The sequence below is a fragment of the Cricetulus griseus genome, chromosome 3 (assembly GCF_003668045.3).
Source record: "Cricetulus griseus strain 17A/GY chromosome 3, alternate assembly CriGri-PICRH-1.0, whole genome shotgun sequence".
NCBI lineage: Eukaryota > Metazoa > Chordata > Mammalia > Rodentia > Cricetidae > Cricetulus > Cricetulus griseus.
This window is the reverse complement of record NC_048596.1, coordinates 155,404,473-155,692,830: the sequence shown is the minus strand read 5'-3', so window position 1 is coordinate 155,692,830 and position 288,358 is coordinate 155,404,473. Positions and strand designations below refer to the sequence as shown.

Below are 288,358 nucleotides of genomic sequence, written 5' to 3'. Positions count from 1 at the left end.
CCACTCTATGAGATCACCAGAAACACATGGCTGACCTAACATCATAACTATATCATATAAATATTATTCTTAACTTTCCAAGATTTTGCGATTCAATATGTAGAGGAAAGAGAGAAAGAATAAAATTCTTGGATTAAAAAAAGTTAGATGCATGTGAACCCTGGACTCAGTGGACTGAAAGTTGGGCTGAAAGTTCACAGTACATCCTGGAATAGAATACACATGGCATGAAATGTCTATGATTCAGTCCAAGATTCATCCACTCATCCAACACATACTAATTGTCTACCATTATTCCCCAAGTGCTGCCTTAGACATAGAACATACACAATGAAGACAAAAGCTACGTCTTGGGCTGGCAGGATGGCCAAGAATAGAAGCACTTCAAGCCTAACAACCTGAGTTCTACCCCTAGAACCACAACAACAGAGGATAACAACTCCCGAAAATTGTCCTCTGACTACTACACACATGATGGCATACAGGCCACTGGACTCACATACACACAATCATAATAATTAATAATAATAAATAGTATAATACTACATATGTCAATAATAATAAAATCAGTGATTAAAATTTTTAATTTTATTGAAATCCTCTTTTTCATAAAGGTTGCATAGAGATAGATTACAAAGTAGCCACAACAAATAAGTCATATGCTTTATACAGAGGTGGTAAAGACTATGAAGAAATCATAAATTGAGGAAGGAAATAAGGAGTGACAGGATTGGAAACATGATGCTGATTCTCATAAAAATCCAACTTCACTGCAGCAAGCAGCCCATAATAATGAACTGTGGCTCATCCATCCAGGAGTGAGGCTGTCTGTCCCATCATCTCATATAAAACATAGAGTTGGTGGCCATACTACCTTGAACACACCTGTTCTTGTCGTGTACAGTATGGAAATTAGTCTTTCTCCACATAAAGATTCTTTTGATTTTTTTTCTCATTAAATGAAAATATACCAAAATCTTGTGACTGTCACTTACTGTATCAAGACCCTTAATATGGGGGGGGGGGGTGGAGGAGGAAAGTGAAAACCTGAATAAATACCCCTGGCCTTCCCTTAAAGCTGGTGCAATTATTGAAGTGATTCTTTAAAGGACTTGTTAAAATGCCAAAAGAGTGCCACAGAAAACACGTCAAATAAAGATTTAAGTTTTCTTTATGAAAAAAAGTGTTTAACAAGGGTTTATGGGGTCTTATAAAAACACCTTAACACCTTACAGACCGATGGGAGAAAGGGCTCTATTTAAGTATCATACTCCACACCAGACCACCCAATGCTGATGTCTAGAAGCCTCAAACAGACCCATCCTTGGAAGCCTATGGGGAGGCCCTTAATTTTACAGTCATTTTAATTGTATTTGGGTTATTACCTCATGCCCCAGAAAACACCTACACTATTTAATAAAAATGAGTGGAGAACACTGTTCTAGTTAAAGTATGTATTAACCAAAATCATAAACTAAGTATGTTTCACCATAAATTAACTGGGTGTTTAGTGTTTTGCCTTCAAGTTATATTTATTTTCTTATAACATGGTATGTTTCAGTATGTACCAAATCAATGTTCATTGACTTAAAATTTAGGCTATCTCTAACTCATACTCCACACACCTGCCCTGTGTTATAAGGTAATAAGTACAGCTGGTTAATTCTACATATACTTTGAATAATAACTACAAAAGATTACAAAACTTAAATAATCCCAGTGGTTTTGCAATCTTTTGCAGTGTGGCTGCACTACAATTACTTACATTAATGGTTCAGATACACAATGTTGGCATCTTCTATCATAAACAAAAGGAAAAAAATGAAAATTCCCCTTTTCTCTGTATTAGCCTAGAGTCTAGAGAACAGATTCTAAATTCTTGACTTTAGAGCTCTGATTTAAAAAAAAAAAAAAAAGTCCCACTAGAACACCAAGCTACACACCTATAACATATATGCAGAGGGCCTAGGTTAGACCCATGCAGGCGCCCTGATTGTCGGTTCAGTCTCTGTGAGCCCTGTGAGCCCAGGCTAGTTGATTCTATGAGTTTTCTTGTGATATCCTTGTCCCTTCTGGCTCCTACAATTCTTCCCACCTGCTTTCTTCCTCAGGATTCCCCAAGCTCCACTTTATAGTTGACCATGGATCTCTGCATTTGTTTCTATCAGTTCTAAATGGAGCCTCTCTGATGATGAGTATACCAGAAGAGTATAGCAGAATATTATTAGAAATCATTTCATTTACTTTTTTTTTTTCTGATCATGTTTGGTTCTATTCTATGTCTCTGGGCTATATGGGCTGTTTCCTGGTTCTCTATGCTGTGTCCAGGGGTGGGCTCCCTCTTGTGGCATGAATCTCAAGATGGTCCAGTCATTGGTTGGCCACTCCCACAATTTCCATGCCACCTTTACCCCAGTACATCTTCTTAGCAGGACAAATTGTAGGTCAAATGTTTTGTGGCTGGGTTGATGGAAGCCTTGCCTGGTTATAGGAGATGACTAGTTCAGACTCTGTATCCCCCATTGCTAGAAGTAATAGCTAGGGTTACCCTAATAGCTTCCTAGGAATTTCCATTGCACTAGGTTTCTACATTTCACCCTAATTGTCGCCATTTCCAGTTGTCTCTCCCAGTACTCACTCCCTCCATCCTCCCCCCCACCTGATCCTTCCTGTTCCTGTCCCCACCCAACAGAGGGAGTAGGGGGCATTTCTGACTCTTTTGCCTGCTTTTGAGACCCTTTTCCTCCTACTGTTTCCTTGTCCAGTCTCAGTATAAAGACTTACTTCATCTTGATGGTTGACATCCCTGGGATGCCTGCCCTTTTCTGGAGTGAAACAGAAGAGGAGCAGAAGGGGGAGACTTTCCAGTCCAGTTTCCCTAGAGGGAAGGGAAACTCGTTGGGATGTAATATATGAATAATTAATGAAAATATTTAAATAAATTCATAAGCAATCATTATTAATAAATAAAATAATAAACACATTAATAAAAAGATAAAAGGGTGAATGATAAAGGATATTGGTGGGGATAAAGGAACACTAAAAGGGATAGGAAGGAGATATGAGAGGGTATTAAGGAGAGAGCAAATAGAATATATTATATACATGTTGTCTTCATTAGGTTTTCTATTGCCATCATGCTCATGTCAACTCCAATAAAGGAAAACATTTAATTGGAGCTGGCTTACACTTTCAGAGGTGTAGTCAATTATTATCATGGTGGGAAATATGGAGGTATGCAGGCAGACATGGTGCTGGGGAAGGAGCTGAGAGTCCTACATCTTGATCCAAAGGCAGCAGGAAGTAAACTAAGTCCCACACTGGGTGTGGTTTGAGCATAAATGAGACCTCAAAGCCCACCCCCACAGTGACACACTTCCTCCAACAAAGCCACACCTACTCTGACAAAGCCACACCTTCTAATATTGCCACTCCCTATGACCAACCATCCAAACACATGTGTCTATGGGGGCCATCCATACCCATGCAAACCACCACACTTGTATGAAATTGTCAAAGAACAAAACTAACCAACTAAAAAATTGTAAGTACCCCCCAAAAAGGATAGGCAAATGGAACTTAGAATCACTAATCATGACTTCGACCACTGTTTGCATAGGTTTCCTAGCACAGCTCTTTCAATTATCAAGTTTGTAGCTGCTCCTATTTCTTTGTCTTTCCAGAACGTATTAGCCTGGCACCTGACCACTCTCCTCCCCCAATCAGGTTACACTGAAGGAGTTCTCCCTCCAGTTCCTCCTGTTCTCCCAGTTCCTCCCAGAACTGTTGATGTCTTCTCAGCCTTCAGTTGCTGAAAATTCTATGCAACTTCTGTCTTGAGGGCCACTTGCTCCTCCTTGAAATACTGTACTCTGTGCCAACACCCCCCTGGTGCCCTTGCCACACTGTTACAGAGCCTTCTTAGTCTTCCACACTGGATCCTTTTTCCTTGAGTCTCTCATAATGGTTGAAGGCCCATGTCATTCCTGAATAATGTCTTCACTGTCTAGATAATTTCATCAATCTTTATCCATCAAAGATATGAGCACAATCAAACTGATGTCATTATGTTCCTCCCCCCACCCCAAGGGAAAAAAAAAACACCTCTTCCTCCAGGGTTCCCCACCCCATTCCGTACTGTCATCCACCAAGGGCTGGTGCTGCAGACCCAGATGTCACCAGTGATGCTTCCTTTCCTTTGTTCCCCCCATGGAGTTGACAACTTGTGACTAGCAAGCCAGCAATGTATTGAGAGAGTGGGGGTGAGAGAGGGAGAGGAAGGGAAAGAGGGAAGGAAGGAAAGAAGGAAAAGAAAAACATATAGGGAAAAATAAATTTCATGAGAGAACTAGACCAGCTGGAAAGAATGCCATTGTGCCCATCACAGTAAACCCCTAATACTAACAGGACAGGAATAACAGATTCACTAATAACCCAAACTGCTGGCAAAACCATGAGAAACAGCAAGCTCCTTCAATAATAATATAAACACAAGTAGCCTCACCTCACCAACTGAAAAATGTAGACTAAATGACAGGAGCTTAAAAGTAAGATCGAGCTCTCTGCTGTCTCTGAGAAACTTGCCTTAATACATTCACAGTTCCATTCACTGGGAGTCAAAGAATGAAAACCCATCCATCAAACAAATGGAAGCCACAAATGATCTATGATAGCTATTCTCACAACTAAGTAGACTTCAAATGGAAACTAGTCACACAATACAGAAGACCACTGCACATTTAAAATAGTACACTATCATTTAATAGATACAACAGTTGGAATACATACATAATATATATTTCACATGCACATACATATGTATGTATCAAATGATGGGGTTCCCAAGCCTAAATGGCATGAAAAGTCAGGTAGGTCCTGATCCAACATAGTGGAGGACACCCAGACCTCACCTTTTATATGCCTTCCAAACTAGGAGTCAGCAAAGAAACTTCAGATATTATATTAAATATACATATGCAGAATATTCCATCCAACAGATAACAAATGTATAATCTTCTCAGTGTCCTATGAAATATTCAGTAACATTATAGGTCATAAAGCAAGTCTTAATTGGTTAAAAATTAAAATTAAAATAATTTGTTTGAACCTTGGCAGACTATAGTGGACTAAAACTTGAAATCACCAGCAAAAGAAAACACAAAAACCACATGGATACTCAGATACCAAAAATATACTTTTGAATGAATAGGGAGGAAACTTTAAAATTCATAGGATCAAATAAAAATGATAGCCCAATGTACCAGACACTTTTGTATACATCTAATAAAGACATAACAGAAAAATACATAGCAATAAAAGGTTACATTAAAAACTTTGAAAAAGTCAGGCATGTTGGCACATGCCTTTAATCCCAGCACTCACGGGCAGAGACAGACAGATCTCTATGAGTTAGAAGCCAGCCTTGTTCTAAGTAGCAAGTGCCAGGCCAGATAAGGCTGTATAGTGAGACCTTGCTTCAAAAAAGCCAACAAAACCTCAGAGAGAGACAGGTGAGCTAGTTCACTGAGTAAAAGTGTACATTACAAGTCGGTTGTTGGTGGCGCACGCCTTTAATCCCAGCACTCAGAAGGCAGAGGCAGGCGGAGCTCTGTGAGTTTGAAGCCTACAGATCGAGCTCCAAAGCAATACAGAGAAACTCTGTCTCGAAAAATCAAAAAAAAAAAAAGAAAGAAAGAAAGAAAGAAAGAAAGAAAGAAAGAAAGAAAGAAAGAAAGAATACATACCACCAAGCCTAACAACATGAGTGTGAACTCTGAGACCCATGTGCACACTGACACACACACACACACACACACACACACACACACACACACACACACACACACACACACACACACACACACACACACACACACACGCACACACACACACAAACAAAAACACACACACACACACACACACACAAGGGGGGCAGTAAGTAAGTAAATAAGTAAAATGCAATAAAAGAGAAAACCAAAGAATTGCCTGTTTGCACCTTCAGATTTCAGGTTTTCAAAACCATAACTCAGAGAGAACTTAAACATCCAATCTAATGAAGCACCTCAAGTTTCTAGAGAAGTAAAAAGCCAAACCCCAATGCAGCAGAAAGCTAATAATAAAGATTTCTGCGGAACGGGGCCTGTATACATCTAAGCCATATGAAGTCCCACTGCTGAGAGAGGAAGTGGACACAAGCCCTCATCCCAACTCAGAAGCCCTCGCCAATTGACAACCAGTCACAAAGGAAAAATCAGATTTCTTCAACACAGTCTCATTGGTCTACAAACCACACCTAAGGTCAGGCCCCATGCCCAGAAGTAGACAGCCAACAAGCAGTGAACTCACAGTATTTTTGCAGGCTGTTGTCTTAAAAAGCTTTGGGCATTTTTTTTAACCTTACAGATTTTTGCTTATATATTACAGTTTTCCAATTTTTTATTTTTATGGGTTTTCTGTGTGTGAGAATTGTGTATCTCAGCATCTATATGTATTTCTTGTGTCTTTTCTTTAACTCTCTTTTTCTGTTTGTTTTTATCTTATTTTATTTTAGATGCCTGTTTGTATTCTAATGTTTGTATTCTAAGCAGAAAGAAAGGGTGTGGATTTGGGTGGGTGGGGAGGATCTTGGAGGAGTTGGGGGAGGGAAAACTGTAATCATAATATATTGTATGAAAAAATCTATGTTCAATTATAAAAAGGATTATTGCAGAGAATAACAGGGTAGGGACTAAAAGAATATTTGCAATCAAGCAAATATTTTGTTCTTTGAAGTGACAAACGGGTTGGATACACCCTTACCAAAGCTAATTAAAATAAAAAGAGGGAAGAATCAATTTAATAAAACTAGGGATGAAAAGGGAGTTGTTACAACAGATACCAACGAAGTTCCCAAAGTTCATGAGAGAACACTTTTAACACATAATCTAAAAATTCGGAGAACTTAAAAGAAATAGGTTAACTCCTAAACATGTATGCACTACTGAAACTAAAGCAAGAAGATATGAACAACTTAGACCACAGCAAGCAATGAGACTGAAACAGTAAATACAAATCTCCCAACAAAGGAGAATCCAGCCCAGAAGGGGCTCACAGCTAAAATCTAAGTCTTTAGGGAAGGCCTAACATCAATACTTCTTAAATTGTTCTGCAAAATAAAAAGGTAAGGAATGCTATTAACTGCATATACAAAGCCCCTAGTATCTTAATAGTAAAACCAAATAAAGATACTGCAAAGAAACATATGGACCAGTTTCCCCGTATATTAAATATATGCAAAAATTCTCAACAAAAACAGTAAACAAAGAAAAGACACAGGAATTGTTCTTTGTCTTCATAATAGAGACTAATAGAAAAATGAACAAAATAAAACAATTGAATTGTATATCAATTAATATAAAATATAGGAATAGTAAATAAACAAGTAATAGGTTATGTACAGTGCAAAGCCAATATTGTGATGGAATTCAGATTAAAGGTGATACCTTTAAACCCAGCACTTGGGAAGAAAAGGCAGGCAGGTAAGTATCTGTGGGTTAAAGGCCACCCTGTTCTACATAGCAAGTATTTTTTGTTTGTTTGTTTGAGACAGAGTTTCTCTGTATAACAGCCCTGGCTGTCCTGGAGCTTTCTTTGTAGACCAGGCTGGCCTTGGACTCACGAGATCTGCCTGCCTCTGCCTCCCAAGGGCTGGGATTAAAAACATGCACCACCATGCCCAGCAATAAAAAATTATTTTTAAGTAAAAAATACATCAAAGAATAAACTAAGATAAATCTGATGGCACATTCCTTTAAATCCAAGCACTCTAGAGTCAGAGGCCAAGGGGTCTCTATATATTTGTGGGCTACATAGGGAGTTCCAGGCCAGCCAGGACTACATAGTGAAACCCTGTCCCAAAAACAATTAAACAAAAAGAATGTGATAACACAGTAAGCTAACGGTTGCACTCATATACAATTCTTTATGTCAACACAATGGTATTCACCTCTACAGCCCTGGCTACCTATGTTGTAGAGTGTGAGGGAAATTTAAAAAGCTTTTAGGACAGCTGACAATGGACAGCTTTGAGTTACTGGAGTATGTTAGAGTAACAACAAGCCTCTATATACAATAGAATGCTTTGAAATACTATAGAATATTCCTAAGGTAGGCGATGGGATGATACAAATGGACTCTAAGGGGCATCTGCCTGGCCCTGATGTCAAGAAGCCTGAGAGGATGGACCAAGATAGGAGAACCAGCCACCGATGGCTAAATGGGAGGGCACTGGGGTTTACACTCTGATAGGTGACTGGGAGAGGAAAGACATGCTAAAGAAACTTACATTTTAAGGTTTAGGACTTGGTAGCTGTGTTTGAAAAATAAAAATGAAGCCACAGATGCCTAGCTATCTTCAAAGACAGTAGCATCTTGATAGAAATAAGGAAGTTGGGAGGGACAGATGACGAGCCCAATTTTGGCCATGTTGAACTTTAAGTAATGATGGAACAGTTGGAGATAGGAAGATGGAACTCAGAATTAGAGATCCAAGCTGGAAGTACATTTGTGTCACCAGCAAAATGTCAACTGCTGAAGTCATTAGCATGCCTGAACTCTTAGGTAGAGAAATAGCAAAAGGAAAAATCACAGCAACAGGGCTGCAGGGGGAAGACTAAAAACATGCATATGTGTGTCTACGCCAGTTATTAGCAGAAGATACACCAACTTCGGCCTAACAACTATAACAGGCAACTTCAGGGATGGCACCTCCTCATGAAGATGTGCAGTCTCTGGGGACTATGCATGTCTACGTGTGGTGCCACGATGCCCATGTCTTCTATTTGACCCTGTAGCTATTAGTTAAGAGGATGTAAGTCTGACACAAGCAAACCCAGTGACAGTCCCTGCCTCTTTCTTCCATATTTAATACTCACAATAAAAAGACATTGCACCTTGGTATCCCACCAACAGTTGTGCCCTACAGAAAAGTCAACATTTCAAAGTCTTAATGTACTTGGGATCAGTTTTTATTTCTACAAACAAAAGACACATACCACAAATATTGAAGCTGTTAGTGCTTTCCAAACTTTGATACAAATATTAATCACAGGAAGATTTTGTTAAATGTTGTGCTAGATAGTTTTATGTCAACTTGACACAGGCTGAAGTCATCAGAGAGGAGGAAGATTGAGAAAAGGCCTCAATAAGGTCAGGCTACAGACGAGCCTGGAGAGCATTTTCTCAATTAGAGATTGATGGGGGAGGGGCCCAGCCATTGTGGGTGGGGCCATCCCTGGACTGGCGGTCCTTGGGCTCTGTTAAGAAAGCAGGCTGAGCAAGCCATGGAAAGCAAGTCATTAAGCAGCACCCCTCCATGGCCTCAGGATCAGCTCCTGCCTCCAGGCTCCTGCCCTGTGTGAGTTCCTGCCCTGACTTCCTTCTGTGAACTACTATGCAGAAGTGTAAGCCAAATAAGCCTTTTCCTCCTCAGCTTGCTTTGGTCATGGTGTCTCCTCGAAGCAATAGAAACCCTGACTAAGATGAATGTAGATTCCAATTCATTGAGTACTGGCTGGAGACAGTCTCTGTCCCTTTATCAGCTCTCAACTGACACCACCCGGGGTGGCCAGAGGACAGAGACACATTACCTCCATCCCAGCAGAGCAGTGTGGTTTTGTGGTTGTAGCTACAGAAGAGTCTGAAGCAAGCAAGGCAATTGAACTCACAAGCTCAAGCCAGCCTGGCAGCACTGCAGGACTCTAGCTTAGAAGCAAAACAACTGTAGTGAGGTAAGACTGTGGACCAGAAGTTCCTGTGTAACTTCATGAACAAGAGGGATTGGGGTAAACAAAACAGACTAAGGGAAGAGTCCTAAGACCCAAGAAAGAGGTGACAGTAAGCTAAAAGGCATGGAGAGACAGGGAGGTGATGCAGATGAAATAAGCAGTCTGTAATTCCAAGCTCAGCTTTTCAGAGGGCATGAGGAGAGAAGCAGAACAGCCAGGTACCCCCGGAGACAACAGGCAGCAGGCAGTCCCAAGCAGTGTGGCCTCCTGGAAGGTGGTTTCCTTCGGGCAGGGTCTATTAGTTCAGAGACGAGCAGAGAACAGGCAAGTTCATTTGGGGCATCCCATTCTAGAGCAGAATTCAGTATTCTCTTTGCTTCTCCACTCTTGACTCACTCAGGTGACACCTTGCAGCTTAGACACTGGCTGTACCTTGGTGTATAGTCTAGGGAACCTCTAGAGCAGGAGAACTTGCTGGGTCTACAGGCTTTGGTATCAGCATGCAAAAATGGGACCCTTCTAAAGTGAATGCAGCCTTCAACTGACAACTAAACCTTTACCAGCCCAACCCTCAGCTTGTGCATAGCACCAACTGCCACAGTCAGGACCCACAGCCACTTGTGACTCCAGGTCCAGGGAATGCAACATTTTTGTGTGGCTTCCTTCAGCAATGCAAGCACATGCCGCGCGGACATACATGCAGTCAAAAACACCCAAACATATAGAATAAAAATAAATAAATCTTTTATGTTTTCTCTTCAAATTTGATGTGTTTGTGTTTCTCCTGTGTGTTTGTGTACCATGTGCATGAAGTGTCTGCATAGGCCAGAAGAGGGTGTCAGGTCCCCTGAGACGGGAGTTATACACGGTGAACCACGTGTGGGTGCTGAAAACTGAACCTACTTTTTCTACAAGAAAACAAATGGTTTTAACCACAGAGCCATCTCTACACTCACCAGTTTTTCTTTTACTATATTCTGATGCCATTTTCACTGTATTTCATCTTTTAAAATTATATTGTAATGTTTTTGTTCCTCTTCTTATATCATCTACTTTTATGTACATATTTATTCTTTATTTCATGACTGGATGTTTTATTCTTCACATTCCTTTCCTCTTTTCCTCTTTTCTCCCCACTCTTTTATATTATTAACTTTATCTTTAGTAATTATAAAATTTTAGCTCCATGGTTTATTCTCCATTACATTTCTTTTCTGAGTGTTGTTGTAGCAGTGTGTAATTGGACTTTTTATATTGTTATGCCTGGTTGCTGTTGGAGTGATTTGTCTTGTGATCTCTTGAGGGCTCAGGAGAAGGCTGCTCTTCCCACAAAAGAGATCCTGAGATAAAACCCATCAGCACAAGTTCACAAGTCACATAAAAAAACTCCAAAGCACAGCAGCACGATTCCTGGTAAAACTCAAACGTATTCATAAATGGATTTAAAGACACAGAAATAGGTGAAACAGCAAAGGCTTCAAAGTCAAAGTTTAGACGAGGCTAAAGTTTAAAACTTGAAAGATAATCCAAATAGAAGAATGAAGCAAAGAAGTCAATTGAAAACTTCTACAAGAAATTCAACAACTTGAATGAGAAACTCAGCAAAGAGTAACTTCCAAAAGCAACCAGCCAAACAAGCAGAGATATTGGAAATGATGAGCTTTGTATTCAGATAATAATAATAAGTGTTGGTGAAAATAATTTGAAGTAAAAAAAATTAAAATGTAAGCAAAACAAAACACACACACCCAATGAACATGTAGTATGGAAGGGCAGATAAACCCTGTACATGGGGAATAATTCAAAGTAGTGCTGTATGGTGGGAAGCCTTAGGAACTGGTTAGCCATTATTTCTTACTTCGTATTTTCATCCATTAAGTATGCATAGTAATAGGTCTCATGGTGATATATTCGTCTCTGCGTTTACTGTAGTTTGACAGCATTCCCACCATATTCCCTTTTCTTTCCCACTCCTCGCTTCCACTCACTCTCCTCTTCTTTGACTTTTGTCGTAGTTTGATTTTGGTCACAGTGATAAAATACTGACCAAGTTTGTTTATTTGTTTGTTTTTTCTTTCGTACCAAGGTTTAGGTGGTTGGACATATCAAGACAAAGTTGAATATCTCCTTCCCACCCACCAGCTGTCAGAAATTAGTGCACAATAAACATAAGCTTTGAACTTTCTATGAGAAGCACACGGCCACAGAAGTAGATGCCGAAGCTCTGATATAGTGGAAGGATTGTGTGCTCTGACAAACAGGGCTTTTACACAAAGCAAGGTTATTCCCACAGCAGAGTGCACCTCTTGTTGAGTAAGGGCCCCTCTTGTTACACACAAAAGGGAACTGGAGAGAGGAAGTGCAAGTCTCTTCAGAGATGCACGTGGGTGTTCATCTGAGTGTTTTAAACTTGACCATTATAAACAAAAGAGAAAAGGATATTCCTGGACTAACAGATATTACTGTGCTTTAGTGGTAGGTCCCAAAAGAGCTAGAAAAATGTGCAAACTTTTCAATATCTCTAAAGAAGAAGATGCCCACAAATATATCAGAAAGTCACTAAACAAAGAAGCCCAGGAACAAAACACCCAAGATTTAGCATCTTGTTATTTCGTGTGTCCTGAAACACAAATGACAAAATATTGCTCTGAATAATCAGTGCAGTAAAAAAAAATAAGGAAAGGTTGCAGAATATACTAAACTTTTGGAGGCAGTCAAAGAAAGACACCAGGAACATATAGCCAAGAGACACTGGTTGCCCTTGCTGAGAGTTTCTACTTCTGAATCACATAGAAAATAAGTCTTTTAGAGTAACAAATAAATGATTAAACTGGGGGGAGAGAAGGAATGAATAAGAGAAAGAGAGACAGAGAGACAGAGAGAACAAAAGTAACTTGAAAGGAGAAATGGTTCATTTTGCTTACAAGTGTACATTATAGTCCATCATCACAGGAAGTCACAGCAGGAATTTGAGACAGGAACCTGAGGCAGGAACTAAAGCAGAGACCATGGAGGACTGCTGCTTACTGACTCGCACCCCCCCCACACACACACACACTCATGTCCAGACTGCTTTCTTAAAGGAACTAAAGCCACCTGCCCAGAGGTGCCACCACCCACAGTGTGCTGGGCCCTACTCCCTCAATTATCAGTCAGGACCATTCCCCACCAACTAATAGAGGTGTTCTTCACCTAAGCCTCCCTCTTCCAAAGTGTGTCAAACTGACAGCCAAGATTAACCTCCAACAGATGAGGGTTGTTAAAAAATAACCTACAGTAAAGGGTACAGCTTCTGCAAGGATACAAAACTGTTTTCATACACAAGATATGAGAACACTAAGGAAATGTCCTAACTGGTTCAAAGAAAAAGTGCAAACTGTTCAGATTCATAATGAGTAAAAAAAAAAAAAAAAAAAAAAAAAAGAGATGAACTTCACACAGGGACAAAACCAAGTTTCTCACATGGGAAAGAAGAAAAGTGAAAATCACCACTAGGCCAGGCACCTGCATGAAGCTGCCAATTATCTCCAGTTTACAAACATTTAATTGCTCAAAATGATGTGCAAAGCTAAAATCTGATCACCTGCAAACATATACACTCCATGTTTCAGTTTTCCACTGGCACACAGATTTTTCCTGGAGTTTCCCCAATCCTTGGTAAGAACCCATCAGCTGCGCATTAGCCATGACTATTCCAGCCACACTTCAACAAGTAAATTGCTATGATTCCATAGCTGAGTGCTACTACCTGAGATGCCAGTATCCCACATTGCTCATTAAAAAGCAGCCACATTTTTATATTAGCAATCTATGTGCAGCAGAGCTGATTTAATATTTTTAGAATTCCTAGGCACCTGGCATTCTTTACCCCTGGGTGGAAACAGGACACAGGTTTTACTATAAACCAAAACCAGATTATTTTACCCCAAAGAAATATGGATTTTGCTCAAAGAGCCAGGTGAGTATTGAACTGAGAGTCCTGGGTTCCGTACCCTGAAGTGGGAACACACTCTCAGGCTTGGGAAGTCCTGAAACCTGGTGTTTCTTTGGGAGAGCACCTCCTGCTGAGCCCCGTTTCTACGCCCTCAAATGTCCCCAGTGGTCCCATGTACTTTTCTCACGTGCCCAGGCAACAGATGCAAAGCCCTATGCTTGAATGAAGCCTTCCACGCATAGGCAGAAAGCAGCCACTCTTGCCTGTCCTAGGTGGCCTCACCCTGACCGTCCTCAGGCACCACGGTGGTGTTCCTATGTCAGCAGGCTGGAGGAGGCTTTGTTCCCGGATCTGAATTTGTTCTGAGCACGTATCTATTCTCTCTGCTGTCTCCAAAAGCACCACTCCACACTGGCTACCCAGGCCACTCCCCTTCTTAGAAATGTTTCTGTTATTTCTTTCCTGACAGCTTTATTCAGAATCTAAAGAATCATGTGATCCTGAGCAAGCAGGCTGGGAGGGGGATTAGGGTCCTCCTGAACCAGGAGGAAGGGGAGATCCAAGGCACTCTAAACACTACCTAAATGGTTAGCTTGACCCATAAAAAGTGTGCATGGCATTAGGCCTTGGTGGATGTATGAATACTTTTTAAGTAGAATTATTCCCCAGTGGGCCAAATGGAGACCTTAGATGCAAAATGTACATTCAAACAGCTGAATGAGCTGGCTTGTCGCATGGGGTTACTTGGTACTGTTCATTTAAATACTGAAGAATGTCTGTCAATGGCTCTACCATAGCTTGGTTGATGGTAAACTGTTGTGACAGTAAGCAGCCGCCAGGTCCAGCAGCCCTGAAAGGAAAACGCTGGCCTATCTTAACGCAAGCATGCCGACAGCACAGAGAAGGGCACACACTCTACTATTTGCCAAGCCTCAAAGCACTTCTTCCAGGGTTTTGAATAGCAGTATCAAGTTATATCTACATTCTTTATGATGTCAGATTGGAGCACTCCTTTTCTTTTTTTTAATTTTTTAAATTTAAATTAGAAACAAGATTATTTTATATGTCAATCCCAGTTTTCCTCTCCCTCCCCTCCTCCCCTGCCCCCCACTAACACCCTACCTACCCAATACCATTTCTGCTCCTCAGAGAGAATGAGGCCTTCCATGGGGGAGTCTTCAGAGCCTGTCACATCCTTTGGGATAGGGCCTAGGCCCTCCCCCGTGTGTCTAGGCTGAGGGAGTATCCCTCTATGTGAAATGGGATCCCAAAGTCCATTCCTATGCTAGGGATAAGTACTGATCTACTACAAGAGGCCCCATATATTTCCGAGGCCTCCTCACTGACACCCACATTTATGGGGTCTGGATCAGTTCCATGCTGGTTTCCCAGTGATCAGTCTGGAGGCCAAGAGCTTCTTCTTGTTCAGGTCAGCTTTTTCAATGGGTTTCACCAGCGTGGTCTTGACCCCTTTGCTCATCACTCCTCCTTCTCTGCAACTGGATTCCAGTTCAGTTCAGTTTTTAGCTGTTGGTATCTGCTTCTGCTTCCATCAGCTGCTGGATGAAGGCTCTAGGATGGCATATAAGTTAGTCATTAATCTCGTTATCGGGGAGGGCATTTAAGGTAGCCTCTCCACTGTTGCTTAGATGGTTAGTTCGGAGCACTCCTTTTATTACGTTTGGAATTAGAATATTGTCCTTCCCATGAGAGACTTATAATAAATAACAGGATTAGAGAGCTAGATTTATAGATTAATTCAAAAAACATTTACCAAGTATCCCATTGACATCGTGGAGATATAAAAATGCATGCCATGGTCTGCCATCAACTCTTCAGCAGTGACTGAAGAGTGAGTGCATATTACAACCTCTCACAGTGCTAGCATGGGGCTGGTGTTGTAGTTCTGATGTTGAAAGCTCCTGGATTTTTACTGATTTGACTAGAAATGAAATTTTGATGCTAGTATAATGACACACAGCTATATGAGAGCACTACTAACTGATCTGACCAGCAAATCAAGCTGGAGAGATAGCTTCAAAGTTAAGAGCACATCCTTTTCTGGCAGATGACCTGAGTTTAGTTCCCAGCACCCTCTTGGGCAGCTCACAACAGCCTGCACCTTCTCCTCCAGAAGACCTGATGCCTGTGGCTTCTTTCAGCAACTGCACTCAGGTGCACATGCACACACACTCGTGTGCACACAGAAATATACCAGCACAAATACACACATTTAATAATAAAATTATTTTTTCAAAAAGAAAGTCATTTTTGCTATTCGTATGTTTTGATTGAAAATAGTAATCCCTGCTTTTATAAATTATCCACATTTCATCACTTCTTTGTTCTTAATGGTTTAAATGAAGAAAATGATGGTTATATTATGTCTGCTCATTCTTCATCTGGAAATTATAGCTTTTTTGCTTGTTTGTTTGGCTGGTTTTGTTTTGTTTTTTTGAGACAGGGTTTCTCTGTGTATCCCTGGCTATCCTGGAACTCACTCTGTAGACCAGGCTGAGTTCAAACACACAGAGATCCGCCTGTCTCTGCCTATGGAGTGCTGAGATTAAAGGTGTGTGCTACCACCCGGCATGGATATATCTTTAATGTTATCCAATAAAAGAAATTTCCTATAGAGAGATTCACTTTAAAACACAATCTGTGAGCCGGGTGTTGGTGGCGCACGCCTTTAATCCCAGCACTCGGGAGGCAGAGGCAGGCGGATCTCTGTGAGTTCGAGGCCCGCCTGGTCTCCAGAGCAAGTGCCAGGATAGGCTCCAAAGCTGCACAGAGAAACCCTGTCTCGAAAAAAACAAAACAAAAAACCAAACCAAAACAAAAAACCCACAAACTGTGATATACAAAGCTCATGCTTAAAACCATGCAATCAGTTTTTTTTATTATACGTTTTAAGTAAATTTGCACTGTTCATATTCAATTTCCATATTCACATTTACCACTTGTGATACACAGACCACAGGTTGGACATCTATGCAAGTGAAAATGAAGAGGATGCTACATCCCCTCTATCTGAAGTCACGTGCAATCAGAATGGCATGGCCATAGACTAGGTCCCATTGTAGTATGAGATCTAAACCCTCATAACACAAAGTGGACTGTGTGACTCTAGACCTCAAGCAAACAGCTTGTGCTGTTGATGTGACTGGAATCTAAGGTTTGTTTACTAATCTACTCTGCCATAAGACTAGGAGACAGAGAAATAGATTGATCATAGTTGCCTCTAAAACTAGACAACAATGGATTCTCAGATCACTTTACCCTGTCACAGCAGTGCCACAATTTATAGAAATAACAAAGAAAAGGGAAACACAGAACAAAAGTCAGGAAACCCCATGCAGTTGTCTGAACTGGTAGGTAAATCCTTCTTCCCATGCCAGGGTACCCGGGAGTGGTGTCTTCTTGACCCCCAGGATGGAATCTCCTGAAAACTTACCCTAAGGCCCCCATTACACTGGAGGTTAGGACCAATGTGGTCATCTTAGAGAAGCCTTCCAGAAACTGCTCCTTACGCAGTTTTGTTCATTATCAGTCCTTCCATTCAGCTCCCGGTCTTTCGATAAACTCAATTATAGCCACCATTTGATATTCCCAAAGACAAGTAAGTTATAAGTGTTGGTTTGTACTGATTATCATTTTGTCAGGATTCACTATCACAGTGCCAAAGAGAGAATGTCTTCATGGGGCTAAGTAAGGTGGGAAAAGTCCATCTATCAAAGTTCATGTAAATGCAAACTTCCTTGAAAGAAGACAGCCTAGCCTGAGAATACAGCTAAAGGGATTGAACACAACTGCCCAGAAAACAATTTCTCCAGGGTCAGCACACAGAAACTGATACAGCTATTGTCCAAGGGGGGCAGGCTACATTTTTGAATCAGCAGCTCAACTTGGCAAACATCATTCATGTGGCACTGGTTTTGCAGGCATGAAAGATGCAAGATGGAAGCTGTCATAGAGTCTTGCCCCAAAGCTTCTAAGGGCAGCTTAAAACAGACTGTTTGTGGTAGGGTCGGTGCAGAACAAAAAGTGAAAGAACACCCTGGTCCTGAGACCAGAGCCAAGGAAACAAACCCTGACCCTAACCAACTCAGGAATTGAAATCCAACCAATCCCTGAGCACAAAAACCAACCAATCCCTGGACACAAAATACAACCAATCTCTGAGCTTGTTCCAAGCTCAGGATTTGAGATCCTACCAATCCCCACCCTGAAAATCTCCACCCTGTAAAGCTCTGCCCCTAAGAAACCCTATATAAGCCCTGTTACCTGTTCTGTTTGGGACTGCCTTTTCCCACCCTGACAGAGGCAGCCACTCTCCTGGATTCTTCCTTTTCAATAAATCTTGAGTGAGGTTTGTTGTGACAACTTTCTTTTGCCAGAGCAAAATGGAAAGAATTGTAACAACTTTCACCAGAGGAGAGCAGAGCAGAGATGAAACTGCTTTCTCTGGAGCAAAGTAGGACTGCTATACTTCCACCTGGAAATGTTCCCTTGCTGGAGCAGAGTTGTTACATAGAGAGGGAGCTGAACAGAGCAGAGCTGTAACATTTCTCTGGACCAGAGCAGAGCATGGAGCAGAGCTATAACAACCTTATTGGGGAAACCCTCCCCTGCTGGAGCAGAGTTGCCACACTTGCATTAGGGAAACCTTTCCTGAAGCAAAGACTATAACACTTAGCTGGGGAAACCATCCCTCATGGGAACAGAGCTGAGCTGTAACACTTCTGTTCAGATACCCTTCCAAGTTGTAGGTATTCCTTGGCTTCTGACTGAAATTATACCTTTCTATCAGAGATGTAACACTTACCTGAAGACAGACTGTTTGTGGTAGGGCCAGAGTCCCTGCAAAGAGACTCCAAGAGCCCACCATGTGATACTGTGAGAATAAAAGTTTAAATTGTATTAGAGACCCCAGTATGCTGGAGATGCCAGAACCATGAGGCATCTGCAGAGTAAAACTGCAGGCATGGAATGACCTGGCCCAAGAAAAAAGATATGTGTTGTGCAACAAAGCTGCCAAGGCAGAGCTACCCAAGACCTTCGGAACCCAGATGGTTCTACAACAAATTCCAGAAGCAGGACATGAAGCTGCAGGATTTGTTTTTTAGTTTTTATTTTTCTCTTCTGGTCAGATCATCCTTGCTGTGCTCTGCCTTACTACTTGCTACCCTTTTGGAATAAGAATATTTAGTATGTGCCGTTACATGTTAAAAGTAGGCAGTTTGTCTTATGATGTTAAAGGGATTACAGCTAACCTTTTTTAAACAGTTAAATCCTAGAAGAGCCTTGAGAATTTTAAATAATGTTAGAATAATTAAGGATTGTTGGGACTTTTGATGTTTAACTGAATGCATTTTGCATTATGAGATGGCCATGAGATTTTTAGAACAAAGGATAGTAAATTATGGCTTAAACATGACATGTTTTTGGGTGTCAAGTCGGTAAGCGGTGGGCTTGTAATGGTTTCTATTGTCATTCTGACAGGTTTCAGAATCACCCAGAAAATGAGCCTCTAAGCACATCCTTAAGGAATTAACTGGATTAGCTTAGTCTCTGGACCTGCCTGTGAGGGATTGTCTTGATTAATTTAAATAAAGCTGGAAAATTCACCCAGCACCGTTCCTGTGGGCTGGGGTCCTAAACAAGACAAAAAGAAGAAAGCCAGCATGCACAAGCGCTCATTGCACTTGTCTTCCTGACTGTGGATGTAATGTGACAGCTGCTGCAACACCCGCCATCATGACTTCCCACCACAACAGACTGTGTCCTCAAACTGTGAGCCAAACCATGAACCTTAAGTTGTTTTTGTCATGGTATATTATCACAGCCACAGGCGAAGTGACAAGTGGCATCAGAGATAAGCCGTCCAAATGCTGTTCCTCAAAACCTGCATACTGTATTTTACTTCTCAAAAGTCTTTCTTGAACAAGATGAAATATAAAATATCAATGTGAGAAATGCAGATTTTAAAAAAGTATAATGTCTTCTTTATAAGAAGCATCTCAAACTAGTCACTAACACTCAGCATTATGAATCCGTGTGGTGGCCTGTTAACCCCAGCAGCTGAAGGGCAGAGGTTTAGGGATCTGAGATTTCAAGGCCAGCCTGTTCTACTTAGTGAGCTCCAGGCCAGCAAAGGCTACATAGTGAAACCTTGTCTCAAAACAAACAGAATAAATAAATAAAATTCAGCATTATATTTACCTCATTTTACTACAGTCTCTGACATCGGCCAGTTTGTTTCTTTGTACCTAAGTTTTGTCATCCAAAGCACTGTATCCTTCACTAGAAGGTGATGAAAACCAAGTCATTATTGGATATTTATGAGAATAATTGTTCATGAAGTCCTTTACTGTCCATGATAAAGTCAACACAAACAGCGGTTACTTCACTTTTTTTTTTTTTTTTTTGGTTTTTTGAGGCAGGGTTCAACACTGGGATCAACAGGATCACTTTAAATTCAGTACAATTTCCGTAGCTGTTCCCTTAAACCCTCCATCCCATAAGCACTAGCTCTTGGCTGACAAACAAGCTCTCAGGTAACTAATTTATTGTCAGCTAACGTAAAAGATTAACGTAAAATGGTTTGGGAGCTGAATTTCTATTGTTCTGTCTGTTTTGTGGAAGAGGAGAGGTAATTGTAATTTTGAAGGACTCTAGATTAAGCCAAAATTTCAAGTATCCTTCTAGGTAATTTTGTTTTAAACCACCCACCACCACCACCACCATACATACACACACACACACACACACACACACACACACACACACACACACACACACACAAAAGATCCTCTATGGTATAAAAAAAACTGAAGGTAGTTGTTTTAGCCTAACTTTTTTAGGGTGCTATTTAAAGAATGAAAGCAGAAATGGCTGATAACTACGAGAAAGTTATAAACAAAAGAAGATAAAAAATAACCTAGAAAAGAATGGATTTTTATGAGATAATATTTTTCACCTATCTTTGCAAGTATAAATATTTTGTCAGCCTCTGGTAGGCTCACTAGGAGAGATCAGTACAGTTGAGGTATCTGAAGATGGCCAGGACCAAGGAGGGTAGGGAACATCCTTTTCGGCCATGCAGCAGGTGCCACTGTGGCCACAGCCATCTATGCAGGGAAAAACAGTATCTTTCTCCAGTGAGATAACTGACATCCACAGATGCCCTAGGGATGAAGATGCCAATATAATATGCCACCCCTCAAAGTAACTTCTGTTGTAAGGCAAGATGGTAGCAAATCTGATACCACCCAAACCCAATACACCCTTGAAACCTGAGCCACAGATATCTCTGCTTGCTTGGATTTGAGACTCTGCCTCTTTGGCCATATCCTGTATATTTGACAGCTCTTTAGAGCTGTCATTGCTCTACAGTCTACTTCTACTATGGGCCTTGAAGATCTTATTGCTCTGTGCATGTTTTCTTGCACTGTAGACTTCCCACTCCACAACTATTCTATAAACATCCAACTCTCTAACATCTGAGCCATTTTCACAGCAAATAAGCTCATTTTCTAGACTCTGAGAATTGAAGAAGCTCCATTCATACCTGCACTCTATATGCTGATTCTAATTGCTCCACATGCAGCCATGTCTTGAACTACATAACCAATCAGGAGCAGAGTTGCCTATGGTCCAAGTACAGGGTTACTACCTTGGACCCTGGAGTCTTGTTGCCACCACATAGATTCAAATTTCTGACTCTGTCTCTACAGCCACTCCACAGACACCTTATACCATCACCCTAAGTGTGCCCACAAAGCCAGACCCAGCACCAATATGAATTCTCTCAACTAGAACTTCCTCAGTGGGAGAATCAGGTCAGAAAAAAAAAACAGCAATCTTTCCTACACCAAACACCAACAGGCTTTACCACTGAGATAGTCAGTACCACCCCAAACACTAAGGATGCTTGATTCCTTGGTCAACACTAAGGTCAGCTACCAGAGATGCATAAAACTATAATGCTTCTCCATCACAGAAGCCAGAACTACCATGGCTCACCCAAATCAGTAGCGTGGCACTTAGCTGTATGAGAAGGTGTTTTCCCTCCAAACCCAGTTCACAAATTCTGGGAGATGAATAAGAAATTATAGTACCAGCTCTCAAATCATGACACGGAGACTTATTATTAGTTATTAGTTCTTGGCCTTATCATATGTTGTCTCAATGGCCCTCATAACTTAAATTAACCTGTTTTCCTTCATCTATGTTTTGCCTTGGGGCTTTTTACCTTTCTTTTATTCTGTATGTCCTGCTCCATGTCTGGCTAGCTGGTGGCTGCCTGGCTGGCTGGCCCCAGGCCTCTCTCTCTCTCTCTCTCTCTCTCTCACACACACACACACACACACACACACACTCCTCTCTTTCTCTCATCTTGACCCTAAATTCCTCCTCTTATTTATTCTCTCTGTCTGTCAGCCCCACCTATCTCTCTCCTGCCTAGCTATTGGCCATTCAGCTTTTTATTAGACCAATTAGATGCCTTAGGCAGGCAAAGCAACACATCTTTACATCATTAAACAAAAGTAGCATAAACAAATATAACACATCTTTGCCTAGATAAAGTAATATTCCACAACAAGAAATATGAAAGAGCAAGGAAATAACAGTAGCAAGGAACACAGTTTTCTAGCACATAAAAAGGGGGATTATGAACTGACATGAGAATTCAAAAGTGTTTCAAAGAAGCACAGCAGACTACAAGAGAACAGAGAGGTAGTCCAGTGAAATCAGGAAAACAATACAGAAACAATATGAAAAGTTTAACAAATAGATTTGAGTAATAAAAAAAAGCCAATCCAAAACCTGGAAGGGAAGAGTACAATGAATAAACTGAAAAAATGTGATAGAGAATGCTAGTAGAAAAAAAAAAAAAAAGATCCAACTGCAGAAAAAAAAATACATGGACTCAAAGAAATGCTATTTGAAAATAAAGTCAGGAGGAAAAAGATAGAAGCATAAAAAGGAATGAAGGAAAACCTTGGAGTAGCAGAATGACATCATTCATATCATAGAAATTTAGAGAAGGCAAAGAGGGAAAGAGAGATGGCTCGTGGGTAAAATGCTGGCTGGGCAAGCATGAGCATATGAGTTGGATCCCAAGCACACACATAAAAATCTGGGCATGGCACTGTGTACCTGTGATTCCAGACCCTAGGAGGAAGAGACAGGAGGATCTGGTTACTTGGGGTGGGGGGGTGGTTCTGGCCAGACAGTCTAGTCAATTGGTGAACACTCCCAGAAATAAGCAATGGAGCAAGACATTTCACATCTCTGGCTTCTACATGTACATTTACAGACATGTGTACAAATGCACACACATGCATACAACACAGAGAGAATACTTCCTAAATCTATATAAAGACAGACCCATGTACAGAAAGCTCAAAGTTCTCCGGTATCAAGACTATGCAGACATATTGTAACCAACCTGCCAAAAATCAAAGGCAATGATAGAATCTTGACAGCAACATGAGGGAAGGCATATTTATATACAAGAAAACTTCCACCATGCTATCAGCAGATTTCTCAACAGACAATTTTCAGACTAGGAGAGAATGGGACGATATGTTCAAAGCATTACAAGGAAAAGCAACTGCAAATCAAGAATATTTTGCCCAGCAAAATTATTCTTCAAAACTGAAATAAATTGAAACTTTACCAGGCTACTACAAGCTGAGAGTTAATCACCACCAGAACTGACTTATAAGAAATAGTGAAGGAAACTCTTTGAGCTAAAACGAAAGGAAGTCAACTAACTGAAAATACATGAACACATGATATATAACACTAAAATAAGCACACAGATTGAGACTACACCATCACTTCAATGCCAGAGAACACATCACATCTGTGAAGAGTCACACTTTAGAAATGGTAGAGACTAAAAGACAAAACTATTAAAGGTAACTACAGCTGCGTTAATTTGTTAAAGGATGCACAATGTAAGAAAGTTGTAAACTGTAAGCTAAAAACAAAACATAAAATAACACAGTACAAGCATAGTAATGAAAAGCAAGAAAACAAAAATCAATGTGACTAAAAATTGGGCCTGAGCTCATGAGGCCCCAGCCCTGCACTAAGAACTACAGACAACTAAACAGGCTGAGAGCAGAACTGTCTTCCCCCAGAAGGAGCACACCAACTGGTTATCCAAAACTAAATGGTTAGCCCTGAAAACATACACATACATGGAACATTATACAAACTGAACAGGTTGCACTTATATCTATTTAGAAATATAGATATACATAAATGTGTATTACAACAGTTAGTGAAAAAAAGAGACCATAAATTGGAAGGAGATGAAGGAAGGGTACATGGGAGGATTTGGAGTAAGGGGTAAAGGGAAAGGGGTAAATGATGTAATTATCTTATAATCTCAAAAAGTAGGATAACAATTAAAAATTGGACCTGAATCAGCATTTCCAAAAATAAGATATACAAATATTATCAAGTATATAATCAATTCCATCCATCGCCAATCATAGGGAAATGAAAATTAAAGTCACAGTGAGGTATCACCTCACACTTGTTTATAACTATCTAAAATAAAAGGTATCATGACACTTCCAACATTTTTCTTTCTGCTTAGCATTAATTTAGCCATTTGGGGTCTCTTGCACTTCTATGTAAATTTTAGGATTTTTTTTTCTGTTTCTGTAAAGTGTCAGGAATGTTGGTGAGGAGAGCCCTGGATCTGTTCCCTGCTTTGGTAAAATGGGGATTTTCACAGTTAGCTCTGCTGATCTGTGAGCATGGAGGATCCATCCATCTTCCAGTCTCTTGCATCCCTCCCTTCAGTGTCTTAAAGTCTCCATTGCAGAGGGCTTTCACTTTCTGTACACTCTCTCAGGTTAATGCCTCCTGAAGCTGTTATGAATCGGATTTCCCCCAATTTTGTTTTCAGCAAGTTTGCTGTTTGTGTACAGAAAAGCCACTGAGTTTGTGTGTTAGTTTTGTAGACTGCTCCTTTCCAAACATGTTTTTGAGCCCCAAGATTTTGCTAGCACAGTCTTTGGAATCTTTCAAGTATCAGGTCATGTCATCTGAGAATAGGAATATGTTGATTTTATTTTTTTCTTACTTCCTTCTAGTTCTTGCTCTTACGCCTCTAGCTTAATTTTTGAGCATTAGATTGAACAAGGGCACCCTTGCCTCATTCCCAATTTTAAAGTAAATGCTTTTCTTACCCCCATTTAGTATAGAATGTTGTCTATAGGCTTGCCATATATAGCGTTTATAATTTTAAGGTGTGTCCCTTCTGGTCTCAGTTGCTTTAGGGCTTTTATCATCTTTTATACTACTCTCTGAAGAACCAAAGATGGCCTTTTTTACATTCCGACTTAGAAACACATTGAAACCCTCTGGCAGGAGATCAACGAAGCCTGACCCCAGTGTTCTGTGGGCCTCAACACTCTGGCCTTTCCTACCATGAATTGATAGAAGGTAGAGAAAGAAGCAGCCCTAGGCATACCTGAGCTGCAGCCATGTGCATGGCTGCCACAATTGGGGTCATTGGAGAGACACAGAGGTCAACGAAAGGGAATGCCCCATGTGGAGAACTAACTGCAGGCCCCTATGCCCCTCTCTGGTCGGGCTGTGAGGCAAGATTTTGTCAATGTGGGACCCTCAACTCATGCTTTCACCTCTTGTAGATATGTTTGTTCAGAGAAGTCTGCAAAACGCTGCTCAGATCCCATTGCCTCATGGAACTCACACGTTTCACGGTGCCTGTCTGTTCAGCACCATGCGTCTGGGGGGTGAAGGAATCTGTGGAACTTGACCAAAGATCTTTTCTGCAACTGTTGAGATGATCAGGTGATTTCTGTCCTTGTATATGTTGTGTTGTATTACATTTATTGACTTCATTACATTTATTGGCTGTATTACATTTATCTACTTTTGCATGTTATGGTGGTTTGAAAGAAAATGGCCACCATAGGGAGTGGCACTATTGGGAAGTGCGGCTTTGTTGGAATAGGTATGGCCTTGTTGGAGGAAGTGTGTTGCTATGGAGGTGGACTTTGAGGTCTCCTATGCTCAAGCTATACCCAGCACTCAGTTCACTTCCTGTTGCCTACAGATCAAGATGAAGAACTCTCAGTTCCTTCTCCAGCACTATGCCTGCCTGTGTGTCACCATGTTCCCCACCATGATAATAACAGACTAAACCTCTGAAACTGTAAGTTGTAAGGGGCCGTGGACCCAAAACTATGTGGCTTAAAGCCCACCTTTGTAAGCCTTTTAATGACCTTTAAGTTTGCAGCTTAAAGCCAGCTCTGTGAGCCTCCTGTAACCTGTAATTAGATGGTTTGGCCACACGGAACTGCTAATTGCTTCTGTTCTGAGAAAGGGCCTGGGGCTTTCCTGTTCGCTGTTCTGGGGAAGATCACAAGATATTCCGGCTGATAAGAAGAATGCTCCAGCTCCTTCCTGTTATTCCCCGCCTGCCTAATTTCCTTGTTGCAGGGCTATATAAACCCAGTCTGGACCCCAATAAATCAAGGCCTTGACAATGCACAGATGGACTCTGGTCCCCTCTTTTGTGCCGCTTGGCCTCCTTCCTTCTCCCGCCCATGACTCTTTCAGGCAGTCCCCCTCCGGAACCCTGAATGACTGACCCGAGGGATGGGACAGTAAGTCACCCAAATTAAATGTTTTTCCTTATAGAAGTTGCTGTGGTTCCACAGAGGTCCATGTGAACCACGTGTTGAACCATGTATTAAAGTAGGAGGGAAGGGCTGTGCTGAGGTGGCCCTGCCCCTCACTGGCCTGGGGAGAGCCATCACTCTCACTGAAGAGCTGAACCTCCCACACACTGGCTCCACCCCTCATAGGAGAGCCAGACCCTCCACTTGAGAAAGCTGGCCCCACCTCTCACCACAGGTGTGGGAGAGCTGGCTTTGTGTGAAAGGGATGGTCCCAGCAGCTCAAAATGACCAACTCAGCCACCACTCAGACACTCTCCAATATCTACCCCATCTATGGCCTGCTAGAGCTCATGAAGGGATTGGTCCTACTGAACCATTGCTGCAGGATCTCCATGACTCTGGCAACAGCAGGATATCTGAGAGGAGATTCATTGAAGACCCAATATTGAGGGTGTACCAGAAGCCAGAGGCCTTGAATATGACCAACACACTACACTGTGAACATCTGTAAGAAAAGCTGTTTGAACAAAAGAATGTACCACGTGATACACAGCAGCTGCCAGGGCCACTAAGACAAATGAAGAGAGGATGGAGAGCTGGGAGAGATGGAGGAACAAAATGGTTATTTTTTACTTGTTTGTTTGCTTCTTTTTGTTTTGGGTTTTTATTTGTTTTAATATTCTTATTTTTAGTTATTTATTTTATTTTTATTACTATTTTTTAAGTTTTCCTTTTGGAGCAGGATGCTACAAGGGTGAAGGGTGGACACAGTGGGATTGGGAAGTGGGTGGGATTGGGGTGCATGATGTGAAATTCCTAAAGGATCAATAAAAATTACGTTTAAAATTTTTAAAAAGTTGTGGTCATGGTGACTCTTCATGGCAATTGAAACCCTAAGACAGAAGTTGAAACAGCCTCGAAACCCAGGAATAAAATCAAAATATTTCATAGTGTGGTATTAATGAGTTCATGGATTCCTTGTAAGAATTTTATCAAGAATTTGTACATCCATATTCATGGTAGTAGGGAGTGGCACTATTAGGTGTGAAAGACCCCAGAAGAGGTACTTTCGCAGGAGGAGACCCGAACCCAGGAATCAGCGAGACCACGGACTTGGATGCAAACCGCAAGAGGTTTTATTGGATACACGAGTACTCGGGGAGACTTAGCTTCTGTGGGGCCAAGCGCGCCGAGCCAAGGGAGAGAGGTCCTTATATAGAAAAAAAGCACAGTACAGAAGCGAAAAGCATAGTTACAGAGATTCTATTGGACAGTTTAATGAGGTACAGAGTTATTTCAAATCAGCATTTTCTCAAGGTCTAGTAATCAGGCGAAACGGCCTTGGTTCTATCTTGTCTTCCTCCGCATCCAGATGGCTGACCTTGGGACGGAGCGTTCCCCATCAGGCGGGGACGCGGGGGTGGGGGGGCGCCCTCTCGCCGCCTCGCGGGCTCCTTGCTTGGCCCCAGCCCCGGGGTGCGGTGCCAGGCGGGCGGGCCGGGGTGAAGGCTTGGGAGGGAGCCGGTGGCCGAGCGTGTGAGTGCACGCGCATACGGGAGTGTCACCGAGAGAGAAAAAGCTAAGGGGCGGGGTCTTTCAAGGGGTGCCCCCCAACATCTGCAATTGCAGCTGCAGCAGGGACAGCGGGATGAGGGGAAGCAGGGCGGCGGGAGCGCCCCGTTTCCTCCTCGGCCAACTCTCCTCCCGCCCCCACCCAATCCCCATCCCCCATCCTCCCCAGCCCATCCCGCCTGCTCCAGAGAGAACACCCAGCACTGGCACAGGCGGGGAAGACAAAGAGGCAGCGGGCAGGGGACTTGCAGAAGCATGCCGAGCGGGTCTTTCAGGTGTAGCTTTGTTGGAGCAGGTATGGCCTTGTTGAAGGAAGTGTGTCACTGTAGAGTGGGCTTTGAGGTCTCATATATATCCAAGCCACACCCAAAGCCTCAGTTCACTTCCTGTTGCCTGTGATCAAAATGTAGAACTGTTAGTACCAGCGCCATGTCTGCCTGTATGCCACCATGTCCCACCATGATGACAACAGACTGGACTGAACCTCTGAACTGTAAGCCACCCCGTTAAATATTTTTCTTTACAAGAGTTGCCATGGCCTTGGTGACTCTTTCCAGCAACAGAAACCCTAACTAAGATAATGTTCATCAAGGATATCATCTATAGTTTTCTTTCTTTTCTTTTCTTCTGTTGTATCCTTTTCCAGTTTGGGTATCCAGATAATGACTTGTTTGTAAGACTTAAAACTATAAAACTGCTAAAAGAAAACAAGCAAAATATTTCAAGATACAGGTGTAGGTAATGACTTTCTAAAAGGACTCCATGTGAGCTAGAAAAATGGCTCAGGATTTAAAAGAAAGTGGAAGCATTTTATCCCAGCACCCAGTTTATCCCCATAAAAAAAGAATGACTACATGGTCCAATCATATTAACTCTGGATAAGCATGCTGGCATAATTAAATCTGAACTATCCTCCTCCATCTTATGCTGGACACTCAATCCCCAGCTTGTGATGCTGTTTTATTTTAGTTTATTTATTTTTCAAGACAGGGTCTCACTATGTACCCCTGGTTGTCCTAAAACACACTTTGTGGGACAGGCTGGCCTTGAATTCACAGAGATCCTTGAAGGGCGTTATGGTGACAGAATTAGGCCAGGCACAGGAAGAAAAACATCTGCCTTATCGCACTTACTTGTAGAATTTAAAACAGCTTTCCCAGTGTAATGCTTAAAGGATGCATGGTTTGCGGAAGGGGAGAAATGTTAGCCAAAGAATACAAAGCTTTGATCAACCACAAGTATAATCTCTAGAGTTCTATTGTCTGTGTAAGGACATTTAATTCTTAAAAATCAGAAAAAGTAGATTTTGAGTGTTATCATCACAAAAAAAATCATGGCTACATGAAGACAAATATGCTAATTAGACACCATCATTTCAAAATATATATATAAACTGGGCTGTGGTGGTGCGAGCCTTTAATCCCAGCACTTGGGAGACAGAGGTAGGAGGATCTCTGTGAGTTTGAGGCCAGCCTGATCTACAAAGCAAGTTCCAGGACAGCCTCCAAAGCTACAGAGAAATCCTGTCTCAAAAAACCTATACATACACACACACACACACACACACACATGTGTGTGTGTGTGTGTGTGTGTGTGTGTGTGTAATATATAATTACACTATAAACAACTATAAAGTTAAAAGATTACAAATTATAAAAAATAAAATATGTTTATTAGTAAATTTAATTTGCTAAAGCTAAAAATATTAAAACTTATTCAGATTAATTATTGGGTGTGGTATATAAATGTAATTAACATTATTTCAGTGCAAACAACAGAAACTTTCTAGGGTTATGTTTACAAACATTAAATGTCCTAAGTGTTGCCAGATGGAAATACAATATAGAATCAAAATCAACTCATTCTGGCTTGTCCCATGATCAAGGAACCATAGAGAGACAGGTCTAGTCTGTAACTGCCATGAAAGTCAGGCAAAGGAGAAGCAGTATTCACAAGTTTCAGTTTTATACCAGGAGTCTAACCTGAGCCACAAAGACAGGCTAGTGTTAGCAAAGTCATACAACTGAATAGCTCCATCAAGCAGCTCACTCTTGCTGTGGTGCAGGGTTAAACCAGCCATTTCTAAATGCCACCTAGTGTGGTGGTCTTGTTTTTAATTATTATTTTCAAGGATAGATGCAAATGAAACAGTTTGATCACAGACACACTGCTAAAAGATCTGCTCACACCCAGTCCAAACCAGCCTCAGCCAGCTTATTCAAGGTTCTTTCTCCTCTGGTTTCTGAGACCAAATTTTTACTTCAAACACCTAATGGGCTATTAAAGATCAGCGAAGAGCAAAAGAAGTGTTTCATAGCTGGCATTTTATTGTTGTTAGAAAATTTCCCAGGTTACTTTTCACTACTATACTTTAAGCCCATTTTGGAAGAGCAGTTGGTGCTGGAATTTTTTTTTATTTAGCTTTTCTCAAGACTACCTGCCAATCATTAAAAATGTGTCCCCAACTGGGCCCACAGTTAATTAACTGTTCTTTGCAAAATCCACCTGTTAAGGTTCAGTATAAAACACCTTTTATTTCCCATTCTGCTTGTGACCTAAGTTATTTGGTGTCTCTGCTACGGCTAATCATGACCTAAGTCTCACTGGTGTGAGAGTTCACAACCTTTAAAAACTACCATTGCCTCTCTGAGGCAGCAGTGCTCTTGAGCCACAGAGTGTAAAGTGCATCGAAGTCCTGACAGGAAGTGATCTGAAGTCTGCATAGCCCAGAGAGTATCTACTAACGACATGGTATTTAATTAAGTTTTATAATTAAGAATCTGGTCCCAAGTCATCTTAAACACTCTCTGCAGAAAAATGCTAAGTGTTTTCTTGTTGTCAAGGACTTTCCTTCTTTCTTTCCTTCCTTCCTTCCTTCCTTCCCACTTTGATCTTCACTTCTCAAGACCCAACATATACACATGGAGAGAAAGTGAAATCAGTTTACTAAGCATCAATCGTCACAATTGATTATAGTTCTAATAATCCTATAACGTTTCCAAGAGGTCATAGCATATATGAAAATGCAAATAATTCATCTGACAATTGAACTTCTTTGTTACCATTTAGCTAAGGAATATGGTAAGACATGTGAACAGCACTAGGAGTTCCTAGATAATTTACCGCCTGTGCTGCCAGCCTCATCTTTACCACAGAGATGATATTTGTCCCTCTACCTCATGGGCCTGCTTTCAGTATCTAATAGGCAAGAGACATGAATACTCTCCAGAAAAGCACTTCACAAAGTACATGTCTAGAAAATGGAATTTATTTTCAAAGAAATTTGTATTAAATGTTTTCTGAATGACTTCTGCAAGATTTCTAGCTCATACCAGAAACAAAAGATAAGGGGGATCAGACAGCAGGATAAAAAAGAAACAAACAGACAAAAACAACAAAAACCCAAAACCAGAAAGCTCCAAAATGTGCTATCAGACAAAGCAAAAGGAAAAGTTCAGCATTTCTAAGGCAGTTTAGAAAAAAGAAACTCCCCATTTCCACAAGATTCAACTTAAATTTAATTACTGATTTTAAAACTATGAAGTAGATAAATATCCATGCAGCAGGGCTATTTATTGGCCACCCTGGGGCACTTGTCCCCACACTGGCATCTTCACAATGTTTGTGGACACCTGTGAAATTGTGGAGGAGGAAAAAGAAAACATCTATTCACACAAGTGCCTGTGGGACTTCAGACGCAGCTTTATTCCTAAGGGTGGGGTCACTGTAAGAAACAGGGGTACCTAGATGATGGAACACTGGATAGGTGATGATCAATCTAATTGATGCATTATCAATTCAGTTATGATTTATTGATTATATAATAGAGCACCCCTATATATTCAAGCACTTCTTTGGCCCCAATGCTTTGGCCTAATGCTTTGGAGAGTAGGTTAACGCACATTGACTTAATTTAAATAAAATTTCTATTGAGTTGTCAAGGTATAAAGTAGACATGCTTCTTGTCTGCTATGAAGTCATGGAGAAAAGTGAAATGGAACACTTTTCTCTCCCTTGCATCAATCATTGCTTCCTTCTGTCTTCTTGTGTCTCTGTCTCTATCTCTCCTCCATCCTTCTTCCTTACCTCTACCTGAAAAACAGTCAGATTCTCTACAACTAAGTAGAAAAGAATGTGGCCTGACTAACTTTTCATAGTTGTTTATTTTCATATCCCCATCTTACACCCCCTCCCCTAACAGTAGTGATGGAGAATGAAGGTTTTACTTGATTGGGTCAAAGGTGAGGATCCCAGGACAAAGTTGTTATTTTATTAGTCTTTGGTATGACAGAAAACATAAAAACACATACCTACCTTATCCACACATGCCATCAGCATTAGTAGGGATTCTTCTGTGTGGTTGCCTCAGGCCGCTGACTCCATATTCTGCCTTCAAACCACTCCTCTTTCTTGATGATCCAGCAGGATTCTTTTGCTTTTAATGTTCGTCTATTCTTTGTATTTTTGACATATCTCCTTTTTGTAAACAGGTTAAGCTAAACCTCATGTCTCAACATAGCTAATTAAATCTTTGATGCCCAAGTAATATTAAATTGTTATATGATGTTCAATACCACTAGTGAGATACAGACCCAGAGAGAGAGAGTGGAAGAATGAGAACAGATAAAAGATGAAAGTTGGACTGGGTGGCACTAAGTGTAACCCAGACACACGGGAAGCTGAAGCTCCTTCTGGAGAACATGTACAAGGTTAGACTGGTTTGCACAGAAAACGTTTCCAACAGTGGGATAGACGGACTCGCCAGAGAGAGTGAGGCAAGCGGGCAACAAGCAAAGCTCCCTTCTTGTCCTCTCATCTGGGCTGCCGTCAGAGGATGCCGCCCATATTCAGCATGGGTCCTCCTGCTGCACACCATTTGATCAAGAAAATCTCTCCCAGGAGAAGGAAGCAGCCAACAACTATCAGCCAGTACTCACTGTGTGGGTCTCTAACATGTCTGACAGTGTACTCACTGGCTATGCTTGAGTTCATGTAAGTTTATAACGTTGTCAATAAGCACAGGAAAACACTCACCTATAGAAATAACAAAAGTCTAGTGCAGTAAAGTGATTACTGTGCAAGAATGAAAACATGGCTTCAGATTTCCAACATTCTAGTAAAAGGCAGGCAATGGCTGTGCACATCTTCAATCCCAATCATGGGGAAGGTCTCGGAAAGTAAGGTGGGAGTCCTCCAACATAGACCTCTGGCCTCCATGCGCACACATGCACACTCTCATGCACTTACACATGCAAACACATGGAGACACAAAGTAAAAGTCTTTTTATTTCACAAATACAAATGACACATGAGATATGCTTCGTGCACACATCCACATACACAAACCAAAAATATAGTGCTGTATAAATGGCTCAGCAGCTAAGAGTTCTGGCTGTTCTTGCAGCAGACCTAGGTTTGGTTTCTAACAATCACAGGGTGCTCACAGCCACCTGTTACTCCAGTTCTAGATGATCTGATGCCCTCTTCTGGACTCCTTGGGTATTCAGTGCAACTGGCTTATATACACACATGCAGGCAAACACACATAAACAAAAAATAGGCCAGGCATGGTAAGCAGAGTCCTTTAATCCCAGCACTTGGGAGGGAGAGGCAGGTGGGGCTGTTTTTTTGAGCCTTACGGTTGACATAGTGAGTTCTGAGCCAGTGATGATGAGACCTTGCCTCAAAAAAAAAAAAAAAAGAAAGAAAGAAAGAAAAAAAAAGAAAAAGAAGAAGGAAGGAAGGAAGGAAGGAAGGAAGGAAGGAAGGAAGGAAGGAAGGAAAAGGTGTCATTTCATTTGACAAATGACACATGAGAAATACTTGTGCTTTAAAGACATGGCACCACATGCTTGATGATGGTAATTTCTTTAACAACGATTTGGAAGATAAAGTATTTAGGGCATTTTTAAAACATAGAGTGTACAATGAACACATGGGCATACAATACAGCTTAGAAAGTAAAACATTATGAACATAACTGGAGCTTCTATAATGAGCTCATTTCCCCACTCCCTTACCCCGGCCCCCAGATAATCACTCCTCTGAATTTCACGTTATTTATTCACGTGGGGTGCATTCTTCAAGGTTATTTTCTCAAGTTAAAAGGGCCAGGCTTCTATCAATCTTTAGAGTTAATTATTCCCTTTGTGCCTCTGAGTAGAATTTATGATGTGGCAAGGTTTAATGGTATCAGAACTAAGTATACGGTTTTTATTAAATAAAAAGGGGAAAATACAATTTTAAGGGCATAGCAACTATAAAAATCTAATGTTCTTTTAAAAAGTTAAGAGAAGATATTTAAAAAACATGTTATGAAAAGCTTTTATAGATGTAGGAAGAATTCAAGATTTGGTTTTCAACAACATGAAAAGTCCATTAAAACTCTCTAGGTAATCAGCTTGAAATGCTATGGGGAAATTGCACAAATGTTAAAAATGCATACCTGAGGTCCTATAAAAAAATTGTTCAGATGCCAAGACTAATGAAGAAACAGAATCTGGGGTAGTAAGTGAGGCTGCCCCTGGGTTGGCTTTGTGGTGGGCACTGATAGCAGTTACAAAATGCCTGGTTTCAAAGGGAATACACGGGCTAGAAAAGAAGCTATATCCTGCGAGGTGGCAAATCAAATCGAAGACCTAAGCATAAAACTAAAAGGGTGAGTTCTAAATTAGGGACAAACTGCTCAGCAGTGTAAGAAAATAACAGACAGTAGAGACACTCTGCTTGGGTTCTGGAAGAAATTGCTTGAGAATTCAGAGTATGGGCCTTACAGCGTACTAAACTATGTCTACATCACTGTGGTCTAAGAAGACACACTAAAGAAATGTAAAAGAACTCAAGGAGCTCGATAGAGTGTACACAGAAGTAAATTCAGTACTTCTCTGGAAGAACACTTTTTAATTCTACTTCTATATTTATGTATGAATGGATATATGTGTGTTGACATGCATGCATGCATGTGAAGGTCAGAGAACAACACTGAGGAGTTGATTCTCTCCTTCCACCTTTACATGGGTTCTAGGTACTAACTTCAGGTCTTCAAGCTTTTGTCATTATTGTAAAGGCTGAGCCCTGGAAGCACATTCTCACCCCAAGCTGCTAGAAGACCTACAGGCAGCCTTGTTGAATGCATTAAATGGATGCAGCAGCCAAAACCAGCAGATTGAAACACATAGTAAAAATGTCTGATGAATACTACCAATAATTATGACAGAGAATTATCACACATTTAACTAATTAGTGTCAAATCCCCCAAAGATTTTAATAACTACTGCAAATTCTGTATCCCTTAACATACATAAAAATGAGCAAACAAGTGTTAGGAAAAGATAAATAACCTCACATTGGGGAAAGGTCAGGAATAGGAAACATTGGATTACTTGTAGCGGCTTACATCAGCACTGTGTAATAATATAAAGCTGTGAGTACAGCTCACAGCTATTACATGAAAATGCCTCTGCTGGAAATCATATAAAATAAGGATCATTCTTCAATAATGCCTATGAAAAAGTAATACAGTAGACTCTAGTGCCATAGGATCTAGAGCAGTGGTTCCAGTGAGTCACAACCCTTTTAGCAAATCGTAACAGTAGCAAACTTACACCTATGAAGTGGGAATGAAATGATTCTCTGGGGGGGGCCACCACAATGAGGAACTGTATTAAAGGGGCTCAGCATTAGGAAGGTTGAGAACCACTGCTCTAGAGGGAGCTCTCTACACATTAAAGATAATGTCAGAGTTTGAAAACTAGAGATTGTGAGAGGTGAAGAGAAATGATGTCATACCTTTACATTTCCCTGTACTTGCTGATCCCTTGATCTATCCCCAGGCTCATCTATGGGTATGTATACTGTGTAACACCCTCAGCATGTTACTCTTTTGGTCATCTTTTTATTTGCTTTGTTGAAACAAGGTTCTGCTATGTAGCTGAAATTGGCCTTGAACCCATCCTGCCTCAGCTCATCAGGCTGCCCGGCTTGTTTGTTGTTTATCTTCACCCTAAACTTCTTTGTGCCCAGTCACAAGTATACAGCCATTGAGTCCTTCTCTCCTTACAGGACCATTCCTTGCTACTTCCCACGGCATGTTCCGGTCTACCCCATGGTCACATCATCTGAGGGTTTCAATTAGTCATCAAGGCTTTCCCTTCCAGCGTGCTGTGTATCAGTTTCTGTGTTGTAGGTGCTACCTCATTAAAACACTTCCAGAAGCTGTCTCTATTGCCTCTATTATGCTTTACTCTAGGTACCTCCTGATGGTGTGACAAGATAATACATGGATCATCTACCTTTTCAACATTTTTTCACTGGTTTCTCAAAACTTAATTGACACAGATCAAATTTTGCCCAATGTTAAAAGTCAACAGAATTGGCTCCACCTCATTTCTCTCCTACATGCTTAACTGGCTGACAATGATCTGGGAAGTGCTATCTCCCAAATGAGCCAATTTTTATCCCTCCCCCCACCAAGTCAGATTGAGTAAGAACCAAAGTCAACTGCATTTTGTTTAGAGAAAGGAAGAAATATAAAGGCACAAAAGAATGAGGGAAAAAAAACCTTACATTCAAACACTAGTCAAAAAATAAGATAGCTTTGTTAATTTAGATAATGTTGAATTTGTGGCAGAAAACTCTACTAAATACAATTAAGTACACTTCAAGAAAAGTCATTTCATACATAAAGACCCTATAATTTCTAGTGAGATCCACCAGAAAGACATAGAAAGTCCAAATATATGTGTCTATTACAATAGCCTCACATATATGAGATATGACATAATTATGAGGAAAACCGGACAAGTTCACAATTGTGTGCAAGATTTTCTTATTAACTGATAGAACAATCAGGCAAAAAAAATCAATAGAACATAAAATGCTAGATAACATTAATAAACCTGGCTTAATTAACATATGTTGAATATTGTCCAAACCTACAAGGTAGGCATACAATAAATTGGTTGAGAATATCTCCAAAATAGGGCTGAGGAGATGGCACAGTGGGTAAGAGCCTAGGCAGCTGGGTATGACCTGGTCTTGTGACCCTAACTCTATGGGGAACAGAGACAGCAGGCTGTCTGGAATTTGGTGGCCACCAGCAGTCTAGCTGGAGATTCAGTAGTAGACTGTGTCTCAAAAAACAACGTGGAGATGATGGATGGAGCAGGATGACTAATGTCCCTCCCTGGCCTTGAAATTCATGTACCTACATCCACACAAGCACACACATATGTAAATAGATTTTAAGTTGTGTAAATAATAAGTGGAAGATTTACATATGGGGAGGGGATATGGATCAATGGGCAATTGCTCTGCAATTATGGGTCAACAGGTGATTGCTCTACAAGCGTGAGGCTCTGAGTTCAATTTCCTAACATCCTTATAAAAAGCCAGACATGGCTATACATACCTGTAACCCCAGTACTGGAGAAGAGAGACAGGCAGATCTAGGAGCTTGGTGAATAACTAGAATAGCCAAAACTGTGAACTTCTGGGCCATGGAGATACGCTGTCAAGGCAAAAGGGTGGAGAGGGATACAGGAGGACACCTGATGTCTTCCTGGCTTTCTCATGTACACACACAAGTACACATTCACATGCATGTGCAACACACACAAACACACAGAATATTTACATAAAACACTTATACTTACATTAAAATACTTATACTTACTAGATATACAAAGGCATACATAATTAGTTAATATTACTTAAAACCCAAAGCTGTACTACACTAGAGCTTTGTTCTTGTTTCAGTCAACATTCTATGTAAAGGGATGCTGGGGAAAAAAATCACACTTTTTCAAGTCCTTCATTCTTCTTCTGAATCCAAAAGGAGACATAATTGGACCCGAAGGAATCAAGTCGTGTTTCTACTCAAGATGATTCTGTTGTATCATCCAACATGATGTCGTCTAAAAACAAATATTTTTGTGATAACCTCTTGAGAGTCTTATTTGGAGTTGTGTGTATTTTCTGATCATCTTGCTGTTGACTGAATATTTTGTAACTATTCCACTTATTATCCAAACTTTTGGAATGAAGAAGAGACCTGGAACCATGGATAAGAATTGGGAGGGCATTTCCGTGATTCCACAACCATCGCCCTCTGGGGAACATCCTTTGGAAGAGCATAGACTCCATCCACTTCTTTATCCCTGGCAGGCTTCAGATGTTCTATCCTCGGTCCAGTCATAGATATTGTATACACAGCAAATATTAACTACATACTTTGATTTACATGATGTTGTTGCCTCAAAAACAAAGTTTTTGTTCCAGAGTCTCTTTCAGAGCTAAAGATGGTAATGTGCTTGGACTATAAAGCTTTATAAACACAGAGATATGAAAACCTAAATTGATATATATGCACATAGACATGACTTGCACAAGGGTCTGGCTATAAAATCATAGCCTCTATTCTCCTTACTATCTTCATGTGTAGCAAGATAAATAAAAAGACCCAGAGACTGACATTGGGGTTCAAGCTCCAAGCTGAAGATCAGAAAAGCAAAGTAGCTTTGCTCACTCTACTTCAGAATGAAAGGTGATCATGGCTCCACCAAACCTCAGACTGTAACCTTTCTTCAGTGTGGCTGGAGAATCCTAAAACTGTATGTCTTCCTATCCTCAATGTGGCTGGAGAGTGAATCCCTGATACTACTGAAAACCCTGCTACATTTTTTTATACCCCTCTAGTGCTGGGATTAAAGGCATGTTATCCCAGGTGTTGAGATCATCTTTGGGTGAGTTGTTTCTCTTTAGGACTGGATCAATCTTGTGTAGACTTGGGTGGCCTTGGACTCACAGAGACCTATCTCTTAATCTTGAGTGCTAGGATTAAAGATGTGTACCACCACCTCCTAGTTTCTGGCTGCTGGGATTAAAGGTGTGTATCACCACTGCCTGATCTCTATAGCTTGAGGCTGACTTTGCTTTCTGAATCATCAGGCAAGCTTTAATAAATCATAAATAATATATCACCACATTCATGTCTACTATTCATGTTAACACCCTGATATACCACAGACCAAATATAATCTTCTAGGCTATGTGTGTTTAGTTTTCTACCCCTAAAACAGACTCCTATTTTAACTCTTTGCTTCTATTTAACTCTTTTACATTGTTGTAGAACTATAAAGTTCAAGAAATTTCCTTCCTACACCTGATGATTCCCAACTGAAAGAAAGCTCAATCTCTTTACCCAAGCCACTCTTTAACTCTCGGTTCCACCATTGAGAAGGAAATCATCTGATTTGCACATGAACAAAGAATACTGGCTCAGCTCTTCCAATCTAAGGGAATCAGCTATGCCAGGAGTCTGAGATTCATTATCAGAATCTTAGGTTGGCTAAGGCTCATAGACATGTGTATCCACATGTTATGTCAGGAAGGTAGGTGATATGTTGGCTTTCACTTCCATCTACATTTTGTTTCATTTTTCAGCTTGCCTCAAACCTCATATTTGAGGACTTGGTATGCTCTAGCTCTGTGGTAGAGCACTTGCCTAGCATGGTACAAGAAACACACTCTGTACAGAAAAGGGCCTCCACAGGAGCTGGGAAGATGGCTCAGTTGGAGGAGGAGGAGAAGGAAGATAAGGAGAAGAAGAAATAACAACAGGCATTACCAAGCCTGGGGAAGTGAAGACAGGAAAATTCCTGGGCTTAATGGACAGGCAGTCTAGCCAATCAATGAACTCCAGATTCAATGAGCATCTTGCCTCAAAAACTAAAGTGGAAAGTAATTAAGGAAAATACATGACATCAATCTATGGTCTCCACATATGTGTACACATTTGCACAGACAGGACACACACACACATACACATACACACACACACACACATACACATACACATACACACACACACAGTGCCTCTTGAAATACAACTAAATACATAAATTCCTATATCTTACCTATATGTCTGACTGACTCATGGGCAGTCATGGTGTCTTTCCCTATTAAAATACCATGATACTCATCATCTGTTTCATTATCACCTTATGCTACTTGTAAATGCTGCTGTGTGTTCTGAGCCAATGCCACCTGCTCCACTCTAAATCACCCCTCAAGATGAACTACGCTTTCTACTTGTGTGTACTCTGTGTAGGACTGAAGGCATCCAGTGATAATATTTGAAAAATACCACTCATTCTCTCCCTAGAAGTTGTATGTAACACAACTGATCAGAATTCTATGCATCCTATCCAACTGGAAGGAGTAACTGAGTTTGTGTAATAATTAAAAATTAACACTTTCTATTATATACCCTTTTAGTAAATGTGTGTGTATTGCTTTCTAGATGTGAAAAACTTCATAAACCAACCTATCTCTTTGCATTCGCACAACTTCTAAAATTAATGCTATCTTTATTTTATTACAGCTATCTAGAGTAGGGATGTCTGTTGGAAAATGGTTATTTAGAAAAAAGCAGGTGCCATTACTGGTGTCGCTACTGATGGTAAAAATAAAGAAAAACACACTCTATGTGGTCTGAAAGGACAGCACCAAGAAGAGACCAGTTTGGAACAAGGTGATCCTTAGGAAATTCCAAGAAGCTTAGAAGGAACAAAAACAAGAGTAAGTGACTGCCATTAACTGCAGGATTAAGAACAGAGTGCAACTTAAAGATGGATCCATCAGAGCTGGTTTAGAACTAAAGCTGAATAAAGAATGTGCTGGAGCTGGCCCTATTTCTGGAAACGAGTACGTGTCTTACAGAATTTACCAAGTGGGCTGGGATGTGGATGTAGCTCGCTTGAGGAAGCAATGGCCTAGTACACAGATAATCCCTAGTTAGATCTCAGGCAGCCCTGAGGTATAGTGGGGCAGACAAAACTCCATGCACCCAGGATGATCAGAATGTGCAAACAGGAGGATCAGGAGTTCAAAGTCATCCTAGCCTACATAGTGAGTTCAAGTTCAGCCTGGGCTACATGAGACCTTGTCTCAAAAACAATCCAAACAAAAATGAAAACAGGAAAGGAAAGAGAGAAAAAACTTGTAAGGTGTTCAGCATCTGGGACCAGCAAGATACCGAAATCTGCAAGTGCTCAAGTTTTACATAAAGTAGTGGAGTATTGCCACAAAACATATGTGTATGCTTTTTCCTTTTTTTAAAGTTCTTTTTCAAAATTATTATTTTTTACATTCCAATCCCAGTTCCCCCTCCCTGCTTTCTTCCTGATCCTCCCACCTCCCCCACATCCCACCTCCCATCTGCTCCTCAGAGAGGGTAAGACCTCCCCAGGAAATCTACTAAGTCTGTCCCATTATCTCCTTGAGGCAGGAACAAGGCACCTCTCTACCCCCACACCTCTGTGTCTAGGCTGAGCAAGGTATCTCTCCATAGAGAATGGGCTCCACTAACTAAGTCAGTTTGTGCATTAGAGTTAGATCTTGGACCCACTGCCAGTGGCCTCATATTTTGTCCCAGTCACACCATTGTCACAGATATGAAGGGAGTCTAGTTCAGTCTTATGCAGGTTCCCCAGTTGTCAGACCTGAGTCAGCGATCTCTCACTAGCTTGTGTCAGCTGATTCTGTGGGTTTCCCGATCATGGTCTTGACTCCTTTGTTCATATTATCAATCCTCCCTCACTTAGATTGTACTCCAGGAGCTTGGCCCAATGGTTAGTTGTGGATTTCTGCATCTGCTTCCATCAGTTTCTGGAGGACGGTTCTAGCTTCTCTGTAGTTGTAGATTGTAGCCTGGTATCTTTTGCTTTATGTCTGGTATTGATTTATGAGTGCATACTATATTTGTCTTTCTGGGTCTGGGTTACCTCATTCAGGATGGTTTTTTTCTAGTTCTGTCCATTTGCCTGCAAATTTTAGGGTGCCATTGTTTCTTCCCACTGAGTAGTACTCCATTGTGTAAATATATCACATTTTCTTTATCCATTCTTTGGTTGTTTCCAAGATCTGGCTGTCACAAATAATGTTGCTATGAACATAGTTGAGCAAATGTCCTTGTAGTGTTCCTCCTTTGCATATATGCCCAACAGTGGTATTGCAGGGTCTTGAGGTAGGTTGATCCCTAATTTTCTGAGAAATCGCCATACTCATTTCCACAGAGGCTGTACAAGTTTGCACTCCCACCAGCAATGGAGGAGTGTTCCCCTTTCTCCACATCCTCTCCAGCATAAGCTGTAATTGGTGTTTTTGATCTTAGCCATTCTGATGGGTATAAGATGGTATCTCAGAGTTGCTTTGATTTTCATTTCCCTGATGACTAAAGATGCTGAGAATTTTCTTACGTGTCTTTCCACCATCAGGGATTGCTCTGTTAGGCATTCTCTGTTTAGAAATGTACCCCATTTTTAATTGGATGATTTGGTGTTTTGGTGACTAGATTCTTGAGTTCTTTGTATATTTTGGAGATCAACCCTCTGTTGGATGTGGGGTTGATGAAGATCTTTTCCCATCCTGTAGGCTTCTGTTTTGTCGTATTGACCATGTTCTTTGCCTTACAGAAGCTTCTCAGTTTCAAGAGGTCTTATTTATTAATTGTTGATGTCGTGTCTGTGCTACTGGTATTATGTTTAGGAAGTGATCTCCTGTGCCAATGAGTTCAAAGCTACTTCCCTCTTTCTCTTCTATGAGGTTCAGTGTGGATGGATTTATATTGAGGTCTTTGATCCATTTGGACTTGAGTTTTGTGCATGGCAATAGATATGAATCTATTTGCATTCTTCTACATGTCCACAGCCAGTTTATACCAGCACCATTTGTTGAATATGCATTCTTTTTTCCAATTTAAAATTTTTACCTTCTTTGAAAATTAGGTGTTCATAGGTATGTGGGTTGATATCACGGTCTATGATTGAATTCCATTGGTCTACCTGTCTGTTTTTGTGCCAATACCAAGCTGTTTTCATTACTATAGCTCTATAATAGAGTATGAAGTCAGGATGGATGACGATACCCCCAGATGATCCTTTATTGTAAAGGGCTGTTATGGCTATCCTGTTTTTTTGTTGTTGTTTTTTTTTTTTTTTCATATGAAGTTGAGTATTGTTCTTGCAAGGTCTGGGAAGAATTGTGCTGGGATTTTTGATGGGGATTGCATTGGCTCTGTAGATTGATTTTGGCAAGACTGTCATTTTTACTATGTTGATCCTACCTATTCAAGAGCATGGGAGATCTTTCCATTTTCTGATATCTACTTTAATTTAATTTCTTCTTGTCATACAGGTCTTTCACTTGTTTGGTTAGAGTTACCCTGAGATGTTTTATGTGATTTGTAGCTATTGTAAAGGGTGATTTTCTCTGATTTCTTTCTCAGCCCTTTTATCATCATCAGTATATAGGAGGGTTTTTTTTTTTTTTTTTTTGTTCATCTTGTATCCTGCTACATTATTGAAGGTGTTTTACAGTTATAGGAGTTCCCTAGTAGAATTTTTTAGGTCACTTATGTAAACTATCTTATCATATCATTAGCAAACAGCGACAATTCTCTTGATCTTTTGTTGTCTTATCGCTCTAGCTAGAACTTCAAGTACAATATTGAAAAGGTATGGAGAGAGTGGGCAACCTTGTCTTGGTCCTGATTTCAGTGGGATCACTTTGAGTTTCTCTCCATTTAGTTTGATGTTGTCTGTTGGCTTATTGTATATTGTCTTTATGTTTAGGTATGTTACTTGTATCCCTATTCTCTCCAAGACCTTTATCATGAAGGCATTTTCAACATCTAATGAGATGGTCATGCGGGTTTCTTTTTTCTTTGTTTGTTTATATGGTGGATTACATTGACTGATTTTCATATGTTGAACCATCCCTGCATCTCTGGGATGAATCATACTTAGTCATGGTAGATAATTTTTCTAATGTGTTCTTGGATTCGGTTTGCCAGTATGTTATTGAGTATTTTTGCATCTATGTTCATGAGGGAAATTGGTCGGTGATTCTCTTTCTTAGTTGTGTCTTTGTGTGGTTTGAGTATCAGGGTAACTGTTGCCTTGTAAAAGTTTGGCAATGTTCCTTCTGTTTTTTTTTTTTTTTTTTTTTTTTTTTGGTTTTTCGAGACAGGGTTTCTCTGTGGCTTTGGAGGCTGTCCTGGAACTAGCTCTGGTAGCCCGACCGTCTGTTTCTATTGTATGGAATATTTTTGAGGAGTACTGGTATTAGTTCTTCTTTAATCATCTGGTAGAATTCTGTGCTGAAACCATCTGGGCCTGGGCTCTTAACACCCAATGAAACTTCTAGCCCAAAGTTCCAAAGTCCTTCCACAATCCTCCCCAAATCATAGTTAGGTCTGACACAGCAATGCCCCACTATGCTGGTACCAATGTGTATACTTTAAATAACCTCTGACTTACACTTGCAATGCCTAACACAGTGTAAATGCTATGAAAATAGCTATATCATATGCAGGCAATAATGGCAAGAGAAAAGATTAGCTACCAGTATACGGCTTCAACAACAAAGACTATGAAAACAGCTAGCAGGATGGGAACTAGTTGGACAGAGAGTGGGTTCAGCAGGCATGGGGGAGAGTATAGTGAGACAAATATGATCGCAACACATTATATACATGTATGAAGTTGTTGTAAAAGTTAACAATAAATACTAAAACATTTTAGACCTGCAACCCTCTTCTTTCTTGCATGTTTTTTTTTTTTTTCTTCCCCTGAGACAGGGTTTCTCTGTGTAATCCTGGCTGTCCTGGAACACCCTCTGTAGAGGTGAATGGCTTTAAACTCAGAGATCACCTGCTTCTGCCTCCGAGTGCTGGATTAAAGGTGTGTGTACCCCACGCCCAGCTTGCAAACACTTTTTTTTACAAATGACATTTTCTTTTCTCTTATTATGTGTATTCATTTGTGTTTGTGCATGCAGAAATCAGAAGCCAACTTGTGGGAGTCAGTTCTCTCCTTCTACTGTGTGGTTCCTGAGGACTGAAAGCAAATGCTCTCTGAACCATCTCACGAAACTTCAAATGCAGTATATTATCTATTGTCTGCAGTTGGTTGGGTGTGCTGATGTGGGAGCAAAGAAAATACAGGTCAGCTGCATAGGAGATGACAGAACCCAGACACATTCAGCAGAATTGATGAGGGGAGGGAAACAGCCCTTTCTCCTCCACAGATCCCTAAGACCCGACAACATGAAGACAAAGTACAAACAGCAGCAGCACCTACCCTTCACTGGACATTAAGCATCTGTTATGCCTTGTGCAAAGTGTTTGCTTGTGCTCTCACCTAATTCCCTGAGGTGTGCTGCTGTGGAAGCCAATCTGCAGATGAAGATGCCAGGGCTGGAAAGCATGTGTGTGAAGGACATTTTTGTTTTTCATTTAAAACCTCTTCATTATCAATGCTACATTTAAATGTCTTGCTTTACTAGGCATCTTCAGAAAATTTTAAAAAACATTTTTAATTAAAATGTAATTACATTGTTTCCCCTTCCCTTTCCTCCCTCCAACCCCTCCCATGTGTCCCCTTTGCCCCCTCAAATTCATGACACTTTTAAGATTATATATATATATATATATATATATATATATATATATATATATACCTATTCAGTCTATCTAAGGTAGCTTGAGTGTATATGATTTCAGAGGTGACCATTTGGTACTCAGTAACCAATCTGGGGGCTCATACATGGAGAAGCATGTGGTTCTTTGTCTACAGTTGAGGACCCATGAGATTTCTCCCTTACGTGTTAGCATATCTATTGGTATCATCCTTGTTCGTTGTCTTATTTAGACAGCCAAGTTGATGAGAATCTATGGGTGTGGCTTCTCTGACATTTCAAGGAGATAAAAACCTCACAGCAAGCTTCCTGTCCTCTCTCTGGCCACGCCCCTTCCCTGTGTCTCAGAGGCAACTGTTTTGTAGATGAATCGGTGGGGACTCAATCACAGTTACTGGTTCTTTACAGTTTGATTGGTTGTAGTTTTCTGTAATGTTCTCTCTCTGTTACAAGGAGACGTTTCTTTGATGAGGAATTAGACCTATACTCACTTGTGGGTACAAGCATAAATATTTAATGTAGTTGGGAATTATGCTGCCTTTGTAAAGTGATGGTAGCAGGTTCTCCTCCAAGATTAATGACCTCACTAAGCTCTGGAGAGTTAGCTTTATTTCCAGCACCAGGCATGGTTTCTCTCTTGTTGAGAGGACCTTAAGTCCAATTAGAGAGCTGTTGGTTACTGCCAAGACATGTGTGCTGCTTTTGCACCATTAGAGTATCATGCCATGCTGATTATTATTTTAGTTCTCTGACATCATAGCTAGGTAAGACTATTGGTTGCTTCCCTCATTCAGAAGCTTGCATGGTGCATGAAAGCCAGTCCCCAGGGAGGACTTCAGGTCAGAACCATTTTGAATCCTCCAGATCCAGTCCTCCATTCTGTGAGCTTCCTCTTCTTTCAACTCTTTCTTTAGCTATACAGAAGCTTTTTGGTTTACAAGGTACCATTTGTCAATTGTCCTAAATTCCTGGAAAAACAGAGTCCTATTCAGAAAGCTCTTTTATACACCTATATCATATAGAGCCCTGCTTATTTCTTCTTGCAGCAGTTTCAGATTAAATATTTAGGTCTTTGATCCATTTGGAGTTAGTTTTTGTCATAGAAACAGGTCTAATTCTTCTGAATACGGATACTCCAGTTTTTCAGCAACATTTGTTGGAGATGTATTTTCTCCAGTGCATGTTCCAGGCATCTTCGTCAAACACTAAATGGCTGAAGTTATAAACATGAAGCACTCATGCTTAGGCCTTTGATTTCATCCCATTGGTCTACATGTCTGTTCTGTGCCAGTATATTGTTTTTATTACTATGGCTCTGTATTATAGACTGAGGTTAAGAGCACTGAGTGCCCTTCCAGAGGACCAAGGTTCAATTCCCAGCACCCACATGGCAGCTCACAACTGTTTATAACTCCTGTTCCAAAGAATCCAACATCCTTACAGAGACATACATGCAGGTAAAATACAAATAATAAATATTTTTTAAGAAACAAGTGTATTTATATGCTTAGATAAAAGAAAGTCTGAGAATAATGAAAAGTTCATTATATAAGAGGCAAAGAAGAAAAACACATGGCTTTAAAAAGACACAAGAGGAAAATTTTACAGTTAATATGGAATTAGTATAGCTATTTCTAGATGGTTATATGAATCACTGCCTGATAACTTCATCTTATCATAAACTAAAGCCAATGGTCGATCCTTTTGCAATTGATTGGGAGAATGTGAGAGGGCTGAGTGAAAGGCTATAGTAAAAGGTGGAAGAAGAATCTGATGACACAGGATTACTAAAGACAGGATCAAAATTACACCTGGTTACCTGCCTAACTGCTGAAAATTTCAATATAAGAAATTATAAATGTTAATGTTATAATGAGTTGCCATAGGATGGATGTCATAGGAAAGTATGAAAGAAAACTTTTTTTTTTTTTTTTTGAGATGGTTCTCAGTGTGTATCCCTGGATGGTCTGGAGCTCCCTGTGTTGATCAAGCTAGTCTCAAACTTGCCTGCCTCTACTTCTGAAGTGCTGGGACTACAGAAGTGCACCATCATGCTAGTAAACTTAACTTTTTAATGAACAGTAAAATCTCTTTCCATTATGTGTGTTTACTAATACCTGAATGGCTTGTCAACTGTTTACCAAAGCTACCCTCTCATTTCATCTTTATACCCATGTAACATGTGATTCCTTATGTGTTCCCTTTTGGGGTGGAAGGGGATTGAGACAAGAGTTTCTCTGTGTAGACTAGGCTGGCCTCGAACTCACAGAGATCTGCCTGCCTCTGCCTCCTGAGTGCTGGGATTAAAGGTGTGCAGCACCACTGCCCAGCATTTAACATGTGATTCTTAAAATGTTAGCAGCTGAGAAAAACAGCTGGCTGAACTCTATTTCAGCCTTCTGGATCTCTCACTTCTTGGTAAGTGATCAGTACTTTGATACTGCTGTAGAAATAACAGGAAATGATCTGTTAAAAATCTGGATCTCCTACTACGGATGAGTGCCAGGATAAGAAAAAGAACTAGTCTTGGGATAAAGTCTACAAAACAGTCTGCAGAATTAGTTCAAAGACCACAGGGAGAGAACAGCAATTTGCTCTCAGCATTGGCAAAGTGAATGCACAGTAGAGCATTTTATGGTAACTGTGACCCACCCCAGTGGAAAGCTGAGGCTATAATCATGGTCATTTTTACTAAGATGGTAAATGCTACAGCTTGAATTTGAATCATGTTAAATAGTTTTTTTGTAAATAAAAGTTTCTTCAGAAAGTTTCACAAGTTTGAATACTTAAAAAAGAGTAGGTTGATTCTACTCAGCAGAGAAGGAAAATAGTAATGAAGTTGCCATGGACTAAATGAGGGAGAATCAAGTAAAATTGAAAACTAAACTGCTGAACAGCAGGGACATGAACTTTTTCATTTTCAATGTTAAACCTGTGATAGATTGTAAATACTTTTGTAATATAGTTTTCTAACTAATGAAACTTTTGATTCTTCCTGTAAATAGAGTACATAACTATCATGCACAACCAATAAACTCATCATTGAGGTTCTTGCCAAAGTGTTGCCTTGCCTATAGTCTGCTCATTTTTACTGCTGAGTTATTTCACCATACAGGTACACTGCAGTTTCTTTACACACCCTCCTACTGATCAGATGTAGGCTGTGCCGAGGCTTTGAAGTACAAATTAAGTATCCCTAATCCCAATGTCCAAAATCTGAAACCATCTGGAACTTTTGTGAGTCCTGAATGACACCAGTAAACTACTCCACACCTGACACATGTGACTGGCACATTACAAACACTGCATAAAAATATTGCACAAGGTGTACACAAATGTTACATTGGAAAAGCTGGGCTCCTATTCCTTAAATGTCTCATGTGTATGTGAGTTATCACATTTATATCAAATACCATTTAATATCAAAATTGTCCCCTAAAGTCCAAACTTCTAAACCACTTCCAGTCCTGCATTACAAAGAATACAGGAGCCTGCATTAGAAATGAAACTTTGACGAGTAGGCCCACCAACATCTTCACGACACACACTTTTCCTCCCATGGGAAAATATTAGTACATGGGAACAGAATGGCTGGTCACAGCTTTACTTGGTGAATGACAATGAAATCTAGCTCATTTTAAATTGCATTTCTTTCTTCCGGTTGAATTTTAAGGGCTTTAAAAAATATATTCTATGGGTGGTGGTGGTGCACGCCTTTAATCCCAGCACTTGGGAGGCAGAGGTAGGAGGATCTCTGTGAGTTCAAGGCCAGCCTGGTCTCCAGAGTGAGTTCCTGAACATGCTCCGAAGCAATACAGAGAAACCCTGTCTGGAAAAACCAATTTATATTCTAGATATAACTCTTTGTGACATATAATGTATACTTCTATGCACATAACTCTGTACATGCCAGGCAAATGTTCTACCACTGAGGTACATCTCCAGCTTGAACAGAAAATGTTTTGTTTCTGCTGATGAGGATGTCCTTCTGTATATCTGTTTCTCTTACTGGTTGATGAATAAAACACTATTTGGCCAATAGAGGCAGGAAGATAGGCACAGAGAGGTGCCTTGAAGAGGACACCATGTAGAGCCCGGGAAGACAGGACATGCCAGGAGTTCTTTGGTAAGATAAGGTCATAGATTAGTGGTTATGGATTAATAACAAGATAGAGCTAGCCAATTAGAAGCCCTAGCCACCAGCCAACAATTTAAGATTTAATATAGCTTCCATGTGTTTATTTAGGGCTGAAGTAGCAGCAGGACCCGGCAGGACAACAAAAACCTCTGCAACATTCTGCTGTTGGTTTTAGACAATGTCTGTTTAGCACAAGTGGGCCTGAAATTCCTAACTCTTACCTCAGCTTCCCAAGCAATAGGATCACAAATGTGCATTTTAAAATTGTTGAAAATATTTTTAAAAGTATTCTTTTATAGTCTCTTCCCCCCTCCTTTGATCAGTGTCTCTCATTATTTCCCTTTATCTCATTCCCCATCCCACCAAACGCTTCTTCTCAAGTCCCTTTCCTTTCGTATCACGTTAAGTGACCCACTGCACTTAATTAGGGTGGCCTGCATGAGGGTTTTGCAACCTCCCTTGGTCTATAGCTGCTCTGGTAGTGATGGGGCCTTCTGTGCCCCTCCCTAGTTTGTGATGGAATGTTGATGGGCGAAGTCTTGTACAGGCAGTCTTATGCTGCTTTGAGTTCGTGAGAGTGTCAGCCATGTCACAGAACTATCCCATCTTTCAGCACTTACCTTCTTCTGCTCCTCCTCCTTGCCATTCCCTGAACCTCGGAGGAGCAAAGGGTGAGACAGACACCCTTTTTAGCACATTGCACTTACCAATCACTTCCTGGAAGAACTGATGAGCTATGGATCTCTGCAATGCCTCTGCCCACTGCTAACAGACCCTTCTCTCAACAAGGCTGAGAGCAGGAAACTGCTTTGACAATTAGGCTACAGCAATATAACACATCATCTAGCTGTAATAAAAACTATTGTTATGTCTAGAGAATCCATCATTTCTAGAATCCTCAGCTATCAAATTCCCCATGCCTATTAAGCTGGCCAGTCTGATAGTGTATGACAATAGGTAAACAGAATTGGCAGAATGTTTGCTTAGCAAAGTTGGGCATGGTGTCACATGTTTGTGATCCCAGTAGTTGAGAGGTAGAGGCAGAAGGGTCACTTCAAGGACATGGCAAATTTGGGGTCAGCCTGGGCTTATGAGAGTTGTTTTTTTTTTTTTTTTTTTTTTTTTTTTTTTTTTTTTTTTTTTTTTAGGACAATAGAATAAAGGAGGAAATCACAGGCTTTCTTGACATTCTTTTTAGTTCCTCTTGATTTAGGAATGCCTTAGCAAACTACCAGTGGGATAATGTACATAATTAATCCTTCTAAGCAAACTTTTAAAAAGCAATCAGTAAGCAGGGACATTATTACTACTGTAGCCTTTTGTAGCTCTTAAATGCTTCTTGCCCTAGCATTAACCCCTGCCGTTTACATGACGGTTAACATCCTTGCCTACTGTCTACTTCCATTCTCATTTCTTAGATTCTCTTCTCTCCTTCCATCCTCCATGTATTTCCTTAATTCCCCTGTACTCTCCCTAGCATCCTACACCTGTATCTCTACTACATTGGGCTACAGATTTCACCTACCCTATACCAGATCCCTAGCATGCTTTCTACTTCCAAGAGAATAACACAAACAAACAAAAAGCTCTTTTTGGAACTCAAAGAAAGTGAAACCATATCAGTAGTAACCTGGTGGACAGTATAAAGCAAACAGAATAAAGCAAAGCAAACACACTATTACTTTTAAACATTCTTGATTTAGACTTACATATACCCAACAATACCCGAACAACCTTTCTAAAGCCAGTGAATCTAGAGGAAGTCCTGGGACTAATGACTCCATCCCAATCAGATACAGGGCACAACATGTTATGAACCAATCAACATTCATTGTTTAAGCCATGTTCTACAAAAATATAAATAAATAAAATAAAAAATAGGCTCTTCCTTTTTAAATTCTCATAGGAAATATTACCTGTGAAAACGTTACAATGTTAGACACAAAATGAAATTCTTCACATAAGTGATACATGGAGTGAGATAAACTGCAAATTAAATGGCAATTTCTCACATGATATTGTCAGAGTACAGACAACCCTGGAGTTATAAATATTTCATGGAAGAGAGAAGGTAAGACAATTACATCCTCTAAATCAGACTGGCTTCTCCTGCTGCTAAAGCTCCCGGTCTCTTTAACACAGGGTCTCACTGTACAGGCCAAGCTAGACTGGAACTCACAATCCTTCTGCCCCAGCCTCTAGAATGCTACATTATGGGCATGGGCCAGAACACCTAAACAGACGAGTTCATAACAAACATCTAGTACCAGTTTATTTTGATACTATGTTTAAAAAGGATCACACATTTAAAAAATTAAATTTCATCTACAAAAAATTAATCTTATGTTATTAAAAAATTATTACAGGTATACTAAAAAAACAGAGTATTGTTCCCAAATGCCCAACAACCATTATATGAAATAATAACCACGCTAGTAAAAAAATTATGTACATCTTGAAATTTTCAGTTTAACTAGTTTTCTTTTAATATAAAGAAAAATTTAAAGATTGACTTCAAATTTATTTTTAGCAATATAAAATATATGAGCTTTATTGTATAAAGAAAAAAGGCATCACCCAAAAGTTACTTATCTAAATTAAAATGTTTTAAATATATACAAAACTGTAAAACGACATGCTTTTCCACTAAAGATAATTGACATAATACTCAATGTCAGGATAAAATAAATGTCTATTTCACTTCTCTCCCATTTTCAAGTCACCGTATTGAACGATACATCATAAAATCGATGGTTGTGCATCTGGGGAATTTTCCAATGGAGCTCTCTTCAACTGGTGTATATATTTTAATTTGTCTCATGTGGGTGTCTCTTCCATTTTGGTGATTGGCTAGAACAGCAATCTGTATCATGAATGTGCGAGTTGGCTTCTTATGATTGTCAGTTAAAGGAACATGAATCCAGCCACTTGGTTCCACCAATTCAAGTTGCTGACAAGAAAAAAAAGAAAATCCAGTTATGTTTTTGCTCTATAAATAAGTTTATAATGAATGTGTTCTAAAATTATACTTAAAATTCTGCTCACTGAGAGAATAAGAATACAATACTAACCACTTGGATTGTCCTACTAATTTATGGCTTCTTAAACCTGTAAGCCTCTATATGACCCTGAGCATATGGGAAGGTCAGCTGCCTAATAGGAAACCTACTACTACTGTTGTTTTGCTAAACAGACATGTTATCAAGCTGTCATTTAAATACTATGTTTATATCCATAGGTCAGTGCTGCTCTCAGCCCTGGTCAGAGAAGTTTGTTATTGCAATTGGTGATGGTTAATTCAGAGACTCACAACTCGTCAAATTGCTGAAAATAAATGGCAATGAAGTGATCATCCAAAAGTGGGACTTCTATCTCATCCCCTCCAAGGTGCAAATGACATTTCAGAAGAGAGGCAAAAGGGATGCTAAAAGCTGGAGATAGAGAGGTATGCTGTGCAGTTCTGTGACCATGACCCAGCTATTGTACTCATGAACTCAAAGCAGCCATGGTTACCTACACAAGTCCTGCACCAGACTCAGCCTGTGAACATTCCATCGTGAGTGGAGAAGAACTCATGAGGCCCCACCCCTCCTTGAGGAACTACTGGCAGTCAGTGTGTGGAGGGGAGGGGAAGTATCATTTTCCTTAGTGGTATAACACTAATAAATTGCCCTTATTCCAGTAAATAACCTCCCACCCATGCTCATATAAGCAATCATAATTAAACTCAGACATGAAAGTCAGAGGTAAATTATTAAAAATAATTCAAGGCAGACATGAGAGTAAGAGTTGAGAGGAAGAGTTGTAGCAGGAGGGAAGGGGGATTGATGATGGTACATGGAAATAACTAAAGTTCACTACACACGTAAGAAACTGGCAAAGAAGAAAAGTAAGCCTCAGGCTGGTTGACATATTATACATCTGCCCAAAGATTATACAGCTATATACTTGCTGAGCAGAGTGGTATGTATCTTTAATCCTAGTACTTGGGAGGCAGAGGCGGGCAGATCTGAGTTGGTGAGGCCAGCCTGGTCAATAGAGCAAGTTCAATATATTAAAATGCTTATAGAAACACTATATATAATTGTTTGAATACACACTAATGGTCAAAGAAATAAACAGTATATTCACATCATAGAATACTATACAGCAGCAAGGAGGAGCAATCTGTATTAATCTATACTAAGGACTATCACAGATAAAACAGAGAACTTAGACACAAGACTACACACAACATATTCTTTCACTGTAAGCAAACAAAGCAAAAACCAGTTTTTTGGTGACAAGCATACCAGGCTTCAGACTTTGGAAAGTGTGTAGAGGATTTCTTTAGGAACTTTATTTAACTGAGGGTTTTCTGTGAAAATTCAGTAAGCTTTTCACTTTAGTGTATAGCTTTTTGTTTGTATCAGTATAAAAAACAACAAGAATTGTTTCTTTCTTGAAAACGACCTAGACTTTTCTTTCTACATTGCCATGCTCCCTGACCACCATGTGACAGACATGTTCTGTGAGGTCCAGTAGGCTTTCAGAGGCTACCAAGTTTCCCATTGGCCATCTCTGTATCACAAGTCTTTGCTGAAAGGGCAGTGAGAAAGTTCTGGGCTTTTGATGCTTCACTGGGGAAAGTTGTCCAGGAAGAAGGGCAGAAAGGGAACGTCACACAGGTAATCAGCAATGTCCACATCTCAGTCTTGTCCGTGAATTTTTACCTACTCTTGCTATAGCTACTACTGTCCTCTTCCTCAGTACTGTTTGCAGCCAGCCAGTCACATGGTAGAAAGAAGTATGAACCTGGAAAGCCTCTCCTAAGCGTCTCACCACAGTACCCTGGCAGGGTTTTGCTTCAGTAACTGAACCACATCATGCACAACAGTGATAAAAGAAATTTATGCTAAGCTAGTGGCAGATTCTGAAACCTGCAAAGATCAAGAATGGGCAAGGAGACACTAACTATACATCATTGAAAATGAATAAGGACTGGGATTGGAGAGATGGCTCAGTGGTGAATAGCACTGGCTACTATTACAGGGAACCCAGGTTCAATCCCCAGCATCTACATGGCAGCTCCTAGCATTTGTTAACTCCAATTCTAGGGGACCTTACGCCCTCTTCTGGCCTACACAGCACTGCATGCAAGTGGTGCATAGGCATACACACACACAGGCAAAACCCCCAAACACATAAAATAAAAGCAAACAGCTTTTGGTGAATTACTTTTATGTTGTAAAAATAAGAATGACTACAGGGACTTTTGGTCTGTTCTATGAGACCTTTGACCCCTAACCCTAATTTCCTTTTAGGGTCATCATGGTAGCAACTACCAGGATGCCTGTTTAATGCATCTTCAGAAATCTAGTTCTCAAAGATAGTATAACTGTTCATCACAGGCACCTTCCAATGCCCATTCCTATGCTGTGAATACTAAGCTTGACGTTATAATTGTATCTACACTCTTCTGTAAATCTCTTTTGTCACTAGAAAATAAAAAGATAAAACAACACTCAAAGTGCTGTCACCTAATCTAACATTGGTAACAATGTGCTACATAAGGATCTTTAAGAAACCCATCTAGTGGGCGTTGGTGGCGCACGCCTTTAATCCCAGCACTCAGAAGGCAGAGGCAGGTGGATCTCTGTGAGTTCAACACCAGCGTGGAGAGAGGAGAAAAAGCCAAGGCAGAAGCATTGCATGCAGAAGCATTTTTAAATAAGGTGAACATCCTAGACCTCATAAAGAGAATATGTGCAAAGACTTGAAGGACATGTCAGTTCCAGCTTGGTCACACTCAAGAGCCCACCTCTAACATGAATACAAATTACACCAAACTGAACTCTCTACATATGAGAAAACAGCCAAGAATCAACCAGCATATAAACAAATAGCAAAATACAAAGTGAAATAAGAAAACGAGTTAAATAATCAAAAGAGGAATTCCTGTGAGAGGTACTGGGGGGAATGAAGACATTTCTAAACAAGCAACACATAAATATCTCTAGTGACACAACATATCCATGAAACAAGAATAGAATGCTGTTATCTTAAAAACCAAAGAGCAGAAAGAAAGCCTAGAAATTTCAAAACATACACTAAGATTAAATGCTCTTTAAGAAAGAGAAGTTAAATTAATTGCTTGGAAAACAAAGGGAAATAAGAAAATGGGAATCAATGCACAAAATATTGTCATTCTGACTTCTTGAGAACACAGAAAACAAAAAGTATCAAAGTGCATGAGCATGTCACAGACAGATGTCCCCAAATTGATTGGGATCCAACACAGTGACAAGGCACAGCACCACGAAAGCTCAAAGCATCAAGATTAAGAAATTATAAAAGCTTCTAGAGAGAAAGCAGGTCATATACAAAGAATCAGAAATCAAAAGTGGTGCTGTATTTCTCAACATTTACACTGAAAACTATGAGGTGATGGAGAATGTGTTTAAAATAATGAAAAAAATCATTTCCAAGCTAAAATTCCATATCCAGCCAAATCATCCCTCAAGGGTGAGATTAAATAGTTTTCAGTCATGCAGGGTTTCAATAATTTACCTCCCATGTGGAGGATGAATTCCACCCAGAAAGGAAGCAAAACAAGAAAGATGAGGACCTGGGACCCAGAAATAAAAGATCTGCAAAGAGAAGAGGCGACAGAAATCCCTAGGACAATATTGGAGGGAAACAGCTAAGAAGTTAACTACGCCCGCCTGAAAGGCAGACACAAAACTGGGATTTAAATACAAGAAAAGTGTAAGAAGGATCTATGAGAGAAAATGAGGAGAGCCTGTGGAGGCAGGAAGAGCTAGCTGCCAGGGAATAATGCAGGTCTGACCCCAGAGGAAAACAGGCTGCAGAGCAATCACAGTAAAAATGGGGCAAGAGAAAAGCCACCTCTAGTACCCCTGTTATGCTCAGTCACTGGCTAGGAGCCAAATATGAGACATGGCAATTGAGTCTAGATAGCAGTGCTGGAGCTATGGATCACTTACTCCCTGTGGTCAGAGCCGAGAGAATCATTCTTATGGCCACCTGTAGTAGCCTTGTAATGTGTTAATGTGGGTAATCCACAGTTCATTTTCAGGATTTCCCTCTCCACATCCTTTTCACTAAGTGGTATACAAGGGTCATTTTCATGCAAAAAGTAAGGAGTGAGCCAGATGTGATGGTCTGTGCCCACAGTCTCATCTACTAAGCACACTGGGTGTGACAACTACTAGACAGGTTTAGGAGTTCTAGGCCGGCTAGGGTCAAAAAGGAAGACTTCACTTTATAAAAGCAATCAAGGAGACAAATAACTGCTGTAAGGGGGCAGGAGTCCAGCACAGTGGTGGAACATGCTGGGGACCCTGTGGTCTGATCCCAGCATCTCCCAATGGGAGCAAGTGGAGAGTAGAAGTGAGGCTGTAGTGGAGGGGGTTCTTGAGATCTGCATGGGCTCTTGGCCACCAGTTTCCACTCTTTGCATTTGGGCAAGAAACTGCTCTTGCCTGGACTGTTTGTTGCTGTATAAACTGGACATGCAGGACCCACAAGAAAGTGACTGATGAACTTACAAAACAAGATGAACAGTTCTGAAGGGGTCCTGCTTCACTGAGAGGTCTGCCAGACACACTGTGGCCTATAGGCTGAAGATGGATGCCCCAGTGTTACAGAGGAACTTTGGGTGACTGTCCAGGTAGCGAGATGTCTGTGTCAGATGTAGCGTTTACATATTACCCTTCTGTGATCTTTGATGGAGTTGAAGACAGATAGTTATGATTATAGTTTTCTTTAGTTATTATAAAAGATAAGCTATATATAAGACTTTAGACTCACAACGAAAAGATAAATGATAGAATATTTTCTTTAAATCTTGCTAAATGTTAATGAACTAAATATTAAGACTATAGTTCTTACTTGATAATTGTTTTGTTATATATTTTACTATGTTAATGTTAAAACCCTTTTTATTTAGACAGAAAAGAGATGATGGAGGAGGTCCTTCTGTGTATGTTTGTCCTATTGGTTGATAAATAAAGCACTGTTGGCCAATAGGGAAGCAAGTTAGGCGGGACTAGGAGTCGAGGATTCTGGGAAATGTAGTAAAGATTGTCGTCGCCATATGATCCCGAGAAGTATGGATGCACGCCATCAGCTTCCTCTAAGTATTTATAAATATATAGATTAATAATTATGGTTGATACTTAAGACAGAGATAGCAGATAAGATATCATAGTCATTGGCCAGAAGCATTGTAATTAATATGAGACTCTATTTGTTATTTCAGACACCCATGTGGCAGTGGGGCTCAGGCAGCTTGGCAGAAAGATTTATCATTACAGTCTCTTACTGAATATAATGTCCCAGAAGTCAAAATCTGAAAGTATTTTCACTGCCAAACTTCTGAACATCACAAAAGAAATAAAGTAGCTAAACCATGTCTTTCTGGGGTAAGAATAAGGCAACACATCCAGAAGTCCAATAAAAATGAATTTAAAAGGCCATAATCCTACCCATTCTTTAAAGAAAGGTAGAACTCTGAAGGAGAGTGGGAGGAAGGGTAAGTCAACCATGTGAGCCTCACAAGGTGCAGTAAGTCTGCATTGAGACAGTCAGGTCAATAAGGGCAAGGACGTTGTCAGAACCAGGCAGAAGCAAAACCGGGTTCACAGTTCTAAATGCCTGAATATAAGCATCTCCAAGGAGTCTCAGGAACAACCAAAATGTTCCTCAACCACCATTTGCTTAGAACATTTCTGATTTCCATTGGCCCTATAATTCATATGACCAACGTCCTTTTTAACAATACAAAAGCATAAAATATCAAATCTATACCTTACCTTCAAAAGTGTTGCATTAAATTTAGGTTATCTGCTTAAGAATAAAGTAACAGTATACAAAATTAATATTAGAGCAAGATGCAACAAATTTTATTTTATATAAATTTTAAAATCATTGGACTAATCTACTACTTAAACTAGGCTTAAATATCATTTGACTTCATCTTGACATCAACTGTCATCATTTTGAGAAAAATGTTAGCTTGTTTCCTAAAACTGCAACCACTGCCAACTATGCAGAAAAAGCAAGACATTTTTGTTCCATTCACAAGCACCAACAAACAGCCCACTGGGGAAATGGCAGTGTGCCAGGTTGCCCTGTGAGCAATTAGGCTTCGTGGCAATCACGAAACTCAGGCCCCCGAGGCCCTTGGAAAACTAACATGTTAAGGACTTGTGCTTTTATTTCTCCCCAGAAGCCATATGTGAGATACATTTTGCTTAGATGGCAATCTTTTCCATCCTCTAGACTGAAAAAGAAAAGATTATGGCAACTAGTAAGTAATTAATTGAGTGTAACATATGAGAAATTAAAAGCACCACTGTCTACAGATCTACTAAAATGTAATAGCCTGTCCTTGAAGTAGAGTAATCTGGTTCTGATCATCTGAATTAATAATTAAGATACATACAACTAGCAGGAAATGCAAAAGGACATTTTTATTTTTCAAGAAACAAAGGCAGGTGAGCCTAAAACGATGTTTATCAGAAGTGAAATGTTAACTCAGATTTACTCTTTTATTAACTTCTACAGTGTACAGTTTCTAAGAGAAAAAACAAATGATACACCTTATGGGCAACTATGACTTACACTTTCCATCTCAGCAAACTGAACTCCCCTATGCCCTCGTAGTGTTCTAGGTCTGAGTGGAGGTCTGACTGCCCATCATCCATTGATCACATCTGCAAATTCACTGCCTGACTATGACACGAACCTCAGGAGTAGCATAGGTACAGATGAAGTGGATAAGCTCAAGAATAGAAATTACTCTGGGTACATAAATACAGTTCTTAACCTGCTTCTAGCATAGGAAGTAATTATGTAGAGCAGTGGGTCTCAACCTGTGGGTCACGACCCCTTTGGGAGTCAAAAATCAGATCTCCTACATATTAGATATTTATGATTCCTAACAGTAGCAAAATTACAGTTAGGAAGTAGCAACAAAATAATTTTATGGCTGTGGGTCACCACAACACGAGGAACTGTACTAAAGGGACATAGCATTTGGAAGGTTGAGAACCACTGATTTAGTCAGCCGAAAATATTGCAAGGAAAAAAAATACTTAAGAATCTGAATTTTAGATTAAAATAGAGGATATTTAAGATAGTATTATGTGCATCTAGTCAACAGAGATTTCACTTTATAATAAATCTTAAATGGTGAACATTAATATTCAATTACTTTCCATGTATATCTTCAGCAAAAGTTCATTTCTCACTCCCAATCTTTCTAATTCCATTTAAAGTTGTTTATTATTTATAGTATAAATATATAAAGGCCCTTATTTGATATTTTTTAATGTGCCCACGACAACAGTATAACATGCGTCTGTGACAACTTCCTTATAAAGGAAGCTCTCACAAACTGAAAATACAAGGACCAACAAGTGCTTTCACGACATCCAGAAAACACAAAGTCTTTATTCCAAGAGGAATTTGCAAGGGGGGAAAATGTGAACAGCAGACACTGATGCCCACACAAGCATCCTACAGACACCCCAGCAGGCAACTCTCCAGTTTTGGTGCCTTATGCTGTAGAGGTACTGGCACAAGGGTGAAGTTCAATACTATAATTGCTTATTTCTCTGTGTTTAACATAACAGGTAAAGACAAAATCAAGCACAAAAAAGCAATATGAAATGTTTTAATTCTTATTAAAGGATGTAATTTATAACATTACACAAATAAGGAAGAAGCACAGGGATGGGGGTGGGGAGGGTGGGTTGAAGCAATGTTCCAAAGGTTCAGTTTACAAGGACCTCACACAAAGTTTTTTTTTTTTTTCCTCTTGCCTCTGCAACTCTTACTAGAAACAGTATTATTTGTTAAAAATGCACTAGCTGCCAAGAGCTATGGTCCATCTAAAGCAAAACTCTTAAGATGGAAATAGAGTGCTAACACAAAAAAGGGCAGGATTCTGTATACAAATTTCTGTAAAATCTACTAAAATAGATGAAATTTTAATTTTTATATATTCTTTTGCCTAAAAATGTATAATAGATAAAACTCTAGACTATATACTACTATATTAAAACAATCAGAAGTAATGAAATTTCCAACTTTCTAATTAAACCTTTCTGTAAGTTATTGGGAATTCAGCACTAGCCTTGGTTCACATGATGGAACAATGGGAAAATTTTCCGAATGGTTGAACACTAACCCTGACAAGTGTAGAGAGCCAACTACAATACATTATATAGTAGCATAACCTACCACCCACGTTGCTGAGAGAACAGCTTTCAAACACATGCACTGAGCTGTAAAACCACAAAATCCCTTATTACACATTGTCTTCCTCACTCTAGGTGAAATATACCATCAATTCTTTCCATTATAAATCTTTTTCTATCACTACTTTGGAAACTCATTTATGCTATTTTCTGACAATGCAGAAGATGTCTTTTTTAAAGGAGAAAATATAATAGTTTTCATTCTCCTACAGTTTTACAAAGACTGATACTACAGGACAAAAATCTCATTATTTTAGGGATCCATATTATCTAAGATGAACTCAAAGATAAAACCCCGTTTCTTTGCTTAACATTCAAAAAAGAGCTCACTGCAATATTAATGTCAATAACTAATATGAACAAAAGAAGTACAGAGCAAACACATGCAGACAAAGCACACCCGTGCACGCACATGCACGCGCGCGCACACACACACACACACACACCTTTCAGAAATTCAAACACACTATTTCACTATTTTTTTGAGATTCAAGATGGTTAAAATAATTTTTAAATAAGCCTCCTGTAACATTTCTGCCTGGTTTATTCCTCTCCCAAATGTACCTCGTACCCTTTATATTTCCTTTTCCCAACTCCTGCCCACCATGACCCACGTCCATCGATAGCCCACTAATTGAATTACATACAGCATTCCAGGAATTATATGATGTTAATGTTTTTTTCCTAGGGTTTTCATTTACCATGTTGCTGGCAAAGAGAATTTTATTTGTAAGTATTTCTATTATGACAGGATCAATTAGTTATTCAAGTGGGCCTGTTCATAAGCTATAAACTCAGAAACGTAACAGTACTGGCCATCCAAGGAAATCTTATCTTAACATCTATAACTACATAATGTGCTCCAAGTCCACAATGCATTATTTGATAGAGGCACCACAAGAGAACCATACATGCAGTTTCCAATGTCCCCATCAAGATTCCTCTCCAAGTAAACAAAGTGCTGCTACTTCTCTGAAACTTTATATGAAAAAAAAGTGTCTGTCTACTTCAAATAGTAACAAAACCTCTAAGTTATCAGGCATTATTTATATTTTAAAGGCACATAAAAACATGTTTTTGAGTGTTTATTATGAGACCAAAAATATGAACAAGTACATCAAATGTGACTTCAAGTTTCACAGAGCTAGTAAGTAGAAAAATTCAGATTTGAAACTAATTCTACCTAGTTCACCTGAAGCTCACTGGGACTAAAATGTGTGAGATCATCCTTGATCTTCTACCACTGTCATCAAGTGAAAAGCTCTAACATCATACCAGAAAAGGGTTACACTCAACTATTACTGAGGATACCCTGAAGATTAATGATTACATAAGGGTGTTTTGAGACTCATATGGTTAAATCAATATCAAACTTGAATTAATGGTAAATAAATGTTACCACTTCTTACATTCCTTCCTTCTCAAGTACACCTGCTTGTACCCACATACCTGCTTACATGCACACATACACCAACCTTCCACACATGCTTGTACCCACATACCTGCTTACATGCACACATACACCAACTATTACACAGCAGTTACTAAGGCAAACAGTATACTATTAGTCATTCCAGACCACAGAACATGAAAGGCTGCACTGATGCCTCTGGTGTCAAAGTGTCAGTTTCTTTCCAAGAATGACTTTTTTCAGAGGTCACAACTGTTCTCTGGGTTTGCTTCTTTTTTATAGTTTTTGAACAACGGTAGAGGCATGCCCTGAACAGTTCTAAAACTCAATGTGATTTCTGCCAGCTTCCCCACCTTCAGAATGCTAAGATGACTTGCACCATTTGTTCACTGTTGAGCAGAAAAGTTTAGGAAAATAAATGTGTGATTAGGATAGACAGAGCTTTTCTGAAACTTTTAGCTTAGTTACATCTTGACAGTTAAGATGCACACAAATCACTTCTTTTTTAAAACTTTTCCATTTATATCCCCTACTCTATCAATTTATTGCTGTAAATTTTGTATTACCAACTAAAATTAGCACATTCTTCAAGAAAAGGAAGTGTTAAGTCTTCAGATGGTAAAACCCAAAGTTGTTCATACTACTAAGTCAGCTTTATTTTTTCCCATTTTTTAAAATCTAAATTAGAAACAAGATTGTTTTACATGTCAATGCCTATTCCCTCTCCCTCTACTCCTCCCCTGTGCCCCACTAACTCCATATCCCATCCCCTTTCTGCTCCTCAGGAAGGGTGAGGCCTTCCATGGGGGGGGGGATCTTCAAGTTCTGTCCTATCCTTTGGAGCAGGGCCTGGACCCTCTCCCGTGTGTCTAGGCTGAGAGAGTATCCCTCTGTGTGGAAGGGGCTCTCAAAGTCCATTTGTGTACTAGGGATAAATAATGATCCACTACCAGAGGCCCCATAGATTGCTCAGACCTGGAAACTGACATCCTCATTCAGGGGGTCTGGAACAGTCCTAAGTCCCAGATATAAGTCTGGGGTCCATTAGCAACCCCTTGTTCAGGTCAGCTGTTTCTGTGGGTCTCTCCAGGCTGCTCTTGACCCCTTTACTCATCACTCCTCCCTCTCTGCAACTGGATTTCAGGACTTCAGCTCAGTGTTTAGCTGTGGGTGTCTGCTTCTACTTCCACCAGCTCCTGGATGAAGGTTCTAGGATGGCATATATCAATCTCATTATCGGGGAAGGGTATTTAAGGTAGCCACTCTACTATTGCTTAGATTGTTAGCTGGTGTCATCCTTGTAGATCTCTGGACATTTCCCTAGTGCCAGATTTCTCTTTAAACCTATAATGGCTCCCTCTATTTATGGTATCTCTTATCTTGCTCTCCTCTATTCTTCCACAAACTCAACCTTTCTGTTCCCCCCTTGTCCTTCTCTCCCCTCCTCTTCTCCCCTTCTCATTCTCCTAGCTCCCTCTCCCCTCCCCTCACGCTCCCAATTTGCTCAGGAGATCTTGTCCCTTTCCCCTTCTCCAGGGGACCATGTATGTCTCTCTTTGGGTCCTCCTTGTTTCTCTGGCGGTGTGGATTATAGGCTGGTAATCCTTTACTCTATGTCTAAAATTCATATATGAGTGAGTACATACCATGTTTGTCTTTTTTGTGACTGGGCTACCTCACTCAGGATGGCTTCTTCTAGTTCCATTTGCCTGCGAATTTCAAGATTCCATTGTTTTTTGTTGTTGTTGTTGTTGTTGTTGTTGTTTTCTGCTGAGTAGTACCCCATTGTGTAAATGTACCACATTTTCTCTATCCATTCTTCGGTTGAGGGGCATCTAGGCTGCTTCCAGGTTCTGGATATTACAAATAATGTTTTTTTGTTTGTTTGATTGGTTTGGTTTGGTTTGGTTTTTCGAGACAGGGTTTTTTTGTGGCTTTCTGGAGGCTGTCCTGGAACTCCCTGCCTCTGCCTCCGCCATCATTGCCCAGTCAGCTTTATTTTTAAAATGACAATAAAAAAGAATCTCAAAACACAAAACACTTTGACAACAAAGTAAGAGTTACCCTACCAGAAATTCAATGTTCTGACATAAGGACTTAACCAGGGTTCTATTAGATTTTGTATTATTAAGTAGATAACACAAAATAGATTTAAATTGCTTAATTGATCCTTTACACATAACAGTAATTCATTGACAGTGTGGTTTCAGTGGATTAAATCTGTACTACCCAAAACCAATAGAAACTGTAAGAAGCAGATGAGCTTTTGGGGTGAACACCAAATGCCAATAATAGCAATATTTTTTAAAAGTCAACAACTCACACTTCAAGGTTTTACCCAGCACCAGGGAACCCAACTTACTTCCCTCGATCAGACCTTAATACAAGTAAGACATTTTTATTCAGCTCTGTGCAGCCTCAAGCAGCGAAGTGAGAGCAAGGCTAGAGCAGCGGCCAACTCAAAGCCAGAGGGAGAAGCTGTAGAGGACATAAGCTTATGACTGAGATCTGTTGTCACTTAGAGGAGAGGACATATGCATCATGACTGAGACTGGGTGTCCACTATTGCTCAATTTATGATGGATCTCTACATATCACATCTAAACTTCACAGTCACTAAATAGTGTAGAACTGTGAATCTGTTTTTTTTTAAGTAAATACTGAACATTTAAACGGATAGAGATATTCTTCTATATTACAAAATAAAGCAATGATACTTACTACCAAGATTCCAATTCTGATCTGACAGACTCCAAACCTCAAGCAGCATGTGGCAAACACAATATAAAAACCTGTTCCTTCTCTGGCTTAGTTCTCATCCTTCTGTCCTACTCTGAAAACAATACTTAAATCCCAGATTGCAGATGATGAAACAGACTGGATTTCCCTTCACAAGCCAAGGTTGAGAACTTGGGAGTTCAATGGCAAGTACACTGTGACCACACCACCCCAGGTTAAATGGAGTTCATTGAGTCATGTGAGTTCCATGCCCTGATAATCTGGACTTCAATTAGCAGAAAACTCTCAACTATGAATTCCAAATTTGTCTTCAAATTTCCAAATTTGTCTTAAGCAATTCCCTCCCAACACAAGGCAAAAGAGGCATTCCAAAAGCTAGGTACACCCCCCAAAGTCTCATTGATGAGCCTCAGCGAAACAGTAAAACTATTTTTTAAATAATTAATGAGACTAACATTTCCCACCAAGATTTTATCAACTAGCTGAGCACAATTTTTGTATGATCCTACCTTTGTACGATCTTAAACCCGAAGTAGTTCCTACCTAAATACTGAAGTCAAAGAGGGAAGGAGGGATTCTTCTCATTCCTCACTCTGTGCTAACCCTCTAAGATGCCTTCCTTATCCTGAAAGCCAGCTACTTAGTCATAAGGGAAGCTAGCAAATGCTGGTGAACGGGCACGCACGCGCACGCGAGTACACGCACATGAGCACACGCACGCACGAGCGCCCACACGTGCGCGTGCGCACGCGCACGCGCGCGCGCACACACACACACACACACACACACACACACTATTTATTCCCAGCATTTAACATAAAGTGAGTATAATTCCTGGTTCTGACACAGTACAGAGATTCTTCTACTTACAGAAGACTAGCTTCCTAAGGCCCATTATTAAACTCACTTAAACACATATGAAAATTTTTAGTATAGAAACAATGGGTGTATCATCTATTGGGGGCTAAGAAAGTTGGCATACTTTCCTCTCCCTCCTATTCCTTGTATGCCTTCATATTTTCTAAGTAAAACCTCTTTAACAATTCATAAAATAGGAAAGTAAAGCTTCAAGATTAAATTCTGAGGTTTGGTAAATATATACATCAAAATGTGTATAGTGCTCAGTGGACAATGAAAACAAATGTATTATGGTTTATAGAGCTAATTCATTTTCTCATAAATTTCAAGGAATATGTCAAAAGCCAGTCATGTGTATGATTATTATTAAAAGTAATGATACTATGTAAACAATACACAGGGACATTGCTCTATGTTACATAATTGCATATTCAATACCTTTCCCTCAATTTCAGAGGCATTTCCATAGTTTGATCACTTGGGTTAGTTAATTCAGTCCAAAGTGAAAAGCCCTAAGTTAAAGAATATGTTATTTTAACTAGATATTTTTAAAACTCAGGGTGAAGTATTACTACATGTGAATATTACTAAATGTGAAATCAAAAACATATAACAGAGATACTTGCACATACATCCCTGTCTATTGTTACTCTACTCACAATAACAAGAACACAGAACTATCCTATATGCCCATTAGTATGACTGGATTATAAAAATGTGCACACAATGGAATTTTATTCAGTCACAAAGAAAAGATATAGTTCTCAGAAAAATGAATGGATGAGGAAAATATATTGAGTGTGCTGGATAGTTTTATGTCAACTTGACATAAGCTACAATCATTTGAGAGGAGGCAGCTTCAGTAAAGAGAATGCCTCCATAAGATCAGGTTGTAGGCAAGTCTGTATGGCATTTTCTTAATCAGTGATCAATGGCAGAGAGCCCAGTGTATTTATTGTGAATGATACCCACCCCTGGGCTGGTGGTCCTAGGTTCCATAAGAAAGCAGGCTAAGCAAGCCATGTGGCGCAAGCCAGTAAGCAGCTCCCCTCCATGGTCTCTGCACCAGTTCCTGCCTCCAGGTTCCTGCCCTGCTTGAGTTCCAGTCCTGACTTCCTTTGATGATGTAACCCAAATAAACCCTTGCCTCCCTGACTTGTGTTTGGTCAATAGAAACCCTAACAAATCCGGACTCAGACAAGTACTGTCTGCCTTCTCTCATGTGTGGAACCTAGCTTTAAGTGGCTTATGGAACTTAACACTTTGTGTACTAATTAAAATTCAAAAGAAATAAATGTAAATATATGCATACATAAAACCAGAGAGTAGAAAGGTGGGTGCCAGAGGTTAGAGATAGAGGAGCTGGAAAGATGCTACTCAAAGAACACAAAATTTCAGTCAGATAGGAGAAATCGGTTCAAGAAATCCTTTTATATCATGGTAACTATGGACACTAATATATTCTATACTTGACAATTACTAAGGCAGTAGTATTTTTCCTTTTACATGTATTTATTTATTATTTATTCATCTGTGAGTGGAGGGAGAGGAAAGTTTGTAGCAGTCAGCTCTCTCCTTCTAACCATATTGGTTTCAGGTACTGAACTCAGGTCAAGTTTGTCAGCAAGCATCCTTACCCAATGAGGCATTTCACTGGCCCAATAAAACAGTGGATTTTAAATGTTCTCAATACAGAAGAAAGAAGAAAAAGAAGAGGAAGAGGAGACGAACAAGAGGAGGAAGAAGAGGGCAAAGGAGAAAGAAAGAATAAAGAGGGAGGGAGAGAGGGAGAAAGGGAAGGATTAGAGCTGGCAAAGTACTTACTGTGCAAACACAAGGGACTGAGTTGGATCCCCCAGAATCCACATAAAAACCTGGACACATGGATACATGCTGGTTGTAGCCCTAGCACTGGGGAGGTAGAGACAGGTGCATCTTTATTTAGGGCCTGCTAGCCAGTATCCTAGCCTATTTGATAACCTGCAGGTCAGCAAAATACCCTGTCTCAAAAATGTGATCGATGGATGTAACCTGAGGAGGAACACTGAAAGTTGTCCTCTGGCCTTCACATGCATACACATACACAAAAGTGTATGTGAAGGAAAGCATATGCTAATATGTTTTATATAATTTATATAATTGTTCTGCAATGTATACACATACATTTTATGTATACACAATGTACACAAACATTTTGTAACCCATAAGTATTTTTATTAGGTTACATAAACAATACACTATCTGAACCATTTCCCTATGGAATTATTTAGTCAAGACCCAGACCTTCTTTTGTCACTGAGGGCTGCAGATATGGTAATGCTTCCAGGAAGCCTGTGAACCTGCGTCTGACCCCAGGGCTTACATAGAGTCAGACTGTAACATGAATAATAAAAACATAGAGATAGATATTGGGCTCAAGATGAGGGTCAGATAAGCAAAGCAGCCACTAGCTCTTACCGCTATCTCAGACTGAAAGAGTGATCCACCTAGCTCACAAAAATCCCTGTCTGGAAACTACATGTGTGTAGCTAACTAGTGGCTTAGTGTGTGTGTGCCTAACTAGTGGCTTAGCTCTGCATTCTGATTTTCAGGCAAGCTTTATTAGTCATAAACAAAATATCACTACCCAAAACTACTAAAATAATCATAAAATTACTTTTGGACTATATATGCATGTATGAAGAATAAGTGAATTTCATTTTAGTCCTTTTATTTTTAAAATTATTTAAAAATAATTTATTTTTAAATTTAGTCCCAAGATTTTAAATAAGGGCTACTCCATCTGTACTGGCATTTCCATGGATCCAGCCATAATACAGTTTTCCTACTATTATCCTACCTGTATGAACTAATACCACTCCTAAGCTGCCACTAAAACATTTCTCCTCAGACCCTATTCATAGTCCCAATGTATCCCTGGTGGCCATCAGTCACAACTCCTTCCACATCCCTGCAGATGCATTTTTCCTCCTTGAACGGATCTCACCTCAGATACATCCTAATTTCACCAGGATGTCACCAGCCAGATCTAACTAACACTATCACCATTTCCTAATCTAAAACTTTAACTCCAAAGACCAACCGTTAGCACTATCGACCTCTGCCTCCTACATATTTTCATGAAAGAACTTTTCTAAGTTGTACTTCCCTTTAAGAATGTAAACTTGGGAGCCAGGAAATACCAAAGTGCTGCATGAGTATACACACCTTGAGTCTTCCTTGTCACCACCAATGCCTACCCAGTCTCAGGCCTACTGAGGCGCCTCCAGCTGTCATTACACCATGCTGCCATGCTCCCTGCTCCTACAGAATACCTCCACCTTATTCTGTACCTGTGCGGACTGTATCTCACCCTTAACTCACTGAACCATCCCTCTTTTATCTTTTAGACAATAGTTTAACTCATTTCTCCTAATATTCTATGTTCTCCCACAGTCTTTTAAGTGTTTTAAATTTTAAATATTTAATTTTAACTGATACATAAAACATAAAAAAATAACATACGTGTCACACTAATGTTTAAATCAGGTGGAACATTTTTATTCCCTCAAGCATTTACCTTTCCTTTGAAGTGAAAAGACAAAATTCTTTCTCTAGGTTTTCTAAGATGCAGTCCTGACCTCTACAGTCATCATATTGCGTCCAGAGTTCTTTACACTTATCTAACCCTAACTTATTACCATCATCAAAACATCCTACCCCACTCTCATCACTATACTCCCTGACCTGGTAAGCACCAGTCTCCCCTCAAGTTCTATGAGATAAACTATTTTAGGACTCCATGTATGCATGAGAACATATAGTACTGTCTTCATAAACCTGGCTTATTTCACTTAGCACTAACATCTCCAGTTCCACCATTTCATTGCTTTTTATGGCACAGCAGTATTCCACAGACATTTTCTTTATGCATCAGTTAACGACCACTCAGGCCATTTCACATTGCTGAATCACATGGCACTACAGCTTGAATCTAAATGTCTCCCACAGGCTCATGTCTTGCACCCTTATTCCACAGCTACTAGAGATACTCTGGGAGATAGTGAAACCCTGAAGAGGTAGAGCCTAGCTGACAAAGCAGGCCACTAGGAGCCAAGCCAGCTTTGAAGGTTACAGCCTAGCTCAGCTCTACACTCACTCTTCTTCCTGACCTGTACAAGGTTTATAATCTGTCCTTTGCACATACTTCTGTTGCCATGATGACTCAAGCACATAAGGCCAAGCAAATATGAACTGAAACTTCTAAAACAGCGATCCAAACCAATCTTTCTTCCCTTTGTTAGATATTATGGTCACAGTGAAGCAAGTGTGATTACTACACTATGGCAGGAGCTTCCAACCCATCCCCTTTAATCATCACTCTAATCTACACCCCAGAAGTATACAAGCACCCAATCTCCTTTTGTCTTTCTGATAGTTATAGTGAGCTGATATTGGTATCTATTTTTGTTTTTTTTCTTGGAGCCAGGGTTGCTATATAGCCCAAGGTGGCCTTGAACTCACTTATGTGACTAGTTTCAAACTCATGATTCTCCCACCTCAACTTCCCCAGTGCTGGTACAGCAGGTATTCATTTTATAGCCCCTTGGGCTCGGGGGAGGTGGGGGTGGGGGGTGGTTTGGTTTGCAGGGATTTTCTGGCCATAAATTCCACACTAAACTTTCACCAGATTACAGACTGTTCCTCCTTTTTATAGGTTGCTTTTACATTCTGATGTTTTTTTTCTCTATTGTTCTGCAGCAGCATTTTAGTTTGAGATAATCCCATTTGTATTGTTCTTTGTTTCCTGGGCTTTGAGAATATTAACCCCCACCACCACCACCAAACAAACAAAAAGCAAGCCCTTTTCAGTGTCCAACCTAAGGAATTTCCTTATGTTTCACAGTTTTGAGTCTCACGTGTAAACTTTGAGGTGATTTTATATATGCTTAGAGACTGGAATTTAGTTCTAATCTTCTGCACACAGAAACCTAATTTTCCCAGGACCATTTATTAGAAAAGCATCTTTCTTCACTATGTATTCCTTTCACCTTTAACAAAGTTAGCTATAGACATATGAATTTTATATATCTTATAAGCTTATAAGATATATATATATATATATATATATATATATATATATATCTTAGTTTCCTGGTCTATGCCTTTTTTATGCCAATATTATGGTTATGTCTGTTTTTATACAAATATTACGGTGTTTCTTTAAAGGCAGTATTATTATTATTATTATTATTATTATTATTATTATTATTATTATTATTATTATTATTTGGCTTTTGGAGACATGTTTTCTCTGTGTAACAGCCCTGGCTGCCATGGAACTCACTCTGCAGACCAGACTGGCCTCAGACTCACAGAGATCCACCTGCCTCTGCCTCCCAAATGCTAGGATTAAAAGTGTGAGCCACCACCACCATCCAGGAAGAATGTATTAATTTTTAAAAATCTTTTTAAGACAGGTCCTTAATCCCTGTAGTCCAGGGCTATACTCAAACTTGCTAGGTAGCTAAGGTTTATTGTTTATATATGCTACAAAGACTTTACAGCAAGCTTTATATCAAACTATTTACAATAAGGCTCACAGAGAGTAAATGTGGGTAAACCTGAAGTCAGTGGACACTGCCTTGCATCTTCTTACTTCAGCACACACACACTAATACAACTCCAAGTATAACAGTGGATATTATCTGAACAAAGAGACCAACTTATTAACCACTCTAAGTACCATTTGTGGATTCACACAGCAATGCCACTAATTTAAAACAAGTAGAGGGGCTGGAGAGATGGCTCAGAGGTTAAGACCACTGGCTGCTCTTCCAGAGGTCCTGAGTTCGATTCCCAGCAACAAAATGATGGCTCATAGCCATCTATAGTGGGATCTGATACCCTCTTCTGGCATGTAGGCATAACACTATACATAATAAGTAAATCTTTAAAAAAAAGTTAAAACAAGTACAAATACAAAGGCTGTCATACATGGAAGAAAGAGAAGATACCATCACAGCTCTTTAGGCATTAAAGACTACTTCAAGCCACCTCTTAAAATAGGGGGAAAATCACTTGGTAACAGCTTTAATATTGAAGATTAAAAGCAAGGCTTAAAATTCACTTAAATGCTCAATCTTACAGTCCAGAAACTTTAGAAATAAAATGGTAACAATGAACCAAAGGGCAACTTTCAAATATGCTGAAAAACCCTAGTTAATCTTAAATTAGCAAGTTGCTAATTTAAGAGTCTAAGGATTCTCCTCTTTTGGTTTTTGGCTTTTTTCAAGACACGATTTCTCTGTGTGGCCCTGGCTGTCTGAGAAATCTCTCTGTAGACCAAGCTGGCCTCAAACTCAAAGATCCGTCAGTCTCTGCCTCCAGGATTAAAGGTGTGTGCCACCACCACCCGGCTGCAAGCTGTTTCCTAACAAAGTTTAGAAACAACTTTGAGTGTCTTCAAGATATGTATAGGAAATTACTGCAGTTTGTATTTACAAAACAAAAACTTCCACAACAGTTTTAAAAAGAGAGAGAATTAGCAAATTGTAAAGTTTTGTTGGATTTCTCTAAAATGCTTAGTTACATCAAGTCTACAGTAGTTCGTTATTTAGACAACAATTTCTTTACCTATTATTTTCCTTTCACAGAGCAAAACAATATTAAGTGAAAACTTAATGTTAAAATGCAGATTTTTTCTCCTCCTGTCTCCCTCTTCTCTTTTGTTACTTCTGTGTCTCTTTACGTCTTTTTTCTTTCCTTCCCCCTCCCTCCCATTTCTAATAAAAACTTCTCATTAAAAAAAAAAAAAAAAAAAAAAGATTTACCAGGAGGTGGTGCAAGCCTTTAGTCCCAGCACTTAGGAAGTAGAGGCAGGCAGATCTCTGTGAGTTCGAGGGCAGTCTGGTCTACAGAAAGAGTTTCAGGACAGCCAGGGCTACACAGAGAAAACCCTGCCTTGAAAAACAGAAACATCATAAACAAAAGATTTTAAAATTCAGCCACAGTGCCTTTATTTGAAAGCCCTACCTGCATAGCACTAATCCTGAAGAAAGGTAACACAGATGAGATGGCCAAGCCAAAGAAGAAGTTAAGACAAAGACTTTGAAATGATAAATCTTCACTTCTGTCTACAGAATCTCTTCTGCATATGCAATTTTTGCTTAAAAAATCTCATCAATAGCTTACAAATTTCTCTTAAACACCAAGTTGCAAAATTTAGAAATAGAATGTGTGACATATAAATAAAATCAATTTTGGCAAAGAAAAAGAAACAATTTTGCCCAAGCCAGTTCTATCAACAGAAAGTCCATTTTCAAACCCTCCTCAGTTACGTAAGATAACATACACTGTAGAATACTGGAGATGCTCTGTACAAAGTCTTCGGTAGAGACACAACTATCTAGCCATGTTCCATAAATGAAACGAAGGGAAAGATGATAGAACAAAGAAACATTTTAAGATACATAAGGTAGTCATTCCTTTTTCTCATCTCCAATTCTTAAGTTACTACCTCAAATCAGTAAGATTATAGAAGATAAGAATTTAAAATGTGTTAAGTAAGCAGATCCACAATTTCTAGAAAAAAAAAACAAAAGAACCCTACATAAACATAAACCCTTCAATATATACATTAGCCTCTAAACTGGTCCTTATCCTTATGAAAGGATAGCTCCAAATCCCATAAAAGTTCCGTGTTTTAATCACTTGTTTTTAGCACCTAAATTCAATGAAGTGTCCCTCTAAATGTTAAATATATATATATATATAATATATATATATATATATATAATCTACTTCATCTCTCCTTAAGACACAAAATACTAATTGACACATACTTCTTGAGCATATAAAAGAAAAAATGTAAATATGGTAAATTACCTAAAACGATGTATACCTAAAAATATCATTAGCTATTATAAAGGCATTAATTAAAAGAGCATCCAAAACTTATGGTTATTTAGTGAGAGCTATGCAAAACATTAGTATATTCTCATTAAGTTATTCAGGAAAATAGTTTAGATTGTCACCAGGAACTACTTAGGATTACTGGTCTCATGAAGCTGTATCATCACCATACAGAAATATACAAGAGAAAACTAAGAAACTACCTATAAGACTCCCTTTTCTGAACAGGTAATGCCTTAGCATTTAAACAAGGGAAACTAAGACTAGACACTAAAGTACACCTCAAGGTCCAAATATCTCCTATTAATCTTTCAAAACCATTATTTTGTACTGTCAAGCTTACAAGAGTATACAATACATCCTTATAAATACAGAGGATGTGCCCTTCCCAAAGTGCATCAAGGAGGTTTTTTTTTATGTAAATATATTCTAGAAAAAACTACAACGAAGGCTAGTTAAAGCACTTCACTAATGACTAGCAAAAAAGCCTAGAAAGTAAAAGCCAACAGTGACATCTAGTGGGCATTTCAAATACCATCCACTAGACCAGATGATTTCTAGTGAATTCACACAGGACAACTTTTACCTCTAACCCCAAATGAGGAGTATGTCCCCATAAAAAGCTTCTCAATACAAGCAGTCCATTTTGATAAATATGAACTATGTAACAAATCATACAATTACATGCCTAAGTCTTTGCAGCACAAAGTGTACTGGATATATGACTAAAAGATCAAATAGGACTGTGACTTTAAAAATCAAGATATTAAACACCAATGACAGTTCATGCTGGAGAGGATGCGGAGAAAGAGGAACACTCCTCCATGCTGGTTGGAGTGACAACTTGTACAGCCACTTTGGAAATCAGTATGGCGATTCCTCAGGAAAATGGGAATCAGTCTACCACAAGATCCAGCAATTCCACTCCTAGGCATACACCCAAAAGAAGCACATTCATATAACAAGGACATCTGTTCAACCATGTTCATAGCAGCACTATTTGTAATATTGCCAGAAACTGGAAGCAGCCTAGATGCCCCTCAACCGAAGAATGGATAGAGAAAATGTGGTATATTTACACAATGGGGTACTACTCAGTGGAAAAAAAAACACAATGGAATCTTGAAATTTGCAGAAAAATGGATGGAACTAGAAGAAACCATTCTGAGGGAGGTAACCCAATCACAAAAAGACAAACATGGTATGTACTCACTCATCTGTGGATTTTAGACATAGAGTAAAGGATTACCAGCCTAAAATCCACATTTTGAGAGAAGCTAGTAAACAAGGAGGACCCTAAGAGAGACATACATGGTCCCCTGGAGAAGGGGAAAGGGTCAAGATCCCCTGAGCAAATTGAGAGCATGGGAAGAGGGGGCAGGGAGCTATGAGAATGAGAAGGGGAGAAGAGGAAAGATGTGGAGGACATGAAGGAGCAGAAAAGTTGAGTCAGGGGAAGAATAGAAGAAAGCAGCCGGGCATTGGTGGCGCATGCCTTTAATCCCAGCACTCGGGAGGCAGAGACAGGTGGATCTCTGTGAGTTCAAGACCAGTCTGGTCTATAAGAGCTAGTTCCAGGACAGCCTCCAAAGCCACAGAGAAACCCTGTCTCAAAAAAATAAAAAACAAACAAACAAAACAAAAACAAAAACAAAAATGAATAGAAGAAAGGATATGTGATGGGTAGGGTTTTAGTTGTGGGGGGTGGTAGGGGAGCACAGGAGGGAGAAGGGAACTGGGATTGTCATGTAAAACAATCTTGTTTCTAATTCAAATAAAAAATAACTAAAAAAATAAAAATCAAGATGTTTTGAATTAAGAAGCATTAGAGCAAAGCCAACCATTAGTGGCATAAGGCCTTTAATCCGAGCACCTGGGAGGCAGAGGTAGGCAGATCTGTGAGTTCAAGGCCACACTAGTCTATAGAGTAAACTTCAGGACAGCCAGGGCTACACAGAGAAACCCTGCCTTAGAAAAACAAAGAAGAAGAAAAAAGGAGGAAGAGGAAGAGGAGAAGGAAGAAAGAAAGAAACCAATGGATTTATTTGTGAATTTACTCAAAAACAGTAAGTTTTCAAACTAAAAACTATATTATTTACAATAATTTTTCAAAAACTAAAACTATTTTTCAAGGAAACCCCTTTAAAAGTAAAATAAGCCAAGTGTGCTGGCAAATACCTATAATCTCACCATGATGTGGGAGGGTGTTAGCTCAAGGCTAGCCTCAGGATCATGGGAAGTCCCTGTCTTAAAAGAAGAAAGTAACAGTATGCATGTACCAGGTAGGTGTCTCAAGCAAGATGGTAAAATGCAACTTTGCAATACCTGTCTATTAGACCAACTATCTATACCTGTACACAAAAAATAACTTTGCAAAAGCTAATAAGGAAGCCAGGTGAAATAAAAGAACCTGGGCATGAGACTGGAAGCATATGAAGCAGGACAGGAAGAACAGTTTTGTATCATTTGTGTCACTCTTCCCACATTCCCAAGCAGCACGTTAGGAGGAGATGTCCTCTGCCTGGACTTTGCCTCAGACAGACTCCAATGTAGAGCCCAATCCAGAAAAGGCCAGCAAGGGGCAAGACACCACAGCTCCTGCCTATTCCCATAGCATGGATACTCATCAAGCATACATTGTACAGGGACAGATCCTAGGCTTCAGATCTGCCTGGCATACTGTGGTCTGATCTGGGCCTACTCCATCACCACTCTTAGGTATAATGCAGGGGTAAAATAGCCCTGGCATCTCTGAGCTATACACAGTCCCAACAACAAGTTGGATCCCAAGGACCAAGGCTTCAGTCATGCCCCAGCATATACCATTCTTCCCCACGTCCTATTCATTAGGCTAGCACCTGCTGATCCTGCTGTCAAGCAAAGCTATGTGGGCTGGCATCCACAAAGTCACAAGCCTTCCCTCATGCCAAGCTGAAGGAATAGGTAGACTAGAATAGGTAGACTCAATGTTGGTCTGGCAGCCACAAGTTCATGTTACAAGACCACATCTACGGGCTATTTTGGTTTGTGCTTTTTTTCAGACTAGCACTTAAAACCAGAGGCCACAAACAAAACCCTGCAGATTCAGCCTGCAAGCTTGTACCTACAAATAATCCCGTAAACTCAGGCTTTAGTGATCCTAGGGGGCCTTCTTGGACCCAGGATCCAAGTCTATCCCAAAAGACCCTGATTCCAGTCCAGCATCCAAAGACTAAGGTTCCATAATCATTTCTGTAAGTCCAGATTTTAGGTATGCCCCTCTGGACTTAGGAATCAGATGTAACTCAGCCCTAGGTCTATTCCAATAGGCAGCAAGTCCTTCCCAACATAGAGTAAGTTCCAATAGGCTCAGGGATCAGATCTATCCTAACACATAATTGGTTCCAAGGGGCCCAGGCATCAGGTCCTTTCTAGCACATGATAAGCCCTTATATATTCAGGAGTAAGACTAACACAAAGTTATGTCAGCCCCTGTAGACACAGACTTCCAGCTGTCCTTCATAGAAACAAGCTTCACTTCTGTTAAGACATCAGACTTACATGCTAGACTACCAGAGGACTCCAACGGCAAACAACCCATGGATCATATCAGTTGTCCTTCCCGGAACCTCCAGATGGGCTGGCTGGTTATGGGCTTTCTCATACAGTCCTCAAAGACTGGAATAATTTCCTTCTTCTTCAAGTACACAGACAGTTAAGACCAGTGCCATAAGAATCAAGAACAATCCAGGAAATACTACCCAACCAAAGGAACAAAATAAAGCACCACTGACTGGCACTGAGGAAATGCAGTGCCCTAAAACTGCCTGAGATTCAAACTATCTGCTTTAAAAAAAAAACTCAAGAAGATTTAAAAAAAAAAAATAAGTAATTTTAAAAAATAGTACAATAAAAAACAAAATTAGAAATGTAAGAAGTGGAAGGTTTCCTAATCAAACACATTCTAGAGCTGAAAAATACAATAAATAAAAATTTTAATGCACAAGAACAAAAATAATCTAAAGAATACATGAAATTACACAACAAAAGGAAACCATGCAAAGTGTGATGAAAGCTTGCCAAATTTATGACATTAAAAAAAAAAAAAAAAAAACAGATTATATGAGCTCCAGTCGGAAGACAAACTGAGCTCATTTAAAGAACTAACAGGCTGGAGAGATGGCTCAGCAGCTGAAAGCACTTGCTGTTCTTCCAGAGGACCAGAGTTTGGATCCAGCAACTCACAATCCCCTGTACCTCCAATTCCAGGGACCTGACACCATTTTCTAGCCTCTAAAAGCTCCCCCATATATGTGTGCACACACTAACACAGACATTCACACAGACACATATAATTTGCATTAAAAGCACATAAATTAAAATGTTAATATATAAGAGCAAAAATCCTTTCCAAATCTGGGAAGAGACAAAAATCCAGGAACACAAAGGTCAAATATCTCTTACCAGATTCAATCCAAACAAGGTGACACCAACCCCTCACTGGGATGGATTTTTCAGTGATACAGCTTCTTCGAATCACACATCTTCTGGAAGGAAACCCCCGCACTCACTGATTAACTAAGCTGGACTTTGATGGAATGGTTTCTATCCTACTGTGCTGGCTAGTTTTATGTCAACTTGACACAAGCTATACTCATCTGAGAGGAGGGAAACTCAACTGAGAAAATACCTCCACAATTATAGTTGGGCTATAGGTGAGCCTGTAGGACATTTTCTTAATTAGTAATTGATAGGGAAGAGTACAGACCATGGTAGGTGGTACCATCCCTGAACCACCTGGGTTCTAAAGAAGCAGGCTGATCTGTGAAAATCAGTATGGTAATTTCTAAGTAAATTAGGGATCAACCTACCTCAAGATCCTGCAATACCACTGTAGGGCATATACCCAAAGGAGGCACATTCACACCACAAGGACATTTGCTCAACTATGTTCATAGCAACATTTGTAATAGCCAGAACTTGGAAACCTAGATGCCCCGCAACTGAAAAATGGATAAAGAAATGTGGTATATTTACACAATGGAGTACTACTCAGTGGGAAGAAACAATGACATCCTAAAATTTGCAGGCAAATGAACAGAACTAGAAAAAACCATCCTGAGTGAGGTAAGACCCAGAAAGACAAATATAGTATGTACTCATTCAGAAGTGGATACCAGACATAAAGCAAAAGATACCCAGCCTACAATCCATAACCCCAGAGAAGCTAGAACCCTCTTCCAGAAACAGATGGAAGCAGATGCAGAAATCCACAACTAACTAATGGGCCAAGCTCCTGGAGTATAATTGAAGTGAGGGAGGAGTGATAATTTGAACAAAGAAGTCAAGACCATGATGGGGAAACCCACAGAAACAACTGACCCAAGCTAGTGAGAGATCGATGACTCAGGTCTGACAACTGGCGAACCTGCATAAGACTGAACCAGACTCCCTTAATATAGTTGACAATGGTGTGACTGGAACAATATATGAGGCCACTGGCAGTGGGTCCAAGATCTAACTCTAATGCACAAACTGACTTAGTGGAGCCCATACTATATGGAGAGATACCTTGCTCAGCTTAGACACAGGGGTGTGGGGGTGGAGAGGTGCCTTGGTGCTGCCTTAATGAGATGGGACAGACTTAGTAAACTTCGTAGGGGAGGAATGGGAGGAGGAGGAGAAGAAGGGGAACTGCCATAGGAATGTAAAATATAGATAGACAGACAGACAGACAGACAGACAGACAGACAGATAGAATTTTAAGGATGAAGCAGTCTAAGCAAGTCATGGGAGCATGCCAGTGAGCAGCACCGTCCACTGCCTCTGCATCAGCTCCCGCCTCAGGTCCTGCCCTGTGTGAGTGCCGCCCCACTGCTTTTGGAGATGAACCATTACATAGAAGTGTGAACAGAATGAGCCCTTCACTCCCCAAGTTGCTTTGGCCATGGTGTTTTGTCACAGCGATAGTAACCCTGACTAAGCCACCTACCTAGCATGAACCAACATTTGTTTCTCTTGTTTTCCCTGAGAAAATATAGCAGTTCTATATAAAAAAGGCACACATTTGTTGGCACCAAAATAAAACATGAAGCCGTAAAATTATGTAATTAAAGGTAAGTTGTTATTAGTTTACAATATATAGGCATTATAAGTATATAGAACTTGTCATAATCACAAAGCTGTATGCAAAAGATAAGGATTAGCTCAACACAGACAACTGGGAAAGTTATCTAAGCACAAAACAAGAAAAGAAAGACGTGAAAGAACCTAATATGATCAGAAGGCAATGAACAAATGGCAGCAGGAAATTCTGGCCTATCAATCATCACTGTGAATACAAAGGACTAAATCCTTCAATCAGATACTGATTGGCTGATGAGTAGTCAAGGCTCAACTGAGTACATGCTGCCAACAAGACACTTACCTCATATTTAGGGACATATACAGACTCAGAGTGAAGGGACAGAAAAACACATTTCATGAAAGTAGAAACCAAGAGAAAAATGTTCCACATTTTAAAGGTGTTGAGGCTACATAGATGTATACATTTGTTAAGCCACCAAATAATCTACTTAAGTATAAAATGGTATATAATGTTTCCCTTAAAATAAGTATTAAGTAAATAATGAAAATTCTTACCAATATATCATGCTCACATATTTGAAACAGAGATGTTACAGTAAACAATGAATCTACCTCTAGCTGGAGAAGTGCCCTTATCTCCTCCCTTGACTAGTTCAGTGGGAGCAGGCTGAGGACCTGGCTAGGGAACCCCTGTGCCCGGAAGGTGAGTTCACCAGTAGATAATGTATGTCTCCTTCCCTGGTGCACCCCTAGGAGAAGATGAGGGTTGTCTGTATCTGCTTGCCTTTCCTAACTTTTACCTTTTCTTCTTCTCTGTCTTTTTCTTTCTGATACTGGCTAGAGCCTAAGCATGTTTTTCTGGTACTCTGAGCCCCCTTACTCTTTCTCTGAAGCTCCCCTTCCGGCCATACAACCCTGCTGCACTGGGGCTGACAACTGAGACTGACCTCTATGTCAGCTTACTGAAAGCAGCACGGCTTTTTCCCCCTCTGGGCAACCATTAAATCTGCAGTTTGCCTGCCCTTGGATTTTTTTTTTTTAAACTATAATGAAATGTCCATGTGCTTCCATGACTCCATTCTTAATTTTTTCTTTTCCCAAGTATCATGGTAGCACCAGCCCAACTTGCCAAACTTTCAGGTAACACTTGTTTCCTGCCTTTTAATCTTTAGTGAGAAGAGAAAGTGAGCATGCTCCTGTACCCTAGATGGCATCAGGAACCTGTAACTTACGTTGATTACCTAAAAAATAATTTTAATAAAGCAAATATAGTGAAACATTAAAGCATTCCAAAGGTGAAGGGATAACTATACAATTCTTTTAGCCTGAAAATTCCATAATAAAGCATTAGAAAAAAAGATGGCAGTTCAAGAGAATATAAATATTATACACATAGTTTTCAATATAATTTTCTTGTTTTAGGACTATCATCTATAGAATGAATTAAAGAAACACACAGTAAAACAAAAAACTGAAAGACATACCCGGATTTCTTGAAGGTTGTGAAAATTATTTCCTACTCTGACTGAGATTTTGCTTGGAGTGTAGCTTTCATCAGATTTATAGTCCGCATAAATACACAATGTCTTCACTGTTGTTTTTCTTCTAAAAATAGTAAAAGGAAAAGCATGTCCTTTATCACATCAAAAGAAAACAGTCAAAGAAAAGCATGCTCTCTTCTAAGGTCCAATCAACAATTGCTTTTTGTTTCCCTCCAACTTGCAGGTGAAAACATGTAAAAATGTAAGTACAGATACGGCATTTTACATATTCAAGCATACTTCATGGAGAACATGGTTAAGAACTAATGTATGTATGCCAGGCGTTGGTGGCACACGCCTTTAATCCCAGAACTCAGGAGGCAGAGGCAGGCGGATCTCTGTGAGTTCGAGGCCAGCCTGGTTTACAGAGCGAGTGCCAGGATAGGCTCCAAAGCTACACATAGAAACCCTGTCTTGAAAAACCAAAAAAAAAAAAAAAAAAAAAAAAAAAGAGAGAGAGAGAGAGAATGTATGTAAAGAAGCAATTAAGCCAAATTACATGCTTTAACATACAAACAAGCATTAATGATGCCCATATGCCCATCTCTTTTACTTAGACATTACAAGAGGAAAATGTGCTAGCACCTGGATTTCTTTACTAATTATTTAATTCCTTATATCAATACTTAAAAATTCCTAGCTAAGTGAAAAATCAGGCTCAACAAATAAAACACTTTAAACAATAAAAAGCATACCCTGCCACTTAATGCACAAAATAAAATTCTATTTCATTTCAAAATACATATACATACCCCTTGGGCAAAAGCAAAACATGCATTATACAAAATTAACCTCAGGGAATGAAAAAGACTGAAAACATGAAAAAAATATTCAATTTCTAAAAATCAAAGGAAGAAATTTAAACATGGAGATATTTGTGTTAGGACAGACACCAGGCTGACCCTGCTCCCTGGCAACGGGCGGGGCACGCACAGGGATGTGCTATGCCATCACCACTCGTCAAGCATTATGGACCTGCATGAGGACTCTGGGCATGCGTGGAACCTCAGTGCACATGCACGGTCTTCCTTTTAAAAGTTCCAACTGCCCCGCCCCTCTCTCTCTCTCCCTTCCTTCACTTCACTTCTACTCTCTCTTACTCTCTCTCTCTCTGCTGGCCTATAATAAACTACAGTTAATGCTGTATTATTCTCATATATCTCTTATATCTCTTATTCTCATGTCTCATCTTGTGCCTTTTTCTAACTTAAGCAAAAGAATAACAATTTGTTTACCATCATATTAGAAAATATCAGAATGAATGGTGCTACCCAATTTCACTAGAAAAAGAATACTGAGCCAATAAATAAATTTGTGGGTTACTAATTGAATTTCTAAGTGAACTGAAAATTCATTGCCTTCTGATCATTTTAGATTTGTGTATTTAACTTGGGATGCTGATAAAGGTCAAAAAACAAGAAAGGGGCCACTGCTGTGTGGAAGGTAGGATACCTTAGGTGAGGACGATGTGATGAGTAAGAATGGCCCTCACAGGCTCCTATTTTTGAATGCTTAGTCATCAGGAAGTGGTACTACTTAAGGATTAGGATGCATGGCCTTGTTAGAGTAGGTGTGGCCTTGGTGTTAGAGGAAGTGAGTTACTGGGGGAGGGCTTTGAGGTTTCAAAAGCCCAAGTCAGACCCAAAGTCCTACTGCCTGCAAAACCAGATATAGAACTCTTTGCTGCTTCTCTAGCACCACATCTGCTTGCATGCCACAATGCTTCCCACTATGATGAGGATGAACTAAATCTCTGAAACTATAAGTAACGGCCAATTAAACGCTTTCCTTATAAGAGTTGTTTTCGCCATGGTATCTCTTCACAGCAGTATAACACTGACTAAGGCAGGGGGATAATACAACATATGTGATATGAAACAAAGAAGGCAGGAGGAATATTAGGGGTAGAAAGGTTTAAGTAGGGATGGGGGTGAAGAGGGTAGGAGGAGGGCTAACCAAAACAAAGAATTATGAAGAAGCCATATGAAAACCTACAATCATAAACAAATTTTAAAAATATAATGAAAAACTACAGGAGTTTAAAGGGAGGTAACCCAAACAGGTAACCAATGCTCCCAGAAGCCATAATTCCCAGTGTCTGGAGTGGATACTGCCACAGCAGTTGTTAGTTGAGAAGGCCACAGAGCCCCTGAGAACAATACAAGCCACAGCCATGGTTCTTGGTGGCCCACCCTGTTGTTGAAAGCATGACACATTTTGGTTGGCAGAGAAATCAAGCTGGAACTGGGCCATAAACTTCCTCCCTGGTAGCTAGATCTCACAGAGCTAGAAGGAGCTCTGAAGGATGCTGAGAGAGAAGTCCTTAAACAGTTCACTGAATACATTTGACTTACAATGTTTTCAATTTTTTTGTTTGTTTGTTTGTTTTTTCCAGACAGGGTTTCTCTGTGGCTTTGGAGGCTGTCCTGGAACTAGCTCTTGTAGACCAGGCTGGTCTCAAACTCACAGAAATCCACCTGCCTCTGCCTGAGATTAAAGGCGTGTTGGGATTAAAGGCATGCGCCACCAACGCCCGACTCAATGTTTTCAATTGTTAATGAGCTTATTTGAACATAATCTCAACAAAAATTGAAAGCATCTATATTTTAAAATAATCATGCAGGTATAGTGCTGCAATAGGGGAAATGACAGATTATAAAACAGTATTACAAAAAGATCATATTTGGGAATGATTGTTTAAGCACATTAACCTATATTCATGCAAAGAAAAGGGCATAGATAAAACTGCAAAATTTACAAATCTGACTATTTTAAGTGGGCAAAAACTATAGAAGATCTTAATTGTCTTCCTTATAATTTCTGTTTTTAATAATTTTTCAAGATGAATATATATCATTTGGCCATCAGAGGAGAAAAATAGGTAGTTTTTTTTTTTTTTTTTTTTAACACTGACTCTCCAAAAACATTTTGAAGTCTACTAAAAAGGACTTTACAAGTTAAGCCTAAACTAGTACTGCTTAGTAATACTGAATATATACTGGATATAGCTTGCTTAATAGCCATCGACTGATATCAGTTTACAGTGATGAGTAGATATTTGTATTTACATTTGAGCTAAACCATTCTTTTCTTGAGGTTTATGCTATATACATAGTCATATTGCATTTGCAGAAGAAACAGCTTTGCAGCAAAGTACAAGGCACAGCAAAATCTTTTTTAAACTACTAAATTTTGCCTCATACTGATTCAAAAATTATAATACTGCATAAAAACCATATTGTTTCTCAAATAATAATACACATGGGAAGATAAAATATACAGGCTGAATCAAAATGGAATGCTGGAATTACTCAAATCATCACTCTAACTATGGCCACTGTACAGTGTGAACACCTAATGCATGCCAAGCACCTTGTTAAACTCCTAGGAAACACTGATATAAGGGAAACAGAGAAATGCTTCCCTGTTTCTGATTGACATAAATGCCATTCCTGACTTCCCTCTGTCCTCCAACCTAGTTAACACTTTCTCCTAAGAAATAGCTTCATGTAAGAAGCAAGCATTTCCTTTGTTCCTTCATTCCATAAATATAAAACCAAGCATGTCTGGTCTAGCTAAAAATGGATAAATAAGTCTTTAATACTAGTCTCTAATTCTAGGGTTTGACGCTACCAAATACACTTGACTGAAGATTCAATGCAGTTAGTATGTTTTTATTAGCTTCTTAGTTCTAACAAATGATACTTTGTCCTGCACCTTCTGACTCCTGAACAATTTCTCATCTGGTTAAGAATCCAAGACATGCCAGGCAGTTTAATCCCAGGACTCCAGGTTAGGGTTAGGGTTATAGTTAGGGTGGGAGGCAGAGGCAAGCAGATCTCTGTGAGTTCCAGACAAGCCTGGTCTATAAAGTGAGTTCCAGGACAGCCAAGGCTATGCAGAGAAACAAACAACAACAAAAACCAAAAAACCTGGCAGTCTCACCACAGGAATGAGGAGAGTCAGGCCAGCAGATGAAATCTGCATGGGACACTTTCAGCAAGCAGGGAAGAGATAAAGTTCACAAGGCCATAGGAAAAAAAAATAAATAAATAACTGCCGGAAGAACAATGGCTAGAGAACAGCAAGCCAAGGTATTTTACCTGAAATAACTACTCCACCTGGGAAATGAGAATCAAAGCCATGTGACATCACTTCACATGATTTAACAATCATTATTTTAAAAAACAAATGTTAGTATTACAATACAATTAAATTTGGATGTTCAATATTGAACTTTCATTTAGGCTATTATATTTGTATTTCTAGACCAGCAATTTATCTCAGATTATAGAATAGGAAGTTAAAGGCACAGGCTCTGAAATCAGAGGACTTATGTTCAAATTGAAATTCTACCACTTATTATTTGATTCTGGTTTTATCTAATAAATTGTAAATATTAAGTGAAATAAATGGTGTATCACTTATTTTTCTCATCTTGTGACTAAGTACCTAACAAGAAGCAAAGGAAGAAGTATTCTGACTCATGTTTTAAAGGCATAATCCATCGTGGAAGGGAATGAATAGCAGTAGGAACAGCTCATGGCAATGGCAACAGGAGCAGGAGGCTGTTAGCTGACATCTGTGTAGAACTGGAAACAAAGACTAGGAAATGCTGGCACTCCTTTAGTTTTCTCCTTTTTCTCTTTTATTCAGTTTAGGTCCCTAGGCTATGGGATCATGCTAACAACATTCAAGATGAATCAATGCACTCATAGTCACACCCAAAACTGTATCTCCTAAGGAACTGTCTTACTTAGGGTTACTATTCCTGTGATGAAACACTATGAGCAAAGCAACCTGAAGAGGAAAGTGTTTATTTCACTCACAGTTCCATGTAACAGGTCACCCACATCAGGGTGTAAGCTCTCAGCCTCATGATGCCATGATGATCATAGACTAACTCTATGAAACTTTAATCAAGGCTGCAATTAAATGCTTTCTTCTGTAAGTGTTGCCTTGGCCATGGCGTCTTCATGACAACAGAACAGTGACTCAGACAACTGCCAAAGTCTATACCTCTGTCCACAGCTTTAACTAGGCTCATATTCCTTTTCCTCTTGAAGTAAGCAATAAACAGGACACAGCTTGAATGTTATGATGTGGTAACATTTCCTTCACCAAACAATCTTCATTGTTACCTTGATTAGGTTTAGAATTACTGTGGTGGCTAGTTTTATGTTGACTTCACACAGGCTAGAGTTATCTAAGAGGAGGGGAACCTCAATTGAGAAAATGCCTCCATAAGATCTGGCTGGAGGACATTTTTTTAAGTAGTGCTTGATGGGAGAGGGCCCAGCCCATTGTGGGTGGAGCCATCCCTGCACTGGTGGTTCCTGGGTTCTTTAAGAAAGCAGACTTCGAAAGCAGACTGAGCAAGTGACAGGCAGACGGATGGAGACATGCAGGCACGCACACATTTTTATGTTACAGGGGCTTACAGTCTTGCTTGAACTTGGAATTTTGAACAGTGGATAACTGTGACACTATGGAGATTTTGAAGACAGACTGAATGCATTTTGCATAATGAGATAGCCATGAGCCTAAGGACCCAGTAGTCAAATGGGAAATGTCCTTTACAGGTTTCCTGTCCCTAACTAATGCAATTATTGAAAGGTGGGGCCTAAAAGGACACAGTCAAAAAGACAAAACAACAGCCCACAGAATGGAAAAAGATATTCACCAACCTGACAGAAGGTCAATTTCCAAAATATATAAAGAACTCAAGAAGCTAGTCTCCAAAACACCAACTAATCCAATTAAAAAGTGGGGAATAGAACTAAATAAACAATTCTCAATAGAGGAATCTAAAATGGCTGAAAGACACATAAGAAAGTGTTCAACATCCTTAGCCACACTGGGGTGGGTCTAGGCCCTGCTCCAAATGATTATGACAGATTTTGAAGATCCCCATGGAAGGCCTCGCCCTCTTTGGGGAGCAGAAAGGGGTTGGGATAGAGGTCGGTGGGGGGGCAGGGGAGGAGGGGAGGGGGCGGGAACTGAGATTGACATGTAAAAGAAGCTTGTTTCTAATTTAATTTTTTTAAAAAAAGAAAGGTAGGACCTAGCTAAAGGAAGTCAGTTACTTAAGTTGGGGTTGGAGGATTGATTAGCCTTGAGATTTACAATGTGACCTCATTTCCTGGCCTGTCTCAGCCTCCTTGTCTACTGAATGAGACCCATCAGCCTCACTTTTCTGCCACCACAGCACAAGCCACTTCCACCACTGTGCTGCGTCCACATAATGGACTCCACACTGTGCCCTCAAACTATCAGACAAAATCTTACTGTAAGTTGCTTCTTATCAGCCATTTGGTTTCACTGATAAGGAAAGTAAATAATACAAACAGGTAATCATTTGGTAAAGAGGCCGGCTGTTTGTATTGAGACAAGGTTTCTCTTTGTACTCACTCTGTAGACCAGGCTGGCCTCAAAAGCAGAGACCCACCTGCTTGTGTCTACTTGGTGCTGCCATGCCCTGCAGTTGCTACAGTGCTAACTGCTATTGCTGGCACATGTATATTACAACTGAGAATAGTGCTCAACTACTGCTTTTGTGCGACACAGTTTAACTGGAGGCACACTAAATTCAGCCATGTATGCATTGGTATTTGCCTGTTTGGTGTTGTAATGGCAGAACTATGTAGCTACAAAGGAGACCAGAGCGACCACAAGATTCAAATATTTATTAACTACTCAAAAGAAGTTTGCTGATTTGTACCCCACAAAAGAAGGAAGCACCTAGAAATGAAACATTTTAGAATGGTAGAGGATGTAATGTAGCAAGATAACAAGGCTGACAAGTTTTCATAACCAACAAATCCAGAACACTAGGCAAACATACAGGTGTTTTCCTATCTCAAAAATAGTAATTATTTTAAAACTAAGCTTACAAATTCTATAATAAGTGCCCCCCCAAGGTTAAGTACAAATACAAAAAGTTATCTAAATATCATACCCAAGGAACTTACAAAACATCATATATTAAGGCATTATGCTGGGTTATAAAATATATTTTTCTGACTCTAGTTCCTAAAGTCAAATGATATTACTTCAGAACCACTTACATAAAGTTTCACCAGAAATGTTAAAGAGGACTAATGGATGACTCAATAGATAAAGTGTCTGCCTCACAAACATGAGGACCTGAGGTCAGAACCCTACAACACACTCTAGCCTTGAGGAGGAGGCAGGAGGAAGGGCAGAGAGAGGTAGATCCCTGAAGCTCAGTGGCCAGTCAACTTAGCCAAAGTGATCACCTTCAGGTTCACTGGGAGACCCTGTTTAAAAAGAATAAAGATGCAGAGCAACTGAGGTAAGACACCAACATCAACTCTGGGTCTATACATGCATATTCAACAGTGTCCATGTGCACCCCTACATACACCCACATCACAACACACACCCACATCACAACACACACACATCACAACACACCCACACATCACAACACACACCCACACATCACAACACACCCACACATCACAACACACACCCACATCACAACACACACACACATCACAACACACCCACATCACAACACACACCCACATCACAACACACACCCACACATCACAACACACCCACACATCACAACACACACCCACACATCACAACACACACACATCACAACACACACACACACATCACAACACACACACACACATCACAACACACACACACATCACAACACACACCCACATCACAACACACACACACACATCACAACACACACCCACACATCACAACACACACCCACATCACAACACACACCCACATCACAACACACACCCACATCACAACACACACCCACATCACAACACACACCCACATCACAACACACACCCACATCACAACACACACCCACATCACAACACACACCCACATCACAACACACACATATCTCAACACACACACACACACATAGGGAAAAAAGAACTACATAAAGGGTACAGCAAAATACACTGACACAGCTTGCAATTTGGATGGCAAAAATAGGTCTTAATGACTAGAGAATATTTCATTTTAATTTCTATATTTCCTTAAATTTTATGTAAATAAAATATTTTCTTGTCCACTTATAACCTACAGAATATGAAAAAGTAAAAATGTATTACCTGAATTGGATGTTCACTAAATGAGGCTGAGAGCCATCAGACTGCCAGTAAGTTTCTAGATTGTCATCTCGTAATTGATCCACTCCAAAACCTAAACAGTGAATATGGCAATAAATTTCCATGAAAAAGCTATATATTTAAAACATAAAATTATCATACTTATTTGTCCAGAAATTTAATAAAGAAGACAGTTAAAATATAAAACCAAAACACTTCCACTCTTTCATCCAGTAAGCTGGGTGGCTTACTGGTAGACTATTGTTTATCATGTGTAAGGCCCTGGGTTCAATCCCCTTGACATACAGGACAAATGTTTTGAGTGGGTGGTTTTTAAAAGGCATCTTTGGGGATATATAAAGACCCTATTTGCTTAAATCCAAACTCTTACCCCTTTTATAAACTGATCATAAGAACAGTCCTTCCTGTCCTTTAAAATAAGCAGGTTCAAGCACACTCAGTATGTCATCCTTGCTTTTTGCTACTTTTTAGGTTCCCTAATAAGGATAACTAAATCTCAATACTTAAGAGAACCCTTGTTAAATGACCTATTGAGTTAAAGGCTTTTTCTACCTATTCTACTTTGGCTACATTATCCCTCCTGTTTTACAATTTTATTTGTTATCTTAGTTCAAAGAATTTCATAAAGTGTATTTAGTCTTAAGCAATATAAATATTAAACAAAATATTTTGGGGGGGGGTGTGGAGGTAGAGTTTGAGACAAGCTTTCTCTGTAGCTTTGGAGCCTGTCCTGGAACTTGCTCTGTAGACCAAGTGGGCCTCAAAGTTTAGTGTAGTTGTGAGCTCCCCTCCAAGCAGCTCACAACTACTGTAATTCTAGGGCTGGAGTGATGGCTCAGCCATTAAAGGCTAGTCTCACAAGCAAAAATACAAATTTTAACTCGAGACTAATTTGAAATTTGCTTCTAAGACATTGCCTATGAAAGTATAATGGGAAAAATAACTATAAGCATAATCTTTTGAGAACTGATTGTTCTGGATCTTTACCTCTAGGACACTGAGTATGATCACCAGCTTTCACTCCCATAATATTCTTGTAAGCAGAATGTCTTACATAAATTCACATGCCAATGATACCTCTTTTCTAAGGCTTCTCACATCGTTATATCTGGGTTGTCTTAGTCAAGAAAAAAATTTAAAACAATGACAAATCTGTTTTAACAGCTTTGACAGGTATTATATACTCAGGTAAGAATAGTATTCAGAGAGAAAAAGACTTTAATGTCACAACAGGCTTCAGTGGTTCTTTTTTTAAGGTTTTACTGTGCCGGCAGACACTAGAAGAGGGGACTGGTCCCATGAAGTGGAAGTTAGAAGTGGTTGTAAGCTGCACAATGTAAAAGATGGGAACTGAACTCAGATCCTCTGGAAAAGCAACAAGTGGTCAACAGCTGACCTACCTCCAGCTGCAATGGCGCTACAGAACAGCCCCTACACCTGCAACATCATTCTAGAGTTGCAATATCATCGATGCTAAGAGCCTGCCTCACTGAGAGCATGTTTGATGAATCTTTTAGGTAATTCTGATGCATGCTAAGATGTCACAGCCCCTCGGGGTGGTCAGAGTTATGTAACAAGGGTTTAAGAAGGAGGGAGTTGCGCATGTGGCTCTCTTTTGCCTGGCTGAGCTGACTAGGAAGCATTTCTGGGTCCGTCCTGCTGGTCACTGGCTCCCTTTCGTGAGTACTTTTCCCCAATAAACTACTGTTTATCAACCTATCTCTGACTCCACTTTGTAAACATCTATACCCCTCTTTGGCCTCTGCATTATCTCCTGCCTCCAAATTTCTGCCCTGTTTGAGTTCCTGTCCTGACTTCCTTAAGATACCAGAAAATGTGAAGATCTCCCATGCTCTTGGATAGGTTTATGGAATCGTTCCTAACAACGCAAAACTCTGTTGTATCCCAAAGTCCAGATACATTGAAATACAGGAAACAAGGTCTATGGAATCATACATAAGTATGCATTAACTGTGATTTAGTTGCAAATCCGGAAACAACGATATACACAAAACTAGGTTTATGGAATCGAACCTAACAACTCAAAATTGAGTTGTTAAAATTGAGTTGATACAACGAAATACAGGAAACTAGGTGTATGGAATCATGCATAAATATGCACTAACAGTGTTTTAGTTCCAAAGTCCGGATACAACGAATTACACAAAACTAGGTTTATGGAATCGTTCATAACAACGCACTATCTCTGTTGTAGTTCAAAGTCCAGATACAACGAAAAACACAAAACTAGGTTTATGGAATCATTCCTAACAACCCAAAACTCTGTTGTATTCCAAAGTCCGGATACAACGAAATACAGGAACCTAGGTTTATGGAATCATACATAAGTATGCACTAACTGTGTTTTAGTTGCAAAGTCTGGATACAACGAAATACACAAAACTAGGTTTATGGAATCGTTCATAGCTACCCACTAACTCTGTTGTAGTTAAAGTCCAGATACAACGACATACACAAAACTAGTTTTGTGGAATCATTCCTGACAACCCAAAACTCTGCTCTATTCCAAAGTCCGGATACAACGAAATACAGGAAACTAGGTTCATGGAATCATACATAAGTAGACCAATGGAATCGAATTGAAGACCCTAATATAAACCCACACACCTATGAACACCTGATTTTTCACAAAGAACCTAAAACTATACAATGGAAAAAAGAAAGCATCTTCAACAAATGGTGCTAGCATAACTGGATGTGGACATGTAGAAGATTGCAGATCGATCCATATCTATCGCCATGCACAAAACTTAAGTCTAAATGGATCAAAGACCTCAACATAAATCCAGCCACTCTGAATCTCTTAGAAGAGAAAGCAGGAGGTACCCTTGAAGGAATTGGTACATGAGATCATGAACATAACTCCACTAGCACGGACACTGAGATGGCCAATAAATGAGACTTCCCGAAACTGAGAAGCTTCTGTAAGGCAAAGAACATAGTCAACAAGACAAAATGGCAGCCCACAGAATGGGAAAAGATATTCACCAACCCCACATCTAGCAGAGGGCTGATCCAAAATATAAAAAGAACTCAAGAAGCTAGTCACCAAAACACAAAGCAATTCAATTAAAAAGTGAGGTTCAGAACTAAATAGACAATTCTCAATGGAGGACTCTAAAATGGCTGAAAGACACTTTAAAAAGTGTTCAACATCCTTAGCCATCAGGGAAATGCAAATCAAATCAACTCTGAGATATCATCTTACACCGGCCAGAATGGCTTAAATGACAAACAACAATGACAGTCTGTGCAGGAGAGGATGTGGAGAAAGGCAAACATCTCTCCATTGCTGGTAGGAGTGCAAACTTGTGCAGCCACTTTGAAAATCAGTATGGCAGTTTCCCAGAAAAATGGGAATCAATCTACCTCATGATCCAGCAATTCTATTCTTGGGCATATACCCAAAGAATGCACATTCATATAATAAGGACATATGTTCAACTATGTTCATAGCAGTGTTGTTTTTAATAGCCAGAACCCGGAAGCAACCTAGATGCCCTTCAACTAGTCCGGATAGAACGAAATACACAAAACTAGGTTTATGGAATCGTTCATAACGATGCACTAACTCTCTTGTAGTTCAAAGTCCCGAAACAACGAAAAATAGGAAACTAGGTTTATGGAATCATACATAAGTATGCACTAATTGTGTTTTAGTTGCAAAGTCCGGATACAAGGAAATACACAAAACTAGGTTTATGGAATCGTTCCTAACAACCCAAAACTCTGTTGAATTCCAAAATACGGATACAACAAAATACTGGAAACTAGTTTTATGGAATCATACATAAGTATGCACTAACTCTGTTTTAGTTCCAAACTCCAGAAACAAAGAAATACACAAAACTAGGTTTATGGAATCGTTCCTAATAACTCAAAACTATGTTGTATACCAAAGTTAGGATACAACGAAATACAGTAAACTAGGTTTATGGAATCATACATAAGTATGCACTAAATGTGTTTTAGTTCCAAAGTCCAGATACAACGAAATACAGGAAACTAGGTTTATGGAATAATACAAAAGTATGCACTAACTGTGTTTTAGTTCCAAAGTCTGGATACAACGAAATACACAAAACTACGTTTATGGAATCAATCATAACGATGCACTAACTCTCTTGTAGTTCAAAGTCCGGATACAATGAAACACACAAAACTAGGTTTATGGAATCGTTCCTAACAAACAAAACTCTGTTGTATTCCAAAGTCCAGATACAAAGAAATACAGGAAACTAGGTTTATGGAATCATACATACGTATGCACTAACTGTGTTTTAGTTCCCAAGTGCGGATACAACGAAATACACAAAACTAGGTTTATGGAATCGTTCCTAACAACCCAAAACTCTGTTGTATTCCACAGTCCGGATACAAAAAATACAGGAAACTTGTTTATGGAATCATACATAAGTATACACTAACTGTGTTTCAGTTGCAAAGTCAGGATACAACGAAATACAGAAAACTAGGTTTATGGAATCCTTCCTAACAACAAAAAACTCTGTTGTATTCCACAGTCCGGATACAAAAAATACAGGAAACTTGATTATGGAATCATACATAAGTTTGCACTAACTGTGTTTTAGTTGCAAAGTTCGAATACAACGAAATACACAAAACTAGGTTTATAGAATGGTTGCTAACAACCCAAAACTCTGTTGTATTCCAAATTCGGTATACAATGAAATATATGAAACTAGGTATGGAATCATACATAAGTATGCACTAACTGTGTTTTAGTTCCAAAGTCCGGATACAACGAAATACACAAAACTAGGTTTATGGAATAATTCCTAACAACCCAAAACTCTGTTGTATTCCACAGTCCGGATACAAAAAATACAGGAAACTAGGTTTATGGAATCATACATAAGTATACACTAACTGTGTTTCAATTGCAAAGTCAGGATACAATGAAATACAGAAAACTATGTTTATGGAATCGTTGCTAACAACCCAAAACTCTGTTGTATTCCAAAGTCCGGAAAAAACGAAATACAGGAAACTAGGTTTATGGAATCATACATAAGTATGCATTAACTGTGTTTTAGTTCCAAGTCCGGATAAAACGAAATACACAAAACTAGGTTTATGGAATCGTTCCTAACAACCAAAAACTCTGTTGTAATCCAAAGTCCGGATACAATGAAATAAAGGAAACTAGGTTTATGGAATCATACATAAGAATGCACTAAGTCTGTTTAGTTGCAAAGTCCAGATACAACGAAATACACAAAACTAGGTTTATGGAATCATTTCTAACAACCCAAAACTCTGTTGTATTCCAAAGTCTGGATATACCGAAAAACAGGAAACTAGGTTTATGGAATCATTCATATGTATGCACTAACTGTGTTTTAGTTCCAAAGTCCTGATGCAAGTCCGGACTTTGGAATACAACAGAGTTTTGGGTTGTTAGGAACGATTCAATAAACCTAGTTTTGTGTATTTCATTGTATCCGGACTATGATTTACAAGAGAGTTAGTGCATCGTTATGAATGATTCCATAAACCTAGTTTTGTGTATTTCGTTGCCAAAAGCAATCTACAGATTGAATGCAATCCCCATCAAAATACCATACAATTCTTAACAGACCTTGAAAGAACAATACTCAAGTTTATATGGAAAAACAAAATACCCAGGATAGCCAAAACAACTCTGTACAATAAAGGAACTTCTGGAGGCATCACCATCCCTGACTTCAAGCTGTAGCAATGAAAACAGCTTAGTATTGGCACAAAGACAGGTAGACCCAAATAAACACAGAGAGGCTTATATTAAGGTTGTTCTCCACAAACTGACAGCAAGGTCCCACTGCTGAAGACAACACCTACACAACTCACTGAAAATGGTGAACCAGTGCACACATAGAGCCTTCACCCCTACAATCCAGCATCTTTGGTACAGGAAAGTACTCTGAATGCTGTCAAAAGAAAAACATAAACATCAAGCCAGCCACAATCCCTTTATCTACAGGTGTACTCCCTGCCAGATATGCTATGACAAATATGGTACAAAGCTTGTGGGAGTACCCACTCAGTATCTAATTTGATTTAAGGCCCACTCTATGAGACAAAACCCATATATGACACTGCTTGGCTGTCCAGGAACCTGAGACTAGACAGCTCAGGGATCAAGGGTAAAACCAAATCTGGTCTAAAAAATAAAAAAATATATAGTGATAAAATGACTCCTCATGGAATTCTTCTGTACTCCTAGATTAATGCCTTGTTCAGCATTAATCATCAGAGAAGCTTCCCCCTTCAGCAGATGGGAGCAAACATAGAGACCGATAGCCAGACATGACTCAAAGAGTGAGAGAACTTGGAACACTCACCCTAAATGGGATGTCTCCATCAAATCCCTCCCCTCAGAGCTCAGAGAACAACATAGAAGAGATGGAAAGAATGGTAAGAACCAAAGGCAATGGAGGACACCAAGAAAACAAGGCCCTCTAAACCAACAGAAGCATGAACTCAGAGACTGGAGCAGCATGCACAGAGCATGCATAGGTCTGTGTCAGATCCTGTGTGTTCATAGTATGGCTTCCATTTAGTGTTTTTATGGGCGCACTTAAACATGTAGGTCTCTGATTCTTGTGCCTTCTCATGGGCTCATCTCCTTCCGTTGATTTGCCTTGTCCAACTTTGATGTGATAGTTTTTATATTATTATACTGTTTTTTTTTTTTTCAAATGAATGAAAACCTAGCCACTAGGGTTACTGTCTCTTCTACCTCCTGGGAGAGGGAAAAATCAGGTTTTTCCAGTAGAGTGACACTAGGTATATCAACCACTCCAGAACAGGCCTTGTATTTAGGAATAATTGACCAACACATAATGGGCTCCACAGTTTTTTGTAGGTGCTTTTATTTGGTTACAGTTTGAGGTGTGTGTGTGTGTGTGTGTGTGTGTGTGTGTGTGTGTGTGTGTGTGTTTCTTTTTTAGGTGTGGTTTTATTTTGTTTTCTTGACTTGGTAACGTTTTTGTTGTTGTGTTCTTTTTTTTTTCATTTTTTGTTCATTTTTAAAGAAAGAACTTAAAGTTGGGTGGGTAGGGAGGGGGAGAAGACCTAGTAGGACTTAAAGAAGGGGAAGAATATATTCACATTTAAAAATTGCTTTCGCTGGGCATTGGTGGCTCACGCCTTTTATCCTAGCACTTGGGAGGCAGAGGCAGACAGATCTCTGTGGGTTGGAGGTGATCCTGGTCTACAAAGCAAGTCCCAGGACAGGTTCCAAAGCTACAGAGAAACTCTGTCTTGGAAAAAAAATTGCTTTAACTAATAAAAAAAATATTAAAAAAAAAAGAGTAGAGTAAATGGGGTCCCAGCAGTGGGGAACAGCAGCTCAGCCTGTATTAAAGTTGCCATAAGGACTGGATGAGCTAACAAAGCTAGACTGGTTCTTGGCCCAAGGCAGGCTCACATCTGCCTACACTGCTACTATGACACTGCTGTTAGCAAGCAGACTTTATGACTGCAGCATTTTACAGTCTGAACGTCTATAACCTTAAAGTACATTTTGCTTTTCAGGTTCCTCTCCACTGTACTCAAAGTATTTTTCATATGTTAACTGTTTTTAGTAGCTTGGAAATCTCAAAACTTGCCATCTTAAGACTTTAGTTGCTGCTCTGAAAATAATTTTACACTAATATTTTTAAATTATTACAAAAAAAAAAGAAAATGCCTATCAAATTAAAGATTAGATAAATGGGAAAAGATACACATATATTTTATCCTGGAACATACTAGCAAAAGACATGGACTCCAAGAGTAAAGAGAAAAATATTAGATGCTTCCAGAAAGAACAGCAACATAAAATGTGAATTAAATAACAACTCAATAATAGCATAGATGGTATAGGATAAAGAGACGATCACACTGGGTAGCACAAGCCTTTAATCCCAGTACTCAGGAGGCAGAAGCAGTTGGATCTCTTGACAGTTAGAGGCCAGCCTGTTCTACAGAGCAAGTTCCAGGACAGCCTCCAAAGCTACACAGAGAAACCCTGTCTCCAAAAACAAAAAACCAAAAGAGCGACAGAGAGAGAAAATCACATGAGAAAGTTAAATCTAACAAATGTTAAAAATCTTACTAATATTAGTAATAAAATTGGACAAAAATATGCAATAAGCGAAAACCCAATTCTTCAGAATTACAATAAAGTATCTGCACAAAAAGAATATTAAAAGTAGTCCAACACATAAAGGTAGTCTAGTGCATAAGAAAATTATAAGGAGGTCAGGTGATGGTGGCACTTGCCTTTATTCCCACCACACAGATGGATCACTGAGTTCCAGGCTAGCCTGGTCTACAGAGCAAGTTCTAGGGCATCGAGGCCTACCCAAAGAAACCCTGTCTCAAAAACTCAAAAAGAAAAAAAAAAAAAAGACACATATGTATAAAAGAAAAAATTATAAGTAGCGATTATCACAGTATTAGTTTTGTTGCTTTACCTGGTTTGCATGATGACAGTGACCAAACTGCTTGGGACCCGATTTCCCTTACTGTCGCAGTCCTTTCTAACTGCTTGGGATCAGCACCAGGAGGAGTCTTGTTCGGCGTGGTCATTCTTAACTTATTCTGTGGAGAAGCAAGCAATACTCATTATTCCAAGACCTGACCATCTTTCTGAAAAATGTAAAACCAAAAGTTCAGTGCCCAGTGTTGTGGCACACACCTTTAACCCCAGTAAAGGGTTAAAGGGAGGCTAAGGTAGAGGCAGAAGCAGAAGGATGGAAGTTCAAGGCCAACCTGCTCTACACAGAGAACTCCAGGGCTACGTAGAGACCCTGTCTCAAAAAATAAAATAAAGTAAATTTCAATGGCAAAATAATCACCCGCATTCCCTTCATCTTTCATAACTTTTGTTAATCCAAGTAAACCTATGAAAACATTCCCCCCAAAAAAGTTCTTGGACAGTTAAGAGTATGTCGAACTGCTTCGGTAACCATTATAATTACTCTACATAGACCTATAGACCGTCTCCTTGACACGTCCCTTCAGATTCCAAGCTATCCCTATAGTCGCCACACAAACAATAATCATTTAAGTAATCACCGAGACATTATCAATTCCGTTAAATCCTGAACACCCTGACGTCGGGGGAGGAGGAGAGAAGGCCCATCTCGACACTTGGAACGGACTAAAACGAACAACCAAAGGGATAAACAAAAGGCTGGGAGAGGAACAGAGTCTGGGCATTAAAGACCGGCACTGCAGGAGGATCCCGCCTGACACCGCTAGTCTACCAGATCGGCCAAGGCTCCACCCCAGGACCACCCGGCCTGAGGAGACAGCAAAACTAACGCCCCGAAGAACGCGGAGGAGGAATCCTCTGCGCCCGCCAAGACGGTTCTCGAAGTCGAGTTAGAGCCGCGCTGTTACAAACCTGGTCTGCCCGCCACTATCCGGTTTCTCCGGGCCCGCCGCAGCTCCGCGCCACTCCCACCGCGGCTCCGCGACTCTAAGGCTCCCTCCGTTAGTTTGAGTCGCAGCGCAATGACGTCAGGAGCGTCCACGCGCCCTCCGAGGCTCCGGCTCCGAGCTCCATCGCGCACGCGCACTACTCTGTCATCCCTCGCGCGAGGCGGCGGCTGTGCACCGCCATCTTGGCCGGTGGCGGTAGAAACACGTTGTGTGGCCGGGACGCGAAAGCCGGCGCCGGTTCGGCTCCTGCACGCCTCGCCTCGCTGTAAGGGGACCGCGGTCTCCAGGTCCGTGAGTGTGTGGGAGGGGTTCGGCGCCCGGCGGCCCTGGGAAGACGGGGGCGCGCGCTGCGGGCGCCTGTGCGTAGGCCTCTAGCCGGGACCGTGGCGCGTGGCAGCCGGCTGGGACCGCACGGCTGCGGCTCCCGAGCGCTCCCCTCGCGTCTGCTCAGCCGTCCCGGCGGCCTCCGTCCCGGCCGCGAGCCCGCAGACCTCCGGACTCTGACAGCTGCCGCCGGCAGGGTCTCCCATGCTATCGCCGCAGGCACCCACCGTGGAGCTAACCAACCCTTGTGTGGAGGGAGACGAGCCCCTCAGCCTCCTCACTGTGGTAGCCATTGGGTTGTGGAAGCTCGTGGTTTTCCTCGTACCTTCTAACGATTATGGAGTGAGTCATGGCATCTTTCCGCCATGAAGTCCAGCGTTCCCAGCCCACTCCCAGGCTTTGCAGAGACGATGGGCAAATTCTCTACTTTTCTCACAGAGCGACGCGTACTCTCGGTTGGGACCGGAGTCGGCCCAAGTGAATTTCCGAGTTGAATGCCTGTCGGAGAGGCACTCCGTAGCGCTCTTTACTCTTCCCATTCGTGACTTAATCTGTTTTATCGTTTATTACACATCTTACGCTTCTTGACATCAGGGATGGTGCCTTTATTCAGAATTTCTGTAGATGGTCTTTTAAGGCGCAGTAAGTACATTGTAGGCATTTAGTATTGGTTACGAATGGATGATGGCCAAAGCTGAATTCCTACACCCCGTGAGCTACATTAAGTATCTTCTTCGTTTTTTGATGGTAAAATTGGTAACTAAGGAATAACTGTCAGAACAGATTGTATTGGTTTACCCTTTTCTTCCCAGAGACTATTAACTAGTGTAGTTAGCATAGAAACATCTGCTTTGTAGTCACTGGTCCAGTATGCTGAAGTAATCGTCCTGTTAATGTAGTTAATGTATTCAGTATAATGAGAAGCTGTGTGGTGTGTGTGTGTGTGTGTGTGTGTGTGTGTGTGTGTGTGTGTGTGTGTGTGTGTGTGTGTGTGTATAAACCAAAATGTGTTTAAGGTTTTATGTTTTTAAGTAGTTTAGCTCACCTTTACAAACAAAACAGATGGAAATTTGTTTCAGAAAATTTACTAGTTGCTGAAAGACACTCCATTAAAAACCAAAGCCATGTGCCTTTCTCAACTTACTACGCTTTATAAGGCTACTTTACAGTAAGCATAGGTCATACTATTTCATGTGAGCTTAGACTGTAGATGTTTCCCGTGTGTATGCCTCACTACATTTTTCACTCACCTGGAAGAATGACACTATAGTCTTTGCTTTAATAGTACCTGTTTTGAACAGTCTGCCTTCAAATCTGAAATAGCTTCAGATTAGTTTGTAATTCCCAAAAGTTTATTTGCTATAATCTTCCTCTTCAAGCTTTTCTGTGCCGAGTTCTTATTGAATAGAAAAATTTCTTTTCCCTAATTCTTGGAAATAATACGGAGGTTGAACAAATAGTGTTTGCCTCTGTAACTGTTATACAAAGGATCTATATTCATTTTTTTCTTAACTGTAAAATAATTTATCATTATATAAGTCAACTTTATTAACCATCTCTACTATGTTTCTGTTCCCATAAATATTATATATTATAGACATGTAATAATTTGAAAATTATGTAGTTTTAGTAGCTTAACAAATAAAGACCAACATGAGCAATTTCATAGTGAAAGAGTTGTTTAATCTCTGAAAAGGAAAAAGGTAACTTGTTTAAAAAACATTTTTTATTTGTATTGGAATATATGGTACCCAGTTTACTAGCACCTTTGCTAAAATAATAAACTTCTTAGAAAAATCACATGGTTTGGCATGGAGTTTTTAGTTAACTTTAAGGTAAAGTAAAAGCATTTAATTTCTTCTAACTTAGGAGACATGGATCAGTTTTTAAAGAAGTGATCTTGTTTGTCAGCATAACTCTGTAAGGTTTAATTTTTTCATTGATATATAGCTTAACTCAACTTTACCAAAACAAACTAGAGCATTTACCAGTTTGAAAGGAAGTGATCTGATAGTCTATAAATGATGAAAACATTTAGGTCAGACAGGAGGAAGAGAAAATAGTGTAGGGCAGCATTGAGGAGCATGGTTGCTTATGTCCCTCCAAGTCTAATCATATTAATAGCTATATTGGACAGGATCACAGAAAAGACCAGCAAAATATCCTTGCAATGGATAGCCCTGGCTTGTAGTTGTGTATTGAAGTACACTAGAGTATGAAGGCACCATTAGGATTTATTCCCCTTAGTCACATGGGGAAATTAATGTCAGTGTACCAAACCTATCAAAGATTTTTAAGTCTGCCTTGATCTAAATTCTGTGTACATGTTCTATATCATGACTTAGAAAAGTCTTGAAAGCATGGAATATATGCATGGTGAATTGCTGCTAACATAAAAACCTGACAGTAACATGATGGTCACAGGTCTATTTGTCCCTTTCCATCAGTAGTAGTCATTATAGTCAGTTGGAAAAGAAAATGAATTAATGATTGGTTTATAGGAACAAAGAAGAAACATCTTTAGATACTGTGTGTGTGTATGTTTTCATGTATAGTCCATTTGATAAGTTTATATTCATACAGTGGTATCAGTATTAATTATTGAGGCCTTGTGTAATTTGTCAAGTGTTAGCTTTCTTTTCATCTTTGCTGTTTTAATAATCTTACTCTTTTCCCATAGAGCTTTAGCTTTGGTTTATTTGACATATTTTTTTACTCAAGACATTGGATTGTATATATAAATTTTGGAAGATTTAAATTTTTGAAATCAACTATTATAAAAATTAAGAACGTATTTATTTTCCTCTGAGTGTGTATTAAGTATATTCCTAGGTGTGTGTGTGTGTGTTATTTTAAGTGGCACCTCTTTCCTAATCTAAATCCATTATGTAAAATTTTTTTGTCCACCTGAATAGATTATTTTGCTATTCCTAATCATTTTTTAAATTTTGCAAATAAACATAAGCTCCATATGATTATTTGGGTCCTCCTTTTATGCATATTAATTATTTCTCTTTCTCTTTACATGATTATATTTATAACTTTGTTCATTTTTCTTTAGTAGGAGAACCGGATATTCTTTATTACAATTATGGCAGACAAATTAACAAGAATTGCTATTGTCAACCACGACAAATGCAAACCTAAGAAGTGTCGACAGGAATGCAAAAAGAGCTGCCCTGTCGTTCGAATGGGTAAGCAGCTCTGTAGACCACCTAAGGTTAGAGAGTGGCTGTGGAGAATAAGCAAACGGGTGTGATAGCTTTGTAGAGGCTTCAGCTTTTTGTAAGCTTTTATTAGTTTGTAGCTAAATGGTCCTTTTAAAAGAACTTATAGAATGTCATTGTTAAGATATTCACTAAATATAAAGTCAAACCAAAAGTTAACTGCAGTCTTAACTATTCTACAAAATTCTATAATTGAGTCGAAGGGAAAGGATTGCTATTGATTGATTGATTGATTGATTGATTGATTGCTATTTATTGGTTTCAAGATGAAACCAATCAATAAATAGGTTTAAGCTTAATGACAGACATTTTGTCAGGTATTGTTAGATTTTCAGGACTAAGTAAATGTAGCGATTCAGAGGTGACAATTGTTGGTAGCCTTTTATTTTAGCATTGGCCACTTGCTACTGCCCTGTGGTAATGGCTTCTAGACTTTAGATAGTAACTGGTAATGTCTCCTGTGCCTCCCAGAAATTCAGTTGTTGATGTCTCCAGTGCTGTGCTTCATTTTACCTGTGTACTAGAAAACTTCATAGCTTTTTGGAGTTTCATTTACCTAGCTGAAATAGTTCTATCTATGGTGTGCCTTCCATTTCTAAGACATGCTTTCTTCTATGAGTTAAAGAGTCAGTATATTCAGGACTCTGGGGTTGCTTCCAAAACAAATTTAAGCCAGCATTTAAACACAATAATATTTCAAGGTTTACCTTGAATATATAAAAACAATATATAAAAACAATATATTGGCCATTTACTTACTACATAATTAACAAACCCAGTTGTTTAATTTAGAATGTGTTTTACCAAACACTTAATTTAAGAAATTATATTTGTCATTGAAACTTTTGTGTTGATTCCCAAAAGCAGCATTTTATGAATAACAATCTTAAAAGTGTTCTGATAAAGGAAACTATTTTTCTTTGCCAGGAAAATTATGTATAGAGGTTACACCCCAGAGCAAAATAGCATGGATTTCTGAAACTCTCTGTATTGGTTGTGGTATTTGTATTAAGGTAAGTGATAACATTTTATTGAGACAAAAAAAAAATCTGAAAATTCTAAGTACTTTATTTAAAAAAAAAAAAAAAAAAAGACAAAAGTAGGCAGGGTGGTGATGGCCCACACCTTTAGTCCCAGCACTTGGGAGGCAGAGACAGGCAGATCTCTTGAGTTCCAGGCCAACATGATGTACCAAGTGGGTTCCAGGACAGGCTCAAATGGTACACAGAGAAACCATGCCTCAAAAAAAAAAAAAAAAAAAAAAAAAAAGGTGAGAAAGTATAGGGCAGCTAAACTAAAAGTAAGTTTAAGAATGTTATTCTTATGACAGTATTTTTTGCTTTTTTAATTAATTAAGCAACACTTCTTTATTACTATTTTACATTATTTCATGTGTGTAGTGTGTGTTCTAACATGCTCGTGTTTGGGTGTCTGTGCCACAGTGTATGTGTGGAGGTTGGAGGACAATATGCAGATGTCAATTCTTCCGCCATATAGGTTCCAGGGATCAAACTCAGATTACCAGACTTGTCAGCAAGTCCCTTTACCTACTGAGCCATCTTGCTGGCCCCCAAACCAAACTGGCTTTATTTAAGAGTTCCAGTGATCTTTAATGGTGAGGCAGTAGGATGCTTTTACCCCCTCTTTCTCCTGGGGGCATCTAAGATGAAAACCGAGAGGACATGCTCGTATGATGGATCTTTAAGTGGGGGCAGGGACTCCATGGTAGCTTCTCTCTTCCTCTCTCGTTGATAGGATGGGTAGTTCAGGATTCTTTACTCTTTGGGAGTCATGTGAACTGTCAGGTCCATCATGCTGTTGCTGTAGCAAAATTCATAGTCATACCTGGAAATGAGCTTGACAAAGAAGTTGCTGAGACCAGTGTCAGCCCCACCCATCAAAGATGAAAGAGGCACTGCTGGTATTAAAGTCACAAGGGACAGCCTAGTCCTCATTAGAACTTCTGATGTCTGCTACACTCCTTCGTGCTGTCATCACATTTGTCAGTTTTCTCCAGGTGGCAGGTCAGATCTACCATGGACATGTTGGGAGTAGGAATATGGAAGGCCGCACCAGTGAGCTTCCTATTCAACTCTGAATGACTGCCCACAGTCTTAGTGGAGCTAGTAGATGCAGAGATGATGTTTGGGGCAGCCCCATGGCTGTCATCACAGTTTCCCAGAGGGGCCATCTACTGGCTGGCAGTGATAGCATGGACTGTGGCCCTGAGTCCCTCAGTGATACCAGAGTTGTCATGGGTGACCCTGGCCAGCGGCACTAAGCAGTTGGTAGTGACAAAGACATTATTGATGATCTTGAATGAGTTTTTCATCCTTATCATGGTTAATGCCCATCATGAACATGGGGGCCATCAGCAGAAGCAGCAGAGATGATAAATGGCCTTTTCAACTCCACCCTTCAAGTGAGCCCTGGCCTTCTCCATAATAATGAAGATATCATTGGACCCTCAGCACCAGATCACCCTGTTTATTTTTGGTATATCACACTCCTGGAAGTAGCCTTCCTATCAATGACAAGTTTCCCAGTTCCAGATTTGACTGTGCTATGAAAATGCCATGGTTGTAATCACACTGGAAGGTGGATACCATGTAGTTGAGCTCAGTGAAGGGATCATTTTATAGCAGCTGTATCCACTTTGTCCAGACACCCAATGTGACCAAATCTGTCTCTGGAACTAAGAGGAGCAGAGGGCCCAAAATTAGTATGTCAGTGAGATGTCCCAGAAGAAGAAGGTGCTTTTCGAGCAAGTCTGATGAAGTGGTTTCAAACTGAGGAACCTACTTAACTGTAGAGAGAACCAATTCCACAGATTTATCTTCTGATCTCCACATATGCACCATTGCATACACACACACTCAATAATTTTTTCAGCAAATAATTGTCAATATTTCTAACTAGATTATTTCTCTGTATTCAGCTTTGCATTACATGAAAGTTTGTAGCAAGGCTTTGCCAGAATAGTCTGGAAATAAAGTATAACTGACATACTTTCTCAAGTCTTATTTATTTTGTTTTGAGACTGGGCTTATTAGGTGGCCTGTAACTTGCTCAGGAGACCAGGCTAGACTTCAACTCACAGAGATCCTCCTGCCTCTGCCTCCTGAGTGCTGAGATTAAAGGAGTGCACCACCACACCTTGCCCAAGTTTATTTATAGTTACCATTCTCAAGTAGAAATGTAACAAAAAGAAAAACATCTTAAGTTTAATCTAAAAATGCTTTGCTGTATCTTATCATTTTAAGCATGTTAAATTTTGTTACATTGAATAATTGACTTTTGACTTTTGAGTGGTAAATTTCCAACTTTACCTTGTAAGAGGCATTTAGTAACCATTTTTGGGTATTTTTGTTTTTAGGTATTATAAAAAAGAACTTCACCAGAGTATGGATATTTCCCTTAGAATTGTTCATATAAGCCATAGGCATATTTTATATTGGTTTTTGAAACCTTATTTAAGTATGTGGATTCTGAAAATATTTTCCTTATTTTGAAAATGTTTTGAGATACTACTCCTGGAAAATATTTTCTGGTCATTTGTCATGTGTACCTACCCGTATGGTCAGCATTAGGGATCTGGTGTGAGCATTACAATGTCATCTATTGTGTTTTCTTTTGGGTGCTTCAAGAAAATAACATTCCAAATTTTTAGACATGCATCTGAATGCCTAAAATCACTAATTAATAAACTTAGTAATGGAGAAGGTCATATATTTATCCTGAGCACTAAGTAGTCCACATTATTTATGAACGATGTGGATTTCTTTTCCATGTCACAAAGCAAGTTTAAAATCACCTGCAGCCTGCTTGTTGGCATTTTTTATACATTGTTGAAAAGAGGAGGGTAGAAATGTAAAAATTTAGCAGTGTAGCCAGGGGGCAGAGATTATTAAGAAATAAAATAATTGTTTTGGTTTTTTCTTTAATTATGTTTTCTTAGTTTGAAATGAAAATTCATTGAATTCTCTGAGTCAGTTCCCTAAATTTATTGAGCATGTCTGCAGATGGGAGCTCTAAGCTGACCTTGTACTTCCTGGCTATGTCACTGTCATTGTCTATACTTTAGACATACATTTAGCCACATTGTGACTGTTGTTTTTTTCTTTAGTGTGCATTTGTATGGGTGGGTAGGAATGCCTGTGGAGGCCAGAAGTCAAAAGTCAGGTGTCTTTTCTCGATTGCATCCAGCATTAAGTTTATTTTAAGGTAGAGTCTCTGACGAACCGTGGGCCTCACTAGTCTATCTAGACTGACTGGTTGGCAAGCCCCAGGGATCTTCCTGTTCTTGCCTCCAGCTCTGAGATTTTAGGAATAGATACCTGGCTTTTTACATGAGTGCTGGGGATATGCCTTAACTGAGTATTAGGACCCACGTGAGACATCACCCCAGCCCACACTACCACTGCCCTTAGTGACTTTCTTACACTTGCTATTTTTGTTCTGTGGACATTTATCTCATAGTCTTGAGTAAATTAACAGAAAAGCATGAAGCTTTGATAACAATACATAGGCTATCTATTGGTAGGATAGAAGTAGTTCTCTCCCCCAAATGATAGAATTCAGATACCATAAAAGACTTTACCTAATATAGGAAAGACATAAAGAGGACAGGAATAATTCAAAGGAAAGAAAACATCTGTTATAGACAGTTTACAGAAAGCACTGAACAGTAGTGTCTAACATGAAGAATATTAAATTTGTTGATACAGCTTTAATCTCCAAGGAACTTCATTTTTATTTTTAAGTAAATGAGTTAAAAATTATTTTTCATTTGTAAAATTCATGCTTGGAACATTTCAATAAAAATATTCTTAGTCCATTTGAGTAATTATTTTATAAATTAACATATCATTCTTTGTTTTAACAGAAATGCCCCTTTGGCGCCTTATCAATTGTCAATTTGCCAAGCAACTTGGAGAAAGAAACAACACATCGATATTGTGCCAATGCCTTCAAGCTTCACAGGTATATTCCTCTTTACTTCAGTCAAGGGTAAAATTCCCTTAGAATATTCAGAGAAATGGAAGAAAGTTTGGTAATGAACATTTACCAAAGAGTAATAAACTATTATAAAATGCAAGGATATATTTGTATGTCAGCAGTTGCTGGTTGTGGTGGCACATGCCTTTAATCCCAGCAATGTGGAGGCAGAGACAGGTGGATCTCTGTGAGTTTGAAGAGATCCAAAAAAACTGAGCCTTAACTGTAAAGAAAAAATGTTATTTTAGCTGAAGAATAGGATAAATAAAATTTGGAATATACTTGATTAGTTTCTCTTGGCTAACTCCCCTCCATGATGCTCAGCATATATTTCTTAGCTTATTAATGGATATCTGTAATGTGCAATTGCTTTTAAAGTACATCATTCTGCTATTGTGTACCTTCTTCTGTCTAATACCATGGTTTTGGTGTTTTTGGTTGTTTTTGGTATTATAATAGGTTGCCTATCCCTCGTCCAGGTGAAGTTTTGGGATTAGTTGGAACTAATGGTATTGGAAAGTCAACTGCATTAAAAATTTTAGCAGGAAAGCAAAAGCCAAACCTTGGAAAGTATGATGTATGTATTAACACACAATAAAAATTTATATCTGGGTCTTTTATTTAATTGTTGAGAATGATGGGTATAATTTTTTTTCTGATGTTATTTTCAGGTTAATTTGTGGGGTTAATCTGTATTAACTTTAATTAATTGTATGGCCCAAGTTTGGTTTTGTTTAGTTTGATTTTTTTTGTTGTTCATTTTTTTATTTAAATTGGAAACAAGATTGTTTTATATGTCAATCCAGTTCCCTCTCCCTCTCCTCCTTCCCTGCCCCCACCTATCCTATACCCTTTATGCTCCCAGGGGGTATGAGGCCTTCCATGGGGGATCTTCAGAGTCTGTCATATCCTTTGGGATAGGGCTTAGGCCCTCCCCTGTGTGTCTAGGATGAGGGAGTATCCCTCTGTGTGGAATGGGCTCCCAAAGTCCATTCCTATGCTAGGGATAAGTACTGATCTACTACAAGAGGCTCCATAGATTTCCAAGCCTCCTCACTGATACCCACATTCATGGGGTCTGGAACAGTCCTATGCTGGTTTCCCAGCTATCAGTCTGGAGACCAAGAGCTCCCTCTTGTTCAGGTTAGCTGTTTTTGTGGGTTTCCCCAGCCTGGTCTTGACCCCTTTGCTCATCACTCCTCCCTCTCTGGATTCCAGTTCAGTGTTTAGCTGTGGGTGTCTAGTTTGCTTTTTATTTATTTATTTATTTATTTTAAGAAATGCTCTTACTATGCGGCCTTAGAGGACCTTGAAACTCAAATCCTCTTGACTCAGCCTCCCAATACTGGGACACACTACCATGTGTGAATTCCGTTCTTTGTTTTTGTTGTTATCGTTTGTTTGCAGTAAATAAGATCTGTTAGTGTTACTTACCTAGTTAACTAGAACTAGAAATTCCTAGTTCGCTTAAACTTTTGAATTAGTATGCCTTGATTTGAAACTAAGTCCATTTCCATTCCTGAGTTAGAAGTCTTCATTTGATACATGTTTAACTTATTTAACATCCATCCCCTTTGTATTTTTATCTTAAATTCTGATAACTATAATATATATTTCTAGGATCCACCTGATTGGCAAGAGATTTTGACTTATTTCCGTGGATCTGAATTACAAAATTACTTCACCAAGATTCTAGAAGATGACCTGAAAGCCATAATCAAACCTCAATATGTAGATCAAATTCCCAAGGCTGCAAAGGTCAGTTGGTTTATATTAAAAGATTATTGGTAGAAAAACAAAGGTAATATTAAAATAGACTTGTTTTACTTTGTGACTTTTTTAGGCTTAAGGAAAATAGTGATAATATTCTGTTATGATAGGGAACAGTGGGATCTATTTTGGACCGAAAAGATGAAACAAAGACACAGGCAATTGTATGTCAGCAGCTTGGTGAGTATTTGAGTACATGGTTTAATAGATTGCATTTGGTCTTTATGTGGGTTGCTGAATCCATGAGGAAAGCTTTCGTAATTATCTTATTGCTACTACACAGTTTTAAACTGAAATATCACTCAAACCCAGAGTACTGATGTGCAGTGTGCATTTTGCCCAGAAGAGGTGAACTGGAATTTATACCATTGAACACAATGCTTCTGATTCTTTGTAGATTTAACTCACCTTAAAGAACGAAATGTTGAAGATCTTTCAGGAGGAGAGTTGCAGAGATTTGCTTGTGCTGTCGTTTGCATACAAAAAGCTGATATGTAGGTTACTTTACACTTTTTGTGTATCTTAATCTTTGTGAGTTTGTATTTGTAATACTGCTAATACAGTAGTACTCTTGAATGGAATAACTAGTAAAGATATAAAGCTCTGATTTTGAGGTAATATGTTAAAGCAGTTGTATATCCATGACCCATTTTCCCCTGTATGAGGTTCAAGGCAGGGAAATTTTGTTCTTATGAGTAGTTATTTATGCCATACAGCGTCTAATTTTTAAAGCTTAAGCTCTCCATCCAGGTCAGTAAGCTTTCTAAATTCTGAGTAGAGGATGGTCTTTAGACTAGTTGCAATCAGAAAAACATGCTATGTGAGGGAGAAATGGAATAAGAGGCAGATCTCCTTTCTACTTCCTACTATCACCCTCCTTTCAGATTTTTTTTTTAATTTATTTATTATGTATACAGTCTTCTGCCTGCATGCCAGCAGAGGGCACCAAATCTCATTCAAGGTGGTTATGGGCCACCATGTGGTTGCTGGGAATTGAACTCAGGACCGCTGGAAGTAGTCAGTGCTTTTAGCCACTGAGCCATCTCTCTAGCCCTCCTTTCAGATATTTATTGGCTCCATATTTTTCCACATTTCTCCTCTGGTGGATAAACAAGCCCCTTCTTCTCACAAAGTGGTTTGTGAAATTCTGTGTGTGAGAAAAATGATCTGCTTTAAAGCCTTTGGACTTGAGGCAATGAAGAAAATGGCTCTTTGGGGCCAGTAAAATGGCTTAACAGAATAGGTACATAGGTGCTTGCCACCAAGCCCTATCACCTGAGTTCAGTTCTGCAGGACCACAAGGTGGAAAGACAACCAACTCAGGCAAGTTGTTCTTGGACCTCCTCATGAAGACAGTGACACCTCAAACACACACACAAAATAAATGCAATTTAAAAACAAAAAGAAAAGGGCCCTTCAAACTATTTCAGACTGTACCAGAGTATCTTTCATGACTGACCAATTATAAGTCAGTCCTATCTTCAAAGCCCTCCTCAAATTTATAGATACATGTTTCTTCTTTTTGTAATTATTTTCTTCCTTCTGAACAAAAGACAGAATTTTACCCTTACAAGTAGCCTCTCTCGTTGGTATGTGAAAATTCTAATTCTCTTAAGTCAGAGCCATTATTGAGCTACATAAAAAGAATATATATGGTAGAATTATTTTAGATTGGTTAAACTGAGCATACTTGCTTTTGTTTTTTCTTAGTTTTATGTTTGATGAACCCTCCAGTTACCTCGATGTCAAGCAGCGTTTAAAGGCTGCCATTACTATTCGATCTCTAATAAATCCAGATAGGTAAGTATAGATCCAGTACATTTCTGTGTTCTTTTGTTGAGGGAATTTTACAGATATTCAAAGATTAAACGTTTTCATGTTTTTCATCTTGATCATTTCATCTTGGTCACCTCTATCCTAGATCAAAAATTCTTAGTGCAAGATTTGTTTATTGGTACCTCGGATTCTATGTAGAGTTTAAATTTTGTATATGTGTATTTTGTATGTATGTTTTAGGGGGAAAACATCTTAGTTTTTACTAGATCTCAAATGCAAATCTCAGTGTTAATACATACACAACACACATACTTAAAACATAATCACCAGAATTATGTTCTGGTGTTTACAGTCTCACTGAACAGATAAAGAGTTCTTAAGCAACTTCTGGGACCCATTCACTATACCATGTGTTGAGTGTTATTTAAAAAGCAGCTTGAGAAAGAAAGATAGCATGCAACAGAGCTCACGTGGAAGGTTTTTTTATTAGGGGGAAACGGGAGAACGGCCTATGGGGACAGGAGCTGCAGAAGAGAAAAGAGAAGGGGGTGGGAACACAGGCAGAGAAGCAGAAAGAGAGAAGGATGGGGGGTGAGCAGGGCTCTTTTAAAAGGGAATGTGGGGAATGTGCACAGGTTGTCTCTTAGTGGCTGCAGGTGAGGGCTTATCCTGTCAGAACCCCAAAGGCAGTCCAGTACAGATGCCTGAATACTAACATTGAGTATGATGCTTTCTAATTTCCAGAGTTTCTAAATTCATCATTGACCTTGATGCTTCTAGTAATTTTATTGGGTCTTTAGGTAGATTTCACATTTGCAGTTGAGCCAGCATGTGATCTAAAGAGCTTGTTATTCAATGGTGCAGATTTATTTGACAAGACTGTGACCAGACTACAAAAGGATTTTGGTACAGTGTTCTTTTCTTATATTGTGATATCTCTCTTTAGTTATTTATTTGATAAACATTATTTCAAGATACAGAAGTAGCAGAAAACAAAGGGAGAACTCTAAGAGAGATCTCAGCTTTTCAGACATTGTTGGTATCTATAATGTTGGTCATGGGTTTTAATACCCTCTGCAGATGGAAGCTTGCTTGCTTCTTGTATTGAATCATCACACATAATATGTCAGGACTCTGAACTGTTGCTTAAAAGCAAAGAGACAAATTGGAAACACATTACCCATCAGGAACTTGAAATGCCAAGGAAGTACATTGGAATCAGAGTGATGACTTCCCTTTAATTATGTTTTTGTGCAAACAGGTCATATAGCTATAGAACCAGTGGAGTTGATGAGACCTTCAGAGTGAGAAAGTAGTATAAGGAGTCTTGGAACTTCTAGCCCTATGGTGTGTATAACAATGCATTTTGGCGGGCTATGCCCTCAACACTGATTATATAAAGTTTTATAGGTGAAAAGGAACATGAGCTTAGCTCTCAGAAAGTATATAAAGCAGTCATCTCTAAACTTAGTCAATATACATAACAAGGTAGCAGTGTTAGCATTTCATCTTACATGCAGAAAGAGCCTCTAAAATAATGCAACACTTAGTCTTAAAAACCCTAGAAATGGGACTAGAGAGATGGCTCAACAGTTAAGGGCACTGGCTGCTCTTCCAGAGGTCCTAAGTTCAGTTCGTGGCAACCACATGGTAGCTCACAACCATCTGGAATGAGATCTGGCCTGCAAACATACATGCAGACAGAACACTGTATATATAATAAATAAGTCTTTTTAAAAAATGTTCAAAAGCCCAAACAAATCTAAAAGTTAAAAGGATAAGGGATTGAGGATGGCTCAGTTTGTAATATGATTCTCATGCAAACACGAGACCTTGAGTTCGGTCCCAGAATCTCATAAAAAAGCCAAGCACAGTAGCATGAACCAGTAACTCAGTGCTGGGCAGGCAGACACAAAAAAATCCCTGGGTTTGCCAGTCAGCCAGTGTAGTCAATCAATGAACTCCAAGTTCAGTAAAAGATCCTGTCACAGAAAATGAGTTAGAGAAGCAGTTGAAGATATGGATGTTGGCCTCTAGCCTCTGTAAGTGTGCACATGTGTGTGTATAGCAACACACATGCGCTTGCACTCGCTCACGCGCGCTTGCGAGCGCGCACACTTATTGCAACATTAAAAACTCCCTGGACTACTTAAATGAGTCAGGAACAGCAAAACAGTATTGGGAACATTAAAACCCCATCTCACAGTTAATCAGTGTATCTGAGAAAATGGCATTGAAATACAGGGGGAGATTTGAAACATGGTGATTAGTAAGAAAACTATTTGGTTGTGTTTAAAGAGCCTCGGCAAGATGACTGAGCAGGTGAAGTCACTTGCTGCATAAGCCTGGCAAGCAATTCAGTCCCTAGAACCTGTATAAAATTAGAAGGAGAGAATCAATTCCATAAAGTTATCTCTGATTTCAACATAACCTCCATGGCATGTGCACTCACATATATACAGTAATAATAATGATGATGGGATTTTGTTGGTTTGGTTTGGTTTGATTTTTGAAGATAGGGCTTCTCTGTATAGCCTTTGCAGACCAGGCTGACCTCAAACTCAGGGATCTGCCTGCTTCTTCCTCCCAAGCACTGGGATTAAAGACATGTGCCACTATGCCTAGCAATTATCTATTTATTTAAATTTAAAAACTCTAACTTTTAAATTGGAGGCATTGAAGGACGTTTAGGACTGATAAAACCCCCACTCCTCAAACAAAAAGTTCAGTGCAGGGCTGGAGAGATGGCTCAGCCATTAAACGCTAGTCTCACAATCAAAAATGTTCAGTACAGCGTCAGTAGCACTTAGCATGTTTCAAATTGAACCTACAAATATATCAGTAGAATCTTAATTGCCCAAACAGACATACTTTTTACTTCATACACATGGTTGGGCATTATAACACATGCTTGAACATTGTAACAGTCTTTGGAAAAAAATAGTATGAAAACATAATCCTGTTTAAGAACTTGACAGTATGGTAAAGAAAAGAATATATATGTATCCTGATCTTAAATAGTTTCTAAATCCAAATCCCTTTTAGTCAGATCATATCATCTACTTTCATCTATGATTTTTAGGTACCAAATAATGTGACTTTAACAGTGATAGCATGTTAAGACAAATTCAGTTAACCAAGCAGAAACAGTAAGTAAACACACTTTTGTAGATGCAGCAATCCTGTGTGTTGGTTGAGTTAATATAATCCTGTGTAAGCCTGGCTGTTGTGGCCCACACCTTTAATCCAGCACTCAGGAAACAGAGGCATTGGAATCTCTGAGTTCAAGGCCACTCTGGCCTACAAAGTTCCAGGACAACTGGAGCTGTTACACGAAAACCCTGTGTTTGGAGGGGGGAAAAAAAGGTAATTCATGTATGATGATAGGTTGGTGGTAAGCAGCTAAAGAAAGTATATCTTCATTCTGAAACTGTCAAAGCATGCATTCAGTCAGTCTTTAATGCTATAAAAAAAAAAAAAAAACTTGAAAATCATATCCTTCAGGGAAAAAAGTAAGAAATCCAAAATAAACAAGAACTTTTAATTGTATACATTATCTGTATTTTTCAGCCCAGATTACTCACTTGGGTACACAGATACTGTCTTCTACGACATCAGAAAAGTTTTGACTTCTAAGTTAGTTCATTTTGAATTTAGGAAATGCAAGAGATTTCATTAAGTAAAAGGAGTTTTAAGAGTAGGAAAAATTCATTTGCATATTAGGAAAAGTATTCCTGTGGTGGAATGGATTAACATAGGAGCTGAGTGGTATTTTAATAGATGAAATTTTTTGGCCGGTGTCTAGGAATGGATGGCCCTTAAACATACAAAACAGAGGAAGGCATTATTGAAGGGTGGACTTCATTTTGTAAAATTTTTTTTGTACATAAATAGTAACAGTAAGATACATGAAGTCAGCCAGGTGGTGGTAGTGCACACCTTTAATCTGAGCATTTGGGGGACAAGGTCGGGACAATCTCTGGAGTTTGAGGCCAGCCTGGTCTACACAGCAGGACAGCCAGGGTTACACAGAGAAACCCTACTCAATAAAACGAACAACAACACAAAAAGCTGTAAAAGCTCTTGAAAGCCCAAAAATGCTCATTTCATGTGGAATGATATACACATCAGGGACCCTGAAAACTGAGATTTGTTGACATCTGGTAATCTTGAAAGATTTGTGACAAGAGTCTGACTTAGAATATAGATATAGGAGGAACATGATAAATTGCTGCTAACACAAGACATGGGTAGGAAAGAATTCATAGGGTTGCCAATCTTAGCAATACCAAGGGAAGTAGAATTAGTCATTTTGTGAGAGAGACTTTGTATTAATACAAATGACAACTTGACTTGTGTAGGAAACTGACTTTTGCAGGAAGCTGATACTTGAAGTTGGTATTTGAGGTGTGTGAACATAGGGGTGGGAATAAAATGCTACAAAGAAGCTTCAGGGCTAAGTGTTTAATAGCTTATGTTAGCAATTACTTTTTAAATCATCTTAGTTGAATCTACCCTGACATTCACGTTGTCCCACTCACTCTTTAAGCACTGTCCTGCTAACTAACTTTCCTTTCTAAGTTGACTGGATGTCATCCTCTGTATTTGCCATGTAGCCTTTTGCAGGGCAGTGTCACTCTCATATTATTCACTGTCTGTCCCAGTTAAACTCAGAATTCTTAGGTGGTTAGTGTTCTGAAGTAAGAGATTCTGTTTAGTCTTTCCTTGCATATCCCATACAATAAGGCAGGACGTTGTAAGTCTTAAATAGAGAAGGTGAATGTTGAAGTATTCAAACAAGTAAGCACTCAAAGCTGTATTTGAATTTAGTATTATAATTCCATTTTGCAAAGTTTACATTATTAGAATGTTTCATTTTAGCAAGACTTTTTTTTTCATATACTTGTAAACCTTATATTACAAATGTTTTTTTCTTTTAGCAGAGGAAGACTTTTTTGTTTTTCCAAGACAGGGTTTCTCTGTGTGGCCCATGCTGGCCTCGAACTCACAGAAATCCACCTGCCTCTGCCTCCTGAGTGCTGGAATCAAAGGCATGAACCACCACCCCCTGGCTAGGAAAACATTTTAAATGTGAGCGTTGATAATGAGCCTTGTGTTACTATGTTCTTTTACACTTTTTTAAATTCTGTTTTTCTAAAATTTGCAACTGTTGTAAAAAGAAATAAATGAGTCTTAGCTAATGATGTTATGTTACAATTAAAAATAAAAGTCTGTCTTGCTTTCCAGATATATCATTGTGGTGGAACATGATCTAAGTGTATTAGACTATCTCTCTGACTTCATCTGCTGTTTATATGGTGTACCGAGTGCTTATGGTGTTGTCACTATGCCTTTTAGTGTAAGAGAAGGTAACTTCAAAATAAACCTATTCCCATAATGTTGTAACCTCTTCTCTAATGCCTAGAAATGGATTACTGTTGATATTCAGTACTTTGCACTGCTCTAATATGTTTGTGACACTGATATTTTGTGATTTAATCATTGAGAGTGAAGTGTATTGTAAGGCTGTACACAGTTACAGAAAAGAATTCCTTTTTTTGAGAATTTTCTGCTGGGAGAATAAAAATGCATTCTCACTATTTTTTGTTATCATGAGTCCTTACATTTTGACTTATACAATGTTTGACCTTCAGATTTATTCTTAGCAAGCTAGCACATTTAGTAAAAGTGGTAAAATTCTTAGAAGTCATTCAGTACTCGACTGTTTTCATATTTCACATTTATCTGTAATCCCTATCTTGGGTTTGACAGGCTCTGTAAAATTGAATAAGGTAGTTTAAAGTATTTAAATAATTTTGAAAAATAAATTTACCAAAACTTATTTGATAAATTTAAAATTTATCAAAACCTTTTCACTAAAAGGAATTGGCAGTTTCTATAATTTATAAAAAGTATGTCAATAGCTTAGAATGTGCAGAGATTTTTATAACTCACCTACTTACATATTTAGGATTAACAGCTCTGTATTTTAAGGAAAACTTGGTGAGGTTGCCCCAGTTTTCTGGTCGGTAGTCTTGATTTTTTAGACAGGATCTCACTATGTAGCTCAGGTTGTCCTGGGACTCACTATGTAGATCAGACTGGCCTCAAACTCACCAAGCTCCTCTACTGGGATTGAAGGTGAATGCCACCACACCAGCTTCTTGCCAGTGATCTTAAGAAAATTTTTAAATAGGGGTTGTGACCTCCGAGATGACTTAGTGGGTAAAGATACTAGCTGCTTAGCCTAACGACCTGCGTTGAATACCCAGAACCCCACATAGTGATAGAGAAAAAGTGACTCCAAAGTTAGCCGCTCACGTGCACATACTCACAGGTACTGTCAGAAACAAAAGTAAATACTGACAGCAGTGAGGGCCTGGCCTGCAGGATGGCTCGATGCTCAATGTGTGTTGTGTCAGCCAGTGGTGCCCATAGAGAACTAACTCCATGGAGTTGCCTTCTGGCCTCCACATGCACACTGTGGCATGCATGCACACACATAAACATAGACATTAAAATAATAATAAAGTTTTACAGATATCAGAATTAAATTTAGTCTTGCAGGGTATTTTTGTTTTGGTGAGGTGGCTCTGGTTTACTTTCCCTTCAGGTTGCATGGTGTTTTTGGTGTTTTGGTTTGTTTGGTTTTGGTTTGTCGGGATAGGATTTCTCTGTGGCTTTGGAGGCTGTCCTGGAACTCTCTTTGTAGATCAGGGTGGTCTCAAACTCAGATCCATTTGCCTCTGCCTCCGGGACTAAAGGCGTGTGCCACCACTGCCTGGCCAAAGTCCTGTCTTTTATTGGTAGATGGAGCTCTTAGACTTAAGTTTTCTTCACCAAAGTTTTTGAGTTTAATTTGTAGCTTTACATTTGTTTTTAAGAAGAAGGTTCCTCTTAGAAAAGTTGGTTCTGTCATTACCAAGGTTTCCAGCTGAGCATAAAAGTCCCTTTCGTGAATGGCTCTTAGTCCGAATGGAATGACAGCTGTCCTTACTTTCTCAAGGCCTCCCAAAGCTTCCACTGCTTTTTCTCCACTTATGCACTAGAAGTGCTGAAAACACATCTTTCATTACGTTTTACTCAAATAATCTTTATTTTCAATTTGTCCTCTTTTTTTTTTTTAACGATTTTATTTATTATGTATACAACATTCTGCTTCCATGTATAACTGCACACCAGAAGAGGGCACCAGATCTCATTATAGATGGTTTTGAGCCACCATGTGGTTGCTGGGAATTGAACTCAGGACCTCTGGAAGAGAAGTCTTAACCTCTGAGCCATCTCTCCAGCCCGAATGTTCTACTCTTAATAGAGAAGGCTTATATGTACAATGTTGGTTTACTTTCATCTACTATAAAGCACTCTAGAGAATAGTTTTTATCTTAGTAAATGGAAAACAAAAAAATATATATATTTAATGAAGTTAGCTCATTTAGTTTCTTATAAAACTATAAAATTAATAAGAAAAAATACACTAATAGCTTCCAACTGTATGGCTATCTCATAAAGCAATACTCACTACTTAAATTGATTGATTTTAAAACTTTTTGTGCCAATTGCATACATGAAAATATTCCATTCTTATGTCCTTGCTTTTTTGAAAAAAAAAATGACTTTAATTTACCTTGTATGGGTATGTATGTACATGTGTGTGGGCACACGCATAACAGCAGTGTGTATGGAGGGCAGATGGAGACTTCAGGGGTGGGTTCTCCTTCCACTCTGTGTTCTAGTCCTGAACTCAAGTCATCAGGCACCTTTACCCAGTGAGCCATCTTTCTGACCCAAAATAATTTTAATACAAGGATACTATAATATGGTCACAGACTGTTTAAACTTAAAATGTAGCTCACACTGGCAGGAAGGGATTCATTTCGGTTTGGTGGTGGAATGACCTCATAATGTAGCCAGGTTAGTCTCATATTCTAGCTGTCTTCTAACTTGGATTATAGGCACCCGCCACCTTGCCCAGCATAATTACAATGTTGAAACACACAGAGTATTGACTTTTGATTATATCCAGGCTTGATATTAACAAAGATATATAAAGATAGGAGAGAAATATATGGAGTATACATGTATTATTCCCCCCCAAAAAAAACATAGGGTTAATTCTTTAGATTTATTTTTATTTATATTATTTATATTTTCTTTAGATCTTTACTAATCTGTTTACAATTTTCTTCCCAACAGGCATAAACATTTTTTTGGATGGCTATGTTCCAACAGAAAACTTAAGGTTCAGGGATGCATCGCTTGTTTTTAAGGTAGCTGAGACAGCAAATGAAGAAGAAGTTAAAAAAATGTGTATGTATAAATATCCTGAGATGAAGAAAAAGATGGGAGAGTTCGAGCTAGCTATTGTAGCTGGAGAGTTCACAGATTCTGAGATCATGGTGATGCTGGGGGAAAATGGTAAGGCCTTATTTCCTGATGGGTGAAAGTTGGTTCATAAACTACCTATGTTCATAGAGCACTGACTCAGGCCTGGCATCTTGAGTTTGAAACTATAAATTTATTCTTTTAACTTTACATTTTTGAGGTAGTTACTAATTTAGTCTCACTGTTGTTCAAACAGGTTAATATTTCTAACTTCATTATTTCTACTAAAAATATATAGAATAAACTAGTGAGGCAGATACTCATTCTGCAAAAGAACTGGAAGGAATAGGCAGTTGATAACTTTAATGCGTACCAGCTTTATAAGACTTCCTTTTGTACCTATATTTGGAATTTTCTTATTTGAAGTTTAGAGATCTCTGTCTACTTTCACAAATAGTTTTATTGCCGATATTTTCAATATTAAGTCAGAAGACTTAAGTTAAATGCTTTATTAAAATGCACTGGAAAGGATTCTTCTCCTTTTTCTTCTTCCTACTCCTCCTTCCTCTTTTTCTTCTTCCTTCTTCCTCCGCCTACTCCTTTTCTCCTCTTTTTTTGGTTTCTCTGTGTAGCCCTGGCTGTTCTGAAACTTCATCTGTAGACTAGGCTGTCCTTGAACTCAGATATCCACCTGCCTTTGCCTCCCAAGTGCTGGGATTAAAGGTATGTGCCGCCACCACCCAACTAGGGATTGTTTTTCTTCATAACTTTTACATAACATCTTCAAGACACATTTCTCAGATTATAACAAGTAGGAAATTATGTTTTACTTTAGAATGTGAAGGTTAATTTTGTTTTTGTTATCTTACCAGGTACAGGTAAAACCACATTTATCAGAATGCTTGCTGGAAGGCTTAAACCTGACGAAGGAGGTACTGCTATAAATATTACCTGTTTATTCTATACCTTTATTTATCTAAAGGTAAACTTTAAAAGTGTGGGCAGGTTTTTGTGTCTTATGTACTTGTATTATTTTGCAGGAGCAGTACCAATTCTGAATGTCAGTTATAAGCCACAGAAAATCAGTCCCAAATCAACAGTGAGTTGTTACTTTAATTTGGTTATTAAAGTGGGGTGGGTGTGTGTGTGTGTGTGTGTACCCCTTTGGTCTTTTGCAGCAAGGGCATTAGCTCAGTGGTAAAGTATATGTTTAATATGAGTTAAGACACTGAATTTAATCCCCACCACACAAAAGTAGCAATTAAAATTCTTATCCATATTAGCGTCTATACAGTCAGAGACTGGCCTAGAGTCTACTGTATAACACAAATACCTGAAGTTCTCATTTCATCTCGCCCCTGTACTGGAGTTGTGGGTGTGTGATACCACATCTGGCTCTGGAAGGAGCTTAAAATCTGTCAGCATTTTTTTTTTTTTTTTACAAACCTAAGGCAAGCCTTTGCCCAAAAGCAAATATTCTTCAAAGAAGAAATGCAGATGACCCATAACCACATGGAAAGATGCTTAGCACTTTTAGTTGTTAAGAAAATGCAGATCAAACGTGGCTAATACCAATTTACAATCACTAGGATAACTAATAAAATCCAAATGACAGGCACAAGTATTGGTGACAGTGTGAAGAGATTGATTGGACACTGCATGTTGCCGATAGCAATGTAAAGCTACAGCCACTAAGAAAGCTATCTGTAGCAGCTGTATTTATCATAGTCAAACAGTCGAAAAAAACAAATGTCTGTGTCAGCTTCTGATAAATTGTTGCAAGAATAAAACATGAAAGTGTTATGCTAAAGCAGTAGTGTCCTTTGATTTAAGAGAGTGTTGTATTAAGCTTCTTAATCACTGTATTGTCAGCACCACAACCTGTTCATTAATATTTTTCATAATCTGTTTCAAGTTCTCAAACTCAACTCTCTGTTCAGAATAACAAATAGAGGGTATTTTAGGATTCAACTAAGAATAAGATGGTGCATTTTGTGTTATAACCTACAAGTTATCCAAGGTACTTAAACCCACTTTGACATTTAGAATTATTCCTTTTCTGAATTATTTCTCCCCTGAAACCTTCATTTACTTTCTGCTTTTAAATTCCAAGATTATTGCCTTTTTCCTTATTTATGTACATGAGTGCTGTCCATGTACATAGAAAGCCTCAAAAACATGAGCCACATGGTGAACAGGGATTAAAACTAGGATTCACCAGGTGTAGCCATCAATCTAAGCACTCTGGGGCAGAGGCAGGCGGCTATCTGAGTTGGAGGCAGTCTGGTTGGCTACATGGTGAGACTCTGTCAGAAAAAAGTTAGAATTGATATATATCGATGGTAAATTGAAGTCATTTTGGTCTGAAGTTTAGTACTAAAATTCATAAACAGAAAAGTTCTTTCCTGATAATTTATCATTTACTTTCTTCCACTGAAACCAGGGAAGTGTTCGACAGTTACTGCATGAAAAGATCAGAGATGCTTATACTCATCCACAGTTTGTGACTGATGTAATGAAGCCCCTACAGATTGAAAACATCATTGATCAGGAGGTACTATAAAGTTATCCATACAGTTTTGTGTAAGTCATTATTTCAGACTTTGGTTATCTTTACATATTTTGCTGAACTTCTCCAATTAGGTGCAGACATTGTCTGGTGGTGAACTGCAGCGAGTAGCTTTAGCTCTTTGTTTGGGCAAACCTGCTGATGTTTATTTAATTGATGAACCATCTGCATATTTGGATTCTGAGCAAAGATTAATGGCAGCCCGGGTTGTCAAACGGTAAATTTCTTTCTTCTAGAGTAACATTTTTGATTGTGTGTACTGACATACAAAGTTTAAAACACTTGAATCTCGTTTTGTGACGGGAATAGCTATGAAAAGTTTGCAAATTGTTGTGTTCCAGTTTCATACTCCATGCAAAGAAGACAGCTTTTGTTGTGGAACATGACTTCATCATGGCCACCTATCTAGCAGATCGTGTCATCGTGTTTGATGGTGTTCCCTCTAAGAACACAGTTGCAAACAGGTAAAGATGCTTTTTTAAATGTTCAGAAATAAAGTTCTGACAATTGGAACTTACCACATTCTAAATTTCCAGTAAACTCATAAACACTGAAGTCCTATTGCTATTTTGAAGGAGATAACTAATAAGTCCGTTTCTTGCTAACTTCCTAGGTTATTCTTATACAATATTGTATGGGGCTTGTACACTAGTTTTCAGATAACTATAGAATACTTGACCCAGGTAGATAATCTTACAGAGCCCTAGACCTCTTGCCTTTTCTTTCAGCTTAACGTTGTCCAGTTGATTATTTATACTTCAAAACAAAAATAACATTTTACAGATAATCCTTACTTAATTTTTGTGCAGAATGAAATCCAAAGTAGTAATGACTTGCCCAGCTACAGTAAATAGTAGATGCCAAATACAGGACACTGACAAGAGTTTGAGTGTATTATTTTACCTTCACCTTCTCTTGGTGTTCTGACTAGAACTGTAGGGAAAACCAAAATTTAGGTCTGTCAATGAGATGTTACTTTACCATTAGTGATAAACCTACACTACCAGTATATAAACACATTTTGGGCCCATGAAAGTGCCAGCCAGGTATGGTAGCACACTCCTTTAATCCCAGCATAGGAAGCAGAGGCAGATGGATTTATTTCTATGAAATCAAGGCCAACGTGGCCTAAGTAGTGTTTTCCAAGATAGCCAGATCTACTAGTAAGATCCTGTATCGACAAAACAGAAAGTACCATGCATTCCCAAATTCCTTTGTTGTCATGTTAAGTGCTCCTTTCAGAAAATTGCTTATATATGTAAAATTTATTTCTTCAATAATGATCTTTTAAAATTAAAAATTTTAAAATTTAAAAATTAATTTGGGGGAGGCTGGAGAGATGACTCCAGTGGTTAGCAGCCCTGGCTGCTCTTCCAGAGGACCCGTGTTCATTACCCAACACCTACATGATTGCTCACAACTGTCTAGAACTCTAAGTAAATCTTTAAAAAAATAAAATTAGCTAAGGTATAAAAGTCAAAAGCATGAAAGTTTTAATGAGTGATACTTCTGGAGCTGTGAGAGTAACTCAGTTAGGTGCAGAGGTGCAGAGTTCTGCCTTCTATCTGGAGTTATGCAAAGAAAAAAAATCAATAAATATTGTGTCTTAAGTTCTTTTTCAACGTCAAAAATACAGATCATATTGTGTTTGTTTTATACAGAAATTTGACCAACCAAATGATGTGTAGTGTCAGCCTCTGTGCATAGTTGAGAGGAAGTGGGACTTACCCAAATTTCATGAAAATTGCTTGTTTTCCCCTAGTCCTCAAACTCTTTTGGCTGGCATGAACAAATTTTTGTCTCAGCTGGAAATAACATTCAGAAGAGATCCCAACAACTACAGACCACGAATAAATAAGCTCAATTCAATCAAGGTATACAGATAACTCTTATCATTATAAACTTGTCTTTTTCTTCTTAAAAATCTATTGGTTCACAGGGGTATTTTTTCCTCGTTAATATTGTGGTATTCTTGTTGCAGGCAACAACTGTAATGTATCTGCTGTTCTTATTTGTTAATCTGTGTGTGCTCTTTAAAACCGCCTGGAAATCTGGCACAAGTGGTGGCACACACCATTAATCACAGCAGGCAGATCTCTGAGTTTGAGGCCACCCTGGTCTGTATAATGAGTTCCCGGACAGCCAGGGCCATGGGATTTTGTCTTCTCTAAAAGAATAAAATAAAACAGTGGCCTTACTGTATGCCACAATGAAGTTTTTAAGAATAATTTTAAGCAGTTTCTCGTTTTTTGTTTGTTGTTTTTCAAGACAGTTAAAATGAATTAACATTCTCCTGCTTCTGTGTACTGAGTTAACATAGAGCATAATCCTAATGAGAGAAGCCCAGCAGATAGATGAGTGGATTGTTAGTAAGTGTATCTTATATTCAAGCTGACAGTATTTGTCTTTTGTACCAGGAGTTTAAAGGTGGAATAGATGCTTCCCCCAAGAATATTTCAGTGAATGACAAATAAAGCATCTTAGGTAGATATGAGCTACTGTGAGATGCTGACAGATAAGCGCTGCTGAGAACTATATAGATGGCTATAGCTTCAAGGAGGAAAACTGTTCTGACTTTTGTTACTTCTCTTATTTTTTAGGATGTAGAACAAAAGAAGAGTGGAAACTACTTTTTCTTGGATGATTAGATTGAATCTGAGTTTATCAATAAGCCATTTACTTACTGGGATTTTTATCATATAAAACTTTAATCAGGTTTTATGGCCCCACATACTCTGGAGCTTGAAGTATGATTTTCTTAATGTGACATCAAAAGCCAGTTGTCTGTCTTATAAATTGTTAAGGGCTTTTCTGTTCTTAAGATAAACCTCTGTGCATACTTCACTAAAATGGAGACATTTCAAATCCGTAAATCACCTCAAGATTTTCATGATCTGTGGGGAGATTTTCAGTTGTGTATTATATTCATGTACCAGATGCTTACTGGTGTTGACCACCTTTAAAATCTTGATAAGATCTGTATTTATCTGTTTGCTAAGTGGACCAGTATAATTGAATTGCCCTATTTAAAAGCCAGTCAAAGACTACACTGCTAAAGTCTGTCTGATAAATAAACATCAGAATTTTATTTGCTACTTGTTTTTAGTCTGTGCACTATATTATCAGTGTGTAGCTGCTTGTATGTTTATGACCAACTTACGCATTATTTTTAATGGGTTTTTTGGTGCTTTTGAACATCTGTCAATACCCTAATTTAACTCTGAGTTTTTGGTTTTTACAATCTGTAACATTCTATAATAACATCCAAAGTAATGTAACTTTGTAAACCTAAATTTATATAATCACTCATCAAGTTGGGAGGAGATGTTTCTGAAGAATATTTGCTTCCTATAAAACTATAGGCTTGGGCTGGGGAGATGGTTCAGTCAGTAAAGTGCCAACTGTACGCTCATAAGGACCAGTTAAAAGTCACAGGATTGTAATGCCAGCCCTAGGAAATTAGGTCAGACAGATCCTAGAGTCCATTGGCTAGCCAGCCTAACAGATCTGTGAGTCCTGTGTCAGGGAAAGATCCTGTCTCAGAAAATTAGGCAACAATTGAGGAAGACATCTAGCTCCAACACAGACATGTACATATGTACATGTGTGTACATACATACAGATACACATATACATACCATTCATACATAAATAGCCCTACAGATAACAAGTCTTTATAGTTGGTGCCTCACTATCTGGATGTTAGGGGTTTGTTTTTAGTTTTGTTTTGAGACTGTCCTATAGCCCAAGCTGGCCTCAAACTCATTGTATAGCTAAGGACAACCTTGAAATTCTGAGCCTACTACCCAGATTAGGATTGTGCAGTGCTGAGAATCAAACCCAGGGCTCTGCAGGTTAGGCAAGCATTCTACCAACTGAGCCACATCCCCAGCCCTGTATTTTTATAGACTACAGATTTTTCTGTTGAGCAACCAAGGGCAACCTTTAACCACTTCTCCAATGAGTACCGGAAATAGCAATACAAAGTGTCCATTGCTGCAGTACATATTCATTTGTAGGTGTGGATAAAAAGGACATTATCTAAACCTTACTAATACGCTGAACTAGAATTATGAGGAAGGTAGATTACAGTGAATAATGGGGCAGGCGGGGCAGGCAGAACAGGAAAATTAGACAAGACTTTGAACTTTAATTTTGATTAACTTGGAAACAATGATATAAAGTTTGTTTTGACTGGACCCCATTAGGCCTAAAAATGAATTTATATGAATAATCCATAAATACATTTCTGTTGTAAAAGAATGCAAATATACAGAAATATATGGAATAAACATTTTCTCCCTTCATTACTGAGAATACCTGTGTTTGACCATTCTTTCAATGTTGGTATGGGATAATAGTGAAGTAGTTTTCTGTTTAAGGGTAGGTTAAATTTTTCTTTTTTTTTAATTGCAGATACTTAGAAACAAAGAATTTACTGGCTTAAAATTGTTCTACAGAGCCGGGTGAGCCGGGCGAGCCGGGCGGTGGTGGCACACACCTTTAGTCCCAGCACTCGGGAGGCAGAGGCAGGTGGATCTCTGAGAGTTCCCTGGTCTACAAGCGCTAGTTCCAGGACAGCCTTCAAAGCCACAGAGAAACCCTGTCTTGTGTGTGTGTGTTTTGGGGGGGGGGGGTTGTTCTAGAGAAAATTAAGAAGCCAGCCTGGTCTGGGACAGCTAGAGCTTTTACACAGAGAAACCCTGTCTCAAAAAAACAAAAAGAAAATTTAAGTTGCTAGCTAATGACAGTGGGTATTATTAATAAGTTGGTGTTTTTCATGCAAATGGAATTTGAAAATACAAATTCAGATATTAAACTTATGTAGCAATAGGAAAGCCTTTATGCAAAGGGTGGTGGTGGTGGTGGTGGTGTACACCTTTAATCCGAGCACTTGAAAGGCAGAAACAGGTGGATCTCTGAGTTTGAGGCCAAAGTGGTCTACAGAGTGAGTTCCAGGACAGCAAAGGATACACAGAGAAAGTCTGTCTTGAAAAAAACAAAATAAATATATTAAGGGAAATAAGATTAATTTTAGGGAGGACAACCTGGTTAAAGTACAGGAAAGAACATCATCCTTTTTTCAATATTTTGAAATAGCACTTTCCACCACAGCCAGCAGAGTAACAATTCGTGAGAAGCAAGAAGATAGTTTGGTTCAACATGACGCAGTAGCTGATGTAGGTTCAGATTTGGAAGTCTGGCAGTGAGCAGTTATTTTAGGCATATTTATGGACAACACAATTTGGTGAAAAATGTCCTGGTGATAATTAACCCTGTGTGCACAATACATAGAAACTCTTTGTAAAGAACATGTGACATAATGGTCCTCAAGATAAGGGTCCTCAAGAGAGGATCCAGTGTGGTCCCAGCCACAGGGCAGAAAGGTCACCAGGCTGTTAGCCAGTCTTGTGGGCAGGTTAGCAGGCTGTGCGCCCCTCCTTGTGGTGAGCTTTGGGTTTTTACATACTAACAGAATTGCAATGTCTGAGATAGGTCAGTGGATAAAAGATAAGTTTGAATCCCCAGCATCCACAAAAAAGCCAGGAGGGTGTGGTGGTTTATTGTGTTCTTTAGAGTGACAAAGAATGGAACTCCAGGCAAGCTAGCAGGTCAGTGTAGCATGAGTCAGATGTTGGGGTTCAAACTGAAGATCAGAGGAGCTAAGCAGCCAAGCCACCAGAGAGCTCTTACCACAAATGCTCAGACCAAAGGGGTGATCCTGTCCTCAGAATGACTTCTAGACTGCACTGTTCCTCAGCATCTCCCTCTTGTCTCCTCCTCCTCATACTCTCTCGCCATCTCCTTAGTGCTGGGATTAAAGGCATGTCACCTCCAGTGCTGGGATCACTTTTGTGTGAGCTCTATTTCTTTTAGACTGGATCAATTTTGTGTAGCAGAGGGTGGCCTTGAACTAACAGATCTGTCTGCCTGTTTCCCAAGTGCTGGTATTAAAGGTGTGTGCCACCACTGCCTGGCCTCTATGGTTGACTAGTGTAGCTGCTTTGCACTCTGATCTTCAGGCAAGCTTTATTTGTTAGATCATAAGCCACCTGGTTCAGCACGAGATCCTTAGTAATTTTTGGAAAAGGATTGTGAAATACACTGATGTCAACTTCTTGCCTCTGTATGCAGGCACACATAAGTTTCCTTTTAATTAGTCTGCCCCTTTATTTATTGTAGGTCTGCACTAGGCTGTGTATTGTCTGTTACTACTCATGAAACTTCTGGAACTTTCTGTCAATACCATTTCTTCCCAAGCCTCAACACCTCCTTCCTTTCCAGTTTGCACAGAGCCTCAGTGATCAGCCATAAATAATCCAAAACAGTTATATTTCCTGTCTTTCTTGCTACAGTGACAGTTCTATGTGACAGTTCTGACTGGCAAGCTGAGAGCTGTAGTCACCTGGGATATTTCTGGAAAACCTTTTGCTTTCCTTCAAAGTATATCCGTATTTTGTCTTGTGGATATGATGCATGGAGCAGTTTTGTGGCCACAGAAAAGGGAAATGCCAAGGAAACTTTATGCATGCCCCCCTAACAACAGACATCTCCATGCTAGTAGACACTTACTGTTTGTCAGCATGAAGTGAGGTGACCCCTGTTTGATACCAACTTTAAGTGACTCCCCCTCTTACCCCATTTCAAAACCCTGGGACCTGTGCCTGTATTTTCCCTACTTTTAATGCAAATGTCAGTCCTGGGTCCAAACCTTACATGTTTCTGCAGATCATGAAACTGCTGACCACTGGCCCCATTCATTCCTTATAGAGAAGCCTTTGGTTGGAGAACTTTAGCTAGACCCTGTGTGAAACTTCAGGGGCTGAATTTTGAACACAAAATTTTACAAACACCAGACTTCACTTCTCACCTTTTATCTCAGCCATTTCAGGAACAGTTTAGCAAGGGATGCAACCAGCTACAACGAAGTCTTGCTTCCCGCCCTCTGGCTTCTCTACTAATCTGGGCAGTCCCACTGACATACAACTGAAAGGGAAATGCTCCTCACCACTTCAAAGTTCTGGAGAGCTCAGTCAACTCATCCTGAAGTCCCACATAGTGGGGCTGAAGAGATAGCTCAGTGACTAAGAGTGAAAAGCCACATGAAAACCAACTATTGTAGATGCTTCCTAAAATATACACATGTGAAAGGAATTAAAATGGAATTATCTTATAATGCCCCAACCAGACATGTCGCCAAGCAAAACCTCCAGTGGCAGGAAAACAGCTTTTTAGCTCTTGGCCAAAGGGGTCTCGTAGACACCCCTCCCAAACCTCACAGGCCAAGACTATTTGCCACTCTCCACCTGAGGAAAAAACCTAAGGCTCTATTGCTGAGGACACTAACTATGTCATCTTGAAGAGACACAATACTGACAAGAAGAAACTGAACTGATGCCCAACTAGAAGCTCCACCTAGTGACTAGTGTTGTGGGTGCTGAAAGGTGATAGGTACTCTGCATTGCCAGAGGAGAAAGGAGTAGTATCACCCAACGGCAAGCATGGCGACCCCCAATAGGACCTGCAAGATGGACTGGTGCAGCAGTGGCACAAATGTCATGGGAGTGAGCATTTTTTTAAAATCTCATTGTGTGTGCATTAACACGTGAAGTCAAAGGACAGCTCTGTGCAGCTCTTTTCCTTCCACCATGCAGGTCACAGGTGTTAAGCACTGGCCACCTGTCTTCTGTACCTAAGCCATCTACAAAGCATCAACCACATTTCAGTTAGATTTAAGGCCCAATCCATACCTGGCACTGCAAAAGTAACCAAGAACCTGAGACTAATCAAGAACCAAGACTATACTAAGCCATGGTATAGGGAAAAACATGTTTTTCCAAGATAACTCCTGATGACATATTGTTATACTCCTAGAGCACTACTGTATTGCTCAACCCCTCATCAGAGCAGCTCTTTTCAATGGATGATAATTAACAGGGACCCACAACTGGTCAGTGTGCAGAGTGGAAGACTTCAGAGCACTCAATCCTAAATGATATGACATTAAAACACTTCCCTAAAGGCTCTGCAATCTACACAGAATTTAAGAGCTGGTGGTGGTAGACGACTCCCAAGAAACGGTCTTCCAGATACAAAAGGCTTGAAACACATGAACTCAGGGACTGGTTCAGGCACAGGTTCAAACCAAAGTCCCATCACTGAAAGGGGGAGGCAGCCATTAACCAGGAAGCTATTTGCAATTGAACCACATTGGGAAAGGGAAAATCAGTCCTTTTTCTCCAATAAGAGTGCCACTGGGTATATCAACCACATGCCCAGTAGTTAGGCCCAAACAAAATGCATTCCTTTTAGCAGGCACATTTTAGTTATTGGAGTTTTTGATTTTTGTTTCATTTTTGGGAGAAAGAACTCGGGTGAGTAGGGAGGATCTGGCTAACATTGGGGGACTGGAAAAATACGACCAAAATATATTGTACAGAGCTCCCTTCTGAGTGCCCATGTCAGGTTGCTCTGCCAAAGGGCACCTGCATTTTTACGCACAAGCTCATAATCTTAAAAAAAAAAAAAAGTTCACACACAAAAAAAGGCCTCACACACCTCCCTGACTGACCCTAGATCAGTTTCCATTAAGTCTTTGCATCTGAATGAGAAGTGTTTTGAGAGTTCTGCTGAAAAAATCAGTATGAACTCTCCTGAGGAAGAGTGTAACTCTAGCAAGCACTGACATCACTGCCATGGTAGTATTCTTAGCTAATTAATGAAGAACATGCACGAAAGAAACATGTTTTTCAGAGACAGGGACATAATTCACAGGTAGAATGCTTGCCTAAAATATATACAGCCTGTACCTCAATTCCTAGGACAGCAAAAAAGAAAGCAGCTTTCAAAATATTTGAGTTTATCTGGTAACCTTGTTTGTTTCCAATTTGTTCAGTCCTCCTTCAGGAAACATACTACTGACTTGGGTGGAGGCGGGGTAGGGGGCACAAGATGAAAACCCTACAGAGGTCCATTAACCTCTGAATGTCTAGGTATTCTGCATCCTGCTTCAAGGTGCTGAAAGAGGTAGCATTCCCTGTAAAACCATTCACAATGAGGTTAAGTACGATCCCACCACTTACTAGCTCCATAACTTGGTCAAAGCTTTGCAATGCATAAACAGCTCCTATCCCATAGGTACAAATGCCACTTTCAGTTGTCCCTACTGTGATTATCTTCCAGCATGAAAAATACATGGAAACCATGTCATTTTCAAGAGTTTACTAAGATTTATCCTCAGATTTACACGTGATATATTGGGTTACCCAACAACCAAAGAACCCCAAGCAGAATCGACAGACAGAATTTAATATATGCACACGGTTGTATATAATGCAGCATCACACCATGTAGGGCATTGACTTGTTTTATACATTCAGATCGTTTGAAACACTTCTTAAGGCTACGAAACAGAACATAGAAAAATAAACAGCAATATATTCAACACTTACAAAAGTGGTATGATAAAGAATATAAAGTACTATTCCTTTCAACACTTCAAAAGATATGTATAGATATGTATATATGTTTTTACAGGTAACATCACAAATGATCACATCTTCACATGCTTATTAATTATTATTGTACTCAGTGTAAGGCTAGGATCATTTTTTTCATACATAAATTTTTTTTCTAGCTTTGTAACAATGCAATTTTTAAACCATTCAAGTAAATTCAACCCCAAAGCTGCTGCTTCTCAGCATTAAGACATGCACCCACCCCTCTTACAGGATTTTCTAAAACTTGTAACTTTAGGGAAAGGGAAACTTTAAAAAAGAAAAAGTTCCAATTAGTGGGAGAGCCAATGGCAGTAAAATCTTACCCTTTCAAATTAACACTCAAGTGAGCCATTATGAAAATTTTTAAAAAGCAATTAGACAAAATCGGGAGCAAAACACAGTAAACAGAAATACAGCTTTCTCTTCAGCTACACTAGAATGGATCTTGCTAAGTACCCTAAGGGAAAGAAAAACTTCACCTCATCTAAAACTGAAGGTAAAATAAATGAGGCAAAATAAATATTGCTAGTTTCCAGGATGGCTGAGTATTTTCTAAACCAGAAATGTTTAGAAAGGAACTGTATTGCACCAAGTCAATCACAAGCCAGTTTGCAGTTCACAGGCATTTTAGTTCACCCTTGGGCCAAAGGAAACACTACAAAGAATGGTTTGCAGCACATAAACTATCTCAGCACTGTGGATATGGGAAACCTACTTCGGTCAGCTTGTGGCAGGTATTAACTTGGTCCTGCCATGAAACAGACTTAGAGAAAACATGAAGGCTGCCAAGGAGTGCATGGGGCAAGAATGGAAGATGTGCCTTGAGAGGAAAAAACTTGAAGAGACACAATACTGACAGGAAGAGGCTGGGGTCTAGTCCAACTGAAGCACCTAAACTAAAACAGATGAGCTTTGGTCAGCAGAAACATTTGTTCAAAATGTATCCCACCATAAGGTTTCATCATTTCCCAATTACAATACAAAATGACTTTCAGCTGTCATCTTTCTCTTTCTTTGCTTTGTGTAGAAAATGGCCAAACCTCAGCATAAGGCAAAATCCCCTGGATGAATACACTTAAAAACAAACCTAAAGAAAACTGACCTTCATACAAAGATTAATCATTTTAAAACTACTAAAATCCAAGTTGTATTCCAGAGGTCACACAGAATACCACAGGCTATAATTCTTTCATCACTGACCCAATTCTTTCATCATGTCCCAGAGGTCAGGTAAGGAAATGGAATCTTGTCCATCAGTTTCCCTCAGGAGCTACAAAGGGCTGTTCTTCACTACTAGGGTGAGACAGAGTGGCTGTATTGAAACCAAGCAGTCCTCTTTCCGGTCCAATTTTGAGACACTTCCCCAGTCAGAGAAAGACAAAAGCCATTGTCTTTTGGACTGCTGAGACCAAACATAAACTTTTAAATCTAGTTCATTATATCAAAAGGTGATTTTCAAATTAAAACTACAAGATAAAGCCAATTCTACATAAAAACCAAGGACTAAGAGAAGGTCCTCTAAAGTTCTTACTCCATAATTCAGCCACCGATACTGAACCACTGGCAAAACCTTTACAACCATTCTAGCTTAGAAGCAGACAATAAACTCCTATCAATAGGTTCTCAATTTTTCTACACATCCCAGGCCACACATTTTTTACCTAGCACCATCATTAATAAAATGTTATCTTTCAAAGTGCTCTCTAAAATCCTATGTTACAAAATTCCTAAATGCTAATCACTACTCAAATCAGCAGTTACACAGACATGAGGGTAATTAAAACAGCACAAAGGTAAAATCCCATCATTACAGTACATCGGAGCTTCACTGAGCCTAGCCGACAGCCAAACATTCCCAAAAGATATCAGAGGACCCAGAAACCTGTCTGCTTCTGTTTGTCATATTCAAGTTAATTGCTTTTAAGTAATCTGCCCCCTAAAACAAAAGCCACATCTATTTCTGGTTAGATATTTAACACACAACATGCAAAGAAAATCACCACCATACTACTAATTGCATAGCACTCAAGCTGCCTGATCACAAGGTAATTGCAACATTAAAAAAAAAAGGTAGATTTTCACATTGATATATACAAATAAGGAATACAAAGTACAGTTAGTTTTACACAGTAACACAGATGAACGAATACTGTGTTAACTGTCTGAGTCCAATCTCTACATGAGAACAGAATGCCACATGCAAGGGAGCCGTCTAGTGAATACTGCAGACTGGAAGAAGCAGATCAGACACACACTGATGGGTAAGAGCTACAAAATGCAAAGCAAAACCACCCTCTAGCAGCATCCTCTAGAAGAACTAGAAGTCACAATCACGTTCTTTTTATACAGTAATTCCAGCTAAGACAAGTTGAACATGCAACTGTAAAGTGATGAACATAACCAATGGTGCAGGGAGAAAAACAACACTTTAAGAGAAACCTATCAAGTTAAAAATTTTAACATTTCTCACAAAATATTTAGAATCTGTCAGTGCATTAGTGTTAAAGTGGCATTAAAAAAACCTCTGCAGTTTTAACAGATGCAGATTATTCTCAAAATGCATAGCATCTACATTCCTTTCCAGTAGGCACCATGATATTTACAGCAGTGCTAAGAGTTCTTGATGGGAACAGCCGTCTCACCGGACTTCCTACTATTTCTTAAACATCTATTGTATGCAATCTCAAGTTCAACACTCACCAAAATTCAAAAATATACCCTATGGATATTAAAAGAACTATATACAACAATTCTGAGACACAGGTTAATAGGCTGCCTCGTGTGTAATAGTAGAGAGAAGACATTATTCAAGTTTGACAGATACTGAGATGAAAGGCCTTTGGGTTGGAAGCATATTAAAAGACAACAGTGTTTTAGGCTGAGAACTGTTTGAGCCCAGTTTATGACTAAGGCATTGCATAATAAAATATACATTTCTATTTGGTGCAATGTTATGTTTTGGAATCTATAGTGTGTTGAATGCTTTACTTTCTTGTCACTTTAGTAAACACTAAAAAGCACACATTTCCAATGTTTAAAATCAAACTTACACGAGAAAAAAAAAATCAAACACTAAGTCTATGTTTTATATTGAGCTGTTTATAAAAAAATACTTGAAGTCATGTTTACTTTTTATGGGGGCAGTAACCCAATAAACAGACTCAGAGTAAGAAAAACCACAATGCCAAAAATTCATCTGCCCCTTGAACTCATATCCAAAGTCTCATCCAGAATAGGAATTAAGTAAGGGTAAAGGGGGAGGGGAGAAGATAGTTCCAATTTGGGTTTTTATTTTAATGTTTGTAAAGCCTTCAGAAATACACCTAAGAAAAGGCTTCAGTTCTACAATATGAGCAACAACTAACCATTAAGGGTGTTGTCCCCTATGACCATCTCCCATCCCTGATCTCCTCCTATCTCCCCTATATGGGCGTCCTCTAACATTTCGATGGTACTGAAAACCTTCATCCCGACTTCTGTTAGGCTGCCCTTTCCAGGACTCCTCGCCTCTCACATGTTGATAGCCACCTCTACCAGAAGAACCCCAGTCACTTTTGTATTTCCTGTTTCCGTAAGTTTGATTATAAAACTGCTTGGGTCTGCCACTTTTCAGTATATTAGATACTTCATTCTCATCTTCTGAACTCTCTTCTTTTGGTCTTTGCAATCTATCCACAGAGTTGACCCCAGGGCCAACCACATCAGCAGCAGTCTTGGGATCTTTTACTTTCTCTGGTTTTTCTTTCAGGCTCTGGATGGTCCTCTTAGGCTCAAGTTCAGCAGACCCAGTTTCTCTCTCTCTGTTTAGAATCTGAGTGGGAGGATGAGCTTTTCCCTCTACTCCAGGAGAGCCTGAAGCCAAAGCTATGTCTGTCTTTCGTGTCTGGGATGACTGCTCCACTCGGCCTTCATGCTTGCTGCTAACACTTGCTTCAGAGAGAGAATGTACACCTTCAACTCTGGCTTCTGGAAACTCACCCACTGCTGAGACAGAGTCGCATTCCTTAGACAGATCTAGATTCTCCAAGGGCAAATCCAGTTCCCCTTTATCATCAGAGGGCAAGACAATATTTTGCCTCATTACAGGATTTTCCACAAACCCCTGAAAAGGATAGCCATACCAAACATGAGGAAAGAAAGGAGGTGCGATGGGAACTGGACCTAAGAATGGGTTAGGTCCAAAGGACGGTTGTGGGTACATGTTCTTGCCACTTAGTGACTCTTCATATTCAGCATGAAGAAGCTGCCCAGCATTCTCAGACTCAAGTTCAGGTTGATAAGACAACTGTCCATGACCTTCAGACACCTGAGATGGGGGGATAACCAGAGGTGAAGAGAATGCAGGAGGTCCCATCTCTGCCTGTGGCATCTGTCCATTAACACTGGCCTCAGGGTGCATAGAGTAGTGGGCATCAGTACAAGGACAGTCACTTTCACTCTGACCAGGAGGGGCTTCTTGGAACCAAGTATTCTGAGGATACACAGGAACAGGGACCTTTGGGTACATCCTACAGGCTGCCATGTAGGCCTGGTGCAGAGGATACAGGTAAGAATGTGGGGCCCACATAGGACAACTATATGCCTGAAAGACACAAAAATAGCAAAATAAATTTAAAGGTCAAAGAGCTGTCTTTCTGAAAGTGAAGTCTCTCATGACAGTAACAGTCCAAATACAAGACGATTCGTGGCATGCAACAAGAAAAGAACTAGAATCAAGTCACTGCATGACCTTGTTCCCTGGGTTCTGACCTGACACAGGTTCATAGGAAGCATTATCCCAGCCACTGGGAGTTTAGTTAGACCCACTCAGATCCTGACTCGAGCCTGCCAGGAAAATGCTCTATCTAGGAGCTCTCAAATTACTCCAATAAGCCAAGGATTAACAAATCAGATCTCTTAACAAAGGACAAAGATGAAAAGGAAATACTTAATTTCTTCCTCTGTTGGCATTTAACTAAAAAACCAAATTATGAAGAAAATACAATTAGATGACAATAGAAATCCAGGCAATGAATACAGCCCACAGATTTATGAAGCTGGCTACTGGACTTAGGCACTTGATAGTTCATGTTCACAGAACTGACAGAAAAGAATTCAAGTCAAAGACAGCAAAGCACTGACATGGGCACTGAGTTCTGCAGAGTCTTTTTGCTATGCTAGTGAGCAATGCTCCCACCTTACAGAGTAATGCTTTCAATATGTTCTCAATGGAGGCAGCTTTGCATATACATCAGAGGCTTCAGAGACAGCTACTGGTTTGCAAAGGATGACAGACCTAAATTTGCTAAAGCAGAACTTCAAACTAAGAGCTTTCATCTAACTCTCTGTCAAGGACATTCCCATGAGCAGTCCAGGAAACTGGTTTGCCCCTTCATATATTCTGAAGCCAAGCCATCAGTATTAAAAGAAAACAGCAAGCAAAAACTAGATCCTGTCCCATAAGCAAACATGAAAGGTAGCATTTAGTAATTAAGAGTTAAATATTTTAAATTTTACTATTTAGATAGTGACAAGAAAATTAACTTTAAAAGGAAAAAACGTAAATACCTTCACACCAAGATTGAAGAAGAATCGAAGAATGTTCTTATCTGCAAATGAAACATTTTATATTAAAATACATAGTCAATGCTTTTCTTACCTTCACCAATCATTATAGTTCTCAAGACAAATTTTCCTACCAGACTGCCTGCACAGTAAAACAAAAAAATGGAAGCAAAACCAAAATCCAGGCTGTCACTAGAGAGTAACTCCCGGTTTGCTACACTTCTCTGCATTAATATCTAAGTCTCTGAAGCCGGAGGCCAGCCTAGTCTACAGAGTTCAGAACAGGATCCAAAGCTACCAACAAACTGTCTCTGCCTCCACACACACAAAAAGATCTAAGTCCTTGAATAGCTTAAACTTTATTATGTGTGTTTTCAAAAATTCCAAAATACGAGAGCTGGAGATATGGCTCAGTGGTTAAAGAACACTGGCTACTCTTCTTCCAGAGGTCCTGAGTTCAATGCCCAGCAACCACACGGTGGCTCACAACCACCCATATATAATGAGACCTGGTGCCCTCTTCTAGCCTGCAGGAATACGTACAGGCAAAACACTGTATATATAATAAATTTTTTTAAAAATTATAAAATGCAAACATTGGAGAATAGTAAGATTTTCATAAACCAATTCAGGTATTGGTAATACATACTTATAACCCAGAACCCAGGAGAAAATGAAGCAGAATACAAGTTCCAGGCTAGCCTGGGCAACACAGTGGGCACAACCTACAAAATAAATAAAAGCCTGGAAATGATTTCAAAGCTGTCGAGGTTATTTATGGAAAGGAAAAGAACAAAAAACAAACCAAACAAGAGAGGCTTCATTAAGCACAAAACTCATTTTCTACTAAGACCAAGCTAAAACAGGCCTGAACGATCACATGAACTGTAGTTAACCACCAAACCTCTCTTCTCTACTCTTTGCTGAATGAGCCCCTTCTACAGCTTAGTAGGAGCCAGACCTCTGGCTTCTACGTGTATCTTTCCATTTCTCATTAAATCTGTTTGTGCTTAAGGAAAACAGCACTATGAAACTGGAGAAGGCCTCACCTTTAGGCAGGTCCTCGCCGGTCTGACACAGTGAATAAGGTGGTGCAATGGCTCGATCTCCCTTCTCACTACAAGGAAACCCAGGATAGAGTGGGTCTTGATAAAGGCTCATTGTCTGAGGCAAAGGCATCAAGGGCTGATTAACTGCCTGAATCGACACAGGAACTGGAGAGGGTGTTAAATGCGCTTGTGACACAGCAGCATCAGGTCCAGTGGTCTGTGTCACTGACAAAATGGGAATCTGAGCAGGGACACCTAAGAAAAACAAAAAGAAACAAAAATGATTTAAAAACAAAATGAAAAAGTCTAAGTCATTTTCATTTAGAAACAAAGTTTGCATTAAATTCATACTGCACAACTTAGATGCCTTGTAAAGCACCGAAGTACTTCGGTGACAATCCAGGAAATAAGCTCAGTCAATGTCTTCCAATCACAGTTCCAAAAAGACCATTTAATGAACGGGTCCTTGTAAAGAGTCCTAAAGGAGATGTAACAGTGTAGCCTATGCAGCAAACATAAACGGTTGCCAACAATTGGTAATTGGCTCACATGTCACATCCCCAAGATTATAAAAGTGTACCCCAATGAACACCATGCACATTTATGCACTTGCCCTCCAGAACTAAGCGAGAAGCCCTAATAGGCTCCACATTCATAATTCTGCTGTGGTCAAGCAGAACTGGAAGCCTGTGATTTGAAAAGAATTTTTGTTAACTGGTCAGAAATTTTTAAAAAATTCTTCTCTAACCTGTTGGTCCAAAAGTTGTAGGTTCACTTGGCCAGGCTGGCACAGTGGCTGGTAAAGAAGGCACCGCAGGAGTGAGATGTACTTCTGGAGATACTAGAAGGGGAGCTGGATTTGACAAAGATACATGTTCTGCTGGCTTCTTTAAGAATGGGAAGGGGGGGGGGGAAGGAAAGAAGGAAAAAAAAATCATTTGGCTTTGACATAAATTTATCTTTAGGGAAGTCTAAGAGGTCCTACTATAAAGCTAAGTATTTAACTGTTCACATCAGTCTCAGAGTTCACTCACTGGCAAAGAACACCACATATAACAAGGTTGCTAGTGTGAATCACAGGCAGAAACAACAAACTGAAGGCAAGTGAACAAAATCACAGAAATCCCCTTTAAAGTCCTAGATTTTTTTTAAAGATTCTTACCCAAAATTAAAAAAAATAAAACGTGTTTAGGTATATTCATTTTAAGGACACAAAGTATGTTGAGAGAACAACAAGTAACAGTCTATTCTTACTTAGAACCAAAATGTCTGCATAAACTGAAGTGTATGCATTTACTTGGTAAACTACTGGTATTTTTTTTAAATGTATATGGAATAATTGATTGGTAATGATGCAGATAACATCTAGAAATATTATTAACATAGTAGGAATTTTATCTTCTTTGTAATTTTCAAAAATAGCAAGAGGTACCAAACATAAAAGCTACCAAATATAAACTTACTTAAAATCGAGTCACAGGAATGTCAGGGAATGGCTATAAAATGACATTCCATCAACTTCTATAACATTTTTAACTAAACAGAATAAATTTAAAGCACCCATATCACGTCAGATATGAATTTTTCCATTTACAACAAAGATGTTTTCACTTATAGTGAAAAAGTCCAGAGAGAAAGGAGCCTGATGCCTTGTACAATAACTTACTTGTTCTACAGGAGATGGGCACTCTGTTGTCTTTGACTTAGATGGTGATGAAACTCTTGTACATTTATCATCGCTGATCTTTGGGAGCAAGAAAAAGTCACACTGTGACTAAGAGAATTCCATCCTGGGTAACAGTGGTTGCCTTTCAAATTGTCTCAGAGAAGCTGCTCTGAGAACCCATGCCCACTTAATCTGGCCTGCACATGCGTTTAATGTCATGTTACTAGGGTGCTTTTATATGGGAACTTGTAAAACATAGCAGTCTCCTTTACAAACATCATTCTATAGAGTGATAAAGAATAAATACTGAGGCCTGGTGTGGTGGTACACGCCTTTAATGCCAGCACCCAGGAAGGAGGTGGATCTCTGTGAATTTGAGGCCAGCCTGATCTATAGCTTGAGTTTCAGGATAGCTAGAAACAAAAAACTTTTGGTGGGGTGGCTCATCAGCTAAAGTAAAGGCCATTAACTCTCGTGCCTTGAGCTGGATCCCTGGGATTAACTAACAAAGGCTAAACATAGGAGGAGAGGAGTGACTCCTATAAGCTGCCCTCTGCTCTCCCCACAGATAGCATGGTGTGCACAGATGCATGCATGCACATCAAATAGATAAATGACTTACATATATTTAAAACCTTTTAGCTCACCAGGTGATGGTGGCACATGCCTTTAATCCCAGCATTTGGGAGGGGGAGGCAGGTGGATCCCTATGAGTTTAAGGCCAGTCTGGTCTACAAACCAAGTTCCAGATTGTCCAGATTGTTACACAAAGAAACCCTGTCTCAACAAAATCAAAACAAATAAATAAATAAATGGATGAATGAATGGATGAATGAGAGAATAAATATGTAAATTCTTTACCTCCAGTATGCTTGGCTCTGTTTTTTTGTCCACATGAGTATGGCCACGTAGGGAATCTGTGACAGATTAAGAATAAGAAAGGGAGCATCAACCATCAGTCTGATTTAAATACAGAAAAACAATCATTATCTTAGCTCAAGTCAGTGTTTCTCTCCAATGTCAGATATGTGACACTAGATAGACAGGTTGACAATTCACAGTGTCTTTTCCCAATACAGCAACCTCTTCTTATCCATAGCAGATACAGTCCTCCAGCAGACATCTGAAACTGTGAATGATAACTTATCTTATACTTACTTTGGTGTATTTGTACAGTCAGCAGAAACAAATATTGAAGTGAAATAGAATTACAACTATTCTGTAATAGAAGTTGAAGGGGAATTTCCTTCCATGTATGTTTATGTTATTGGTTGTTGAATAAAGTACTGTTGGTCAATGAAGAAGCAAGTTAGGCAGGACTAGGAAAGGAGGATGATTCTGGGAATCAAGGAAGGAGTCATTGTCACCATGTGAGCCCGGGAAGACAGGACTCTTGCCACTGGTGTCCTCTAAGATAAGCCTTTTAAAATATATAGATTATGGTTAAGGTTGATAATTAAGACTGAGCTAACGAATAAGAAATCCTAGTCATTTGCCAGCAGCATTGTAAACTAATATAAATCTCTGTGTGTTATTTGGGACCTTAACGTCGCAGCCGGTGGAACTCGGGTGGCTGATGGAAAGCACCCATGTGGCAGGGCAGGGCTCAAGCGGCTTGCAGTAAAGACGTATCATTACAAGAAGTTATGTGAGTGTAATCTCTTCCAAAGGCCTTCTACTCCCACCTTTTCATTTAAAGTATGCTGACTTCTCTTGGGCATACTCAAGATGGCAGCATCACTGGAACACAAGCACGACTACACCCAGTCAAAGTGATAGTCAAGACATCTACTAAGTTATTATGCAGGCAGCATATACAGTATGGAAACACCAGCCATTTACATGTGAACAGGAAGCATCAGTGTATCACAAGACATCATGCTACTCAAAAAACAGCATTCAATTGGACTCTTAGGAAGTATTTTTGGAATCCTCCACTTAGGATTTCCAAACCTAAAATACCTAAAAACAATACCTAAACAGCAAAAAAAACAAAAACAAAAACAAAAACAAAACCACAAGCAAGGCAAAACAGGCAGAGATGTCAGACATCTTCAGTGAAGTGGAGTACCTTTGTCCTTCCGCTCTTCTGCGTCTGCTCTCCGCATGCCTCCTTTCCTATCCCTTGCATGTGAAGACTTCCTCTGCACAGATGAGTTGCTACTCTGAGGTGACTGACTGACTGATGGGCTCTTTAAAATAAAGTCACACTTGGCATTAAAATTTTACAAACATGAAAATAAATTATACAAATAACATTCAGACTTTTTACCAAAAACCTCAAAATTCATAGCCTTAAATTTTTATATTTTAGAATCTACTTAATAGGTATAGTTATGGATATCATCTACAGTCCATTATTTAACTATCTGATCTAAACTAACAGTCTATTACCAAACAAAGTATCAGGTAATCAGACTTTCAGCCTAAATTAATACTTTACATTTCATTTTAAGAAAACACACTGAACAAAATGTCATCTTACAACATTCTTTGCACAAAAAGTATTACCTTCTCTACCAACCCTCCCAAGCTCCCTTTTGAAGGGAAAAATATCAATTAGCAGGTATCACTGAAATGACAGTCAAGAGCAAACCACCAGAGCAAACCACCTGAGCTCTCAATGACCCAACCATATCACTGGTAAAAAAGAGATCAGAATAAGTTGTTGGATTCAGTTTTTTTGTTTGCTTGTTTGGTAGGTTGATTTGGTTTTTGTTTGTTGTTTCTTTTTTTTCCCAAGACAGGGTTTCTCTGAGTAGCCCTTGCTGTCCTGGAACTCACTTTGTAGACCAGGCTGACCTCAAACACACAAGATCCCCCTGTCTCTGACTCCCAAGTGATAAAGGTATGCACCACCACTAGCCAGATAAAGTTGGATTTTTAAGAAAATTATCACTGAAAGTTCTAGATTCTTGTAACAGCATTCTTAATGGATCAAAACAGGAAGGGGGGTTCAGTGTTCTATTCCAGTTTTTAGTAAACAAATCTAAGCCACTATCAAATCCAGTACCAGACAAATCTAAATCTAAAGTCTGGAAGTATGAGAACCAAATTTTAACAATAAAATTTCACAATCTATGATCACATAATAGTAGCACTATTTTTGCCATTTGAGGATAGGATTAAAATCAGTCTCACAAAGAAGCTGTGTGAGAACAAATAAGGCATGAAGGGAATGTCTTTAGCACACAAATAGTGCCTACCATGCAGGCATACCTGACTTGGGTACATTTTGCAACTCTCCCTAAACTCCAGACTGAACTAGTCCAGATAAGCTCTTTGAAATGGAGCTTCTCTCTCAGAAGACAGAAGAGTTAACATGTGCAGCTTGGATCTTGTCCCTGACACAGTGCAGCCTACAACAGCATTCCTCCTTGTTGTTTCATTCACGGTGACCAAGACTTAAAGACCACAAGTACAGGGCTCTTATGATCATCAATTAAGACCTCCAACATGACAATGGCTTTCCTTTCTGATTGTCCCCCAAAGTTAAGGAAACTGAAGGCAGTCATTGCTTTTATCAGAAGTATCTAGTACAGCCCACGGACTGACACATGGAACAAAACAAATCCACGTGATTCTTACTTAAATCAATATGGTGGACACATCAAGTTTATGTTGAATAAACAACAGTTTCCTGGCTGTTCAGAAAACCTTACAGAAGGTCAAATCAGTCCTAAGACTCTATACTGGAGGCTCGGCTTACAAATACTAAGCCTTTCAGTCTAAAAGACAATACCACTGTCAAATGAACAAATCAGTTTACTTGCTCAACTGTCACCAATTTTTTTCAGCAATATCTCTAGACCCAGAATTAATTACAAACTACTTTTACTGTCCCTCCTTCCTTTTTTCTTGACACAGAATTTCACTATGCTGCCAAGATGGCCTTAAATTTGGGGACTATCTTCCTTCTCAAGTATATAGGATTACAAGCACATAACCACACCAAGGTCTACATAAACTTTAAAATACATTCAGTTAAAAAAAATTAAATTCAGGGCTGGAAAGATCGTTCAGCAGTTAAGAGCACTAGTTGTTCTTCCAGAGATCCCGGGTTCAATTCTCAGAATCCACATGGCAGCTCACAGCTGTCTGTGACTCCAGTTCCAAAGGATCTGACAGCTTTCACACAGGCATACATGCAGGCAGAACACCAATGCATATGAAATTAAATACATTAAGCTCATCAACAGAAATTATGATTTACTACATACAAACTGTACCAAGGACTCCTAAACATTAACCTTTAAAGTCTCTACATACTTACCGAAAGGGCAGGGAAAGCTTGCTCGTCCCGGTTCTGAATCTCATACAGTAAACGAGACTCTTCAATAGCTTGCTTCTCTCTGCGTTCTTCTGGGGAAAGGCCAAAATAGTAAGGTTCGCGACTCGTGTGATCAGAATCTTCAGCTCTTTCACGATCAGGTTTTCTGTCAAATAAAACATTCTTTCAGCAAGAAAAAAAAAGAGGCAATGTATAGAAAACAAAAATGCAATCATCTATTCAGTCGGACAAATATCCAACTAAACAACTACACCATAACACTTAGTAACTTGGGACAGCTAGCAACAAACAAAAAAACACAGCATTCAAAGGTACATTACAAAGTTAGATAAAACTTACAATGAGGCATAATAAAATGAAAGTAAAATATAACTCACTTCCGTCTACATGATACAGAAGAAATTGAGTTTTTTACCTGAGGGCAGACATATAAGCACTTAATACTATCATAAAAATTTACTCTCAAAAGAAAGGAAAGACAGACCAGCAAAGGGCTGAAGGCTTGCCACCAAGCCTGGCCATCTGAGTTCAATCCCAGAATTCTTATGAGTAAAGGAGACCAATGATGCCTACAAGTTTTCTTCTGACCTGCACATGTAGTAGCACACATGCACCCACACAAACGTTAGTTAACTAAAATGTAAAGAAAAAAATTTTAAGAGAGGAAGAGAAAGCATTCTGATCTCCTGTTCTAAAGCCAATGACCAAATGAGACACAAAGACCATCCCAATAACTGACTACAGCACCAAGAAAAGCAGAGAACTGAAAGCAACGAGGTATGTCAGACTGGGTTACTATCTGTTATTGCCACCTCAATGCAACTTTGGTCAAAAAAAGGTCATAAGAGATTCAATAACGTATTTAATAACAACTCTATATTCATACATGGCTTGCAGCCATTAAAAGCAGTATGAAGGGCTGGACATGCTTTTGGGAGTTAAGCAAAGGACTCAGGTCTGATTCCTAATAGCAACATGGCAGCTCACAATCATCTATAACTCCAATTCCAGGGAACTATAGATCTCCTCTCTCCTCAGGCACTACTTGCAGACAGACAGACAGACAGACAGACAGACAGACAGACAGACAGACAGACACTGACTGCACTTATATATATATGCAGGTAAAACACTCACACATAAAAATAAACATTTCTAAAAGAGCAGTATGGATACTATTTCTATCATTTGTATCACCTGTATAAGCAAGAAATAAAAATTCAAATTGAAACCTTAAGAAAAAGTAGTTGTCAAAGTACAAATAAATACAAACTTTCTAAATAGTGGAGTACTATGGTACCACTATTTTAGTTCTGAAATAAATCAGGTAGTCTCATAAGCAGACATTAAATCAAAAGGGCAAATGACCCTCACAATCTCAGACCACTTCTTCTGTGGTAAAAGACTGCAAAAAGGATTTGGCAAGTTGTCAGGCATCTCAAAACTTCTAACAAACTTCAGCTGAAGCATTCGATAATCAAGAAAGTAAGACCCATTCTTTCCCCAGCCATCAGTCATTGCACAATGGGCCCGTAAATGAAGTGACACGGTGACGTGACAGAGATGAGGTTTATGCATGAGCTCGACAATGAGGACTGCTCTCACAGGTGAATACCACTGCTGCTGAGTGCCAGATCTGCCAACAGCAGAGACTAACACTGAGCCCTAGATATGGCACCATTATCCAGGGTGACCAGCACTTGGCTGCAGGCTGAGAAAAACTGAACCATCTCCTCTGTGGAAAAGACAATGCTTTGTCCTTACTGGAGTAGATACTTATTCAGGTTATGGATTTGCCCTTCCTGCACAAAATGCTTCTGCCAAAATCATCATCCATGAAATTACAGAATGCCTGATCCACTGTCAGAGTATTCCACACAGTGTTGTTTCTGATCTTAGAACTCACTTTGCAGCCAGAAGTGAAACAGTGTACCCATAATCAAGGAACCCACTCACATGTTCCCCATCATTCTAAAGCAGCTATCCTCAAAGAATGATGGGTATTTTGCCTATACTCAGTGATCTAGCAAGTGTAAGAGAAGCCAGGTCAGTGCCTAAACAAAATCTTCAAGTACAATTAATGACAACTAGCTGACATATAAGAATTCCACCTGCTAAGAACCCACCATGGACCAAATGTCCCTGAATAGCAGAAATTATCTTACAATTAAATAATATTTAAAACCTGAAAGTCATAACTAACTAGATTAGTATTCTGGTTAGTTTATGTCAACTAGACACAAGCTAGAGTCATTTGGAAAGAGAGACAATCAAAAAAAAAAAAAAAAAAAAAAAAAAAAAAAAAACTTCCATAAGATGAGCACCAACAGATGAGTCTGTCTAGCATTTTGATGACTAGTGATTGATAGGGAAAGGCCCAGCCCAACCCAGAGAAGGTGATCCTGGATTTATAAGAAAGGCTAAGCAAGCCATGAGGAGCAAGCCAGCAACTCTGCTTTAGTTCCTGCCTTCAAGGTTCCTGCCCTGCTTTGATTTTCTGCCTTGACTTCTTTCAGTAATGGTGGTGGAGAAGGAGCTGAGAGATCTACATCTTGATCCACAGGCAACAGGAAGTAAACTGTGTCACAGGGCACAGCTTGAGCATAGGAGACCTTAAAGTCCACCCCCCACAGTGACACACTTCCTCGAACAAGGCCATTTGTACTTCAAAAAAGCCACACCTAATGCCACTCACCATGGAGGCCATTTTCTTTCAAACCACAACAGTGCATTCCCTGGCCTCCACAGGATTATAGCCAAAGGGTTGATAGAGTGAGTTTTCTGTTACTGAGACTATAGATGCTTGCCCTGCTGATGCCTGGTCAAATTACACATCTATTCAATGATGCACTCATAACATTAACAAAGTAAGGAATTTTTATCGTGTTTTTCATCAAAAGTGGAAACTTTCATATTTTAGGCCTTTCAGGCACTGGGAATACAAACACCACCCATACCCCTTTATATTTATGATTATCTGAAGATAGATGGCAAACCCATAAAGGAGAAAGAGTAAAGTGATGAATTGGGGAGGCAGCAAGACTAACTAGTCAAGCCAAGAACTTGGGAAGACAAGGATACAATACTACTGATCCAAAAATGTTATTGCATGTTTACTATCACGTCAATTTTCAGCTCGTCAACACAGAATCCAAATGCCTTTTGTCAGTGGGGATTAAAAGGCACACCTATAATAGGAGACAGCCCGATGCTGTTTTGCCATGATACAGATTTTTTTTTTAATACTTTCAGACACAGTATTTGTCTACAAATATGTAGCCAGAAGAAAGAAGGACATTTCAATTGGACTAATCTAACTGATCTGTCCAAATGCAATACAGATTTTGTGACTGTCACGTACTCTTCAGAAGGCTAATAGTGGAAATTATACTTGCATTAAGATTTAAAAAAGTAGTATCTGATTCATGGCTACTAAAGTTATTACTGTACCTACAATAGTACTATCTGTTGCCAATGATTTAGAAAATAACCAATGAATTCATTTGGCACATGGCAGTTAACAAGAACTTGTATCAGAAGAGACCCTGGGCTCTCTAAAAGATATTTAAAGCACAGGAGTTACTCATATACATTATGTACAAATTAACAGGTGACAAAGTAGAATCCACCCACAACTATATTCCTGTCAAAGTCGATTTTTGTTAAATCACACTGTTTATGTTTTAAACGTACTTATATAAATCTTTACTGCACTTTCCTGTGATTAAACAACTGCCTCTGGATTGGACCTTTTTTATCTGTTTGTTTTGTGAAAATACTACTTACACTACCCTTTCTGCAGACTATAAAGGTTTATGTTGAACAGGCCATATTACATCCATATTGCTTAGTAAATCTTTGCAACTGATCAAGAGTTAAGCGAGCTCCCCCTAAAAATTGTGGCCATTCTTTCCATCTACTGGATCCTGTAATGGTTGCAGCCACAACATCTTTTTTACTGCCATTCCCAGGAATGATTATTGGAGTACAAAAAGAAGGCTTAAAGATGGCCTGTAGGATTAGTAAAACCACTAATGTATGACAGCAAAACTATTAGCAGAAATTTATCAAGAGATGAGCAAATTGGGAAGGTTTTACAAAATATACCTACAGATTATGCTCAAGCATTATCTTGGTTAACAAAAGCACGTTGCTATAATGTGTCAGATTTTTCTCATACATTGGTCTCATACAAATGGTCAAATTAATGTTCTATATAATGAAATAAAATCTCAAGTGATCTTTGAAGGGCCATTGTGGTTTAAGGTGGCTTTACCCTTTCCTTGGTCTTCTGTGAGCTATTCTTTTTTCTTTTTTTTTTTTTCTTAAGATTTATTTATTATATATACAGTTTTCTGCCTACATGTATGTCTGCAGGCCAGAAGAGGGCACCAGATGTCATTACAGACGGTTGTGAGCCACCATGTGGTTGGTGGCAATTGAACTCAGAACCTCTGAAAGAGCAACCAGTGCTCTTAACCTCTGAGCCATCTTTCCAGCCCTCTGTTAGCTATTCTTTTCTGTTTTGTTTTGTTTTTTCAGGACAGGGTTTCTCTGTGGCTTTGGAGACTGTCCTGGAACTAGCTCTTGTAGATCACACTGGTCTCGAACTGACAGAGATCCGCCTACCTCTGCCTCCTGAGTGCTGGGATTAAGGCGTGCGCCACCAACATCCGCCCCTGTTAGCTATTCTTATACTTATGTTATACTTACTTCTATTAGTTGGATTAGTCATACAAGCAATGCACTCAACTTTGACCTCTATTCAGCCACAATTTTCTCTTTAAAAAATAAAAAAGGGAGAAATGTGGGAGACACAGAGATTCTTGTAATCACAAATAAGCACTTAGGGAATGACAAGATTGTCCCTTCAAAGAGAGGGATGTGTAACTTGTTATCTACCCTGGAGGCTGGCAGCAGAAGCAGTTAAGAGCCCAGTAATCTTTGTGCCTTTTATGTGGATGAAACTAAACCAGATACTCCCTGAGACCCTTATAATGAGCTTGTCAATGTACAGAATCTATTTTTAAGAAAGGTGTCACATGTAGTTAATGTATAGAACCCATCTTTATGGACGATGCCACATGTACTTCACAAAGCATTTCGATGTAGTCATGTCTGAAGTTTTATTGTACACATTTATCACCAGGAAATTTTTCAGCAAATTGCTTAAATATGACTAAAATAAATTACTTGGGGTCAGACTCTCAAAGTTTGAGCCAACACTGGCTACTGAGTTGTGTTGAACTAAACTATGTTCTTCCCTCCTGGGGATCATTATCCTACTGCCAGTGTTTGTGAGACACCAAGAGCTACCATAAGGTTTGCCATCACTGAAAACAAAACATTAAAAAAATGAAGGTTTATTCATCTATAGTTTATTTTGTACCATTTGAGTGTTCTACTGACAATACTTTTTTTTTTTTTTTTAAGTTTTTTGAGGCAAGGCTTCTCTGTGTAGCCCTAGCTGTCCTTGAACTCACAGACACCTACCTGTCTCCACGTCCCAAGTGCTTGGATTAAAGGCATGTGCCACCACTGCTCAGCAATACTTTTCAATACTAGATTATAAATAAGTATGAACAAGAAGTTGCAACTTACAAACAAATGAATATAATAAAGCACATACAATGCCTTTCATGACTACTTCTCTTGAAGGTTACCTTATGATCTGTGAAGGTGTCCTACTTAGATTCTTATGCTCACTGGAGGATTTTTGAGATTGGGACCCTGAAGAATGACTAGAGAATGCATGCTGTCTTACACCTGAAGAAGGATGCTGTAGTCGAGGAGGTAGTGCTGATGGGGCTTTTATTGGCTTGCTTAGATTCTTTGGCCCTCTGTAATCCGTATCTGTGGAAAACAAAAAGATCTCACAATTTCCCTGGCATAAACAACTCACCATAATAATCCTAAAGAACTCCAATGTAAATTTACCTGAATGGAAATTTTGTCCAGAATTGGGTTTTTTCATCTTCTTTCCTGACACTGTGTTCCAGCTTTCTGGGGGAGGTGTCTTGAGGTTCTTCGGTATATGTCTTCAAAATAAATGAAAGTCTTTGTCAGTAACATCACATAATCTCAATAAGATCTAACACAATCAGTCAAATGGGCTGGAGGGACCGCTCAGTAGTTAAGAGCATTGGCTACGCTTCTAGAGGACCTGGTCCAATTCTCAACACCCACACAGTGGTTCACAACCATCCTAACTCCAGTACCAAAGGATCCAATACCCTCTCCTGGCCTCCTCAGGCAACACGTGTGTATGCACGGCACCTAACATGAGGGAAAACACTCGTCCACATGAAATAAGTACATCTGTAAAAATCATTTTAAAGGAACAATAATACACAAATCCTGCATAGATATTAGAGATTTTATAAGTGCAATATTTGCTGACTTTAGCCAGGCATATTAGTGAAAGACTTAAAAATTAGCAAAGAAATATAGCCCAGAAACTGACCAAGGCTACTACTATGACTTAGTGCCTGGAATTTACCAGCCACCAGCAATTACTCCCTTACAAGGCCATAAGATAACTGGGTACCAAGAATTCCCAGATGGCCAACCTCCCCGAGGGGCTCATGAAGGAAACAGATTGCCCCACTGGCCAATGTGTCAATCATTAACAATTAGGGTCCCTGTGAAACAAAGAGATAGCTACCATTTGCTCAAGCAAGATAAGCATATCCTGAGGTCTCCACGTTTTTACAACTGGTGGGTCAGGAGGCCATCTGATTCCCAGCCCTCTCCTCAAGACAAAGGGCCTCCTAGGAACCCATGACTCTAGTCACACCCCTCCCTAAGCTTGTGGTTTTTGCCTTTAAAAAACGCCTGTGCTTGGGGGACAGGTTGCTCTCTAGCCTGCATGCTGAGAGAGCCCGTTTGTACAAACATCTACCTTTCATTAAAGCCTCTTGCTGTTTGCATCAAGTTTCGGCCTCCTCATGATGATTGGGGTGGCTGCAGTCCTGGGAAAAAGATTCTGGAGGCCTGAGCTTCCGGGGGTCTTACATTAGCACATGTCTTTACTCAGAAGCCGGCCTGGTCCACTCAGTGAGTTTTAAAACAGCCAAGTTTATATAAGACCCATGCAAAAACTAAGTATTTAATTTATTTAGAGAGAGGGTAAACTGAGCCAAGTAAGATGTTGCACACACTTAGTCTAAGCCCTCCTGGAGGCAGATGCAGGTCTGTATTTTTGAGGCCAACCTGATCTCAACTTTCAAGTCAGCCAGTGCAACAAAATGAGATGTTACCCCAAATTAAAAAAAAAAAAAATCTAAAAATTGATTAAAATTGCTAAGTAAGGGCTGAGTGCGGTGGCACACGCCTTTAATCCCAACACTCTGGGAGACAGAAGCAGACAGATCCCCAAGTGTGAAATAAGCCTGGTCTACAGATCAAGCTCCAGAACAGCCAGGGTTACCCAGAGAAACCCTGACTCAAAATAAAGCCAAAAGAAATAAAATAAAATATAGGGAAGTAGTGATGGTCATATTGGAGTTCACTGCAATATCTATATACTTTACAGTCATTATATATTTAAGTTTGTTTTTTCAGTAAAGGTTAAGGTATAATTTATTACCTTTTCCTCTAGTAAAGGCAGTGGTAACTCCAACAATAGTATCTTTCTATTCTATCTGACAATTCTGACATTCTAGAAATAAGATCTCACTATGCAGCCCTAGTTTACCTGAACAGACTACTCTGTAGAGCAGGTTGGCTCAAGAAATCTGCCTAACTCTACTTCGTGAGCGATGGTTTTAAATGGGTAAACTTCCACACCCAGCCACTGACAAATTACTGACTACATGGAACCTAGCACTAAGAAAATAGAAAGGAATACGGTGCCTGTTTCTCAAAGTCCCTACTTTCATAAACTCACCAATTTCCAATTGCTTTTGATGAATATTTTAAACTGTAACCATTAAAATTAACTATAATTTATTTTATAAAATATACCAGCAAGCATAATAATCGAATGAAACTCAAACTGCTTTTCTTTTCCTAGGGATGTGTGCTTTTGTACGCACGTGTGTGTGTGTGTGTGTGTGTGTGTGTGTGTGTGTGTGTGTGTGTGTGTGTGTGTGTGTGTGTTACATGTGCTGCGTCTGTCCAGGTTGTTACCAGGTTTCTCAAGACACAGCCTCATTGAACCTGAAGCTCACTTCATGTGACTAGTTGAGCACCTGGTATCCAATGTCCAACAATGGTGTTAGAGGCATACACAGCCATGCCTATCTTTTATGTAGACCTTAGAGACTCAAATTCAGTTCCTGGTTTTGTTGTTTATTCTGTCTTGTTTGGTAAGTTGTTTTGTTTGATTTCTGTTTGCTTGCTTGGTTGTTTTTTTATGAGATGGGGTCTGTATACCCCTGGCTGCCTTGAACAAGATATCTGCCACACCGAGCTTCAAAATCAGTTCCTTTGCAAGCAAGCCAGTATTCACTTTTTTAAGAGGCTAAATTGAAGAGGCAGCAAACACCTTGACTGAAAAAATACGTACTTTTTCCCCAGTTCTTCAGATAAAACCGGTCCATTCTCAGAGTGAACCCCGTGAATGTCTGCATTAGAAAATTTTCCATTGTGATCCAATCTAACCTGTTGAACACCAGAAAGAAAAATCAGATACCTGATATACACACACACACACACACACACACACACACACACCAATCATTATCTCATTTTTAAATGTGTATTTTCTTTAACTAAAGAAAATATAGCCGGGCGTTGGTGGCGCACGCCTTAAACCCAGCACTCAGGAGGCAGAGGCAGGCGGATCTCTGTGAGTTCGAGTCCAGCCTGGTCTACATGAGCTAGTTCCAGGACAGCCTCCAAAGCCACAGAGAAACCCTGTCTCGAAAAAAGAAAAAAAAAAAAGAAAATATAAACATTTATCCAGAAAAACAAAATACTATATAAGGGGTACAATAGAATCTAAGATGCCATACCTCTCTACCTAAGACTATTCATGCTGTCAAAAGTTTTTGTTTTTGTTTTTGTTTGGGGGGGGGTTATTTTTTGAGACAGGGTTTCTCTGTAGCTTTGGAGGCTGTCCTGGCACTCTCTCTGTAGACCAGGCTGGTCTCGAACTCACAGAGATCTACCTGGCTCTGCCTCCCAAGTGCTGGGATAAAAGGCATGTGCTACCAACACCCGGCTGAAAAATCTTTTGAACTGTTCTCAAACTTCAAGAAATGGCAGCACAATCTATCAAATACCAAACAATACTCAGCAACTGTCAACCCATTCTGCTTTGAATCTCCAGGCCTGGCCTTTCCATCGACTAGCAACAATTTTGGTCAATCTATTTACCTTGTTTGTTGATATGCAATTAGAGCTAGTAACAGTAATCAATACAACAGAGACACCTGGAGATGCAATGGAGCTATATGTCATACATGGAACAGCAGTCTACACAGCAGCCATTCCACAAATGAGAGAACTATTATTACTATCATTTTTCCATTCTTATGATACTAAAAACATGGAAAAACAGTGACTTTTTTGCTCATTTTAGAGCTGATTCAAGTGTTCCTTCTCGTCCGCACTGACAGAAGTAGCTAACAGTGAAAATTGATGTGCATAAGGATGGCCAAGGTATACACAGCTCTACCCTACAGACTCATACTTTTGTAAGTGTTCTAAGAGTCCTGAGTTGACATCTCATTCTTCATTAATCACAACAGGACACTACTTTTTGCAATAAAAAAGAGTTTTGAAGGTTAATTTTAAATTTCTTAAATTGTTATGTATAGGTTTCTGCCACCTATGGGGTGCTAGCAGATGCCAGAAGAGGGCACAAGGTTCCCTGAGTTGGAACACGCAACTGTAAACCTCCTGATGTGGGTACTAGGAACCAAACTCAGGACCTCAGAAGAGGAGCAAGGGCTCTTACCTGATGAGCCATCTTGCCAGTCTTTTTATTGTGTTTTCTTTTTGAGACAGGATCTCACTATGTAGCCCTAGACAGTATGTAGAGTAGGCTAGCCTTGAACTCACAGAAACCCACTTGCCCCTACTTCCCAAGTGCTGAGATTAAAGGTATATGCCACCACATTCATATTCACCAGCTTTTTAAAAGGTTATTTCTATCAAAAGTTTAAAGTATATCCTACATACTTGAGTAAACAAGTCATCTATGTATCACTTCAGTTGTTTAAGATTTCAATTAAACTGTACTCAAATAAAATGGACAATGAACCAGCACTCAGGAGGCAGAGGCAGGAGGATCTCCGTGAACTCCAGGACAGCATTGTCTACAGAGTTCTGCATCAGCCAGGACTATACAGTGAGACACTACCTCAAAAACAAAACTAAACTAAACACCACCACCAAAAACAGCAACATGGTTTTGCAAACATACAAATTTCAGCATTAAGATGATTCTACTTGTATTTAGGATAAATGATCTATGAAATCCAAATTATAAACAGTCAAATTTTAGTTCATGGTTCCTTTAGAAAATAAGATTCTGGCAAAGTCACTCTCTTTTAGGAGAAATCACTTACATGGCATTTATCTCCAACTTCATATTGTAATCCAGCAGCAATGGAGTAATCACGTTTTTGTTGAGCTGTTAGTTAAAAAAAAAAGAAAATTCAATAAAACACCAACTTTACCTCATTATTTTCAAGTCCTACAAGCCAATGGTACAGAAGCTTCAGAGTTAACTCACCTTGTTTGGACTTCAACCAAATTTCATACTCCACATTTCTATAAACTGCTGGATTGAGTGACTTAAGAACCTTTCTGGACAAAGGGAGGTCAGCCACGTTCCCACCATTCTCTGGGTTCTAAATAAACAATGTCAGAAGTCCAATCAACAAGAAATGCTTTTAAAACATTGCTTCAAATATGCAAAAAAGCAAAACAACAAAAAAACCTTAAGAATAAAAAGCAGGAGGCAGCAAATAAGTTTGTTAATAACAAAGTGACCCCAACTATGGAAAGTGACCATAAAATTATAAGCTCTTTACATATATATGAAAGGTTAAAAATACCTCACTGCCTGAAGGCTTAAGTCCATTCACATCAGTAGCAGCAGTACTCTTACTCCTACAAAGAACAAAAAAACATACTTAGGAAATGGAAAGTGTTTGTATGTAATCAACCTTTGTTTTGTTTCGAGACAAGGTTTCTCCATCTAACAGCTCAGGATGCCCTCGAACACATTTTGTATACCACATTTTGTATACTGAGTAGAACACGCTAGCCTAGAATTCAGAGATCCACCTGCCTCTGCCTCCTGCATACTGGGATTAAAAGTGTACACTTTTAATGTAATCAATATTTAACCTCAACTAAAACATTCAAGTTAGCTACATACCAAAATGTGAGGCTCTTAAATTTTAGTATATGTAAATAGATCACACACATATATAAAAAAAGTGTTTTATTACTAGTAATTCTTACTGACTTAGTAAAAAAATCAAAAATGGGGTTGGTGGGATGCATTGTTTAAGTGGTGGAATAACAATCTACAAAAGACTGAACATAAAATTTTCATTATTAAAAAGAAAGAACTGTTATAACATTTAGAATAAAAAACAACTGAAACAAACGTCTAAAGTCATAACCAACCTTTTTCTAAAAAAATACTTCCTAATCCTCAGTACAACCCAGGAACCATAATCAGCTATTTGTCATTCATTTATTCTACAAGTATGAGAGCCTATGTGCTGCTTAGTATATATTATTAGACTGCTGAATCTAAGCAGTGAATGAGAAACAAAAACAGTGCCTATACAATCCAGTAAAACCTAACCAGTACATAAGAGCTACCAAGTACTATGGCAAACAAACGGTGGCAAGCACAGCAATATAAGATAAACCACAAATTGGGAGAGGGAAGGAGGCCTCGTTGAAACAGATGCCTTTGAATAAAGACAGGTAACAAGACAGTGCATCCTATCATATCTAGTATTCCAGGCAGAGGAACAGCACACACAAAGATCCCAAAGAGGAGAAAAGGTTCTATGTAGTCCTTATAGTATCTACCTTTCTGTCCTATTCCTCAAGAAATCAGCCTCTAGGATTCAAAATAACCTCCAAATATTCACTAAAGAGAGCCAAGAGCCTGGAGTCTAGACCAGAAATCACTCATCATTTCAAGTACACTTCAAGACCCATCAATATGAATGCGGAAACAACCCAAGAGCATATTACACATCTTAACTCCTAATTACCTCACTAAACTGATCTATCCTTGACAAGGTTATACAGTGGTTGTCCTCTCTCAAAACCGACGTGACAAAAAAGGTTTTTCTTTTCCCCCTTCTAGTACAGAGACTCACACTCAGAGCCTCTCACATACTAAGCACTCCAGCTGCGTGCGTGGTGCGTGCATGTGTGTGTCTAAAGCAATTTTAATTATGTGCATATATTATATATGCATATAATGTAATATACATACATATATACAGCTAAAGCAATTTTAATAAAAAGGCAAGCTACATTTCAGTGGCAGTATGAAATGGAAACCAAGCATAATAAAACCACACAAATCTTACCACATACCTGCTCCCCCTCCCAGGTAAACTCTCCAGCTTACCAGGCCCTGTGTCCAGAGTCACATCATTGATTGGCTTCTGTAGCACTACAATATCTACAGCATTCAAGAGACAAGTTTAAAGTCTCTCCCACTCTAAGTATAGGAAGAAAGTTAAAGCAATCCAGTCATCCCCTCAATTTCTCTGCTTCCTAACACATCTGGATCAGGTTATATGTCTGGAGAGAAGAAGGGCAATTTCTATTTGTGCACAATTAATCAGCATATGTGAGGACAAAACTGACAACAGTAAACACTGTTCAAGTGTAAGTAATGGTCAAATCTTCATTGCAACTAAGAAAATTTTAATTTGAGACATTCCTAGAAGCCAAGCATGATGATACACACACCTGTAACTGGAGCCCTTGGGAGGTGAAGACAAGACATTCAGGGCTTAAGTGAGCTCCAGGAATACCCAGGCCCTGCCTCAGAAACAAGACAAGGGCCAGAGAGATGGTCCTATTGGACTTCAGATCCCATACAGCTCATGCAGAGGACCCAAGTTCAGTTCCCAGAACCTAGTCAGGAGGCTCACAAAGATCCAAAATTCTAACAACAAGGAATCTGACACCTTGGCCTCTGCAAATATCTCCACTCATTCACCACATACTCACACATAGATACATAATTCAAGTATTTTTTAAAAAGCAAACAAACTTAAAAACAAACACAGGTCCACTAGCGGATGTAGCTCAGAAGTATAGTGTTTTGCCTAGATGTATAATACTCTGAATTCACTCCCTAGCACAGAAAAGGGAAAAGGTCTGCAGTCCAAATCAACAGACACACATACATTTTAAGGCATATTTGAAAGAACTAGACATTCTGTCAGACAGCAGTGGCACACACCTTTAATCCCAGCACTCGGGAGGCAGAGGCAGGCCTAGTCTACAAAGTGAGTTCCAAGACACTCAGAGCTAAACAGTGAAACCCTGTCTCAGGGAAAAAACAAACAAATTTTGTTAAGCTCACGGTATACCCCGAGTGTCACATGTATGGATGGCCATGTTCTCATATGAAAATACACTTTCAGCCTCTACAGTAATTAACAGAAGACTCCCATAAAAGATAAACTTAGTATTAATAATAATGAAACTTTATGTATCTTCCATGTTCTCATGTAACTCTCAATAACTGTCCTCTTCTGGGATACACTGAATACCCTTATTTTATGCTACTGAGGCTCCTTTAGAGAATTTAAGTATGTTCCTAATCTATCTAGTTAACAATAAAACATGCCAATGTCTGAAACTGTGCCTGGATGTCCATGGCTAAAAATCTTAACCTATCTAGGTTGCCTCAGTGACTCTGTAGGTGTTTACCTGTAACCTTGAGGGATTATCTCACGTAACACCATTCTAAAAAGAGGTGGCAGAAGCAAAGGAAGAAAACTAGAAAAAGGCCATAAAGATCAAAATAAACATTTTTCCATCACTAGATACAATTTTACAACATACACGCACAGGTATATCAAATCTATCCCACATATGTGTATTAAATACATACATACAAATTCTCATTAACCAAAACAAATTCAAAGACGCCCATCATAGAATCTAGGTCAAATTCACGGCAGCAATAAGAAACTTTACTGAAGATCAACGTTTTATGAATACATGTTAACACGTGAAAATGTTTCTGAGGTGACACCAGAAAGATACTTTAAGATTGAAATATATTCTTACTTGCAGCTGTCATCCTCAGAATCTGATATTTCACTGTTGCTTTCATCAGCCATTTCAGACGTTTCTAGTCCCATCATGATTTTACTAACATCAGTTTTAAATACCTTCTCATACAGCAATTCATAAAGGAGAGCTGCAATCAAAGAGGCACAGTATGCAACATTATATACAAAAGGCGACCGTACCATTCAGACCTCTAAAATTCTTAATAGGTATATAGAAACCTTCACAGCCAATAGCACCATTTAATCTGAAAGATACCTAGAAAGCAACAGGGATTTGTCTGTGCACATTAAGTTTGAAATCATGCTTTAGAATACATTTTTAAAACATAATTTAAAAGTATCAGATCTATGATGCAAACATGACAGGAAAAATGAAAATACACAGTGCACAATTATTTCATCCCACAAACATTATACTTAAGCTTGTTGTGTCCTCATATTTAATCCGAGCATATAAACTACTATTTCATTCAACAGGCTTAGTTAGGGATGTCACAAATTTTGAAAAGAAAAAAAATAAGCAAAAGTTTGTAGAAATGTAGCAATATTAGAATATGCTAGCTAACGAGTCAGAAGACTTGGTTTTCACATCTTAGTTTTCCCACTAACTGTAACATTAGATCAAGTAGTCATCAGATTCCTATAAAACACAAGGAAGGATATTTGTTCACCATAATCTGACTTCATATTTTAACTTTACACAATGAACTGAAAGAGACTTAGGGACTTGGAAGATAGCTCAGTTGGTAAATGTTTGGCATGTGAGCATTAAGAGCATGGTTTGGATCCCAGCACTCATATAAAAAAGCCAGGTGTGGCACCATGTGCTTATTATCCTACCACCAAAGAAGTGGGAGACAAGAACTGCTCTACTGGTTGCTGGCCAGCCAGTCTAGCCAAAAAGGTGGCCTATGGCCAGATTCAATGAGAGATCCTGTCTCAAAATGTAAGCTGGAGAGCCATCAAGGACATCCAATGCTGACCTCAAGCCGTATCACTCACTCACTACCCACCTCCCACGTTTTATACACATGCACACATAATACAAAAAAGGAGAGGGGAAGAATGAAGGTTGACCTCTAGCTTGCATGTGTGCATGAGCACACGCACGCACGCGCACACGCACGCACGCACGCACGCACGCACATACATACATACATATTACACACACACACACACACACACACACACACACACACACAAGGTACATTCACACAAAAATATATTCTCAGTCATCCTTGAAGGAAAGAATATTTAGATTAATGTGGTCAACTTAAGAAAGTTTAAAAACGGGGAAATAATAATTTACCAAAAAAAAATTTTAACAAAAAATTCAAAAACACATGAACTGTAAAACTCATTTATCACAATGCACTTCCTGAAACTAAGTGCATTAAGTTCATGCTCACCATCTATGGATTACCATAGTACTTCTCACAGATCATCTATCTCCCAGATTCTGAGTAAGAGGCAATAAAGTCTCAGAATCACCCACAGTCAGAATAGGGAAGGCAGCCTACAAAGGCTTCTTTCCCAACATTGAAATGTCCTGACTTTGACGAGCTAGGAAATGGAGAGACACAGTCCAAAAGATAGCTAAATAGTCCCACCTCAAAAATGTAACATGTTATTTCAAAATGTTTACACTCATACTTTTACTGGTCACTTAAGACTAGAAAAAGTAAGGTGTGGTAGTGCATGCCTAGTTCCAGTAAGTAATTGGGAAGCAGAGGTAGATGATTAGTCAAAGCTACACATTGAGACCCTGCCTCAAAGAACAAAAAGGAAAAATAAGAAAGCAATTACATACAACACTACTGCTCCTATGAGGAAAAGGTACTTAAAGAAGGAGGGGCATTTCTGTCCTCCTACAACCATATTCTCACGTGTGTGGAAAGCCGGCAACTATTTGGGAAAATCTGTAGGAACAGGGTGTCAATGAGGTACCAAACGTTACTGACATTGACTGGGAAGAGGTTAGAGTGCTGGCAATCGTCCTACAAAGCACATGGCCAGAAGAGTCTGGTCCAAAGTCTCTACACTGTCAAGGGTAGGGGACGCCCCCTTTAGACAAAATACAATCAAAGGCCGTGTCTGTTCAGTCACCTGGATTTTCAATCTACACACTAACAACTTGAAAAGTCAACTAAGGCTGTAAAGCTTAGGCTGTAACTCCTAAATGAACACAAGAAGATACTTACACTGACACACAGCAGAACTATCTTTATACGTTATAGGATAGACAATATCATAATGGTTTCCATTCGAAAAACACAGTAACACCTGAAGAGAAAGCAAGTGACATTTCGGTCAGTCACACATTTGACATTCACAAAGTAAGCTGTGTCTCCAAACCCTCTGAAGCAAGCATTTTCAAAGCCGTATTTCAAAACCAACACAACACCAATTTGTCTGTCACACTACATACAGTACACCACATTATGGTGAAAAGCCAGGCAGCACTTACATCACTAAGTTCTCTCTGGTGTTTTGTTTGTTGTTTTTGAGACAGAGTCTCATGTATCCCAGGCTAGCCTCAAACACAATGTATAGTGGAAACTGGCCTTGAAACTCCTGATCCTCCTGTTCCCATCTCTACAGTGCTGTGGTTACAGGTAAGCACCACCATGCCCATTTGGAAAATGTTCACAGAACCACAAAACAGACACAGTAAGTAGTCTCAAGTGGTTTGCACACATCTGTAATCCCAGCATTGAGGGAGGCTGAGGCAGGAGAATCACAAGCCAGAAGACTGTCTACATAGAGAATGTCTCAAAAATAAATAACAATGAACACCAGACATCACATATGATTTCGGCTATGTAAAGAACAAGAAAGTTGAACTGCTGGGAGGCTTTAGTGGTTAAGAGCACTTCTGTGCTTGCAAAGAACCCAAGTCTGTCTCCCAACACACATCTAGCAGCTCACAGCCACAAGCTGTAAACAGCTCCAGGGGACTCTGACATCTCTGGCCTCTGAGCATCTGGAGTCTCATGTACACACCCACACATACTCATAAACAATAGGAAAATAAGTATTTTTTATAAAAAGTTAGAAGATTGTAAGAAGTCATTCCAAGTTTGTTTAGTGAGGAACTCAAGAGGCTAAGGTAGCAGAATTAAGAATTTGGTTCAATATGTGCTTCACAGCAAAACTTTGGAAAGGGGGAGGAACAGAGGAGAAAGAGGAGACGAGAAAAGAGAAATCAGAGGGAAGAGAGAAGGGGAAAGGAAAAGAAGGGGGAAGGGATCGGGAAAGAAAATATTCCAAAAGCATAGTAATGCTGACTTCTGTGAGTGAATCAAAGTCAGTTTAAGTATTTTCTAAGTAACAGATCACTACTACACACAGAAATCCGCAGTACTGTTTGAAACATGCTACAGCCCAAAAATACTGCACATGGAAAGCTCAGATCAAGTCCCACCAAGACTCACCCATCCCTTCCCCATCTCTCAAACCCCTCCTGTCTTTAAACCATAGCATTTCATCACTCCCCTTCCCCCTTACACTCAAGTGACACAGTGTCCTTCACCTTGGCCTGCATGACTCCACTAAAATAACTTACAGTGAATCGACTTGTTTTTCTTTCTAGACTTCACGAAACTTTCCCAATGTTTCTACTTTATGACCACACGCTGTGGTGATACTACTAAAATTATCTTTCCAAAGGCAAACAATCACCACAGTGTCTGGACACAAAGCAGAGCCATCTTTCACAAGTTATTTGACTACTTAATATCATGATCAAACTAATCTTGGTTACATAGACATACTTTTCTTAAAAATATGGCCCAATGACTAACTTTAAAAAACAATACCATAACTTTCATATAGCAATATTTTTCAAGAGTCATTTAAAATTATAGCTTAGGAGGTCAAGGTAGTAATTAAGCACCTCTTTTACTTAAATATTTTTAAATATTTCAAAAAATTCTTACCTTTTCAGGAAAATTATTTTCAGTTACTTGTGAAGGAGAAACATTTGGCTCCTGATATATTACAAAATCTTTCCTGAAAATAAAAACTCAGATATTACTTTTCAAAACAATGTATTTTATTGATTTAAATTATCTGGTATCAGGCAATATTCTAGGCCCTGAAGATAGAGCAGAACAAAATGAAACAAAAAATTCAAATTAATTCATACATAAGATAAACAACATAAGTAACCTTAGAAATTAATTCTAAAAGGAAACTGTGTAGTAAATCATATTGTTTATGATTTACTAAAGCCACTGGAGATCAAAAGAGCAAAGCGGCCACACTAGTTAGCTACAGAAGCTGGGTGGTGGTGGTGGAACACACCTTTAATCCCAGGACTCAGGATTAAAAGGTAGAGAGACCTCTGCTAGTTCAAGAGCACACTGACTACAAGAAACTGATCCAGCCCTAAAAGAAACAGCTCACACAAAGGGATCTCAGCAACTGGGATCACACGCCTTTAATCCCAGCACTAGGGGGGGAGACAGGAGTGATATGACTGGGCAGAGAAAGGAATGTGAGGAGGAGGAGACAGGCTCTGAGAGCCTTTTGCCTCTGAGGATTCATGGAGACAGGACTGGCATTTAAGCTGGGTAGAGAAGATCTACTGGCTTGGCTGCTTTGTTTCTCTGATTTTCAGCTTAAAGCTTGAACCTCAGTATCCGTCTCTGGCTCTTTTATTTTTCATGCTACAAAACCTGGCCCCCCAGATACTTGAGCTCTGTTCCTAGAGACATTCAATGCTACTGGCCCTGAGAGTAAGTCCTTTCTCTATAAAACTGGTAAGCAGTAGTTTTTAGGACATAATGGAAGATTTTTTTTCTGTACCTTTTTTCAAAATTTCCTCAAGATTTAAAGCATTTAAACATTGGTATCTAGCCATTAAACTCCAACTAATACAATTAAACGAACAGACAAAAAGTCTTAGGTAAAATATTTCACAATTGAGGTATAAGACAGCTTTTAGTTTGTAAAAATTTTAGTTGAATGTAATTAAAAATTTTCCAATTATTTTATTTTTAATTGTTTTATTTAAGAGTTATGCAGTTTACCTGTACATAAGAGAAAGGGCACTTATTTCCACTTGTCCTACCCATTCCTGTAGTGAGAGAAGAAAAGTTAGCATGTAAATTATCTTACTTTTTACAATATACATTATACACATTCTCTATGAATACCCCCCCCCCCCAGGGCTTCTCTGTGTAGCCTTGGCTGGCCTCCAACTCAAGAGATTCCCCCTGCCCCTGCCTCTGGAGCACTGGGATTCAAGGTGAATGCCATCACCTCCTGGCTTCAGGAAGGAACCATGTTTCAATAGCTCTTCCAAATGCAAAGCAAAACAACTGCCACATACTAAAACAGATTTCTTGAAACATGGGTTAGACTAATTAATAATAAAGACTTCTCAAGGGGCTGGAGAGATGGCTCAGAGGTTGAGAGCACTGACTGCTCTTCCAGAGGTCCTGAGTTCAACTCCCAGCAACCACATGGTGGCTCACAACCATCCATTAAGATATCTGGTGCCCTCTTCTAGTGTGCAGATATGGAAGCAGAATGTTGTATACATAATAAATAAATTATTTAAAATAAAATCTTTCTCTTAAAAAACAAAACAAAACAACAACAACAAAAAGACTTCTCAAATATTCCCAACAAGATACCCTTTTGTAGCAGACTGTTTTAACTCACAAACACTTCACTCCTCACTTATATAATGTGGGCCACATCACTTGTGAAATGTAAACTCTGGGCTGGAGAGATGGCTCAGACACTAAGAGCACTTATTGCTCTTGCAGAAGACCCAGATTGAAATTTCCAGCATTCACACAATGGCCTACAATGTTAATATTGAGCATCTTATAATGTCCACAGACACAAGGCATGTACAATGTGCAATTAAAACATCAGAAACAAAACAAATCTTTCTTTAAAGTAAAGTAGCTGGACAAGGTGGCAATGTCGGTGGTACACACCTTTAATACCAGCACCAGAGGCAGGGGAAGGTGAATCTTTGGCCAGTCTATCTATAAAGTGAGTTCCAGGACAGCCAGGGCTGTTACACAGAAAAACTGTCTCAAATAATAATAATAAAAAAAAAAAAGCTAAAATCTCTCTGATGAGCATAATGTATCTTCTTATTGGTGACCTTCCAAATAAATTCTATTATAATCTGAACAAGTAAGTATCATCTTCCTTAACCAAATTATCAGCCATCAAATGTAACCTTCTATTTCTTAAAAGAAAATGAACAGTGGTAATTCGAATCATTAGCCCCAGCACTTGGGAGGCAGAGGCAGGTGGATCTCTAAGTTCAAGGCCAACCTGGTCTACAGTGAGTTCCAGGACAGCCAGGACTGTTACACACACAGAGAAACCCTGTCTCAAAAACAAACAAACAAACCAAATAGGAGGGGAGGGGAGAAAGGAGAAGAGGAGGAAAACAAAAAAAAAAAAAAAAAAGGAATAAAGTCTTTCAAAAATACACTATCACTGCAGGACTTATTGTAAAGGAAGAACTTTTAAAACTAGACACCGACAAGTATTCTTTTTAAAAACAAACAAAAGTAGATTGATAATTTTGAGGAACAAGGTAGAAGGATTAAGCACAAAAAAAAGTATGAGGGAATTTCTTTTCTGTTTATATTGTTTTTGTTTGTTTTGTTTTTCTAGATAAGGTGTCTGTGTAGCCCTGGCTATCCTGGAGCTTACTCTGTAGACCAGGCTGGCCTGAACTTTGAGATCTTCCTGCCTCTGCCTCCCAAGTGCAGGGATTAAGGCACGTGTCACCATCGCCTAGCAGGGGAATTTCTTAAGAGTTACTGATTGAAATTGCCAATATTTGTGCTGGTGATTTGTGAAAAAATAAGTTGTGGAAAATGTTAAATCCCTGTGGCATATTACATGTACAAGAGAACATCAATTTGGCTTCAACAAAGTTCACATTACAAAAATTTGAAGCATTTTTTCAGTGTCTCCCAGTACTATAAAGGACAGATGGCTCAGCAGTTAAGAGCACTGGCTGCTCTCCCAGAGGACCTGGGTTCAATTCCCAGCACCCACATGGCAACTCACAACTGTCCACAGGATCTGACAGCTTCATACCAATGCATATAAACTAAAGTTAAAAAAGAAAGCCAATAAAGGCATTTTTATAAAATAAAAGTATAGAAATGATGCCCCTGAGGATTGGAAGAAGCAATGGAATTTATCAATCGTTAGTTTTCCTTATACAAACTCTGTATAAGGAAATAGGATGGTCGATATATGTTGCGAGTAATGAAAAAAATTGTTACAGAGGTACCTAAGGAATTGAGGTAGCAGCAACAGGTGGTGCTTCTTCAGAAAGAAACCTAGCTAGACAACCTATCCCAGGTGCTCAAAACACCTTCCCTTCAGGTATACCCACCCCCAACCAAATCAAGATCAATTAGTTTACACAGCCTCATTTCTTCTGTGTCCTCTCCACATTCTAATCAGAACTCTACAACCATAGCCTGAAGTTTATCAAATACTGCAGTTTTCTAATTAAACTAATAAATGCCCTTCATAATTCTTTGTAGTTTCTTTACAGCCAGCAAAACTCACCTATAGTATCTGTCATTTAAAGACTACTATTAACAAGTTGTTTCTCCTCTGTTTATGTATCAATTTTACAGTCAATAAATATATACTGGTCATCAACTGGGCACCTAAATTAGAAGGTTAACTATGAAAGTATCAAAGCAATAAAAGTTATTTCTCAATCTTTGTCTTCAAAGAGACTTCTAATTGGGGGGACAGGGGGTCCATGTTCAGGAAAATGAGTCTGCTCATATATCTGAAGGAAACTGTTTTGGAAACAGTGAAAAGGCCTACGGAAGTATTTGTCTCTAAGACTGAAGTGATATTGCAGTTATTCTTTTTAGTCATAGCCATCCATTTTTCTGTATATAAAACAAAACAATTTTTTTTTGTTTTTGTTTTTGTTTTGGAAGGGGTCTCACTATGTCACCCTGGCCATCCTGGAACTCTGTGGGGCTGGAGGAGCAGCCCAGTGATAAAAGCACTTGAAGATCAGGGTTCAGGGGGCTGGAGAGATGACTCAGAGGTTATGAGCACTGGCTGCTCTTCCAGATGTCCTGAGTTCAATTCCCAGCAACCACATGGTGGCTCACAACCATCTATAATGAGATCTAGTGCCCTCTTCTGGCGTCCAAGCATACATGTAGACAGAACACTGTATACATAATATATACATTTTAAAAAGAGGAAGGAAAGAAGGAAGGAAGGAAGGAAGGAAGGAAGGAAGGAAGGAAGGAAGGAAGGAGAGAGAGATCAGGTTTCAGTTCCCAGCACCCACATGGCAGCTCACAATTTGTAGTTCCAGTTGCAAGGGATACAACTTCCTCTTCAGACCTGGGGGGACGGGGGTGGGGAAGGGGGGAATGAGGGGGGACACCAAGTATACACAGGGTACATAGACATACATGCAGGCAAAACACTTATACAAATAAATCCTTAAACAAAATATTCTTGCTGGGCAGTGGGGGCACATGCCCTTTAATCCCAGCACTAGGGAAGCAGAGGCAGGAGGATCTCTTGTATGTTCAAGGCCACCCTAGTCTACAAAGTGAATCCCAAGACAGCCAAAGCTACACAGAGAAACCCTGTCTCAAAAAACAAAAACAAAACAAATAAAAACAGAATGAAGAAGAAAATACTTTAGTTGGTAGAATGGTGGTTAGAGCCCAGCAAGTAGAAAAGATGACTAGTGCAAGTAAGAGGAGCAGTTTCCAGTGCCTAACACATGAGTGCACTCTAACTGCCCACATTTAACTAATGAAGACAACTGGAAATGTTTCCAACACCAAGAAATGATGACTGAAGTGACAGGTGACAGTGGACTGAACCTCTGAAACTCTAAGTGAGCCACCACAATTAAATGTTTCCCTTGTAAGAGTTGCTGTGTCTCTTCACAGCAACAGAAACCCTAAGACATGGGGACTGAAACACAACGTGCTAAGAAAACTGCTGTTAAGTTTTGTATCCTTAGCCTACATTCTATGATATGGATTTTCAGTGAGCAGGGAAGGAAAAAGGTAGGAAGGGCAGAAGAACTTTCCCTAAAGAAATTAAGCTTTGTCCCATCCAAGTCACACATACACCCTAACAAATCATTCCAAAAATTATCCATGTAATTTCAGATCTTGTGTGCTACATTCACATGTCATAATGACAAATATAAAAGACAGCAGGACTCTCTCCTCAGCAAAACAACTTCTAGGAAGAGCTCCAATTATCTTTCTGTTTTTTTGTTTTGTTTGGTTTCTTTTTTTTTTTTTTTTTTTTGCTTTTACAGACAAGGTTTCTGTGTGGAACAGCCCTGTAAACCAGACTGGCCTCAAACTCACAGAGATCCACCTGCCTCTGCCTCACAAGTGCTGGGATTACAGGCATGTGCCACCACCCCCAGGGACAACTATCTCTCTTCTTTTTTTTGAGACAGGGTTTCTCTGTGAAACAGCCCTAGATGTCCTGGAACTAGCTCTGTAGACCAGGCTGGCCTTGAACTCACAAAGATCCTCAAGCCTCTGCCTCCCAAGTGCTGGGACTAAAGGCGTACACCACCAACGCCCAGCCCAACTATCTTTCAATTAAGCACTGCACAAAGGGTACAGTTGCTTCAACTGTCATACAATGTACTACCAATCTTCCATTAACTAATTTTAATACATATTTGGATACACATAAGAAATACAACTAATACATACCTGTGGATTTTCCAGACGTTTCAAATATTCTTCAAATGGCCCTTCTATAAACTACAAGGGAAAAAAATATATTAGGGGCCTGGTTCAGTGGGCTAAAGCACGTCTCGATTTTGCAGAAGACCTGCTTTCAATCCCTAGCACTCACATGCAGCAGCACACAACCACCTATATCTCCAGCTCTCTCTTCTGGCTAAGGTATCTGAACACATCTACCTTACATGTACTTACACATACATGCAAGCACATATACATTAAATTTTATTTTTTTCTATTCTGTGGAAGAGTTTCTCTGTATCCCTGGCTGTCCTGGAACTCACTCTGGAGGACATACTGGCCTCAAACTCACAGAGATCTGCCTGCCTCTGCCTCCTTAGTACTGGCAATAAAGGCATGTGCCACCACTACCCAGAAAAAAAAAAAAAAAAAAAAAACTTTTAAAATTAGGAATACTATGTAAGAAACATGCCAAAACAACAACAGGTTTACTTTGTAAAGTTCACTTTGAGTCACGGGGTTCTTATACAAGCCTAGACTTTATCAGCAATATTAAAAGATACTCATGAGTATCTGTATAAATCCTTAATAATAACAATGTAAATATACTAAAGAATTTAAAGGAGAAAAGGTTGCTGGGAAAGATTTCTAGGAAGAGGATGACTCAAAATAAGAGCTAACCAGAACTTTAACACCTGAGCAATCTAGCCAACTGAAGCAGGGCAACCTGGTAGAAAGCTGAATGAGAGGGCAGTTAAGTGGGCCAGTTCATAGAGGGCCCAGAAGGAACAAGACACGACTTTCAAGCAAGACAGAAAAAGCAATTCCAGGCCACTGCAGATGGCACTGTGAACTGAGAAATTATCAAAACAATACTTTCAGAGTAATTTGGCAATCGTCAGTGGGTATAGGCAAAATGAAATAGGTAACTGAGAAATTATTCTAACCACAAAGAGTAATAGGAAATCAGATAATTTCAATGGTGTTGTTTTTTTTTTTTTTTTTTTTTACGATACTGCTTGCTTTGCTTCTGTATCTTGAAATAAGTTTACTCAATCTATACCCAACCACTTTTTGTTTTCATTGTAACAACTACACAAACTTGAAAAAGCAATTTGGTAGTTTGAATGACGGCTTTACCTAGGCTCATATATTTAAATGTTTGGTCTCAAGGCAGTAGAAACCTTTGGAAAGGGTTAGGAGGTATGGGCTTGGAGGAGGTTATCACCTTTTAGCTTCAAAAGCCCATACCATTCAGTTAGTTCTGTCTCCTGCCTGACAATCAGAGTAAGCTCTCACTACCACTCCAGTACCATACCTGCCGCCATGCTCCCACCCATGATGGTCATAAATTCTTACTACCCTATGCAACCATGAGTTCCAAATTAAATGCTTTCTTTTATAAGTGGCCTTGGTCATAGTGCTTTGTCAAAGCAGTAGAAAAGTTAATTAAGTGCTAAACAGTATTCTTATATGGCTATTAAGTTCAACTTTATTTAATTTACAATACTAGTTAAATTAGCAAGAGTGATACACTTAAACACAGAAGTCTTTTCAAGACCCACAGAATCTTTATAGATTGTGAATTCTTTTATAAATTGTATACTATCAAATTTCAAAACTGTCCTAAATCCCAACATGTAAACACATTTAAGTGCCCTACTAATCAGGCACTGTTTTTCCATGAAATGTTTACTTCCAAACCAAACAAACCCTAAAACCTCTCACACCTGGAAGACCTTCATGGTATCCTAACACAAACCTGCATCCAATCTGAGTCTCCTTCCTATGTGCCAAATTCTTAGAGGTCATACTCAACAGAGGCCACACTCAACATTCCTTCCCACAAACCCCTTTCCAATTCTTCCAAAAGAAACAAGGTTATTTTGTCTGTTTTGGGTTTTTTGTTTGTTTTCTTTGAGACAGGGTTTCTCTGTGTAACCCTAGGTATTCTGGAACTCACTCTGTAGACCAGGCCAGCCTCAAATTCAGAGATCTGTCTGCCTCTGCTTCCTTTGTACTAGGATTAAGGTGTGCACCACTACCCAGCTGAAATTAGCAGGTTCTTATGATCAACAATGAACCTTTTTTTAATTGGAAATTCTATCATCTGACCTTATCTCCTAAAGTTATGTTGATTAAATAAATATATGTAAGGCACTTAAAACAACCTGGCATACAGGGTTCAATGCTAAAAATATAAACTATTATCAATAGCCTTATCTCAAGGTTATGACTAATTCTTGGTAATTCCTCCAGATATTACAAACTATTTCACTTTCCCAGTGCTACGTTGCAGCCAGCCACAATGTCCTAATCCTTCCATATCACCAGGTTCTACATTATCAGCTTTTTAATAAGACAAATTTTCAACCAACCTATCTAGCAAGATATACTTCCAGAAATGTATCACTATCCATCCTAAACCAGTGTTCTCAATTGGCTTAAATACAGGGATACAAACTAGCAACACACTAAGAACTTTGCATATGAACACTGAAGTTCTATTTATTGGTAAAATGTCAATATTCATTACCAGTCAGCAGGAGGAAATAGCATTTAAAGTTGTCATTTTATAGAAACCTAAGTCTTAAAATCAGTAACTCATAAATGCTAGAAGGCTTTGTTCCACTGACTACAACTATATACTGAGAAAGTTACACTACATTGCTATACAACATTTTATTAATTATAGAATTCTGGTATGTAATTCCACAATACATCCTAAAAATTAAACATTTATAAATGCCTTTGATAAAAGTAACTTGTTTTTACTCAATTTGTTTTTAACTCACTGTTAATTAACAATCACAGATACCATTATTACCCTCAATACCTATGCCCTTACCAAGTCAAATAAAGCTCACAAACTTAGGTCATCCTTCCATGCCTCAGAGGTCACAGTGCCTTAGCCATCATCAACATGCTCTAAAGGAACATGAAAAAGCCTAGAAAATATAACAACTGAATATGCTTAAGTATTTTTACATCCTACACTAATGTTTAACTGGGTGTCTGCAGAGGTCAGGATGTTAGGACTCATGAAATAGGGAAGGGAAAAGCCTCAAGGAAAAGGGATTGTAGAACAAGTAAGTGACTTCAAAGAGGAGGTAGGGAATCGCTGAATAAGAGCAAGGGTATTACAAAGAAGAGGTGGAGGGTAGATTAACCAAAACTACAGGTATTTTAAAAGGCCTTAAGGAAAGCCAGGCATGGTGGCCCACACCTTTAATCCCAGCACTCCCAGAAGCAGTGGATCTCTGTGAGTTCCAGGACAGTCAAGGCGATTATATAAACAAAGTGTCTTGGGGGAAAAAAAAAAAAAGCCTCAAGGAACCCTTACTTTGTAAGACAAATTTTTTAAAGTTTATTTTAAAAGGAGCTATCACACGCATGGTGGACAATTATGCTCTCAGAAAATACAGTTCTATTATATGTAATTCTCAGTACCAGGCATGGGGTAGGTATCACCCTTAAAAGTTATTAGTCAGGGAGGCTTCAGGGGCCCCCAAAAGAACACAGACTATTACTCAGCTCTTCACTGTGTACCAGAACTAGATGGCAAGACCATACTGTTGAAGACACCACAAATTTTGATTGGAGCACACAGGGAAATCAAGCTGGAACTGACTGGGAAACTTCCTCTCTGCTGGCTAGCTTTCATAATGCAAGGTGTTATTAGGCTGTTGGGAGAGGAACTACAATGGCCTTTCTAGCCCTGAACCCTGCATGCTACAATATTGGCCTGCCAGGCAAGAGGTACCCACTGGTCCAATAAAGGCATGACTGTTTTAGGGATAACCAATTGCTTTCTGATAGATGAGTCCTGCTCCACTGGAAGGAGTTCATTGCTTTTGACTAAAAGTATGGCTAGGGAGGGCAGTTGTTGGTTTCGCTAAATCAACATGTATTAAACCGCTATACTTATAAAGACTTGCGTTTGTTTTTGTTGTTGTTTTGATGCAGGGTTTCTCCGTGTAGCCCTGGCTGTCCTGGAACTCACTCTGTAGACCCTGCCTCTGCCTTCCGAGTGCTAGGATTAAATACCCATATATTTGTGCTGTCACCCTGGCTCAGAGAACCTTCTTTTATGCAGGGGACAAAGATCAACACATAAGCTGTAAAAGTGTTGAGAGTGAGTGACCACGAGTGATCCAATCTATATCCACCTCCCCATCACCTAAAGAGAACTAAAAGAATGTGATTTGAAGGATGGAGAGGAATACTAGGAAACACTGTCTTCTAAACACAACATACATTTGTGCACTCAAACTCATAGAAGCTGTGGTTATTCACACAATAGAACTAGTCAAAATTCAGCATAGATAGGGGAAGGGCTCACAAGACCCTACTCTAGCTGAGAAGCTACTTGGTAGATTGAGGTTGACAAGGCAATGTACTAGGGGTGAGTCCAAGGGGAACAGCTATGATCAAATTACAATGTATACATTTATGAAATTCCCAATGAAAAAAAATTCTTAAAAAAGTGTAGATTGTGAAATACCCACTAGAACATTTCCAATGGTCAAAATGTAAATGCAAATGAAAACACCATCATAACTGAATTTAAAAATTACCGCTTCAAATTTCTCTCTGTTCTCTCGAAGGTAGTGAATACAGGCCATTCTAACTTCCACATGGCGAGACTGAGAGTGCAACACCTAAAACAAAACAAAACAAACAACCCATTATTAAGCATTTTGTTAAAAAACAGACTTAAGTTACAAGCTAATGCCTTTTTTCACTCAAAATTATGTGGGAAAAACTTTAATCCTTACTGATTCTAACCTCTTCCTCTGAGCAGTATGACATAACACATTGTGGATTGAATGTGAAAGCCCCATAGGCTCATGGATTTGAATGCTTGATCATGAAGTAGAATTATTTGAAAGGATTAGAAGGATTAGGAGCTGTGGCCTTGCTGGAGTAAGGCTTCAGAAGTCCATGCCAAGCCCAGCATTGCATGCCTAGCCCCCAGATGTTGATGTAGCTCTCGGCTACGGCTCCACAGCCTCCCTGTGTACCACCACACACCCCCACCAAGGTGATAATGGATTAAACCTCTGCAACTGTCAACAAGCTCCCAATTAAATGCTTTTTCTTTCCTAAGAGTTGCCTTGGTCATGGTCTCTTCACAGCAATTGAACAATGACTAAAATATATAAAAATAATACTTTATAAGCCTATTGTCATGGGGGGGGGCATTTTGAGACAGGGTTTCTCTCTGAGGTGTAGCCCTGGCTGTCCTGGAACTCGCTCTGGCTTGAACCCAGATGCCAGCCTGCCTCTGCCTCCTGAGTGTTGGGATTAAAGGTGTGCACCACCACAGTACCTAATGTCATTCTATAGAGAATTTGTCACCATTTCTCCTGAGGTCATGAAAATCACTCCTTTGAATACACTGCTGTACCTGAGAGGCTTTCCTCTGTTGCCAGCCTTCTACAGTAACTTTGCTCCTCACAGAGAATAGAAGCCCTGAGAACTGATCTCAAAATAAAAAACTGAAAAAAAAAAAAAAAAGGGCTGAAGAGATGGCTCAGTAGTTAATTTAAGGTCACTAGCTGCTCTTCCACAGGACCCAGGTTCAATTCCCAGTACCCACATGGCAGCTCACAACTGTCTGAAACTCCTGTTCCAGACACACACATACATGCAAAGCACCAACACACATAAAATACAAATGAATAAATTATATTTTTAAAAAAAAGAATTGAAAAACAGTTGGAGCTGGATGTGGTTGTGCACACCTTTAGAGGCCTCTGGTTTTAAGGCCAGCCTGGTCTACAGAAGAGAGTTCCAGGACAACTAGGTCTACACAGGGAATCCCTGCCTCAAAAAAAAAGAGAAGGAGGGGGGAGTGGAACAGACAGATAGGAGTATCACTCAATGGTAGATCATCCAGCACATAAAAAGCCTTAGTTCAACCCCCAACACCAAAAGGAAAAAGTCCTTATCAGTAACAGCCTTATTTGAAAATATAAGTCTACTACTGTTTCAAAATAATTATGTGTAACTTTATCAAGCTTACAAAATTCAAAATACCCAAATGGGCAGCCATGCTAAACTAAGTGATGTCATCCCAAGAGGCTGTGGATTTGTTCTTAGATATAAACCCAGGGCCAACAAGATGGTTCAGCTGTTAAAGACCTTCACCAATTTGATCCCCAGGACCTGGTGGAATGAGGAACTCCCACAAATGTCTGGCTTCTACACATACAAAGTGGTATGCTCAAAGACACACACAAGCCGGGCATTGGTGGCACAAGCCTTGAATCCCAGCCCTCTGGAGGCAGAGGCAGGTGGATCTCTGTGAGTTCGAGACCAGCCTGGTCTACAAGAGCTAGTTCCAGGACAGCCTCCAGAGCCACAGAGAAACCCTGTTGGGGGGCGCGGGGGGGGGGGGGGGGGAAGAGGGGGGATACACACAAAAATTAACAAGTAAGCACAAATAAAATCAAAGTACCAACCACAAAGTAGTTCAGATCTCTCATTGTTGCCTCCCTAAAATAATCAATTCAACAAAAGAAAAAATTCACTGGAATTTTATCTTTTATCAAAATTTGAACTCTGAAATGAAACAAACTAAATGTCTCATCAAATGGTAGTCCCCAATACTTTCACCACACTTAAAGAGAATAAAGTAAAATTACTCTCTACTAATATGTACCTCAAATAAAAGTATTCCCAGCACTCCAAAAGTTCAAGGTTAAAACTCACATCCCATATCACCACCCATATACATTTGAAATAACACCTCCAACTGTCAAGACCTCTTCTAGTTTTAAGGGTTACATACAACTCCAACTGAGTCACCCTAATGGTAAACTGAGGCAAATTCAAGGAGAGGCCCCAGTGCACATTTTATAACCCTCTTGGATAACAGCCAGGGCTCATTTATACAAGAACCACAGATGCAACTTCCCCCGATAGCCAGCATACTCTAACAGCCAACAGACCAAAGATGTACTCCTTGAGGTTAGCTTTTCAATTTACCTCCTGGTTTTCAGCTTAACTAGGTAAACCTTCCTTACAGTCTTAGCACATTATTAAAAAGTAGCCTTATACAGTCTAAGCTTCCTTCAGCACATATTTGTAAAATCACCAACTGGTTTTTGCCATTTCAAAAAATTACATTTGGCAATCTATCTTTCCTAGAAGCTACATCAGACACTGTTATGAATCAAGCAGTATTAATATGAGCCACAATGTCATCCGATCGGGCTTTCCTGCCATCAGCAAAGCGCCTCCAGTGTTAAAGCCATTCACCTAACAACAGGTGGCAAACAGAGGTTACTAAAGCTTGTTTCTCATCAGTAACAATATCAGGAATATCTATTTTTTCCCTCCAATTAACAAAAGCTTCAGAATATGGCATCAATCTGAACCTGATGCTCAGATGCAAAACTCATCAACACCCACAAGTGTAGAATATTGTTAATTTATTCAGCCAAAAGAAAGAAAGCAAGGTTTAAATGACAACTCTTCAAATAATAAATTACCTCTCAAGTCCTGGACACTCAAAAGTCACCGGTCTGATATATTCATACATGAAAATAGGCTAAAGGTAGAAGCTTTGAGACAAGGTAGTGATAAACACTGGGAAAAGCTGAGACACTGTTTTAGCAAGTCCTCTAAGAGTGCCCTATTTTTAGCTCCATAGCTAGGAGCTGATTCAGGTCAGGCTTCCTGCAGGCCCAAATCCACAAGTGTAAAAAAAAAGGAAGAGCCTATCTAAATCAGGTAATCTGAAGGGAAAAGACTATTCCCAAGAAGTCTCGTCCCTTCCTTTTAAGACTGCTACTTAGCTTATTGACTATATACATATTTATACATACATATACAAAGCTAGGCTCAATATACTCAAATTAAGTCCCCAAATTTTGTAAAGGGTGGTTCCTTTAGACTAACCTAAATCCTGTGACAAAAGACAGGGCTTACCCGTATCAATGAATTCTTAGTGCAACTAGCTCCTGCCCATTACATGTGCACAAACTGGGTCCCTTACAAGCTTCTATTCTCTTCCCCAGGGATCCGTGGCATACATCATGGGCAGAAACACACCCGTAAGCTTCAATTTAACTAGGACTTGGATAATTCAACTCCAAACATTAACCTCTATACCACCTTCCTACACAAACTTGCTAAAGCTAGCACTGTATAAACAGACTTTACTGAGCTTCTTCTGCTTCTAGAGGTGTTAAAGAGTCCAAGAAGACTGAGACAAGGAAGCAGAATCTTCTCCATCTGGAAAATTCACAAATGGAGCAGACTGTTTACTTTCTAACAGTAAGGACTGGGGTGGGTGTGTAAACACCCCACCCACATTGGAGCTTCCTAATTTTCTGAAAATGAGAGAGGTCTTAACAAACTGAAATTGAAAACGGTAGGTTGGTTTGGGAATTAATACAGAGAATGTTTCAATGGACATACCTGTCACACAATGCAAGGGTCTCTCCTTTTTCCTAGAGACAGGGAACTCACTTTGTTGACCAGGCTGGCCTCATACAAATCCCCCTACCTCTGCTGCCCAAGTGCTGGCAAGGAAGGCTTGCACCACCACACCCAGCATGCAAGGGTCTCACGTTTTAAAATGCTCTATACTTACACATTTTGGAACATACATGGCCTGGTGATTTTAAAATAGAAACCTTAAAAGCTGGTTAGCACACAAAAAAGCTGAGAAAAACGAAACAAAATCATTAAAAACTCTAGTTTAAGCAAAGGAAAGCAAACTGTAAAAGGTATGAAGTACACACCAGAGCAGAACTGTGAAACTATGCTTAATCCAACTACTTTAGAAGCTAGTTTTCAAATAGAGGATGGGTTTTGGTGACCCCACACCTACAATATGGTTACACAACATGGAGAAAAGAGCTTTCTCAAACAAAAACTCCTGAGTATCCTTTCCTGGAACTCCTCCCACTTGCAGTTCTATCTAGATTTTTTTTAATAAATGAGCCTTCTGGGGAATAATTCTTACCGGGGGGGGGGGGAAGGAGGGGAGATATGCCTAGACTGAAAATCCCCAGTTAATGCCGTCCTATTTTTAAAAAGACTATTAGAAGAGTGAATTCTTTAGTACGCTTTCCCTGATTCTCACATAATATAGCGTGGGACCTACTCAGATAGTGACTGAGACGGCCCTACACAGAAAGATTGCTTTCCTTAAACTCCAAGTTGGCCTCCTGCTTCGGCGTGACACTGGTGAGACTGACTACCCCACATTCCAAAGTCCAGCAGCAGAAAAAAATGTGGTCCACCGGTATCGCTGGGCGCAGCACCTCCGAGTAAATACGCGCTTCGCTGGTGCGAACCAGGAGCTGCTAAAAACCGAGCGCAGGTGAATGCGGAACACAACTCAGAAAGAGCAAGTCGCCGGGTCCCCGGCAGTCACGCTGCGAGCAGGCCGCCGAGATGTCCTCGAGCCCGTCCCGAGCCGACGTTACAATGGGCCGCTGTGACGACAGCGAGTCCCACGCAGCCCCGCCGGGGGCGGCCAAGGCAGCTGCGGGTGGCGGGTCGCACCCAGCCCCGCGCCCGCCCCGGTCGGGCCCGGGTCCTTTACCTGCTCAGCCACAGCCCGGAACAAGCACGAGCCGTCCTTGGCGACCAATTTCCGATACAAGCCCAGTTTGCGCAGATAGGCGTCCATGGGCGTCGCATCCTCGAGCGGCCCCGCGCCGCCCCGGTCCCCGCCGTCGGGCGCGCCGACGGCTGCCTCCATGTTGCCGGTCCGCTGCAAAGTGCGCGGCGCGGACTAGCCCCACATGGCCGCGCCGCCGGCTGCTCGACGCCCCGGCCTGGGACGGGCTGCGGCTCGGGCTCGGGCTCCGGCGCGGACACGGCGAGAGGCGGCAGGAAGCGGCGGCCCGAGGCGGCGGCCCGCGCTCTCCGGGCGCATAGGGGAGCCCTGCCTAGTGCATGGCCACCCGCACGCGGCCGCTCCGCGGAGGGACACGCGCCTGCGGGCCGCGAGAGCGAATTAGAGAAAGCCCGGGGGTCGCCGCCCCCACAAGTTTCCGGGTCCCGACCGGCGTGAGGCGAGGAAAAGCTCCGCCGGCGCGCGCCACCGGGGCGGCTGAGGTTCAGCAAGGCCCGCGTCTGCCACGCGCGCGCCCCACGACGAGAGACGAGGAGAGCCCGAGAGAAAGCCGCGGCCTCTCGCTTCCCCACCTCGCGGGAGGGCGCCTGAGGGGCGGGGAGCGGGAAGGGGCGCCCGGCGGAGGGCAGCAACCTCGCAGCCTAGAATTTGTTTTCGCTTTCAGCCCGCAGCGCAGAGGATGACGGGAGCTGTAGTTTGAGCAGCGGCAGGAAGTCGGCGTGCAAAGGGCGGGGACGCCTGGGCCGGCCTGCCCGGAGGGGAGGCGCCCCACAGGCTCACGGACTACAAATCCCGACAAGCCTGGCGGCGCCGTCCCTAGAGCCGACTTCGCGCTTCCCAGGCCGCGTCCGCGAGCAGGCCCGAGGGTGTCTTGTCGCCTACGCGGGCGACCTGCGCGCGCCGCCCCGCCCCGCCCCGCCCTCCCGGCCGGTCTCCCGCCCTGATCGCGGCCGGGCGGCGGGAAGCGCGAGGGTCGCGTGCGTGGAGTTGCCACGGGCACGGTGGCGGGGCTGCCAGCCCTTTGTGTATCTCCAAACAGTGGACGCACCTGTGTGCACGCCACCCACGGCCTGCCCGGCCCGCGTGTCCTTCCAGGCGGCTTAACGCCTTGAGCGGAAAGCCTGAGGCCGACCCGTGTGACCCTCAGTCAAGCGCGGACGGCTGACTCCTCCTAAAAATTGGGACAGCTCCGTGACAAGATTTGTCTTTGCCCAAGCACATCTGTTCTCCCGGTCACCGCAGCTGCGCACCGCCACACAAAGGGATTTCACTGTTAGGAGAAATTGTTACTTTTTTAAGTTCGGGGACACGCTGCGTGGAACCCGAGCTGAGTTAGAGGCTTCAAACCCTAGTTGCTATCCTCCAGAGTTGCATGATGGGAAATGAGCAGTCCAGTTGGGTTTTAGAATCCGGTACTTAATGCCCTTTTGGGACACCAGAATTTTATTTTACTAGCATACAATAGCATCTGGTGTCAATTAAATTATTAAAACTTCGATCTTGAGGAAGGAGGAAAATGGTAAATTACCTTAGGTTTAAAGGGTGTAGTCCAGTCTTGGGGATGGGGCCACGACAGTTCAGACGGTAAGAATCCAACAAGTTAATGAAAATGTAAGTTATTAATATTTAAATGTTCCTATAATAATGGTGCTATTTTTAGAAACGATATTGTGACCTAAATGAAAAAAGTATCCTTGTCCCAATTTAAAGCTTTTACTTGTAGAGAAGCACTGAAAACTCAAAGGGTGGTTTTGTTTTTGTTTCACTTTGTTTTCGAGGCGCCCTCCATATATCCCAGGTTGGCTTTGAACTTTCCATATCGCCAAAGATGTCCTGGAATTCTGATCCTCTTGCTTCCACCCACCCTCCTCAAATACTAGGGTGGGTGTGCTGCCACACCCTCTTTTACAGAGGAGTGAAACCAGGGGCTTGACGCCTGCTAAGCAACTACTCTACCAACGGAGCTTCCTCTCTAGGTCCCAAGATGAAGTTTGCCTTATAGATCTGCAACATTTTTTGATTAATATTTACACTGTAATGCTTAAACAGTTTCTAAAATGAGCAAATGCTATATGATCAATTTGTTAACAGACGAGTGCACCTTCAATAACTTCTGGGGCTGATTTCTTTTCACATATTATTATGGGAAGTATGTATATATAGCATGTTAAAATCGCATTGCTTGATTTTTTTCAACTTTGTTTCAAAATTTATCAGTCTTTGTGATTGAAATGTGCAACATTGCATTACATTTTTATCATGCAAATGAAAAGCTTTGTTTGATTTATATGCCCATAATGTGTGTGTCAGTGTCTTACATATATTTTCTACCTTAAGTTGTATCCATATTTTCTTTACCTAAATGTACTTCCATTTTTTAATGAAAAAAATAACATCTTCTAAAGCCTCTGGGTTTCTCTGAGATACTTCAGGTACACTAAATATGTCTTTCATTCTAAAATAGCTTTATTTCTATTTAACTCTTAACTGGTTAGTTGCAGAATAATCAAGATGACAATGGGCATGGTCACTAGTTTTAATTATTCTACTGTAAAGCATGGCTTTAAGGACTACTTAAAAATAGAAACCCCTATCAGAATTCATTTGTTGTTGTTGTTGTTGTTGTGAGAAGTGGTAGAAGAATAACAAATGTCTGGGTTTTGCACATTGGGTGTCGTCTGAGTTTCTTAGCACTCCTGCTGAAGCTTCTAGTTACAAAGTTAGAGGAAATGCACCTGTCGTGAAGTCTGACCCTTGGGCTTCATCAGGAAATCCCCTGGGTATTCTGAGCTCTAATCCAAGACAGACCCTCTGTACACTAACTCCCAAATATAGTTCAGTGCTAAAACAACATCCAAGGATCCTGTATCTTCAAACTGGGCAAGACATACAGAAACTCACTTCCTAAGAGCCTTCAATTAACATGGACCTGTAAAACTCTTCAAGAAACCAAACCAGTATTGATGAAACTGTCATTTCTGAGATAGCCACTTATCACCAGTGAAAGTAAAGATGCCTTACATTTTTGTCAGATAAAACTTGAAAGATTCAAGGCTTCTGAGAACCTAATGAAATTACTAAAAATTAATTTATGCAAATGTGTCACCAAACTTTTTCCCCTGTACACAGACAATACTTCAACTTAGTTTACACACTTTAGGGCTAATTATGATAGGTAGAATTATGGATATTTATTTTGAAGAGGGAGTCTTAATATTAAGTATTGACCTGGAACTCACTACGTAGACCAGACTGGCCTTGAATTCACAGAGGTCTACCTCTGCCTCTACATTTCGAGTGCTCGAATTAAAGGCATACTCTGCCTCCACAGCCTGACCTTTTCTACAATGGTTCAACACAGAGACTTGCAAATCCTAGGCAATGTACTCTACCACCAGCTATACCTTCAGCTCCAGAATTTCTTAAACTTTTTTGTTTGTTTTAATGAGAGGTTGGTACATTATATACCAGTATGGGAGAGTTTTCCCAACATAAGGTTAGATATTATACTAAATAGCCTTTAAGATAACCCACAGGGATTCTAGCCCACATTTTCACACAGTCCTGTAGTGGCGTCCACCTTATGTGAAGGTTAGACTAAGTGCCTAAAAGAACAGTTCAGAAGTAATGTCTTTTCTGAGATTGGATGATAAGTGGCTTTGCATTTGCCCCCTTGACTTCCTCCCTCCCTGGATGTACCTCTTACCCTTCCCCCACTTGTGCAAGCTGTCTGATCTGTGGTCAGCTTACTGAGTTTCCCTTAGTATGGAACTCTTGACTCCCAACCAGACACACAAACCAGGTTGAAAGCAAAACCTTCAAGTCATGCTTTCAGATGCCTTTTCAGATGAAAACCTTGACTACAACCTTTCATGATACCAGAACAAGCTAAGCTCTGAAAGTCCCAACAACAGAAATAGGATGTTTTCTATTAAAGAAACCTTTTTTTTTCCCCAGCAGATGGAGGCTACTAGAGAAACCTACAACTGGTCAAAATACAGAGAACAAGTTACCAAACAGTGGATGTATCTACAACATAACCCCTAAGACTCAGGGAACATCACAGAAGAGGGAGTAGAAAGATTTTAAGAGCTGGTAGACCAGTACATACATACACTGAAAGATAGTTGTCTTCTGCACAGGGATAAATCTCAGCAGTATTTTTGCCTAAACAACCCCAACACAATGGCCACCACAGTTTTTACAGAAGTTAGCATACCAGGATGGGTTTCATTGTGCAGTTTTCATTTGTATCCATTCTCATTTGGGTGTTGGTGCACCCCTTTAGCAAAAAGAAATTGCCTGACTGTGCTATTTTCTCTTTGTTCATTGTGTTCCTGTATGTAACACCAGGATTACTTGTTTCTGACAAGAGGAAAGAGGGAACCTCAGGATCAAAGGGAGTTTTTTTTGTTTTGTTCTGTTTTTTGGTTTTTTGTTTTTGTTTTTGTTTTGATTTTGTGTGTGTGTGTGTGTATGTGTGTGTGTGTGTGTGTGTGTGTGTGGTGCTAGAGTGCCTTTCTATAGGTCTTTAAAAATTGGCTTCAGAGGGGTGAAGAGAGCACTGCTCTTCCAGAGGACCTGGGTTTGATTGCCCCCTCCACATGGGAGCTCACAACCATCTGTAACTCCAGTTTCAGGGGATCAGATGCCCTCTTTTGGCCTCCGCTGGCATGAGGCATGCAAGTGGCACACAGACACACATGTAGGTAAAATACCCATACACATAAAATTGGTTTTATTGCCACATAGCATTTTGTTTTCTATGAAAATTTAAGTAGCTGAGTCCCACTGAGCACATACCTATAATCCAAGTGTTAGGAAGAATCAGGAACATCAGGAGTTGAATGTCATGCTTACCTATATAACATCCGAGCCTTGGCCACATGAGATCCTGTTTAAAAACAAAACAAGACCAAGTAATGGAATCCTATTAAAAATATACATTGTACCTGGGCTCAGTGGCTAAAAGTGCTAGCTAGCTCCATAGTCTTGACAACCCGACTCACATACAAAGCCAGATTACAAGAGCTATAGTCCCAAAACACTTAAAGGAGAATCACTTGGAGGCTAAGAAGCCAGACCAGAGTACATAGCAGCTGCCCAAGTGAGAGACACCCCACCCACCCCACCCCTGCCACTTTAACAAGGTGACAACTCGACAAAGCTGTCCTCTGGCCTCAATATGCACCATGTTCTGTTTTTCCATTGGTTTAACAGCCACACCTAAATCTACTGATATTTTAGCTACTGTTTGTGCCCCTCTGCCCTGCAGCCTGGCTGGATTTCTGGTCCCACTGGCAGTAACTTGGCCATTGGCTGCCAAAAGTAGAGTTTGGGAGTGGGGTGTTGGTTTTTTGTTTGTGTGTGTTTTTTGTTTTTCAAGACAGGTTTTCTCTGTGTAGCTTTGGAGCCTATCCTGGCACTCACTCTGGAGACCAGGCTGGCCTCAAACTGACAGAGATCTGCCTGCCTCTGCCTCCCTAGTGCTGGGATTAAAGACATGTGCCACCACTGCCCTACCAAATGTAGGTTTTAACTAAGCATCATTCTGTTTACTTACTATTGAAGACTTGGGAGTCAGATGGCATGAAAACCTGCTAGATAGAGAAGCTGAGAAGCAACCAGTTGACACTTCCTGCTGTGAATATGTATTCCTCTCAATGGTTAATACTAAAAGCTGTTTGAACAGTAACCAGGCAGAACAAGGTTAGAGAGAAAAATCTGAGGATTCAGATAAGAAGGGAGACACTAGCCAGCTGCCCTAGAGACATGATGCCAGAGAACCAGTAAAGCCACAGCCACATGGCAATAGAGATTAATAGAAATAGGTTCATTTAAATGTAAGAGCTAGTTAGTAATAAGCTTGAGTAATTGCCCAAACATTGCATAATTAATATAAGCATTTGTGTGATTATTTGGGATCAGGAAAAGAAAAAAAAGCTCTGCCTCCATTCACACCTTCCTTTTTGTCTGGAGACCCAACAAGAGAAGCGGCATCTCTCCACTCATCCCAAACCAAAAAGACATCGAGTCTCTAAGTTATAACATGAATGCTTTCCGGTCTCACAGGGTCCCGCCTCGCTGGAGCCCCCAAATAAGCACACAGATGCTATATGTTTATAAAACAGTTGGCCAGAGACTTGGGCTTCTTATTTGCTAGCTCTGCCTTAATTATTAACCCATTTCCATTAATCCATATATTTCCACATGGCCTTGGCTTACCAGGGAATGCAGGACCTGCAACTCCTTTGCCTGCTACATGATGACTGCTCAGTAAATTCATTAGCCTATAAGAGAAACATATATACAGAAGAAATTGCCCACCATCAAATCCTTTCCTACTCATTCTTGTACATCTATCATCTTCCTGGCTCCTCCATCCAATGCATAGTTCCTGTCAACTAGTCTCTGGCTTCACCCACTGTTCCAACGTTAATTGAATGGCATTCAGCTCTGGACTACATTTCCTAAGTACCTTGGAAACAAGTGTAGCCATGTGATTATTTTTAGGACAATGAGAAGTTAGCTGAATTGTATCAATTTAATTTCTAACTTAAAGACAAAGCCTCATCAGGTAGATATCTGAGTTTGAGGCCATCCTGGTCTACAGAGTGAATTCCAGGACAGCCAGGAATACACAGAGAAACCCTGTCTCAAAAACCAAATCAAAAAAAGACAAAGCCTCAGTATTTTCACTCTTTCCTACTGTCCATGAACTACTAAAAAAAAAAAAAAAAAAAAAAAAAAAAAAAAAAAAAAAAAAAAAAAACCAATCTGAAGGCTGCCAATATAGTAAGAGTTCAGTAATAGAGCTTGCCCAGTAAAGACCCTGGGTTTGATCCCCAGCACTATAGGATGAAAATGGAAAGAAACCATTGAAATAATTCAATAATAATGTTGCCAGCCAATATTAAATACCTACAGACAATGCTCTAAGAAATCTCAGAGCAATAGGATGGAGGAACCAGGGTCACTTTGACACTGCCCCAATCTCAGAAAGCTATAATGGCCTTCCACTTCTGCTGTGCTAGCCCATCATAATGTCTATGTTAGGTGTCTATTGCTGGGATAAAACACCAAGATCAAAAACGGAAAGGGTTTATTTGGCTTCCTTGTCCCCAGTCACAGTTCTCATCACTGAGGGAAGTCAGGGTAGGAACTTGGATGGGAGTGGGGATGGTGGCAGTAAAGAAGATGCCCACATGACTGCTCCATTCAAGAGAGGGTTTTTTTGTTTGTGTTTTTTTTATTGTGGATGAGAGAAAATTTCTGGAAGCATCTGGAAGAGTTCAGACAGAGAGAAAAGAAAGCAGACTGGACATGGCCAGGACTAGAGAAAAGGGAGAGTAGGAGAGGGTAGTGAAGATATAAAGCAATAGAGCAGAGATGGGGTGTGGGGAGCCGAGGCTAGAAAGTCCTGGGAGTAGAGAACACTGGCTAGATGTGGGGCAGACAAATCCTGGGGATTATAAGGAAGACAAGTAGCTGGGAGAGGGACTTTGGGGGGGAGGGGAAGAGTAGAAAACCTGTTTCCCAAGTTCCTGAGGAATGCTGGCTTTCCTCTAACCACCAGAAATCTTGCAGTCCACTTGAGCTCAGTGTTAGACCTATGGAGGGCCTGAGACCTAACAGAACTCAGGACAGGAACCTGGAGGCAGGAACTAAGGCAGACACCCTGGGAGGAACACTGCTCCTCCTGCTTCACTCAGGGGTAGCACCACCCACAATGGGCTAGGCCCTCCCACATCACCCATTAATCAAGAAAATGCCCTACCGGCTAATCTTACAAAGGCACTTTTCAATTGAGATTCACCTTTCCCATGTGTCTCTAGCTTTTGACAAGTTACAACAAAAACTGCAAACTAACCAAAGGGCTAGACACAGCAGCTTAGGTTTTTAATCCCAGTATTTGTGAGTTCCAGGCCAGTGAGGGCTACATAGCTAGACCCTATCTCATAACAAAAAACAGACAAACAACACAGTCTGTTTCTGGTCCTGGGGCTAGAAATCCTCAAGCCCCTACTATGCTGCTGTCTGTCTGCTTGTCCATGGCTTTAATAGTTTTTCTGACAAACTCCTTACTCCCTAGTAACCCAACTCACTGTCTCTCTTGACTCCCCCCAACCTAGCAACTTATATAATCTACTGCATTTTTTCCATCCAAAACTAATTAGTATTTGGAAGATGTCCTGCTGTGGAATAATCCTCTTGTACTCTGTAAAGATTTGTCACTCACCGGGCGTTAGTGGCGTATGTCTTTAATCCCAGCACTCAGAAGGCAGAGGCAGGCTGATCTCTGTAAGTTTGAGGCCAGCCTGGTCTCCAGAGAGAGTGCCAGGATAGGCTCCAAAGCTACACAGAGAAACCCTGTCTCGAAAAACAAAACAAAACAAAACAAAACAAAACAAAAAAAATTGGTATAATAATTCAAATTGGTATAATAACATGCTGATTAGCCAGTAGCCAGGCAGGAAGTAAAGGTGGGGTGACCAAACTAAGGATGATGGGAAGGAGAAGGATGGAGTCGGAGGAGTCACCAGAAGACACAGAGGGAGCAGGAAATGAACATACCATATTACGAAAGGCACCACCACATGGAAGAGGGTAAATAAGGAATATGGGTTAACTTAAAATTTAAGAGCTAGTTAGTAATTGTTATGAGCACTCTTTCCCACCTGCCTGATCCCACAGCCATGTCAGCCCCAAATGAACACTCAAACACTACATTAATTTTAAAGCTTTTGGCCAGTGACTAGGGCTTCTTATTGGCTAGCTCTGTCTTAATTATTAACCTATTTCTATCAATCTATGTATTGCCACGAGGCTGTGGTTTACCCGGTTATGCCTGGCATGGTGTTACTCCTTCAGCAACATCAAGACTCTCCCTGGCAGGCTCCCCTGCCTATCTTTCCAAGACTTCTCCTCCCCTCCTAGTCCTGCCTGTCTTACTGCCTCATTGGCCATTAGCCCAACAGTGTTTTATTCATCAGCCAATAAGAGAAACATATACAAAAGGACAGCCCCCATCAAGTAATAAGTCTGAGCTATTGGCCAAGCATTTATAATTCATATTCAGACTCTGAGTGTGTTATTTGGGACTGGGAGGTCAGGACAGGAAATGTCTATTCACAATGCCCAAGTAAGAAAAGGAAACTATAGAGATTTATGCTAATATGAAAATAAAAGATGAGCAGGATAAATTCTTTAGAAGAGTCTTTCTAGCCAGGCAGTGGTGCACACCTTTCATCCCAGCACTCAGGAGGCAGAGGCAAGTAGATCTCTGTGAGCTCGAGGCCAGCCTGGTCTACAGAGTGAGTGCCAGGATAGGCTCCACAGCTACACAGAGAAACCCTGTCTCGAAAAAAAATAAATAAATAAAAAGTGTCATTCTTAGTGCTGTACTGTATAAAATAGACCATGACATCTAAAGATAAATTGTATTCCGTAAATGTTTGACATGGTGATTTAAAAGAAAATGCCCCCCATAGGCCCATAGGAAGTGGCACTGTTGGAAGTATGACACTGGGATGGGCTTTGAGGTTTCAAATGCTCAAGCCAAGCCGAGTGTCTCTCTCTCTCTTCCTGCTGCCTGAAGATCCAGATGTAGAATTCTCAACTACCTCTTTAGTACCATGTCTGCCTATGTGCCACCATGCTTCCTATTGTAACGATAATGAACTAAACCTCTGACACTGTAAACCAGCCCAAATTAAATGTTTTCCTTTATAAAAGTTGCTATTGTCATGGGGTCTCTCTACAGCAATAAAACCAAAACCAAAACAGTTGGCAAAAGGAATACAGTATTAGTCAGTTTTCTGTTTCTGTAACAAATACCTAAGAAAATCAGCTTCCAAAAAAAAAAAAAAAAAAAAAAAAAAAAAAAAGACATGTTTTGTTTTGTTTTTCTGAGGCAGGGTTTCTGTAGCCTGGTTGTCCTGGAACTTACTCTGTAGATCAGGCTGGCCTCTAACTCACAGAGATCCAGCTGCCTCTGCATCCCAAGTGTTGGGTGTGAGCCACTGTATGGGTGCTGGGAATTAAACCCATATCCTTTGCAAGAGCAGTCAGTGCTCTTAACTACTGAGCCATCTCTCCAGCTCCTGAGAAAGTCAACTTATCAAGAGAAAAGATTTCTTTTTTGAGGAGAGAGCTCATGTGACACAACAGATACACTCATGAACATATCAGCAGCATTAACTGGACTTAGTGGGCTATTAAAAAGAAAATCAAGTTGCCAGAGTCTAGTGGGTGGCATAGCAGGTGTTGGAAGAGGCAAATGGAGGGTATACTTGATCATATTTAATTAATGTTTGAGTATTAGTACAAATTAATACATGCTAGGAATTCTCAAAAGTTAAAAAGAGAAAAGATTAAGTTTGGTTCACAGTGTCAGAGGTTTCAGTCTGTGGTAGACTGGCTCCATTAGCCAAGTATCAAGGCAACACAGGGAACATGTGGTGGAATGAGCTGCTTACCTCACGGCAACCAGTAAGCCCCCTTCTAAGGTGTGGCCCAGTGGCCCAACTTCCTCCACCATCCCCCTGTATGCACCACTGGCCAAGCAACAAGTCTGGAATACATGGGTCTTTGGTGAATATTTCAGATCATGCTTCAGCATATATTAGTAATTATATGTTAAAAACAAAATTATTACTAAAATATGCTAAAATGTAACATAAAAATCCAAACTAGCATAAATGTGAAAGACAATTTTGTTTTGTTTTGTTTTTTGTTTTTTGTTTGTTTGTTTGTTTGCTTTTGAGACAGGTTTTCTCTATGTAGCCTATCCTGGCACTCACTCTGTAGACCAGGCTGGCCTCAAACTCACAGAGATCTGCCTGCCTCTACCTCCCAAGTGCTGGGATTAAAGGCATGTGCCACCAATGCCCGGCGAAAGAGAATATTCTTAAGAAACATTTTAAATTTATGTGAAATAAATTTTACAAATTTTGTGATGTAATTGACACTGATTAAACTAATACTTAAACCACACAAGTTGATGTTTTGATATAACTGTCTAGGAAACCATCAACAACCAAGATAATGGATATATCATCTTGATAGATATTGACTTGTTTCTAACTGCAAAGATGGTAGGAGCATCCCAATATCCATTAGCTGGTGGATGGGCAAACAAACATGATATAGACACATGATGAAATACTATTAGCAGTAAAAGAAGTACTAACAAGATAGGATGAAATAGATGAGCCTTGGAAACAATGCACAGAAGACCGTATGTAGGAGTTCTGTGAGTGAATGTCCAGAGCACATAAGTGTATAGGCAGAAAGAAAGGTTGGGAAGGAAGAGAGAGGGGGAGAGGTGTTTGCTGCAGATCAGTAAGTAGATTTTAAATAACTACTTGTTAGTTATTGGCAGGGTGCGTATGTGCCGCTCTGTGTGAGGTCAGGGAACCTATTTTAGGAGTTAGCTCTCAGTTTCCTCTTTGTTGCAGCGGAGTTTCTCTTTGGCTACACATACTATCCAGACTGGCTGGCCTGTGAGCTTCCAGGTGACTCTCCTGCCCTGCTCCTGTCTCACCACAGGAGTGCTAGTAATGTAGATGCAGGCCACAGTATCTGGCTTTTTCCATGGACTCTGGATATTGAATTCGAGTCCTCAGGCTTCTGGGGTTAGCACTTTTACCTGCTGAGCCATCTCCCGGGGCCTAATAGGTAGGATTTTTGAGGAAAGAAAATAAAATGGTCTAAAGTTAGATGGTATTAGCAGGTGTACAAGACTATGGATGTGGTAATAACTGGAAAATGTGCATTTTGCCAGATATTGGTGGTACACGCCTTTAATCATAGCACTCAGGAGGCAGAAGCAGGTGGATCTCTGTGAGTTCGAGTCCAGTCTGGTCTACAGAGTGAGTTCCAGGACTACATGGAAAAACTCTGTCTCAAAATAAATAAATAAATAAAAGCTAGGCATAGTGGCACACGCCTTTAATCCCAGGCAGAAGCAGGAGGATCTTTTAGTTGGAGCCTAGCCTGGTCTACAGAGAGAGTTCTAGGACAGCCAGCGCTACACAGAGAGAAACCCTGCTTTGGAAAAAAAAAAAAGGAAATTGTGCCATGCACTATAGCAAGATGAATTTTGTGGAATGAAAATTATTCTCCAATGGAGGGTTATTTATTTTTTAAACAAAGTAGAAAGACAAAAATAAAAAGCTAAAAATGAATGGATTTTATTATTTGCCTTTGGATCTACTCATGACTCAATTTTATAAACCGAGGAACATTTTCTTGTGCCAACATCTGCTGTTTCCAATTAATTCAATTAGCATTGGTTTTATTTTGATCAATTAACAAAAACAGTTAACATGTTTACACTGATTAGGTTGTTAATATAATCAGCTTATCTTGCATTATTTTCTAGAATAAATATTCACAGCTTTACAAATACACATTTAGTCCTCTAACTACTCTCTTTAAATAAATAAAACCTCTACCATGATCTTAGATGCTAAAGTAGATACTAAAGTGCCAGGGAAAAAAATACCGTACAATGCCAGAAGAGTGAGAAAAAAAAATGTAGCAGGGCCTGAACTTTTTACTAGTTTTCATGTTTCTTTCCAGTTCTTTGCAGCAAACACATTCCAGAGAAGAAGGCATTTCTTAAGACTCTAATAAACAAGGTATTTTTCCTACCTGTCTAAAGACTGAGCTGGGGTCAGTAAGATGGCTTAGTGGATAGAGGCACTTGTTGCACAAGCCTGACGACCAGAGTTCAATCCTCTGAACACACATAAAAGTGAAAGGAGAGAATCAACACCACATATGTGCATGATGGTATGTGCACACCTACACAACCACCATGCACACACACACTAAAATAAATACATTTAAAAACTGAGACCCGTTTAAAGGGTGTTGATGTGAGCATGGGTGTTAGTAGGCCACAACGATGTATTGTTGAAGAAAATTTTAAATATACATTGAATTTGTGTAAGTACTAAAAAGCAAGTGAGGGTTATAGGGAAGAAAGACCCTGGAGGGAATGAGATAGGCAGTGATGCTTGGGCATTTGCCTAGGAATGTCACAGAAACGTCATGGAAAGTAAGTGCCTAGTGCCCAAAAGTACCAGGTAAGTGCTGTAAAGATGAACATGGTGCCTCTCCAACCAGCCAGTTCCCAGCCTGCAAAGCAGAAGAGTGCTCCTCACTCACTGGCTTCAGCTTGGGGACTGGCATGCTCCCAGCTTACCAGTTGAACTCCGAGGCTAGAACTCTGCTTTCAACCAGCTAGTCCACACCTTCACGGTCCCTGCAATGGCTTCAGTCTTGCCAAGAACTTCGAAAGTCTTGAGCACCTTACAGAGTGGTCAGGGGCCAGGTCATATCCCCAACTCTACCTGCACTGTGATAATGCTGAATTCTCCATTCTGTGATATGGAAAGGCAAGCCAAAAAGGACAGAAAGCATTGGGAAATGATGCCCAACTTACCCACTTCAATTATCTCACAACTCAAACAGACCCTTTAATGTAGGGCGGCCATTGTTCCACCTGGCCATTGTTTAATTCAGCCAGTATGAGGCACTGAAGAGGGAGACTAGAGGGTTGGGTAGGAAAGAGGGATTTTCTCAGCTTCCTGCTGGTTCTGTGTTAACCAACATTTTTATTTATTTATTTATTTTATTTTATTAGTTCTAGTTAGGGAACAAGCTTATTTCAAGTCCCTTCTCCCTCTCCCTCCCCTCACCCCCAACCCTCCTCCCCCACCCCCAGCCTACCCCCCACCCCATCCACCCACCACTCCCCAGGCAGGGTAGGGCCCTCAACGGGGGCTCTGCAAAGTCCACCAAGTCTTCCTATGCTGGTCCTGGGCCCTTCCCCATGTGTCCAGGGCCAGAGTGTAACCCTTCACGTGGGATGGGCTCTCAAAGTCCCTTCTTGCACCAGGGAAAAATGCTAATCCACCACCAGAGGCTCCCTGGAGTGCAGAGGCCTCCTTATTGACATCCATGTTCAGGGGTCTGGATCAGTCTTGTGCTGGCCTCCCTGACAGCATCTGGGTTAACCAACATTTTTGACCTCCTCAGAACATCTCATTACCTACTAAGAGGTGGCCAGCAGGTGGAAAGCTCATCTCTGTGGCCCAAACCTCGTTCCACAGCAAACTCTTCTGCTCTCATGCTAAACACTATAATGAGAATTGTAGGAGGAGTTGTTCATTTGGGCTAATAGGTCCAGAGGGGTAACAGTCCATCATGCTGCATGGCAGCAGGCATGGTATGAGGAGCAGGAAGCTGAGAGGTGGCATACGCAACAGCAAACACCAGGGAGCTTACTAAAAGTAGTGCAGAGCTGTGTCCTCCAACAGCCGGCCCTCAGCAACACACTTCCCCTAGAAAGGCTTCACCTCCTGAACCTCCCCACAAACAGCACCACCAGCTGGAGAACAAATGTTAAAATACAGAGCTGGAGACACACACTGCTCAGCAGTTAAGAGCATTGGCTGCTCTTCCAGAGGACCAGGGTTCAATTTCCAGCACCCACATGGACGCTCACAAGTGGAACTCCAGCTTGAGGGGAGCCAACACTCACACAGACATACATGCAGCCAAAACAGCAATGCGCATAAAATAAAAGAAATAAATCGTTAAAAATACATGAGCCTTTGGGGGACATTCTCACTCAAACCACACAGCACAGCAAGGTGAACTATAATCTCAGTGTATTCTTCCACTTTCCTGTAACACTTGAGCAAATATGTCAAAATTTCTTGTTAAGATGGCCTAGTTATTGGAGGGGCGTGTGTGTGTGTGTGTGTGTGTGTGTGTGTGTGTGTGTGTGTGTGTGTGTGTGTGTGTTTCTTATTGACTAGACTCTGATTTGTACAAAACTACACTCAGACAGACATAACATATAGAAACATCCATATCTTCCTCTTTTAAAATTATTCTTTTGAGTTTTAGAGGCAGGGTTTCTTCTGTGTAACAGACCTGGCTGTCCTGGAACTTGTTTTGTAGAACAGGCCAGCTTTGAACTCACAGATCCACCTACCTCTACATCCTGAGTGCCTGGATTTAAGGCATGTTTCACTACCACCTGGCTATTTTTATTTTTATTTTTTAAATTTTATTTAACTTTATTTTGTGTGCATTGCTGTGAAGGTGCCAGATTCCCTGAATCTGGAGTTACAGACAGTTGTGAGCTGCCATGTGGGTGCTGGGAATTGGACCCGGGTCCTCTGGAAGAGCAGCAGTCAGTGCTTTTAATCTCAGAGCCATCTCTCTAATTCCTATTTTTCTTTATTTTTATTTAATGTGCTTAGGTTTTTTGCCTGTGTGTATGTTTGTATATCTCATGTGTTCAGTGCCAGAGGAAGCTAAAAGAAAATGTCAGAGCCAATGGGTCTGGAATTACTGATACTTGTGGTCTGACAGGTGGATGCTGAGAACAGACCCTGGTCCTCTGGAAGAGCAGCTGAGCCATCAGCAACTGTCTTTGCCTTTATAAAGGTGGAAGAAAAATGAAAAAGGAAAAAAAGGCGGGGTTAAGTTTTGTTTCTTGGCTGCCTCTACCCCTATCTTTCTAATTACTTAAATTCTTCTCAATTTGAATATGTACTTGTTTTCAACATGCTTATCCACTCACACAAAACTTTCTATACCAAATGAATCAAATTCTATATGCAAATAAGTGTTTGAGTAGCGTTTTCATACAGTATGTAGCATGGTTTTATAAAATAGAATTCAGATTAGATGAAGTTGCAGAGCTGACCAGGGTTTTCCTTTATGGGCCTTTGCTGCTACTCTAGCACTAGGCAAGTCCTCTGCTAGCTACACTACAAATGTATCCCTAGCCCCCTTTCAAATGTAGGTATTTTCCTCTCACCTGTAGATTTGATGGAGCCTGGTGAGACAGTCCATGACTTCTCTAGCTAAGTTGTATTTAAGTACAGAAGAAAAAGACTATTGGATGCCACATCTTTTGTTTGGTTTGGTTTTGGGACCATAGTTTTTTGGTTTTTGGAGACAGGGTTTCTCTGTGTAACAGCCCCAGCTGTTGTGAGCTTTGTTTGTGAGCCATGCTATTTCCAGTGAGGCCTGGAAGTCAGCCACGCTGCAGATCCTCTTATCTTAGTTTGGATAGTGCGTAGTGGCTGCTCTCTAAATCTATTTGTGTATCATTTACAGTGTCTTTGTCTCTTGCTAGCCAAGCCTCCATCCTGCCTCTTTCTGTCATAGGTAACAGTTCCCTGTATTGAACTTTGTTCAGATTGTTGTGCTTATCTCCAGAGATTGGAGCCTCGCTGAGATGCACTCTTTTGCTTTTTCATTCTCCACCCAGTTTTTTTCTTTTTGAGACAGGATCTCATATAGTCCAGGATGGCTTCAGACTCAATATGTAGCCAAGGATGACCATGAGCTTTCATCCTCCTGCTTCCACGTTCCAAGTACCAGGAAGACAGGTGTATACCACTGAGCTGATGGGACCTAGAGTCATGCTAGCCTAGCATTCTAGTAACTGTTACATCCACAGACTCATTACAAGACCAAATTTGCTGCCTCCCATGTGTTACCAACGGCTAAGTAAGTGTCAAGTATTATCTGTGATAGTATAAATCACATTGCAAAGCACACTGGAGGAGAAAGTGAAGCTTTTTAAAGGCTTGCTTGGTGCTGGGAAGGGTTTTAGCCTGTTGTACCATTTCTTGCTCTGATGAGACAACCCTAACCTTACACTCACCTTGTTTTGAAAGCACTGCTTCAGGTTTTCGGATCCTTGGTTCTGTCTTTCCTACATACTATCCATTGTTACTAGAGAACTTCTCCCTTCCTTTGAGGGAACTATTCCTCTCTAACCCCCACCTTCTGATCCTGGAGGCAGCTTCTACTTGTCACCCAGTATGGAGACAGCAGGAGAGACACAGCAGGAGAGACTGGAGTGAAGACAGTGATGGGTCAATGGGCATCAGTTCACATGTAAGTCTGGCCAGATACTTAGACCTCAAGCAAGTGCCATGACCTCAGTATGGACTTGAGGGGGATCTCAGATCTCATTGTCACTCATCTAACCAATTAAATAAATCTTATCTTTTTCTGTTACTTGTTAGCTTCATTAGTAAGGACAGGGTGGCTGAACTTGGATTATTGGAGCTGTCAAGGTCTAGGCTCTGACCCTTAATAATGCCAATAATAAGATAATCATGTTACTTCCATAAGAAAAAGCTACACTACATCACTGTCTCAAAAAGGGAGTGGGGAGAATGAAGTTGCAATATCAGACAACAACAGGAGGAAAGGAAAATAACTTTTTAAAAACTCATGTGTCTAGTTCTCACTATCAAAGGCAAACGTGCCTCTGACTCTCCTAACACTTCAGTTGCCATCTCTCTAACTGTCTTGGCAGCAATGCAGGTGTTTGAAAGAGGTCTGCCTCCTTTTGGTTACTGGACTATTGAAACGATGAACCTCAAGGAGTTGGAAGTTCCTCAGGAATCTCTAGGAGAAGAAAAAGTCTGTGAGCCCGGTGCTGGCCAGGGTAGCTTGTCCCCTACACAGAGACAATTTTTCAGGCCACTGCACAGCAGAGATTGGAGCTGAGACAATGGTGATGGGAGGGACCACACCCCAACCAGGGCACTTCACTGCCCATCTCTTTTCTGGCTATTTAAACCTCAACCTTATGTTAGGAACATGAAACTGGACTGGGGTGGCAATTATTGGGCCCCTCCCCACCCTCTTCCCAGTGCAACCACAGCAAACAGCTCTCCTCTTGCTGCATCTCCTTGTATCTTTTTGTTTAATTGACCTTTGGAGGATGGAGAGCTGAGCCTTGCTTGTTCAAGGCTGCCAACCCAGTCTCCAACCCTAACAAGTTGGTATCACTTTTGAGTTCTAACACTTACAACTCAGAACCTTAAAATATTACCTTTCACCAGACTCTTGGCGTGCCATGACCACAGCAACTCTTAGAAAAGAAAACATTTAATTTAGTTGGCAGCTTAAAGTTCAGAGGTTCAGTCCATTGTCATGGCAGGGAACTGGGAGGCATGCCGGCAGATGTGGTGCTGGAGAAGTAGCTGAGTCCTACATCTTGCAGGCAACAGGAAATTGTCTGTCTGTCCCACTGACCAAAGCTTGGGTGAAAGAAACCTGAAAGCCTGCCCCCATAGTGACACACTTTCTCTGACAAGGTCACACCTACTTCAACAAGGCCACACCCCCTACTAGTGCCAATCTCTATGAGATTATGGGGGCCAATTACATTCAAACCACTGCATTCCACTCCCTGGCCCCCATAAGCTTGTAACAATATCATAATGTAAAATGCATTTTGTCCAGCTTCAAAAGTCCACATAGTCTACTATAGCCTCAACATGTTTAAAAGTCCAAAGTTCAAAGTCTCTTGGGAGACTCATGCAATCTCTTAACTGTAATCCCCTGTAAAAATCAAAATCAAAAGCAGATCACATACTTCTAACATACAATGGCACAGGATATACATTACCATTCTAAAATGTAGGGAAGGGAGCATAGGGAGATAATAGTAGACTAAAGCAGACTGAAAACCAGCTGGGCAAACTCTGAAAATCCATATCTGATATCATGAAAGTCTTCAGATCTCCAACTCTGTTTATCTTTGTTGACTGCAACACTCTTCTCTCTCTTGGCCTGGTTCTAATCTCTGTTAGCAGATTTCCACAGCAGGTATCCTATGGCTCCGGCATCTCTAACATCTTGGGGTTTCCAAGGCAATCCAGACTTCACATTCACAGCTTCACACAGTGGCCTCTCTAGACCTCCATTCAGGCACATTCCTTACACATGCCTGGCCCAGTGGTTTTCCTTAATCTCAGAGGCAAATTCCATAGCTCCTTTCTTCTGTCCTTAACCCTAAAGCCAGAACCACAGGCCAACGCTGCAAAATTCTGCTGCTTGCTGGGGCTAGACCACAGTCCCTCACCAGCTTTCTATTTTTGATGGTTTTGATTAGGCCCTTCACTGCCTAATCTTGACTGTTCTAGAACTTTCTCTGTGAATCAAATTCAAAGATCTGCCAGCCTCTGCCTTCCCAATGCTGGGATCATAGGTGTGTTAGACCCCAGGAAAACTCAGGCCTCTGGGGTCTCAGCCCACGACTGCAGTCACCCCAGTTACCAGGCAGATTCGAGAACTTGATGCAAACTGCATAAGGCTTTATTGTTGTTTTAGGAGCTAACCCCATGTTAGCTCGGGTCTTTCACCCACCCACCATGGCGGATGGCTAGTAAAGACAGCTCTAACCGGCTGCAGAGAGAGATCTTGTAGGGCAGTGTAAGGGGAATGTCTAGGGGTACGCACAGGCTCAGGATTGGTGTGCCTCCAGGCTTGGAGGGCTTGCCCTGTGTTGATTGGCCAATTGGTTGTTATGGCCCATAGGCCCTCCCAGGGTGGTTGCTATGCTCTGTGTGTCATTGCTGTGCACTTGTCTGTAAAGCACATCCAGAGCCATAAAGCATAGCGCCACCAGCTAACTTCTGATTGGTTCCTTGCCACGAGGCAGGCATCTGACTTCTAGTGACTAAGACAAGGTCATGGCAAGAATGTGTTACTGTCATGGCTGCTGAAATGGGGAGCTGGTCCTTTCAAGTGTACACCACCACACCTGGCTCTAAGCTTTCCTTTAGTTCCTTTCACAAGTTGGAAATTTAGCTGGGTGGGATCTTACCTTGAGGTCACCACTCCTTTTATTCCATTTCTTAATTCATTTATCTCCTTGAACACAGGATTTAGTGCCATTCTACTTCCTAGTGCTTTTTCCCCTAAAAATTTACATTTTGTCATTTATCCTGCTCAGTTTGCTGCTTTTCATTATAAATCATCATAGAGTTAACACTAATAACCACACAACAGAGTCTGTACTACGTTGATTTGACAGAATTAATCCAAAGCTCTTCATTTTAGCCCCAGGCAGACTCTTCAGACAAGGACAAAAAGCAGCCACTTCTTCACCAAAATATAACAAGAATGTTCTCTAGGTAACATACTAAAATTCTTCTCCTCTGAAACCTCTTGAATGAGCCTCCGACAGTTCAAATAATTCTTAGTACCACAATCGTCCATGCTTCTACTAGTATGGCCCATTAAGCAGTGCTGAAATATTCCACTGCTTTCATAATCCAAAGCACCAAAGTCCAAATTCTCCCAAACAAGAACATGGCCAGGCCTATCACAATAACACTGATAAGTATTTGAAAAATCTCTGGTTTGGAAGTTCCTCTGCCCATGCAATAAGCCAAATCAAATCAAATTGAAAAGACTAGATTTAATAAACTGTCGTGGCCTGGCAGGTCTCAGCCCCAAGCCACGAGGTTCAGCCTGAGTTGGGGACCATGGACTTGGGAATTCCTAGTAACCCAATGGTGATAAAGACCAGACATTGGCATCTTGTCATCTTTAGAGAGCTCTCAGTTCCATACTGCAAAACTGTATTCTCTTCTTTATTCAGCATCTTCCTGGCTGTCTCCTAACCATGCTTCCCTGGCCACAAGGCCATTTCTCTCACCCCCATTTGACCCCTCTGCCTGGTCACTCCTAACCCTCTCTTCACTTGTCCCTTACACCTGGCCCTCTACCCTGGTGCAGGCCTATTTAAATGCTTAGTTCTGTAGAGATGCAAACTAGGAGGCATTCTCCACTGAGGCTATGCCATTCAATAGCAGATTAGCTAGCATCTGCAATACAATTGTAGACTGGAGCTCCAGAGGTTTGGACTTCCAGAAATTCCCTAATGGAATTTTCCTGGTTCCCGACAATAAACAGAGGAAGGCTGAGTGAAACAACTTCCAGGTGACTCTTGGGAAGGCAGGAGAGAGATAACATGGCTAGTCTGGTGACCAGGTCTTAAATATCCTGTATTTGAGCAGCTCTGGGGGAGGAGCTGACCCTTGGGGGGCTTTCTGAGGGATGGGGTCTGGAATAGGCGGAGTGGGAGCTGAGTTGTAGTTTCTACCTATACAAATATCCAATTCCATGGTACCAACTTCTGTCTTAGTTAGGGTTTCTATTGCTGTGAAGAGACACTATAACCATGGCAATTCTTACAAGGAAAACATTTAATTGAGGTTCAGAGGTTCAGTCCATTATCATCATGGAGGCATGCAGACAGACATGGTGCTGGAGAAGTAGCTAAGAGTCCTATATCTTGCAGGTAACAGGAAGTTATTTGTCTGTCATACTGAGAAAAACTTGAACAAAAAGAGACCTCATAGTCTACCCTGATGGGGAATGTACTTCTGTGTATGTTCATCTTATTGATTGTTGAATAAAGTACTGTTTGGCCAATGAGGCAGCAAGTTAGATGGGACTAGGAGTCAAAGAGGATTCTGGGAAATGTAGGAAAGAAGTGGTGATCCAGGCAGGAAGTGACATAACAGGGAGACTCATATTTAAGGAAGGACAAGCAGGAAGTGGCCTTTCCCCCCTTCTCACTTCCTCCAGAGGTTCCATGTGATCCACTGGCAAGGGAGGACGTCAATGGAAGGGGTCCGATAAGATAAGTCTTATAAAATATATAGATTTATGATAAATAAGACTGAGCTAACGGATGAGAATCCTAGTCATTGGCCAAGCAGCATTTGTACCTAATATAAGTCTCTGTGTACTATTTGGGGCCCTAACTCGGCGGGCAGAACTTGGGAGGCTGGCAGAGACTATCCATGTGGCGGTAGGGCTCAGGCGGCTTTTGGTGGAAAGATTTATTGTAACACCACCCCCACAGAGTCACACTTCCTCTAACAAGGCCACACCTACTTCAGCAAGGCCACACCTCCTAATAGTGCTACTCTCTGAGGTTATAGGGGCCAATTACATTCAAACTACCACACCTGGTTACTACAAGTTCTTTATTCCTTCAGCACATTTCAAGTATAGTTATCATTTCCTATTATATATGCGGTGCATGGCCACTGTGGCACAACTTAACATTTTTTTTTGGGGGGTGGGTTTCAAGTCAGAGTTTCTCTGTGGCTTTGGAGCCTGTCCTGGAACTACGTCTTGTAGACCAGACTGGTCTTGAACTCACAGAGATCCCCCTGCCTCTACCTCCTGAGTACTGGGATTAAAGCCGTGCACCACCACTGCCCTGACAACTTAACATTTTTAACTAATAATATATAAGGCTATGTTTTTATATGCACATTTATGTTCTTGCCAGTTCATGGTAATCTTCACACCAGTGCCATGAGGCTACAAAATCCATTCCCCTTTGAGGATCTTGTTTAATTATCCATAACATGCTGTCTAAGAAATACTCAAATAACATACTGTGGTAACAATAGCCTATGTTAATGTCCTGTTATATTTATAGGAATTATGTTTCACATATATTATCTGTCTTAGTTAGGGTTCCTTTTTCTACTTCTCTTCCTCCTCCTCCTCCTCCGCCTCCTCCTCCTCCTCCTCCTTTTTGACAAGATCTCTCTGGGTGGTCCTGACTATCCTGGAACTTGTTCTGTAACCCAGGCTGGCCTTGAAGTCACAGAGATCTACCTGCCTCTATTTCCCAAATGCTGGAATTAAAGATGTGACCACCACTGCCTGGCTTCTAATTAGGGTTTCTATTGCTGTGAAGAGACACCATGACCATGGCAACTCTTATAAAAGAGAACATTTAATTGTAGTGGCTTGCTTACAGTTTCAGAGGTTTCATCCATTATCATCATGGCAGGAAGCAAGGCAGCATTCAGGCAGATGTGCTGATAGCAAAGGTACTGATAGTTCTTACATCTTGACTCACAGGCAACAGGAAGTGGTCTGAGACATTAGGCATGGCTTGAGCCTATATAAGATATCAAAGCCCTCCTCCACAGTGACTCATTTCCCCTAAGACCATAAAACCACACCTACTCCAACAAGGCCACGCCTCCTAATAGTGCCACTCTCTTTGGGGGCCATTTTCTTTCAAACTATCACATTGTCTTATGTGATTTTAACACTAGGAAGTATTACTGTTTCTGTTTTAAAGATGAGAATACTGAAATCCATATGAAGATGAAATTTAAAGCAAGGCTTAACAGCATTCCTCTACTCTGATGTGCTACATACCTTTGGAGATGTGTTAGGTAGCTAGGCAGGTATTAACAGCCTTGGATGCTAAGGAGGACTCACCTCCTCCTTCATAATCGGTTTTAGGCCTCCAGCTCCTACTTTCCTTTTTCTACAAGAAGATAAGTATCACAATTGCTGCTTCTTAATAATAAAATGCCATGAGGTGGCCATATTCAGGCTCACTTGATACTTCTGTCCTTGACCTCTCACCTAAGTGTTAATCCAACTGGGTCTATGCTGTGGAATAATCCTTCTATACACTGTGTGAATATATGTTGCTATAATTGGTTTAATAAAAAGCTGATTGGCCAAAGGCTGGGTAGGAAAAGACAGAGAAAATGCTGGGAGGAAGAAGGGCAGAGTCAGAAGAATAGCCATCCATATGTAGTCAGACACACAGAATGGGATAGAGGTAAAAGCCCCACAAGCCTTGGGGATACACATAGATTAATAGAAATGGATTAAGTTGTAAGAGCTAGTTAGTAACAAGACTGAGCTATTTGCCGAGCATTTATAATTTGTATTATATCTTCAAGTCAGTTATTTGGGAAGTGGCTGCTGGTTATTTGGGAGCAGACAGTTAGACAGGAAACTCTACCTACAGACTTGTTTATCACTTAACTGGGAGATTACCCCTCAGGAATCAGACTCATCTGAAAACATGTTAAAGAGAAGGAAAGAATAATTATCTCTAAGACAATATACTTGATAGCCCAGAGGCCCCCCCTTCAGTACATCAGCTTATAGATCTTCACTGCTAAGACTAATTGCTTTTCCAGTTCTAACTCAGAAAACATAAAATGTCTTCTGCTCTTTCCCTATCTCTTGTTCAGATATTGGTCAGATACCCTAAACCTGTCCTGGCACTCAAAACATTCTCTCTCTCTCTCTCTCTCTCTCTCTCTCTCTCTCTCTCTCTCTCTCTCTCTCTCTCTCTCTGGGACTGCTTCCCAGCATGCTGTTTGTCCACTTCCATTGGGGAACATGTCTACTTTCTTGGATCTTAATTGAAAAGGCATGGCTTTCTCTCTTTCTCTCTCTCATTGCCATCCTCCTAGCAGCTGCAAAAATTGACAACTCACCTACTGTGTTGTTTCTCTTGAACACTGATCAAATAGTTGCTTAGCTTTGTTTTAAGCCCATTTTAAAATTCTTACAGCAACATGACTGTGGTGGTTTGAATAGAAATGCCCTCCATAGGCTCCTGTGTCTGAAAGCTTGGCCCTTAGGGAGTGGCACTATTAGGAGGTGTGGCCTTGTTGGAGGAAGTGTGTCACTGTGGAGACAGGCTTTGAGGTCTCATATGCTCAAGCTACACCCAGTGTGACACATAGTCAGTTTTCTTCTGTTGCCTATAGATCAAGATGTAGAACTCTCAGATCCTTCTCCAGCACCATGTCTGCCTGCAAGATGCCATGTCTTGCCATGATAATTGACTAGACCTCTGAAACCATAAGCCAGCCCCAATTAAATGTTTTCCTTTATAAGAGTTGCCATGGTGGTGGTGTCTATTCACAGTAATAGAAACCCTAAGACAGAAGTTGGTACCAGGAACTGGGGTATTGTTGTAATAGACAGGTCCATGCTTTTGTTTGAAGGAATATGGACCTTGGTACTATGATTAGAAAAAAAAAAAAACAGTTGAATGGTTTAAGTGGATCTTAATGGGTCATCCTAGTAGGAACATGGAAGACAGTGGTGCTGAGTGTGATTTGAACTGTGTGGCCCTGGCTCAAGAGATCTCAAAGAAGAATGTTAGTATGTAGGCTAGAGATCAGTCTTGTGATATTTTGGTGAAGAATGTGGCTGCCTTTTGCCTTTGTCTGAAAAGTCTTCCTGAAGCTAAAGTGAAAATTTTTTGGATTATTTCCATTGGCAGAGGAATTCTCAAAACAGCCTGGTATTGACTTTGTCATATGGTTATTAGCTTTCACTCTTATGAAGATCTAGAGTGAAAAGGAGCAAGTTGAGCAATGAAAATATATAATGTACAATTTGAGGAGGAAATAACTGATTTAAGCTATCGTTACATAGTTGATCCCTTTTGTTTTTATGTTCCCACTTTGCTTTAACAGAAATTACTAAGTTATCCACAATTCAAAGATGAATTTTGTACAATAACAGAAAATGGAGCCAGGCACGGTGGTGCATGCCTTTAATCCCACTCAGGAGGCAGAGGCAGGTGGATCTCTGAGTTTGAGGCCAGCCTGGTCTATAGAGTGAGTGCCTAGCTCACTTATAATATTTTAAGGGACACCTCAGAGAGATTTTTACCAGGCTGGGCAGATGACTCAGTGGATAAAAGCACTTGCTATGCATGCTTGAAGACCTCAGTTAGAATTCCCAGAAACCACACAAATGCTGGATGATTGTGTTACTTTGATGTGGTATAATGCTTTTGTTCACTGTAAATATTTGTCACTTGTATTGGTTTAATAAAACACTTATTGGCCAGTAGCCAGGCAGGAAGTATAGTTGGGGCTACCAGACTAGGAAAATTCTGGGAAGAGGGAAGGCAGAGACGTAGTCACCAGCCAGACACAGAAGAAGCAAGATGAGAATGCCTTACGGAGAAAAGGTACCAAGCCATGTGGTTAAATGTAGATAAGAATTATGGGTTATTTTAAGTTATAAGAGCTTGTTAGTAATAAACCTGAGCAATAGGCCAAGCAGTTTATAATTAATATAAGTCTCTGTGTGTTTATTTGGAACTGAATGACTTGGCTGCAGGACGGGGCAGGACAGAAACTTCCATCTATATTACTTACCTCAACTCTTAGCTATCAGGAACAGTAACTGGGACCTAGTGTCTGCTCCTAACACCCTTGCCTCCTTACCCATAGATGCCCTGCATGAGTGCACCTCTATCCACACTGGCCAGGCTCTTGTTCAGATCAGCAATGCCTGCTGGGAGCTCTACTGCCTGGAACATGGCATCTGGCTTTGTGACAAGACCATTGGGGGAAGAGAGGACTCCTTTAACACCTTCTTCAGTGAGACAGGCGCTAGCGAGCATGTGCCCCAGGCAGTGTTCACAGTTACTGATGAAGTTCACACTGGTACTTACTGCCAGCTCTTTCACCCTGAGCAGCTCACCACAGGCACAGGCAAGAAAGATTCTGCCAATAACTATGCCTGTGGCCACTACACCATTGGCAAGGAGATCGTTGACCTTGTCTTGGACTGAATTTGCAGGCTGGATGACCAGTGCACAGGTGTTCAGGGCTTCTTGGTTTCCCACAGCTATGGCAGGGAAACTGGCTCTGCATTCACCTCCCTGCTGATGGAGCAGCTCTGTTGATTATGGAACGACATCCGAGCTGATGCTCTCTATTTACCCAGACCTCAGGTTTCCACCACTGTGGTTGAGACCTACAATTCCATCCTCATCACCCACACCACCCTGAAGCATTCTGACTGTGCCTTCATGGTAAACAATGAGCCATCTATGCCATCTGTTGTAGAAACCTTGGCATTGAGCACCCAACCTACACTAACCTTAGCCACCTTAGAGCCAGATTGTGTCTTCCATCACTGCTTCCCTCAGATTTGATGGGGCCCTGAATGTTGACCTGACCGAATTCTAGTCCAACCTGGTACCCTACCCTCACATCGTCTTCCCTCTGGTCATATATGCCCCTGTCATCTCTACTGAGAAAGCCTCCCATAAGCAGCTTTCTGTAGCAGAGATCACCAAGGCCTGTGTTGAGCCAGTCAACCAGACAGTGAAATGTGACCCTTGCCATGGTAAATACATGGCTTGCTGCCCACTATACCATGGTGATGTGGTTCCCAAAGATGTCAATGCTGCCATTGCCATCAAGACCAAGTGTACCATCCAGTTTGTGGACTAGTGCCCCACTGGCTTCAAGGTTGGCATTAATTACCACCCTCCCACTGTGGTACCTGGAGGAGACCTGGCCAAGGTCCAGAGAGCTGTGTGCATGCTGAGCAACACCACAGCCATCACTGAGGCCTGGGCTCACCTAGATCACAAGTTTGATCTGATGTATGCCAAGTGTACCTTTGTGCACTTGTATGTGGGTGAGGGCATGGAGGAAGGGGAGTTCTTTGAGGCCCGTGGAGACATGACTCCCCTAGAGAAGGGTGATGAGGAAGCTGGTGTGGATTCTGTTGAAGGAGAGGGTGAGGAAGAAGGAGAGGAATACTAATCCATTCTTCCAGTTCTTGGATCATGTCAAACTCCCAGAACTTCACCTTCCCACATTAGTGCTTCTGTACTGGCTGGTTTTATGTCAACTTGACACAAGCTAGAGTCATCAAAGAGGAGGGAGACTCAGTTGAGAAAACGCCTCCATAAGATCCAGCCATAAGGCATTTTCTCAATTAGTAATCAATGAAAGAGGGCCCAGTCCATGGTGGATAATGCCATCCCTGGGCTAGTGGCCCTGGATTCTATAAGAAAGCAGGGTGAGCAATCCTCTGTAAGATCTGGTTTAGGTAAATATGTAGGGCATTTACTTAATTATCGATTGATTGGGGAGGACTTTGAGCTGTGTCCACTGCATTCTCTCTGCTTCCTGTTTATGGTTTGAGTCATGAGCTCTCAGCCCTCAGTTGTTCCTGCCACCATGCCTGCTTTCAGCCATCAGGGGCCCTAACCCGCTGGGACTGTAAGCCTAAAACAGACTTGTCATGGTGTTTTATCCAGCCACAGAAAAGTAACCAAAACAGCCCCATTTGAGTAATAACAGCAAAGAATGTACACATTTACCGAGGCTTTCTGAGGGTTTCCAGTAGGTCAGTTAGTTCATTTTTCCTGATTAATATTGAAATAAAAAAGAAAATCAGACTAGACAATTTTTTTTTGTCTTTGGAAAACAGTCCATTACAAAACAATAGCTGTAAAACAAACTAAAACCATACCTAAGATACAAAGTGTCATGCCAGAAACCAAGCCTGTGCTTTGGGAACAAGCTAATGATTAAAGGCAAACTCACAATACCTCCCCTCCTTCCTACACCTTCTATGTATTTTGTCAGGAAGAAAAACAAAGTAGTCTCTTTGACCAAGGGACTGACTGCAGGCAGCCTCAGACACCAGGAAACAAACCTGGAACCCACACCGATGCCTAAGCTGAAGTACCCTGAAGCACCTGAGCGGAGCGGGCACCACTGTGTTCATACACAGTGTTTTCTGATCTCTTCCCTATTTAAAACATGGAGTGGGAAGAATGTTTTAATCCTGAGATTTTACTCTTGTAACCTAGGAACAATAAATTGAGGCTAAGTAGGTAAGTGTTGCCATGGAAACCAAAAAGAAACCTTTCTAGGGTCTCCTTCTGTGTGGAGCTTATCACTAAAAAATGACATATTAGTTCCAAGGATCTCTGGATGCATTTAGGGACACTTGGGCTTGCTGAGCCTTCATCTGTTATTAGTCCTCAAAAACTAATTTTTTAAAAGAATGTTCTGATACACTACTTATTAGAGAATAAAATGGTTTAACTTCTATTGAGAAGAATTTATGAACCACCATCAAAATCACAGATAAACACACTCTTTAACCTGGCAGGTTTTTTTCTTCACATACAGACTTCATCCTACAGGTATGTTTGGCAAACACACACACACACACACACACACACACACACACACACACACACACACACACCCACCATGATGTGTATATTAGGCTATTTTGTTGTAATATTATTTGTAATGGCATAACATTACATTTTGAAAATATTTTAAAATATTTATTTATTTGTTTGTTTATATGAGCAATGTGCCATAGTGCATGTATGGAGGCCAGATGACAATCCACAGGGGCTGTTCTCTCCTTCCACCATGTTTGCTCTGAAGAACAAACTCAGGGTTTTCAGGTGTGATAACTAACTTGATTGTTATCAACCTGAGACATCTTGGAAGAGGGAACCTCAGCTGAGGAACTACTTTCATCAGGTTGGTCCACAGGGAAGTCTATGGGCATTTTCTTAATTGTTAATTGATGTAGGATAGGAGGACCCAACCAACTTTATCCACTGAATCATCTTCCTGGCCTCATGTCTCAGCTACTTTTCTGTTGCTGTGAAGAGACACCATGACCAAAGCAACCCTACAGTTTCAGAGGGTTAGTCCATTATCATCATGGCCCGGAGCATGGTGGCTTATATGGCGCTGGAGCTGGAGCTGAGACCTTTTGGAGGGGGGGCGTGTACACTGGTCCTGGTGTGGACTTTTGAAACTTCAAAGCTCACCCTAAGTGACACATCTCCTCCAACAAGGCCACACCCCCTAATCCTAAACCATCCACCAACTAGGGACCAAGCAAGCATACTTGAGCCTATGGGCCATTCTCATTCAAACTACCATACCACCAAAGTTTCTTTCTTTCTTTTTTCTCTTCCTTCCTTCCTTTTTCTCTTTTTCTTTTTTGAGACAGGGTTTCCCTGTGGAGCCTTGGCTGCCCTGAAACTCACTATGTAGACCAGGCTGGCCTCAAACTCACAGAGATCCTCTTGTCTCTGCCTCCCAAGTGCTGGGATTAAAGGCATGTGCCACCACTACCTGGCCCAATTTTCTACTAATAAGGGACAGGTTAAATAAAGCAAAGGAAGAGACAGGTTAAATAAAGTATGGAATATTGTGGCTATTTTGGTGTGAAATGATATATAAGGTATGTTGTATTCATAGTGAAAGCAAAGTGTAAAGGATAATGTGTACAGACAGTATCTTTGAAAGGATTTATCACAGTGTGCTTCTTGTTTATTGTGTGTAGAATATATGTAACTGCTGCACGGGGTTGGGAGAGGCACCTTTTAGTGTTCATATTTCACTATATTCTTTTTAGCATTTTTGAATTTTGAGTCAAATAAATGCACCACTGAAAAAACAAACAAAATAAAATGTAATGGAAGCCTGGCAGGGTCATTAGGTTGCACCCTGCTCTAAGATACTCAATATTACATCAGACAGTGACTTTGGCTGTGCTTTGCCCTGGGAGACTCCATTTTACAATTTATAGAGGGCTGGAGGTCTTTGTGCTCATAAATAAGCACTAGGGAAACTAGGAATGTTAAGCACGAAGCCTTGTCTGTTCAACAGAAGGGATGTGTAATCCTGTTTTCTACCCAGAAGGCTGAGAATGGATGTTGTTAATAGCCTAGTGAGCTATGCTGTACTGTAAGGTCAGACCTCACCTGAATCCCCCAGACTATTATGTTCATCCCAGACTCTCCCTTCCTAGACTTTTATCTTTAGAGTTCTTGGCCAATAGAACTCATCCTTATGGAAGATATCACATGTACTTTATAGCCTGGTGACCTCTAAGTTATCTGCATGACTGAGACCACACCAAATCCTGGGACTCCAAAGGCCTAAATAGTAATAGAACCTAGTAGGATTGCTGTTGGAGATGAGCAAGTTTCTGGTTCAAAGTAACTTGCATTTGTGTGTAAAGTGGAGCCAACTGTCAGTTTGTTGTAGGGGTCCCTGCAAATGCTATGGTCCTCAGAATAACAAAAGGTGTGAGGCGAAAGGAAATTCAGTTTTCTGGGTAGAACTCACAGAGATCCACCTGCCTCTGCCTCCTGAGTGCTGGGGTTAAAGGCGTGCGAAACCAAAGCCTGGCTTTATGATCCTTTTTACTTAATAAAAAACCCCTCCGCTTATCACATGGCGTCTTTCTCTCTCATGCTTTTTTTTTCATAGTTACATCAGGTTCTATTTAATATCTTACCTAATCACCTATAGGTAATTAAGCTATAGGACCCATCTTCATGGTGTAGATCACATGTACTCTGTAAAAGAGTTTTGATATGGTCAGACCTTAAGCATTATTCTGCACAAGGGATTGAGATAATGTTATCAGGAATTTTTTCCCCAAAATTGTACTGTACTTAATTATGTCTAAAATAAACTACCCGGTGTCAGACTCTAGAAGTTTGAACCAACACTGACTACTGAGTCCTGTTAAACTGAATTTCCTTTCGCCTCACACCTTTTGTTATTCTGAGGACCATAGCATTTGCAGGGACCCCTACAACAAACTGACAGTTGGCTCCACTTTACACACAAATGCAAGTTACTTTGAACCAGAAACTTGCTCATCTCCAATATCAATCCTACTAGGTTCTATTACTATTTAGGCCTTTGGAGTCTGACAAGATACACTCTCAACTGCTGCTACTAAGAGCATCACCTGTGCCTATTCACTATGTTCCTTTTAAAAGGGCCCTGCCCACCTCCCATCCCTCGATTTCTTTCTCTCCCTGTTTCTCTCTGTCTTGCTCTCTGCCTCTCTTTCCTCTCTCCCTCTGCTCCTGTCCCAGGACACCTGTCTCCCCTCTCCTTTCCTCTTTTTATGATCCTTTTGTTTTGTTTTGTTTTGTTTGTTTTTCGAGATAGGGTTTCTCTGTGTAGCTTTGGAGCTATCCTGGCACTCGCTCTGGAGACCAGGCTGGCCTCGAACTCACAGAGATCCACCTGCCTCTGCCTCCCGAGTGCTGGGGTTAAAGGCGTGCAAAACCAAAGCCTGGCTTTATGATCCTTTTTACTTAATAAAAAACCCCTCCGCTTATCACATGGCGTCTTTCTCTCTCATGCTTTTTTTTTTTTATAGTTACATCAGGTTCTATTTAATATCTTACCTAATCACCTTCATTGACTCTTTGTGTCCACAGATCAACTCTGCCTCTGCCTCCAGTAACAATAACAACAACAAATCACATTTATTTATTTATTTATTTATTTATTTATTTATTCGTGTGTGTGTGTGTGTGTGTGTGTGTGTGTGTGTGTGTGTGTGTGTGTGTGTGTGTGTATGTGTGTTGTGTGACACTATTCTTTGGAAGATATAAAGAAACATCAACTTATCCAAGGCAGAGAACCAACCAAGCACAGACCAAAGTAAGGCTACCACACAGTCCAACATGGTGGACCAGGAGTTTCACTGGGGGTACTTATGAGAATATGGGTGAGAGGTTGCTTACAGAAACAGCAAGGACTCAGTGCAGCTGCATCAACATCAGTAGACCCCAGCCCAGAGACGGCTCATGAGAGGAGCCTGAAGCACATTGTTTGACTTGCAGAAGCTCAGCCGGTCAGAGAACAGTGTCCTTTAGACAGCTTGCCTGGCCTGTGCCTCATCCAGAAAATTTATCTGGTTCTGCTTGTGAGAGCCCAAGTTTTAATTACTGTGCCTTAGAGATCCATGAAATGGATGCCTCTATGGGCAAGCCCCTGCCCAAGGACAGAGAGTACCTGAAATGCTGGAGGCTGTTGTTTATGGGAGATAACAAGCCACATGTTTTCACTCCCCTAAGCAAGTTTGCTTGACCCATGGGGATAGGATATGCTTGATCACATGTGGGCAGGAAATACATCAGGATGTATGCTTGCCCCTGATTGGATCTAATGGGAAATGTAATGAATTATGGGTTTTCCTTCTTAAGCCTTTGCAAAACTTGATTTGGTGCCATTTTTTCCTGGGAAACCAGAGATGGACCTGGCCAGAGCCCATCCACCCAGCCAGTATTTAATTAAAGCTTGCTTCAAATTGGTTTTAAATTGTGGTAGTGGTCCTATTCTCCATTGGCGTGATTAATGCTCTCCCAGATAGCTACCTTGGTCTGAGCCATGTGTAGGCATCTTGACTGAGCGGCTTCTTCCCAGCTGCCCCACTGGTCAGAGTGTCTTTCAACTATTTTTACTGTCAAAGTAAATTTGGAAAAGAAAGTGCCTGGTTCATCTGGTCAATTTCAGGGATTTCTTGAGGACTTGAGTTTTGTTTTGTTTTGGTCTTTTTACTTTAATTTCCTGAGTCTTAATTAGTTTCCCATAGGATGTAATGTTTTTACCTCCCTTTGGAACATCCTACAAGATGGAAAGTTTTATCTTGTAGGACTTTGCTACATAACAGCACACTGCAGCATGCATACAGAGCTCAGAGAACAAATGTGTCTATTCCATCATGTGGATCCTGAGAATTGAACTCTAGTCCTCAGGCTTGGCAGCAGGCTCCTTAACCCACGTAGTCAGTTCTCTCTGTAGCCTCTTTTCACTTTAGTGGACACTCTTTGTGATGTATAACATGTGACCTGAGAGTTAGTAATTAGGATTGGAATAAAAAAATTGTGATTGCCTGTGACCATAGTATCAAGGGAAATCAGAATTACCCAATTAATTGCAGCCAACTAAAGCAACAACACAGCCTATGAATTCATTGCTAATAAATTCTGGTTCTGTGAATGACATACATGTCATCTGTGCTTCTGACATAGTACATTCATCACACCCATACAGGTGAACAAGACTGTTCATTGTCCCACTGATGTTTTCATGAGTTTTATCCACACTCTGAAACATCCATTTCTACTTTTTATCTTGTATCAAAGACTTTTGAGACCAGTCACACATGTCACATAAGGGGGAGTGAAGGCAGGGGGATATAACAAGTTCAAAGGAATTCTGGGCTACGTGACAAAAAACAAATCAACCAAATCCAGACTTTTTAATGCAGTAAAGAGGACTTGGTGAATACATTACAGTAGCAGCTCACTATGTATCAAGTGGCTCCTTGACACATGTGCCAGCTCTTTACTTATATTTTATCAGTAGTCATCACAATTTCATATTATTATCTCATGTTATAGAGAGAGACTCAAGATAACATGGCTAGGGACAAGACCCAGGACATTCGGGTCTCACTGACTCAAACCTTGTGTTTAATTACTGTCATTCAGTTGGCCTCTTCTTCTTTTTTTTTTTTTTTCAGTAAATACTGTGAGTTCTTCAAGGACCTTTGGCTGAACACTATAATTGGATAAGTGAGGGTAAATGTGTCTGTGTTATTTGATAACTGGTTATCTCATTTGATCAGTGAAAAATGTTTCAGAATGAAGAGGCCAAATACATTGGCTGTAGTCTTGCATTCCAATGTGGTGTAATCTTGAAGCCATCTGGACAAAGTCACAAGTTATTAAATATGATTTGTGATTAAATAGAAACCTTCAACAAGAGCAGAATTAACCATCAGAAGAAAAACATCGATGTCTTCTTTGGTGGCACGGTTCCTAGAACCATATGTGAAAACATCAGCTTTGGGCCATGTGCAGTTTCAAAACTTTTTAGGTTCTCTGGACTTGAGTCTTGAGAAGTTCAAGTTTCACTTAGTTTTGCCAGGACTCAACTTTGACATTTAAAAGGTAAAGATATTTGAAAAGCAACAAATGTCTGGGAAGAGACAATGCTGATTAGCTAAGTACAAACAAATCATCAATACCCAAGTTATTTGTAATTTATTTTTATTCTTTATTTTTGTTTTTTTTTTTTAACCTTACGTAGCCCAGGATGTCTTCAAACTCTATGTGTAGCCAAGGTTGGCTTTCAACTACTAATGCTCTCTCTCTGTAGTCCCTTTTTCTCTTTCCAGCCTAATGTGACTAGTCTGATCCTTTGGGTTCAACATTTTTTGGGAACTAAGTCTTTTAGGGTTTTATTTTTATTTATAAGTGTGTGTGTGTGTGTGTGTGTGTGTGTGTGTGTGTGTGTGTGTGTGTGTTTGTGCACGTGGTGCAGTGCCAATGGAAGCCAGAATAGGGTGTCAGATCCTCAGGAGCTCAAGCTTGAATTACAGTCAGCTCTGAACTGACCTACATAGGTGCTGGGAACTGCACTTGGGTCCCCTGCAAGAGCAGTAAACACTCATATAATTTGTTTTTATTTTATGAGCATTGATTGGTGTTTTACCTGCATGTATGTCTGTGTGAGGGTGTTGCATACCGTGGAACTGGAGTTACAGATAGTTGTGAGCAGCCATGTGGGTGCTGGGAATTGAACCCAGGTCCTTTGGAAGAACAGCCAACATTCTTAACTGCTGGGCTATCTGTCCAGTCCCAAGAGAACTAAGTCCTTAGTGTAGCCCAAGAATGAGACACAAAACTTTTGAGAGATGGTCACTGATTATGAGCATCAGAGTGGCCATCCCAATTTTTGTCACTACAGCTATTGCACGTTTTATGTTCATGACAGAAATAGAGCTCCACACTCTGAAGCTGTTTCCAAGAGCCACACCCTCCAGCACAGATGCGGATGCCACACTGATTTCAGGAAGCCATTCCTCCATTCTGTTCGGCCAGTTGCTTTTATTTGATGATTTATGTAGTGAGACTCGTGAGTCCCATTAACATGAGAAATTGCTCCCTTTTTTCTATAAAATTGTTTCCAAGTGTAACATTTTGTGTGGGATACCATGCTATTAAGTAAGGCCTTCCTTAAGCCCACAGATGGAACTGGGAGACTCACTGCAGGTATGGCGGGCAATGCACAGCTGAATTGTGTGACTCGTTTGTTCTATGATAGCAAGGCCTCAGCAGTGTCTATCTGCTTCCAAATAACTCACGTGCCTTCCCTCTCACCCCTACATGGCCTATGTTGATGGCTTAGCATTGTTTTTTCAGTTGGGCCCTCTCAGTGGCTATAGGCAGATAGCTTTGATTAGGGAGGTCCTCTGTCACTGCGTTCAATTATCAACTCCATCCCTGTGGCTATGGTGATTAGTTTTGTCATCAGACACCTCGATGGAGAAGCAAAGTCTGAGCTAAATATCACTCTGCCCTATCAATTCCATGTGAGAATTCTGAGGTTGCCAAACATGTCTTCTCCAGCTATTTCTAAGCTTAGGGCGTGAGGAGAGTCTGGGGCTGCAGGCCTTCCAAGTAATGCCATCATGAGCATTACTGTGGTACACCATTACTGTGGTACAACATTTTCAGGTCTCAGGGTATTTGTCTCAAGCAAGAGTGAGGTAGGGTAGAAAGGGGGACATTAAAGGGCAAGGGAAGAAGCCCTTCATCCTAGGGTATGGCATGTGTTTCCAGAAAGAACGAAAAGGGTATATTGCCTCCATAGACTTATCTTTTTCTCAGAGGTATCTCAAGCAAGAGAATTAAAACTGCAAAAAGCCAGAGATATTTGGCCTCTGAGTTTAACCTCATTGATGCATCTCTCTCAATGTAAACCTGGGCAGTGAGCCTCATAAACTGTTCAATTTCATTTACAAAAGAGAATGTTTTAAAAAAAGCGAAATAGGTAAACTAGTTTATATTTTTGTACTTCAGTACTTTTCCTATTCTTTATTTTGTTTCATTTTTAAAGGGTTATTTATTTTCATTTTATGTGTATGAATGTCTTATTGCCAGCATGTAGGTCTGTGTATGTACCATGTTCATGCCGTACCATACCCACGGAGGCCAGGTATGGGCATGAGACCCCCAGAACTGGAGTTAGAGATGGTTGTGAGCCACCATGTTGGTTCTGGAAATTGAACCAGGGTCCTTTGCAAGAGCAATAAGTGCTCTTAAATGTGTTGTGCCAGAGTCACAAGGATCCCCAAAGAGACCAGGGAGACCACGGACGCAAATGCATGAGGTTTATTAAATTGTCTATCCTACCATCTACCAAGCTGATGCAGCAGCCTCCAGAGGGGGTGAAGTTCCCTGTCTACTGCTAGGTTTTAAAGACAAAAGTTACAGGATTACATCAGTAGGTACAGGTTGGTTTTTGATTGGTTGGTATTTGGGAGCCATCAAGAGAATTTCTCAAAGTCATATTTTGGCAAGAGATAACCTGTGTACCAGCTCTTCTCATTGGTCAGTACTGAGAGGGAACATTCTGTGGTCTCTATGGCTTTGTCTTGTTACTTGAAGGTGGCCTGTTGTTCATAGATACCAATAGTTTTTAGAACTGTATCCTGGAGACTATAGGGGAAGTTTTAGTTTTAGTTTTAGTTTTAGTTTTAGTTTTAGTTTTAGTTTTAGTTTTAGTTTTAGTTTTTAGTTTCTTTTGTGGCCAAACAGTTCCCAGGAACCAAGTACCTAGGAGGCTGCAGGGGTCTGGAGTTTCTTAGTGTTCAGTTTTGGCCCTAGGCTCCAGGAGGCCAGAAGTTCTGGAGTTTCCTTGTGTCAGAGGCCTATGTATCTTTTCTGTAGCCTGTCATGGCTGCTAAAGCAGGGGCTGACTGAGGGTCTGGCCCCTTCATTCCTAGAAGTGAAGCCTTTTAGTTTAGTTTACCCCTTTCAAACTGCTGAGCCATCTCTCATTTTCATTTATTATTTATTTGTTTATTTTTGATACAGGCCTTGCTACATAGCCTAGGCAAGTTAGAACTCACAATGACTATAATATATATTTTTTTCATCCGGGAGACAAGGTTTCTCTGTGTAGTTCTGGCTGTCCTGGAACTCTTTTATAGACCAGGTTGGCCTGAAACTCACAGAGCTCTGCCTACTCTGTCTCTCAGGGTCTGGGATTAAACGGGTGTTCCACCACACCTTGTTTATACATAATTTTTAAGCTTTGAATAATATTTGGACCTGACTGTAAATTATATCCTTTGAGTAATGTAACTTCAAAAGCCACAAAAATGATATTGCAATAATTGTTAAGATATTTAGTTCACCTTCCTGAGAAAGCCTTGTCCATGCTGGGTGTTGGTGGCTCATGCCTTTAATCCCAGCACTCGAGAGGCAAGGCAGGCTGATCTCTGTGAGTTCGAGGCCTACCTGGTCTACAGATTGAGTTCCAGGACAGCCTCCAAAGCTACAGAGAAACCTTGTCTGGGGGAAAAGAAAAAAAGCTGTGCCCATTAACACTTTTAATAAATCCCAACTTTGCCTCCTACTGACCCCTCTTGAAATTCTTTTCTACAGTGTAAATCTAGCTATACCAGAATAGAACTCCTCAGGCTACACACACCGGCTATGTAGGGCTCTGTCTCCTGCTACCAATAGCAACAGGAAAAGCAGTGTGCTCATCTAAAAGTCACGCCATGTTAGTAAGGGCCAATACCATCTGAGGGGAGCTGGACAGACAGTTTTACATTTTACTTCCTCTGTTAAGGGCACATTACATTTCTACTCACAATGTAGAAAACTCACAACATTACAGTAGTGTGAAGGTGTGAGGTTTTTAAAAAACTTGAATTCCCAAATAATTTTTAAATAGAGGCTTATACCAAGAGAGAAAAAGGTATTAACACGGGGGGGGGGGGGCAGGAGAGGGCTGGTATCAAATTCATTGTTTAGCTGAGGATGACTTGGAACTTCTGATGCTCCTGTTTTTACCTTCTGTGTACCACTACTCCTAGTTTATGAGGTGCTGGATCTCAAACCCAGGGCTCCATGTATGTTTTTTTTTCTCTTTTTATTATTATTATTATTATTATTATTATTATTATTATTATTAATTCAAGTTAGGGAACAGGCTTGTTTCACATGTAATTCCCCTCTCCCTCTCCCTCCCCTCATCCCCATTCCTTCTCCCCCACCTCCAACCTACCCCCCACCCCATTCACCCACCACTCCCCAGGCAGGGTAGGGCCCTCAACCGGGGCTCCACCAAGTCCATCAAATCTTCCTGTGCTGGGCTCCATGTATGTTAGATAAGTACTCTATCAATTGAGCCACATCCCCAGGCCTCTTTTTTTTTTAAGATTTATTTTTATTATTTATTTATGTGTCCAGGGTGGGGGTGGTGTGCACATGAATGCAGTACCTTCCTAGGCCAGTAGAGGGTGTCAACTCCTGTGGAACTAGAGTTTTGGGTGGTTGTAAGACACAAGACGGGATTCTGGGAATTGAACTAGTAGAACAATTTTTTTTTTTTTTTTTTGAGACAGGCTCTCACCATGTATCTCTGGCTGTCCCGGAACTCATAATGTAGACCAGGCTGGCCTTGAACTCACCAAAATCTGTCTCTCTGCCTCCTGAGTGCTGGGATTAAAGGTGTGAGCTACCACACCTAGCCCTTTTGTTGTTGTTTTAAGTTTTTTTGGATTTTGTTTTGTTTTTATTTTGAGACAGTCTCTCTATGAAGACCAGGCTAGCCTGAAACTCACAGAGACCCTTCTGCCTTTACTTCCTGAATGTCCCCCCACTATAGTCAGCCAACGACCTTATGAATAACTAAGTGCTCAGCATATGGAAGAATTAACCAGACCTTGGAATTTTCCTGTATTTGTTAGTAAAAAGAAATCGGGAAAATGGAGATGGTAACAGATTTAAGAGCTGCTAATAAGGTGATACAGCCAATGGGCATTTTACAGTCTGGAATTCCTTTGCCTTCTCTATTGCCTAAAGGATAGACTCTCAAGGTTATTGATTTAAAAGATCGTTTCTTTAGTATACCATTACAAGAAAAAGACAGAAAAATTGCATTCACAGTGCCTACTTACAATAATTATCAGCCTGCTAAAAGATATCAATAGAAGGTTCTCCCACAAGAAATGCTAAGTAGCCCCACCCTGTGCCAATATTTTGTAAGGCAGCCAATGGAAATAATACATAAGCAATTTCCTCAATCTATAGTTTACCATCACATGGATGACATTTTGCTGATTCCAGTGTAGATACTTTAGAAAGAATGTTTGAAGAAGTAAAGAAAATTTTGCCTTGTTGGGGATTGCAAATTGCTCCTGAAAAAATACAAGGAGGCGATTCTATTAATTATTTAGGCTATAAAATAGGTTTGCAAAAAATTAGATCCCAAAAGGTACAAATTAGGAGAGACCAATTGCAGACTCTTAATGACTTTCAAAGGTTACTAGGAGACACTTCCCATCTACAGCATATTATTGGGACAAAACATGATCAACTAGTTAAACAAAACTTTAAATGGTAACAAGAACTTAAATAGTCCCAGGGAATTAATACCTGAAATGAAGAAAGAATTGGCTTTGGTGGAAGAAGAATTACAGATTGCACATGTGGACCATGTAGACCCGAAGCTTAACTGCATTCCAGTCACATTACCCTCTAAGCATACCACTACAACAATTTTCCCCCCCCGAGACAGGGTTCCTCTGTAACAGTTCTGACTGTCCTGGAACTCACTCTGTAGACCAGACTGGCCTCAAATTCACAGAGATCCACTTGTCTCTGCCTCCAGAGTGCTGGGATTAAAGGTGTGTGCCACCACTGCCAGGCTTCCCCTACATGAATTCTAATGCAGAGGGAAGATATTATCTTAGAATGGATCTTTTTAACACATAAACTATGTAAAAAATTAAAAGGTTATGTGGAAAAGATCTCTGAGCTGATTCTAAAAGGAAAATTGAGGCTTCATCAATTATCACAAATAGATCCAGCAGAAACTATAGTACCTTGTACTAATGGTGAAATTGACAAATTATGGCCAGAAAGCAAAGAGCTTGTAGTGATTTTTTTGGGAGAGGTTAACAACAATTATCCCAAAAGCAAGAGAATTCAATTCATAAAGATAACAAACTGGATCCTTCCTAGCATTGTAAGGGAAACGCCAATAACTGGAGTCCCTACATTCCATACTGATGCAAGTAAATCAGGAAAGGCATGTTACAAATTGGAAAATTTGAAAGTGGATCTAAGTCATAATTTTGTCCAAAAGTCAGAATTACATGCTATTCTCATGGTGTTAATAGATCATAAGGAACCTCTCAACATAGTTATTGATTCACAATATGTAGAAAGAGTTGTTTTGAAACCACTGGATTTATACAAGATGATACAGAATTGACTTTATTATTTATTCAGTTACAAGTCATACTCAGGAACAGAAATCATTCCATACATATAACATACATCTGATCCCATACAGGTCTGCCAGGCCCTCTAGCACAAGGTAATGAGGAAATTGATCAACTATTGATAGGAAAGGTACCAAAGGCCTCAGAATTTCATAAAAACACCATGTCAATAGCAAAGGTTTGGGATTATAGGCCGTCCCACCAACCCTGAGACAGGATAGAAGGATAGGGAGAATTAAAAGGAGAGGGAACAAATCCTCTCACTCTAGGATCTGTAATAGTTTGTTTCCCAATGTCTACAGAGGATCCACCACTTTAACAAAATTAAGATCTCCTAGAGAAAAAAAAAATTCCCTTCTCCAAGAGATGTCTCACACAAGAGCGTTTACAGCAACAAATGTACTGTGCTTGCTCAAAGCCAGGCTGTCTGTGACCTTTGAATTTAACCTTCACAGTATTCCTTCTTCCCTAATCCTGAGCGATGCACCTCATAAACACACTTTACAGTTTCATTTAAGTGGGGAGAAATAAGTGAATCACGGTTCTGCACTTGGTTTTACAGCTTTGCTTTACTTTGGATCTGGCTTAAATCACATCTTCTTAGCAGGGGAGCTTCAGGACCCACATAATCCTATGTGCAGTCACCATTAAAACACTTGGTGGTGCATCCCATGCCTTTGATCCCAGCACTCTGGAGGCAGAGGCAGGTGGTTCGAGGCCAGCGTGGTCTCCAGAGAGACTTTCAGGACAACCAGAGCTGCACAGAGAAATCCTGTCTCAAAAAAGTAAAAATAACCAAACAAACACTTAAGGTACAAGTCTCTTGAGCATCCTGGCCCATCCCATGTCCCAGATGCATAGTATTGTCCTCTTCCTCCTCCTGTTTGTGTCTTCTGCTTAAAATATAAACTATCTTTTTAAAACATTTTATTAACACGTTTATTTGTGTGGTGTGTGTGTGTGTGTGTGTGTGTGTGTGTGTGTGTGTGTGTGTGTCCCTCAGGAATCAGTTCTCTCTTTTCACCTTGTGGGTCCTGGGAAGACACTCAGGTTGTCAGCCTTGGCAGTAGGCATGGTAACCTGCCTCCTGGTACTTCAGTTTGTGTTTGTTGGTTTGAGATGAGGTAATCTGTATTTCAGGCCTCTAACTAACTGGATGACCTTGAATTTCTGGTGCTCCTGCCTTCACCTTGCAAGTGCTTGGGCTTACAGGCATGCCATCCCATCCTGTCCTAGCAATGTTTAGAATGGAAACAAATACCTTGTTGTGAGGAGCCGCACTCACATTCGCCATTACAAGATGGCGCTGACATCCACTGCTGGATCAAGTAAACAACGTTGGTGCGCATGTGCCAAGTGTTTTTCCACTTGCCTAGTCTTGCCTCTCCCGTGGCGTCATATAGGGTATTCTTTACAACTAGCAGGGAATTGGGATTGGCCTTCCTGCCTCTTGATCCTCAAATTGAGAGTTTTCAAGAAGAAAGGGTTCTAATGCTGGAAGGAAGCCTATGTTTTACTCTGATCGCTTCCCTGAAAGAAAGACATAACTGTATCATGCTATATAATCAATCAGCAGCATGACTGGGGTCAGCTACTTGGGGAGAAACCTCAGATATTGCTGCAAATGCCACTGTCCTCGGTGGACGGTGGCCCAGCCGAACCGGCACATCTCCGCCGCCTCGGCAGCCAAGAATGGCCCCCTTTTGTTCAAGTTTACTTACTGAGGAGATGACTCTCCCATGGACAGGGTGCCAGGCGAGACATTCAACTTGGGCAGTAGATGGATATTTTTCCTTCTCCCCTCAAATTAGTCGGGAGTTCAATGAGACCTTCCCAGGCTCTTCCTGGATTTCATCAGCAGTTTCTTATTTTAAGGAATGGGTGGGGGTGGGACTTTTTGGCACAATTCTCTGCAGTGGTGTGGTGTTTATGCTTTGGACTGTGTGTAGACTCAAAACCCAAACAAAAAAAAAGATAAGGTAGTGGTTGCACAGGCACTCGCTGCCCTAGAGAATGGAATCTCCCCCGGCATTTGGCTAAGCATGTTAAAGCAATAGGTCGCCGACTGCTCAGCTCCTGCACCTCCGGAGGCTTGACCTCATTGCACGGAATAGAGTGAGCAAGGTTCGGCAGGCCAAAAGAGTTGCAAGGCTAAGCACTGCACAGAAAGGGCCTGCGGCTTTTCTTGTGGCTCTTCTGGGAGATATGTCATCTTGCATGAAGGTTATATGTCATAATGCCCTTCCCCCAGAAAAAGACATAAGGACGGGTCTGGGCCTGCTCTGGACACAAAGTCTGGAGTCCTGCTCAAGACAAGGTCTGCATCCAGTTTTGGGGAGTTGACCTCTATCTCCACTCTGCATTTGGCTGGCCTATAGCCTCTGTGTTTCTATATAATTGCATAGGGGGAGATGTGAGGAGCCGCACTCACATTCGCCATTACAAGATGGCGCTGACATCCGCTGCCGGATCAAGTAAACAACGTTGGTGCGCATATGCCAAGTGTTTTTCCACTTGCCTAGTCTTGCCTCTCCCGTGGTGTCATATAGGGTGATGAGTCCTCCACCTATCCCAGCTGTACACGTATTGCTCGGAGCTTATGAGCCTTTATAAGGGGACGGGATTCTTGGCTCGGGGTCTCCCTAATCAGAAGCTGATCATCTGTCTCTCAAGATGCATTAAAGCTTTACTGCAGAAGGATCCGAGTGTCCTGTGTCGTTCTTGCTGGCGAGACGATCGCGCGGGGCACCTTGTGCATGCTAGTCAAGTGCTCTTCCAACTAAGCTGTATCTCCAGCCTTCTTACATATATTTAATTCATTTGACACCTTCTTGCCTCCCTGAACTGCCCTGAATTTTTTGGGGGGTGGTTTTCAAGACAGGGTTTCTCTGCATAGCAGCCTTGGTTGTCTTGGAACTCACAGGGATCTGCCTGCCTCTGCCTCCTGAGTGCTGGGATCAAAGGCGGGTGCCACCACCACCTGGCTAAAATTTATTTTGTATATATAGCTGTTTTGCCTGCGGATGTCAGAAGAGAGTTTTGGATCCTCTAAAATGGATATTACAGAAAGTTGCTGGTGATTTTCAGCTGCCATGTGGGTGTCAGGAATCAAACCCTGGTCCTCTGGAAGAGCAGTCAATGCTCTTCCTATCCACTGACCTCCAGCCTCCCAGGAAATTCTTTTCTGCACCTTAATCAAGGACCCATTACTGTTTGAGTATTCCTCAGGCTACCAGGGGGCTGCATGCATCTCCTTGCTGCCATCTCCACTGCCAGCCTGGCCCACTCTTAAAAATTGTAACATTCTCAACAGAATTTTCAGTAAGTTAAGACAAAATGTAGTTTTGGTCATTATAATGTGACTGTGAGGCTTGCTTCAATAAGAAAACTTTGCAGTATGTATTAAAATTGGTTCAACTCTTGTAACTCAGAAATTCTGTAAAATATAGATGTACATTTTGCCACTTAGTAGTTAAGGATTTATGAAATGGTTGTAAAACAGAACTGTCCCTTGTATCAGTTAACGTGCATGTTCTTGTTCTTTGGAAAAAATGTTTGCTATAATTACAGGGTACCAATCTAGATGGCTCTATGTCATCTTATAATTCCCTGTTAGAGATTTGTGGACAGTTTCCCTTGGTGATATTCCTGTGCTTAATTCTCTGAATGTAGTTCTTTTATATATATTTTGGATAGAAACCTAGAAAAAGAATTAATCAATCAAAAGATAGAAACATTGGAGACAGAGGATGTGGCTAAGTGGATAAGCAGAGAAGTTTGAATCACCAGCACCCGTGGCAGTGCTGGGTGGGCTGGAGGCTGTTGCAATCCCAGCCCTTGGGAAGCAGCAGCAGGGGATCCCCAGGGCAAGGTGGCTAATGAGCCTAGAATCAACAAGCCCTGGGCTCAGAGGAAACTCTGGGGTCCAGCCTCAGCTGGGGTTCAGGTCCTCAGATGGGAAAGGAGTGTCGGCACAAGGGGCAATCCTGACCACCAGGGCAATTGCACTCAGGTGGCCCTGAATAGCTGGAGCTGTCTATATTTATACTTTAACAAATTTTTTATGAGGTTCACATCAACAGTTTTAATCCTAGCTCTTATTTTTTACTTTTAATAAATACATAATATTTTAAGAAATATATCATAAACATTATAAAAGTCCCCAATGTTTCACCAAATACACTTTTCCACCCCATATATAACCTTATTCTACACATGGAGTTCAGCATTTTTGCAGGCCTTGACTATTGAGCCAGATACATCCTGCTGCTCTTGCAGCACTTACATCCTGCTCTGGCAGCTACTTGCTGTTACAAAGTTAAAAGTAATAGACATGGGCACAATGATTTAAGGACAATATTCAAACCCAAATAAATTTTTTATGTCTACAAGATATGTTTTCATATAGTTTCCTTTTTCTCAAGAGGGTCCCATGTTCTCAATCTCCTGTAAAAGGCAGACTTTGATAAGGCTCTCTGTTCCCATCCACTACACCATACCTCTTCCACCAATATAAGCTCCTATGTGTGGTAAAGGTGGATTTCTCCATCCCACATTTTACATTGCATTTTTCCCCATTGGATCATTCTAGATCCTATCATTGATTTTATATGTTTGATGTTCAGGGAACTTACTCTCAACTGTTGGCACTATGTGTGTTTTTAAGGCTTTATTTTTCTATTATGTGTATGTATGTCTTACTCTCATTTTCAGAACTGTGAGACATGGTTAATGTTTCAAAGGTTGTTTTTCATATGTACCTAACTATCTCTATTGAGTCAGTAAAGTTCCTAGGCTTAGGTGTTACAGTTAGAAATTTCAGATAAGAGATTTGAGAAGTAGTACCCCCCACCCCCCGCCCGTTGAATCTTAGGGAAAAATATATTTTTTTAAATCCCCAGAATTTTCAGAAAAATATTATAGCTGTTGTATGTATGACCAACAAAATAAAATTAAAAGCTACCCAAAGAATCAGCAATATAGTGAGAGAAAAAAGAGCCCACAAGCTATACAAATTTTGCAAATTCTTATGCTATCCTGTGGACTACTGGTTCTTGCCAAGTGAGAATCTGTTTCCACAGGTGCTTTGCCCCAAGGAAACCTGTTGGACAGGCAGTCATCTGCTGATCCGAGGCTGGGCTGCAGGGCTCGAGACCAGATGCTGCTCCTATGATGTGGAGGGTGATCACGGAAGATAGCAGATGGCAACTTCAAGCCTACAAAGGCATAGACCCATACACCTGCAAAACATGCAAGCCACAGACACACCACAGACATACACATGCAAAAATAAGTAAATAAATGCATAAAAGTTTAAAGTCCTCTTGCTACACATTGTCACATTATTTGCCAGAAATTCTTCATCACGTTTTCTTTCCATCAGCCTGGTGACCCAACTCTCTCCCACCAGTGTGAAGGGGTTTTGTTTGTTTTTCTACTGTGATAAAAATAGGCATAGCAGAAAATTTTCTGTCTGAATCATTTTAAGGCATGTTGTTCTACGACATTTAAGTACATTCACAATGTTGTGTGACCATCACCGCCATCCATTTCCTGAGCCTTTTTATTTCCCTAAACTGAAAACATTACACATTGACTTTCTTCCTTCCCAGACACCATTCATTCCCTTTCCTCTCAATTTATTTGCTCTGTGTATCTAAGTGTATTCATAGACAATCTGTCTTCTTGAACCCCTTAATAACTTCCAGTTTCACTTATGTTGTGGTGCACATCAGATTTTTCTTCGTTTGAGATTTTTTTATATAGTCTGGCAGTGGTGGAGCACACCTTTAATCCCAGCACTTGGAAGACAGAGGCAGGTGGATCCCTGTAAATTTGAGGCCTACTTGGTCTACAGAGTAAGTTTCAGGACAGGCAGGACTACACAGAGAAACCCTGTCTCAAAAACATTTTTCCCCTGTGTGTGTGTGTGTGTGGGGCATGTGTACATGTGGAAATCCCGTGTGTGTGTGGGGGGGCATGTGTACAAATGGAAATAGTGGTTAATATTTGTTGGGACCCATCCCCCACGGGGTCTCTAAGAGTTGTTTTCCATCATAACCACAGGTACCTCTTGCTTTCCCGGCCTCGCCCCACAACATGCTGTTGTGAACCCTTACAACTGGGGTTTTTTTTAAGTCTGTATATAAGGCTGCTCCACAATAAAGGTGGGAGACATTCTCTCAGAAAACAACCGGAGGTCTTGTCGTTCATCCAAATCTCCAGGCTCTCGCCCATGGTCCGGGAGCCATAAATAGTGGGAGTCTTCCTCTATCTCGTGTAGAAGTCAGTGTTAGGGGTCTTCTACTACATTCCACAGTATTTTACTTTTGGAGACAGTGTTTCACCAGGTAGCCCTTGCTGGCCTGATACTCACAAAGATCCATCTGCCTCTGCCTCAGGGATGCTGGAATTAAAGATGTTTGTCAGCATGACGAGCTTCCTTATTTCTTTGAGACAGGATCTCTCATTGAAACGGAAGCTCCTGTTTTGGCTAAGCTGGTTAGCCAATTAGCCTTTAGTCCCTGAACCTCCAGCACTGGGGTTACAAATGGACAATACCATGCCCAGCTTTTTACATAGGTTTTGGGGATTTAAGTTTAGGACTTAATGTTTGCACAAGAGCCCATGGAGCCATTCACCCAGCCTGGTTTTCTTCCTTTCTATAGAAACAGAATACTGCTCATCATATGCAAACATGTGTCACACTGGATCCAATCAGTCAATAAACATTTGAGTTGCTTATATTTTGGCTATTTAGCACTGAGGGTTTTTAAAAATACAATAATTTGTTAATTTTTGAGAATTTTATAAATGTTTTTTGTTTGTTTTTGTTTTTCAAGACAGGGTTTCTCTGTGCAGTTTTGATGTCTGTCCTGGAACTCACTCTGTAGACCAGGCTGGCCTCAAACTCACAGAGATCCACCTGCCTCTGCTTCCTGAATGCAGGTCTCTGTCTGTTTTCCTGGCCACATTTAAGTTATAAAACTCACTGCCTGGCTGAGAGTTTTATAGATGCTATTTGCCCATATTCATCCTCTACTGCTCCCCTAACTCTTCTCAGATCCACCCCAGCCTCCCTACCCACTCCCAACTTAGTGTTCTTTTAACTTTTTTTCCCTTAATAACCCATTGAGTAGCCTGACGTAGTAGTGAATGCTTTTAATCCTAGGGGAGGCAGAGGCAGACAGGTCTTTGAGTTCAAGGCCAGCCTGGTCTACAGATTGAGTTCCATACAACCAGGGCTACAGAGAGAAACCCTGTTTCAAAAAACGTAAGTAAGTAAATAGATAAAATAACCCAGTGAGTCTAATTTGTGCTGCTCATATACTCCTGCTCAAGAGACCATCCTTTGGAGCATGGTGGAGCTAAGTGTCACATCCTTAAATTGTCCCTCCCTCAGGGACCATCAATCTCCAATAACTCCTCAGTTAGGTAGATGGGCTCACAAGCCCCACTCTCTTCCATGTCTAAATACATTGTTTCTCTATGTAGTTTTATTTCTATTTATTTGATTTGTTAGGGGGCTGGAGAGTTGGTTCATAGAAGTTAATAGAACTTGTTCTTCCAGAGGACCCAGGTTCAGTTCCCAGTACCCACATATTGGCTCACAACTATAATTTGTTATAATGCTGAACAAAGACACTTGCAGGGATGTGTACACTGTCCCCTCTACCCTTGAATAAAGAGTGAAGAAACAATAACAAGTTAGGTATGAGAAAAGACACACAAATTTATAATGTGTATGGGGGCAGTTTGACAGCACCCAGGAATCAGAAAGTGTAAGGTTAAAGAAACGTCAAGTGGAAGCTGCACATGATGGCACATACCTTTAATCACAATACCCAGGATGCAGAAGCAGATGAATCTTTGTGAGTTCAAGACCAGCCAGTCCATATAGTGAGTTCCAGGCCATCTGGAGCTACATAGTAAGACCTTATTTCAAAGAAACAAACAAACCCAAATAAACAAGAAGAATGTTAAAATGGGCCATGAGGGGAGGAAGACAGCACATTGTGTTTCAGGTAGCCAAATGTGGTCAGGAAAACACAGAGACCTGGGGCAGCAGCTTCCTGGGCTCTGAATATAGTGCTTGACTTTCAGAGTTTCTTCATGTGATAGGAGCTTAATCTTTGCTGGTTAATGAAGTTTCAGTAAGAGTACTGAAGGTGATTGTGTTCCTATTTGGGCCTATCTTATCAAGCAGATAAGTGAGTTTTCAGAATGTCACTCCCCAATTGGGTTGGGTAGGGGATGCCAGGGAAGGTCAGAGGGACCTTGAATCTAACAACTTCTAAGACCTTTCAGCATGTCAGTGCCAATCTTTTGGGTATCATTTTCTAGATGCCAGCAATTCTCTCTCTCTCTCTCTCTCTCTCTCTCTCTCTCTCTCTCTCTCTCTCTCTCTCACACACACACACACACACACACACACCCTGAGTAGTCACTTGTGTTTTAATTTTGCTTATGCTGAGTTTGTTGACAATGAAATTGACTTTTTGTAATATTGATATATCAGTAGGTTCTATTGCTATGATCAAACACCATGACCAAAAGCAACTTGGGTAGGAAAGGGTTTATTTGGCTCACAAGTCCTGATCACAACCCATCACTGAGGGAAGTCAGGGCAGGAGCTTGGAGGCAGGAACTGAAGCAGAGGTATGGAGGAGTGCGGCCTACTGGCTTGCTCCTCATATCTTGTTCAGCCTGCTTTCTTGTGCCCCAGGACCGCCTGCTCAGAGCTGATATTTCCCACAGTGGGCTGGGCTCTTCCATATCAACCATTCAAGAAAATGTCCTTACAGACATGCTTACAGGTCAATCTGATGGAGACATTTTTCTCAATTAAGGTCACCTCTTCCCAGACGATTCTAGCTTGTGTTGAGCTGACAAAAAACTAACTAGCACAATAGATGTATAGAATTGATAGAGGAACATATTAAGCCAAAAACATATTTTTGTATCCAAACTGGAAAGTTTTATCTCCCTTCTTCCCTCCCTCCGTCCCTCCCTTCCCCACCCCTTCCTATCTTTCTTCTTTGTAGTTTGCCACCACTGCCTTTAGGTGGCATTAAATCCTTGGGCAAATTAGATCCTTGGCAAAACTGAACTTACTCTCCATCCCACATGTGGTAAAACTTAGGAGTACAGGGTGTTCTTTTAGGTGTATAAGGGTATCTTAAACTCATTTTTATCTATCCACAGACATCAGAATTTACAGTTCTGTTCAGCATAACGGAAGCTAAGGCTAAATTGCATGAGGGGTGTGGGAAAATTACCAGCTGTAGGATTCTGATGTTTGGATGTTGACGTCAAGCAGCAGTGTCTATGTTCTTAGATTTGGTGTGTTCAGAGTCATGTGGGAAAGACTTCCTTTCCTTTTCCTCCCCTCCTCTCCCACTCCTCTTTTCTTTCTCTCCTCCTTCCTTTCTCCTTCCCTTCCATGAACTAAAATCCCTGGAAAGAGCCACACCTCCCAGGGAACCCTCTACACTGCTGATTGACTTGGGGAGAATGGAATGTCAAAAGTCCAGAGCCAGATTTACCTTGGGTCATCTTTACCCTCCTTACTAGCCATGTATTGCCTGTCTCTGTGTGTGACCTAACATCTCGTGACCATTAGGTAAATCCTTTGGAATGTGCAAACAGAACCCCAGCTGTCTCCAACCAAAAGGCTAAGAATGCCATCAGATAGCATCCAAGGCCACTAGCTGAGATGTCCCTGCTTTTCCTGTCACCTGCCTTCCTGATGTTTCCACCAATGTATTTGAAATGTGTCTTGAGTTATGATTTCCTTTGTTCTGTTAGTATAAAACTTCATGGAACTGTTACCATGTTGGAACATGGAATTTATGGTAACTTAAATCTCTATTTCCAGGCCATGGTCACCCATATTTGGCTCTAGAATAAACTGTTTCTTGTCCCATTTGAGTTAACAGTTGTTTTTGCAAGAGAAGTTATTTATTGTATTTCTCCTTCCTTCCCTCCTCCCTTGCTCCCACTTTCTCTCTCTTGCTCCTTCTGATTTTCAGTCTGCTTCAGTCCCTTTAAAGACGCTTCCCTCTCAGGGACACAGAATCTGTGTGGAACTTTGTTGCTGTGGGTTTAGCTGAGTCTGTGGAGGTCAGGGATTTGCCCAGGGTCTCAGTGTTAGTGACTGTGGCTAGCCTCCTCTGGATGCTTTGGAAACAGCTGGTTCTGAGAGCTTAGTTTTGTTTAGCCAAGAGACTACATTCATTTTCAAACTGAAATCAAAGGACTCTTGGAAGCAGGAAGGAAATTCTTCAACTCACTTGATCATTTTCCTAAAGGGGATAGTGAAGGCACCTTTCACACAGGCAAATGATCCAAGCGATCTCAGCTTTTCAAATCATTTGTCCCTGTCTTAATATCATTGTGAAAATTCTGTGATTGTGCAGTCAATGACAAAAACATTGTATGTGATAGTATTTTGAATTCTTTCACAGAAAATTGTGTTCCCATTGTGTCTAGGATGGAGAGCTAACAAGATTTTGAAAGCTTCTTACATGAAAAATGCCTTACATCTGTTGCCTCAAATAATATTTACAGCAATCCATAGTAACTTCCAATAAGCATGGCAATCTCTATTTTATTGGCCCAGAACTGTAAATTCAGAGATTTGTTTAAAAAGGAAAAAAAAAAATTCCCATGTTGCCACAACTAGTGAATGACACAACCATTTCCTCTGCACATAATGTAGGAACAGGAAGTGTTTAGTAAAGTTTGAAAACTATTGATTGCTTGCCCCAAACTGACATCTTTTGAATTGTGTCAGATTCCCACATCTTTGATCTCCTCAGTGAATTTTAGATTGGTAATCTCCTTTGCCATGCATATTTGGTGTATGTAAGCACCTGTTTACCTGTGCACATCTGTGCACTTGGAGGCCAGAGGCCTACCACAGGCTTTCTCCTCAGGAACTGTTCACCTTGTTTTTGAGACAGGGTCTCTCACTAAATCTGGAGCTCCACAACTCAGCTAGGCTGGCTGGCCAGCAAGCATCAAGGCTCCCCCTTTCTGCACCTTCCCAGCCTGGGATCACATGACATGAGTGGCCATGAAGCCAAGTCTTTCATGTGGCTGCTGGAGTGCAAACTTAGGTCCTCATTCTTGTGTGGTCCTCACTTTGCCAAGTGAGGTGTCTCCCTAGCCTCCTTTCGTATATTTGCACCTTAACCACAGCAGCTTTGAGTGGTTTTCATGATGAATTTGAAATTATATTATTTGGGGCTGATCAAGGAAAAGGGTGAGCAGGAGGACTTATTGGATGGTGTCTGGCCAGAGTACACCATCATCATCATCATTATTATTATTATTATTATTATTATTATTATTATTATTATGTTTTTCTGTGTAGCCCTGCCTGTCCTGGAACTCCATCTATAGACCAGGCTGGCCTCAAACTCACAGAGATCTGACTGCTTCTGCCTCCTGAATGCTGGGATTAAAGGTGTGCACCACTCCCACCGCCCTTAAAAGCTCTTTTTTTGTTCATTTTTAGTTTATGTGTACAAATGTTTTGGTTAAATGTATGCATATGTACCATGTGTGTGCTGGATGCCCATGGGAGACACATGGTATTGAATCTCCTGGAAGTAAATCTCATGGATGATTATAAGTTGCCCTATGGTACTGAGAACCAAACCCCAGGTCCTCTGCAAGAGTGCCAAGTGCTGTTAGCCACTCTCTCCAGCCCACACCACAAAGCATATTTTTTTAAAGTGAACATTATGGTAAGTTTTGGGACCCATGGAATCATCACCACAATCAAGGTACTGAAAACAACTAGCACCTCTCTTCCACCAGTATAACCCATCACTGACTGGCTCTCGGGCCCTGCCCATCAGCTTCAGAGTTCTGTGTCGATGGAGACATGGAGAGAGCCCTCTTCTTGTTCAGCTTCTTTGACTGAGCACGAGTCTTGATGCTGCAGCAACAGCTCCTCCTCGTCATTGTGTGGACACCACGGAGTTGTTCAGCACTGTGTGGATGTACCATGGCTTGTTGACCTCTTCATCTGTTGATGGACATTGGGATCACCTCCAGTTAACATGCCACCAGCAGCATAGGAAAGTTCCAGTCTTTTAATTCTGGCTGACGCTTTCTCTAGCCAAGTCCCTCCAGTATTCACCACTGCTGATCAGGTCAAAAGTGGGCATTGGTTTCCTTGGGACTATAGTTACAGATAGCTGTGAGCCACCATGCAGGTGCTGGGAATTGAACCTGGGTCCTCTGGGAGAGCAGCCAGTGCTCTTAAACCACTGATCCAACTCTCTGGCACTAGTAATACATTTCTAAAATATTTGAACTTTTTGTAATGAGTACACATTTCTTTAGTTAAAATATATTTCTGGATTAATTTCTCTATACGCGCATATGTGTGCTGGTAAGTTTACATTTGTACATATGCAGAGGCTGGAGGATGGAGCTTGGTGTCTTCCTCTATCACTATTCATCTTTTCCTTTGGAGAAGGGTGTTTACCTGAACCTGGAATTCTCGTCTATTGCCCCCCCCAAAATCCTCTTACTTCAGCCCCTCTCAGAGCTGTGTTAGGTGTGTGCAGACTCTTGGCTTGTTACAAAGGTGCTGGCATCTGACCTCTGGTCTTCATGACTGCACAGCAAACATTCTTAACTGCTGAGCCATCGCTCCAACCCCCACATGACTTTTCTTGTGAGAAAAAGATTTGCCTTTCTTTTGCTTTCAAAACAGTCTTTACTGATTTAGTGAAAATGATACAGAAAATATTTCTGGAGCAATGGTAATTGGGATTATTAATAGTTACTGCTGAAGCTTGTTAGTGTTCACTGGAACAGAACAGGCAGCCTGTGAAAGGAGAGGTAGTGCTAGAAGTCTTTGTCGTGTGTGTGTGTGTGTGTGTGTGTGTGTGTGTGTGTTGTATGAAGGGAGATTGAAGCAAAGGGCCAGGGCAGCTGTCTAAAGGGCAGGTGATTTCTTCAGAAAGCTTGGAGGGTGACAACACTGTCCTTTGGAGAGGCACTCTAGAAAGAGATAGTACTGTTTATGTGGTCTCCAAAATTCCCAATTCAATATGTTTACAAGCTGGCAGTTTGAGGAGATTAAGTCATGAACAGGATCAGAGATTGATAAAGGGCCACAGCTCTCCTGCCCTTTGCCTTCCACTATGAGAAGGTACAGTATTTAAGACTTCATTGTGAGGTAGAACATGGCCTTACTTGTCTCTGAATTTGCCATGTTCCTGTTGGGCTTCCCACCCACTGTCCAAAATTGTAAAAGGTAAATTTCTGTTGTTTATCAGTCATCCAGTCTATGGTATGTTATTCTATCAGCACAAGAACTTTAGGACGGATTAAAAATGGGTTATTTGGGTAAAATTAGGATGAAAAGTAACCTTTTGGGTAGTTTTTAAACAGTGTCCTTACTAACATCTTTTATCATCACTACTCATGATGCTTTTGGGGGAAGGAGTATCTCCTGTCCCCTAGATGTGGCTTGAACTCACTGTGTAGCTTCTGACTCTCCTGTCTCTACTCCTAAGCTGCTGGAATTTCATGGATGTATCAGAACACCTGGTACTGAGAATTGAACCCACCGGGCCTCCTGAGCCACATTCTCGGCCCTTCCTGAGGCTCTTTGAGTTGTGGTGTTTTGTGGGGACCTTCAGTTGGTGACGGGAGAGAACAGAGTAATCCAAGCAGGCTTTGTTCTAATGGGTTCCAGGAAACCATTAGAACACAAGAGGGATGTAGCACATGACAATTGATGAGTTCAGCCTTAAGTCACTTCGTTTTAAGACAGCTGATAAAGAGAGTAGTCAGGACCCTGACAGGAATACACTCAGTCACTGAAAACATTAGGCTAGTTGCTGAGATGTGGTCAAGGGCAAGGAAATAAAAGTTGGTGGCATAGTGTGAAGCCACTGCCAGTGCTAGGGCTCAAGGGGCAGTGGGAATGGTCAGGAACCAGGAACTGGGAATTGGCAAGGGCTGACACTGAGGAGGGACAATGAAGGTTGACATACCATGGCTCTGCAGAAAGTGAGCCAGGCTCTGCTCCTGCCCGCTGATTTCTGGAAGCAGCTGGAAGCTGTAGGCAGGGGGCACACTATGTATTCTTTATAGCTCAGTCTCCACAGGTTGAAGGAAGCTAGAAGGACAGTCAGTCCAGAGGGACACATGGAGACTGACCCCCAACACAGTCTTATTCTCCAGATACCAGGGGACCCGAGTCAGTTCCCATCCATGTCAGCAGGCTCACCACCACCTGTAGTTGTAGCTCCAGTGGAGCCAATACCCTTTCCTGGCCGCTACAGACTCCCCTCTACACACACAACATACACACAGGTAGACAGAGGCACAGACAGACAGATGACAGACGGATATGTAAACAAACAAATCTGAAAAGAAAGAAAGAAGGAAGGATGGGAGGGAGGAAGGAAGGAAGGAAGGAAGGAAGGCAGTGTGCCATGAGCCAGATGTCAACTGCTAATCCAATAACTGCAAACATGGATGTAAAATTGCTACAGAGGAAAGATCCGTGATTCTCAGAGAACCAATAGTGAAGGGCTATGATTCTAAAACTCCACCATCTGGCCTGGCATCTTAAGACTAGGCTTTGGTCTGGGGGTGCAGTGCCACATTTGTCTACCCTGCCTGAAGCCCTAGATTCCAAAACTCTCATAAACCCTGTGCAGCAGGCAGCACAGGCCTGTAATTCTAGCACTGGGGAGCTGGAGACAGGAAGATCAAAAGTTTAAGGTGATCTTTGGCTACTTAGTAAGTTCAAGGCCGGTCTGAGCTACATGAAACCCTATCTCAAAACTAACAACAAAAACTGCTTGAATGAGAGAATTAAAGGTGCCGACACTAAGCAGGTTGATGGCTTTGTGGTAGCAGACAGCACTTTATTCACCAACACAAGACAATGAGAATGGGATGGATTTCAGTGCCGTGAGTTGCATCTGCCATAGAGGTTGCCGAGTGCTTCTGTTCCTCCACCTGTCCCAGCCCCTCTGCGTTTTTGAGTTGAAGTTTTATTTGATAAATAACTCAAAACCATAGGAGACCTTAGAACTTACCAAATGGGCTCCCCCAGACTGGAGCTCCCATTTTGTGCTATCCTTCTGCAGTTAGCATAGCAAGCAGAACCGGGATCTGCTGCGAAGTCGGCACTTTCCGTGGGACCTCAATGAGCAGCTTCAAAATATCAGAAGTGGTAGCTCTCCTCCAGTGGGCAAGGACATTGGACAAAAGTGTTGTTTATCTCTGTTTTTATGTTTTTTTCCAAAGCAGAAATCAGTCTGACTGCTTCCAGGTATATTGCTACAAGTTTGTTTGTTTGTTTGTTTTCTGTTGTTTTTTTTTTTTTTTTTTTGTCTAGTAGGGCAATCAGCCACACTCGTAAAGACTTCAGGCAGCTAGCTTTGAATCAATACAAACCCATTTTGGTCGAAGTTATCAGTGTTTTCCAAATAAGCTTTTATTCCAGTAAAAAAGGGGGATGTGATTTGTATTTCCAGGATGTAAAATACCATTTTAGCTTTTTTTTTTTTTTTTTTCTTTTTGAGACAGGGTTTCTCTGTGTAGCCCTGGCTGTCCTGAAGCTCACTCTGTAGACTATGTTGGCCTGGAACTCATAGAGATCCATCTGCCTTTGCCTCCCGAGTGCTGGGATTAAAGGTGTTCACCATCAACGCCCGGCATAATACATAATCTTATTGTGTACATAATGCACCAAACACCACTTTGCATATACTGTGAATAGTCAGCAGACATGACACTTACTCATTGTAGTAATGTATTTGAAGTTTATTTATTGCTAGGCATGCTGGCACATGCCTTTAAATCTCAGCACTCCAGACACAGAGGCAGGAGGATCTTTGTGAGTTTGAGGCCAGCCTGATCTACATAGCCAAGTTCTGGGACAGCTAGGATTACATAGTAAGACACTGTCTCATCCACCCCCAACTCCCACAAAAAGCCTCCCAACTTATTTTTTTATTTTATTGTATATATGTGGGTATTTTGCCTGCATACATGTATGTACACCAGCTTTGTACCTGGTGGCTGTGGAAGTCAGAAGAGGGTATCAAATCCCCTAGAAAGGGAGTTACAGATGGTCATTGGTCACCATAGGGGTGCTGGGAACCAAACCCAGGTCCCCTGCAAGAGTAACAACTGCACTTAACCACAGAGGCATTTGTCCAACCCATGTATCTTGAGTTTGATAGTCCTTTATAATTCTCAAAAGAGTGACATAGTTACTTGAATCAGTCCTCACTGTACCTCATAGTGGGAGACACATCCTTTCTTGCTGTAACCTTTTTCCTGTTTGTGCTCTAATTTTTTTCAGAAGACCAACTACGTTGGGATCTTGCCCATTGTCTCCTGAATTGTTTTTCTTTTCTCATTTTAATCGTCATTCCTTTGTGTTCTAAAAAGTATTATATTTTACTTACTTTTCTTTTGTATGTATGTATATATCTATGCAGGTCTGAATGTGTCACAGCATACCTGTGCAGGTTCTAGGACAAGTTTTGGGTCTCCTTCCAGGATGGGAGTCCTGGGGATTGAACTTCCAGGCTTGAGAGTGAGCGCCTTTACCCTCTGGGCTTTCTGTCTAGCCCTACCCTTGAATCTATAATTTCCCTGCTAACAGGAGTCTAGCATCTATAAAGAGGCTTACACTCCATTCTCCCAGCAGGGGTCGCCATAGCTCCTTCACAGTGAGACATGCAGTTCAACTACCATTGCCATCGAAGAGAAACCCTTTTTGGTTTTGCCAATTCAGTTAAGTATCCTTGGAACATTGTAAATCCTTCAGGCTTAGAAATTCAGATTGGAGTTGTGTTTCACTTTATCTATTTATTTTTATTATTTATTAATTTAATATTATCTTTATTAATTTAATATTAACTTTAAACACTTTTTAGGGAGTAAATTTCATTTTAAATTATATTTATGGATGTATTTTTGCTGTAATTCTACAGGAAAGATGGCCTCATATATCATAGATCAGTGTTGACATCGGCATATAAAACAGTAAAGATTTGGCAACTGGTCTACTGTTCAATCTGCCATGGCTGAGATATCTAGAAGCATTATAACATATTTATGGCAGAAGAAAGATAGAAATGTCATCCACTAAACAGAGCAGCCCTTTCAGTGAACTGTTCTCAGAGATCCCTCTTGTCTTTCCCCTCATTCCAACACACATTCTCATGTTTGCCTCATTGGTTCAATAACTAGAGTCAGCCATGTGTTTATATCTTGTTCATGGAAGGATGTAACTGTGGCCTTGACTCCTGGCAGCAATAAGCTCAGCTAAACTTCAAGTTTTGATTCTAAAGAAGAGAGAGAGATAAACAAAAGCAAATGAATGCTCTTGGGGGTCTCTGTCATGACATCAGTATACGGTCGACTCAATTGAAAATGCCTGGTCCTATGCTGAGCCTCCAGACTGTCCACTCCCCATGTGGACACTCGCTGGGCAGCTCAAATTGAAGAGGAGCAAAGCATTGCCCTTGGAATGTGTCTCAGGGTTGAACCCTGACTGGTTGGAATGAGCTAAGGAAAGAATGAGGAGTGAGGCATGAAAAGAGTGAGCAGAGAGAGCTCACTGCAGGAATTTTGGTAGAAAAAGGAGAGCAGAGTGATAAAGAGTAGCCGGAAGAAGATCTGAAGTCTAAGGAGAGTTTTACTATGTGGAGTAGGGAGTGTATCAGACTGCTTGCATAATGATGGGAACAGGGTGAATAACTCCAGAAGTAAAGCCCAGAAGTAAAGAAGGGTGAGACACGCAGTGTACAAAGAGAAGGCTGGCTTTTGAAGGTAACTAGAGAGAATGGAGCAGGTGGGTACAACTTCTGGGCAAATGTTGAATTTCATTTAAGTTTCGGTAGCTGATTCTGCTTCCTACACTTATGACAAAATTAGATATAAAATCAAACAGAGTTATAATATACTTAAATAGAAACTGAGCAAGAAAATGGACTAAGCAAGCAGGCTGAGGTTATAGTTTATGGAAAATGCAATGTGTGTCAGGTATTGGCTAGCTCTTTTAGCTTCTGATAGAGCACACTAGGACTGCTACAGGAGGTTCTGACTCTAATCTTACAGCTCCTTCCTTTTCAGAAGTGAAGGCTAAAAAAACAAAAAAACAAAAACAAAAAACAAAAGCTGTCTCTCCTTGGAGAAACAGCTTTGTAGGAAGCTGTGGCAATTTGGGGGGGGGTGCATAGATACAATCTTGTAATAAAAAACTGAGTCAAGCTGCTTAGTTGCTCTGTGAATGGACCCATGGGATCCTGATATCACCTTGGTGTAGGAATTCCAAGCTACTACTCTAGATTTGGTTTCTAATCAAGATCTGCTGACAGACAAGGATGACCTCACTAGTGAAGGCTCAAGGAAGGAACAAAAAGAAAAACACTAAAAGCTTCCAAATGCATCAGAATGAGACTGCGCATCCACATTCAAAAGAGTATAGATGACTCTAAGGCTTAGAAAGAAATCTAAAAAAAATCATTAAATATGAAATGACTACAGGTGAAATTTTATCTCTGAAGCTGGTTGATAAGATTTTACTGTAATTGTGACCAAAAAGTTCAAGGAGATCAACATATAAAAACACAAGATTATGGAACAAAGACAAACCAAAGAAAAGTGCTAGAGAAAAGACTTTATAGAATTAAAAAAAATGTAAAAAGGAAACAAAACAAATGAGGAATTGTAACTGAAAAACATAAGCACTGAAATATTATTAGATTTGAATTTTGATGTAGTAGAAGAGAAAATGAATGACTTGGAGTGATCATTAAAAAGGAATACCCCAGAGCATGCCATGGAAGCAAATGGAGAAAGTCCGAGTAGGAACAAGGTAGGTTTGTGTACTTGTTGGTAGAATATTGAGCTTTCTTTGTATTGCTTCAATTTTCCTAGTAAAACTAGAGATAATCTACTGAAAAGGAGGAGGCGTTGCACGGCATGTTTGAGGAGAGAATGTGGTTTCCTGTAGGGAGTCAGAGAATGAGTTTATTCAAGACAGGTGGAAAGATTGCCAGGAGGAGCATGCAGCACATTTTAGTCTAAGTAAATATTTGTTGTGGCAAAGATGTGTTACATTTGTTTGTGCTGCAGAATATTACTTTAACTATTTGTTTCTGCCACTTTTGTTAATGATGTAGAGACGAGTTATGTTGAGCAAGTCCATTGTATCAGGTGAAAGCCTGGAGATTTAACTAAGAGATGAAATGTTCAGTCGTTTGCTAAGAGAATGTGTGTCCCCTTATTGCAGAGAGGGAGCAGCCTTATATACAGGTTTACAGCACAGTGGGAAAACCCAGGTGGAAGAGTTCCTGTTTTCCCAACTAGATGTTGATGTCAGTGGGTAGAGGCCAGGGCTGTAAGCCAGGACTAGAACATAGGATGTACCTGTGGTTATTGGCTGACAAGCAACTCACAGAGACCCCGTGAGGGCTGGGGCCCAACAATGTTACTTTTGTTTGTGCTGCATCTGTTTAATTATGTAAAGATGTGCTGCATTTGGTTCACCTTGCCTGCCTAAGGCACCTCATTGGTCTAATAAAGAACTAAATGGCCAATAGCTAGGCAGAGAAAGGATAGGTGGAGCTGGAAAACAGAGAGAATAAATAGGAGGAGGAATAGGGGGGGAGAGAGAGTAGACAATGAGGGCGAAAGAGGGACATGCCTGGGGCCAGCCCTCAGACACAGAGGACACAGAAAGAAAAGATAAAAAGCCCTGAGGCAAATCATAGATGAAGAGAAATAGGTTAATTTAAGTTAAAGAAAACAAAACAAAAAAAATGAACTAGCTAGACATGAGCATTCAAAACTAATAATAAGTCTTGTGTTATGATTTGGGAGCTGGTTGGTGGCTCAAAAAAAAAATAAACGTAAAAGTCTGGCATAGATGTTATAGCAATATTCTCAATAGGCCTTTCCTATTATACATGGTTGCTAAAAGAAAACTGCAGTGTGTGTGTGTGTGTGTGTGTGTGTGTGTGTGTGTGTGTGTGTGTTGTGTGTGTGTATGTGTGTGTGTGTGATTTTTTGAGACTGGATTTCATGCAATCTAGACTGACTTCAGACTCATTATGTAGCCAAAGATTAACTTGACCTTCTAATCTTCATGCCTCCATTCTGCAAGTGCTGGGAAGAATCACAGGTGTGCACTACATCCAATTTGTGTGGTGTTTGGGATTGAACTCAGGACTTCATACTCGGTAGATGACAGCACTCCATCAACTGAGACACATCCCTGGCACCTTAACCTATATTTCTGATGCAGAAAAAGAAGCATTAAGTGTTAGTTTTTTTGCAGCACTGGGGCTCAAATCTGGGTCCCAGCACATTTTAGGGAAGCACTCTACCAGTGAGTTCTACCCATAGCCTCGGTATTACTTTATAGGTCATTAGTTGGATACCGGACAAGGAATAGATAATCATCCTGCTCTGATGGTCTCCAGCCATCACTTAAAGCATTCACACCTAAGTCCAGCACTGCTTGAAGTTTTGGCTCTGAGATTAGCACTGATTCTGTGAAAAGCCTGTCTCTTTTCTTCTTAGCAATAACAGGCACAACAATGCTTTCCTACAGTTCTTACCAGAAGTTTGGTAAGAATTAAGTCATCTAAGAGAGGCGCCAGTACTTGGAAAGCTGCACACCAGGCACACACAAAGCATGACCACCATCACTGCTTCTATAGGACTACATGGAAACCTAGCTTTGACTGGGGATCAAATCCAGGATCTTACATATGAGGTAAGGACTGAAACACCGAGCTATATCCCTAGATACTTTTGGATGTGCAAGCATGTGTTTTAGTTAGGATTTCTATTGCTGTGAAGAGACATGATGACCATAGCAACTCTTATAAAGGAAAATATTTAATTGGGATGGCTCACTTACAGTTCAGAGGTTTAGTCCATTATCATCATGGGAGGACATGGCAGCGTGCAGACAGACATAGTGCTTGAGAAGGAGCTGACAGTTTTACATCTTGATCTGCAGGCAACAGGAAGGGAACTGAAACACTGGGTATAGCTTGAGCATAGGAGACCTCAAAGCCCACCCCCACTTCCTCCAACAAGCCCACACCTACTCCTACAAAGCCACCCCTATGGGCTTATAGGGGCCAATTACATTCAAACTACCACAGCATGTGAGATAAGGTCTCATGACATAGCGTAGGCTAACCCTAAATCTTGCCATTTAAACCAGAATGACCTTAATTATAGTTTGGTACACTGAGGACAGTTGTTGTAGCTTTATAGACAACCAGCTTCCAGATTCAATGGAGCCTGAAAGGCATTTGAGAGTTCCTTTTTCACTTCACATAAACTGAAGTCTACCTGCCCATGCATCCTGGGTGACATGGACCACTATGCCTGGGTCACCTAAAATTTGCTTATAGTCCAATAAAAGTATTACATTCATTTTCTTTTTGCCACTTTCTCTTTCTGTCTCTACGGTGCCCCATTCTTCCCTCTATATAGGTGTTCCTGCTACTATGTAAACATATCTCTGCTTGGGCAAACATGTCTACTTCCTGCTAAACTCAGTCAACCATCTCTTGAATGCAGATTGTGCCTGATTTACTCTTCCCCTCCAAGGGTATTCATGTGGGGTGGGGGGAGAAGGCTGACATTCTAAAGCACTCTGGATTTATCTCTGTCATTTACTGGTCCTTGGATTCCAGGGAAATCTTTTGGCCTCTCTCTCTGAGCCTTAGCTTTTATCTACAGAGTGATGTAATTGCAGAGGCAGAGTAAGGCGCTGTGCCAAACCCACACTGGTGTCAGTGCATTTGCTTACCTAGTAACAGGAGGAGAGTCCTGTAGAACGCAATGCCTACTTCCTGGACTTGGAGCACACAGGCCATAACTCATCTTATTAAAAAGGGACAGGGGGTACAGTGCCAAAGACGGGCTCCTTGATGATTGTGGCAAACGACTGGGAAATGACAGCATGCTCAGGTCAGGGAAGGGACACTCTCTCTGATTGAAGCTTACTGGAAAGCACACACTGGGTGGAATGAGCCAGCCACAGAAATCTTTCCCAGAAGTAACCCATGTGATTTGAGGACATTTTACTGATGAGAATAAGATGCTCAAATGCCATTGTGAACAAGCCAACCTAAAGTGTGATTAATGTCTAGCCAGCATTGCCCTTAGAAATTGTCATATTCTATGGGTGTTGACTGAGATGAGGGAAGAGTGTTTGTAGACAGTCACATTGGTCCTGAGAATGTATACACATATTAGAACATCCAAGTTCTCACAGTGGGTGTTAACACTCAGAGGTTACTGTCCAGGAGGTGGAGATGGCAATGGGTTTCACTCATACAACACATATAGCTCAGGAGCAACCTCTCAAGCTAATAGGAAACTGGTGTGTGTTATACACATAGAGTGTATGAACCTCAGGTCATAGATTCAGGTACACAAGAAATACAGCAGTTTTCTTCTTTCCTTTGGTGGAGATGCATAACTAGCGGTAGAACCCAGAGTCTCATGCATGCTAGGTGAGTGTTCTTGGCTGAGTCTTAGCTCAAGCATACTTGTTACTTCTTCTGTATCAACTATTTACTACAGGGTCACTGCTCTATCAGTACAGCAGAAATGTGCCCAGTCTCATGTGGAATTTTTGCCACCTCCTTCACACGGGTTATGGCTCTATAGCTCCAGATGGTTCCAAAGCATTGGTAGTGTCAGAATAGGGTTGGAGAAAGTCTGATCTCCACTGAGGGGGCTGAGAAAAATCTCCTCCTTTGTCCAAGCAGGTTGTCATGGAGATGGATTTGCTCCCATCTGTACAAGCATCCCAATCTAGCCAGTCTCACTCAACTATTTTTGTGTCTCCTTTGGATGCATGAGGCTCTTTCTAGCTCACCATTATGGCTTGAATGTGAGACACTGAGGCCATCAGCTATGGCAGTTCAAAGTGGATTTCTTCTGCGTTTCTGTTGTTTATCTAGAATTCTACTTAGTTACTGAGACAAAGTTCTCCCATTCTAGTAGAGCCTCTAATCCCATCTAGGCTTTGGCTCTTGCTCACTCCTCAGTGCTCAGCCTGGAAGCAAGGCCAGCCTCTCTTCTTCAGGGGCACACCGGGTCAGATTACTGCCATTCACTTCTTTATTTTTATTTTTTGTTTTGGTTTTTTGAGACAAGGTCTCTCAATGTAGTGCTGGCACTGGCACCAATGTAGAACAGACTGGTCTTCAACTCACAGAGATCCTCCTGTCTCTGCCTCTTGAGTGCTGGGACTAAAGGTGAACACCACACCTAGCTTCTTTTAAAAATGAGATGTACTTGTTTGTCTTTTATGTGTATGGATATTTGCCCTTGTGTGTGTCTGTGCACAGCATGCATGCAGTGTGGGAAGAGGCCAGAAGAAGGCAATAGATCCATTGCAACTAGAGTTACATGTAATTGTGAGATTCTATGTGGGTTCTGGGAATAGAACCTTGGTCCTCTTAGAAGAGCAGGAAGTGTTTTTGACTGCTGAACCATCTCTCTAATCTTTTTCTAAAATTTTTTATTTGAATTAGAAACAAGATTGTTTTACATGTCAATTCCAGTTCCCTCTTCCTCCCCTTCCTCCCCTGCACCCTAACTAGCACCCTACCTATCCCATACCATTTCTGCTCCCCAGGGAGGGTGAGGCATTCCATTGGGGGGGTCATCAGAGTCTATCATATCCTTTGGGAAAGGGCCTAGGTCCATCCCGTGTGTCCAGGCCCAGGGAGTATCCCTCTATATGAGATGAGCTCCCAAAGTCCATTCCTATGATAGGGATAAGTACTGATCTACTACACGGGGCTCCATAGATTTCTGAGGTCTCCTTCACTGACATCCACATTCGTGGGGTCTGGATCAGTCCCATGCTGGTTTCCCAGCTATCAGTCTAGGGACCAAGAGCTCTCCATTGTTCAGGTCAGCAGTTTCTGTGGTATGGACCCCTTTGCTCATCACTCCTCCCTCTCTGCAACTGGATTACAGTTCGTTTAGTGTTCAGCTGTGGGTGTCTGCTTCTACTTCCACCAGCTACTGGATGAAGGCTATACAATGGCATATGAATTAGTCATCAATCTCATTATCAGGAGAGGGCATTTAAAGTAGCCTCTCCTCTGTTGCTTAGATCGTTAGTTGGTGTCATCTTTGTAGATCTCCAGACATTTCCCTAGTGCCTGAATTCTCTATAAACTTATAGTGTCTCCCTCTCTTATTTTTTTTAAATCTTCTATTGTTTTGAAACAGGACTCCCTATGTAGCTCTGGCTATCCTCACTGTGTAGACCAGACAGGTCTCAAAATAGTAGAAATCCTCCTGCCTCTGCCTTCCAAGTACTGGGATTAAAGATGTGCACCACCACACTTAGTCCCTATTCTCTTCTGTCACCAGACATAAGACATTTCTAGCTGGTAAGTAAGGTAGAGTGTGTGTGTGTGTGTGTGTGTGTGTGTGTGTGTGTGTGTGTGTGTGTGTGTACTGCTTTAAAATTATCACTCCAAGGTGCTACCTTTTGAAGGAAAAGCTGCAAAAGGTTTCCATTTCCCTTGTTTACTGTTATCCGTACTTTCCTAGGGCCAGTGACCACCCAATGGCTCAGTTGTCGAATTAGGAAGAATAGCTGGCCAACAAATGATAGCTCTTTGAGAAATCTTTTTTATACAGATGACTTTGTATCTTTGATTAATCTAAAGACAGTATGAAATATGACTTCACACTGAACTGAAGTCACCCTTGACTTCCTTTGGTAACATATTTTCTCTGTGAACATGATGTACAGGAAGCCAAATACTAATGAGAAACACGTTCCCTAAGTGCATGGAGACAAGAGGATGCTGCTTTCTCTGTTGTGGTGTGTGTGCTTTATATTTCTGCCCAGCAAAGCTCTGACAGAAGCCAGGAGCAACATGGATACAGATCTCTACCCTTGGGTGAGGAAAAATTCTGTATTTCCAACTCCTAGTTTTCTTATATTTCAGTTTTTCCATACCACTTTCCTTGATTTCTGCATCAGCCACCAAGCTTTCTTCAGGCAGAGCACCCTGGGATTGTTTCAGAGTGACTTTCTGAAAGCTATTTTCTTAGACTGGGAGATTTCTAAGATGGAAGTTTATTTGGCTCATAATTTCAAAAGTCATGGAGTCAAAGGTCAAGGAGTCAAATTTGCTGAGGCATAGCTTCTGTCTCCTAACTTGGTGAAGACAAGGGAACAAGTCGGGCCCAGACACCTTCCTCCAAACCCACCTATGAGTGTGTCTTAGTTAGGGTTTCTATTGCTGTGAATAAACATCATGACCATAGCAACTCTTATAAAGGAAAACATTTAATTGGAGCTGGCTTACAGTTTCAGAGGTTTAGTCCATTATTATCTAGGCAGGACATAGTAACACGCAGACATACATGATGCTGGAGAAGGAGCTGAGAGTTCTACATATTGTAACAAGAAGTCAAATGAGACACTGGTCCTGGCTTGAGCATGTATGAGACCTCAAAGCCCACCTCCACAGTGACACACTTCCTCCAAAAAGAGCACACCTACTACAATAAGGCCACACCTCCTAATAGTGTCACTCCCTTTGGGGGTCATTTTCTTCCAAACCACCTTAAAGTGACACTCTTCTTCAATAATGACATTGATGACTCACAAGGACAGAACGCTCATGGTTTCACCCCCTCTCAAAGGCCCCGCCTTTTTACAAGGATACACCATGGACTGGACTTCCAGTTCACATGCTAGAGACACATTGAAGCAGTAGCAGTCATGTGAAAATTCCAGGTCTGTTTCCAAGAGATTGACCCCAGTGTGGCCTAGTTGAAACTTGCTCTGTAGACTAAGCTGGTATTGAGGTCCTTTATGTAGATTAGGCTAGCCTTTAACTCACAGCAATCTTCCTGCCACGTGTTTTGAGGGCTGTGATTGAAATATGCCACCATGCCCAGCCTGTGTAATTTTTAAAAAATAAATTAATATGTTACTGTAGAAGCCCATTGTAATTTACTTTTATTCTTTTTTAGGACAATGTCTCAGGTAGCCCAGGCTGTCCTCAAATTTTCTATGTAGTTGAAGATGAGCTTGAAGTTTTAATCCTCCTGCCTCCACCTCATGAGTGGTAGGATTACAGGTGTGCAGCATCATGATTAATTAATGCAGTGCCAGGAATCAAACTCAGGTCTTTATCCAGGCTGGGCAGGCTCAGCACTGTCAGGGCTGTATTCCCAATCCCTAAGAGCCATTTCAAAGAATTTGATTCTTTTAAAGACTGTATCCACAGACCTTTATAACATAGAAAGGAGACCCAGTGACTTGAAAAGAACCCTCCAATTCCTAATTTCTCATGCTGAAGAAGCCACGGGACAAACTTGTCCATGGGAGGGGGCTGTCTAGAATAGCTGCCACATCTCTTTGCTGGCCAAGAGAACTTGCTGTTTGGGTACTTGGCTCCTTTCTCTAGGAATTAGGGCAACACCTAAACTTGAAAACTTTTGTGCTGATTCTCAAAGCATGCAGACTCTGCACGAGAAGGCCTCTCATTCTCAAAAGATTTATGTTTAATATTTTATTTTATGATTATCTTTTAGTTTTTTTAAGATCCTGCTTAGTGTGTTTCATCCCAAACAGCTTTCAGGATCAGATAGCCCTGCATTTGGATGACAGTCTGTAGTTGGGTAAACTGTGGTTCCAGTATCTACATTAGTGAGAATAATGACAGCAAATTCATATTTTTGGTTGTGAGCCTAGCCTTTAATGTCGGAGCCATCTCTAGCCCTGCCAGAGAGGGTACTCTTCCACAGGGTAAGAGCAAGTGTGCCATGCTCTAGAGATAAAGCATGCTAAGAGGGGAGTAGCAGGAATGAAGCTATGGATTACACTGGAATTAAGAGCCAGCATTAGCTATTCAAAAGTTATTTTAATTCAATGATGTGTCATTATTTTTCCTGATCATCAAGGGATCCAATGAAAGTAAAGATTTTCCTACTGCTGAACAACTAGTATTGAGTGACAGAAAACCAGAGAGTTCTTAAAAGGAAACGACAATATGGCTGTTTACACACCCTCTCAGATTTGTCTGTTTTTCTGTTCTTACACTGATGTGTAAGAGAGATCACATAGCATGAATAAAAGCAAAAACAAAGCTGGGCTCCCACAAGAACCATGGATGCACTTCTACTAGACTCTTACAGGCCGTACAGTTCCAACATCATCACAGTAATAACCAAATTTTCAGTATACAAGCATTTAAAGGGCAAACATGGCACATTTAAACAAGGCAACTTTCATGTCAATTTTGAGTTGGCATAAGCAGTTACAAATGGTACTGTGATACCTTTCAAGCCTTATTTTGAATCCCTACCTGTCATATGACTATATTTGGATACAGAGAATTTGTGGTGGTTTGAATAAGGACATCCTCCATAGGTTCATATATTTGGATGATTAGTCATCAGGGAGTTATACTACTTGAGAAAAATTAGGAGGTATGGCTTTGTTGGAGGAAGTGTGTCATTGTTCTTAGTTATTTTTCTACTACTATGACAAAACATTATGGCCAAGGGAACTTATAAAAGAAAGTGTTTGATTTGTGGATCATGGCTGCAGAGGGTTAGAGTCCATGACCATTATGACAGGAGTGTAACGATAACTCTTTCTGCCATCCGCCTGAGTTCTGCCACCACGTTAGAGGCCCCAAATAACAAACAGAGATTAATATTAGTTACAATGCTGCTGGCCAATGACTAGGATTTCTTATTTGCTAACTCTGTCTTAAGTATCAACCTTAACCATTAGTCTATATATTTTATAAAGACTTATCGAGGACGCCAGCAGCATGCGTCCTCTCTTCATGGGATCGCATGGCGACTCTCCTCTTTACTACATTTCCCAGAATCCTCCTTGACTCCTAGCCCCACCTATCTTGCTTCCCTATTGGCCAACAGTGCTTTATTTATCAACCAATAAGACAAACATATTCACAGAAGGACTTCCCCCATCACAGGAGCATGACAGTAGGCAGGCAGGCACAGTGCTGAAGTAGCGGCCTGAATGTTCACACCGTTATCCTGAAGTAGGAGGAAGACAGCTAGCTGGGAATGACACAGGCTTTTGAAACCTCAAAGCCATCCCCTACCTCATCTCCAACAAGGCCATATCTACTCCTTCCCAAAGGGTTCTACCAACTGGAGACCAAATATTCAAATATATGAGCCTATGGGGACATTCTCATTCAAATCACCACCCACCATTGGTTGTCCAATACTAAAAGTATCCATGAAAACATATACATGCAAGTAACATTTATGGACTAAGTGGGTTGTATTTGTATATTTACTTTATCTATCTATCTATCTATCTATCTATCTATCTGAACATGAGAGAAAACAAGGGGAGGGGTACATGAGAAGAGTTGGAGCAAAGAGAAGGAGGAAAAATGTAATTATATCTTATAATTACATGTAATTACATTTTATATTATATAAGTAAAAAATTATACAAGTAAAAATGTTGTCATCCTACTGTCATGCTCCCTAACACCCTTATCAGGAGAGAAGGAAACACAGGTTATGTCTTTCCTTCCCCATCTGCAAACAGAAGGAAGGCTGCGTGTCACGGATGAATGTGTGCTCCAAAGTTCATAGGTTGGACCAACAATGTTGAGAGGTGTTTTTATTTATTTATTTTATTTAAATTAGAAAAAAGCTTGCTTTACATGTCAATCCCAGCTCCCTCTTCATCCCCTCCTCTCTCGCCCCCCCCCCCCCAACCCCTCCCCCGTCCCCCCTCCACTCCCCAGGGAGGATGAGGCCCTCCATGGGGGATCTCCAAAGTCTGTTATATCATCCGAAGCAGGGCCTAGACCACCCCCCCCATGTGTCCAGGCTGAGAGAGTATCCCTCTATGTGGAATGGGCTCCCAAAGTCCATTCATGTACTAGGGATAAATACTGATCTACTACCCGAGGCCCCATAGATTGCTGAGGCCTCCTCACTGACATCCACATTCAGGAGATCTGGATCAGTCCCATGCTGGTTTCCCAGCTATCAGTCTGGGGTCAGTGAGCTCCCCCTTGTTCAGGTCAGCTGTTTCTGTGGGTGTCACCAGCCAGGTCTTAAACCCTTTGGTCATCACTCCTCCCTCTCTGCAACTGGGTTCCAGGAGTTCATTCAGTGTTTAGCTGTGGGTGTCTGCCTTTGCTTCCATCAGCCACTGGATGAAGGCTCTAGGATGGCATATAAGGTAGTCATCAATCTCATTATCAGGGAAGGGCATTTAAGTTAGCCTCTCCACTATTGCTTAGATTGCCAGTTGTTGTCATCCTTGTAGATCTCTGGAAATCTCACGAGTGCCAGATCTCTGCTCAAACCTATAATGGCTCCCTCTATTATGGTCTCTCTCAACCTGCTGTCCTCTATTCTTCCCCCATCTCAACCTTCCTGCTCCCCTATGTCCTCCTCTCCCCTCCTCTTCTCTCCGTCTCTTTCCCCTAGTTCCCTCTCTCCTCCCCCCATGCTTCCAGTCTGCTCAGGAGATCCTGTCCCACTTTCCTTCTCCAGGGTACCATGCTTGTCTCTCTTAGGGTCCTCCCTGTTTCCCAGACTCTCTGGTGGTGGGATTGTAGACTGGCAATCCCCTGCTCCATACCATGTTTGTCTTTTTGTGACTAGATTAGAGAGGTGTTTTTTAATATAATATTTTAAAATTAATTATTTGAGAATTTCATATGTGCCTACAATGAATTTTGATCATATACACCCACACTTCATCTCTCCAACTCTTCCTTGATCCTACCCATGTCCCCTCCCATCTTCATCTCCTTTTAACAATAATTTACTAAACCCAGTGTATGTTGTTCATACATGCATGTGGATATGGGTCATCAACCAGAGCTTGATCAACTACCCTGAAGGAAACTCTCTCTCTCTCTCTCTCTCTCTCTCTATATATATATATATATATATATATATATATATATATATATCTGCAGCCATCAACTGCCTGCAGCTCCTCAGCTGGAGATGGGCCCTCATGGTAGAATTTTGACTGCCTTGACCTTGAACAGATCTTGTCTAGACAACCACAGCAGTTATGAACTTGTGAATTCCATGGCCCTGCTGTATCCAGAGGACTCTGTTATACAGCAGTGTTCCCTGACCTCTGGTTCTTAAAATCTGTGGTGGTTTGAATGAAAATGGCCCCCATGACTCATAGGAAGTGGCATTATTGGAGTTGTGGCCTTATTGGAGTGGATGTGGCCTTGTTGGAGGACATATGTCATTTTAAGTTTCAGAAGCTCAAGCCAGGCCCAATGTTACTCTCTCTTCCTGCTGCCTGTTTATTGAGATATAGGACTTTTGGCTTCTTCTCCAGAACCATGTCTTCCTTCCCACCATAACTATAATGGACTAAACCTCTGAAACTGAAAGCCAGCCCCAATTAAATGGTTTCTTTATTAAGAGTTGCCACACTCATGGTGTCTCTTAATAGCAATAAAAACTCTAATTAAGACACAATCTTTCACCCTGTCTTCCTTGATGATCCAGGAGCCTTGGGGAAAGTGATAATGGAATAGGATAATAGAATTTTTCTTTTTTGGCAGGGGTGGGGTTGAATGTGGTGGCTTGAGAAAGTTCCCTGTAGGTTCAGATGTGGTGGCACTGCTCGGGTAGGTTTGAAAGGTGTGACCTTGCTGGAGAAGGTGTGTGCCTGGGAATGGGCTTTGAGGTTTCAACTGTGTGTCATTCCTAGTTCACTCTTGGCTTCATGTTTGCTAAGACGTGAGCCCTCAGCTCTCAGCCTGCAGCTCCAGCCATCATGCCTGCCACCTCCATTACCACAGACTCTCACCATTTAGAATTGTAAACCCAAATGCTCTTCTCTAAGTTTTCTTGGGGCCATCGTATTTTATGTCAGCAATAGCAAAGTAACTAATATAGAGACTTTCACTATGCAGCTCTAGCTGTCCTGGAACTGAGGTAGGCCAAGCTGACGGGAACTCACAGAGATCCCCTTGCCTCTGCCTCTCCAGTGCTAGGCAAGATCCACCATGCTGGTCTGAGGTGAGGTCTTTAAAAGCTTATGAGGGTTCTTGCCTTCACATGGCGACTACTGCTGTTAGTTTGTTGTCATGGGAGTGAGTTCCTCATAAGTTTAGGGCCTTCTATTTATCTGCCTTGCATACTCAAATGCTCTTCTACCGTGTGCTATGCTGTGATACAAGAAGCTCTTCACTGGATGTAATCCATTCATTTTTGCCTTCTCATCCTTCAGAGTGGTTTTCCCATCCTCCATTCTGTTAGTGAATGAGAACCAGTCCTCACAGGAACATGTATTTGAATGCTTGGTCTTCAGTTGCTGACACTGTTTGGGAAAGATATGGAGGCTTTGCGAGGTGGAGCCTTACTGAAGAAAGAATGTCACTGGAGGTCACTTTGAGAATTCATAGCCTCGATCCACTTCTGGTTGCTCTCTCTGCTTCTCGTGGGTGCAAATGAGCTGTGACAGCTGAGTTTCCTGTTCTGGCCACCTTCTGTTATGCCTCCCTTGCTGTTACGAGCTCTCTATACAGAAGTACATACCCATATAAAATGTCTTCCTTAGTTGTTTTTAGTCATGGTATTTTATCGCAGTAACAGAAGTAACTCATATGGTGTGCTATGCCATAAAACATAGGCCTGGCTAGCCTGAAACTGCCTATGTAGACCAGGCTGGCCTCAAATTCACAGAGATCAGTATGCTTCTGCCTCATGAGTGCTGGGATTAAAGGCATGTGCCACCTTGACCAACTCAGAATGTTTATGAAGACCTAGGTCAGGCCATGAAGAAGCTTGCATATTCATACACTCAGTAATGTTCACAAGGACCTAGGACAGGCCATGGAGAAGCCTGAGTATACACAAATGCAGTAATGTTTATAAGGACCAAAAATTCTTTGGGAAGTTACTTTCTCTGCAGTGCTCAGTAACTGATGTGTCAGATTTTACTGTTCAGAATTTATGTACATTCAGGCTTCTTCATGACCCGTCCTAGGTCCTTGTGAGCATTGCTGCATTTGTGTTATATGTGGGCTTCTTCATGACCTATTCTAGGTTCTTATAAACATCACCAAGTTATTCTGAGTAGCGAGCACTCTCCAGTTCTGAAAGAATTTATAACCTGAAGCAGACAGTACAAGTAGGAAGGCCAAATCAGGCTCTGACACTTAAATTTGATTTGTCACACATTCATTGGCCCTCCCAGTGTTTTTATTCTTATTTTTTAATTTTGATTTAGCCAGCAGCTTTAAATGAAGATATTTCATATAAAAATCTTGAGCGTAGCTTTTTCGGGGGCAAGTTTCTGACTTGGAAAGACTGAGTTTGTGTTCCCATTTGGCTGCAGTTGAGTCACAGCTACCCTTTCAGCTGGAGCTGTGTTCTCTGTGTCCCCTAGGTCCCCTCTCCTCCTCAAGGCTGGAGAGCTTGAGGACACACAGGCAGTAGATGTCTCAATGTCATCCAGTCCACAGCTTCCTGCAAGGCTCAGTGGTGTGCCCGGCTCATGGGATGCTCGGCTCATGGGGTGCCTGAAGTTGCCTGAAGAACCATCTGTTTCTTCATCCGCTTAAACCTTTCAGAATCTTTTTCTTTCTACCTTGGCAGAAAAAGAAAAGGGTCAGACTGTGGCTTTAAATAAGGAAAGCAGAAAAGGAGAATCATTTAGAGAATGTTAAGTAAGATAGGGCAACACCAGAAAAGAAAAGGTATCACAACAAAGTTACTGAACAACTTAGCTCTAACGCTCCTCTTTATGTGAAGAAAACTGCACCCGAGGGGCTGGAGATGTAGCTCAGTGGTAGAATGCTTGTCTAACACGGATTAAGCCTTGCATCCTATACCCAGTGCTGTATAAATATGGCCTAGTGGCACAAGTCTGTAATTGCAGCATGTGGGAGATGGAAGCATGAAGGTCAGGAGTTCAAAGTCAATCTCAGCTATATAGTATATTTCAGGCTAGCCTGGGATACCTAAAAGCCCACCTCAAACAAACAAACAAACAAAAACACCCAGGAAAAGTTTCAGAGTAAGTCCTCTGTTTAAAGGAAGAAAGAAGGAAGCAAGGTACAGAGGTCAGGCAGTCAGCTGTCTTCCCATGTAAGATTCTTGGTAACAACAAATAGATATAGATAGAGGAAAAATGAGGACCATATGGTGAGCTGGGTGACAGACACTCTGTGTGTGTGCTGGGGTTTGCAAGGCTACCCACTGAGAAGAATATCCACTTTGATAAACACCATTATACTAATTCATGCCTTTTTAGTTAATGAAGAACTTTGTGATGCTCTTCAAACCTTTAGGTAACAGTAAATTAAAAGGTGGTAAAGGATTTGGAGAGATGGCTCAGTGGTTAAGAGCACTGATTACTCTTGCCCAGGACCTGGGTCAGTTCCAACCCTCTACACGGCAGCTCCTAACACCCTGTAACTCTGGTTCTAGGAGAAATGACAACTTTTCTGGCCTGTGGGGGCTCCTGGACACATATGCTACACATATGAGCACTCAGGCACACATGTGTGCATGCACACACACACACACACACACACACACACACACACACACTCTAAATAAATAAATCTTAAAAATGTTTAAAAATTAAAGTTGTTATAGTTCTCTCTCTCACACACTTATACTCTCTCACATACAGACATACACACTCTCTCATACACACACAGACATACAGTCACACATACACATACACACACTGTCTCTCTCATATATACCACACTCACTCTCACACACATAGACTCTCTCTCTCTCACACACACACACACACATACCACACACTCTCACACACATACACACCACATACACACACACACACCACACACACACCACACACACACATACACCACACTCTCACACACATACACACCACACTCACACACACCACACACTCTCACACACCACACACACACACACACACACACACACACACACACACACACTGGGTTGATCAAGAGAAACTCGAAAGTCTTCTGAAAGATGTCCATTAATCCCCAGCTCAGCACAGGATCTCAGGAAAGTGCTACAGACCTCTGCTTACAGCGTATTTACTATAGCCCCATTGGCCAAAGCAGGTCACCCAGCCGAGTGCAGCTACCTCTGCCCTTAGAGAGCCCACTGAGGGGACTGCTCTGGAGTGGGCAAATAGAAGCTGGGTCAGTATTTATTCTGGAAAAAATATAGTAATTGATCCATATTAAATTTGGATTTTAATATTTCTGTTCCTTCATTTGCAAACATGCTTATATGTTTTAAATGCAAGTAATGTAAATTGCCAAGAAGAATGAGAAAAATCACCCAAAGCTTACTACCTAATAAATAAGTCTCAAAATTTGGTGTGCCAAGATTCTAGAAATTCTGCACACTCATGCATGCACGCATGCACACACACACACACACACACACACACACACACACCGATAGGGTCTCATCTACCCCAGGAATACAAGCCTCATCACCACTCACTGGGTCCCTCGTTATTCTAATTTCACAAGTGGGACTGTTGACACCTGGAGGGAATGGAGAAAGGGTGGATGTGGGGACTACTCCCAGGAACCCTGTTTTCATGTCAGTGCTCTTTGTAGGAAACATAGATGGAAGGAGGCAGATAGAGAGCAGGGTCAACATGGGAGAGAAAGGGACAGAAATTAAGAATATGAAGGCTTTATCTTTGGGCAAGTATCTTCTCAGCCACTAGACTTCTTCCCGTGTGCTGTGCTGATGTGTGTAGGAAGGTCGCCTGACTTACCAGAAAGTGAGGAGTTGGTGCCAAGACCACACAAACAGTCATCAAGTTACTGTCATTGTGACACACCTTTCTTTTGTGGTGTTGTTTTAAAAAGACGAATAAGACAAGAGGAAAACAAAGTCAGGCTAAACCCTCAAAGAAAGTGGAGGCCTTTAAAGATGCGAGCTACTCCTATATCCAGAGGGGAGCTGAAACAAAATTCAGTAGGATAGGGAGCTAAGGATGTTAATTAGTAAATATGAGCTTCCTAAAGATAATCCCTATTTCTTACACAAAAGTTACGTTTGTGTGTGTGTGTGTGTGTGTGTGTGTGTGTGTGTGTGTGTGTGTGTGTGTGTGTAATAGGGCCATAGGTTTGTGCACATGAGTGCAGTATCATGAGAATCCACAAGAGGGCATCAGATCCCCTGGAGCTGGAGTCACAGGTCATTGTGACCACCCAGCGAGGTTGTTGGGATCTGAACTCTGCAGCAATATACACTCTCAATTGCTGAGCCATCTCTTCAGCCTCTGCTTTTGGTTTGATAAAAATGCATACACATGTGTATAAATATTTGTTACATATTGTAATGTGCATTTTACTACGTATATAATAAACATATGTAATATATCTTTACAATATTGCCTACAAATTAATTTTATCCTAGCTTGAACTTGTGGCTTGATAGGTAGCCCCAATGAGTCATTCAAATGAAAAAAGACATGATCTCACAACATTATTTTAAAAGTTTACTCCATTATTCAGAAGTTTTTATGATTCTAGAAACATCTCTGCCTCTCTCTCCGGTGGCCATCTGAGGACAATGAGATAAGTGTGGTAGGGAAGGAAGGAAGGAAAGACAGTGCTGCTGGGAGCGATGTTCCACACCAGTGTGCTCCAGCCGGAGATGGCAGCCTCCCAAAACCAGCTCTTCAAATGTAGATGATCAAACGGTATATTAAAGCTTCGTTTGGACCGGGATAATCCCCGTGATTCACTTTTCATAGACCCACGAAAGCAAGAACATGACTTAGCCTCCCTCTACCTTGGCAGCATGTCTCTTTGTTAGCTGTAGGGGAGGGTAATGTACAGGAAAAGGTGACGTAATGATTGTCTCACTTTCATTATTCTCTCCCAAATGAATAACCGTCCACACCAAGGATGAGCTCACTCACTATTAGTGGAACAACATCTGGTGAGCTAGGGCCCCCAGCTGAACACACTGTTGGTTTGAAGCTATATTTAACCAGCAGAGATTCCACGATTGTTAGTTCCATGGGTCACATATGCAGCCAAGCTACATGGTGAATCTTTTAAAGGGTAAGAAAACACTCCTTAAAATATTTTAACACGCGAATCCTATTTTTTCTTATGAAGCAAGGCATTCACCTTTTCCAAAGGAGATCCTGGGCTATTATTAGAGGGGCCATCTCAGACATATGGCAGATGTCTTGCTTCTCTCTGGCTGAGGCCCAGATGCTCACCATAGCTGTTTAAGTTTAAATTTCAAATCACAGATAGGAATCTCTCTCCTCCAATTTCCCTTCTCATCCTTAATTTCCAGGCAGTCCTGCCACGCTGACAGTGGTGAATCTTACAGAGTGATCTATCTGATAGATTTACTGTACATGATGAATCATCCAGTACTTAAATCTAATGAGCAATGCTCTAAGTCAATCTGACTTTTAAAAATGCAGCACAGCTAAGGTCATCAGATAAATGTGCTAATACACAGTAACGTAGAGGCTCCGACATGCGCAGTCATGAAGCTGGAGTACCCTGGGATCTGCCAAGGCCTTTAGGGGATTGCTCATTTAAAAACATGACCTTGAGGAGGCACAGTGACACATGCCTTTAATGCCAGCACTTAGGAAGTAGAGGTGGAAGATCTCTGTGAGTTCGAGGCTAGCCTGGTCAGCAGAGTGAGTTCCTGGACAGCCAGAGCTACATAGTGAGACTCTGCCTTGAAAAAATAAACAAACAAAAATCAAATAAGTAAAGAAGCAAATAGCAAAGAAGATAAAAGATCCATCCTACAAGGACCAGGGACATGCCTTCAAATTTATGATCCTCTCATTCCCCCTCCCCTACAAAATGCAGTAGCACTTTGTCATGAAGACATCAGCAAGCTGTCTTCCTAAAATTTAAAACATCAGTTATAGGCCAGCCTAGCATAGCAGGCACAAGGTCCTGGGTTCAATTCCCAGACCCACAAAAAATGAATGAACGAAAACAAATAAATATATCGATTGTGAAAATAATGTTCATTTATTGAAAAATGCAGAAAATACGACTACTTTGCCATGAGTTTAACCAAACAGATTTTTTTTACATTTATTTAGTTTATGTATGTGTCTGTGTTTATGTGTGTGGCTGTGTTCATGACATGGAGCATGGTAGAAGTCAGAAGACAATTTGTGGGACTCCATTCAGGCTTGGTGGCAAGCCCCCTTTACCTACTGAGCTAGCTTGCTGGCCAGGTTGGTCTTTTTAAACAGAGAGCGTGTGAGCTTTTTCTCACATTAAATATTCTACAATTTCTTTCTAAATTACCACGCACTATCACATAACATGGGCATATTGTGATTCACTAAATCAGCTCCCTATCAAACACTGAATGTGCTTCTACTCTTGCCATTATTAATAAGGCCATGAAACAAAAACGTGTTGTAGCTAAACCTTTGCTCCCATAGATTATTTTTTCTTAAGATTAAATTGCAGAAATAAAACTGGGTCAAAGTGCATGCATGTATTAAAGAGTTCTAAAATCTGTTAAGCATAGCTTTATGCAGGTGTAAGAGGTTTTACTTTTCTCTACCTGGAAATGATAGTCTTAAGATTACAGATGTTGCTATATATAGTTCCTCTGCCTCAGTTTACCTTTCCCTATCCATTCAATAAGAGAGCTAGAGCAATGGGAAAACAGTGGTTATTCTGTTTCACATACTTCTTTATTTAACCCGTACTGTAATCCAATGAGCCAGATGAAGTTCAGACAGTTTGGAGATGGAAGAGCCCATTACCTCCAACGTCCATGCTTGGGGTTAGAAAGATGTCTCTATGGTTAAGAACACTGGCTGCTGAGGCAGAGGCAGAGGCAGAGGCAGGCAGATCTCTGTGAGTTTGAGGCTAGCCTGATCTACAGAGTGAGTTCCAGAACAGTCAGGGCTACACACACACACACACACACACACACACACACACACACACACACACACACACACACCTTTTTCCAAAAAGTGCCCTCCCAAAGAACACTGGCTGCTCTCACAGAGGACCTGCGGTTGGTTCCCAGCACCCACATGGCAGCAACTCTCTATAGCTCCAGTTTCAGGGAATCTAGTACCATCTGACCCCCATAGGCACTGCATACATGTGAGTGTGTGTGTGTGTGTGTGTGTGTGTGTGTGTGTGTGTGTGTGTGTAAGTACGAAAAACGCTCATATGTGTTAGAAATAATGCTAGAGGGCAACCTTGGAGGATTCTTGGGGAACAAACATGCCAGGCAGACAGAGCTTAATGAGAAGTTTTATTAGAAAGGAAAGTGGGGGGAGGAAAAAGAAAAGAAGTAAAGAGACACAGAGACAGAGAGGACAGAAGACAAGAGGGAGACAGGAAAGGTCCTGTCTGCCCCAAGGGAACTGCAGGAAAGAGAGAGGTGAAGTGGGGGGGGGTCTGTCTTTTAAAGGGGTCCTTTGCACCTGCGTGCAGACTAGTAGTCATGACAGGGGCAGGCCAGCATAATGCCTGAATCTTTACAATATACATAAGTAAAAACTAAGTATCTTTAAAAACTCCCAAGTCCATGCTCTACACAGCCAAACAGTAGTTTCTTTTATACTGTCATTCTTTCTCACTCCTTACCCACTTGGTCATTCTCTCTCGCACGAATTCATTGCAATATACAACTGTGAGCACTGCTTTTCTAGGCGCAGGAGATTCCATGGTGAACTAAACAAAGTCCTTGCCCTTAGGTACTTCACAGTAGAGAGACCAAAAGTTGGTGTGTCATATAACATCATGTAACAATGAGTTCCAGGGAGAGAGATGAAATGGAAGAGGAATGGAGACTGGCAGCATGCCATGTGAAACAGATGTTCCGACACAGCTTTCTGAGCGGATGATGCTATGAGTCATCCAAGGGCAAAAATGGAGGGCAAACTGTCCCAGCCAAGAAGCCCGGGATTAAAGCTTGAACACCAGGACGTGTGTTGTGTGTGCAAAGAGCCCCATAGAGGTCATTGGGGCTACAGCCCAGTGGAACTTGTGTGAGCCAGTTCCAGCATGTTCTGGGGGCAGGACACAGGTGAGCACTGGAGGAGTAGACCAGCTTCTTGTGGGAGCCGATATCTTCTCCACTATTCTGTCCCTCATTCTACTGGCTGCAGGGAGCTAGACCTTAGGCTGTCACATGAAAACATTAACCCTTCAGTGCAGGTAAGGTGGCTCAACAGGTAAAGTGTTTTACCACCAAGCCTTATGACCGGGGTTTGAGCCCCAGAAGTCATATGGTCAAGGAGAGGACTGCCTACCACAAATTGTCCTCCACATGGCACATCACAGCCTGTGCTCACACTCATACATACATAAATAAACAAACTGAAAAATAAATAAGCTTTAAATGCTAACTGTCCCAGCCCAGGAGTTTGAGTGTTATTCTAAGCATAAAAGAGAGAATTCCAACCCTTGGACCATTGACTTGACCTCCTCAGAGGAGGAGTTGTGTCTGCTCCCTTCATCCCTGGGGATAAAAGGGTGAGACAAAAAATAAGCAATTTATTTAACAGGAATTATCTTACAACACTGGGAAACCATTTCATTTCAAAGCCCAAAATGATGTAGTTATTAATCACGTTAGAGGGCAAACACATCTATCTAGAGACCAGCAATTTCGTGATGTCACTTAGATTCTTAAACCCTTCATGTTCTCTTACAGAAAGGACATCAGCTTCCTTTCTGTTCTTGCCAAAACATCTTTTCAAATTTAATTTAATTTGAGATTTAATTAATTTGTTATGCATTATCAAGAACTTCAGTGTTCCTTTTTGTTGTCTATGTGTGGTGTATGCATTTGAAAACACTGGTGTGTGTGCAGATGGAAGACAGAGTGGGACTTCGGGCCTCCTCTTCTGTCACTTCAAGATGGTCTCTCGGCCAGGTGTGGTGGCGCACACCTTTAATCCCAGCACTTGGGAGGCAGAGGTAGGCGGATCTCAGTGAGTTTGAGGCCAGCCTGGTCTACAAAGTGAGTTCCAGGACAGCCAGAGTTACACAGAGAAACCCTGTCTTGAGAAACAAAACAAAACAAGACACAAATCAGTTCCAAGCATATAGTAGTAAGAACAGCTTCTGCAGGCAGTGGGATGATTTCCTTCCTTTTCCTTCCCCCCTTCTCTTTTTCTTTTCATCTTCCCCTTCATCCTCCTCTCTTGTTTCTTCCCTCCATCCCCCTGCTTTGCTGAGGATCGAACTCAGGCCTTCTGCATTGTAGGTAAGCACTCTACCCCAGCACTATGCTCAGAACTGTGAAGTTCATTGAGAGTTTCATTGCTCCAATGTAAGAGTTATGAAACTTAATGAAAGAAAAACCATGATTTTTGTTTGTTTGGTTTTAGCATCTTCCAGTTTTATCATAATTTATTCTGTCTACAATGGGGAGGAAACATTCTTAACAGCCAAGACCAGCATTTGTGCTGGTGAAATACACATTAGCTGCTATGGTGGGAAAAGTATCTTGAGGATGGGGTGAGGGGGACCAAAAGAGCTATAGTGGGGCTCCCGAGATAGCTTGGGTGTTAAAGTGCTTGCCATGCAAGCATGATGCCCTGAGTTTGATCTCTAGCATTCACATAGAAAAGTCAGAGACATAGGAGCAACTGTAACCCCGGTGCTGGGGAGGCAGAGATGGGCCGATCTAGGTACCCAGTCTAGCTGAATTGATAAGCTTCAATGACAGAGCCTGTATTGTGGGGAAACGGCGTGGAGAGAGGGCGCTTTCCGGGCCTAGGCCTCGGGCCCGATGGAACACAGCCTGTCCCAAATGGGGTGTAGATTTCCAATATCCCGCTTCTGACAACCAGATATTGTGGGAAATTACCAATACGGAGTCAGGTAGAAATATAAGGGTATTTAATAGGGAAAAGCCTTATTTACAGAGCAACCTAGCCAGCTGGCGTGGTAGAGGTCTGTACAGCAAGAAGCAAAGAGAAACCGAAACCGAAAACGCAGTCCCACTACGTCACTCTGACCACACCCTCACAAGCCTGGTCAGGCACACCTGTAGCCAGCCTCTAAGAAGGCGTGGCTACAGCTTTCCCTACAAGCCTGTCTCAAAGCATGAGTTTGAAAGTAATTGGGAAAGACACCTGATGTCAACCTCTGTTTTCTTTTTCGAAACAGGGTCTCATCGTGTAGCATTGGCTGGTCTGAAACTCCCTAATGTAGATCATGCTAGCCTCAAATTCAGAGATCTGCCTGGTTCTGCCTCTCAAATGCTGGGGTTAAAGGTGTGTGCTACTATGCCCGCCTACACACACACACACACACACACACACACACACACACACACACACAGAGAGAGAGAGAGAGAGAGAGAGAGAGAGAGAGAGAGAGAATTGAGTTGAAGAAGTCCTCTTATGTCTCTCATATTACTTTAGAAGTGAGTATGGCTGTGCAGGTATAAAATGTAGGCCATGGGGTTTCTTTCTTTCCTGTGAGCACCAAGACGTTGTACTGAATGTCATGACGTTATCCAGCTCTTTGTCAGGACTTCACTCCATTCTGAATTTCTCTGTACTTCTGACTTTGAATAAGTCTGAGAAGTTCTTCATGGGACTTAGAATGGGTGCAGCAGGCCGGAGGACCTTGTGTTCTGTGGGGGAGGCAGGCCTGAGTGATGTCAGGAATGGTCTGCACACCATGGTTAGTTCTTTCAGATCAGCACAAATCCTAACTAGAGGTTCATAAAATTCCTCATCAGTCACACCACCCTAAATCACTACCACAATTGTGTTAGTTTTTTTTTTTCAGATTATTTTTATTTGAATTAGAAACAAGATTGTTTTACATGACAATCCCAGTTCCCTTCTCCCTTCTGTCCTCCTCTACTACCCCTGCCCCAACTAAAACCCTACCTATCACATATCCTTTCTGCTCCCCCTGGATGGTGAGGCCTTCCATAGGGTGTCATCAGAGTCTATCATATCCTTTGGGATAGGGCCTAAGCCCACCCCCATGTGTCTTGGCTCAGGGAGTATTCCTCTATGTGGAATGTGTTCCCAAAGTCCACAACTATGCTAGGGATAACTACTACAGGAGGTTCTGTAGATTCCCGAGGTTTCCTCAATGAAATCCATGTTCCTGGGGTCTGGATCAGTCCCATGCTGGTATCCCAGCTATCAGTCCTGGGAGCAAGAGTTCCACAATATTCAGGTCAGCTGTTTCTGTGGGTTTCACTAGCCTGGTCTGGACCCCTTTGCTCTTCACTTGTCCTTCTCTGCATCTGGATTCCAGTTCAGTTCAGTGATAAGTTGTGGGTGTCTACTTCTACTTCCACCAGCTACTGGATGAGGGCTATCGGGTGGCATATAAGTCACTCATCAATTTCATTATTAGGGGAGGGCATTTAAGGTAGCCTCTCCTCTGCTGCTTAGATTGTTAGCTGCTGTCATCTTTGTAGATCTCCAGACATTCCCCTAGTGCCTGATTTCTCTGTAAATCTAAAATGTCTCCCTCTATAATGGTATCTCCATTCTTGTTATCTTCTATTCTTCCCCTGACTCAAACTTTCTGCTCCCTCATGTCCTCTGCATCCCTCCTCTTCTTCCCTTCTCATTCTTCTAGCTCCCTCCCTGCTCTTCCCGTGCTCTCAATTTGCTCAGGGGATCTTGACCCTTTCCTCTTCTCCAGGGGACCATGTATGTCTCTCTTAGGGTCCACCTTGTTTACTAGCTTCTCTGGCAGTGTGGATTGTAGGCTGGCAATCCTTTACTCTATGTCTAAAATCCACAGATGAGTGAGTACATATCATGTTTGTCTTTTTGTGATTGGGTTACCTCACTCAGAATGGTTTCTTCTAGTTCCATCCATTTTCCTGCAAATTTCAAGATTCCATTGTTTTTTCCGCTGAAAAAACTCCATTGTGTAAATGTACCACATTTTCTCTATCTATTCTTAGGTTGAGGGGCATCTAGTCTGCTTCCAGTTTCTGGCTATTACAAATAGTGCTGCTATTGAACATCGTTGAACAGATGTCCTTGTTGTATGAATGTGCTTCTTTTGGGTATATGCCTAAGAATAGAATTGCTGGATCTTGTGGTAGACTGATTCCCATTTTTTTGAGGAGTCGCCATACTGATTTCCAAAGTGGCTGTACAAGTTGGCACTCCCACCAGCAGTGGAGGAGTGTTCCCCTTTCTCTACATCCTCTCCAGCATAAACTGTCATTGGTGTTTTTGATTTTGGCCATTCTGACAGGAATAAGATGGTATCTCAGAGTTGTTTTGATTTGCATTTCCCTGATGGCTAAGGATGTTGAACACTTTCTTATGTGTCTTTCAGCCATTTTAGATTCCTCTATTGAGAATTGTCTATTTAGGTCTGTACCTCACTTTTTAATTGGATTGTTTGGTGTTTTGGAGAATAGCTTCTTGAGTTCTTTGTGTATTTTGGTGATCAGCCCTCTGTCAGATGTGGGGTTGGTGAATATCTTTTCCCAGTCTGTAGGCTGCCGTTTTGTCTTGCTGACTGTGTCCTTTTCCTTACAGAAGCTACTCAGTTTCAGGAGGTCCCATTTATCAATTGTTGATCTCAGTGTCTGTGCTCTGGTGTAAAGTTCAGGAAGCAGTCTCTTATATCAATTAATTCAAGGGTATTTCCCACTTTGTCTTCTAATAGGTTCAGTGTGGCTGGGTTTATGTTGAGGTCTTTGATCCATTTTGACTTAAGTTTTGTGCAGGCGATAAGCTTGGGTCTATCTGTAGTCTTCTACATGTCTGCATCCAGTTATGCCAGCACCGTTTGTTGAAGATGTTCTTCTCTTTGTTCCAGCGTATAAATTTGGGTTGTTTGTCAAAAATCAGGTGTTTGTAGGTGTGTGGGTTAATATCAGGGTTTTCAACTCTATTCCATTGGTCTACCTGTCTACTTTTGTGCCAATACCAAGCTGTTTTCAGGACTATAGCTCTGTAATAGTGCTTGAAGTCAGGGATGGTGATGCCTCCAGAAGTTCCTTTATTGTACAGAGTTGTTTTGGCTATCCTGGGTCTTTTGCTTCTCCACATAAAGTTGAGAATTGTTCTTTCTAGGTCTGTGAAGAATTGTGTTGGGATTTTGATGGGGATTGCATTGAATCTGTAGATTGCTTTTGGCAAGATTGCCATTTTTACTATGTTGATCCTACCTATCCAAGAGCATGGGATATCTTTCCATTCTCTGGTATCTTCTTTAATTTCTTTCTTTAGAGAATCAAAATTCTTACAGTACAGGTCTTTTACTTTTTTGGTTAGTGTTACCCCCAAGGTATTTTATGTTGTTTGTGGCAATTGTAAAGGGTGATATTTCTCTGATTTCTTTCTCCACCAATGTGTCATTGGTATGTAGTAGGGCTACAGATTTTTTTGAGTTAATCTTGTATCCTGCCACTTGCTGGAGGTGTTTATCAGCTGTAGGAGCTCCCTGGTAGAGTTTTTCGGGTCACTTATATAGACTATCATATAATCTGCAAATAGTGAGATTTTGACTTCTTCATTTCTGATTTGTATTCCCTTGATCTCCTTTTGTTGTCTTATTGCTCTAGCTAGAACTTCAAGGACCATATTGAAGAGGTATGGAGAGAGTAAAACAATTTACCTTCTTCTCAGTGCCACATGGAACCTTCTCTAAAATCAACTACATACTTGGCAACATGGCAAAGCTCAACAGGTACAACAAATTGAAATAACCCCCTGTATCTTATCAGACTACCATGCTTTAAAGTTAGAATTCAACAACAACACGAATTATGGAAAACCTAAAAACTCATGGAAATTAAGTAACACCCAATTGCACAATTCCTGGGTCCAGGAAGAAATTTAAAAAAAAAAGAAATTAAAGATTTCCTAGAATTCAGTGAGAATGCAGACACAACATATCAAAACCTATGGGACACTCTGAAAGCAGTGCTAAGAGGAAAGTTCATAGCGCTGAGTGCCCACATGAAGAAACAGGAGAATAATCACACTAGAGAATTAACAGCACAACTGAAAGCTTTAGAACACAAAGAAGCCAATACACCCCAGAGGAGCAGATGCCAGGAAATAATCAAATTGAGGGCTGAAATCAATAAAATGGAAACTAGGAGAACAATACGAAGAATCAATATAAGGAAGAGTTGGTTCTTCGAGAAAATCAACAAGATAGACAAACCTTTATCCAAACTTACCAAACAGCAGAGAGTGAACATGCAAATTAATAAAATCAGGAATGAAAAGGGGGACATAACAACAGATACAGAAGAAATCCAGAGAATCATCAGGTCATACTTCGAAAACCTATATTCCTCAAAATTCAAAAATCTAAAGGAAATGAACAATTTTCTGGACAGATTTCACTTACCAAAATTAAATTAAGAACAGATAAGCAACTTAAATAGACCTATAACCCCTAATGAAATAGAAGCAGTCATCAGAAGTCTCCCAACCAAAAAGAGCCCAGGGCCAGATGGCTTCAGTGCAGAAATTCTACCAGAAATTCAAGGAACAGCTAATACTAATTCTTCTCAAAGTATTCCACAAAATAGAAGCAGAAGGGTCTTTGCCAAACTCTTCTTATGAGGCTTCAATAACCTTGATACCCAAGCCACACAAAGACACTACTAAGAAAGAGAACTACAGACCACTATCCCTCATGAATGATGCAAACATTCTCAATAAAATACTGGCAAATCGAATCCAAGAACACATCAGAGAAATCATCCACCATGATCAAGTAGGCTTCATCCCAGGAATGCAAGGATGGTTCAACATACGAAAAATCCATCAATGTAATCCACCATATAAACAGACTGAGGGGAAAAAAAAACACATGATCATCTCACTAGATGCTGAAAAAGCCTTTGACAAAATCCAACATCCCTTCATGATAAAGGTCTTGGAGAAATCAGGGATAACAGGAACATAACTCAACATAATGAAAACAATATACAGCAAGCCGACAGCCAACATCAAATTAAATGGAAAGAAACTCAATGTTTTATCACTTTGATAAGATATGATTTGATGTGCAATTTCTTGGTTTGCCTCATGAAACACAGGTTGCCCATAGTTACCAGAGGTTACATCATAGTTGTGTCACAATTATGTCCAAAATCAAGTGGCATATGTAACGTTCAGTGTACAGGAGCTTCTGGGTCTCCTAGGGAGGACAGGGCCCCATAAACCTCTATTCAACAACCAGCTGAATAGGAATGTGTTGGGTTTGTCACATGCTAGAGCATCAGAAAGTCACTTCCTTAGAGTCCTAGTGGCCAGAGAAGGACTTTTAGATCATATATGCAGAGTTTTCTGGTATTAATTGAAAAAATAACTTCTGAGAAGCATGCTGTATTCTGTATAGTGTGTAATACAGGGCCATTTTGTTTACAAGAAATACAGCTCACTCCAATGTAGTTTAAGCCAAATTTGATTTTGATAGTGTCCTAGAACCGCAAAAATTATCAGGCCCTCTGTGGAGCCTGGCACACAATTCTGTGTTCTCTTCTGAATCTCTCTTCTCCTTTCATAAGCATTTGGTTTTGATTTTACAGTGAGGAAATCTTGTTCTTCAAGGAGAAGAATAGAGTTTTCTTGGACCTATAATTTCTTCATCTCTATTGAAAAAGTGTCTTCTTTCAGCCAGTTTTAGGTTTTTACAATCCTAGGGCAGGTCTCTTCATGGCTAGGCTTACCTCATGTTTCCAGCCCTGCATGAATTCCTGTGGGAAAGGCTATAAAGCACTGTGGTGGGCTAGATTGTGGGGAGAAGAGTGGGACCATCATGCTCCACACAGGCTTAGTGATTTTTTAAAATGAAATATTTTTGTTGTTGATAATTTCATGCATTCATATGTTTTGATCAAATATACCCCCATTTCCTCCCCTCTAATAGCTCTCCTATTCTCCATCAATTTTCCCTCCCAACTTCTTGCACTCTGTTTTTAAACTCGGAATCCACTAGTGATGCCTGTATGTATGGGGTATAGGGCCATCTAAATGAGCATGAGTGGTTTCTCAGAGACAATATCCCTGAAGAAAATGAACTCTCCCTTCCTCAAGAGCCATCAGTTGTCAATGGTTCCTCAGCTCGGGATGAGACTTCATGAGACCCACCCTCATCCATGCTGGGATCTTTGACTGGCTCAGTTTTGCTCAGATCATATGCATACAGTCACATTTGTGAGTTCACACGTGTGAGAAGCCCGTCGTGACTGACAAACATGGTTGTGCTGCAGGCATCCACTATCCCTGGCTTGTTCAACTTTTTTTTTTAAAGATTTTATTTAATTATTATGTGTACAACATTCTGCTTCCATGTATATCTGCACACCAGAAGAGGGCACCAGATCTCATTATAGATGGCTGTGCTGGGAATTGAACTCAGGACCTCTGGAAGAGCAGTCAGTGCTCTTAACCTCCGAGCCACCTCTCCAGCCCCTCGTTCAACCTTTTCCACTCCTCTTGCATGATAATCCCCGAGCCTTGGCGGTAGGGCTGTGATATAGACCCCCTGTTTAGAGCACTACAGTCTCTTATCTTCTGCATGTTGACCAGTTGTGGCCTCTGTTATTAATCATCCTCTACTGCAAAAAGAAGCTTCTCTGGTGAAGGCTGAGAGATGCACTGATCTATGGATATGAAGTTCTTGTCAGAACTCAGGGGGAAGTTTTATCATTGTGTTCAATTATTTGAAACAATGGTACTAACTGCTCCCCTAAGGTCTATGACTTTCCCAGACATGAGTTTTTGATCCAGTTAATGCATCAGGCATGAGTTCTGTCTTGTGGAATAGGCTTTAAATTCAACAAGGAAGTTATTTATTACTCCCATAACATTCGCACCACTATTGCACCACTAGGCATATCTGGCATATTAGTTTTGATGTTTCTTCCTATTGGCATGCTCTAGTCTCCCTCTCCCTAACAGATATTACAAAGAGGAGGCCTGCCTAACAATTCAACCAGCCAAAAGGAACAAAGGTGCTTCTTCATGTTTACAAAGCAATATTGGCTTTCAACATAGATGGCTCATTTGCTTGGTGAGGAAGACTTCATTTCTGAAGTACAGATAGACTTCTGGGGAGTGCCTGGAAGTAGAAAAATGAATCCAAAACCTTTGAGCATAATCTGTGGACAGGGAAATTTCAATAGGAAACATCATAGCTAGGAAATCCTTGTTTTTTAATATAATGGAAGAATTTCCATCTTTGAAAGTACCATTTCTGTGATACAATGTTTAGATCTCCTGAAACTGGGGCTAAACACAGTTGTGAGCTGCCATGTGGGTGCCGGGAATCAAACCCAGGTCTGCTGGAAGAGCAGCCAGTGCTTATAACCACTGAGCCATGTCTTAGGCCCAAACTCTGTGTTTTTGTTTGTATTAAGGAGAAAAGAAACAAAAGGAAGCATGACCTCTCATTCTCCCACAGAGGCCATTATCACATTGTAAGAAGAGGACCCTAGGTCACCCTGCCGGCACTGAGGTAAAGGATCCACACTGAACTGAAGACAGTGGATAGGAACAGGTGACTCATAGAAGCAGCTGCCAAGAGACTGACTCAGGGTTACATGTAAGACAAGCATTTTTTTTTTTTTTTCTGAAACATCCCAGAAAGGAAGGCTGTGCTAGTGAGACATTGTGTTGCTGTGACAAAATGCCTGGCAAAGGCCACTTACAAGGCCCAAGAGGGTTACTTTGGCTCGTGGTTCCAAAAGTTACCAGCACACAGCCCATAATTACAGCCAGTGGTAAGGCAGGGCATCGTGGTTGCTGCATGCAGCTGCCACTGTTCATTTGATGGTGAAAGGGAGAAGGGAACAGCTATAACTTTCAAGAGTATGCCTGCAGTGACATACTTCCCCTAGTAGAGCCTTCAAAGTTTCTAACATCACTGTTGGGGATCAGGCATTCAACACCGCTGAGGACATTTAGTGATAATTGTTTTTAGGGGTTGAGAAATGGGAAAGGTAGGAAAAAGGTAAGCACTTATGCCTCATAGATCCCATTGTAGTCAGTCATGAATTTTTATTGGTAAGTTTTGTGCCTGGCATACAAAAAGTTGGAGCTAGGCAGTGGTGGTGCATGCCTTTAATCCTGGCACTTGGAAGGCAGAGGCAGAGGCAGGCAGATCTTTAAGTTCAAGGCTAGCCCGGTCTACAGAGTGAGTTCCAGGACAGCCAGAGCTACACAGAGAAACTATGTCTCAAAAAACAAACATGAAAAAAAGAAAGAAATAAATGAGAAAGTAAGGAAAGAAAGAAGAATGGAAAGAAAAAGAAAGGAAGAAAGAAAGAAAGAAAGAAAGGATAAAAGAAAGAAAGGACAAAAGAAAGAAAGGATAAAAGAAAGAAAAACAGGTTTATTCTGACTCAAAATCTGAGGGCACAGTCCATCATGGCCACAGGGAGCTTAAGGCAGCTGGTCACATAATATTTACAGTCACAAAACAGAGACCAGGGAATGCTAGTGTCTAGTGTCTAGCTCACTTTTTCCTTTAACTTAGTTCAAGGTGTCAGCCAATGGGTTGTTATCACCTACATCCAGAGAGGGGCTTCCTTCTTCACTTAAACCTTTCAGAAAACACCCTCATAGACACACCCAGAGGTGTTTCCTTGGTGACTCTAAATCCAGTCAAGCTGACACTATCTGTCAATCATGAGAACTTACTTCAGATAATTTTTAAATTAAAATTTATTCATTGTATGTATATGTATGTGGTGTGTGTACATAATGCATGTTTGTGTGTATATGGATTCATGTGTGTGCATGCATAGAGAAGCTTGATATTGATGTATATATTCTTCCTTAATCATTGTCCACTTTATTCATTGAGGCAGGGTCTCTCAGTTGAACCCAGATGCCTCCCCCATCAATCACTAATTAAGAAAATGTCTTACAGAGTATCTACAGCCCCATATTATGGAAACATTTTCTTAATTGAGGTTCCCTCCTCTTAGACTTTAGCTTATGACTAGTCTAGCTGGCTAGACTGTTCTGAAGACACACAAATCTCCACCACCATCTCCTGCCTTCTGGGTGCTAGAATTACTGGCAGGCTGCCTTGTCCATCCAATGTTTATGTGGGCTATGGGGATGTGAATGCTTGTCCTAATTCTTGAATGACAAGTGCTACTGAGCCATCTCCTAAGACCCTTGAGGACAAGTTTTGAATGCTGAAAGGTAGTTGTGATATGAGAAATGAAGTTAACAGATTGCAAATGTCTTGGTTAAGGTTTCTATTGCTGCAATGAAATACCATGACAAAAAAGCAAGTTGGGGAGGAAAGGGTTTATTTGGTTTATGCCTCCACATTGTCATTCATTACTGAAAAAAGCCAGGACAGGAATTCAAATGGGGCAGGAATCTGGAGACAGAAGCTGATGCAGAGGCAATGAGGGGTGTTACTTACTCACTTGCTCTCCATCCTAGAACCAGCAGCCATGGGTACCACCCACAATGGATTGGGCCCTCCCCCATCAATCACCAATTAAGAAAATGCCTTACAGAGTATCTCCAGCCCCATATTATGGAAACATTTTCTTAATTGAGGTTCCCTCTTCTTAGATGACTTTAGCTTATGTCAAGTTGACATAAAACTATCCAGCACACCAAAGAAATGTGCATGGCAATTGTAGCTATTTTATATGCCCCATCGTTAAACAAATCTCAGCAGTCACTACCGTTTAAATTTTCTATTCTCAAGTTAGAGTTAGGGATAGTACCTTATTTATTTGGTTTCCAGTATCTTCATTTAGCCTGGCACAAATTGGCACTGAATAAATATTTGGGGAAAGAAAGGAAGGAAAGATGGAAACTGTGGACTTAACATTCAGTCCTCATTTTTCTTAAGTGCAAGTGAGGGGATACCGCCTTACTCTGGTGACATCCTTTATGGAGTGCACCAAAGGGGAGTGCACCCTCCAGGGCTCTTGTGCCAGCAGAGATGAAGGCAACAGTGGGTTCCACAGCCATTGGGTCCTTGCTGCTGGAGCCCATACATCAGCTGGATGAATCACAGTTAATTCTCCATTATGAGTGCCACAAACATAGTCAATGGACTGCTAACAACTCCCTCAAGCTTCAGACACATTTCAGCATTGGCCACTGACTATGTGTCCAAGGTCTACACCTGGCAGCGAGATAGCACCATAAAACTGAACATGATTGTGTTGGACAAGCACACTGCACTTCTGGTAATACAAGCACAATGGCTGTATTTGTAGTCTTATTCACTGAGGGATGCTGGTGACTAATGAAGATATATCTGAGGTGGCTGTGAGTCTAAGGAAGGGGAAGGACCTATGTTTGGCTGCTGAATACATGGCCACTGACCTTTTCAGAGTCTGGCAAGCTTTAGTTTGAAAACAGTTTTGATCTTTAAATTATGACCAGAAAAATCTTAGCTGAGTAGAAGTCCCCACCCATCCCTGCCTCTCCCAAATAAGGGAATGATGGTCTCTGTCCTTCAGAAATAACAGACTGTCTCTTAATAGATGGCTCCACGTGGCTGACTGCCTTCAAATTCTCAGATCCTGCTCACAGAAATGACAACTTCAGCAACAAAATGAAATCTACACTGTGAATAAAGACTTAAACAAACAGAGGGCTTGGTTTTCTTCTTATGAGTTCAGAGGCATAAATTTCAGTTGCGACTGAGCAGTTCAGAGCTTTTCCAAGTTGAATTGTGACCTCTTTAAAAAAAAAAAAGAAAAACTGTTGGCCTACCTTACCTTGCTTCTCCTGTCCTGGTAGAGGCCCAGATGGCTAGTGCAAGCAGGGGCCATGTTCAGACACAAGCTCAGGGCCCTGAACTACCACAACCTCACAGACTCCATGATGAAACAGAATTTAGAAACTTTATTGTTTGGCTTGAAGACCAGAATATCAGACACTACAGGATTGTAGACAGAGGTAACTTGGGAAACATCACAACAGTAACTGGCCAAAGCTCTTCAAAGAGTGGTTTGGAGATGTTAACAGTCCTATCAAGATTCAGGAGCCACAAGAAGCAATTGGCTGGCTTTTTGGTTTGGCTGTTAGACTTGAATGTGGAGATAATGCTGAGAAATAAAGGACTTCCTACCTGATAACAGGAAAAATACTGACGACGTAGCTAAAAGTGCAGAGCTGTGGATCAACCTGGACACAAGTTTACCCTGATTTTAAGTTGGTGTCCTAGTTCTGGCTAACGTCCTTCAGACTTAGCATCATGATGATTGCTTGGTAATATTTAAGGCAATTCGTATTTTGGTTCAGGAGTGTCTAACATAGGATGCAGCTGCTGAAGCAAATCAAACCAAAGAGGGCAATATGTGTATGTATATGTATATGTATATGTATATGTATATGTATATGTATATGTATATGTATATGTATATGTATATGTATATGTATATGTATATGTATATATATTCATTTTATGTAGCATCCACAGTTCTCCTTCCCCTCTTCCCCTCCTCCCTTTCACCCTCTCCTTCCCCTCTTCTCCAATGAATCTGCTCAGATCCTGCAGTTGCTGCACAGAGAAGAGCTAAGAGAGCTACAGAGGACAACTAATGCAGCCATAGTAGCTGTCCAGGCAACCATTGCTGGTCCACAGACAGACCGCAGACTGGGGAAGGCTGGAAGGTGAGCTCATCAGGATTTCAGCTTCTCACCTGATTAGTGTGATGGGAACCGTGTACACGGGCCTGGGTTTGGAAATCAGACTGACCATGTCCTAGAGATTTAACACCACTGCTTTTTTAAAAAAAGGATAAAGTTGGGGAAAGTTAAGAAGAAAAAGCAACTTTGGCTCCTCAGAAGCCATGTGAAGCTGGAAATGGTGCTACAGGTAATGCCAGTGTGTATTCTCTGAAGGGGAGGTAGAGATGGGAATCCCTGGAAACGCCTGGGCCCACTAGCCTGGCTTACACAGCAGGAGCAAGAAGCTGTAAGGAAAAGACTGGCAGGCTGCCCTCTGCCTTCCACATGGATACCATGGTACATGGGAGTGTGCCCCCACACACATAATACACGTGTATACCTCCATGTCTCTCTCACTCATACACATAGACACACGAACACACTACACACACATACACCCCTCTCCCCACCCCTCTCTCTCTCTCACACACACACACACTATAAACAGAAGTTATGTTGAAGTCTGAATCTTCAGTCCCTATGAATGTGGCATTTCTTTGGAAATAGGGTACTATCAGTTGTAAGCTACATTCATAAGGTCAGAAAGGTGGACCTGAATCCAGTGTAATGGGTGTTTTTGTTTTATCTTTGTTTTAGAACAGGGTCTCATGTACCCTTGGCTGGTCTTGAATGTACTGTGTAGCCAAGGATGAGCTACCTGCCTCTACCTCCCAAGTGTTGGATTGAATTCTCATTATTAATACACCTGGTTTATGTAGTGCTGGAGATCAAAGCCATGCCCTTGCGTCTGCTAGGTCAGCATTCTAGATCCAGGCCACTTCCTTACCCATAAGTGGTATATTTTAAGATGGAAATTAGAAGTAGAGATGAACACAGCTGTCTGAACACAGAGGCAGAGGCTGTGCCATGACAGAATACCCAAAACTATCTTTTGAGTGTGTCTTTGTTACTTTCCTATTGCCATGGTAAAACACCATGACTGAGGCAAGTAATAAAAGAAAGAGTTAACTAAATTTAGGCTTCCAGGGAGTTGACAGTTTATAATAGCTGAGTGAAGGTGTGGTGGCTGACAGCTGGAGTGGCAGCTGAGAGCTCAGGTCTCAAATTTTCAAACAGGAGACAGAGGGAACTAACTGGAAACGGCATGATTGTTTTGAAATCTCAAAGTCCACTCTTCACCTACACACTTCTTCCCACAAGGCCACACCTCCTAATCCTTCCCAAACAGTTCCACCTACTGGGAACCTAGTACTCAAACATAGGAGCCTATGAGGGGTCAGTCACATTCAAACTACTTCACGGGGCAAGGACCTACATTTGGGCTTTAAGCCATTGGGTTTTGGAATGTTCTCACATAGTTGCAGGAAACTACAGTCACTCAGGTCCTTGGGCTTTCCTGCTCAGCCAAGCTCTTTGCCTTAGAAGTGCAGAACGATGCTTCATTTCTGGTATGTCTAGGCTTCAGGTGGCTGCACAGAAAGGCCCTAGAGTGCAGGTGCTGTTAGAGAAGTCCACACTCTTGCTTTGCCACTAAAAGCTTGCATTGGGTTTAAAGAGGGTATTTTACTTTAATATTACTCTGTCTTTTTTCTTTCTTTAACAAGCCTTACTTTACCTTAGAATTTTAAATTGTGTTAATCGTGTGTCCCTGAACTCATGCAGGGGCCAGGGGGTAGGTGCACTTGTGCCATGTCATGCCTGTAAAGGTCAGGGGACAACTTGGAGTTCATTTTGTCTTTCTATTATGTGGGTACTAGGGATTGAACTCAGGTCCTTAGACTTGGCAGCAAACATCTTTACCTACTGAGCCATCTTACTGGCCCAGATTTTTGTTGTTTTGTTTTCATTTTTGGAGACTCAGTGTGGTAGTTTGAATAAAAATGGCCCCTCTAAGGAGTTGCACTATTAGGAGGTATGGTTTTTGTTGCAAAAAGTATGTCCTTTTTGGAGGAAGTGTGTCACTATGAGGGTAGACTTTGAGGTCTCATATATGGTCAAGCCATGCCCACATCCTGTTGCTTGAGGGTCAAGATAAGGATTCTCCTTCTCCAGCACCATGCCTGCCTGCACACCACCATGCTGCATCACGGTGATAATGGACTAAACCTCCCAAACTGTAAGCCATCTCAATTAAATGTTTTTCTTTATAAGAGTTTCTGTGGTCATGATGTCTCTTCATGGCAATAGAAACCCTAAGACAGGATCTCTCTATGTAGCCTTGACTGTAATGGAACTCACTCTGTAGATTAGGCTGCACTCAAACTCTCAGAGACCTGTCTCAGCCTCTAAGTCCTGGCATTAAAAGTGTGTACCACCCATTTACACAATGGAGTACTACTCAGCAGAAAAAACAATGGAATCTTGAAATTTGCAGGAAAATGGATGGAACTAGAAGAAACCATTCTGATCGAGGTAACCCAATCACAAAAAGACAAACATGATATGTACTCACTCATATGTGGGTTTTAGACATAGAGTAAAGGATTACCAGCCTACAATCCACACTGCCAGAGAAACTAGTAAACAAGGAAGACCCTAAGAGAGACATCCATGGTCCCCTGGAGAAGGGGAAAGGGTCACTATCCCCTGAGCAAATTGACAGCATGGGAAGAGCGGGGAGGGAGCTATGAGAATGAGAAGGGAAGAAGAGGAAGGATGCAGAGGTCATGAGGGAGCAGAAAGGTTGAGTCAGGTGAAGAATAGAAGAAAGGATGTGTGATAGGTAGGGTTTTAGTTGGGGGGGTGGTAGGGGAGGAAGGGAGGGAGAAGGGAACTGGGATTGTCATGTAAATCAATCTTGTTTCTAATTCAATTTTAAAAAAATGAAATAAGAGGACCAACTGAAGTTGGGACATAGGAACCTCAGCCTACTAGGACACCATGGCAAAAAAAAGAAAAGAAAAAGAAAAAAAAAGTGTGTACCACCATGCTCAGCTTTCAAAGCAGTTTTAAGTTCACCACAAAATTAAACAGAAACTACTGATTTCCCATATTACCCCCGCCCCGTCCTGATGCACCCAGACTTATCTCTCCCACTACCAACATCCTACACCAGAGCGGTGTGTGTGTTAAGACTGAGTCACAGTAACTGGTTACACTGCACACTGCCATCACCCACAGCCCACAGTTTACATTTGAGCTCACATTCAGTGTTGGGCTTCCACGGGTTTGGATGAATATGTATTGACATGTGTCCATTACTGTAATATTATACAGTCTGCTTGGGCTCAAGATCTGTGTGCTTCGTGTGACCCTCTCTCCCATCTTCACTGCGGTTCTCGAAACCACTGATACTTTACTTCTCTTCATATTTTTTGGCTCTTCCAATGTGTCAGAAATTGGAATCACATGTCACACAACGATGTGCTTTGAAGGGATGGATGAATGTGTATATATTGGTGTAAACCAGTTGGATATTGTGATTGTTTCCATGTCTGAGCAATTCTGAAAAAAGAACTGCTTTAGTAAGCACCTGTGTTCAGGGTATGAGTGGATGTTAAGTTTTTAAATGGTTTAGGTAAATATCAAGGAGCATCTTTGGTAGGCGACACAGTGAGAGAGTGCTTAGTTTTGTAAGAACTGTCTCAGTGCCATCCACTGTGTTATCACCAGCAATGGATGAGACTTCCTGTTCCATGCCTCTGTCGGCATTTGGTGAGGGTAGAGTTTGGGCAGGTTAGTTACCGGTTGTTTGTATTTACAGTTTCCTGACCACATATGTCAGAGAATGCCACATCATGTGCTTGCCTGTCATTTGTGTGTCTTCTTTAGTGCAGTGTCTGTTAATGTGTTTTGCCCAATTTTACATCAGGTTGTTTATTTTCTTACTATTGAATTTTGAAGAATTCTTTGAATCTTTTGATCAACAGAATCTTTTGCAAGCATTTTCTCTCTATATAGTTGTCTCCCTATTCTCTTGCTGGTTTCTTTTGAAAAACTTTACAAGAGTTTTGTTTTCTAGCAACTTCTTCCATTTGATCTCATTAGCAAGGATGTTTAAATGCATATTATTTTAGATAAACATGTTGTCACTCATTAAATTAGGGTTCTCTTAGTGAATATGAGGAATGTGGTTTGAATTGTGTTTTATTCCGTTCGGGTTCTTATAACAAGATACCAGAGGTTGGGTAACTTATAAGTCATAAGAATGCATTTCTCACAGGACTGTGAGCTGAGAAGTTCAGGGTCAAGAGCTTGGATGTTCATCCTCCAGAAGGGGCTTGTCGTCTGGCTGATGATGGAAGCTTCCAGCCCTGCTTTCACAAGGTGGGAGAGACATGCTAGTTCCCTGGAGTCTCTTTCACTTATTTTTAAGTAGGACACATTACTATATGAAATAATGGTTTTTTTAAAATAACTGTTATTATTATTGCTGTGTATATATGTGTGTAACGTGCACGTGCTATGGTGCACAGGTGCAAGTCACAGGACACCTTTTAGAAGTTGATTCTCTCCTATCCTCTTAAGTGGGCTCAGGGGGTAGAATTCAGCTTGTCAGGCTTGTTCAGCAAGCATTTTTACCCACTGAACCATCTCTCCAGCCCTGGAAATTCAGGTGACTTTAAGTTTCAGGTGTATAAATACTGCAGGGGTCAAGAAGATGTTTCAGTGAGAAAGGTGTCTGACACCAAGCCTGCAGACCTGAGTTTGATCCCCAGCACCTGCATGGCGGAAGAAGGGAAGTAATTCCTGCAAGTTGTTCTTTGGCCTTCACATGTGCTATGGTGCACATTTACATATATGTGTGCTATGGTGCACAACAACACACATGTTCTGTGGTGCACATTTGCATGCTATGGTACCTACTTACACACAAACATGCATTTAATTCCAAGTCTAGGTATAAAAATTGCAATGCAAAATAAGTGGAAATAGACTTTTAATTCAATGTAAATCTCTCATTTATATAAAACTATATGTGTTCATGTCACCCATAAAAATAACTCCCATCATATATTACAGCAGTACTATAATGAAATCTAGCACAGTTACCAACAGGACCAGGTTGTAAAGCCATGGATTCAGTCAGGAAATGAACCACTATCCCTGGACGTTGCTTGTGGTTTACCGTTTCTTGCAATGCAAGCATTGTTTTTGAACCAATCTGTTGAAACTTGCATGGAAAACTTTGCTCCTCAATGATATCTGTCCGGCTGCCCAAAGGAACCGCTCTCTGAGTCATTCCAGCCTGGGCCTACATGCTGCTGAATTAAGCATTGCCTTGGAATGACGAGTTGTGAGACAACCAGCCAGAAACCAGAATAAAGAGACTCAGACGTGGGTAATTGGCAGCTTGTCCTGAGACTCATTTTCCATGCATGCTGTTCTGCCACCCATCTGCCAGGGCAGGCCTGCAGTTTTCATTGTATTCATTAGTAGACAATAAATATGTTTTAGTAAGTTGGCATTAGGAAGACAGAAAGATGGAGACAGGAAGAATCTCATTATGCCGTACACAGCCCCTTCTTTGGGGGCAACTGCTGCTATCAATCTTTAATGTCTTGTGATGTATGTAGTTAGTTGTCTTAGGGATTGAATCCATGCATGTTAAATACGTGGTATGCCATTAGAATACATCCTCATTCCTTGTTTACTTCATTATATTCAATTTCTAGTATTCATACAAGCGGAAAGCAGCAAATTAACAATAATAACCAGGTTTATGGTCTTTTGTTTTACCACTAGATTATGAAAAAGCAAATCCTTGACACTATAGCTTCTCAAAAAATACTTCAATGTACATTTACCAAAAAATGATGACTTTACTCCTTGACAGCTAGTTTCCACAGTCTGAAGGTGCAAGGTGGGCAACTGGGCTAGAAAGGGCATCTCAGTGGTCTTACCCAGAAGTGATGTCTACAGTCTATAAGGCCAATCCCTAAGGCATGCCCATCTAGTGGCATCACTGTTAGGAGTGTACTAGCTGCTCGTTGAGACTGGATTTGAGACATGTTCCAAGGAGAGGATTCATGCTAAATACTGCAAACCCATTTTAAAAACAAAACAAACAAACGAAAAACCAAAACCCAACACTTTGCTGGGCAGTGGTGGCATGTACCTTTAATTTCAGCACTGGAAGGCAGAGGCAGACAGATCTCTGTGAGTTCAAGGCCAGCCTGGTCTACAAAGCAAGTCCCGGGACAGTTGGGGCTCCACAGAGAAACCCTGTCTCAACAAACAAACAAACAAAAACCTCATCATGGGAGAAGTTATAGGAAAACATCAGAGAGACTCATGACTACACAAGCTGTTCAGAAAAACAATGGCTATTTCCACTGCATGCTCCTAAGTTTACACTGTGGAAGAGGGGTGAAAAGAATGTAAGAGCTGAAAGATGGGGAGAAGGACTGTGAAATATGATCTACTGGGCCAGACACAACCATAGCACTCCTGAACTCACAGAGCTATAGGTACCCACATGGTCTTCACAACCATGGACCAGTCAACAGTCACCCACATGGGTCTTCACAGCCATGAGCCAGTCAACAGTCAGGCTTGGAGAAAGGGGGTACTGGGGGCCCTATCCCTCACTGATGAACTCTTTGATGCTGGGAGATTCAAGGAAAATGGGGTTGTTGCACTCATCTGTGACCCACTGATCACCCCACCAGACTCTAGTGACTAGTTTCAATTCCATGGTCACCAGTGGCCATGGTTAAGCTAAATGAGTCACACAACTAGAAGTTTGGGAAAGACTGGTAATGTTTGGGAGAGGGCATGAGGAGATGGGAAGAGATAAGCGAGGGTGTGTGAGAGTAATCAGAATTCATTATATACATACATGAAATTGTCAAACAAAAATTAATTTAAAATGTTCCCTAAAATAAGGGCCTTGATCATATACGTCCCCCAACTTAACCACAATTTTTTAGTTATCAAATGATCTGTTATGAGGTGAGCCAACCATTGCCTACATTTCCATAGTAGCATCATGATTTATTTTTATTGTTGGCTTGCTCAAATCACACATTGTATTTTAATCCATCTAAACAAAGCATCTTTTAACTGGTCAACCACCCAACTTTCCTGTTTGTTCTGTTTCCCTTTCTTTTTCTTTTTCTCTCTCATATTGTTTTACAACTTTTAAAGGAATTTTTGTAAGTTAATTTAAATTTATCTTGTCTAGATAAACAAAATTAATTGGTATCAATGACAAGTGAGGGAACTCGCTGTTTGATATAGATGAAAAGTTGGAGTTTTCCTTCCTTCATCCTTTGCTTCCTTTCTTTTATGCCTTATATTAATTAATACCAAATCCAACTAGCCTTCATTTCAAAATTTATCCAGAATCCAAGTACTTCTCTCTGCTCCTCCCCCCTTCAAACTCCTTTGGGCCCAGTCATGGGACAGTGTCTTACCTGGACTTTGGCTGTGACTTCGTGGTTTCTCCCTGTGTCTCCCAGCCAGAGTCTCCTAAGAGCCCAAGTCACATGATATTACTCTCCAGTTCAGACTCTTCCAACAACTCCTTAGGAAAAGATGAAATCCCCAGAACCCTACCAGTTCCTTTACGATCTGTCCCCAGAGCCTTTTGGCATTTACCTGCCTATCATGATCATTCTCCCACTTATGGTCTCTACCTCACCTGTCGATAACGCTCATGCTACAACATATTCTGGCCAAAATGTTGTTCTTGTTTCCCTTAAACTCACCAACAGTACCATTTCCCGTCTGGCATGCCTCTTTCACTACATTAAATGACCCACTTAAATGTCATCTTCTAAGAAAGGCCTCCCTGACTACTCTGTCTAAAATTTTAGCCTCTACTGCATTTCCAATCAGCCTTCCTGGGGCTTGTTTGTCTTTATAGCATTCAACCTCACTATGGATTGATGTGATTTGCCTATTTTTTTTCATGCCATCTCTTTCCATTAGGATGTAATCACCACAAAGGGAGAGATTTTATCCATCTTGTTCACTTGGATATCATTGGTCAGAACATTGCCCAATAAATGAATACACTTTGGACACTCAAGGACACCTGGCTGCTTCCCTTGCATACCCCTTCCTTGTCAAGAACAAAGGTACAGAGAACTTGGGAGCTTGCAACCTGTCCTAATAATCCTCACTCTTGATATGGAAGTAAAATGGCTTTACACATTGGGCAAAGTGAATTATTGTTCTGGAAATACAACCACTAAAAATCAGTATTGTTGAATTATGACCCCTCAAGATCTGTATATTGGGCAGGCATGATGGCTGGGGTTGGGGGTAGGAGTGAGAACTTGCCTCCAAGCCTGATGACCTCAGTTCTAATTCCCAAGACTCACATGGTCGAAGAAAACTGATTCCCACAAGTTGTTCTCTGGCCTCTACATGTGTGCCATGGCATGTGCACACATGCACACATATACAAAAATAAATGTAACACAAACATTTTAAATGAACTTGCTTCTGAAGTGGCATTACTGTAGGTGTAATTTAAGCCAAGGTTGTCTTAGAGGAGGTTAGCTGGGTCTTATGTGCTATGGCCAACATCCTTGTAAGAAGCAGAATTTTCTGTTTTTCTTAACTTTCTTCCTTCCTCCCTTCCTTCTTTCTTATTTCTTTCCCCTTTTCCTTTTTTTCCAAGATAGGGTTTCTCTGTGTAGACCAGGCTATCCTGGAACTCATTCTGAAGACCAGGCTGACCCTGAACTCACAGAGATCCACCTGCCTCTGCCTCCTGAGTACTGGAATTAAAGGTGTGCACCACCACTGCCTGGCAATAAGAGGCATTTTCTTTTCTTTTTTAAAGGATTTATTTATTTAGTATATTACACACAGTGATTTATCTGCATACATGCCTGCATGCCAGAAGAAGGTATCAGATCTCATTACAGATGGTTGCGAGCCATCATGTGATTGCTGGGAATTGAATTCAGGACTTCTGGAAGCACAGACAGTTCTCTTAACCTCTGAGCCATCCCTCTTGTTCCCAAGAAGAGGCATTTTCAATACAGTACAAATAGAATTCTAGAGGACATTACGAGATGTACTACAAAGATCTACAAGGCAAAGGTATTGACTTGGAAACAAAGAGAGCCCCACCCCTTGCTCTTGCTGTCCTTTGCTCTTCAGGGATGGAGCCCAGGACCTGAGTGTGCTAGGTGTCTGCCACTGAGCTGCATCCTCACCTACGTGTTCTCTCTAGAGTGTCTGGTAGCAAACACACCTAGACATGAGGACTGGAGCTTCAGGGACAGAGTTTCTTTTTGGATTATATTATGCTTCCCAGCCTAACACATTCTAGCTTATTTCTTGACACTCAGCAATCATCTGTTCAAACTACTGGTGCCCTTTACTTGAAACAAGAGTTACAAAACCACTGCCTTGTGTGCTGTTTTCTCTTGGCCTAGCATGAAATTGAGCTTCATTACATTATATAATAGAAAGAGTCTCTGTGTCTTTGCTCATGGAGCATTTCCTGATTGGTATTAGGAAAAAGTAGCCTTCTCATTAGTGATGACAGCTGGGCCAGTGTCTCTTGCAGAAGAATGTCAAAAATATTGCTGTTGGCTTCCAAGTTCACTGGGGTGTGTTTTGATAGCCATGATTAGTAACTGAATTTGCTATCCTCTTTGTAGGCTACCAGAATACGTACACTGTATCTTAGAATTGTTTGGTATGTTATACTCCCAGTAAATGCTATTTCTCCTCCTTCACCACCCCACTGCTTTTTCTTTACCTTTACATATACAATTATGTAATCTTTAAAGTCTAATATGATTTAAAATCATAATTTGTTACATGCATATGTTCTCATCATTTGCAATGGGCCTTTAGAAAGCCCCTGTGGATGTGGCTAGCCATTAATGGAGAGCCAGGGAAGAGTGTGTGTAGACAAGGGATTTGCTGACTTCCTCCAGCAATTTGTGTTTATGGGCTCATATTAGAAACTTTTAAGAGAAAGGTTTTTGTCATATAAAATTGGATTACTTTAAATTTTTATTTATTTATTTATTTACTCAGTTGTTTGTTGTATGTTCCCATAAGTAGGTATATACACTGCAAGAGTATGGGGGTCAGAGGACAACTTGCAGAAGTCTGTTCTCTCCTACCATGTGGGTTCCAGATATTGAATTCAAGCTTCAATATATTTACCCAATAACTCATCACCCAGGTCCATGAATTTACTTTTAAAATTCACTGTTCTCCAGAATTATGTGAGACATATAATAGGGTTGCTTAAAAGTGCCAACATACTGAAGTATTTGTTTAGATTTCATACATACATACATTTGTAAATGTGCAAATGAGCATGTGAAAAAATTCTTTTAAATTTAAGTCAATTGTGCTTCCTGTGATTAAAGGTCTCTTATTACACCTATGTGGTAATGTTTTATGATCTAAAAATAAAGCTTGCCTGAATATCAGAATGCAAAGCTAGCCACACTAGTTGTTATTGTTTTGTTTAAAAAGAAGAAAAGAGAAATTCTGAGACATGAGACATAAGACTGTGAGTTTATTATAAGGCCCGGCAGAATGGGGAGACTAAGAAGAGGAACAGGGTAAATGGCTGACCGCCATGGCCGGTCGCCATAGAGAGACAGAGCGAGAAACAGAGAGAGCGGGAACAGAGAAACAGAGAAACAGAGGAACAGAGAGAGAGAGAGAGCGTAAAGGGGCAGGGACTTATCTTTTAAAGGGGTCCTCTGCACCTGCGTGCAGACTTCTTTCCCATGGAACCTTGGGCTGACCAGGGTATTGCCTGAGTGGATTCCACCAGGTAACAAGGGCAGGCCAGCATAATGCCTGAACCTTTCACTAGTCAGCTATAGAGGCCAGGCAGTGGTGGCACACACCTTTAATCCCAGCAGCCACACTAGTTAGCCATAGATGCTGGGAGGTAGTGGTGCACGCCTTTAATCCCAACACTAGAGAGGAATACAAAGTGGGTGGAGATGGGAGTACAGTACATCCCATCTGCAGTCTAGGCAGTCTGAGGAGCAGTACAGTTTGGAGATGCAGTCTGAGGACAGGACCACCCTTTGGTCTGAGCACTGGTAGAGGTGAGAACTCTCTTGTGGTTGGCTGCTTTGCTTCTCTGGTCCTCAGCTTTAACCCCAATATCTGTCTCTGGGTTTTTACTATTCATGCTACCCACCTAGATAAGACAGGGGGTTGTGGAACTTTCACATATATAAAATTATTATTTTTTAGTGGAGTAGGAAACCAGATTTTTCATTTCTCCTAAAGTGGTAAAATAAAGGGCTTATATACACACCAGAATGTTTGCTGGACTCAAGCAAAATTAAGTCTATAAACCTTGCTTCAGCTACAGTTATTTTCAGTTATAAAACCACTGCAGACTTTGGCACAATTTTTAATGATCAGTCTTTGTCCTTGAGAAAGTTCAAGGTCATATCTCAGCAATGAGCTGGGTGCAGGCTCTTAGACTGTGTGGGCTCCTACACGTTGACTCAAACAATTACTAATAAATTCACTCTAAACTTCATATTAAAAAATGATTCTAGCTAGGAAGCACATGCCTTTAATCCTAGCACTGGGGAGGCAGAGGCAGCTAGGTCTCTGAGTTTGAGGCCAGCCTGAACTACAGAGTAAGTTCCAGGAAAGCCAGAGCTACACAGAGAAACCCTATCTCAAAAAAAAAAAAACCTTAAAACAAAAAGATTCTAGGGTGGGGGTGATGGCGGTGGCACACACAGAATCAACAAACACAATTTTAAATCTAGGGCACCAATGTGAAGGCTCATACAGACACCTGCTGCCAAGCTTGATCACCTAAATTCAATTCCAGGAGTCCACACAGTGGTGGGAGAGGACCAATCCCTGGACTTTGTCCACTGACTTCTACAAGTGGGCTTCGGTGTGTGTTCAGAGCTGTGTGTGCACACACTTGCAAAAACAAATATTTAAATTAAGAAACATTCCACAATCTTGTCAGTTTAAAAAGGGTACATTTCAAAGCAGTGCTATTTCCCTACGTTTTCTCAAGTTTTTGACTGCATACTCAGGTAAGTGACCATGGCCCTGAGAACCATTGTGGAGGATGTGTTGACATGTTAGTTGCTTATCTCTCCTCTGCCACCATCTCACAGAAAATGTGTTGTGTGTATTTTTTCTTATCCCTGAGATTAAAATGAACCGGTCCAGGTTCTTTTCTTTTAGGTATTTCAGCCTGAAGAGAGACAATTTTCATCTTTCTAGAATTGCTAGCAAAATGGCTCTCATTCTGTGGCGTGTGTCTGGACTGCGCTATTTATATTGCCCTCCTAGAGCAATGTATTACCCACAGCCATCAAGCCCTTCTAGGGAGCAAAGGGGGAAACCTGACTCGCAGCAGGGGCGGGCGATCTAAATCATTTTTTGTTTCTCATTTTAAAAGCCCCTTTATAAAACCCACAAGCTTTTGCCAAGTTCTCCAAATAGTCTTTCAGCCACACCATGAGTTGCACCCCTGCCTCTGAGCCCTGACTGATTGCTGGGGCAGCTGTGTGGGTGGCTTAAGCTCTGAGCTGCAGGCTTTTATGTGGTTTTTTGGCCGATGGGCCATTTCAGCCTCCTTGTCCATGTGGGCAGCCTCTCTCAAATGGCTGTGATGAACACATCTTTAGTCATTTGTGAAAATTCCTCACGATGTAAACATAAATTTGTCTTTTTCTCCCAGATTGGAAACTTTTCTGACTCAGAAAACTGTAAAGGACTTGGAAGAATTAGATTGCTCTTGTTATTAAGTAAGGCAACAACAAACTATTAATACCATAGTGTTCAAAGCCCTGAACTTTTTCTAATTCCAAGACAAAATTAAACAAGGAGCAAAAACATTGTGCTGTGTCAGTTAACATGACAAAGCACATAGTTAGGTACAATGAAGTTAACAGCAGGTCCTAGCCGAGATGTACTAGGAAGTGTGGTCTTTGGAGTAGGAACTGGAATGAAGAGTAAAAACTGGGCACGGGGTGGCTCAGTGGCAAAGCTCTTGCCTGGCAAGCATGAGGACCTGTGTCTAGAACTCAGGTAAAGATGTGCTGTATTTTTCACCTGTCATCCCAGCGCTCCAATGGCAAGATGGGAGATAGAGGCAGGAGACTCCTTGGGAGTTTGCAGGCCAGCTGGCCTGACATATACAGAAACAAGAGACCCAGTCATAAACAGGGACAGACACCAGAGGTTCCTCTCATGCTGATCTCCTACGTGCCACTCTGTCTCCTCTCTATCCACAGGTAATCCTTTGTCCCTCCTAGACAAATACTCTGTCCCTCTCTTCCTTGTTCCCTTGCTCTCTCCATTGTCCCCTATCTCCTGTCTTTGAAAAAACTTCCTTATTGATTCTTTGGGAATTTCCCATCATGCACCCCATATCCTCCTCTCACCCCTGCAGCATACCCCACAAATAATTAAAAACAAAACTGTGGTGATATCTTGCTTGTACAAATAAAGCTTGTCTGAAGATCAGAGGATGGAGCTTGCCACTAGCTAACCATAGAGGTCTGGAGTTCTATACAGACAGACAGACAGACAAACAGACAGGAAGTGAGATGGTTGGGCAGAGACAGGAAGTGAGATGGCTAAGCAAAGAGAGACAGGAAGTGAGATGGCTAAGCAAAGAGAGACAGGAAGTGAGATAGCTGGGCAGAGAGAGGAAATAAGCAGGAAGAAACAGGTACTCACTTTCTTTTCTGCTCGGAAGCTAATGAGGTAAAGGTGGCTTTGGCTTGCTCCTCCTTCTCTCTGATCTCTCAGCATTTTCCTCTATATCTGACTCTGGGTTTTTACTATTAGACCAATTAGAACTCCATTACACAACACACACACACACACACACCACTACTGCCACTTGGCTCCTCTGTATTTCCAATACCTCTTCTCTCATCCTAGCAGCATTGTGTACTGCAGTGTGTCATGCAGTATACCCTTTTGCTCAATCAGGCCCAACCTCAAAATGTTCATTGTAATGAGTCATTGGTCTGGTTCAAGTCCTCTGGCACACCATCATCACTGGACCCTCACCCAATCTCCTCTGGAATATTCTGCTGTTGCCCTGAGTCATGGAGACCCTACAGCTCTCACTCTGCAGTCCCTTCACACACTCTAGCAGGTGATAGACGGGGAAGATGTGAGGGTGGGCCAACCCAGGCTGTGGGTCTGGGTGGTAGCTGATCTGGTTAGGCCACTGGGAACACCCCCTCAGGTGAGAGGCAGAGCCGGCTTTCCTAAGCCCATGCCATTGGGGCCAGCTCTCCCACATCCATGTTGAGGGGTGGGACCATCTCTCCTGAGAGCAGGGCTAGCTATCCCATAGGTAGGGGGACAGCTCTCCTGCAGCAGTGTTCAACAGGGGCAGACCCAGCCTTCTCAGGGACACTCAGGAGTTGGTCTGACTCTGTCTTTGTCTTATATTCTCTGCCCTCTGTCCCTTTGGGACAAATAAATCTTTGTGCTGAGACCTTGGCCGTGGGGGTCTGAGCTGATACTTCTCCTTTCATTCCTTTCATAAATAATGCTTCACAGAGGGAGTCCTCAGAGTGTCCTATAGACTCTGTTGTGTCTGTGCCAGGGCAACAGGAGTCTCCTAAGTAAGAATGATCTGTGGGAACAGAACTCTGAACAAAGAGCTAAGCTCTTCTACTTCTGCAGTGCTCAGTTATGGGCCACAGGATGCCCCACACAGAGCCTGACTTCCGCTACCACTGCCTCCCTACATTAATGACCCAGCATACTAGTTGGATTTTGCCAACCTGACATAAGCTGTGGTCCTACGGCAAGAGAAAACAGTTGAGAAGATGCCTCCATCCAATTAGCCTGTGAGGAACCCTGTGGGAAACCCTGTGGGGGCACTTTATTGATGACTGGTATAGGCCCAGGCCACAGGTGTGGTGCCACCTTTCCATGATGGTTCTGAGTTGTGTAACAGTGTCAGCCGAGATTGAAACATTCCATCTGCCAGGCAAGCTTCTAAGCAAGAAGGTAAATAACTCACAGGAGCTTCAGGATGTTCCTGAAACTGATCAGATTCCCTAGGCCCCTGACTGCCAGAGTAAACAATAAAAACTGAGAGTCCCTCTCAGATGAAAGGAAGCCTAGTTGCAAAGAAGAGTTTGGGAGGAGGAGAACTGCAAGGACTCAGACCAGACCAACTAAGTGCCTGGAGGGAGCAGAGGCATCAAGCTGCCTGGAAGAGGTTTAGACCAGAGTTACTTGGAAAGAACATTCTCCAACCTGTTGAGCTGCCTGAAGGCTGTGCAGTGTGCTCCAAATTTCTCAGCTTTTGTGAGTTGTCACCCATTCTGGGGTGGGTCTTGGTGATACAGCTGTCTTTGAGTTATTTCTGTTCCTGTAAGTATCCCCAATAAAACTCACTGGTTCACTAAGTTGGACTTTGGTGGTATCCATATTTTAGCCTGTGGTAGGTTTCCATCTGGGTGAGTAGACCTGTGTGTTGCATTTCCCCAGAAAAGGTTTTGTCACACAGCAGTGTTGTGGGGTCCATTTTATTCAGTACGACTCAGGCACCAAGTCCTGACAAAGTTAAAAAGTTTATTGTAAACAAAACTGTGACTGATTGTGATTGGGGACAAAGAACAGATTTAGGAGCTGAACTGAGACTCCCAACTCCAGGTCTTTGCAGAGCTTTTTAAGAAAAAAAAAATCACAACCATCCATGTCCAAGTACATGGATCATCATGAACCAATCGGGGCTTAGTACATGGGAGTCAGGAACCAGCCAGGGCTTCGGGCATTTCATATTGGGTGTTTTGACTCATTCCTATTGGCTGGCTCTCCTGAACACAGCTAGAGAGATATCTAAGGTCCCCTCTGGTGGTGACAGACAGGATATGCTGTATTTGATCTTGCAAAACAGGATACTATATATCTGTCTTGTGCAGAACAGGACACACTATCTTGTAGAACTAGATATGGTATACTTGTCCTTGAAGGACAGGATGTCTGACTAGTTACCCACCTGGGGGTGGGGGGAGGTTTCTTGGGAGTTTAAACTTTATTTGACCTTGATACAAAATGGAGACTTTGCCCAGACTGAGGATGGCTTCAGTTAGGCTACAACAGCAGTTGTAGATAAAAGCAAGCTTAACAAGCCGTCGGGAGCAAGCCAGGGGGCATCACTCACTTCTTCATGGTGTCTGCTTCAGCTCCTGCCTCCCAGATCCTGCCTTGAGTTCCTGTTTTGGCTTCCTTTGATGATGCATCATAAAGCCTAAGTCAAACAAACCCTTTCCTCCCCACTTTGCTTATAGTCATGGTGCTTCTCACAAAGATAGAAAGCATACTAATACCCCTGTTTTCTCTGGGAAGAGGCCACATGTTTGGAGTGTTGTGATGAATCCTGAAGGAGCTAACAGCTGAAGGCTGCCAGCTGTCTACTCTCTTCCTCCTGGCCAATAAGGCTTTTCTCCATGATTTTCAGAAACTGCTCCGCAAGGCTATATGGATCTTATTTTCTGACAGATATGTGATAAGATACAGTCTCTTTCTGCAGTTGGCTTCAAGGCCATGAGTTCTCATGATCCTAGTTGGTCTCATCAATAAAAACCTGGAGTCAGATATCAAGGTAAAAGCTGAAAGATCAGAGAAGAAGCAGCAGCCACAGTCACCTCTTACCTCTCTGAATCTTCTGACGTATCACTTCCTCTCTCTGCCTCCTGTCTGTTCAGACCTCCAGATCTCTATGTTATGAATGGAAGAATTCCAGGAAAAGCTGTTAGCAAACAGTTCCCTTTCTTCTTCTCTTACCTTGCAATCTTATATAACCTTCTGCTGGAAGACCAAGCAAGCTGGCAGGGAAGTCTAGGACACATAGTTTGAAGAAACTTCATAAGGCTGGACTAAAATTAGAAAAGCAATAAATAAATCATTTATACCCCTGAATTGTTGGTGGGGGACCATTATAGACATACTGGGTGCCCTGCTAGGAGAATAACACATAAAATACTGTGATTCATACTGTGAAATATTATACTGTCCTTAGGAGCAAACAAGGACATGCAAGCCAACAACATGAATAAATGTAAAGGCAACACTGGGAAGGCAGGAAAAATGTAAATTATAGTTTCAACCCTAATAGTCCATTTATTTCTCCATATGGTTCTAAACGTTTTGGTCTAATGTATTTTGCTGTTTGGTGCAGATAGGCACATGTTAAGGCTTTTTATTTCTTTTTAGTGAATTCACCTCTTTTTCTATCATATGATGCTCTCTCCCACCCCCTGTAACTTTCTTTAAAGTCTGTTCCTTCTGAAACAAATACAGCAACTCCCACTCACTCTTGAGCATTGTTAGTATGGTGTCTCAGTTAGGGCTTCTATTGCTTCGATAAAACACCATGACCAAAAGCAGGTTGGGGAGGAAAGGGTTTATTTGGCACACACTTCTGTATCTCTGTTCATCATTGAAGGAAGTCAGGACAGGAACCCAAACTGGGCAGGAATCTGGAAACAGAAGTTGATGCTGAGGCCATGGAGGCATGCTGCTTACTGGCTTGCTCCTCATGGTTTGCTTACCCTATTTTCTTATATTTTTGGTTGTGAACCTAGCCCTTAACGGCTGAGCCATTTCTCCAGCCCTCGCACTACTTTCGTATAGAGCCCAGTACCACTAGCCCATGGATAGACC

At 40.8% G+C, this 288,358-nt stretch overlaps 3 protein-coding genes and 2 pseudogenes across 7 annotated transcripts; 3 read left to right on the top strand and 2 right to left on the bottom strand.

Moving 5' to 3' along the window:
- Positions 1-51,813: 51,813 nt before the first annotated feature.
- On the bottom strand, positions 51,814-99,021 carry Anapc10 (anaphase promoting complex subunit 10). Of its 3 annotated transcripts, none has more exons than XM_027404886.2 (5): positions 98,892-99,021; positions 97,957-98,083; positions 89,456-89,546; positions 81,282-81,402; positions 51,814-52,513 (listed from the first exon to the last, which is right to left on the bottom strand). In XM_027404886.2, exons 2-5 carry the CDS (start codon positions 98,069-98,071, stop codon positions 52,283-52,285), a joined length of 558 nt encoding a protein of 185 aa, XP_027260687.1. In that variant the 5' UTR covers positions 98,072-98,083; positions 98,892-99,021; the 3' UTR covers positions 51,814-52,282. The 3 variants fall into 3 exon arrangements, with proteins under 3 accessions (XP_027260687.1, XP_027260686.1, XP_027260688.1); XM_027404885.2 differs by lacking the exon at positions 98,892-99,021 and adding an exon at positions 98,561-98,797; XM_027404887.2 differs by lacking the exons at positions 51,814-52,513; positions 98,892-99,021 and adding exons at positions 64,035-64,094; positions 98,561-98,817.
- A 55-nt stretch (positions 99,022-99,076) lies between these two features.
- Abce1 (ATP binding cassette subfamily E member 1) lies at positions 99,077-126,235 on the top strand. Of its 2 annotated transcripts, none has more exons than XM_027404883.2 (18): positions 99,077-99,216; positions 102,315-102,447; positions 103,408-103,493; positions 107,366-107,463; positions 107,938-108,055; positions 109,099-109,236; positions 109,359-109,428; positions 109,646-109,742; positions 110,959-111,048; positions 116,272-116,393; positions 119,221-119,442; positions 120,222-120,281; positions 120,390-120,448; positions 121,793-121,903; positions 121,993-122,135; positions 122,260-122,382; positions 123,681-123,792; positions 124,519-126,235. In XM_027404883.2, exons 2-18 carry the CDS (start codon positions 102,345-102,347, stop codon positions 124,564-124,566), a joined length of 1,800 nt encoding a protein of 599 aa, XP_027260684.1. In that variant the 5' UTR covers positions 99,077-99,216; positions 102,315-102,344; the 3' UTR covers positions 124,567-126,235. The 2 variants fall into 2 exon arrangements, with proteins under 2 accessions (XP_027260684.1, XP_027260685.1); XM_027404884.2 differs by having other exon boundaries at positions 99,079-99,216; positions 102,318-102,447.
- Positions 126,236-131,125: 4,890 nt separating this feature from the next.
- Positions 131,126-177,806, bottom strand: Otud4 (OTU deubiquitinase 4). 2 transcript variants are annotated; one of them, XM_027404889.2, is made up of 21 exons: positions 177,505-177,806; positions 172,517-172,600; positions 167,946-167,996; positions 163,248-163,294; positions 162,153-162,225; positions 160,416-160,497; positions 158,210-158,342; positions 154,978-155,032; positions 154,653-154,770; positions 154,486-154,550; positions 152,478-152,572; positions 149,906-150,006; positions 149,632-149,821; positions 143,951-144,113; positions 141,749-141,869; positions 140,539-140,594; positions 139,678-139,755; positions 138,760-138,895; positions 138,012-138,266; positions 136,966-137,006; positions 131,126-136,000 (listed from the first exon to the last, which is right to left on the bottom strand). In XM_027404889.2, the coding sequence occupies exons 1-21, from the start codon at positions 177,661-177,663 to the stop codon at positions 134,786-134,788; spliced, it is 3,318 nt and encodes a 1,105-aa protein (XP_027260690.1). In that variant the 5' UTR covers positions 177,664-177,806; the 3' UTR covers positions 131,126-134,785. The 2 variants fall into 2 exon arrangements, with proteins under 2 accessions (XP_027260690.1, XP_027260689.1); XM_027404888.2 differs by having other exon boundaries at positions 138,760-138,898; positions 177,505-177,805.
- Positions 177,807-194,961: 17,155 nt separating this feature from the next.
- Positions 194,962-204,758, top strand: LOC100771871 (annotated as a pseudogene).
- A 65,162-nt stretch (positions 204,759-269,920) lies between these two features.
- LOC100768335 lies at positions 269,921-270,770 on the top strand (annotated as a pseudogene).
- The last annotated feature ends 17,588 nt before the right edge of the window (positions 270,771-288,358 follow it).

Excerpts from the sequence above, each read along its gene's own strand:
- Anapc10 (XM_027404885.2), bottom strand. The coding sequence starts at position 98,704 with ATGCCCAGACTCTGTTCCTCTCCCAGCCTTTTGTTTATCCCTTTGGTT. Across the intron at positions 89,547-97,956 it reads ACTGTCATCATGCAAACCAG|GTTTTGGAGTGGATCAATTA; the intron begins GTAAAGCAACAA and ends TTCACTGTTTAG. Across the intron at positions 52,514-81,281 it reads ACAACCTTCAAGAAATCCGG|CAACTTGAATTGGTGGAACC; the intron begins GTATGTCTTTCA and ends TTTTCTTGTCAG.
- Otud4 (XM_027404888.2), bottom strand. The coding sequence starts at position 177,663 with ATGGAGGCAGCCGTCGGCGCGCCCGACGGCGGGGACCGGGGCGGCGCG. Across the intron at positions 140,595-141,748 it reads AGAAGAGCGGAAGGACAAAG|ATTCCCTACGTGGCCATACT; the intron begins GTACTCCACTTC and ends AATCTGTCACAG. Across the intron at positions 138,899-139,677 it reads GCCCATCTCCTGTAGAACAA|AAGCCAGCAGAACATGTATC; the intron begins GTAAGTTATTGT and ends CCATTCTTAAAG.
- Abce1 (XM_027404883.2), top strand. The coding sequence starts at position 102,345 with ATGGCAGACAAATTAACAAGAATTGCTATTGTCAACCACGACAAATGC. Across the intron at positions 109,429-109,645 it reads AATTGTATGTCAGCAGCTTG|ATTTAACTCACCTTAAAGAA; the intron begins GTGAGTATTTGA and ends GATTCTTTGTAG. Across the intron at positions 122,136-122,259 it reads GCAGCCCGGGTTGTCAAACG|TTTCATACTCCATGCAAAGA; the intron begins GTAAATTTCTTT and ends GTTGTGTTCCAG.